This window comes from Dipodomys spectabilis, unplaced genomic scaffold, assembly GCF_019054845.1.
Source record: "Dipodomys spectabilis isolate Male_0828 unplaced genomic scaffold, ASM1905484v1 ptg000424l, whole genome shotgun sequence".
NCBI lineage: Eukaryota > Metazoa > Chordata > Mammalia > Rodentia > Heteromyidae > Dipodomys > Dipodomys spectabilis.
Window position 1 is genome coordinate 635,422 of NW_024871101.1, and position 288,358 is coordinate 923,779.

General features: G+C 38.6%; 4 protein-coding genes and 1 pseudogene across 10 annotated transcripts; 2 read left to right on the top strand and 3 right to left on the bottom strand.

The window, feature by feature from the left end:
• The first annotated feature begins 18,887 nt into the window (after nucleotides 1–18,887).
• LOC122097667 lies at nucleotides 18,888–19,627 on the top strand (annotated as a pseudogene).
• A 17,694-nt stretch (nucleotides 19,628–37,321) lies between these two features.
• LOC122097660 (60S ribosomal protein L39-like) lies at nucleotides 37,322–37,667 on the bottom strand. Its single transcript, XM_042668268.1, has one exon. The coding sequence runs from the start codon at nucleotides 37,611–37,613 to the stop codon at nucleotides 37,458–37,460; it is 156 nt and encodes a 51-aa protein (XP_042524202.1). The 5' UTR covers nucleotides 37,614–37,667; the 3' UTR covers nucleotides 37,322–37,457.
• A 4,733-nt stretch (nucleotides 37,668–42,400) lies between these two features.
• Nucleotides 42,401–74,599, bottom strand: Cysltr1 (cysteinyl leukotriene receptor 1). 2 transcript variants are annotated; one of them, XM_042668252.1, is made up of 3 exons: nucleotides 74,515–74,599; nucleotides 49,473–49,543; nucleotides 42,401–43,571 (listed from the first exon to the last, which is right to left on the bottom strand). In XM_042668252.1, exon 3 carries the CDS (start codon nucleotides 43,542–43,544, stop codon nucleotides 42,522–42,524), a length of 1,023 nt encoding a protein of 340 aa, XP_042524186.1. In that variant the 5' UTR covers nucleotides 43,545–43,571; nucleotides 49,473–49,543; nucleotides 74,515–74,599; the 3' UTR covers nucleotides 42,401–42,521. The 2 variants fall into 2 exon arrangements, with proteins under 2 accessions (XP_042524186.1, XP_042524187.1); XM_042668253.1 differs by lacking the exons at nucleotides 49,473–49,543; nucleotides 74,515–74,599 and adding an exon at nucleotides 44,842–44,857.
• Nucleotides 74,556–165,042, top strand: LOC122097690 (lysophosphatidic acid receptor 6-like). 6 transcript variants are annotated; one of them, XM_042668299.1, is made up of 6 exons: nucleotides 74,556–74,638; nucleotides 95,128–95,164; nucleotides 111,379–111,510; nucleotides 145,276–145,399; nucleotides 153,899–153,992; nucleotides 163,972–165,042. In XM_042668299.1, coding segments are annotated over exons 5-6 (678 nt in total). In that variant the 5' UTR covers nucleotides 74,556–74,638; nucleotides 95,128–95,164; nucleotides 111,379–111,510; nucleotides 145,276–145,399; nucleotides 153,899–153,990; the 3' UTR covers nucleotides 164,648–165,042. The 6 variants fall into 6 exon arrangements, with proteins under 6 accessions (XP_042524233.1, XP_042524232.1, XP_042524235.1 ...); XM_042668298.1 differs by lacking the exon at nucleotides 95,128–95,164 and having other exon boundaries at nucleotides 74,564–74,638; XM_042668301.1 differs by lacking the exons at nucleotides 95,128–95,164; nucleotides 145,276–145,399 and having other exon boundaries at nucleotides 74,564–74,638.
• Nucleotides 165,043–274,682: 109,640 nt separating this feature from the next.
• Rtl3 (retrotransposon Gag like 3) lies at nucleotides 274,683–277,116 on the bottom strand. Its single transcript, XM_042668282.1, has 2 exons — nucleotides 277,070–277,116; nucleotides 274,683–276,436 (listed from the first exon to the last, which is right to left on the bottom strand). The coding sequence occupies exon 2, from the start codon at nucleotides 276,230–276,232 to the stop codon at nucleotides 274,697–274,699; it is 1,536 nt and encodes a 511-aa protein (XP_042524216.1). The 5' UTR covers nucleotides 276,233–276,436; nucleotides 277,070–277,116; the 3' UTR covers nucleotides 274,683–274,696.
• Nucleotides 277,117–288,358: the final 11,242 nt, after the last annotated feature.

The following is a 288,358-nucleotide window of genomic DNA, read 5'->3' on the forward strand; positions in this document are numbered from 1 at the left end:
CCAAAAACTCCTGAGGGGCCTGGGTGCAGCTCCCTTCCTCTTGAGCAAGGTCTGTTAGAGGTTCACATTCCCAATCTAGTTGATTCTGAACCTACTTAGGACTCCACATGCAGTCCTCATTTCTTCCCAGACTTGCCCCGCATAGCTGCCAGCTACTGCAGCCTTGCCCTCTGAAAAGGAGGTAGAACTCATCCAAAGACATCAAAGGGCAGTGTGTGTCCCCCCCTACCCCCCAGGCCGGGAAATGGAGAGCCACTGCTCCAGCCGTCTTTTCTTGGAGGGCCGTTACCTCTTTGTATACTAAGGCTATTCACTTATTTGCGCAATCGTGGGACTGGCCAACCTTTTCTTCCGTTCTCTTGAGATTAACGCTCCCAATTTGCAAACCTATCTCTTTAGCTGTTTCATTGTGTGGATTCTGTTTCGTAAGGGTCTGCAGCAGCTGCGGCCCCCGAGTGAAAGGGTCCAGAAGAGGAAATTGCTGAATCATAGGATTGGACACAAGTGTTCTCTAACAAAAGGATTTGTGAGGGGAAAGGGCAGGAACACTTAAAAAATACTATAACTCACAATGAACGGTATGGTCCAGTTCCCTCTTTTCTGCCAACCCCCATCCCTAACCGGGTCGGCTGTCTCACCAATAAGTGGGTTTGAGAGTCTGGTTGGGGCCAGAATAAACAAACTGTCCTTAAGAATTGTAGAGATGCTAATGTTTGACAGGAGACAAGTGCCAGGAGCTGGAGTTTGGGGAATGTTGATTTCAGAGACTTCAGTCAATTCAACTCAATTCAGCTGCTTTTTTTTTGTTCTTTTTTAAGAACCTCTTGCTGCTGGTATCAGGCAGAAGAGTTGGTTCCTAACTGCGTAAACTAAAGCAACATCTGAGTGATAGGAGTGTAATTGTGGGGGCAGCAAGGTCGGAAGCCATCAGGCGAGGAGGAACAGCTCTGGATAATGGAGTGGGCACTGAATGTCTCCCAAGGACCAAGGTCAGACCTGTGCAAAACAGAGCAGAGACAGCAAAGAACAAAGTGAGCTCGCAGACTGCTTGGCTGGAATTGTGGGAATTAGGAAGGGGGAGCTGGCAAAGAAGCTAGGAGAACCTAGAGATTTAAATTCCTGTAGCAACCAAACTGGATGGTCGAGAGGAAAAACGGAGGAGGATCTGGAAGAGACTGTGTATGACAATAATTCAAAATGAAGATTGACACATGCACTTGTAACGTCTGGAACTGTGTGTAAACCACTGAATTGCCCAAATCTCTCACTAAAGGGGAAACGAAGCCCAGGGAGTTGGGGTAACTTGCTACAGGGCCTACCTATTCCAGCTCTGTGAAAGAGGTTTTGTAGTCTTGCACTTTAAGCAGGTTAAGAGAGGTTCCATAGTTGAACGAAGGTATTTTGAGAAACAAGTACCATGTCTTATAAACATTTCTATCCCTTTCACAATGTTCTGGTCTAAATGACACAAGAAAAATTAAGAGCAAGCAAGAAGTCTAGTTAGGGGCTTCTTGTGTGCTATTTTTTAATCACTGACGGTATATTTATATATGACCTTATAGAAGGTTTGTGGACACATTTAAAAGTGTGTACAGTGAGGGAAGGGGTGCCATTATCCAAAAAGAAATGTACTCTTTACCTGACATGTAATATATTTTTTTAAAAAAAGTGCACACAGAGGCACCAGTGGCTCAGGCCTGTAATTCCAACTACTCAGGAGGCTTAGATCTGAAGACTGCAATTTGAAGCCAGATGGGGCAGGAAAGTCCATGAGACTTATCTCCAATGAACTACTCAGAAAAGCTGGAAATGGTGCTGTGGCTCAAGTTGCAGAGCACTAACTAGCTTTGAGTGCAAAGAGGCTCAGGGGCAGTGCCAAGGCCCTGAGTTCAAGCCCCAGAACTGGCAAATAAATAAACAAAAGTGCACACAGAGGCAGATAATTAATATACCAGGCAAATGGTAACTAATAGGGATTTACCTATAAAGTAATTGACTATAAAGGATTACTTTTATAATTGTATATCTTTGGAAGGAACTATAAAGGATTACCTATGAAGGAATAAAGTTTAGCTCTGGGCAACCATGAAAAAGAAGAGAATTTGGTAACGTTGTATGTGGAGATCATATACTGAAAATACTCTTGGCTAAGCTTAGTGACCAAGGTGAGTACAAGTAACTCAACAGCCAAGAGCTCTTAGAAGCCGGCAGTACTCTAGCCTAGCAAATAGTAACATCCTACAAATAGATATACACACTTCCCTTTAATAGGACTTGGTTTGGGCTCTTCAAAATGTGCGCCTTATTCAAAACAGTTTTATAAACAGTGACATTGGCTGCAGAAATTGTGTGACAAATAAGGGTTTTTTCAATTCTGTAAGAACTCATGGAAAGGACCTATCAAGCTACAAAATAAAGACCAAATTAAAGTAAACCTTGAAAGTAAATATACTTTAAAAGAACAAATAAATATTAAAAAGACATTTCCAACTTATGTGTCCCAAAAATTCTTTTTTGCAGTCATGTAGTTGCTATTAAACTAGCAAGACCAATGATAACATATGTACCAGATGAAATCTAGAGGACAGAGAATTTAACAAATTGAGAATAAAATATTACTCATTAGTAGCTATTAAGTTCAGAAATCTTATTACATTTATTTAATACAAATTGCTTTAAAATATTTCACATTAAATTTATATTCAAAAGATTTACAACCCAATGATTGACATATCTTTTAGTAGTAGTACTTTTTTTTTTTGTCTGTCGTGGGGCTTGAACTCTGGGCTTGGGCACTGCCTTGGGCACTGTCCCTGTGCTCTTCAGCTCAAGGCAAGCGCTCTACCACTTGAGCCACAGCACCACTTCCGATTTTCTAGTGGTTTATTGGAGATAAGAGTCTCATGGACTTTCCTGCCCAGACTGGCTTTGAACCACAATCCTCAGATCTCAGCCTCTTGAGTACCTAGGATCACAGGCGTGAGCCACCTGCGCCTGGCTTGATTGACATATCTTAATTCAAATAACATTGGAACTATTAGTTTGAGAGTATCTGAATTTTTTCCTGTTGGGGTATTTTTGCCAGTTTTATTGAGTTATAAATGACAATAAAATTGTACTTTATCATTACTACAACAGAATACTTGACATGAACAACCTAAAAAGAGGATGGGGTTGGAGGTATGGCTTTGTTGGTAGAGCACTAGCCAATGAGCGAAAGTATCAGGTATCGAGTTTGAGTCCTGGTCTCATACCTAAAAAAAAAAGAAAAGTGCAAAGATTTATTTTAGCATAGTTTCAGTCCATCCTGGTGAGATTGGCATGGTGGAGCTGAGTGGCTCACATAATGATGGCCAGGAAGTAGAGAGAAAAAGAGGGTGCTGACTTTCTCTTTTCTCCTGTTTTTACATTTAGGCCTTCAGCCTGTGAGATGGTGCTGCCGAGGTTCAGGGCAATGCTTCCTATCTGGAAACACCTCTGAAGACACATCCAGAGGTATGTTTTCCTAATTCCCTAGGCACTTCCTAATCTAACCTAATTGACAATTAACATGTTTTGATATTCATATATACTGTGAAAACATCCCTACAATCATGAGAATTAACATGCTCATCACTTCACATAGTTACCATATATATGCCTGTGATTAATTGACTGAAGATCAATTCTCTTAGAAAATTTCAAATAGCTGAGTACCAGTGGCTCACGCCTGTAATCCTAGCTACTCAGGAGGCTGAGATCTGAGGATCACGGTTCAAAGCCAGGCTGGGCAGGAAAGTCCATGAGACTCTTATCTCCAATAAACCAATAGAAAACCAGAAGTGGCACTGTGGCTCAAGCAGTAGAGTGCTTGCCTTGAGTTGAAGAGCTGAGGGATAGCGACCAAGCCCAAAGTTCAAGACCAATGACCGATTTTAAAAAAAGAAAATTTCAAATATATAGTAAATTACTAGGTATAGTCACCAGTCTGTTAGAATCTGCAGAATTTGTTCAGCTTTTAACTCAAAGATTATACCTTTCTCTTCCCTCTTCTTCTTTCTCCCCTCCTCCTCTCCTCCTCTCCTGTCTTCCTCTCTTACCCTCCACCCCACTCCTCCCCTTCTCCTCTCCCTCCCCCTTTTCCTCCCCTCCCTTCTCCTTCCCTCTCCCTCCCCTTCTCCTATTTGCTCCTCTTCCCTTCCTCCTCCCCTTCTCCCTCTCCCCCTTCCCTCCTCCTCCCCTCCTCCCCCCATACTTCTCTTCTCCCTTCCCCTCCTCCTCCCCTCCCCCCTGCCCCATAATTCCCTCCTCCTTCTCCTCCTCCCCTCCTCCCCCTACACTTCCCTTCTCCCTTCCCCTCCCTCTCCCCTTCCACCCTCCCCCTGCCCTTCCCTCCTCTCCGCCCCCTCTCCCTACACTTCCCTCATCCCTTCTCCTCCTCCCCATTACACTTCCCTCCTCCCCTCCCCTCCTCCCCCCTAAACTTCCCTTCTCCCTTCCCCTCCCACCCTCTCCCTGCCCTTCCCTCCTCCCCTCCCCCTACACTTCCCTCCTCCCTTCCCATCCTCTCCACTACACTTCCCTCTTCCCCTCCCCTTCTCCCCCCCACACTTCCCTTCTCCCTTCTCCCTCTCCCCTTCCACCCTCCCCCTGCCCTTTCCTCCTCCCCTCCCCTCCATTACACTTTCCTCCTCCCCTCCCCTACACTTCCCCCCTCCCTTCCTCCCCACTATACTTCCCTCCTCCCCTCCCCTACTCCCCCTACACTTCTCTTCTCCCTTCCCCCCTCTTCCCTTCCACCCTCCCCTGCCCTTCCCTCCTCCCCTCCTCCTCCCCCTATACTTTCCTCCTCCCCACCCTTCCTCCTCCCCTACACTTCCCTCTTCCCCTCCCCTCCTCCCCACTACACTTCCCTCCTCCCCACCCCCTCCCCCTACACTTCCCTCCTCCCCTCCCTTCCTCCTCCCCTCCCCCTACACTTCCCTCCTCCCCTCCCTTCCTCCTCCCCTCCCCCTACACTTCCCTCCTCCCCTCCCTTCCTCCTCCCCTCCCCCTATACTTCCCTCCTCCCCTCTCCCTCCCCCTACACTTCACTCCTCCCCTCCCTTCCTCCTCCCCTCCCCCTATACTTCCCTCCTCCCCTCTCCCTCCCCCTATACTTCACTCCTCCCCTCCCCACCTCTCCACTTCCCTCCTCCCCTCTCCACCTCTTCACTTCTCCTCCTCTCCTCCCCCTACACTTCCCTTCTCCCTTCTTCCTCTCTCCTTCCACCCTCCCCTTCCCTTCCCTCCTCCCCGCCCCCCTACACTTCGCTCCTCCCCTCCCTTCCTTCTCCCCTCCCCCTCCCCTATACTTCCCTCCTCCCCTCCCCTCCTCCCCACTACACTTCCCTCTTCCCCTCCCCTCCTCCCCCCACACTTCCCTCCTCCCCTCTTCCCCCATACTTTCCTTCTCCCTTCTCCTCCCTCTCCTCTCCCTTCCTCCCTCTACACTTCCCTCCTCCCCTCTCCCTCCCCTACACTTGCCTTCTCCCCTCCCCTCCTCCTCCCTTCCCTCCTCCCCTTACATGTCCCTCCTACTCCCCTCCCTCTCCCGTTACATTTCCCTCCTCTCTTCCCTCCCTCTCCCCTCCTTCTCTTTCTCCTCCTCTTCCCCTATCCTTCCCTCCTCCCTTTCCTTCCCTCCTCCTCCCCTCCCCCCTCTTCCTTCCCTCCCCTTCCTCTCCTCTTCCCTTCCCTCTCCCTCCCCTTCTCCTCTCCCCCTCCCTCCTCTACCCATTGCTCCTTCCTTCCCTTCTCTCTTCCTCCTCCTCTCCCCCTCCTCCCTTCCCCCTCCTCCTCTCCTACACTTCCCTCCTCCCTTCCCTCTCCCTCCCCTCCTCCTCTTTCTCCTCCTCCTCTTCCCCTATCCTTCCCTCCTCTCTTCCCTTCTCTCCTCTTCTCCCTCACCCTTCTTCCTTCCCTCCCCTCCCCCTCCCTCTCCTCTCTTCCCCCCTCCCTCTCCCTCCCCTTCTCCCCTCCCCTCCCCTCCCCTCCCCATTGCTCCTTCCTTCCCTTCCCTCTTCCTCCTCCTCTCTCCCTCCTCCCTTCCCCCTACCCACCCCCCCCTTCCTCTCCCTTCTGTACCAGTACTGAAGCTTGAATTCAGGACTTAGACACAGTCCAGTAACTTTTTTGCTCAAGGCTGGCATTTTACAAACTGAGCCATACCTTCTGGCTTTGTGCTGGTTAATTGACTTTCTTGCCTTGACTGGCTTTGAAGTGTGGTCCTCAGAACTCAGCCTCATGGGTAACTAAGATTTACAGGTAGAAAAACACTGACAGCCAAAAATTCCATTCCTCATAATTTCAAAATATTTGTAATGGTGTGAAGGTTTTACATTTTATTCTTCCACATTATCTTTTGTGTCCACTTTTAGGAAAGCGTCTTGATATTCTTTTTCACTCAGTTTTAAGATGTAAGTTTGTCTTTTAATTGGTTGTGAGTTGACTTTTGTGTATAGAGCAAGCCAAAGGTCCAGTTTCCTTTTTTATTGCATGGGGATATTCACTTTTCCAAGTATTATTTCAGAGACTGTTCTTTTCTCATATTTTCATATCCTGATATTGTTGTTGAGATCAGTTGACTGCAAATGCATGGATCAATTTCTGAGCTATTCTGTTCCATTGATCTGTGTTCTTTCCAGTTTCATACTGTTTTGGTTTCCATATGTTTGCACTATAAATAAAATAAATTTCATGTCTTTAGCTTTGTTCTTTCTACACAGATTCCTTTAAGTATATGAAGGTTTTTGTGTGACAACATATAAATTTTATGATTACTACTTTGATGAAAACTGCTATTAGTATTTTGTTTATTTATTTATTTTTGGGTCCGGTCATGGGCCTGAACTCTGGGCCTGGGTGCTGTCCCTCAGCTCTTCAGCTCAAGGCTAGAGCTCTACCACTTGAGCCACAGCATCACTTCCGGCTTTTTTCTTTTTGCTTATGTGGTGTTGAGGAATCGAACCCAGGGCCTCAGGCATGCAAGGCAAGCGCTCTACCACTGAGCCACCTTCCCAGCCCAGCTATTAATATTTTGATAGAGAATGTGTTGAATGTATAAGTGACTTTGGGTATTGTAGACATTTTAATAATATTTATTTTTCTAATCCATGGACATAGGACATCTTATTGCTTAGGTTATCTCCAATTTATTTCAGCCCTTTTTTTTTGTCGGTCGTGGGGCTTGAACTCTGGGCCTGGGTGCTGTCCCTGTGCTCTTCAGCTCAAGGCAAGTGTTCTACCTCTTGAGCCATAGCGCCACTTCCAGTTTTCTAGTGGTTTATTGGAGATCAGAGTCTCATGGACTTCTTTGCTGGGGCTGGCTTTGAACCATGATCCTCAGATATCAGCCTCATGAGTAGCTAGGATTACAGGTGTGAGCCCCCGGTGGCCTAGCTATTTCAGCTCTTCTTTAAAATTTTTTTGGGTGTCGTGGGTTTTGAATTCATACCTCACACTTGTTTGGCAAGTATTTTTGCCACTGAACCACACCTTCTACCCTTAATCTCTTTTTAATAGTTGTCATTTTATAATCTTTTACCTCCCTGGGTAAATTTATTTCTCAATATTTTATTTTATTTTAATAAATCTTTTCTTGATTTCTATTTTGAGTAGTAGTATATAAAAATCTAACTGATTTTTGTATATTGAACCCTATTGAACCTCTTTAATTCTGATAGTTTTTTTTTTTTTTTTTGCCAGTCCTAGGCTTGAACTCAGGGCCTGGGCACTGTCCGTGCGTTTCTTTTGCTCAACTCTAGCACTCTACCATGTGAGCCACAACGCCACTTCCAGTTTTTTCTGTTTATATGGTACTGAGAAATTGAATCCAGGGTTTCATTTCATGCATGCTAGTCAAGCACTCTACCACTAAGCCACATTCCCAGCCCCTAGGTTTTTTTGCTATGCTTGTTTTCATTTGTTTGTGGGGCTTGAATTTAGGGCCTGGGCACTGTCTTGATCTTTTCACTCGTCTAGCATTCTACCACTTTGAGCCACAGTGCCACTTCCAGCTTTCTGGTGGTCAATTGGAGATAAGAGTCTCAGAGTCTTGCCTGCCCAGGCTGGCTTCAAACTGTGATCTTCAGATCTCAGCCTCCTGAGTAGCTAGGATTATAGGCATGAACCACTGGCAGCTGGTGATTCTGATAGATTTTAGTGGTATCTTAGAGAAAAAAATAACAGGTTTTCACTATTGAATCCGAGATTATCTGTGATGAGTTTGTCATATATGGTTTTTATTGTGCTTAGTTGTATTCCTTCTATATCTGTGTTTTCATCACAGAGAAGTGCTGACTTTTTCAAATGCTTTCTTTTAAAATTATCTATTGAAATGATCATACAGTTTATGTCTTTCATTTTCTTTTAAAAAATACTAAGTAGTTGTACAAAAACATTCAATTCCTTAAGTCAGGTTATGAGTATGAGTCTTGATTCAATATCACCTCTTCCATCCTTCTCCCCCCATTTCTCCCCTCCCTTCCCTATCCACAAATTACATAGTTCAATTTTTCCATAATGTTTGTTGAATGTTATGACTCCATGATTTCTGTGCCCTTCCTCTTCCCTCTTCCTCTAAAACATGTTTCCACTTCCTGGTATTCATTTTGTCTTTCATTTTCTTAATTTGATATATACTGTTCATTGATTTATATATGTTGACCTATCCTTACAACCCTAAGATGAATCTCACTTGATCATGTTGACTGATCTTTTAAGTTCAGTGATGTTGAATTCTGTTTGCTAGTATTTTGTTGGGAATTTTTTGTCTTTATATTCATCAGAGATACTGGACTGTGATTTTTCCTTTCTTGTCTAGCTTTGGTATCAGGGCAATTTCGGGCCTCATAAAATGAGTTTGGAAATGTTCCCTGCTCCTCAATTTTTTGGAACAGTTTGAAAAGGAATGATATTAATTCTTTAAAAAATGTTTACAAAATTAACTTAGCTGGTTAAAAGCTTATGAATCTTCTTTATCCTTTTATAGCACTGGCGTTTGAAACTCAGGGTCTTGTGCTTAGGATGTACTTTACCACTTGAGCAATGTTCTCAACCTTTTTATGCTTTTAGTTATATTTCATGTAGGATATATTTGGACTGGTCTGGTCTTGGACTACAGTTCTTCTAACCTCACAGATAACAGACACGTATCAATATGTATGACTCATTGACTGAGATAGGGCTCACTAATTTTATGCTTTAGCTGGTCTCAAACTGTGATCCTCCTTATCTCTGCTTCTCAATTAGCTGGGATTAAAGGCTTAAACCATTACACCAGACTTTCACAGAAATGACTTTTGGTTTTATTTTCTGTTTCTTGGTTTTCAGTTTTACTGATTTCGATTCAAATTTTCGTTATTTCTTTCCTTCTGCTTATTTTGCTTTAATTTTCTCTTCTTTCTTTCCTTCTTTCTTTCCTTCTTCTTCTTTCTTTCTTTCTTTCTTTCTTTCTCTTTCTTTCTTTCTTTCTTTCTTTCTTTTCTTTCTTTCTTTCTTCTTTCTTTCTTTCTTTCTTTCTTTCTTTCTTTCTTTCTTTTTGTCCATCATGGGGGCCTGAAACTCTGGGCCTGGGTGCAATCCCTCAGCTCTTCAGCTCAAGTCTAGCATTCTACCATTTGAGCCACAGCACCACTTCTGGCTTTTTTTGCTTATTCGGTACTGAGGAATGGAACCCAGGGCCTCATGCATGCAAGGCAAGCACCCTACCACTGATCCACCTTCCCAGCCCCTACTCTTCCTATTTTCTAAGGTGAAAGTTTGCGTGATCGAGTTAACACTTTCTTCTTTTTGATATGTACATGTAATCCTATAAATTTCCCTGTAAGCTATACTTTTACTCTGTCACAGAAATTTTTTAAGTTGTGTTTTCCCTTTCATTTAGATTCAAATCTCCTTTTCATAATTATCTTTAAGTAGTTGTACAAAGGGATTTCAATTCACCATGTCAGTTTATGAGTGCAGTGTGTCTTGATCGATGATAAATCGTTAAAAAATTTAAGGTTTCCTTATCACCCTATATGTTATTGAGTAGTGTGTTTTATATCTGTGTATTTTGGGATTTTTTTCAATGTTCTGTTAATGATTTGTGTTTTCATTCTATCATTATCTGACAGCATCAGCCATTGCAGGTTTCTTTTCTTTTTTTAAAAAAATTACTGCATATTTTAAGGTCTATAATGTAGTATATCTTAATAAATGTTCTATGTGACTCAAAAGTGTGTATTCTCTAGTTGTTGGATGAAGTAGTATATGGATGGACATTATATCCCAGTTGAATAATGATGTTGAGTTCAAGAATGTCCTTACTGATTTTCTGCCTGCTCAATATATTTATTCCTAATGGAGGGATGTTGAAGTCCCTAAAAATAATAGTGAATTGTGGTAATAGTTTCCTTTCATGTGCAGGAGTTATTTTTTTATTATGCTATTTTCATAAATATATAAATATACTTTGATCATATTTATCCCTTCTACCCTCTCCTCTTTTACCTTCTCATTGATTCCCTCCACTAAATAGTCACCTTTTTGTAATCATGTCTTATTATACTATTTTAAAAATATCAATTCCAAAAAAATTTCAATTTCACATATGAACAAAAATTTGTACCATTTGTCTTTTTGAGCTTGGAGCATCTTACTCAACATGATGATTTTTAGTTCTATCCATTTTCCTGAAAACAAAATAATTTCACTCTTCTATATAGCTGAATAATACTCCATTGTATATATCTACCATGTTTTCTTTAACCCATTCACTGGCTTTTAGGTCCCACTGCTGATCCCACAACTTGTCTATTTTGAATAGTGTTGCTATAACACATGGGTGTACAGGCATTTCTGTTTTAGACTGGTTTACATTCCTTTAGGTATATGCCCACGAGTAGTATAGCCAGATCATATGGTAGTATTATCCTTAGTTTTTTGAGTTGCCTCCATACTGATTTAGTGATAAGGAGTCTCTATACTGATTATATTTCCATCAAAAATTTATAAGGGATTCTTTTCTCCCTGTGTACTCACCAGCATTGGTTTATTTTCTTGATGATGGCTATACTGATTGAGCTGAGATGGGACTAAGTGTAGTTTTGATTTACATGTTTTCTTTTCTTTTTTTATATTTGCTTTATTTTATCTTTTTATTTATTTTTATTTTTTGTGAACATACTGTACAGAAGGGTTACAATTACATGGGCAAGATAATGAGTACATTTCTTATCAAGCATTGCAGCCTCCTCCTTTGTTTACCCCTTCACGTCCCTTCCCAGCCTCCCTCCCCCCCCAATCCTCCCCCCCCCCCCCCCGCATGTTTTCTTTTGGCTAACCATGCTGAGCATTTCTTCAGGTAGTTACTAGCAATTTCCACTTCTTTTGAGAACTGTATTTTTAAATTCATTTGCCCATGTATTAATGGGCTATTTGGTCTTTTAGTGTTGAATTTATGGAACTCTTTATAATTTGTGCACATCAATCTAATCCTTTGTCCAATGAGTATCCTCCAAAGATTTTCTACCCATTTTGTGGGTTGTCTCTTCATTCTTGTAATTGTTTCTTTGATGTATAAGAAGCCTTTTAATTCAATGAAGTCTCATTTGTCAATTCTTGCTCTTATTTCCAGAACAATTGAAATCCTATTCAGAAATTCATTGCTTATGCCTATATCTTCAAGTATGTTCTCTGTTTTCCTGTAGCAGTTTTGAAGTTTCAGGTCTTAAATTTAGATCTTTGGTTTACTTCAAGTTGACATTTTTTTGTACAGGGTGAGAGAAAATAATGTAGTTTAGTCTTCTAATATGGATATTCAATTGGCTGTAGCCGTGTGGGTTTGTTTCTGGGTCTTATAGTCCATTTATCTTCATGTCTGTTTTTTTATTATAAGCATACGTTAGTTGTACAAGAGGGTTTCATTGTGACATTTCCACACACATATACAATCTCTTCTAATCAACTTTACCCCTTCTATCACTTTCCCCCATCACATACTACCTTCTTAGAACAATTTTAGCAGGTTTAATTGTTCTATTTTCATACATGCCGCCAAACCATTTTAACCATGTTCATCCTCATTCACCTTCTTCCTCAGTCCTCCTGCTGTAATCTTCCTCTAGACTCCTAGCCTATTTTACTTTCTTGTCATTTATGTGCATAAATTGCACCTAGGGGGTTCATTATGGTATTTTAGACATGCATGCATTATGTTTTACTCAAAATAACTCTCGCTATTGCTTTCTCTTTCCCATCCTCTCAATCCTCCATTGATCAGTAGCTTTCTTCATGTCTATTTTTGTGCCAGTACCGAGATGTTTTGTTACTATGGCTCTCTCTCTCTCTCTCTCTCTCTCTCTCTCTCTCTCTGTACTGAGGCTTGAACTTAGGGCCTCAGGGTCTCAGGGCCTGGGCACTGTCTGTCCATTAGCCTTTTCAGCTCAAGGAGCTAGTGCTCTACCAAATGAGGCACAGCTTCACTTCCATCTTTTTGACGATTAACTGGAGATAAAAGAGTGTCACAGACTTTCTTGCCCAGGCTGGCTTTGAACCACCATCTTTAGATCTCAGCTTCCTAAGAACATAGGATTATAAGCATAAGCCACTGGTGCCTGGAGTTATCTGTTCTCTCTGTCTCTCTCTGTCTCTGTCTGTCTCTGTCGCTCTGTCTCTGTCTCTGTCTGTGTGTCTGTCTCTGATTGTCTGTCTGTCTGTCTGTCTGTCTGTCTGTCTGTCTGTCTCTCTCTCTCTGTGTTACTGGTCCTGGGGCTTGAAATCAGGGCAGGGCCTGGGTACAGTCCCTAAACTCAAGGTAACATCCTACCACTTGAGCCACAACTCCATTTCTTTTTTTCCTGGTTAATTAGAGATAAGAGTTTCATGGAGTTTCCTGCTTAAGGTGGCTTGAACCATGATCCTCAGTTCTCAGCCTCTTGAGTTGCTAGCATATAGTTGTGAATTGCCAGCACCCTGATTTTCTGTCTTTTTATAGAGAGTTATTGTTTTATAAAATTGTGTGCATTGACATTCAGTTTGCATTGTTTAAAACTGTCATATACTCTTGATGGATTATTACTTTTATCAATAAGAAATGGCCTTCTTTTCCCTTTTGGAATAATTTTGTTTTGAAATCTGTGTGGTCAGACATGAGTATGGCTATTCCTATTTCCTTTCAGGCTCCACTTGTGTGGGCTATTTTATGCCATCCATTCACATCAAGCCTATGTTTTTATTTGCCAGTAAGGCATCTTTTTTTTTTTATATTTTATTTTATTTTATATGAGAACATACTGTACAGAGGGGTTACAATTACATGGGCAGGATAATGCATACATTTCTTACCAAGCATTGCAGCCTCCTCCTTTGTTTACCCTTCACCTCCCTTCCCAGCCTCCTCCCTCCCCCCCACCCAATCATACCCCCCCTCCCCCCCACACACCGACATTGTAAAGCTGGTTTTGACATGACATTTTGTACTTCTCATTGTTGCAACAGGTCCACCTGAATCAGCCAACATATGGTTCTGTCTTGCTTTTTGATACAAGCTTTTAAGAAGGCCTTTAGTATTTTAGGGTCAAAAAGTTTCCTTGGAATTACAAGGTGGCCTAGATAATTTTACCTTTTCTTGGAAGTTCTTTTTTTTTTTTTTGGGTCCAATCGTGGGGCCTGAACTCTGGGCCTGGGCGCTGTCCCTCAGCTCTTCAGCTCAAGGCTAGTGCTCTACCACTTGAGCCACAGTGCCACTTCTGGCTTTTTTCTTTTTGCTTATGTGGTGCTGAGGAATCGAACCCAGGGCCTCACGCATGCAAGGCAAGTGCTCTACCACTGAGCCACCTTCCCAGCCCCTTTTCTTGGAAGTTCTATGCCTATTGTGGACAGCTTGTATCCTACAGACCTAAAGAATTTGGAATAAATCTTTACAGTTTAAAGTTAAAGACTTTAATTTCATTATTAAGGTGTTTTAGTTGCAATAAGGTTAGGATCTGGAATATTACACTGAGCTGTAGAATACAGTTTCATTTGTGTGTATGTGTGTGTGTGTGCTGGGACTTGAACTCAGGGCTTAGACCACTGTCCCTTATTTTTACCACGTGAGTCACACTTCTATGTCCAGCTTTTTGGTGCCCAGTTTTGGTTTTTGTTCTTGAATTCCATAAAATTTTTGAACTTTTTTTTTTAGTTCTGTGAAGAATCATGTTGATATTTGGATACTTGATATTATTGCATTGAATCTTTAGATTGCTTTGGGTAGACCAGCCATTTTATAGAACTGAATCTCCAATCTGTGAACATGGGATATCTATTTCCCTAAGGGATATCTATTTCCCTAAGGGATATCTATTTCTCTCTCCCTCCCTCCCTCCCCCTCCTCCTCTCCCCTCTCCCTCCCTTCTCCTTTCCTCCCCTCCTCTCTTCCCTCCCCTCTCCTTCCCTCCCCTCCCTTCTCTTCCCCTCTCCTCCCCTCTCCTCTCCCCTCTCCTCCCTTCCCCTCTTTTTTCTTTTATCTTGTGGTGTTGGTCCTGGGGCTTGAACTTAGAGCCTGGGTACAGTCTCTGAGCTTTTCAGGCTCAAGGCAAGTGCTCTACCACTTGAGACACAGCTTTGCTTCTGGCTTTTGAGTGGTTAGAGTCTCATGGACTTTCCTGCCCAGGCTAGTTTTGAACCTCTCTCCTCAGATCTCAGCCTCCTGAGTAGCTAGGATTAAGGTGTGAGCCACCAGTGCCAAGCCTGTTTCCTTTTTGTCCTTTGTGGTTTCTTTTTATCAATGTTTTGTAATTTTTATTGCAGAGATCTTTTACCTTTTCAGTTACATTTATTCCTAGATATTTAAAATGATTGTAACTATTGTGAATGGAATTGCTTTCTTAATTTATACTTAAGAAAATTCACTATTTGCTTATTGCAGTGCTAGTGATTTATGTGCATTTTATTAGCATACATTATTTATACATGGGAGGATTTCATTGTGACATTTCCACACATGTTTACAATGCGTTCCAGTTAATCTCATCTCCTCTATTAATCTCCCTTTGTATCTTGTTCTTTGATCTCTTTGGCTAAACTTCTAGCACTATGTTAAAAGAATTGATGAATTTGGACATCTTTGCCTTGTGACAAATCATACAATAAAAATTTCAGATTTTCTCCATTGAGCATAAAATCAGCTGTTGGTTAATTTTAATTGGCCTTTATTACACTGAGATATATTCTTTCTATGAATTTCTTGTTCAGTATTTTTATCATGGAGTTAGGTGAAGGTTTAGCAAATTCCTTTTTTTTTTTGGTGCCAGTCCTGGGCTTGAACTCAGGGCACGGGTTCTGTCCCTCAGCGTTTGTGCTCAAGGATAGTGCTCTACCACTGAGCCACGGCTCCACTTCTGGCTTTTTGTTCGTTAATTGGAGATGAGTCTCATGGACTTTCCTGCCCACATTGGCTTTGTACCACTATCCTCAGATCTTAGTCTCTTTGAATAGCTAGGATTACAGGCACCCAATTTTGTTCAGTTTTATTTTATTGTTTTGAGTTAACATACATTTAAAATTAAATTGACAGCATTTAATTGTAACAAAATTTATTTGTAATATTTCTGTAAATGTACACAGTATACTTTAAGTAAATTCACCATCTCCACATATTCTCATGCTTTATCTCCCTTCTACACACTTTTTCAAAGTGAGTTTGGTGGGTTTCATTATTCTTTGTACACACACACACACACACACACACACACACACACACACGCCTTTCATCCTCTTTTCTCCTCTGTACCCTTCTTTTGTCCTCCCTTCACACTGATCTTCTTGATAGTCCTCCTTTTATATTCCTGTCCCATTAGCATTACTGTTAATATCATCATCATTTTAGGTTCATACTCCACAAATCATGATAATCTCTACTTCCATTCATTTTTTTCAAATGACATAAGTTAATTTCTCTTTATGACTGAGTAACACTCCATTGTATAACACACACACACACACACACACACACACACACACACAGTGCCAGACTGGGGCTTGAACTCAGGGTCTTATGTTCTCCCTTAGCACATGAGCCATGCCTTTGCTTCTGTTTTTTGCTTGTTAATTAGAGAGAAGTGTCCCTTGAATTTGTCTGCCTGGGCAGACTTTGAGCTAGGATCCTCAGATCTCAGTCTCCTGGGTAGATTACAGGCACGAGTCACCAGTGCCTGCCTATATAATTTCTTCATTCACCCATTGGTTGTTGGGCACCTTGGATGATTCTATAGTTTGGCTATTGTGAGAAAAACTGCAATAAACATGAGTGCACAAGTATTTTTCTTGTATAATTAACTTACTCTCCTTTAGATATATATCCAAGAGTGATATGGCTTGCATTATAGTTGCGTGCCAGTATGTCTGGTATTGTTTTCTTTGTTTTGGGTTTCTGTTCAAGTCAGTGTGTTTTTATCTTAGTGGTTAGCACATTTTCTGAAAAAATTTTCTTACATGTCTAAAGCCAAAGGGGAAAAGTTTGAAGAAGAAATTTAGGAGGATGAGGGAATTGAAGAGGGGACAAGGAAGATAAAGGTAAGTAATTTAGAAATGCAATGCAACTATGTATGAAGATGGTATAGGGAATCTCAATGAAAATGATTGATCAACACAGGATTAGGATGCAGGGAAAGAAAAAGCAATAGAGAAAAATGAAATATATGCACATATAAAATTTCATGGTGATACCCCTTGGTGCAATTAATACACACTAAAAAAATGAATGTCAGGAAAGCAAAACAGGCTGTGTTGGGGAGGGGTTCCAGCCGGAGAGAGTTGGGTTAACAAGGAGGGTAAATGAGGATGGCTGTGGTCAAAGAAGTTTGTTTGCATCTATGAAAACAAAAATAAAACCCGAAATTGTTTTAAGAAGGGAGGGGGTGAGGGAGAGTGTTAGAGGATCATATGTTGTATTTATGTGTGGAAATGTTGCAATGAAATCCTCCTTGTACAATTAATATATGCTAATAAAAATAAAGAAAAAAACAAATGTCTCCCCTGTTTTGGAGACTGGTCCTGTGTAAGGCATTCTTGCAATGCCTGGCTTAGTTCAGCTAGTTTATTGATTTTTTTTTTTTTTGGCCAGTCGTGGGGCCTGAACTCTGGACCTGGGCGCTGACCCTAAGCTCTTCAGCTCAAGGCTCTGCCACTTGAGCCACAGAACCATTTCTGGCTTTTTCTGCTTATGTGGTGCTGAGGAATCAAACCTAGGGCCTCATGCATGCATGGCAAGCACTCTACCACTGAGCCACCTTCCCAGCCCCAGGTTAGCTAGTTTATTACCTTAGGTCATGTGTAGGTGAAAGCTTAAAGTCTTCAGACCTTTTCTATATAGTCATACATTGTTTCTATTTTATTTTACATTTTCGGTCATGAGGCTTGAACTCAGGGCATGGGTGCTGTTCCTCAGCTCTTTTGCTCAAGGCTAGTGCTCTACCATTTTGAACCACAGCACCACTTCCAGTTTTTTGGTGGTTAATTGGACATAAGAATCTCATGGACTTTCTTGCTCTGACTGGCTTTGAACTGTGATCCTCAGATCTCAGTCTCCTGAGTAGCTAGGATTACATGCTTGAGCCATCAGTGCCCAGCTGACCATATATTCTTGACACTCCAGTGCGCACCACAGCTTCAAGGATCCCTCTTTCTTTCATATTGTTCCTTTATAAGCCTCTCCATTTCCAGTCTTTGGTTTCTGTATATGTCTTGTCCTGCCTTTTTCCTGATGAGGAGTCTGCTAAATCCAGTTATTTTGCCTTAAGATGGTTTTGACCAAAGCTTCCAAGAAAACTTCCCTAGTTCTAAGAATGTTCCAAGTTAGTGGAAAAAAAAAGGATATATCATTAATTCGACGTGTGTGTGTGTGTGTGTGTGTGTGTGTGTGTGTGTGTTACTGGTGTTTGAACTTAGGACTTGTTAAGCAGTGTACTTGTGACAAACCTGGGCCTGGGTGCCACCTAGTGATGAAATAAGGGAATTGACTACAGGCTCAGAAAATAAGCGGCCTGTTTAGAATTTCTGGAAAGATAGGCAAAAAGAAAGCCAGATTATGAAGACTGAAATGAGTGCCTAATCCTTTAATGTGCAGATGGTGTTGAATACTAGGGAACCATGACATTAACTAAGAGTTAAAATGAAGTGTCATAAACTGACCAGATTATAACAAGTATGGTCAAACTATTAGATGGAAAAATTTATAACAACTGGTTTAGGGCAAAGCAATGAGCTTAAAAAAATACACAGAAAGTATTTAATGTTCAAAGAGATAAACTTTACTGTGAGATGGAAGCAATTAAAAAAAACAAATCCTTCAGTTGAAAATTCATTAAGTGTAATTAAAAGTATGTAGAAGACAAGAAGAGGAAAATGGACAAAATAGAGGATACAATTAGTGAACTCAAATATAGGATATTAAAAAATACATAAGACAGGCATCAATGGCTCACACCTGTAATCCTAGCTACTCCGGAAGCTGAGATCTGAGGATCGGGGTTCGAAGCCAGCCTGGGCAGAAAAGTCCATGAGACGCTTATCTTCAGTAAACCACTCAGAAAAAGCCAGAAGTGACTCTGTGGCTCAAGTGGTAGAACACTAGCCTTGAGCACAAAGAGGCTCAAGGACAGCACCCATGCCCTGAGTTCAAGCCCCAGAATCTGCAAAACAAACAAAATACCCCACCGTTGGAGGAGAAAACAACAACAACAACAAAAGAACGAAGAGAAATGAAGAATGCTTTTGGTTATGTTGTGACAGCATTAAAAGAGCAATATTTGGGCTGGGGATTTCTCCTGTAGTTGGTGTTGGCTGCACTTCCATCTACGCGGACCCCAGCTGTGCCGCTCACAGGGCTTCTGGAGACTTTCAGGATGTCTGTGATTCCTGCAGAAGAGAGCGACCAGCTGCTTATCCAACCCCTTGGAGCTGGCCAAGAAGTAGGAAGATCATGTATTATTCTGGAGGGATCCACCCTGGCCTAGAAGGAATGGATGCTCTCCCTTATATTGACTTGATTGACCCAGCTGAGCTTGATCTCCTGTTAATTAGTCATTTCCACTTAGATCACTGTGGAGCATTGCCCTGGTTTCTACAGAAGACAAGTTTCAAAGGAAGAACATTTATGACACATGCCATGAAAGCTATTTATAGATGGCTTCTATCAGACTATGTCAAAGTTAGTAACGTATCAGCAGATGACATGCTGTACACTGAGACAGATTTGGAAGAAAGTATGGACAAAATTGCAACCATCAACTTCCACGAAGTTAAGGAAGTTGCAGGAATCCACGAAGTTAAGGAAGTTGCAGGAATCAAGTTTTGGTGTTACCATGCAGGCCACGTCCTGGGAGCTGCCATGTTCATGATCGAGATCACGGGTGTGAAGCTTTTGTACACAGGAGATTTCTTAAGACAAGAAGATAGACACCTAATGGCCGCTGAAATTTCTAATATTAAACCTGATATACTTATCATTGAATCTACGTACGGGACCCATATCCATGAGAAGCGAGAAGAGCGAGAAGCATGGTTCTGCAACACTGTCCACGACATTGTGAATAGAGGTGGCCGAGGCCTCATTCCTGTCTTTGCACTAGGAAGCTGCTCTTGATTCTAGGTATTTGGGAGGCTCCTAAGATCATACATCATTTTACTAAGACATTAACGTGGCCTTGCTGTGTCATTCCACCATTCTTGGCTTCAGTTTCTTCTTTTAAAAATGGGGATTTGGCCAAGTGCCAGTGGCTCATGCTTGTAATTCTAGCTATTTAGGAGGCTGAGATTTAGGATTGAGGTTTGAAGCCAGCCCCTGCAGGACAAGTCCATGAGACTCTTATCTCCAGTTAACCATAAAAGCTAGAAGTGGAGCTATGGCTCAAGTGGTATAGTGTTAGCCTTGAGCGGAAAGAGCTTGGGGACAGCACCCTGAATTCAAGCCCTAGGACTGGCACTAAAAAAAAAATAAAATAAAAGGTTTTGGTTTTGGTTTCTTTGGTGCTAGTAAGAGCCCAGGAGAGCAGCACTTCATACTCTGCTCTGGGACTATCAGCTGGTGAGCCTTTCTGCTTGCTGTCAGCATTCCAAGACTCAAAATGTGGATACTCCTGACCAGCAGTCCCACTTCTGAGGAATTAATGAGGTGTATAGAATGACTTTCCAGTAAGGTTAGTCATCATCTTTTTTTAAAATACTTTTTTAAATTGAGATAGAATGATTACATAAATTTCAATGTATTGTGGGATAGTGATGCTTAAAGTCACAAACACATTTTAATCTTCACAAGGCAAGTTGTCATTATCATAGTCTATAAAGTTCGTGAATTCAATAAACTTTGACAGTATAAAAAAAAAGAGCAATATTTATGTTGTTGGTTTTCAAGATGGACCACATAACGCCAAAGGGGTAGAATGTTTATTTAAAGAGATCATAACAGAAACCGTCCCAAACTTAAAAGAAGGCACAAATAACCAGACATATAAGAGAAGATTTTTAAGTCAGGAAGAGAAAATAAACAAACAATACATGGGGGAGGCCCAATTCAGAAAATTTACAGTCCAGGAAAGAATGGTGTAAAATTTTCACAGCACTAAAGGAGTAAAACAGCCAACTAAGAACATTGTACCTAACAAGCTTTCAGAGTAAAGAAGAAATCAAAACATTCTAGGCAGAAAGCTGAGAGAATATGTATACAAGATATTTCCTAGAATAAATGCTAAAGGTTGCTCTTTGTATTTAAATAAAGAAATTTAGAAAAGTCTAAGCTCAAATTCGACAAAGGGAGAGGTAGATTCTAATACAATAATAGTTAGGCATTCTAACGCATTACATTGCACCCTTGAGCCAATGGGCCTAACAGACATTTACAGAAAATTTCATCTAACAACCAGAGAATATGTATTATTCTTAAAGCATATGAAACATTCTCCAGGATAGGTCATTTTGACAGGCTACAAAACAAATCTCAACAAATTAAAAATTTAAAATGAAAGCAAGTACATTTTCTAACCTCAATAAAATAAGACTAGATATTAATAACAGGAAACTTTTAGAAATGACCCAAATGTACGAAAATAACTTTTATTTATTGCCAGGACAAAGGCTTGGACTTGGGGCCTCAAGCTCTTTGCTGGGCTTTCTTGCTCACTGCTAACATTCTACCTCTTCAGTCATGTCTCTAGCTTAGTTTTTGCTGGTTAATTGGATATAAGAGTCCCATGGACTTTTTCTGGACTTTTCTGCTCAGCTTTGGCCTGGAACCCTGATCTTCCAGATGCCAACCTCCTGAGTTATAGACATTATAGATATGAGCCACTGGCCCCTAAAATAATGCAATATAATCTAAAGAGGCCTAAAAATGACTTAAGAAGTATCTGACTGTTTCTACTCTTTATGCGTTTGCTTTTACTTAGTGTTCAGTTTCCCAGTATGAAGGAGAGTGGCCGTGGACGACTTGTCTGCTTCCTTTAACCACTTCCACCTTGGTACCTCTAACTTCCATTTAGTTTTTCCCATTAGCACACAGTTGTATAAAGGAGACTTTTCTTTTTTTTTTTCTTTTCTTTTCCTTCCTTCCTTCTTTCTTTCTTTCTTTCTTTCTTTCTTTCTTTCTTTCTTTCTTTCTTTCTTTCTTTCTTTCTTTCTTTCTTTCTTTCTTTCTTTCTTTCTTTCTTTCTCCCCTCTCCCTTTCTCTCTCTCCCTGCCTTCCTTGTTCCATCCTTTCCTCCCTCCCTTCCTCCCTCCCTCCCTGTCTTTTTTCTATCTCCCTTCCCTTCCCCTTCCTTCCTTACCTTCCTTCCTTCCTCCGTTTGTTCATTCGTTCATTTCTTCCTCCCCTTCCTTCTTTCCTTCCTTCTCTCTCTTTCTCTCCCTTCCTCCCTTCTTCCCACCCTTCCTCTTGTCCTTCCTTCCTTCCTTCCTTTCTCCTCCTCCTCCCTCCCTCCCTCCCTCCCTCTCTCTCTTTCTTTCTTTCTTTCTCTCCCTTCCTTCCCTTCCTTCTTTCCTTCTTTCTTTCTTCCTCCCTCTTCTTCCTCCCTCCCTCCTTCCTTCCTTCTTTTTTCTTTCTTTCTTTCTTCCCTCCCTTCCTTCTTTCCTTCCTTCCTTTGTTCCTTCTTTCCTTCCTTCTCTCTCTCCCTCCCTTCTTCCCACTCTTCCTCTTGTCCTTCCTTCCTTCCTTCCTTCCTTCCTTCCTTCCTTCCTTCCTTCCTTCCCTCCTTCCTTCTTTCCTTCCTCCCTCCCACTTTTTCTCTTTCTTTCTTTCTTTCTTCCTTTCTTTTTTCTTTCTTTCCTTCTTCCCTTCCTTCCTTCCTTCTCTTTCTCTCCCTCCCTTCTTCCCACCCTTCCTCTTGTCCTTCCTTCCTTCCTTCCTTCCTTCCTTCCTTCCTTCCTTCCTTCCTTCCTCCCTCCCTCCCTCTCTCTCTCTCTTTCTTTTTTTCTTTCTTTCTTCCTTCCTTTCTTCCTTCCCTTTCCTTCCTTCTTTCCTTCCTTCCTTCCCTTCCTTCTTTCCTTCCTTCTCTCTCTTTCTCTCCATCCCTCCCTACTTACCACCCTTCCTTCTTTCCTTCCTTCCTTCTGCCCTCCCTCCCTCCCTCCCTCCCTCTTTCTTTCTTTCTTTCTTTCTTTCTTTCTTTCTTTCTTTCTTTCTTTCTTTCTTTCTTTCTTTCTTTCTTTCTTTCTTCCCTTCCTTCTTCCTTCCTTCCTTCTCTTTCTTTCTCTCCCTCCCTCCCTTCTTCCCACACTTCATCTTGTCCTTCCTTCCTTCCTTCCTTCCTTTTTTCCTTCCTTCCTTCCTTCCTTTCTTCCTTCCTTCCTCCCTTCCTTCCTCCCTCCCTCCCTCCCCCTCCCTCCCTCCCCCTCTCTATCTATCTTTCTTTCTTTTTTCCCTCCCCTCTCCCTTTCTCTCTCTCCCTCCTTTCCTCCCTTCCTTGTTCCATCCTTTCCTCCCTCCCTCTCTCTTTCTTTCTATCTCCCTCCCCTTCCTTCCTTCCTCCCTCTTTCTTTCTTTCTTTCTTTCTCTCTCCCCCTTCCTTCCTTCCTTCCTTCCCTCCCTTCCTTCCCTTCTTTCCTTTCCTTCTTTCCTTCCTTCTCTCTCTTTCTCTCCCTCCCTCTCTTCTTCCCACACTTCCTCTTGTCCTTCCTTCCCTCCTTCCTTCCCTCCCTCTTCCTTCCTTCCTTCCTTTCCTTCCTTCACTTCTTTCCTTTCCTTCTTTCCTTCTTTCTCTCCCTCCCTCCCTTCTACCCACCCTCCCTCTTTCTGTTTCTTTCTTTGTTCCTTCCTTCCTTCCTTCAACTTTTTTGTATATTTCAGGCTTTGTGAAGCCATATGATTTTGAGCACAGCTATGCAAAAACAGCTATAACCAATATGTAAAGCAATGCACTTCACTGTATTCCAATAAAACATTATTTACATAAACAAAATGTCAGCCAATTTGGTCTATGGGTCATACTTCACCAACACTTGATGGATGATGGCACCATGTTAATTTTTTTTGGGTGGTGCTGAGGTGGGACATCAGAAATATGATCTTGTTAGGCAGATGCTCTACCGCTTGAGCCATGCCTACTTCCCTAGTTTTCTTATTTTTAAAATACGGTTTTGTACAGACTGGACTGTGATCCTTCTTTTTATGCTTCCCTCATAGCTTGAATGATAGGAGTGATACCTAGTTTCTTATTGGTTGAGATAAAAGTTTTGATAACTTCATGCTTGGGCTGGCCTCAGACTAGCATTCTACCCCTTTCTGATTCCTGAGTAGCTAGTTTTACACCCAGTGAATAACATCAATTATTATTATTTTTGTCTCAGCAATGTAAAACTTATGTAAAACAATGTAAAACGTACTCAGAAGTACGTGCCATCAGCCAAAAAATCTGGCAAGCAAGCACACAGAACAGGTAGTCTGCTCAGGTATTTATTCCCAATGCAGGAGGCTCTGCCTCTGCTCAGATTGGTTGAGCTCAGGTTCACAATCTGCTTGAGATTGCAACTGTGCCATCTTTTTTTGTAGGTCATGGGGCTTGAACTCAGGGCTTGGGTGCTCTCTCTGATCTCTTTTGCTCAAGGCTCTACTGCTTGAGCCCCAGTGCCACTTCCGGTTTCTGGTGGCTAATTGGAGATAGAGTCTCATGGATTTTTCTACCTGGGCTGGCTTTGACCACGATCCTCAGATCTCAGCCTCCTGAGTAGCTAGGATTACAGGCACAATCCACAGGCTCCCGGCAGCCCTGTCATTTTAAAGAAATTTCTTAAGAATTTCTTTATTCTTATTTGTTTGCCTGTTGTTTCTTTTTTTCTGTGCCAGTACTGTGGCTTGAACTCAGGGTCTGGGCACTGTTTGGTGCCCTGCCACTTTAGCTATAGCTCTGCTTTAAGTTTTTTTGGTGGTATTTTTTCTGGAGAATGGGAGATAGGAGCCTCACAGACTTTCCTGCACAGGCTGCTTTGAAACTACGATCCTCAGATCTCAGCCTCCTGAGTAGCTAGGGTTGCAGTGGTGCCCAGTGAGTACTTGAATTGCGAATGGAGCCACGTGCTACTTAGGAGGCTGAGAGCTGAAGACTGAGGTTTGAAGCTAGCCTGAGCAGAAAAGTCCATGAGACTTTTATCTCCAATCAACTATTAGAAAAAGGTCCGTAGTGGAGCTCTAGCTCAAGTGGTAGAGTGCTAGTCTTGAGAAGAAAAAAGCCCAGGGACAGCATCCAGGCCCTGAGTTAAAGCCCCAGGACTAGCATTAAAAAATAGAGTTTAAGTGCTCAAGAGTGTCTTATTTCACAAAATTTTAAAAATCCCTTTACAAGTTGGGTTTTGGTGGCTCATGCCTGTAAGAGATTGAGAGGATTGTTGCTCAAGATTAGCCCAGACAAAAAGTTAGCAACTATCATCACCATCACTTTCATCATCAAGATCATCATCATCTTCATTTTAGGTCTGTAATCCATTTTAGGTCTATAATCCATGCAGTAGTTGGCTTTTTAAGTTTGCCTTATCTTATTCAACCCGATGATGTCCAGTTCCATCATTTTCCTATATGCAGTGATATTTATAACCATCACTTTCTACTACGGACTTCATAGGCCTTTTGCTCTCCTTTTGCAAAAATCATACATACTGAATTTATATATATACATATACAAATTACTAACCCATTTGATAGGTTTGGGCAATCAGTTTTCTTATTTGAATTGGATTATTATCCTTTTCCACTGACTTTAATCATAGACCACTGTGGTCCTAAAGAGAGGCCCTGAGGGATCTTTTAAATTCTTTTTTTTGCCAGTCTTAGGGCAGGGCCTGGACATTATCCCTGAGCTTCTTTTCTCAAGGCTAGCACCCTACCACTTGAGTCACAGTGCCACTTCTGGCTTTTTGTGTTTATTTGGTACTGTGGAATCAAACCCAGGGCTTCATGCATGTTAGGCAAACATTCTACCACTAAGCCACATTCCCAGCCCAGATCTTCTATATTCTAGACCTATCTTTCCTTACCTCTATTGTGGTGTCATAGCCCCTCAATAATTATGATTAATTTCCCCTCAATAATTATGATTAATTATCCTAATTTATTGATTCAGAGGCATGAGGGTCCCCAAAACAGCCAGGGAGGCAGTCTTAACTTTGAGTTCAATGGAATCATTGTTGTGTCTCCTTGTTGTCAGCTTTCCTTCCTTTGGAGTCTGATCCATCTAGGGCTAGCAGAACACAAGCTTATGAATCTAGGAAGAGGGTAAATATGGGTAATAGTGAGTGGTGTATCCTCATTTCTATTTATTGGTTTCTGGACCCAAGAATCTTGGGAGGAAAAAAGTACATTAATCTATTGTTTGCTGAGTTAGAGCAAATATATCCTCCTGGAAAATCTTTCCCTAGAATTGAAAGGTATTACTAACTAGCCATTACTATAACTGAATTTTTAATTTATGATACTAGAGATTGAATCCAGGGCTTTGTAGTTGCTACACAGGCTCTATACCACATTAGCCATGCTTCTAGTCCTTTATGCTTTATCTATCTATCTATCTATCTATCTGTCTGTCTGTCTGTCTGTCTGTCTGTCTGTCTGTCTGTCTGTCTGTCTGTCTGTCTGTCTATGTATCTACCTACCTACCTACCTACCTACCTATCTACTTACCTATCTTCCTATCTATCCATTTATTTGAGTGGCTTAGACAACACAAGTGTATTTTTCTTACACTTCTGGAGAGTGTGGAAGCCAAGACAATTGGTTGGCAGTTTGTGTTTCTCCAGAGATCACTTCCCTGGATTTGGTGATTGAGACTCTCTTCCTATGTCCTCACATGGCTTTTCCTTCTTGCTAGTGAGTCTCTGGGATCTCTGCCTTCTTCTTCTTCTTCTTTTTTAAATGACATCAGTTACTTTCACAGGTGTGTTTCATTTTCACATGATGTACATAATGCATCTGGATCAGAACCACCCCCTTCATCATTCTCCCTTTTGCCTCCCCAGACCAGTTTCAATAAGCTTCCTTGTTCTGATTTCATATATATACATAAATGATTTTGACCATATTAGCTCTCTTTCCTCTACTCTAGTTATTTTTCAGATAAAGTATTGCTTTCTCACTCAGACTGGCCATGACTACAATCCTTTATTTATGCTTCCAGCATAGCTATGATGACAGGTGTACACCATCATGCCCAGCTTTTTTCTGTTGATATAGTTCTTATGATTTTTTTCTGTTGCCTGGACTGGCTTGGAACATTGTTCCTCCTGATCTCAGCCTCCCACATGCCTAGGATGACAGGCATGAACCCTGGTGCAGAGACCAGTAATCTAGTTTTTAAGTGACCATTTTAAAGCCAGATACAAGAGGATATATATTTTTCAGCCAATGTGAAGTTTTAAGTAGTTAAAACTAATCTGTATGGATAACAAAGTCAGAGAATTTCTTCTCTAGAGGAGAAAAGTACTTCTGATAAAGTAAGTAGTAATACTCTATATATTAATAAGAATGTTCTTTTCTAAAACTTAAAACTGTACATTTATGTATTCTGTTTTAATCTATGCACAACAATAAATTCCAATAATAAAATGGCTATTTTACTGTTTCATCAAGCCAGCTGTTTTAAGATAGTGGGAAGCATGGTGAGAATAGTGAATTCTGTGAGCTCAGTCCCATTGCTGTGCTTCATTGACTGTGAGGTGAGGTCCTTGGTCAAGAGCAATGCTGTATAGAATACAAAAATGATGGTAAAGCTTTGTGTAAATCCATAGATGGTAGTTTTTTTTAGATTTTTAAATTTTTATTGTAAAGATGATGTGCAGTGGGGTTACAGTTATATAAGTCAGGTAATGAGTACATTTCCTTTTGGAACAGTGTCACCTCCTCCCTCATTCTCTCTCAGTTTTTCCCCTCCCAAGTTACCTCCCCATCAAGTTGTATAGTTTATTTCCAACATAGTGTCTAGTGAGTTTTACTGCTGAATTGGTTCACCCTATCTCCTACCGTTTCTGTGCTTCCCCTTTCCCTCCACATATCAGATACATTTATATACAAGACAGAGTACAGAAGTGAATAGCAGAGACAGAAGGGAATAAACCAAAGAAAAAAGGAAAGAAGAAAAGGGAAAAAAAAGAATGGCAAACAGTACAATAAAACGCTTTTTGCTCCCATTTCTTGGAGCTCATTTCGATAAGCATCATTTTATATGATCATATGCATGTAGCTATTGAGTCCTTGTGATCTTCTCCTAAGAATATCCTCATTTGTTTTCACTGTGTGAATATTTAGATTGCTGTTTAATTAATCATGTTAGATGGTAGTGTTTTTTGTTTTTTATTTTTTTTGTTTTTGGTTGGTAGTGGGGCTTGAACGCAGGGCTTAGGTGCTGTTCCTGAGCTCTTTTGTTCAAGGCTAGTGCTCTACCACTTTGAGCCACAGCACCACTGCTGGTTTTCTGGTGGTTAATTGGAGATAAGAGTCTCCTTCACCATTTGAGCCATAACTCCACTTCTGCCTTTTTGGTGGTTAATTGGAGATAAATAAGAGTCTTATGGACTTTCCTGCCCAATCTGGCTTAGAATCATCATCCTCAGACCTCAGCCTCCAGAGTATTTAAGATTACAGGTCTGAGCCACTGGCCCCTAGTTACTGTTCTCATTTTTTTGGGCTCTCTGCCTATGGAATAGTGCTGTCTATATTCAGGGAAGGCCTTTCTTCAATCAATCATCTCTGGTAATGCCCTCAGAGACATATACTCAGAGTTTTGCTTTGGTAATCTCTTAGATGCTTCTCAGTCCAATTTAGTTGACAGGATAAAGAAAATGGAAATGCAGGTTATATAACACATACAAACACACATATGAAGACAGCAAGTATTGGTTTTCTGGTGGTTAATTGGAGATACGAGTCTCCTGAGTAGCTAGGATTACAGGCATGAGCCACCAGCGCCTGGCTTCCTTGTATTTTTGTTCCCTTTCTTGATACTTTTAGCTTTTGTCTCACTTCTTTTTTGATTCCCGGAAATTTTCTTGTATTTTTCTCCTTTTTTAAGATTAGATTAGATTTTATTTTATTATCATTGAGAAGTTGTCCAAAAGTTTTCAAATGTGTCAATTTGTAAGTACAATGCATCTAGATCAGTTTTGCTGCCTGCATAATTCTACCCCATCTTTCCCAACCCCACCCATCCCCTGAATTTTCCTAGATTTATTTTCACATATATACATTGTATATTATGATTGCATTCTCCCACTGTTTCTCCTCATTTGTCTAACCCCTCCTGTTGACCTCAAATTACCTACAATACCTCAAGTTACAGAGCTTCCTAGAATGGAAATATCAAATGAAATCCTTCACTTTGTATTATTATTCTAATAAAATATGGTGTGTGTGTGTGTGTGTGTGTGTGTGTGTGTGTGTGTGTGTGTGTGTGTGTGTGTGTGTTGTGGGGCTTCAACTCAGGGAATGGTCCCTGTTCCTGAGATTTTCTACTCAAGGCTAGCACTCTACCATTTAAGACACAGATCCATTTCTGGTTTTCTGGCGGCTAATTGGAGAAGAGAGTCTCATGAACTTTCCTGCCCAGGCTGGCTTTAAACCACAATCCTCAGAGCTTGGTCTCCTGAGTAGCTAGGATTAAGACATGAACCCTCAGCCTTGGCTAAAACAGTTTTATTATTATTTTCTCCTTTATTGGCCCTACTGTGTATTTTTGAATAGTCTGTTTTTACTTACTATCTCTTCTGTTTGATCTATTCTATGTTTGCCTTCTATGATGGCATAATCAATACACTAATTTCACTTAGCTTTAGGAATTATGTTTGATTTTTTACACACGACTTCTATCTTCATGTTAAATGTTTTTGATAGAGCATTTAGTCTTTTCTCTGTGTTTTTTTAAAATTTTCCTCTGTGTTTTCTTGAAACTCATTGAATTTCATTAAAATGGTTCTTTTAAATTTTCCATGAATTCTTTCATACTGTTACTTAGCTGATCAGTGTTTGCTGCCTTTTTTGGCCATTAGATGAAGTCATAGTTTCCTGAGTTCTCGATACTGGGTGTTGAAGAATCAGGTATTCTTTTAATCTTTGTAATCTTGTGTGTGTGTGTGTGTGTGTGTGTGTGTGTGTGTGTGTGTGTGTGTGTGTGTGTGTGTGTGGTGTGATGTGCCAGTTTTCCAGAAATCTGAAGCAGGTGTGTATTTTCTCTGACCCTATAGTTACTTCCACTATTTCAACACTAGATGGAGACCTAATTTCAGGTTTGCTGTGTTTGGTTTGTTTGGTAATCCTTCTTTTTAGCACTTGAGGGCAGTCTGAGCCCAGATTTGCTTCAGATCTTCAGTTGATGGATTATATAGCATGAACTGGAAGAATTCTTAAAAAGGGTCACACATCCCTGCCAACCTTTCCCTGGGGCTGGTTTAGGCCCAGACACTTCATCTGTTCTATATCTAAACAATATAGGATTACTCTTGACAGAATTACCATAGTGAGATCAAGTTCTTATGCACGCCCATGTCTATCCACATAGTTAAGCTACACTTGCACAGCTCATCCACACCCTCACAGCTTTCAATAAGACCGGCACCAACAATGTTGTCAGCTATCTGATGCTCAGATAGATTTATGGCCTATGACTCCTACAATGAGCCTCAGGTGAGGATGTCAGGAATAAAAGCCTTACAGACTTGGGCCATGTGTCTTCCATTGGTATTATGGCTTTTTTTTTCTTTTGGTAGTGCTGGATCTTGAACTCAGCACTTTGCATTTGCTTGATTTACTTGGCTTGTATTCTACCATGTGAGCCATGCCTCCAGCTGGCTCTTTAAGAAGGTCTATTTTTATATATGCTTGGGGTTGAGGAATAATAGGATTGATCAGTATTAAGTTTCACCATTCCAGTACTAAGCTCTAGGGCAAAGTCTTGAGTTAACTACCCCATTCTACCTCCAGTAAATTGAGTGTTGCTCCATGCCAGTGCTGCCTGTTTGGGGTATGGTAAGTGAAGATAGTCTCATGGTCACTAAGGTAGGTGCTAGCCTGGGTCACACCCAAGTCTCACAGCTACTGGAACTTCTGCAGTCTTGGAGAGGTGTTCCAGGTTTACTTTAAGCATGGCAATGTTACATGCCAAGACTTGATTCTGTCCCACTTGTATGTAATCTCAGATGCCTGGTTAGGTCTGCTATGTATGGCTTTTGTTTTCTGTTTGTTGCTGGACCTTACCATAGTAGGCCTGGGTCTGAGCTCCAAGACAAAGTCTTGTGCTAGTTCTCAAGACTTGGAGCAGTTGTTCCATCTTATTCTACATGCAGAGAGAGGAGGAGTGGAGGAAGCAGCCAGTAGCCTGGTTGGTTAACATAGTTCCTGTAGCTCATTTCATGGTTACTGGTCTAGGGGTGGTCACCATAGCGGACCTGATTTTCAGGGTAAAGTCTAAGACTTGGACTTAACTTCCTCTCCTTTCCTTAAGTGGGAGGTATCTGTCGCTACTTTGTGTTACCTGGAGTTGAGTGAGGGTTACACCAGCAACTCTCTACTTCCTGCCCTTTTCAGTGCATTTTGTTTTTTTACTAAAAGTAAAAAGATGACCTTTCATCTGACTTCCTTATCTCTTGTGAAGGTAAATTCGTGCACAAATAACTGTTCAAACTATTGTTTCTGGGGAAAGGTTTGCTGGAGGATCTCATTTGTCTGCCATCTTGATCTTCCTCCCATTTCTTTTCTTCCTTTTTTTCTGGTTAGTTTAAAAAATTGCTATTAATATAATTTTAGTTGATTTACTTTTTAATGTATTTATAGTATATAACATGATGCTTTGAAATCACAGCTTACCCTTGTTATCTTCATGTGGCTAATAATAATCTTGGGTACTGGTCTAAAATTAGTTGCATTGTTACCCACTCCTTGTTTTTCCCCTACCATACCAACACAAGACTCTCCAGTTAACTACCAAGAAAGCCCAAACACAAATACTTATTATAGCTAAAATGTTTGGAATATGATAGGAATGAAAAAAACAGTTTCTTGGAAAAAATTATATTAAGTGAAGTAAGCCAGGCCCAAAGAAACATAGGTCCCATTGTTTCCCTTATTTGCAATAACTAGTATATATCTGAGACAAGCAGAAAAGGTCAGATAAGATGATGTTAGGTGAAATGAACCCCAAGATAAGGACACAAGTGTTTTTTTTCTTTCTTGCTATTGTTTCTAACATATTTATAAGGTGATTGTTTTGTTGCTTTGTATGTCCCTCCCCCATGGTATAACCCCTGTTTTCACTGTATTCGATGTTGGTATAGTTTGGGGGGGAAAAGGGAAAAAACAAATTGTTTAAATAGGGATACAGGTGGACCCATTGCAACAATGAGATGTACAAGATACTATGTTGAAATACGAACTCTACAACTTTGGGGAGGGGAGTGTAGTCATGGAGGTGGGAGGGCAGGGATGGTAGAGGAAAAACAAAGGAGGAGGCAACAATGCTTGATAAGAAATGTACCTATTACCCTGCTCATGTAATTGTAACCCCTCTGTATGGTATTTTCACAATAAAAAACTTATTAAAAAAAGAAAGAACAGTTTCTAAATGGCCTACATATTAACATAAGAGCAGAATGTTGAGAAGGAGAAAATAGCTCACATTAGGTGAGCCTTCAATGGGTAGGAAAGATGTATCAGGGACAAAGAAGGAAAGCCATATTCCCCCTTTCCTCCCATCAACTACTTGTCAGGTTACTACAGCATTCTAATTTATAACACTACTGCCCTGATGCCAAGGCCTGTTTTCCTACTCTGGGAGCCAAGAGTAATCTAACATCCCAGTAAGTTACCAGTAAAGCTATTTTTGGCCATAGGCAGCTTGGAAGAGAGGTTAGTTAGTGACACTTGGATCTAGCAGAGCTGACATGGTAGATGGCACATATTTTAAGTATGGCTTCTTCAAAGACACAGACATATAATTAGCTTAACTGAGACCTTCACTGAACACAGGGAACCATCAAGAGGGAAAGGTGCAGGGATAGTGCCCAAGCCCAGAGTTCAAGCCCTACGGCTGACAAAAAAATAAAAAAGAAGAAAGATTGGGGGGGGGGGCAGAGATAGAAGGGCAGAGATGGGAAGGGTAAACAAAGGAGGAGGCAACAATGCTTGATAAGAAATGTACTCATTATCTTGCCCATGTAATTGTAACCCCTCTCTACAGTATTTTCACAATAAAAAACAAAAAAAACAAAACAAAAAAAGAGAAAAGATTTGTCAGGTGGGAAGAGTTAAAAAGAATAGAGAAATCACAGACTGGCTCTTAGAATTATGCCACTGTCACCAAATCTATAGGTTAGACCACTTTGCCAAATAGAGATGATGAAAGCTGTCCGGTAAAAATATTGTTTTAATAATACTCATAGCTCACCATACTTTTTCCAAAGACAAAAAGTTACAAGACAGTATAACAAATCCATCAAGAAGATAGAGCATTGTTTCTTCCTCTAGTAGAAATTCTTTTTTTCATATTTCTTATTAACATCACTTAGTTTTGTAAGGGGGTTTCATTTTGATGTGTCAATATATACATACAATATACCTTGATTAGACTCACTCCTTCCAACTCTGTCCCTCACCATCTCTCCTCTGGTCCCAAACAATCATAACAAGATACATTTTTCCATTTTCACACATGCATATGAAATATCCCTCCTTCATCCTTTTAGTTCACCCTCTCCCTTCCCACTAGTACTGCAATTTCAGAAAGGACCTGTTTTACGTTTTTGGCCTTCAGTTTTTTTTTTTTTTTGTTTGTTGTGGGGCTTGAACTCTGAACCTGAGCACTGTCCCTGAGCTCTTCAGCTCAAGGCTAGCACTCTTGAGCCACAGCGCCACTTTTGGTTTCCTGGTGGTTAATTGGAGATAAGAGTCTCACGGACTTTCCTGCTAGGACTGGCTTTGAACCACGACCCTCAGATCTGAGCCTCCTGAGTAGCTAGGATTACAGGTGTGAGCCACTGGTGCCTGGCCTTCAGTTTTTTAGGTGCACCCTAAATGTCCAAAGATGTGTCAACATGGTATTTTACATATTAGTACTTTAATCATGTTGAACCCTCCCTTTACTCTCACTTTCACTATCCCTGAATAGTCAATATATTTCAGGAAGTTTCATTTTGTTACCTTTATTCACAGATGCAATGTACTATAGATGGTTCACCCTCTAATATTCTCTTTTCCTCCTCTAATCTCCTTAAAAATCTCACAATTGAGACCAAAGGAGGATACTCTTAGGAGAGGAACACAAAGGTTCAATGCCTATGTGCATCTGATCATACAAAATAATGGTTATCCAAATGAACTCCAAGAAATGGAAACAAGAGGTTTTTTTCTTTGTTGCTATTTTCATTTTCCCTTCTTTTTGTTGTTTGTTCTTTTATCTGCCTTTGGGAGTGTAAGTGGGAGGGGGAAGGATAGAAATGGAAGGACAAAGAGTGAATACATGCAACAGTGGTACTCACTAGACACTATGTTGAAAATAAACTATACAACTGTGGGTGAGGATGGGAAGGAAAAACTAGAAGAGAGTGAGGGAAGGGGTGACATTGTCTAAAAAGAAATGTACACTTTAACCCAATTTTTGTAGCTTTAAGGATCTGTATATTACCTTTATAGTAACAATAAAACTGAAAGATCTCAGAATTACAAACATGTTTTATACATACATCTGTATCTGTGTGTGCATGCGTATATATCCCTGTGTTTTTATATAAATGCTTACGTTTTAGGTCTAGCATCTATATAAGAGAGAAATATGAAATCTATTTTTCTGAACTTGGCTTACTTCACTTAACACAATGATTTCTAGTTCCATCTATTTCCATGCTAAAATCATCATTTCATTCTTTATGGCAAAATAATAGTCCATTGTGAGTAAAATGATCTTACTCAGAAATTTACTAAGCACTTTCCAAAGGGTAAAAACATTTTGACTCTAAAATTTCAGAATTAAGTCTTGATCTAAGGAAATAATTTCACATGTATAGAGGAATATATACAACTATGTTCATTATAGTATTATTTGATGTAGCACATGATAGGACACTTTCCAAGTACCCAATTACATTAAATCAATTTGATAAATTATGACATATCCATGAGAAGTGATGTTATAGAAGTGTTTGTAAATATGTAGCATGGCATTCAAATGGTTTAATATAAAAATTAGGCTATAATTTCCATGTATAATGTATCTACTTTGAAAAGCCTATATGTACACATACGAGAATAGAAAAGCAGATCATTTATAAAAATGTCAATATAGATAGTGATTATTTGTAGATAATGGGCTTAAGGATACTTTTCATTTTATATTTTCTTAACAATGAAAATATCTTATCAAAAGACTTGTGTGTGTGTACGTACTAGTACTGGAGCTCAGGACTGTCCCTTAGGTTTTTCATTCACAGCTAGTGTTCTACCAATTGAGCCAAAGCTCTTCAGGCTTTAAAAAATGTTTTTATTGTCTTTAAATAGCTGTGCAAAGAAGTTACTCTTCAGCCAGGTGCCGGTGGCTCATTCCTGTATTCCTAGCTACTCAGAGTGTGAGATCTGAGGACTGTGGTTCAAAGCAGCCCTGACAGGAAAGTCTGTGAGACTCTTATCTCTAATTAACCACCAGAAAATCGAAAGTGGTGCTGTGGCTCAAGTGGTAGAGCGCTGGCCTTGAGCTGAAGAGCTGAGGGACAGTGCCCAGGCCCAGAGTTCCACCCCCATGACCAACCAAAAAAAAAAAAAAAGAAAAAAGAAAAAAGAAATTGCCCTTCAACAAATGTTTTTTTTTTCTTCACAGCCTGACTTTCTTCACTTAACATGGTTTTCCCAGGTCCATATTTCTTAGCAAATGATGTAATGTTATTCTTTCTATGAATGAGTAAAATATTATTATATATCACATCTTCTTGATTCCTTCATCCATTAAGGAGCATCTGGACTATTTCCATACCTTACCTATGGTGAATAGTGCAGCAATGAGCATAGTAGTGCAAGTGATTTCACTCTATACTGATTTGTAATCTTTTGTAAATGTATCTTGATTAGGGCTGGGTTGGAGCTGAGGGAGAGGGTATGGAAATGAGGCTTCAGGCTCATGTTGACCAAACTCAGAAGAGAATGAAGCCAGAAAGTTAGTTGAATGATTTATAGTAAAAAATGGAATATCCAGGCAGGTAAATATTCCTACTTGGTTAGCTAGATCTTGCCTTTGTAGCAAGGAAATCAAATAGATATTCTAAGATTGACTGATAAATAGTGGAATTTACCAGATAGAGGATGATACAAACACTAGAATTTCCTATAATCTGTCTGTTCATTTTATTTAGTGTACATGGGTACATAGGCTTCCTGTGTCAATTTGTGCTTCTCCTTTCAAACATTCCAAGGTACTCCATGAGATTTTCTAATGAGGTGAACACACATATAAGAACTTCCAATATGGGCTGGGAAGGTGGCTCAGTGGTAGAGTGCTTGCCTTGCTTGCATGAGGCCCTGGGTTTGATTCCTCAGCACCACATAAGCAGGAAAAAAGCCGGAAATGGCGCTGTGGCTCAAGTGGTAGAGCGCTAGCCTTGAGCTGAAGAGCTGAGGGACAGCGACCAGGGCCAGAGTTCAGGCTCCATAACCGGACCCCCCCCCCCAAAAAAGGACTTGCAATCTTCTTTGAATCTTGAAAAAGGGTCATTTTGTTTCTATTAATACATTAGCTTCTAATTCTCTTGAAGCAAGACATTTTAAGTTTCTCGCAAATTCTGAAAATATTAAAACATGAATTTCCCCTTCTAAAATAGGTTACACATATGCTAAGGAATAACATGATAGACAAAGGTACAGAGTGAGAAATCAAGCCCTACAGGGCTATAGGACTTGCTCTGGAATGCTCTTACAATTAGATTTAAAACATTAGATTTGATAGTTTGATTTAAGTTAAAAAGATATGTATGAAGAGTTGTTTGGCACCATTTTAGCAATGATGAAAGTTCCTTCTGTATGGAATAAAGAGATAAATCTTATGCTAAGCTATTAAAACCTTTTTTTTTTGTCAGTCGTGGGGCTTGAACTCTGGGCCTGGGCGCTGTCCCTCAGCTCTTCAGTTCAAGGTGAGTGCTCTACCACTTGAGACACAATGCCACTTCTTGTTTTCTGGTGGTTTGTAGGAGATAGGAGTCTCATGGACTTTCCTCCCCGGGCTGGCTTTGAACTGGGATCCTAAGATCTCAGCCTTTTGAATAGCTAGGATTACAGGTGTGAGCCACCAACACCCAGCCTATTATAACCTTGTCCAGTAAAAATCCTTTGTGGAATAGACTTTCCTGTTTTTCTTTTTCTTCTTTTCCTTTCTCTTTTTTCTTTTCTTTCCTTCTTTTTTCCCCCTCAAGGCTATCAATCTACCCCTTGTCCACTAGTCTCATGGACTTCTCTGCCTAGGCTGGCTTTGAACTATATACCTCATTTTTCATCTCCATAAGTTGCATGAGTCACTTTCTTCTAGCATCACGTTTTACTTTGTTAGTTGTTTTGTCTTTCTCTCTCTCTTTTCTTCCTCCCTTCCTTCCTTCTTTCCTTCCTTCTTTTCTTCCTTCCTTCCTTCCTTCCTTCCTTCCTTCCTTCCTTCCTTCCTTCCTTCCTTCCTTCCTTCCTTCCTTCTTTCCTTCCTTCTTTCCTTCCTTCCTTCCTCCCTTATTTCTCTCCCTCCCTTCCTTGCTTGCTTCCTTCCTTCCTTCCATTGTAAAAGTGATGTACAGAGGGGTTCCATAAGTCAGGTATTGAGTACATTTCTTTTTTTTAAACGTAATTTTTATTACATGTTTATTACTGTGCCATTATTAAAATAACCAAAGAAAAATCAATTTAAAAATACCCAACTGTCAGTCCAGGCAGTTTTGATGTTTCAGCTTGACTGGTTCATGGTAGAGCATAAATATGTGGGCATCTGAAGCATTCCCTACAGAACCAGCTTGGTTCTCCTCCAGTGTCTTCTCTTGGAGTTGTACCTGATTTTGTTACCAGTTTTCATCCGAATCCACTGGGGAATGGGGCGATTTTGCTTTTGTTTCTTAGCCAGAAACCACTTGATTCTGAAAGTCTTGTGAGAAGACATGATGAGAAGCTCTGGAAGGCACAGTAACCACGATGGTGAACAAAAGCTGAAGAAGAACTACATTTCTTTTTGAACAGTGTTACCCCTTCCTTCATTTTCTCCCTGTTTCTTTCCCTCCTAACTCCCCTCCCTTCAAGTTGATAGTTCATTTCCAACATAGTGTCTAGTGAGTATCACTGCTGAATTAGTTCATCCTTTGTCCCACCATTAAGTTGCTCTTAAAAGGGAGACTAGAATTTGCTATTAATTTGTTTTACTCATTTCCAAAGTTGTAGAAAGAAGGAAACTTTCTCTTTTTAATGATATAAAAGATAGTAGTTTCTAATTTTAATTTAAACATCTGTCCATGTCTTCAAGAAACCATTAATCTTTCCATTTAAGAAGGTAAAAATTAAAAAAACACATTAAACTCAATCAGTCATGGATATCCAGGAAGAAATATAGAAATTTTTGTTTCCCTACAGAGCAGTGAAATGGAGGAACAAACATTTACTTTGTATTTCCCTTTGAATAGCCAATTATATCACTTTCTGTGCCAAACAATAGTTTTCCATTAGGATGATTTAGTTGTGTCAAATTTCTAAGACAGCACTAGTGACATGCAAAACATTTCCTAGATCAAATGACTAGCTTTCAAGAGAAACTTGTTAAGGTCAGATCCATGTAGTCATAAATTTAAATGTCATGAGCAAGTGTCTGACCTAATTTTCTTTGAGAAGATTTATTACAATTTTCTGATTTAGAATAATAACATATTCTTTTGATTTAGTATTATTGTAAAACTGATTTTATGAAGTGATTATATTTGGTGCAGATGAATGAGGACTTAAAATTGTCTTTTATCTAGAGTAACAGCGTTCTGAGATAGAGCAAAGAAAATTGGATCTGTCCTCTCAGAAATGTTTTGCTGTTTTCATATCAGGCCAAACCAATCCAACCCAGAGGGCTTACATGAAGTGGAACAGAATGTAAGTGTGCTTCTTTTCCTACCCTTAGTGCTCTGGAGCTCACTACAAGGGTCTACAAATTTACACTGATCATAGATCTAATCCCACCAGAACTTTCCACAATTGGGGACACTAAAGTATTAGTAAGAGGTAGGTATTGAGGAACATATACAATTACCTTAAAAAGACAAATAAAATTAAAAAGACAAAAATCATGTGCCTGGAGCTAAAAATCCAGATTTTATAATTGAAGTTTACGATCTGAGATACACACACAAAACCATTTATCTTTATTCTGAAAACTAAAATACAGAATTTTCCCTTAAGATCAAATATGATTTTTTTATTGTGAGAATACCATACAGAGGAGTTACAATTACATGGGCAAGATAACGAGTACATTTCTTATCAAGCATTGTTGCCTCCTCGTTGTTTCCCCTTCTCATCCCTTCCCATCAAATATGATTTTTTTAAAAAAATGCAGAAGTAATGTTGGCTAACCCCCCTCCAAAAGTTAAGTATATAATGAAAATAGGTTGGATAACTGATGAGGTTTGAAAGGACTGTCAGTAACCAAAGGAATGTATGAAGACTGTGGTATGTTAGTGCCACCAGAGTATTACATTTCCACTAAGAGTGACAAACATGAAGATCCTTCTAATGCTCATATTCTCACATACATATAATATTCTTAGGATGGCTTTCTGACTAAAATAATAGGCTTTAGGTCATGATTAATGTGTGCAGATAGCTAAAATTTTTAAACATGTAATTTAATTAAAGCTAGTTTTATGATGAATAATCATTAAAATGTTGTTTCCTCTTTCTATCTCTCTCTCTCTAAACATTTAATCTGTTCTCTTAAAAATGCACAATTCAGTACTGTTAACCATAAACATTAATATTGCATAGCATATTTCTAGAACCTATTAATTTTAAATTACATATTGCATCTAATATTGTAAATGATACTTTGCAGCTAATATTGGTGCTGCAGGGGAGCACAATAAATAATGAACATGGTCTATCATGTCAGACTGTCTAGGTTTGAACCTTGGTTCTTATACTTGTGTGATAGCTGTGTGATAATGAGCAAGTTACTAAACTTTTTTGTGCCTCAGAGATTTTTTTTGTCATTTGTGGAGCTCAGGGGCTGGGCATTGTCCCTGAGCTCTTTTGCTCAAGGCTAGCCTTCTACCACATTGAGCCACAGCTCTACTTCTAGTTTTTGGGTGGTTAGTTGGAGATAAGAGTATCAAAGACTTTCCTACCCTGTCTGGCTTTGAACCTTAATCCTCAGATCTCAGCCTCCTGAATAGCTAGATTTACAGGCGTGAGCCACCAATGCCTGCCTGGCTTTGTGCCTGTTTCTAATTCAACAAACTAGGTATATTGATGTTATCTACCATATAGCTTACTTGCAAGCATTAAATATATCAGCACAAATAAAACACTTTAAACAAAGCAAAACACACAAAGTTCATTAAATGTTGTATAATACCATTTAAAGATAATTCTTTACTTCAAATAACTGATAATTCTACTAGGATCACTCCACTTCAGGAAAGAAATTGGGGGAAGTTCTAAACAGTATGGCATAGTTTATAAGTGCATAATTAACAAAAGAAGAAGAAATTTATGGTGGGTTTGCAGGTAAGTGAGGTTTTATAGTATATTTCCATATGGCATGAGTGTGTCTGTGAGTAGAAATGACAAAATTCTGAAAGTAAGAATAAACAAGCAACACAGTTCTTTAATGTGATATAGAATTTAACTAGTCTAGTTAGTCAAACTGTACTCTTTCCAAATTGAGAATTGGTATAGTAAATCTGAATGAGTATATTTAAGTAGCAAAACTATCCCTAAATGCATTAAGTAGTAAAACAATTCCTAAGCACTTTAAAGTTATATCTTGCTATATATTTTAAGATAAAACTTGAACATACCTGTTCTCTTTGAGTTTCATAAATGTTTTGAGTTTCATAAATAAGGAAGGTAATAAATATCATCTTCATTTTACAAATGAAGCTGAGGATCAGAGTTTATGTCACTTGCTTAAAGTTACTCAAGTAGTGAGCAACAGAGACCAGGTTAACACCCATGTCTTTTGGCTTCCAAAGCAGTACTCATCTACCATATGCTGAATAGCATAAAGCTGAGTAAATGAGAAGCAAGGACTGACTTTTATGACAGATACTGTGTTTGATCTTTGTCTCAAGCAAGGGGAAGCAGCAGAGAATAAAAATTCACTGTCAGGTTCTAGGTATATTAGACAAAACTGATAGGTACCAGTTATCATTCTCTTTATGTTTTGTGATTTTTTTCCCCCACTGCTAGAAAGGAGCTGGGAATAATGTACCGATTCAGATAGAACTTCTTTCATAGTTTTTCTTTTTTCTTTACATTAGAATTTTTTTTGGGGGGGTCCGGTCATGGGGCCTGAACTCTGGGCCTGGGTGCTGTCCCTCAGCTCTTCAGCTCAAGGCTAGCGCTCTACCACCGAGCCCTAGAATTTATTTCTTCTGTGATTATGTGCATTTGGAAGCCCAAAGCTAGGAACAGACTGGACCTCAGCAAAACCTTGACATAATATATTTTAGTCATTACCAAGTTTTTTTTTCAGTATTTTAAGAACAAAGTTTTCACCATAATCTAAAATGACTATAAACACATCTTTGCTACTCTTGTCAACAGACTAATAAAAAGTACAAAGAATGAAACAATAATACAGATTATAATAAACTTTCACTCATAAATGCATATCATAGAGCAACAATTTATGGTTGCATGCCTGTATATAAATACATGAGCTTCTTAAACAAATTGTAATATGGATATTCAATAAATTTTTCAGAGATTCTTTGCAGTAAATTTTGATTCTAGTAATAGGAATGTAGAATAGTAGACTCTCTCCAGATAAATTTTTACTTCTTTTCATACATGGGATCCATTGATTTTGGCTTCTTAAGAAGGATTATATGTCAGGTAGGGAGACAATTCCTTATAGGAATTTCAATGAGCAACAAAAACACTATTCTTTTGAGGTCCAGAGGCAGGGAAAATACAATGGAGATACATTGGAGATACAATGGCTTTTGATCAAGTTGACCTTCCACAGTTTTCAGATTGTACATTGCATGGAGATTTTATGGCTATTTGGCTGTACAATCACTTGTACATTCTCTCCTGGAAGAAATGGCCTTGCTTCCCCTTAGCTAGTCAGTACTACAAAGGAAGAGGCTGACAGTACATTTTATGTAGCTCTGGGTCATCTCTGCTTCTCATCTGATGGCATGCATGCAAAGGAATATGCTAAGATGATTGAGAACTACTTGCTAATTTTAATGTTAGATTTAAAGGTCTATTTCTTAGCCTTTGTACAGCGTTTATTAGAGAAGGAAAACCTTGACCTCATATTTGGTTTCACAGAACAAAACCACAAATATTTTCCACCTTCTGGAGAACAAACAACCATTTATAATTTAGCTCATATTTGTGAAATGAACATTTAACTTAAAATATGTTTCATAATGGGATACGAGGTTGCTCATATCTCATAATGGGATTCATAAATGAAATACATTTATAGGTATATGAAGTTATGTATTTACAAATTATTAGAATTTTTTTCTTTTTTAATTGTGAAAATACTGTACAGAGGGGTTACAATTATATGAGCAAGGTAATGAGTACATTTCTTATCAAGCATTGTTGCCTCCTCCTTTGTTTCCCCTTATCATCCCTTCCCATACCCCCCTTCCCTGCCCACCCCATCCCTCCCCTTCCTCCCATCAAAGTTGTAAAGTTTGTTTTTTGACATAAAGTCTTGTACATCTCATTGTTGCAATGGGTCCACCTATATCCTTATTTAAACAGAAAATTTTATTTTTCTTACAGAAGATGTGGGGAAATATTTTTGGGGAAATTCTTTTCATTGGTTTATACTGCAAATGGGTTTAAACTACTCTTTGTATATTTCCTCTCCTTTTTCTGGCAAGGAGGCCTTCTTTTTGGGCATATATGTCATGCTGGACAAAGAGTGCTTTCTAAATGTAGAAAGCCTTCTCCTAAAGTTTCCCCCCGAAAAGAAATACAGGAGAGGGTCAAAGCAACAATTTGATGCAGCTAGAGACAAGGTAATAACCACTGACTTCTGCATTTTAAGGACTGATTCACAGGGTTTGGTTTCATTGTGTAAAAAATGCAGATGAATGGTCCGTTGAATATGATAGGGCATGAAGCTTATTAGAAAGGCAGCTGTCACAACTATAATCATTCCTATTGCCTTTTTACGACTTGGAAGATTTTTCTTCATTGAATTTTTTAGTAAGGTCAAAATAATCATTGTGTAACATACAATTATAATGATAAAAGGGATGATGAAACCAATGAGTAATGACACATAATGTAAGATCAGAACATGTTTTTTAGCTTGATTGTCCTGAGGAGGCTCAAAACATTTGGTATTGTTTTTCTCATCTTTGTAAGTTTTAGACATTAAAAATGGAGAACTAGTTATAATCACAAAAATCCAAATGCCAACACACACAAACTTGGCTTTTTTCTGGGTAACCAAACTAATATTCTGGACAGGGAAAACAATTGCAACACATCGGAAAAAGCTCATGGCTGTCATAAAGAAAATGCTACAGTACAGATTGACATACAAGGCATAAGTGCTGAGACGACACAAAATATCACCGAAGAGCCAAATGCCTTTGTGGACATAATAGACCACACGGAGAGGCAGTGTGCACACACACAGTAGATCTGCTACAGCTAAATTAATCATGTATATTTGGAAGGCTGATTTCTCATGATATGTTTTTATGAGGACATAAAGCACAAAGCTATTGCCGAAGAAACCCACAACAGAGATCATAGAGTATAAGGTGGAGTATACTTGGTTTCGGAATTCATCAATAGTTTCCTGGCATATGTTCTCACTGACAGAAGATCCTGTCAAATTTCCAACTACATTCATGTTTTCCTAGGAAGATCTTTTCAGTGCCTAGAACGCAAAGAAAAAAAAAAAACTCGTCAGATTTTATTAGACCTTAAATTATAAAAGTATTCATATTTCATTCCATATTGTTACTATGTGTACTTTTTCACCACTGCACCTTGCCTCTGGGAGGAACATTCAAATCTTATAGACATTTATTAATATTTCCCCCCTCTTCTCCCCTCACCTCTTGTTTTTGAATCTTTTGAATTAACAAACAATTTTAGTGTGAGGGGGTTCCATCATGATATTGCCATACTTTGAAAAACTTCCCTCCACCATATTCCTAGTCCTTCCCTCCTTTTTACCCTATTTTTTATTGTTTATTTTTGTGCTGTCCTGGGGCTTGAATTCAGGGCCTGGGTGCTGTCCCTGAATGTTTGTGCTTAAGTCTAATACTCTACCATTTGAGCCACAGATCCACTTCTGGCCTTTTGGTGCTTAATTGGAGATAAGAGTCTCATGGTCTTTCCTGTCCTGTCCAGGCTGGCTTTGAACCGTGATCCTCAGATCTCAGTATCCTGAGTGTCTAGAATCCTAGCTATTGGTGACCAGTTTTACCCTATTTTTAAATTACAAAATACTTTAAGATACAAATATCATATATATGAATGTATACATGGTTTCCTCTTTTCAGAACCACAGAACACCATGGCTGAAGTGATCTAGTAATTTTAATGATGAGAAAAATATCCAGAAAGGTAATATATGTTTAAACAGTCTATACCACAATTTAAGGCTCTGAATAAGATGTGGTATCACTGTTGGAATATACTTACTTGTTGCATGAGGGAATTTTTGTAGTTGTTCATCTTTGCTCTCATTCTAGACTTGTTCTCAAGGATTTCATATTTACCCATATACATTTTTTTAATTTAAAAAATATTTTGAGCTGGGCACTGGTGGCTCACACCTGTAATCCTACCTACTCAGGAGGCTGAGATCCTGGTTCGAAGCCAGCCCAAGCAGGAAAAGTTGTGAGAATCTCATTTCCAATTAACTACCACAAAAAAAAAACGAAAAGAAAACCAGAAGTGAAACTGAGACTCAAGTGATACAGTGCTCGCCTTGAGCACAGAAACTCAGGGGCAGCACCCAGGCCCAGACTAATAAAAGAAGTGTCATTATTTTATTTATTTATTTATTTGTCGGTCGTGGGGCTTGAACTCTGGGCTTGGGCGCTGTCTCTGTGCTCTTCAGCTCAAGGCGAGCACTCTTCTTGAGCCACAGCACCACTTCCGGTTTTCTAGCGGTTTATTGGAGATAAGAGTCTCACCAACTTTCCTGCCCGGGCTGGCTTTGAACCACGATCCTCAGATTTCAGCCTCCTGAATAGCTAGGATTACAGGCGTGAGCCACCGGCGCCCGGCTAAGAAGTGTCATTATTTATCATCAAGAACTGTTGGTATAAAATTTAAAAAAGTCAAAGATTGGTTCTGAGGTCATAAAGAAAAATGAGCCCACCATGCCTATTCTCTGCATTATAATACTTGCTTTCTAGTTACCTGCCTCTTTTATCAGTGGTTCTTGGAACTTAGATGCACTTGTGGGAGGAAAGGAAACCACCTCCAATTAATCTAGTCTTTTTCATCAATCCTGTTTGAGGTGTTTCCTCAAACTGGACTGTATTATTTTGTGAGGCACTAGATGGTGCTCTTGAGATTTTTTGGTAGAAGAATTCTTTTAGGTCATTTTGTACTAGCATACATTAGTGATACATTGTGATAGTTTCATATGTACACCCAGTAAATTTTGGACACATCTCTCCCACCATATTCCTAAGGTTTTTGATATAACTTCTCCTCCCTTTGCTTTATTGCGTATAACTGACAAACAAATGTTGCATATATTTGATATATATGTTCAATGTGATAACATGATGATCTGACATAGAATATATAATGAAATTATTACCACAACCATTTCATACACACACACACACACATATATGTTGTGAAATCACCACCATCATCAAATTATTAACATATTCTTGGGGCTGGGAAGGTGGCTCAGTGGTAGAGCGCTTGCCTTGCATGCATGAGGCCCTGGGTTCGATTCCTCAACACCACATAAGCAGAAAAAAAAGTCAGAAGTGGCGCTGTGGCTCAAGTGGTAGAGCGCTAGCCTTGAGCTGAAGAGCTGAGGGACAGCTCCCAGGCCCAGAGTTCAGGCCCAGGACCAGACCAAAAAAAAAAAAATAACATATTCCTTACAAGCCCGTATGATGTTGCACTCTTGTCATTCCAGTACTCTGAAGACTCAGGTAGAAAGATCTTGAATTTGAGGCCAGGATCGGCTATATAGTTAGACCCTATCTAAAATATAGCAAAGCAATGCAAAGCAAAGCCAGAGCAATACAAAGCAATGCAATGCAAAGCAAAGCAAGCAAGTCAGGACAAGATAGGCAAATACCTACATTAATCACCTCCTATTCTTACGTGTGTGTGTGTGTGTGTGTGTGTGTGTGTGTGTGTGTGTGTGTGTGTATGGTGAGATGCTTATGGTCTACTCTCTTAGCCCAGAGTTGGTGGCTCATGCCTGTAATCCTAGCAACTCAGGAGGCTGAGATGGTTTGAAGCCAGCTGAGCAGAAAAGCCTGAGACATTCTTACCTTCAGTTAACCACCAAAAAGTCAGAAGTGAAGGTATGTCTTAAGTGGTAGAGTGCTAGTCTTGAGCAAAAAAGCTAAGGGACAGCATTAAGGTCCTGAATTCAAGACCCAGTAGTACTCTACTAGTAGCTTAAGGGCAAGTGGCAGTTAAAACACATGAATTAAAAGGAAGAAACTGCTGTTAGAATTCAGCCCACTAAAGAGCATCCTGTATCTTTTGATGGAAGTTCCTTCAAATCAGGGGAATTCAAAGTATCTGAAGTTTCTTGACTAGTCTGCAGTGAAGCAGAAGAAAATACTGACAAAGATCCCATCCAAATAGTCAAACTAAAAGAGGATATCATTCCAAATCAGGTAACTACTGGTTAGACTGTGACTAACGGAAGTCATGTATGTTCTTGTAAAGAAATGAAACCTACTGTCAGTATTCAAAAACTTGACATCCATTCAAATGAGTCAGATATGTTGTGAAAGAAATCAGGACAGGAAAGCTAAGGACAGAGGGCAGTACTGATAACTAATGTACTGATAACTAATGTTATTTGTATAGTGTTATTTTCTTTCTTTTTTATTTCTGTTGGTTGTGGGGCTTGAACCTGTCAGGGCCTGATTCAGTTCCTGAGCTCTTTTGCTCAAGTCTAGTGCTCTACCATTTTGAGCCACAGCACCATTTCTGATTTTGAGTGGTTAATTGGAGATAAGACTCTCATGGGGACTTTTCTGCCCAAGCTGGCTTCGAACTGCAATCCTCAGATCTCAGCCTCCTGAGTAGGTAGGATTACAAGCATGAGCTACAGCGTCTGGCTTATTTTATTTATTTTTTTAAGTTAATGTACTTTATTGTTATTCCTCTTTTTTTTTTTGTTGTTGTTGGTAATGGAACTCAGCCCAGGAGCTGTCCCTGAGCTCTTCAGTTCAAGGCTAGCACTCTGCCACTTGAGCCACAACACCACTTCCAGTTTTCTGGTGGTTAATTGGAGATAAGAGTTTCACGGACTTTCCTCCCGGGACTGGCTTTGAATAGCAATCCTCAGATCTCAACCTCTTGAGTAGGTAGGATTGCAGGTGTGAGCCACCAGCGCCCAGCAGTTGTTATTGTAAAGGTGATATACAGAGGGATTACAATCACATGAGTCAGGTAATGAGTATATTTCCTTTCATATAGTTTGTTTTAAACAAGACACCATTAAATGTACTGTAACTGTGAGACATTATTATTATTTAATTAATCATTAATTAACCTGGCCATAAAGAAAAAATAAAATACTCCATGACATTTGTCATGTAGAGCTTTTAAAAAAATCACTATTAAAATCTTGAGAAATAGAATTAATACTTCAGTTAAAGATTTGAGGTAAACTTCAAATTTCTGTCACTCAGTTGAACTAGACAGAATTCTTTGTGTGATCAGTGTGTTTCTTCATACCACTGTGCAGATGTAGTAGTACTTTTCATTTGTAGATAGCTTTTTGTATATATTTATTATTGTAAATCACATTCTGCCACCAGTATAAACTATCAAATAATACAGTTATATTTAGAAGTTTTTAAACAAAATGATCATTTTTAAAACTTCTTTCATTTTTTAAATAAAGAACTTTTTGAACTAAAACTAGAAACTCTGTCATAGTTTATCAGTTTTTTATTAGCACCCATTAGTAGTGTAAGCTGAGTTCATTGTGGTCATTCCACACATGACTGCAGTGTATTTTGAGTTCCACAATTTTAGCATGAAAAGTTTATGCAAAATGATTTTAAGGTTATGTTCTCAAAGTTGACACATTATATCAGTACTTTGCTCTGCTTTGTAAATTTCCCAAATGTGATTTTTTTTGGTTAGTGTATGAAATTAAAGCAGATTCTTTAGTATTTTCCTAAAGCTACAGATTTTTCTTTTTTCCATTGCTTCTGGTTGGATATGGTTATTATGAGTTCATTAAATATAATGGAAATGTAAATAATTTACTATATTAAAATAATATTGAGTGTATAAGTAAATGAATAATAGATAAGTTTATCATTTGAAGTCATTATTTGAAATCACAGAGTTATTTTCTCATTCCAATAGAGTTAAAACTTTTCCAGTATTCACTAGATTCTATTTTGAAAATGAACTATGCAACTTATTGGTGGGGATGGGAGGGAAAAACTGGAGGAGAGTGAGAGAAGGGTTGACATTGTCCAAAAAGAAATGTATTCATAGCCATGCACTGGTGATTCATGCCTGGTAACCCTTGCTATGCAAGAGGCTGAGATCTGAGGATCGTGGTTTGAAGCTAGCCCAGGCAGTAAAGTCTGTGAGACTCATCTTCAATTAACTGCCAGAAAACTGGAAGTGGCACTGTGACTCAAAGTGCTAGAGTGCTAGCCTTGAGTGACAAAGCTCAGGGACAGTGTCTAGGTCTTAAGTTCAATCCTCATAACTGACCGCCCCCCTCCAAAAGAGAAAGAAGTACTCATATGACTTATGTAACTGTAACCCCTCTGTACATCACATTTATAATAACAATAAAAATAAAAAATTAAAAAAATCTTTACAGCATCAGAGCTTAAAATGACTGTGTAAGTTAAGTTGCTTCCTAAAGTATTAAGCAAGGCACTAAACCATAAGGCTAAGGGTTAAAAAATACCCATATTACTGACATATATGTATTGTTTGTTAAAAATAAATATGAAATCATCAGATATTTGAATGAAAGATGCCGAATAAAACTGACAAAAAGAAAAATGAACAGAGAAACAGATGATCTTTAGTAACATTAATAAACTTTGGAGCCCTTGTACAGACCCTGTAAATTTTAGTATTTAGGTTCAATTGTTTATATATAAATCAAATCAATGATTTGTATTAGGCCACAAAAGAAGACTGTAAAAGTTTAAAACAAGCAGTTAACTCTAGAATGGCTGAGATCATTTAGTGCAAGCCAGTCTGATGGCTTTCCAGGGGTGAGCAGCATTTAATTCATTTTTCTACTGATTTATTGTGATCCACCAATCATGTAACTCTCCTTAGATGGGCACAGAGAGTTCCTTTGGAAACCTAAGATTTCTAAGGACCCATTCCTTCTTCCAAACAGCTCATAGGTGTAGAGGAGAGAAGATGATGAGGAGTTCAGAAATGTGGAGAAGTTACAATGCAGTATAGTAAGAGTAGTCTTAGCACAAAATGAGACAATAATTGATTAATGAAAGCAAGCTATAAACATACCTGGAACCAATTTTATTTTAGTACATTTACTTTGTTAAGATAATTACAAGTTCAAAAAGCAAGGTTCATTTTGAAAATGGAGCCATACCTCTTTCTGGCACTGCAGTTCCTTCTTGGAGTAGTTAGTGCTTCTTGTTATAATGTCAGAGGATGCCCAAGCTGAAATCATAAGATTGAAAAGAAAGTTAATGTTCATTTTTAGAAGCAGTCCAAAAGGGTCATGGGAATGTAGCAACCCTAAGTATAGATTCAAAGTGTGTGATGGGACATCAAAGCTTTACTGAAAGATTTAGGGCTTGCCATTGAATTCCATTACTCCTTTTTTTCCTTCCATCCTTTTTTTTACATCCCCAGGGGGAGGACTTGGAACCCAGACCCTGACTAGTCACAGATGTTTGCTGCCATGTGCTTACAACATTTATATCTAGTGATGAACACAGTGTTATATTCCTGTCTATGAAATGATATTTTCTCTTATAAACATTAAGTATAAAGTTCAAGGGGGAAAATAATTTAGAAATTTCTATCAAAAGACATAGTTCTCTAAAAGTAGAATTTAGAATATTAAAGATATCAAGTATATCTTTCTGGGTTTGCTTAGGGACAGTTTAGGGAAGAAAACATAAATTGCTTTCTAGTTTTGGGATTGTTCAAGGGACTTTTTTTCCTTACAAACTTATGGTGGTATTTGGCTTATATACTTTCACAGGTCAACTGTTGTGTAATCTTCATAGGAGTTTTAAGAAGTATATGTCTCTTCTCTTCAATTAAATTGCATCAGATAATCTACCAAAGTACAGTAAATCTCTAAGAAATGAATAGGGAAGGGCCTTCGTCAAAAGTACTACTGGAATCTTTTTCTTCTGAGCTTTTGCTGTCTATGGCAGCTTTCATTCTTGTCAGCAAGGTTCCAAGAGAGACTGGTCACTTTCCTTTATCTGTGGTCCCAGCACCAACAAAATAAACACTTTCCTGCAATTTGTTCATAGTATATAGTAACAGGAGAACTGTAGGAACTCTACTGAGTAACAAGGAAATAAAAAAGAAAAAATAAATGCAAAAATATAAAACAATATAGTTTTAAAAGTAGAAAACTAGGACCACAGCTTTGATATTGCACCTGGAGTCTATCCCATACCCAGACAATCATTTTCAAAGCTTCTCCAACTTCTTTCTCCTTAAGTTGTCCCCATTTTTCCAGGTAAAAAGTGGGTAGTGCGGGATACAGGTAGAGAACAGTCAGAGTTGGTGATTATAATTTAATTAGCTGTTCTCAGATCTCTATACATTACCAAATGTATACTGACTGAAAATGGAATGCATAAAAACACCTTTCTGATCCTAAAATATAATTTCACTCATTCTGTAATCAATGAATTAATGTCACATTTCAGGACCACAGTGTAGTAGGTTTTTAGTCCCCACATGTGAGATCTCAAGACAATTTCAATCTATAGTTGTTTTAGACTTTTCAGCTGTGTACATAGCAGATATTCAATAATTTCATTCATTTTTTGTTTTCCTTTTCAGTTTTCTTGGGGTAATCTTGTCTCTGATAGCAGATTCTGCCAATATTGGATGCTACCATTCATATTTAGATAACTAGGTGGATGAGGTGAAGTGACAAAGTAACAGTATGATCATGTGATTTTTAGTAGTGCACATTAATTATACATTGATTGTATAATTCTATACATGTTATAATGCACTGTGATCAAATTTACACCCTCTATTCTTCTCTTTTTCCTCCCCTTTCTCTCTCTAGTTTTGGGCTTGAACTCAGGACCTGGGTGCTGTCCTTCAAGCCTCAAGCTTAGTGCTTGAGCCACAGCTTCTGGCTGTTTGGTGGTTAATTGGAGATAAGAATCTCATGGCTTTCCTGCTCAGACAGGCTTTGAACTGCAATGCTCAGATCTCAGTCTCCTGAGTAGCTAGGGTTACAAGTGTGAGCCATTGTGCCTGGATCCCTCCTTTCCTTTTTTTTTTTTTTTTCCGGTTGATCGTGGGGCCTGAACTCTGGGCCTTGGCGCTGTCCCTAAGCTCTTCAGCTCAAGGCTAGTGCTCTACCACTTGAACCACAGAGCCACTCTGGCTTTTTCTGTTTATATGGTGCTGAGGAATGGAACCCAGGGCCTTATACATGCAAGGCAAGCACTCTACCACTGAGCCACCTTCCCAGCCCACACTCCTTTGCTTTTATATAGTTGTTAGTAGGTTCTTTAAAATTTTTATTTTATTTTAATTTTTATCTTCAAGTAGTTGCACAAAGTTCCCATTCTACAAAACAGTGTATGAGTACAAAGTGTTTAACAACGTTGTCACCCATCTCTCTGTTAGTAAGTTCTATTTTGCTCTTTTCCTACAACATATAGTTTACTTTGATCATATTCACCCCCTCATCATCCTGTCCTTGCTTGTCTTCCCACCTTCTAATTCCTCATGAGCAGGCTTCTTTTTGTATCCACATCATATTACTATTTTTTAATTTAAAAAACAAGCCTAGATTCTACACCTAAAATATAATCTATTGATTTTTTGGGGGGTCTGGTCGTGGGGCCTGAACTCTGGGTCTGGGCGCTGTCCCTCAGCTCTTCAGCTCAAGGCTAGCGCTCTACCACTTGAGCCACAATGCCACTTCTGGCCTTTTTCTTTTTGCTTATGTGGTGCTGAGGAATCAAACCCAGGGCCTCATGCATGCAAGGCAAGCGCTCTACCACTGAGCCAACTTCCCAGCCCCAATCTATTGATATTTTTATTTTAATGGTGTAATACAGGAGTTACTCAGATTATGTTCAGTTCAACTCAATCCAAGTCAATAAATATTTACAGAACTATTCTTTTTTATTATATATATTTAATTTTATTGTCAAGGTGAAGGGGTTTCAGTTACATACATAAGGTAATAAGTACATTTATTGTCGAACTTGTTACTCCCTCCCTCATTTTTCTCCCACTTTCTTCCCCCCTTTCTCCCTAAGTTGTACAGTTCATTTCCAACATATTGTCTTGTGAGTATTGCTGTTGTATTGGTTCCCCCTTTGTCCTTTGTCTCACCATTTTGTTGTTCCCTTCCCTAATTCAGATAAATGTATATACAATACCCAGGGTATATCAAAATCAAATACAGTTTCAACAGGGGATAATCCATAGGGGGAAAATACAAAAGAAGCAAGAAATCACATAGTGTATTAAAAACAACAACAACAAAGAAAAACCTCTTGTGTCCATGTCTTGGAGTTCATTTCACTTAGCATCATCTTATATGGCTACATAGCTATTGAGCTATTCTGCTCATCTGCTAGGATTATCCCAAACATATACTAATTATTACAAATGAGGGAAACCATGGGACCTATGTTTTTTGGGGTCTGGCTTACTTCATTAATATGATTTTTTCCGTCTTTTCATTTCCTAACAAATGGGTCAGTGCCATTCTTTCTGATGGAAGGGGAGATTTCCACCATATATATCTCACATTCATCTATTGAGGGCAGAGCTACTTTTATAAGGAAGAGGATATTCTCTCTTCATCCCTTTAACCTCTACTGAATCTGTTAAATGATCAAGCTCTAGTGAACAAGGTAGTAATTATAATACAAGTTCCCAATTCATATCCAAACAACTCTATTTAATTTCTGCAATATAATTTTATACAAACAAGAATCAATACCAGGTTGGTTCCATATCTTAGCTATGATAAATAATGCTGCAGTAAACATAGTTGTGCTGGTAGCTTTAGTATACCCTTGTTTATGATTGTTTGGGTAAATGCCCAAAGTGGGATTGCTGGGTCATAGGGCAGCTCTATGTGGAGTCTTTTGAGGAACCTCCACACTGCTTTCTAAAGTGGTTGAACAAGCTTACACTCCCACCAACGATGCAGTAGGGTTCCCTTTTGACCATATCCCCTCCAGCATCTGTTGATTATAGTCATTCTAATTGGGGTGAGGTGGAATCTCAATGATGTCTTGATTTTAATTTCTTTTATGGGTAGTGAACTTAGGAAATGGAAAGACTTGGAAAAAATTATATTAAGTGAAGTAAGCCAGGCCCAAAGAAACATAGGTCCCATGCTTTCACTTATTTACAATAACTAGTATAAATCTAGGACAAGCAGAAAAGGTCAAAAACTATGTACATATGGCCATATAAGATTATGTTAAGAGAAATGAACCCTAAGATAAGGACACAACTGGTTTTTGTTTTCTTGCTATTGTTTTTTAAGATACGTATGGTGTACTATGTGATTTTTTTTGTTTCTTTTGTATGTTCTTCCCCCATGGTATAGCCCCTGTTTTCACTGTATTTGATTCCGGTTTTCACTGTATTTAATTCCAATGTCCTGCATCTTGTAATACATTTTTATAATTTGGGGAGGGGAAGGGAAATAACAAAATGCTGAGATAAGCATACAGGTTGACCCATTGTAACAATGAGATGTGCAAGACACTATGTTGAAAACGAACTTTACAACTTGGCAGGGGAGGGAGGAGTTGGGGAGGTGGGGTAGGAAGGGATGGTAGGGAAAAAACAAAGCAAGCTGTAACAATGCTCTATAGGAAATGTACTCATTACCTTGCTCATGTAACTGTAACCCCTCTGTACAGTATCTTTACAATAAAAAATATAAAAAAGAAAAAAATCAATTCTACACTTTTGTGCAATGTATGGCTCAGATAGAACTAGTGATCCACAAATGTCTCTATGTAGCCTCTATGCTAGTATCTTCTATTAAGTGAAATGGTAGTACCTTTTTTGGTGGCAGTCCTGGGGCTTGAACTCAGGGCCTGAGTTCTTTCCTTTAACTTTTTGGTTCAAGGCTGGCACTTTACCATTTGAATCACAGCTCTAATTCTGGCTTTTTGGTAGTTAATTGGAGGCAAGCGTCTCACATATTTTTCCTGCTTGGGCTAGTTTTGTACTGTGATCATCAGATCTCAGCCTCCCTTTGTAGCTAGGATTACAGGCATAAGCCACTGTCACTTGGCTCTTTGTTTTGTTTTTACTTAAATAAAAAGTCTCTAAGTCATTCTTGAGTCTCTCAGTCTAAACTCATATTTCTCCCATTTGAAGTGCTGCAGCATTTTGTTTTTTAATTCTTTTTTTATTAGTGCTTATTAATTATACCAAGAGATTTCCATACTTGCTATTTCCATACATGCTTATAATGCATTTTGATCAAATTCATTACCTCTATTACTCTTTTGCATCTTCCTCCCTCCATCATTCTATTTTCACACATATGTATGAAGTACTCTGATTATATTTATACCTTCTCATTTCACCTACTCCTAATGCTCTCTCCCTTTTGTTTGTATATTTCTTGCTAGTTTTTATTTTCTATTTGTCATAGTTATTGCTGTGGTTCTTCAGGTTCAGTAAAACAGAAGTACAATGAGAAATTCTTAATATTTTGTATCTGCTCTGTACGTAATACAGTATTGACTGGGAATGATGCCAAGGGGAGAAAGAGGAATGAATGCTGGTGTAGGGGGAGGAGGAGGAGGAGGTAAAATTCAGTCAATTCATTTTATGTACCACAAAATTACTGGTGGCTCATTCCAGTAATCCTAGCTACTTAGGATCTAAGGATTGTGGTTCAAAACCAGCCCAGGCAGGACAGTCCATGAAACGCTTATCTCCAATTAACCACCAGAAAACTGGAAGTGGCACTGTGGCTCAAAGTGGTAAAGTGCTAGCCTTGAGTGAAAGAGCACTGGGACAGTGCTTAGGCCCCGAATTCAAGTCCTATGATAGAAAAAAAAGAAAAGGGAAGGGGTGGGTTGAATGTGGGGGCTGAGACCTTGAAAGGGGTGACACTGATCAAAATGCATTGTATTCATAAACTGCTTTGTTAACTGGCACCTCCTTTGTACAACTTTTTATTTTTTGTTTTTTTAAAAATATTTTTATTGTAAAGATGATGTACAGAGGAGTTATAGTTACATGAGCATGTATAACTTCTTAAAGATAATATTTTTTTTAAAAAAGAACTAAAAGAATATTGGCTGACTTGAGGTAATCCATTTTCTACATTTCATTTCACTAATGTCAAAACAAGAGAGAAACCTTGCATGGAGAAAGACAATGGGCTTAGTGGAAGGTCTGTAGAACTGACGGAAGATGTGGGTCATACCTCAGCTGTGGTAGATGACTGAATGACCTTTGGGGGGAATTACTTCCTCTATAAGATCCCTTCACCTATTTGCAATACACTAAGGTTATAACATATGATCTCAAGAGTCCCTTCTAGTTTACCATTTTGTAAATCTATAAAGGTCAGGGTACTTTCCTTTCTTCTTAAGAACAAGTAATATAAGTGCTCTACAGCTTCAGCAAAGCAATTATAAGATTATTTCTTTGTTGCTTTGTATGTCCCTCCCCCACAGTATAACCCCTGCTTTCACTGTATTTGATGTCGGTATAATTTTTGGAGGGGAAGGGGAAAAACAAGTCGTTTAAATAAGGATACAGGCGGACCCATTGCAACAATGAGAAGTACAAGTTGTCATGTCCAAAACGAACTTTACAACTTTGATGGGGGGTGGGGGGAGGATTGGGTGGGGGGCGGGGGGAGGCTGGGAAGGGATGGGAAGGGTAAACAAAGGAGGAAGCTACAATGCTTGATAAGAAATGTACTCACTATCTTGCCCATGTAATTGTAACCCCTCTGTACAGTATTTTCACAATTAAAAAAAAAAAAAGAACAGACCTAAGTTTCCTGCAACCCTGATTTAAGACTACTGAATGTTCCTCTGGTAAACATCTAAAGGAAAAGCTGGATTCCTTTGTGAATATATAAGTTGTACTCAAGATACGATGTACCACAATAGTTCTAGATTTGATAGTGGTTTTTAAGCCAAGGACTAATCATAATGACTTAAATTTGCTCTAATTGCCAGGACTTAAGTTCTTCTCCCTGGCCCTACCCCTTTTGCAATTATGTCATCTCTGGATTTGACAGTAGCAGCACCATTCTTCAGGTGGTTTTTTTTTTTTGTACATTTTTTATTGTAAAAATGCTGTATAGAGGGGTTACAGTTACATGAGCAAGGTAATGAGTGCATATCCTATTAAGCATTGTTGCCTTCTCCTTTGTTTTCCCCCTACCATCCCTTCCCTCCCACCTCTACAACTACCCCCCTTCAAGTCTTTTAAGAGAGAAATTTCTGAAATTATCTTTGTAGTTCTGTCTCTCTCTGTCTCTGTCTCCCTGTCTCTCTCTGTCTGTCTCTGTCTCTGTCCCTCTGTCTCTGTCTCTCTCTCTCTCATATGCTGAGCCTAAGGCTTGAATTCAGGGCCTGGGAGCTGTCCCTGATGTTTGTTTTTTTTTTTTTTTTCAAGGCTAGCACTCTACCAGGTGAGCCACAGCTCCACTTCTTGCTTTTTGGTATTTAATTGCAGATAAGATTCTCAGAGATTTTCCTGCCTGAGCTGGCTTCAACCACGATCCTCAGATCTCAGCCTCCTGAGTAGCTAGGATTACAGGCATGAGCCACTGGCGCCTGGCCTAGAGGTTTAATTATAAATAGAATAAAATAAGATGAGCCTGCTGAAGCTCATCTAAGTTACTCCCATCCTACTAATTTAATTAATTCAAAAAATCTACTAGGATTCAGCTAAAATGTAAAGGATATGGCTGGAAACTGAGTTTTAAGTTTTAACTATATTTATTTTAGGAATTATATCTTTTGCTATGAAGAAGCTTTTAAGCTTGATGTAATCCCATTTGTTAATTCTCTGTCACGTTTGCTGAGGCCCAGGAATTCTACTGAGGAAGTTCCTGCCTATGCAAATAAGTTCTCATGTTTCTTCTAGTCCTTCCTGTTGAAGTTTCAAGATGTCAGGTCTTACACAGATGTCTTTGACCCACTTTGAGTTGATATTAGTAACAGGTGAGAGATAGGGATCTAGTTTCAGTCTTCAGCATGTGTATGTCCATTTTTCCCCCAACACCAATTGCTGAAGAAGCTGTCTTTTTTCCAACATGTATTGTTGCCTCCTCTGTGAAGAATTAAATGGCTGTAAGTATGTAGTTCATTTCTGTGTATTCTAGTCTATTACATTAGTCTTCAGGTCTACTTTGTGTGAGTACCAAGCTGTTTTTGTTACTATAGCTCTGTAATAAATTTTGAAATCTGGAATTGTGATACTTCCAGCATTGCTTCTTTTGCTCAGAATTGCTTTGGCAATTCAGGGCTTTTTGTGGTTCTTTATGGATTTTTGGTAACTCTATAGCTAGAAAAGGTAGTTACAAATTGCTTTCAAGATCAGTTTATACTATATAATAAGTCTTAAGAAATTAAGTTGATTTGTAAAGAGAAAAGCTCATTAGTTTGGTTAAAAAGTTTAAATTTCATAATGAAATAGTAAAACATGGTATAGTTATATAGCCTACTACTTCATATCAATTATATATAGCCACTTAAAATATTTTCTAAGTGTCTATCATATTTATGTACTTTGCTTATTCATAACTAAGGCTTCTTAGGATAAGGAAAATGTCTCACTCTCTTCATGCTCCCAGTGCTTGGCACAATGTGAAACATCAGTAGGTGTTTCTGACTGGCCTTGAATCATGCTTGAATCCTGCTGGCAAGAATCATGCTTGAGGATACCTGATTCTTGTTGATCTGGGGGTGGTATAGCCATAGGATTTTGGCCTTTACCTACCACTGTGTGATTAATATCCTTGAAAAAAATCATATTAAGTGAAATAAGCCAGACCCAAAGAAATATAGGTCCCATGGTTTCCCTTATTTGCAATAATTAGTATACGCCTAGAATCTTATCAGATGAGCAGAAAAGCTCAAAAGCTATGTACATGTGACCATACAAGATGATGTTAAATGAAATGAACCCCAAGATATGGACAAAAGAGGTTTTTCTTTGTCATTGTTGTTTTAAAATATACTATGTGAATTTTTTTGTTTCTTTTGTATGTTCTTTCTCCTATGGTATATCCTCTTTTCACTGTATTTGATTTTGGTACCCTGGATCTTGTATATACATTTATCTAATTTGGGAAAGGGAAGGGGAATAACAAAATGCTGAAGCAAGGACTCAGGATGACCCCATTGCAACAACGATACAAGACACTACTGTTGGAAACGAACTTTACAACTTGGGGGGGGGAGTGGGGGTGTGGGGGAGGGAAGGGATAGTAGGAGAAAAACAAAGGAGGGGGTAATACTTATTACCTTACTCATGTAACTGTAACTGTAACCCCTCTGTACAGTATCTTTACAATAAAATAATAAAATAAGGTTAAAAAAAGCAAAAAAAGGGAATTATACAGTTGTCACCAACTAGTATGTAGGGGTTAGAACTCTGAATAACTTTGAAATTTTAAATGTGGTGTAGGGTATATAGCTAAGGTGAATACAAAGCAAGTTGATGCAGTTTGTTAGAGCCCAGCCAAGAAATTTGCTGTTTAGTTGCAAGTGAAGCTTAAAAAAATAGAGGTGGATTCAGTGTGAAGAGCAAGCTACAACTTGTTTATGAGTCAGGAATGGGGTTAGTCACAATAAATACCATATTGACCACACCTTCACTCTCCTTAGAAACTCCTGATTGCTATAGAGAAGAATGTAAATCTTGGTCCACTGTACTTTTCTAAATTATTTCCCAATCTCTCTTCTTTCAGTGGGGATCTATTTGTGTTATATCAAATTTCCTTCTTTAAGGTGTAGTTTGGTAGGAAAATTCTACAAGTGCTACCTGGGTGCCATTTAGAATGAAAAATAACAAGACAGAGGAACATACTAGTGTCATGGTGTTATGGCTTTCATGAGGCTCTGAGGCCAAGCACAGTTGCAGAATGAGTCATATAAAATGGGATGAATACTTTATTCCCATAAATTGTAAGATGAACCAAATCACCAAACAAAACAATGAAAAGAAAATGTGTCAGGATATTGAAAAGAATTTTTTAACAGAGCCATTCAATGAAAGGCAGATACTAAAAGTAGCTATAAAAATCTTTATAAAACAGGAGGTGGGAAGGTGGCTCAGTGGTAGAATGCTTGTCCTTGCATGCATGAGGCCCTGGGTTCAATTCCTCAGCACCACATAAGCAGAAAAAGCTGGAAGTGGCACTGTGGCTCAAGTGGTAGAGTGCTAGCCTTGAGCTGGAGAGCTGAGGGACAGTGCCCAGGCCCAGAGTTCAGGCCCACAATGGACAAAACAAAAACAAAAACAAGGGGCTGGGAAGGTGGCTCAGTGGTAGAGCACTTGCCTTGCATGCATGAGGCCCTGGATTCGATTCCTCAGCACTACATAAGCAAAAAAAGAAAAAAGCCGGAAGTGGCGCTGTGGCTCAAGTGGTAGAGTGCTAGCCTTGAGCTGAAGAGCTGAGGGACAGCGCCCAGGCCCAGAGTTCAGGCCCCACTACTGGACCTTCCCCCCCAAAAAACCCCCCCCAAAAACAAAAACAAAATCTTTATAAAACATTAGTGTTGGAAGAAGACTTGAAAAAAATCTAATCTAGTCACACTCCCTTCATTAACCAGAAAGATAAAATGATTGCTTGAAACAACACACTGTATTTGTGACAGAGCCAGGATATTTAACTCAGTCCAGTGATATTTACACTACACCACATGGTTAAGTTTCAGATTTCATATGGTCTTTCTCTAAATACTAACTCATAAGAAAATTTTTGAACATATTGTTGTACAGAAGGCTGTGTAAATGCCAGAAATTAATCCAGTTCTTTTCCTTATTTTCATGGGAATACTGATCACTGAATATTAACTATTAAAGTTTCTTTTGAAGTTTCTTAATTCTCTTCATTTTCAACTATCTTTATTAGTTATGCTGGATTATTCCTCTTAAAGCATAGTTCTTTCCCCAGTGTCTGCAGGGACCTATTAATTAAACTTAAAGAGCTAGTCAATCCCATTCCATCCCAACTTTACAGAGTAACTTCCCCATTGTTTACTGTATGTGTACCAATTACATAACTATAGCCCTTTGACCAGCTCCATCAATCATTTAGTTTCTCTTCTATTGCTCTGGCCATGTTGCCATATATGAAAGGCCCTTTGTTCTCCTTAGTACTGTCAGATGTAATTCAAAGCATATTCAAGACAATCTGTTACACTTTCTTCATAAAAACTGTGCTCTCCTCTGTATTACTGTGATATACTAGTTATACTAAAAGAGGATGTGGGTCAGTAGTAAAGTGCACTTGCCTAGCATGTACAAGGCCCTGGGTTTTATTCTCATGACCATCAAACTTAATAGGTATAAATTAAATTCTGTACTAGATCCTTAGAAAATAGGACATAGGCCTGCTTATGAAAGGTTTCCAGTCTATTAGAAGGAAATACAGATATATTAATTAAGTGAATACCTTGCCCTATTACAGCTGCTGCAATATAAGTATATAAACACACAGAGAAAGCCTAGAAGGTGGTATACATCCATAATACCATCACTCTAGTACCTGAGGCAGGATTGTGAGTTTGAGAACAGCCATACACAGTGAGACCTTGTCACAAAACAACAGCATCAACACCAACAGAAAGATATAAATAATAGAAATACTAAATTGTGTGTATATGCTAGAAAAAAGGCTTTATAAAAGAGAGGAAAAAAAGGTAGCCAGAGAGAAAAGTGAATTCTAGGAGAGAGGAGAAAGTAGGATGAATAGGGCATGGGTGTTAAATGGTCTGCTATGTTTAGGGAACCATCTAATAGTTTTATGTAGCTGAAATATAATATGATGGGTGTATGTGTATGCGGGTATGTGTGTGTGTGTGTGTGTGTGTGTGTGTGTGTGTGTGTGTGTGTGATAGTTGTATGAGGTTTAAAAGTAAGAAAATTAGTTTGGAAAGAAATGTATGAACTAAGTCACAAAAAATCATAAAAGGTCTTACATACCATTCTAGAGAATTTGAGCCTATTCTTTATGGAATGGGGAACTCCTCTAGGTGGTAGGATGAATAAACAAGACTGGCACATAAAAGAAAAAGAAAGTGCCTATGGCAGCTAACTTACGATTTACTGTGGCTTGGTTGAAAGTGAGGCTAATAGGTTTAACTACACTGCAGGTTACTTGAAAGTAGGGATTGCAAGTTTACATCCTCACTTTCAACTGTTTTAGTTCTCCTCCTTCCCCAGAATCCCTTTACAAATTTGAGAGATAATACTTCACATTTACAGTATGAAAAAAATGAATAACTGGTAATATTGTCTATAAAGAAAATTATATTGTTGACCTATGCTAGTAGAATGTGCTTTTTTTTGTTGGCCATGGAGCTTGAACTCAGGGCTTGGGTGCTGTCCCTGAGCCACTTTGAGCCACAGGCACCACTTCTAGTTTTTGAGTGGTTAATTGGAGATAAGAATCTCACTGGGACTTTTCTGCCTGGGCTGGCTTTGAACTGTGATCCTCAGATCTCAGCCTCACGATTATAAGCATGAGCCACCAGCACCTGACTAAAATGCATCCTTTTCTAGTTCAAGAATAGTTGCCAGTTTGAGGCAGAGGGAAGTTTTTTCTTTTTCTGATGCTGGTACTGGGGCTTGGACTCAGGGCCTGGGCATGGTCCCCTAGATTTTTTTGCTCGGTACTGATGCTCTATCACTTGAGCCACACTTTTACTTGCAGTGTTTTGCTCATTAATTGGAGATAAGAGTCTCACAGAATTGTCTGTATGAGCCAGCTTCAAACTGTGATTCTTAGATCTCAGCCTTCTAAGCAGCTAGGTTTTTCAGGAATGAGCTACCAGTGCCCAGCTTCAGAAGGGAATTTGGAAATCCTGATCCAATCAAAATTCATATGAGAAAAAAAGGAAATCAGAGGAGGGTGGCAATGACTTGCTCAAAAACACCATAGTAGTGAGAAACCTGGAACTGGAATGTAATTATTGTGACCTGCTGCTCACAGCTTCACTCCCAATGTTAATCTCCCTTATCAGTGGCATTGTTCAGATAGTTGAGGCATCCATCAACACAGCCAAGAATGTGAAACATCAACCTATGGTCCTTAGCCCTTTGTTTCTCTCTCTCTGTCTCTCTCTTTGCTATAAAGTTAATTTAATTCTGTATTAAGTAATAAAATGATACAACCAGTTAGAAGGAGAATCTAAGAGAAGACATTTAAAATTCAGAGATATTAAAATGAATGTATAAATTTCCATATACAGAACTGGAAGGGATAGGATGGGCAGGGGAAAAAATGTCCCCTTTTTTTTCTTGGTATGCTTGTCAACTTTAATGTGGATGACCCAAACCTCTCTCAGATACACACACACTACTCACCTGAAATTTAGACTCTCATTTTCAGCTGCCACTAGGTTATTACATGCACATCATTTGGCTTTTTAAAAATTTCAACATCTTCTCCTCCCAAATGAACTTACTCAACTGACCTTTCTGGTCTTTTTTTCATTATTAATAATAGTCTTCTAGGTATGGAAGCAGAGAACTTGGTAATCGTACTTGACTGCACTCAACCCTTATCCCTCATCAAGTTCCATTGACTTCTGCTTTGTAATACCTGGCTTTCTTTTTCTTTTCTTTCTTTTTTTTAAGGATCCTTATTTCATCATGCCTTGGCTACTTGAAGATGCTTTAACTCTGAATCTTTTTTTCCCTTACATATTCAAAGACGTGAACCTGGGATCTGAGAATGTTTACTTATACCTCAACATTCAGGTTGAAGTTATTTTCAGAAAATGTTTGTGTGTGTGTGTGTGTGTGTATTTCTATTATCTTATTTATTCCAGTGCTGCAGTTGTTCATTTTTGTAAGTATTCTTGCATGATTATCATTTAGGCAGACAGTGAGCACATTAATGGGAGCGAGTTTGTTCTTTTATATTTTATATGTGATTTTTTTTCTCCTAATTTGAACAACTGAAGAGGAGTAGCTCTGTAGTTCTAAGTGCTCTTGAGTAATAGAGTGCTAACTCCCCAGGGAGAGTGTTCAGGGGGGTAGAGCAAGGAGTATTCTTTTGCCAGGAAACATGGGTATCATTGTGAAGGAATGGAAATAATTATATAGAGGGGAACTGAAATGTAGACACCTCTAGGAAGATACAATCTAATAGAAAGAAAGCCAAAAAATCATAAAGAGGGCAAATGACTGCAACTCTGATTTATAAATCAGTGAGAAGACAGGAAAGGGGACAGGTCAGGCATAATCCACCTGTTGAAGAAGTAAGGGAAGGCAAAGAGCTTAAAACAGGAAAGTTGAAGTGACTTGGTGGGATGGAGGAGCATTCTAAAATGGCTTAGGAGCCAGGCCCTGGTGGCTCGTGCCTGTAATCCTAGCTACTCAGGAGGCTGAGATCTGAGGATCAAGGTTCAAAGCCAGCCCAGGCAGGAAAGTCCGTGAGACTCTCATCTTCAATAAACCACTAGAAAACTGGAAGTGGTGCTGTGGCTCAAGCTGTAGAGCACCTGCCTTGAGCTGAAGAGAACAGGGATAGCACCCAAGCCCAGAGTTCAAGCCCCATGACCAACCAAAAAAAATGGCTTAGGTTAGAAAAAAAAAAAAAAAAAAAAAATATATATATATATATATATATATATAATGGAATTCTATGCCTCCATCAGAAAGAATGACACTGCTCCATTTGTTAGGCAATGGAAAGACTTGGAAAAATTATATTAAGTGAAGTAAGCCAGTCCCAAAGAAACACAGGTTCCATGGTTTCCCTTATCTGCAATAACTAGTATATATCTAGGACAAGCAGAAAAGGTCAAAAGCTATGTACATATGACCATATAAGATGATGTTAGGTGAAATGAACCCCAAGATAGGGGCACAAGAGGTTTTTTTTTTTTAATCTTTGTTGCTGTTGTTTTTAATTTACTTGTAATGTACTATGTGATTTTTTTTGTTTCTTTTGTATGTTCTTCCCCCATAGTATAACCCCTGTTTTCACTGTATTTGATTCTGGTGCCCTGCATCTTATATATACATTTTTATAATTTGGGAAGGGAAAGGGAAATAACAAAAAGCTGAAATAAGGATACAGGTTGACCCATTGTAACAATCAGAAGTACAAGACACTATATTGAAAACAAACTTTACAAGTTGGGGGGAGGGAGGGAGGAGTTAGGGAGGTGGGGAGGGAAGCGATAGTAGGGGAAAAACAAAGAAGGGTGTAACAATGCTTGATAGGAAATGTACTCAGTACCTTACTCATGTAACTGTAACCCCTCTGTACAGTATCTTTACAATAAAAATATATATTATAAAAAAATGAAAAAAATGATTAGGTCAGAGACCGATTGAGAATCCTGACTCAAGAATTTGTTTGACTGAAAAGCCTGTTGGGCTGATAATGGGTGTTTTGAATTGAAAGCAGAAGAGATCAAAAGATTAAATCTGTATCTATTAGGTTGAAAGCTCCCCCAAGACTTCCTTTACCTTTCTAGTAAATGCTTGCATGTACCGGATGGGTTGTGTATTGGAGGATTGCAAACAGAGGTGGGGTAATAAGACAAGGGCCAAAGCAGAAGAGGAAGTGGGGGAGGCTGGGACTCAGGGCTCAGCCTCCTAAGGCACATATATACTTCCTCCACTTCTGCTGAGCAATGACAAGATGTAGGAACCTTAGACTTTTTGACAATGCAGCTCAGTTGAACCCTATTTTATTTGGTAAAGTCCTAAAACCTTCTTTTTTCTCTATGTAGGCTATGATTCGTTATTGGTAGTACAGGGATTGTAGCTTATTTTTAGCAAGTGAAAAAAATTTATTGTGCTAGTCAACATATATGTCTGAGATCAGAGAGGTTAGGAAGTACGTTAAATTAATCTTTTTTTTTTTTTTTTTTTTTTGTCGGTCGTGGGGCTTGAACTCTGGGCCTGGGCGCTGTCCTTCAGCTCTTCAGCTCAAGGCGAGCACTCTACCACTTGAGCTACAGGCCACTTCCGGTTTTCTGGTGGTTTATTGGAGATAGGAGTCTCACAGTCTTTCCTGCCCGGGCTAGCTTTGAACCGTGATCCTCAGATCTCAGCTTCCTGAGTAGCTAGGATTACAGGCGTGAGCCACCAGCGCCCGGCTTAAATTAATCTTTTGATATGGTAGACATTAAGGCTTGTTGGGTAGCTATACAAATGGACAGGATAATCAACAATTGTGATTGCTTTTTAAACTATACAACATAACATAATTTGAAGAATTATTTTCTTTGCAACTCACACTAGGATCAGCTTAAGACCTTAATTATTGGCACTTACTTTGACACCCCATCCCACATTCATCTCTTTATCTTGTATTATGTTTAGAAAATCTGTGTCAGTAAGACAGTATTCTGCTACCTTGTATGTTTTGTTTTTTTTTTTTTTTTGGGTCTGGTTGTGGGGCCTGAACTCTGGGCCCGGGCGCTGTCCCTCAGCTCTTCAGCTCAAGGCTAGCACTTTATCACTTGAGTCACAGAGCCACTTCCAGCTTTTTTCTTTTATGCTTATGTGGTGCTGAGGAATCGAACCCAGAGCCTCATGAATGCAAGGCAAGCACTCTACCACTGATCCACCTTCCCAGCCCCTTGTGTTAATGTTTTTAACATGTAAAAATCTTGTCTTCTCAGGTAGATTGTGAAATCCTAATGGGCAGGAAAAAAATCCAGTCTCATTTTTTAAAGACTCAAGACCTCACAACCTAGCCTATCACAGAGTTTTCCACATAAGAAAATATATGATACATGTTTATCAAATGATATGTATTTGATTGGAGCAAAAGTACCCATCCTTCATGGGTACTTTTTAATTTGTATACAATATACTTATTCTAAGAATCCCACTGGCTTTTCACCAAGGTAATAAAAAGTTCTTGGGGTGGGCACAGATTCTCCTATCATCACTACAGATCTATCAACCCAGCAAGTACTTTTCTTGGTATTTCCAGCGATATGTTAGCAGCTTTCTTACTGGTATTAAAATCTATATGGGTGCTGACACTATATTGTCTTTTTAAAACTTTACTGTTATTGTAGAGTTGATATATAGAGGGGTTACAGTTATATGCATTAGGTAATGAATAATGAGGACAATTCTTTTGAACCATGTCTCCACTCCCATCACTCTCTCGCAGTTTTTCCCTCCCTTCTCCACCCACAAGATATACAGTTCATTTTCCACATAGTATCTAGTGAGTACCACTCTTGTATTTATTCACCCATGTTCCACATTTTCTGTGCCCCCTTATTTACCCTCCCCAATACAAACAAACAAATAAGACAAAAGGAAAAGAAAACAAAAGCAGCAACAATGGCAACTAAAAATGGCTCTTGTTTCCTTTTCTTGGAGTTCATTTCATACAATATTATTTTATATGATCATTTACACATAGCTATGAGCCTTTGTCAACCAGTCCTATGCATGTCCTCCTTTGGCCTCAGTGTTTGAATGTCTAAAGTCCTATATAACTTATCATGTCTCAGTGTGTGCACACACGCATGCACGTGTGTGTGTGTGTGTGTGTGTGTGTGTGTGTGTATTTTTAATCCACCAGCACAACCATATTCATTGCAGCATTGTTTATCATAATCAAGATATGGAATCAGTGGGTGAGTAGAAGAAAATGTGGTATATATACACAATGGAATTCTACTCATCCATCAGAAAGAATGATATTGTACCATTAGTAAGGAAATGGAAAGACTTGGGAAAAAATAATATTAAGCAAAGTAGTCCAGAGCCAAAGAAACATAGGCTGCATGGTTTCTCTCATTTGTGGTAATTAGACTGTGCCTATAAATCTACAAGTAAACACAATGGATGATACTATACTGTTAACAGTTCTCAGATGGCTTGTCTGTAGTAGCTCAGTCTCTTTCTGGTGAGAACATCATACTTATCCCATCAGGCAATTCTGTTGTTTAACAGCTGGAACTTAGACGTGGGGCACTACCAAGATTAAAAATACCTTAGCCTGGCATTCAGAGATAATGACACAGTAAAACTGTGCCTCAAGTAGAGAAATCAGATTAAAGTGAAATATGAGACCAGACCTGAAGGAAATGCAAGTTATAAAAAGGCAATGGAGATCTTGATGAGAACATGAATGTGGGTATGTGGTGGAGAGGGTATTTCCACCCCTGGTTGGGTGAGAGAAATATGTTCTAGAAAACCTATATATTTGTGAACAGTTTGTGAGGATGAACCAGGGGTTACCTGTGGAATGTACTTCATTGCTTGTTACTTGGAATCTTTTGAAACTCTGAGACATTATCTGCAGCTGAATCTGAGGCCTGCCCCTAGTCTTTTCATATTTAGATGCCTCAGTCTTGGAAGCAAGACAATTGTTCTGAAGAAGATAGAATTCAAATTCACATTAAGCATAAAAGTTAACCAACATAAGCCTGGCATGGGTGGTTAATGGCTGTAATCCTAGCTACTCAAGAAGCTGAGATCTGACTTTAGAGATTTGAAGCCAGCTCAAAAGTCCTTGAGAGGGGCTGGGAAGGTAGCTCAGTGGTAGAGCGCTTGCCTTGCATGCCTGAGGCCCTGGGTTCGATTCCTCAGCACCACATAAGCAAAAAGAAAAAAGCCGGAAGTGGCGCTGTGGCTCAAGTGGTAGAGCGCTAGCCTTGAGCTGAAGAGTTGAGGGACAGTGCCCAGGCCCAGAGTTCAGGCCCCAGGACCGGACCAAAAAAAAAAAAAAGAAAAAAAAAAAAGTCCTTGAGATTCTTATCTCCAATTAACTACCAAAAAGCTAGAAATGGAGCTGTGGCTTAAGTAGTAGAGTGATAGCCTTGAGCTAAAAAGCTCAGGGACAGTGCCCAGGCCCAGAATAGGCACACACAAAAAGTTAACCATCTTCAAATGAAAAGAAACTTTCAGTATCTTAGAAGGCCTGGAGACTTCCTATGATCACTTTGGAGTAAAAGTTGTTATGGTTAGTTCAATTCCACTTAGCTGTTGAATGTTGAATTCATGACAGCTCAAAGACAATCCTGTGTAAAAATAAAGGCTATTCAAATCTTGTACTTGAGGCATCTCAAAATGTGATTCCTAACTGGATTATTTTAAGGGGGGGGTGGGGGGGGCAGAAAAAGAGATTGATTAAACACTAAAAAGAAAATCTGAATGTGCCAGGGAGTCTTAGTTTAGATCTCAACTCTTCTCCTTTTCCATGAGTTATATTAAAGTAGGAGTTTAAATATCTGGGATGTATTGATTCCATAGACACTAAATAAGGTAATGATATTTTATTCGCCAAAAAAGAAGCTAATTCAGTGTTTAAGGGCTTATGTTTTGTCCTTGTTTTTCTCTTTTTGATTTTTCTGAGGCCATCTCTACAATTGACATCTTTCAAAATCTTAAAGATTTTTCTTTCTCTTCTCTGTCACATATGTCTATACCCCTTCACAATCCAGAATTCACAATTCAGAAAAAGGATAGGTGGGGCAGAAAAAAGGGAGAAATAGTGTTAAAATAGAGTGATTAAATAAGGTGTAAGAGCTTTATGTGGTACAACTTATATTTAAATATGCCCCTCTTACCTATGAAGAATGCTTTTAAATATTTTTAAAATTTGTACAAGGGGTAGGTTTCATTGTAACATTTCTATGCATGCCTACAATAATACTCCAAACCTACCAATTGCTCTCCCTTACCTCCTTGCTCCTTGTAAGAACAATGTTAATAGGTTTCATTGTTCTAGTCTTATACATGCAAACAAATGACTTTGACCATATTCACCTTCATTTACACACTGTTCACCTGTCCCCCTCCTGCTGATACCTTGTGCTCTACCACGGGAGCCACTGTTCCACTTCCAGCTTTTTGGTGGTTATTCAGAGATAAGAAGCTCACAGACTTTCCTGGCTAGTTCAGCTTGAACTGTGAGCCTCAGATCTCAGCCTCCTGAGTAGCTTGGATTATAGGCATGAGCCACCAGAGCCCAGCCTGTCATTCAATTTTTAATGTGTATTAATTGTATCAAGGAATTTCACCATGGTGTATTAGATGTGAAAATGTTATATTTTGATCAAATGACCTTCTCTATTGTTTTCTCTTTTCCTGCCCCAGTCTTCTTTTTCTTTGAGATGTATTGTGCCATCTTCATACATAATTGCAATGTATTGTGAATTCATAATTAAAGGCAAAACTAGCTGTCAGGTGAGGGTGTTTTAAGCAGTAGGATTGTCACTTAAATTAAGGAACCTGCGACATCTGTATTAAGTTAACAAGACTAAATGTCCTTTGCCTTTTTGTAGAAAGGAGGATACAACCACTACTTGCTATGAATCAGAAAGACTTTGTAGCAGTTGTATTTACTCACTGAAACTAAAATTGGTGTTATGAATCCATCCTTTACATAGGTTGATTAATATGAATCTATCTCTTAAGAGTTTGATTATAATTTGGAAAGCTTTCTCTCACTAGCCTTTAATCAAACCACCTAGATATTTATGTTGTCAGAAACCCAGCTAACACAGGTGAGGGATTAAAAATTGCTTTTCGTCTTGTATTTTAGGGAGAGGTGTATGTTGTGTATACACTTACGCATTATAGAAATGTAGTTGTAATCAAACATAGTTTTATAAGAATAAAACCACAGTCTTTGTGACAGTGTAGTAGAATATTGTATTATAATATTCTGCAATTTTTGTAAAAATTCAGTCTTTAGTTTTTAATCTTAAAAATCAATGGTCTTAATGGAAATAATAGCTACTGGAAACAAAGTGAGTAGTTTGGTCCCAGAAATACTTCTCAAATACTTTAAAATAGTTCATGCCTTTTGAAATTCGCATGGAAGCATACAGAGTGCTATTGGCAACAGGAGAATTGTCTCCTGCTAATAGTCTCTAAGATGAGGATGAGATTGATGAAGATATAGAGTGAATCCTGTGGCCTGAAAGTGGTATAGGGAGCAGGAAGTAGTTGGCTTTGTTCCTTCTACAGTGCAGTCCATTTTATTATGTATTTTATCCTCCTGTTTTAAAGAAAATTGTTTGGATGCTGATTTGAATATTCAGGTGTTTTTCATGTCATATTTGTTGTTTTAATAGATTTTGGACAATACTTCCACTATCATATCATTACATTTGATGTATTAGAAATACTGGGGCTCAGAAACTTGTTATTAAAATACACAGCTGATTAAAGTGTCAAAGTAAGGATGACCTCCTAGTTCTCTGTTGACATCTCTGTTCAAGGTAGTTTAGAGCAGCTACTGTAAGGCTCCAAAGAATTTATGACAGAGTTCAAGGTGGAAAATAGCTTGAAGCAAAACTTCCCAATACTTACTTACGTTGCAATAATTTAACATTTATTTAGTGCCCATAGTGTGTGTGAAGCAACATGCTAACATTTGTAGTGTGTGAGTAGTATTAAAAAAAAAACCTGCCAGGTGCCAATGGGTTATGCCTATAATCTTAGCAGTTTAGGAGGATCTAAGGAACTTGGTTCAAATTTAGCCCAGACAGGAATGTCCATGAGATTCTAATCTCCATTTAACTAGCAAAAAGTAAAGAGTGGATGTATGGTTCAAGTGGTTGAGCATTGGTCTTGAGCAAAAAAGATAAAGGACCACACCCAGGCTCTGAGTTCAAGTTCCAGGACCAGCACGAGCACACATGTGTGCACCCCCCACCCCCCACCCACACAAATAACGTGTTACTATCCCACAAGATTCATGATAGTTTTGGAGGAGAGTAATTATTATATGTTTGTGGGTTTTTTTGTGTCTTATTTTGTCTTGTGCTGGTTTGGCGGCTTGAACTCAAGGCAAAGGGCTGTTCCTGAGCTTTATGGCTTAAGGCTAGTGCTCTACTACTTGAGCCATGGTTGCTGCACTTCAAGTTTTCTGGTGGTTAATTGGAGCTAAGAGTCTCATGGACTTTCCTGCCCCAGCTGACTTCGAACTGCAAGCCTCAGATCTCAGTCTCCTGAGTAGCTAGGATTATAGGTTTGAGCCATCAGCGCCCAGCTGTTTGTGGATCTTATTTCTATAGACTTTCTACTTTCTTTGCCTGACAATGTAGACACTAATTCAGATTTTTACCATCTCTTTGATATGTTTACACTAAACAAATTTTCATTTTTATGGCCCTGCCCAGAACATACTCCAGATTTAACTTTGATCTTCATCTCTTGCCCCACCATTTACTTTCATTGCCATTATTTTCTAATCAAGTGTTAGGCATTTTCTCCTTGAATTCTTGTGGTCACCTCAAACTCAATAAGTGAAAATCACAACTCAAAAGTTCCTACAACCCATTTACATCCCCAAGATACCATTTTTTAAATCAATAGTAATTACACCACTGTCCAAATAGGTTTAAAATTTCGGAGGCATTTCTGAGTTCTTTCTGTTTGGGGATACCTGCATCTAATCACTCAGCAACTTCAATTTATTCTTCCTTTTAAATGTTTCATGAGTTCCTCTGCATTCCATCCTACTGTCACCAACCTAACCTAGAGTCTCATTTCGCCTGCCTCTTAAGATGTCTCTTTAGCATCACTTTTCATCAAATGTAGTGAAGCTGATGAAATTCTATCAGATTCATTTGCTCAAAATGCTTTTCCATTAGGCCTTCACATAGTTAAAATTTGTTGACTTTCCTCTAGAAATTACCTGGAATTCAATGTTTAACAATCTGGGCTTGACAAACGTGTCAATTATTCTCCAGCTTCACTCATTTCCTTCAGGCAGATAAGTCTCCTTGGTATAACAGGCAGGTGTTCAGCACAGTCCTGATACAATTTTTTTACATCATTTCTGTGGCTAGCATTGAACTAGAATAATGGAGTTGGCCATTTACTATGTGCATGACAGTTGGCTCAGTATGATCCTAAGTCCTAAATATTCTTTTAGGCCTGTCTTTCTTCACCAAATTCATTTGCCTTTTACAAAAATGATACTGGTTTACTGTCTCATATCTTTTATAATCTGTAAGTTTCTAGCTCCACTAATACTGTAAGTTACCTAATGGCAGGGACTATGTCTCACTTTATTTTGTGTCACAGGTTGAGCTGAGCATATGTAACACTTGTTCAATTGGATTACAGCAAATCCAAATATTTTAATAGGAACATGAGAAACAACAAAATGGATCAAAGTAGAAGTCCATACAAAGTTATGTAAATTGGGATATTATGATGGTTGCCATTCATACTCTCAAGTTCATAAAGTTGATTGTAATTTAGGAATCAGTGCTTTCCCAGTCGGATCCTTTATTATCAGCCAGTGATACTGCAGATGCAAAATTTATCATTTTCTGTATCATAGAAAAAGCTTGCTTTTATCTCAGATAAATAGTTCATAAATCCATCAACATTTTTATTAAAGTAAGAAGAAAAAGTTAATGGAAAGTGACAATTGCTGATTCTGGAGTTGGAAGATACTGTTCTCTGTTAGATTCATCCTCACCTCAACCTACAAACTTTACTTAATGCACAATTTGGCTCTGGCATACTGGCAGGCTCCTTTATTGTTGGTTGTGGGGCTTGAACCCAGGGCCTGGCAACCGACCCTGAACTTTTTCACCCAAGGCTAATGCACTAACACTTTCAGCCACAGCTCAACTTCCTGTTTTCTGGTGGTTAATTGGAGATAAACATCTCACGGACTTTTTCCTGACAGAGAACCACAATCCTCAGCTCAGCCTCCTGAGTAGCTAGGATTATAGGCGTGAACCATCAGGGCCTAGCCTTTAAGCTGACTTGAGTTATTTGCAGGACCTGATTAGCTGATATAGTCAATATTTAGATAAACTGAGTAGTATAGTTTTGTTAAGGAGACAGATGTAAATATTTACTGTCTAATGTAAGTAGCTTTGAGTTCTAAATGGTCTATTAATAGTAAAATAATAAAAAAAAATTGTGCTGGTACTAGAGTTTGAATTCAGGGCCTGGGCCCTGTCCCTGAGCTTTTTTTGCTCAAGGCTAGTACACTTGGGCCATAGTCCTATTTCCAGCTTTTAGTGGTTCATTGGAGGAGTTTCCTGCCCAAGTTGGCTTCAAACTTTGTCCTTCAGATCTCAGCCTCCTGAATAGCTAGGATTACAGACATGAGCTACTGGCACTTGGCTAATGAAAATGTTTTCAAATTATTGAAACTTGTTGCAATAGATTTGATACATTTCAAGTATATGTAAGCTCTAAAGAATAAAAGCAAAAAAGAAAGGGCATCAATTTCACCAATATAAAATATAATGCAGTTCATTATATTTTATAATTTGTAGAATGATAAATATTCTTATATTTAAAATAATACAAATAAGTCTGTTTTATTTTGACAAATCTGACAAATGTATGGTGTTAGGACCTTTTTTTGAGTTTAGGTTTCAAAACAACTTGAGAATATTGGAAGGCAGGGCCACTGAATTTACAGAGACAGCTTATCAGCCCATTTGTTTACCCTTGAAACAACTTCTTTACCTTACGTTGGAAAAAATGCTCCTGGCCAAAGATACTGATTTAAATGTCTGAATTTTGGGCTCTGTGTTAACCTGTTCTATTTCACATATATATAAACTACAAAATCAGTCATAAAAATTTCTTATTCCTATACTTATATTTTTCTTTATTTCTTATATTCATTTGTAGTCGGGAGGGCTTCCTTTTGATAATCCCAAGGGAGAATTCACTTATTTCTAGCTGTGGCAGCATATTTCAAGAAAATTTCTTAACCTTTGTGAGTCTCTTTCCTCCTGGTCAACCAGAGCCAGTAATACTTACCCTGTCTAAATTGTAGGATATTGAGAGATTCGAGTGGGATAATGAAAGTTCCAAGTCTCTCTTCACTGATTTACCTTCCACAGTCATTGTTCACTTTCTTTCTGTACTGAAGGAATCTGCTACTACATTCAAGAAACTGAATTATGTACTTAAGATAGGATTCTAAAACAAACTGCACACATCTGGCTTCATTGCAAAAATGCCAGAAGTTTGGGGCGTGTCCCCTCCATATTTTGCTACATTGAGCTCCCAAGCAGAAGCAGTGAGTGATACTTGTTGACAGGCTGGTTAGATTAGCAAATCTCTGGGTGAGAAATAAAGCAGAACAGATTCATTTTAACAGCCTAATTGAAAACAGGCACTACAGATTAGTGATCCCTTAAACTCTGGGGGATTGCGTAAAAATCTATTGGTTGAATTTTACCACTATTTTTTTTTTTACCATTATTTGGGGTATTAATATACTCAAATCTCCTTACCTGCTGTCTTCCAGGTTCGCAGTTCAGGTCCTTTTGCATTTGCTCTCTGAAGCAAGCTCCAAGTCTTCAGCAGATACAATTTACCAGTCCCTTGAAGAGCTAACCCACGATAGGGAGCTGCAGAGTAAGTAAATCTGGATACCAGGAAAGGGTCTAAAAAGGCACTCCATTCATAGAGTACCTGCTCTTTAGGCAAGCTATTTTGCCAAGTTGGGTTGCTGCTATTTTCAAGAGGGGAAAGGGCAGGGCAGTGTACATTTGCTAGCCAATATATACTGATTTCTTCTTCCTCTTTCTGATTAGATCTTAAACTGTTTATAAAGCCAGTGTTTGGCTTTGCTATTGTAAAGTGGGGGAGGGGAAGAGAGGGAGGAAGAATAGAAACGGGAGATTTGGCAGTTTGTATGTACAAATGAGCTTTTATCCCTAGCTGCAGCAATAGAATCTTCAGGAAATCATGCAGCTGATGTAAGATGGAAAGTAGGGAGGAGCGTATGCTGTTTGGCTTAGTTCTCTCTGATTTTTATGACTGGAGGGTGGTTAGACTATTTGTAGGCGGGGAAAGATAATCCTTCCAGTATATGCTAATGTAAGTGGCATTATGTTTAACTTGGTCTTCAGCAAGAATTTCATCTCTCTTCCCACTTCCTTCTGCCCTTCTCCTCCACACTCCCTCTCTCTTTCTGTCACTTGTGGCTCTGTTCACATTCAAAAAGCAAACACACCCTTCCTGATGTCTTATGCCCCAAGTAATTAGTGCCACATAGTTTGAGCTATGTTTCTCCAAATCTTCACAATAGTATGTTTCTTTTATTGAATTAAAAGTGTGATTTTGACCCTACTGAGAAGTTCTGGAATGATTAAACTTGCTGTTAGTGGTATACCATGTTAAGGATCTGGGGACCATATAAATGTTCTTGGCCTTTGGTTGCCACAGAGGACTCAGGGCTGTGGGGTGTTCAGCCTACTTTGGAGAATAGGGAAATCTTAATCTGATAGGTGTTTTAGGTCAAACCTTGATGTCACAAACCAAGAGGTTAAGATTATGATGTAGGTTGATTACAGGCATCATCATGAATTGTATTATGAGGACAGGTATACATATTCATTTTAGCACTTTGCCCTCATAGCTAATAACTAATTGATAGACTTGTCAAATGCAAGTCCAGGAATAATTTTCTGGCCTGCAGGAAAACAGTATGAAAAATAGTGGGGAAAAGTCATTTACTCAAGTTTTGCCCTTTTAGGTAGCAAAATTAACAGATGAGGGCCTGAGTTCTAAGTCCCCTGGAATTTTTATCTCCTCCCACAGAATCCTTGGCTGTAGTGGTAGATGGTTTGGGGGAGCAGAATTCCATCCAACCATGTTAAAGTGTAGAGATAACATTTGGATTCAAGACCAGATTTTAATCCTACCCTGAAGAGTGTTACTAACTGAACTGATATTTTAATCATTATTTCAACTGAGTTTGGAACCCTACAGATATACAGGAAAGCTTATAAGTAAGTCAGAGGGCAAACTGTCACTTGCCATCAAGTATAAAATGCTACAACCAGGTCAAGTTGTAGTGAACTAGTAATTCATACTTTGGTACTAAAGCATAAGAAAGGGGCTAAGATCTTTGAGGTTCAAGATAGCACCACTGTAGTTGTGGCAGAGAGGAAGAGCCCTTTGGTGCATCTGTGTGCTCCCATACTTGTTTTCTTCCTTAGTTACTTCTCTGTTACTGGGTAATGGGAATGATAGGGTTTTGCCTTGTATAGCTGCATCGATTTTTGTGGCCAAATTTGCTATAATTGGCAGTATATTTCTTGTATATTATCCTCTTGTCTCTCTATCATTTCTTCCCCTCTCCACCCATTTCATTACATACCTATCCTCAGATTTTCTCAGTTTAGAAAGGAATGAAGTGCCTAAACTGATACTTCTCTGATGCCTCTTTACTCTTACTCTTTCTCATATTCCCAGACTCAGTTCTTACTATCTTCTTGGGGTGGAAAAGACTAGATAAACAAGTGGCAAGGAAAAGGGGAATAACATGTAGTTAAATGGGGAATCTGCCTTAATGAAGTATGTCTTAAGAGGGTTAAGGAATTTACAGTCATGTGTTATGCACACAGTGTCTGTGAGCTGCAGAACCTCCTATGGCATTTACATGGATTCAAAGCTGAAAGGGGACTTGAAAATTATCTTATTTAGAGCTTAGATTAAAGTTGATTCCTGAGGGAATAATATGTCTGATTTATCATTGTACCTCCCAAGTGTTAGTTCATTGCTTTATTCAGTTTGTAATAATTCCAATTCACTTTTCTCATATTATAGATGAGAAAGATAAACAGATCTGAGCGAAAGAGGAATAATACTTTTTTCTTCAGCAATGACATTGTTTCATAAGTCAATACTAATGGTACTTTGAGAAGATGGATATTACTGTAGTCATAGTATAATTTTACACACACACACACACACACACACACACACACACATATGCATGTGTGCATGCACACACACACTCAGACTGGGTGGGAGAGTTAATGGTTCCAGGTTCCAGAAACCTTGAGAGAATGAAAAAAAGGTCACTCTGGCTATAGAAATATGGCCCTCATCAATTTTCCTGTAACTATCCCAGGACTTCCCTTGTGGATATAAAAACAACCTTAGGTTATCATTTCTGGAACTGAATTAGAGTGGGTAAGTTTGAATGAATATTGTAAGATAGAATAGTACAGAGCACCAGAAGAGATGGTACAGAACACCTTAGCCAATACTCCATATGTTTTTGTACTATGGTTATTTACACTTAAATGTAAGTTGATAAACTAAAACATTCTGTCATCTGATCAGTCTAGCTACATTTCAGGTGCCTAGGAACAATAGTTGAGGATGTCACTAGCACAATGTCATATAATGAAATGCCAAAGTTTAAGAAAGAACCACATGTTTTGGATTCCAATAAAAAGCACATAGATTGATTTCCATTCCTTATGGATTTATGTCTATCTCAGTGCAGATTTGTGAGCATAGTTCGCTCTTACAAGCATTTGTAACTTTATATGTGAGTTTTGAATATTTTAGTAGGGGTGAAGACAAGGAAGACTTTTGTTTAGCATGGAATGAGGGAACCTCTTTGCTTGGATTTGTATAGTTCTTACTTTTCTTCCCTGATAGGATTGAAGGAAAAAATAAGCATAAATATAAAAAAAGTTATATGTAATAGTGCATTAATCGTGATAAAGTCAAGCTTTACTTCTTCCTGCTCATTGTTTGCTTTGAGTGCAAGTAGGGAAGTGGGCTGGTTTCGTGGATCATTTGATAGTTGGGGTGAAAGGGAGTCTCTTGGATGTGTGAGTTTGGAAACTTGCTAATACTCTCCAAACTCAGGAACTTGGATTGGTTGGACTTGCTCTCACTTCACCTTTTGCTCCAAGAGGAATTAGGCAAAGACAGACAGTGAGAGGGATTTTTTTAAACTAGAGGGATCGTCCACAAGTATGTCAAGTTCAGATTTTTTTCAAGGAAAACGTGTGAGAAAATGGGTAATCACTGTGCCACAAATTCCTAGTGAAAGTTCTGCTATAACTAAGTGATTAGTCTATTTTTTAAAAAAAATTGTAAAGGTGATATACACAAGGGTTACCATTACATAAGTCTGATGAGTATTGTTTTGAACAGTGACTAGTTTATTACAGAGTTAATTTAAGAGCATCTAAGTCTGCTGCTTCTCAAATTTACTACTCAAAAACTTGCCACCATTAGTTGGGAATGCCTTTCTTTTGGAACACTCTTTGGGTAAATTATATTAAGTGTTCAAGGAAAAAAGGAAAGCTAGTATCTGTTTTAGGACATTAATAGACAGAATGGCACAATGTAGTGGTTTTCTGGAAGCGAGGCAGTCTTGGGAATGAGGACTAGAGAGTTGAGTTTACCAATGAATGTTTGCATCTCTCTGCCATGTTGATGGGCAGCTAGCACAGGCTCAGGGCTGATCTCCACTTGTTGGCTCAGAGACCTAGCCATTCTCTTCGTGATATAATTTGATGCTGTTACTGAAAAGTGCTGACCACTGAGCTCCCAGTGAGCTTTCCAGTGGAGGGCATGCATGCTGGCACCTTAAACATGAACAGGACAAGCACTCAGAGAAAGCTTGGGGGGAATCCTTGGGAAATAAACATGATTTGAATATTCAGGGATTTCAGCAATTGAGCTGCAATTTGGGTCCATCTGTGTGTCATCCTCCCCCTCTTCCTCTTCTCCTTCCATCCTTCTCTTCCTATTCCTCCTTCTTCTTTTTTCTCCTCTTCCTCCTTCCCTTCTCCTCCTCCTTCTTTCCCCTTCCTCCTTCACTTCCTTATTTTTCTCCTTCTCTCCTCCATTCCCTCTTCTTCCTTTTCCTTTTCTCCTTCCCTTCTCTTCTCCTTTTCTCCTGCGTTTCTTCTCTCTTCCTCCTCCTTTTCTTCTTCCGTCCTCTTTCTTCTCCTCTCTTCCTCTCCTTTGTCTCCTTCCCTTCTTTCCTCCTCTTCCTCCCCTCTTTTCCTTTTCTCCTTCCCTCCTCTTCTTCCTTCTCCTCTTCCTCTTCCTTTTCTCTTTTCCTCCTCTTCCTTCTCCTCTCTTCCTCTCCTTTGTCTCCTTCCCTTCTCCTTTCCTCTTCCTCTTTATTTTCCTTTTCTCCTTCCCTCCTCTACTTCCTCTCCTCTTGTTCCTCCTCCTTTTCTCCTTACCTCTTCTTTTTCCTTCTCCTCTCCTTTCTCCTCCTTTTCTCTTTCTTCCTCTTCCTCTTCCTTTTCCTTTTCTCCTTTCCTCCTTTTCTTTTTTTAAATAAATTTTTTATTGTGAAAATACCATACAGAGGGGTTCCAATTACATGAGCAAGGTAATGAGTACATTTCTTATCAAACATTGATGCCTCCTCCTTTGTTTTTCCCCTACCATTCCTGCCCATCACCATGACTACACTCCCGCACTCCCCCCCACCGAAGTTGTAACGTTCGTTTTTTGACATAGCTTCTTGTACATCTCATTGTTGCAATGGGTCCACCTGTATCCCTATTTAAACAATTTGTTTTTTCCCTTCCCCTCCTCAAATTATAACAACATCAAATACAGTGAAAACAGGGGTTATACCGTGGGAGAGAGACATATAAAGCCAAAAATATCACCTTATAAATATGTTAGAAACAATAGCGAGAAAGAAAAAAACACTGTGTCCTTATCTTGGGGTTCATTTCGCCTAACATCTTATCTGACCTTTTCTGCTTGTCTCAGACATACACTGGTTATTGCAAATAAGGGAAACCATGGGACCTATGTTTCTTTGGGCCTGGCTTACTTCACTTCATATAATTTTTTCCAAGTCTTTCCGTTTCCTAACAAATGAGGCAATGTCATTCTTTCTGATGGAGGCATAGAATTCCATTGTGTATATATAGTTGGGAATGCCTTTAAATGTGGTTCTCCGTGAGAGTCCTCCCTTCAAATGTTTTTAAATTCAGATCCACTTAAGAGAAGTGGCCCAAGGACTGTCTTTTATAGGGGATGGCATCCAATATGTGTGGATGTGAAAAGCGTACCCTGATTTATACAATGAGGAGTTTGAGGAAATGATGATGCTAAACTCTTGGCAGGAGGGTTCATGAAGGACACAAACGGGGATGTTGGGATTGCTGATTCCACTTCACACTCCTACTCATCAGGCAGGCTTAGTAGGCATAGAGCCTGGACTCAGTTTCAGCTTTCCTTGCAACTCCAGATGAAGTCTAGAGTCCTAGAATGCTGGAGCTGAAGATTGGCACTGAGAGCATCCACATGCTTCTCTGTAACTCTCAAGAAAATTAGGCTGCAAATGAGCTGTAGTATTACCCAATCCTCTCACGCTACAGATGAGGAAGCAGAGTCCAGAGAGGCCTCTCAAGATGATTTCTTTTGTCTTCCTTAGATAAGTTATTCCATCATTCTAAGATGTAGTGCTCTTAGTAAATAAAAGGATGATAGCAATATCAACTCTGCCTATTTCACAGAATTTAGAAAGCAAACAAAACGAGTCAAGAGAGAACTTTATATAGGGGAGGAACACAAAGGTGCAATGTCTATGTACCTCTGATCATATAAAAGAATATCAAAGTACACTCCAGGAAATGGAAATAGGAGGTTTTTTTCTTTGTTGTTGTTTTTCTTTTCTTTTTGTCTTGTTTGTTCTTTTAATCTATCTTTGGGAGGGTAAGGAGGGCACAGAAATGGAGGGACAAATGGTGGACAAATGCAGCAGTGGTACTCACTAGACACTATGTTGAAAATGAACTATATAACTTGTGGGTGGGGACAGGAGAGAAAAACTCGGACAGCAAGGGAAGGAGTGACATTGTCCAAAAGGAAATGTATGCTTTACCTGACTTATGTAACTAACCCCTCTGTAAATCACCTTAATAATAATAAAAATTAAAAAATAGTTTTATAAATATTTTAAAGATAAAAGTTATTTCATTATCTCGTTTTCCATCCTCCTGCCCAGTGCCCTTCTTTCATCCAAACTATTACATGGCTTGTTTTAAGTGAAAGTAACTTTGACATAATTGGGGATCATGTAGAGTGCTATACTCCCAAGGCAGGGTATTTTGTCATTGAAGAACTAGTTGCAAAGATTTACTTTTAGATCTGCAACTAAGTTGACCACCACAGCAGGATCTGTCAGATGTATTTTTAAAATATTTACTTTGTGATGTGTGTGTATGTATACATGTGTGTGTGTGTGTGTGTGTGTGTGTGTGTGAGTGAGTGTATGTGTAAGAAAGGGGGGATTGGTTAAAAATGAGGCTTAGGGATTACTGAAGTACTATTTGTAAAACTACTTCAGCTTCAGGGTCTCTCTGAAAATGACACAAGCACATTTAATTGGCTCAAAATTGGAGTCTCAAGGGCCAGGTTTATTGTAGCTCAATCACTTTTGGCATGACCCGAGACAGAGAAAGTCACTTATATTTTCCCATTTGCAATGAATAAGACTAAAGGGATAATCATATTCACTATGTCACTTCAATGGGAATGAAAGTAAGCGAATGCATGTGAAAGTGCCTGTGAATTGTAAATAGCTGTATAAAAACAACCATTTCATTATTATTTCCTACTAACAGGGGAAATCCCGCAGGGACTTGTTCAGACGTCATATTTGGCCTATTTATTTCATCAGGGACCAGCAAATTCTCTAGTCAAGAAGGGAAATTAATTTAAATATTTGACTTTGGGGCCCAGTCTTTAACCTAGCTTCACCTCTCTGGCTTTCAAAAAATGCAAACAGATGTAACCTTAGACAAAAATGTTTAAGTAGATCAAGCACATGTTTTCAATAACTCCTCATTGCTTTCCCCTTTTTTAGCACTTGCTACATGGAGGGGTTAGAGAGTAGCGAGAACAAGTACATTCTGAGAGATTGTATGTGTAAGTGGCTAGTTAATAGCTTAAACATTGGAATTAGGTCTGGGCTGAATCTTTGTTTCACCATTTACTAGTTAGCATTTTAGACAACTTATCAAACATCTTAGTTCCTCAGATTTCTGTTTTGTTAAATGTGTTTGGTAATTGCATTGTCTTACATGGCTGTTCTAAGGTTTAAATGTAATAGTTCTTGGCACAAATTATGTTTATAGTAAATGTAATTTCATTTTCATTTGCATTATGGTTCTTGTTCTCTCAGTGTTGTTCATATTTTAAAGTTACAAGCTTGTCCCAAAGAACAATTTTGGGTTTGGAACATTAAGAACTTTTCCACTGGTGCCCCGTAGAAATCCTTTTCTTTAATATTATCTCCTAATAAATACTTAAATTCCTGCTCTGTTCAGAGATCTCTTACCAAAGTTGGGCTGGGGCCTAGATTGTTCGGTTGAGGCTTTCATTTTGACTAAAACAAACTAGCATAATTTTTATCTTGAACTTCAGAGAACACAAAAGATAAGATGCCTTAGCTGTATCCCTAGAAATATAATAAATATGCTTGTGGAACTAAGGGTTCATCTTATTTAGTTTCATCCTTTCTGATTTGGAGCTTACCTCTGTAGAACAATCTCAGATTTACTTTGTTAGTTTACAGATTGACTTGGGTTTTTAAGAAGTTGTCCCTGTTAATTTCCCATCCATGAAAAATGTGGGTGAAATTGTGTGTGTGTGAGTGTGTGTGCAATAATTAGTTATTGGTTATTATTATTATTATTCCTCATGGAAAGCATAGCATCAAGAATAAAGGAAAATATATGATACTTGATAAAATGAAGAGTGAAGGTTTATCTGGAATACTCAAATTGAACTCTTTAGTTACATCTCTTAATATAGACCTTGAATCACTTTTTCCTGTTTTTCACTGTTAACCAAATAACTTCTGTGATAGTACTTTCATAAGAGATACTTAAAAGCTTTATGTGCTAGGCCTATGAGTTAACTGAAAGCAGGACCAGAGCTTGCTATCTTTACCTCTATTTTGTATGTGTCTCTGCTTTAAGCACTTCTCTTTGCAGTCACTTTGAAACCAACTTGGAAGCTGGGAAGGACAGGTTTTTTATCACTGATTGACTATCCCTTTATGGGGATCAAAACTACCAATAAAGAACAATGAAGCTTGCTCAGGACAGGTTACTTACCACACAATAATGACTTTTTTATCCTGACCAGCGGACTACAGAGACAGCTTCTCCATCACCACTTCCAAAATAAGGACTGAAATAATAATGGGCAACCAATAGTTTGACCAAGATTGCTTAATAATTATGCATACCCCTCTCTCTATACCCTGAGTCCTTTGTCTATAAAACTATAAAGCTCATGTTTGTACTCAAAAAGTGGCTGAAGATCTTTCTTACTATAATTACCTGGTTCTCTGTTTAGGGGATTGTTTCTCTGCCAATATTGTGTTCTTGTTGGTTTTCTATGTATAGAATGTCTTTGAGTATTTTCTGTAATTCTAGTTTGGTGGAAATATATTGTTTCAATTTTTCCTTGCTGTAGAAGATTTTATTTGTTCCTTGGCTATAAACAAGTTAGCTGGGTGCCCTATTGTTGATTGATAATTGATTGTTTTTAGTGCATGGCATACTTATTCCAGTCACTTCTTGCTTTCATGGTCTCTGCTGAGAAATCAATAGTTATTCTGATTGGTTTTCCTTTATAGATGATTGATTGCTTCTCCCTACCAGCTAATTATATTAAGCGAAGCAAGCCAAGGCCAAACTAATATAGGTTTCATGGTTTCCCTCATTTGTAATAACTAGAATATGTCTATGATATTCTTAGCAGGGGATTACAATAGCCCAATCACTAAGTGCATAGGACCATATATAATGAAGTGTATCAAAATGAACTCCAAGAATTGGAAGGCAACAAGAGGTTCTTATTATATCCTGTATGCAGTTATTTCTATGGTTTTGTGTTTTAGTTTTCTGTACCTTTTGTCTTGTGTATAAGTTTATCTGATCTGTGGAAGGGAAAGGGAATCACAGAAACAGCAGGACAAAGGATGAACTAATGCAACAATGATATTCATTAGACACTATACATGAATTTTACAACTTGGTGGGGGGAAGGAAGTAGGGAGGTGTAAGTAGGAGAAAATGAGGGAAGGATTAACAGTGTTTAAAAATAAATATACTTATTACCTTACTTATGCAACTGTAACCCGTGTTCATCACCTTAACAATAAAGATATTAAAACGACCCCCCCCCCAAAAAATGGCTGAAGATATACTGAAGTGTCTTCCTCTGCATGTTAAAAAATCTCCTCTGGGGGTGGGGGGAGTGTAGTTGTGGAGGTGGGAGGTAAGGGATGGTAGGGGAAAAACAAAGAAGGAGGTAACAATGCTTGATTGGAAATGTACTCATTACCTTGCTCATGTAACTGTAACCCCTCTGTACAGTATTTTTACAACAAAAAACATCTAAAAATCTCCTCTCTTTCTTTTTTGTCATTTGTTTTTATTGGGAGACTAGACTGAATGTGTGGAACTCTTGGAGTTTTACTTTGAAAATGGGAATATATCATATACTTTGGAGATTATTATTTACTATCAGTTTACTGTTGGTTATGGAATGCTCTCTTCAGGGAAAGTTGAGCTGTATCATTTTTTTTGTCTTTTCTTTTTTGGTGTTGGGGATTGATCCAGGACCTTGCACTTGCTAGGCAAACGCTTTGCCACTGAGCTACATCCCAGCCCATGAGCTGTATCTTTTGCACCAAGATATTATGGGCATTTCCTTCCTCTGAAATGGCTCTAAAGCCCACTTTGATTTCTACATAAAAGGCATTCTTGAATCTGATAACTATTCAATCACTAAGCTGTCTTGAGTCCAATGTAATCTAAACTCACAAATGTACTGTAGTCAACAGTAGTCAAAATGGTAGCTGTTAGAGTATCTTTTTTCCTGAACTGAGAAGACCTCCTCACTGTATTCATTTTGGGTTTATAACTGTCAGTCCTTCTCTTCTGGTTTCAAGCAGGAAGTGCTGAAACATTCTATATAAATAAGCACTTCATATTGCCTAATTGTTACAGAATGCCTCAGATAGGCTTTCTGCACCTTCTCACTTGTGAGAAGAAAAGGGGCTGTATGTATCTTTCACCCATGAATGTGTTACAGGACTAACAGTTTGTCTTCCAAGTGTGTGACATTAACTCATAACTTGTTAGTCTCATACAGCTAGGTCTGAGGAAAGTGAAATGACCTTTTCCTGACCTCTTTTAAGTAGAAATGTTTTCTTCCTTTTACATTTTCTCCTAGTCAGGCAACCAGATCCTCTTTCTGGCTCTCTTTCATCAATAAATACTTATTAGAACATTACTTTCACTATATTCCTAATTTTAAAAAGTGTATACAATGCATGGCTCTTAAAAAAAAAGAACATTACTTTCAATGCTGTCTTTATACATGTGATGATAAAAGTGTCTTCTCAATCACTTTAATTAATTTTTAATTTTGTATTGTTTTTTATAAAGGTGATGTTCAGAGGAGTTACTGTTACATAAGTCAGGTAAAGGGTACATTTCTTTTTGGACGTTACCCACTTCCCTATCTCCCAGTTTCCCCCTCTTAATCAATAATTTTGATTAATTATATGGTTCAAATGTAATTTTCACATTTTTATTGGAAAACACCAACAATAAATGCAGTCATTAACTTCAGTTAGTGCAAGTTATTCTCATTAGAGATTTAATGCTGCATTGTATCTGTGTATAATACTGTTTATCTAAATATTCATTTGCACTTAATACTTCTAAGATGTATATTATTCTCATCCATTTAAAATATAATGTGCATACAACCGACAAGGTACTCATATCTAGCATATACTTAAAACAAAAAATTAAATTCCCCAAAACAAATCCTCAAAGAAGCAACAACCCCATTAATAAGTGGGCTAAAGACTTAGAGAGACTTCTCTGAAGAGGAAATAAGAATGGCCAATAGACACATGAAGAAATGCTCAACTTTTCTGGCCATAAAAGAAATGCAAATCAAAACAACATTGAGATTCCACCTCATCCCAGATAGAATGGCTATAATAAAAAACATATAATAACAACATGCTGGAGGGGATGTGGCCAAAAGGGAATGCTACTCTGCACTGTTGGTGGGACAATAAACTTGTTTAACCGTTCTGGAAAGTAATATGGAAGTTCCTCAAAAGACTACACATACAACTCCCCTATAACTAAGCAATCCTACTTCTGGGTATTTACCCAAATGACCATAAACAAGGCCATACTAAAGCTACTAGCACAACTATGTTTATTGCAGCATTATTTAGCATAGCTAAGATATGGAACCAACCCAGATGCCCAGATGCCCCTCAGTAGATGAATGGATCAAGAAAATGTGATAAACACACACACGCACACACACACACACAATGACACAATGGAATTCTATGCTTCCATCAGAAAGAATGACATCGCCCCATTTGTTAGGGAAAAATCATATTAAGTGAAGTAAGCCACTCTAGAATAATCTTATCAGATGAGCAGTAAAGCTCAAAATCTAAGTACATGTGACCCTATAAGATGATGGTAAGCAAAATGAACCCTAAGACATAGACACAAGAGGTTTTTCTTTGTTGTTGTTGTTTTTAATGTATTATGTGATTTTTTTTGTTTCTTTTGTGTGTTCTTTCTCCTATGGTATATCCCCTGTTGTCACTGTACTTGATTTTGGTACCCTGCATCTTGTATATACATTTATCTAATTTTGGGAGGGAAGGGGAATAACAAAATGCTGAAACAAGGACACAGAATGACCCATTGCAACAATGATATTCATAAGACACTATTTTGGAAATGAACTTTACAACTTGGAAGGGGTGGGGGAGGAAGGGGTAGTAGGAGAAAAACAAAGGAGAGGGTAACAATGTTCAACAAGAAATATACTCATTACCTTACTCATGTATCTGTAACCCCTCGGTACAGCATCTTTACAATAAAATAAAATTAAAAAATAAAATATAATGTGCAAATGCATGTGAAATATTGAAAGATCATCTGTAATTGTTGATTACTTCATGGCTTTAATTCTCCATAAGCACATAAAAGAGAAAAAAGAAATCATGTGAAAATTAATTTATTTAAAAGAAAATTTCTAGTAACACAAACTTAAATGTAAACCTATGTTACTTTCATGTTATATTTATTAGATTATAACTTTAAATATACTCTACATAGATAACAGATATTTTGATTTATTAACTTTAAATGTTGAAATTTTAAATATTTTTGAATAAAATTATAAGATGAATAGAATAATTTTAAAATTCATTTCCTTTTAAAATTGTTCTATTTCTATCTCAAAATGTCAGTAAAATAATAAAAAACTATAATTTTTAAAAAACATAAACCAATGCCAGTGACTCATGCCTGTAATTCTAGCTACTCTGAAGGCTGAGATCTGAGGATCACAGTTCAAAGCCAGCACAGGCAGGAAAGTCTGTGAGACTCTTATCTCCAATTAACTATCAAAAAGCTAGAGTGGAAATGTGGCTCAAGTGGTAGAGTGCTAGCACTAAATGAATGAGTGAATAAAATACTAATAGAGTCAAATGGATCATGAGCAAATTATTATATAATCAGGAGAATTATTACAAAGACTGAAGTAATGTGATTGTAACTGATAAGTGATTAATGGGGAGCAAAGAAAAACAAAGTGTGCCTAATTCACCTGGTTAGATTAATTTTGTAGGCTAATCCCATCGGAAGCTTCCTTTGTTTCTAATATTTTCCATTGTGTTGAACCAACCTAGAGATTGGCTAATAACATGTAGTATTACATTTTCGTGAGTAACCTTTTTGCTATGGGTTCATATTTTTTCAGAAATATTTAGACACTGAATCCATCTTTTTTCAAATTTTATTTTATTGTAAAGATGCTGTATAGAGGGGGTACATTTACACGAGTAAGGTATATTTCTCACTGAACATTGTTACCCACTCCATTGTTGTTCTCCCACTATACCTTCTCTCTCCCATTCCTCCCCCCCCACAAAGTTGTAAAGTTCATTTCCAAGGTAGTGTACTGTATCATTGTTGCAATGAGTCATCTTTTGTACTTCTTTCAGCATTTTGTTATTTCCCTCCCTTCCTTCCCCCAATCAGATAAACACATATACAAGACAGAGGGTACCTGAATCAAAGACAGAGATTGCCAGGGATAAACCAATAGAAAAAGAAGAATGAAATAAAATAAGAAGAAAGAACTAGATACAGTACATTGGCCACATCAAGGTTGACAATTTAAAAAAAAAGACCTGTTGTTTCCATGTCTTGGCATTCATTTCAATTAGCATCATTTTGTATGGTCATATGTTCATAGCTCTTGAGTTATTATGATTCTCTGTCAGGACTTAGACTTATACTCATTATTGCAAATGAGGGAAACCATAGAGCCTATGTTTCTTTGGGCCTGGCTTAGTTTACTTAATATGATTTTTCCAAGTCTTTCCATTTCCTTATTAAAGGGGGGATGTCTGAATCCATCTTTTTACTGAGACACGGTCTCAGTATGTAGCCCAGGTTGGCTTTGAACTGGCTACATCGCCCAAGTTGGGATTGAACCTAAGATCTTCCTTTCCCAGACTCATGAGTGCCAAGATGACCAGCTATTCTCAATTATTTCATCCCTCATTACTCACATCATTGTAATTATCTTTATTGTAGGTATAGGTTGGCAAGCTGAACTTGGTGTAGTCAGTGGGGCCTGGTCTAAAACTAAAACTTTCCTCATTGTCAAGGAAGAGAAATGAACAAGGTGAACCAAGAAGGTTGAATCCACTGCAGAGTAAAAGCAGTAATTCTAGCTTCTGAAAGGGAATATGAAATTAACAGGATGAAAGTGACAGAAAATTGGAATATACAACATAAAAACTTTCTAACAAGAATATCTACAAACATTTGGCAGTTTTAAGGATTACTGAATTGAGCTCCTCCTCCTCCTCCTCCTCCTCCTCCTCCTCCTCCTCCTCCTCCTCCTCCTCCTCCTCCTCCTCCTCTTCCTCCTCCCCCCCTCCTCCCCCCCTCCTCCTCCCCCCTCCTCCTCCTCCTCCCTCCCCCCCCCTTTCCTCCCTTCCCTTCCCTCCCCTCCCATTCTGGAGCTTGAATTCAAGGGTCTGGGCACTGCCCTTGAGCTTTTTTGTTCAAGGCTCATGCTCTACCACTTAAGTCACAGTTGTACCTCCAGCGTTTTGGTGGTTAATTGGAGATAAGAGTCTCATGAATCTTCCTGCCTGGGCTGGCTTTGAACTGCAATCCTCAGATCTCAGTCGCTTGAGAAGATAGGATAACATGTATTAGCCACCAGCATCTGGAAAATTGTGCTTCTTATGGCAGATTTGAAAGCTATATGTGGTAGGTGTGTATAGAAAGAATTATCACATTCATGCTTATGTAAAATTTTTATAATTGGTAGTATTATATAATTCTACACTGAAATATTCTAAATATTGTAAAAATCCTCAGTGTAGCACGTAATAGATATGAAACAAAAAGTTACATGTATAACAAAAGTTAGACATTCAAGAAAACATGTTCCTGATTTTGAAGAGACTGTAGGATCAGGAAAGCAATCTAGTTACCAATATTCTCACAGTATCATTTGTCTACTGAACCAGCTAGTAGTCCCATAAAAGGAATAGGTAATTCTCCTACATTCCTGGAAAAATGAGAAGATAGAAAGTTTAGCACACCATTTATCATCATTGCTGACTACTGAGGTAAGTGCAGAGGAATCTATTTTAGGGAATCTGAAAACAGTTCTGACTTATTTTACAAATGAAGTTCTCTTACATCTCTGTCTACCCTCCTCTCATCTCTCTTGATTCTCCACTAATCTCCTCATTGTTTAATCTCACCCTTTTACTGTTCTGCTGATTAAATCACTGTTTTTCTGGACAGAAACTGATTTTAACCTTGGGTGGTCTGATTCCTAAGGTAATATCTTCTCATTAGGCCCATATTCCTTGCTTCTTTTGGCCTGTGGATTTGTTTTTTGTAGTAGGGGAGGGTTCTGGTTCACATTCAATCATTCAACAGTTTAGTAGCATCTCCTTTCCTCCATCGTAATTCTTCTTCTCCAATTTTGGTTGGGTCTTACTCTGTTCCTACTCACCTTTTTCTCTATTCTTCTAACCAAAAGGTTTGAAAAGGCAGAGAGGGGAATTTTTATGATATGCCATGAAAAGGAAATCTTTGTATTATTCACTGTAGAACGTACTGTTTCAATTCCTAGTATTATTGTCTTTCTTCTCCCTTAGACTCTGAACCTGAGGGTAGGAAATAGGGTTTCACTGCCTCCCACTCTGTTTGGCATGTAATAAGTTCTTAGTGGGTTAACCTTAAATAAACAAAGCTATTAAATGCTCAATACCATGTTAGTGTCTAAAACTCAACAGTATAGTTTTATATTTTACCAAAACCCCACTTGTACATGATATATTGGAACAATAGAATAAAGAAGGATGAAGACTGGCTTAGTTATATTCACAGACTTACTTTGGTGCAGAGGAATTTTGTTTTGGGTTACACAGAGTTGTGCAAAATTTTGATAAGTTATAGTGAATTCTTTCCCTAACAATCACCCACAAGGGTCAAGATTTCTGTAATATTTTATGGTGATAAAACGTGCTTAGGTAAGTGTGATCAAGTTTAAACTTCTAACAATTCTTCAGTTTTGAAAATAACACTCATTGAATGTATTCTGGAAATAAAGTAGGAGTCTATGCAGACTTGAATGAAGGACAAGATCCTCAAGGGGCACCAGAGAATAAAACTTATGAAGTTAATCACAGAAAGTTAGCTTATGTCTTTTGATTTTTATGATTAAAAATCAGTGTTTTATTAGCATGTAGGAAACACACTCCTGCTGGGTACATGGTTCAAGCCTGTAATCATAGGTATATGGGAGGCAAAGATTGGAGGATCATAGTTCAAGGCTAGCCTAAGCATAAATATTCATGAAACTCCATCTCAACCAATGGCTGAGAGAGGCGGTGTCCACCTGTTATTCCAGTTATGGGGGAAGCACTTCTGTGATGTATGACTTTAATTTTCTGGAACCTCCATCTCTCTGTGACTCTTGCTCCCCATTCTCCTTTCCTTAGGTGCTCATCCTCCTCTCTGACCAAATTCACTCTAAAGAAAGTGTCTGAGAGCCGAACTTAGCAAGCAGAATGGAAATCCTTGTGTCCTGAAGTCCTGGCTTTATTTCTTCTCATGTGTAATTTCACACTAAACAAGTTATGACAGATGTTGCCTCTACTACAACATCCCCAAATGCAAAAGTTTCCATTAAAGAAGCAAAGTAAAGTTAATACAGTTACATATACTGAAAATTTGGACATAACATATTATCTGTATTTCTAGTATTAACCTGTGTTTTCTTTTAGGAAATGACAGTAACTACTAGATGGATGGTGCTTTATTTTTTTTATTCTGTCAGTTATAGGGCTTGAACTCAGGATCTGGATGCTGCCCCTGAACTTTTGTGCTCAAGGCCAGTACTCTTCCATTTGAGCCACAGCTCCACTTCTGACTTTTTTGGTGGTTAATTGGAGATAAGCATCTCACAGACTTTCCATCTAGGGCTAGCTTAGAAATGAGGTCCTCAGATTTTATCCTCCTGAGTAGCTAGGATTACAAGAGTGAGCCATTGGCATCTAGCTCAATTATTTCATTGATTAAAAAATCCAGTGGGGGCCGGGTGCCGGTGGCTCACACCTGTAATCCTAGCTGCTTAGGAGGCTGAGATCTGAGGATTGCAGTTCAAAGCCAGCCCGGGCAGGAAAGTCTGTGAGACTCTTATATCCAATAAACCACCAGAAGACCAGAAGTGGTGCTGTGGCTCAAGTGGTAGAGTGCTTGCCTGAGCTGAAGAGCTGAGGGACAGCGCCCAGGCCCAGAGTTCAAGCTCCACATCCGACAAAAAAAATCCAGCGGGGCGCCAGTGGCTCAGGAAACAGATCTGAGGATCTTGGTTCAGACAGGAAAATCAGGGAGACTCTAATAAACTACTCAGAAAACACCGGAAGTGTTGCTATGAATCAAGTGGTAGAGCACTAGTCTAGAGCACAAAGAAGCTCAGGGACATCACCCAGGCCCTGAGTTCAAGCCCTACGATGGGCAAAAAATTCCCAGAAAGAAATAGGATTTTCCCAATGCAAGTCAGGAGTAGGATATGACTATTACTTTACTTCAGACTAGCATTCCTCACACAGCATGTCAACTTTGACAAACTTATTTTGATAAATCCTTCAGTGATGCACTAATTAATCACGCAGTGTGTGTCATTGCCACTTCTTTACAGAAATCTAAACACATGCACACACACACACACATGCGCGCACACACACACACACACACACACACACACACAAAGTTAGGCCACATACTGGTTGCTTCTGGTTGTAATCCTAGCAACTGTGGAGGCTGAGAATACAATGAATGAAGTTTGAAGCCAGCCTGGGATGAAAAGGTCACAAGACCTTTTCTCAACCCATACCTGAGCTCAGTGTCTCATCCTTGTCATCCTAGCTACAACAGAATTGTGATCAATAGGGCCACAATTCCAGGCCAGCCCAGGTAGAAAAGTCTCTGGAGCTCCACTGCAACAGAAGAAGCGGTATGTGCTTATTATCTCAGCTATGATGCGAAGATAAAATAGGCAGATTAAGGTCCAAGTGCGTGTCTGGTCAGGAATTGAGATATATCTAAAAAAAATAACCAGTGCAAAAAAAGAGTTAGAGGAGTGACTTAAGTGGTAGAGTGCTTGCCTAGCAAGTATAAGGTCTGGAGATAACATTCCAGTAGCACCACCGAAAAGAAAAGATAGTGCAGATCAAAATATGACTGATTTCTACTATGCATTAAATTTTTCTCTTAACCTACTGGTATGGGAAGGACTTAGCAAGCCTCGGGAGCTCATCACAGTAACCTTGAGCAGGCAGAGAACTTCATCACTGCAAATCTAGTTGCAATTAGATCACAGGATATAGTATTTTAGATTTTAACATCACTATGTTAGAATGGAAATTAACCTAAGGACTTGACCATCAGAGGACAAGAACCATTATGCTACTAGGAAAATAGAAATGATTACTCTGACTCTATTTTTTAGAATGAAATGAATATAAGATAAAGACTTTGGTTTGCCCGCAAAGAAAGGTATCTCTAAAGACTACTCCTTTTTAGCCAGGCATTGGTGGCTAACACCTGTAATCCTAGCTATTCAGGAGGCTGAGATCTGAGGATTGTGGTTTGAAGCCTGCCTGGGCAGAACAATCCCCATGAGACACTTATTTCCAATTAACCACTAAAAAATCTGGAAGTAGAGCTGTGGCTCAAGTGGTAGAATGCTAGCCTTGAGCACAAATAAGCCCCACAGTTCCCAGGCCCCAAGTTCAAGTCCCATAACTGACAAAAAAGAAAAAAGAAGAGTACTCATTTTCGTTTTCCATTTACACTCAGAACTTGTGACATGATTTAAGAGAACTATATAATTTTGTGATTCTAATATAAAAATAGCATCCTAGTACCAGGGCTTGAACTCATGTCCTTGTTAAACTTTCTTGTTCACAGTGGACACTTTACCACTTGAGCCATGCTTCCTGTCAGTATTTTGTTGATTAATTGGAGATGGAATTTCCCATACTTTTCTGCCCCGACTGGCTTCAAACCTCGATTCTCTGGATCTAAACCTCCTGAGTAGCTAGGATCACAGGCATGAGCCACCAATACCTAGCATAACATTTTGATATTTTCGTATCTATTTGGTACATGATATTCTTTATTATTATATAATGTTGTTCTATATCTATTTGGGATTGCTATCTTTTTAGACCTCTATTTTTCTTCTTTATTTATTATTTATTATTTTTTGTCAGTTGTGGGCCTTGAACTCTGGGCCTGAGTGCTGTCCCTCAGCTCTTCAGCTCAAGGCAAGCGCTCTACCACTTGAGCTACAGCACCACTTCCGGTTTTTCTGGTGGTTTATTGGAGATAGGAGTCTCACGGAGTTTCCTGCCCGGACTGGCTTTGAACCATGATCCTCAGATCTCAGCCTCCTGAGTAGCTAGGATTACAGGCGTGAGCCACCTGTGCCCGGCTTCTTTATGTTTTGTGTGTGTGTGTGTGTGTGTGTGCGCTGATACTGGGGCTTGAACTCTTGGCCTCTTGCTTTCACTTGACTTTTTTAAAAAAATTTTTGTTGGTCATGTGGCTTGAGCTCTGGGTCTGAGCGCTGTCCCTCAGCTCTTCAAGGCTAGCTCTATACCACTTGAGCAATAGTGCCACTTCCAGTTTTCTGGTGGTTTTATTGGAGATAAGAGTTTCATGGCTTTTCCTGCATGGGCTGGCTTTGAACCACAATCCTCAGATCTCAGCCTCCTGGGTAGATAGGATTACAGATGTGAGCCACTGGCACCTGGCTAACTTGGCTTTTTGAGTCATGGATGACCCTCTGTACTTAAGCTGTGCCTCAGTTCTCATGAATTTGTCTTCCTGAGCTGCTGGCTTTGAACCCTGATCGTTGGATTGCAGCCTCCTGAGTAGCTAGGATAATAGGTATGAGCCATTGGTGTTTGGCTTATTTTATTTATGTATTTGTGTTTTATGTATGTATTTATGTGCAGAACAATGGACTGAACTCAGGGCCTTGCAATTGCTAGGCAAGTGCTTTTCCACTGAGCTAAATACACAGCCCCAACTCTTTACATTTTTATATTTTTACTTTTTATTTTTGTTGGTTGTGGGGCTTGAACTCAGGGCCTGGGTGCAGTCCCTGAGCTTTTCTGCTTAAAGCTACACTCTACCACGTTGAGCCACAGAGCCCCTTGCAGTTTCCTGGTGGTTAATTGAAGATAAGAGTCTCACAGACTTTCTGCCCGATTGCCTTTGAACTGTGGATTCTCAGATCTCAGCCTCCTGGATAGCTAGGATTACAAGTGTGAGCCACCAGTGCATGGCCAAGTCTTTACATTTAAGAGCAATTTTAAACTTATAGAAAAATTGAGAGCAAGGTATAGAGTTTTCCCACATGGATATTGAAATTGCTCCCCTTGTCAACACCTTCCTTTTGAGTAACACTTTTTTTTTTTTTTTTTACAGTCGATGAACTGATGCCATCACATCATTATCATCTAAGGTCCATAGTTTTCTTATACTTTGCTCTTGGTGTTGTGTGTTCTATGGGTCAGGAGAGATGCATGAAATACATTCATCTAAGTATCATACAGAGTATTTTCATTGTTCTGAGAGTCACCTGAGTTTCATCTACTCATCCATTCCCCACCACCTCTAGTAACCACTGATCTTTTGCTAGATGTGCAGTGTTGTCTTTCCACAAAGCTCTATAGCTGGAATCATACATATATAGCTTTCCCACCTTGTCTTTTTTCACTTAGCAGTGTGAATTTAAGTTTCTTCTATATCTTTTCATGTCTTCATAGCTTGTTTTTTTTTAGTTTGGAATAACCCCTAGATTCTTCATTTTCTGTGCCAGTACGGGGCTTGAACTCAGGACCTGAATGCTGACCCTGAGCTTTTTTTTCTCAAGGCTGGTGCTCTGCCACTTGAGGCACAGTACCACTTCAAGTTTTCTGGTGGTTACTTGGAGATAAGAGTCTCATAGACTTTTCTGCTGTGGCTGGCTTCAAACTGCAATCTTCAGATCACAGTCTCTTGAGTAGCTAGGATTACAGGTGTGAGCCGCCGTGCCCTGCTAACATTTTCTTTTTAAGTTGGAAAATTAATTACTGCTAAATTCATGAAATCTAACCAATCAGAAAAGCATAAAAACTCTGTGACTTCCATAATCAAATATTACCACTGTTAACATTTGTCTTTCTGAACATAAACACACAGGTAATTGTGGGGTTTTTTTGGAAAATAGCATACTGTACAGTTATTTTCCTAGTTGTTTTTTCACTTACCACATTACTTCACCAGTACATATATTTTTATTATTATCTTTAAGTAATTGTACAAATGAGTTGCCATTTAACAAAGCAATTTATGAATACAATCTTCTTGACTGTATTCTCCCCCTCTTCATTCACCTACTCTTTTCCCTTTGACCCCACCCCACCCTTTTGAGCACCTGCTTCCTGGCATTTTACTTTACTGAACTTTGATTTTGCTGTTCTAAGGAATTACACTATTTGAGTTCTCCCTTGAATCTACCATATTTCAATTAATGCATTTGTATATACTTGCATACCACCCAATGTATTTACTTATATGTTTATAAGCTAATTCTAGCTTTTACATATAAGAGAAAACATGGATCCTTTGTCTCTCTGAGCCTGACTTACTTCATTTAACGTAAATTTTTTCCAGGTCTTTCAATTTCTTTATGAATGGTACAATATCATCCTAATGGATGAATAAAATTCCATTGTGTGTATACCACATTTTCTTGATCCATTTATCCATTAAGGGGCATCTGGGCTGTTTCCATAACTTGGCTATGATGAATAGTTTCACAATGAACATGGTTGTTTACCAGTTCATTAATTTTTTTGTTTTAATTTTATTTATTTTATTTTTTTGTTTATGTGGTACTGAGGAATCAAACCCAGGGCTTCAGGCACCATAGACAAGCATTCTACCACTAAGCCACATTGCTAGCCCCTACCAGTTCATTTTTATATCACATTAGTTTTACTTCATCATTCGAATACAAAATAGAATCACATTATTCAAATTTCAGATGACATACAAAGGTGAATAAGGACATCTTTTGTCCTTGTCTTTGTTTCTGTTCACTCTTTTGCTCTTCCACAAGTGTTTTCTTAAACAAGGTCTTTTTTTTTTGGCTCATCCTGGGGCTTGAACTCAGAGCCTGGGTGCTGTACCTGACCTTTTTTGCTCAAGGCTAGTAATCTACCACTTTGAGCCACAGCACCACTTCGTTTTCTAGTGGTTAATTGGAAACAAGAGTTTCATGGACTGTCTTGCCCAGGCTGGCTTTGAACTGTGATAATCAGATCTCAACCTCCTTAGTAGCTAGGAGTGTAGGTATGAGTCACTGATGCTTGGCTTAAACTAGTCTTTTGTGCACAATCTCATCGCTTTCTTTTAAAACAAGATAAAAAATATTTTATTTTTGTCTCATAGCTTTTTAAAAAGAATATATAAAATTATATTTTGATTTTACACCTCTTCCCATTTTTGAAAGCAAAATATGGCATTCTAAGTGTTCTGTTTTGTTTCTTTTTATTATCTTCATAATGTTTCTTATGAATCTTTCTACAGTGACACCAAGAGAAGTTTCTCATGCAGGAGTGGGAAACATTTCTCCTGCCAAGGGCTCTTTGGAAATTTATAACATCATTCATGGCCATACAGAATTATCAGTACAGGTAGTTTTCCGGCCTTAGGCAGCTGATAAGAAGCACATATGTCTGTACTGTCACATATCAAATGATTTTGTTGACCTTACATGGCTTCCAGGCTTTGTGTATTCTACTTCATGGATGCTTTATAATTTGACTAGTGTTCCAGCTATTCTGGAGGTAGAGATCAAGAAGACTTCACTTCAAGGCTAGTCCAGGCCATAAAGTCAGTGAGGCTGTATGTCAACAAATAAGTTGGGCACAATGGTACATTTCTGTGATTCCTTCAATGTAAGAGGCATAGATAGGGGATTTGTCAGATGCTCTAAAATTTTAATCTCCTGAGTAGCTAGGATTATAAGAATGAGTCAGAGATATCCATCTTGATCAACTCTTAAAAACAAAGTAGTGCCAACAACATGCCAGTTGCTCATACTCATAATCCTATTCAGGAGGCTGAGATCTGAGAATCACAGTTCAAAACCAGCCCAGGCAGGTGAGTTTGTGAGATGCTTATCGCAATTAACTACCAAAAATGCCAGAAGTGGAGCTGTGGCTCAAGTGGTAGAGTACTAGCCTTGAGGAAAAAACCACAGATACAGTGCCCAGGCCTTGAGTTCAAGTCCCAGGACCAGCTAATGCATGCACATGCACACACACACACACACACACACACACACACACACACACACACACACACACACACACACACACACACACCAAAGCAGTGCCAAAGAATATATTCCTTAATATACAAAGATTATATTGTATTTGGAGTTATTTCTTCAGGTACTTATGCAGTAACTTTGGCTACTTTCTTCATTACTTAATAGCAAATAACTTAGATCAGGTCTTTTTTGTGATTTATGACTTCTTGGAAAGTAGTTGACTGGAGTTAAAGTGCTGATGGATGGTGAAGCAACCATCCAGTTGCATTAAATCCTGCTATCTTCAGCTCTACATGGAGACAACTAGAATTACTTAGGTCCAAAGAGAGTAGGAGTATGTCAGTTAACATGTCAGGATATGCTCAGAAGCCAGAGGAAAGAGTGTATATTTGGCCATGTTTTTAGAAAAGTAATAGGCCCAGATGCCTTGAGGGATGTATGATCACATAGATCATATATTCTAGAAAGATCATCAGACCAGATGAACTAGTTTGGAAACATCCTACCTGCTAAAGCTGGTTACTTTTTGTACACTTGTGTAGTAAACACTTAACTTTTACTGGTAATATTTTATACATTCATAATACAGGAATCTCCCTGCAGCTTTGTACAATTTAGGTTGTATTTTGCACTGGAGGCATATGACCAAATTCATTTGGAAAATATTTTGTAACTCCACTGTTTCTGAGGATTGAGAAATGTGCAGACCCAGATAAGGTTACTTAACTGTTTTAATCTCTGTCATGCTTTTAGATCCCATGCCAAATAAATGCATTTTGGGTATACTACAAGGGGATGGGTCAGGGGAGGATGTTGAGAAACTTGAACAGAACATCTCTTTTTATTTGAATATTCCTTCAGTTGTGTGTTTGAATATATTCTAAGATCTCTACCCAGTTTAGAAGTTCTCTTACCTGACAAATGGAATTTCCCTTTTCCCTTACCCCACCCAGTGATCTTGCAGACATCACAAGGATTATAAATGAATCTGTTAAATGCTTGCTATTATTCTTTAACAATTCAAGACAAACAATTGAAGTGTTTCTGGCAAGTAGATTTTTCTTGTAAATGGCATCAAGAGGAAACTGGAATGCTGCCATTGGCCTTTTAACCTTAATTAAGATTATCTAATATGTAAATGCAGGAAGACTTGCAAAACAGCATTACAGCTTTTCTGGCTTTTGGGGCCACATTACTTATCCATTTCTTTTGTTTTTGAATTCTCTTTATTGTCATTGCTGATTAACTGTGAGCATTCTTCTAAAATTCAATATCCTGCTTTCTCTTCCTCCACAAGGACCCATTAGCATTCATTATCTCAGCTGATCCATTATGTGGTTAACTCACTGCTTTCAACCCTCTCCTATTAAATTTCAATTACTGTATGTTCAGACTCTTTATTTGTCCTTGGGGATATAAGTCAAGCTCTTTCCTTAGGTTTGAGTATTCAATTTGACAGTGTTTGACATATATTCCAATTCCCTCAATGCCTTTAATTTAAATTAATTTAACACTATTACCTCTCCAGTAAGCACTTGGAACTTAGGAAAGGAGTCAATATACATGTGCTAAAATGGAATCAGGTAACTTGAGGGGATGGGTGGGGTTGAGAGAGATGGGGGAGAAGAATGGCAGTGGTGACATTGATCAACTTGCATTGTGGAAGTGGAGCTGTGACTCAAGGAGTAGAGCAACAGCCTTAAGTGAAGAAAGCTAAGGGACAGTGTCTCAACCCCAGTATGGACACACAAATAAGGGAGATGCATTGTAATCATAAACTGATAAGTTGAATTGAAACTCATTTGTAAACTACTTAAAGATAATAAAAGATGTGAAGAAAACTTCCAGCAGATAGTATTTTGATAATATGCTGCCCTGCCTCTCTCCCTTCCTGTCACTGTTGTTATTCTATGCTTAGCTTCTGGCTTAATTCTCAGATCCCAATCATCAAAGGATAGAACTTCAGAGAAAAAGTGGACAGACAAATTCAGTGGATTGCACCTCAATTATTAAAAATGTCCTCTAGCTGGGTGCTGGTGTAATCCTAGCTACTGAAGATTGCAGTTCAAAGCCAGCTCTGGCAGGAAAGTCTGTGAGACTCTTATCTCCAATTAACCACTCCAAAAGCCAGAAGTGGAGCTGTGGCCCAAGTAATAGAGTGCTAGCCTTGAGCAAAAAAGCTCAGGAACAATGCCCAGGCTCTGAGTTCAAGCCTCAGGACCAGCACAAAATTAAAAGAAAAAAGCTGCTCTGTTAATGCAGAACATTTCATTAGGTCCCTGCTGTCTAGTGCTCCCAGTTCAGGGTGTGTATGTATGTGTATGGACAGTTATCTGAGTAGAGAATTACAGTAATGTACTAAGTATTACCATATAGTGGCACAGAGATGTCACCTAACCTAGTTCAGAGTGATTAGGGACAATTTCCTGAAGGTGTTGATGGTTGATCACATTCCTCTGTCTCTCTGTCTCTGTCTCTGTCTGTCTGTCTGTCTGTCTGTCTGTCTCTCAGTGCTGGTCCTATGGCTTCAAGTCCTGAGTGTTTTTGCTCAAGGCTAGCATTCTACCACTTGAACCACAACTCCACTTCTAGCATTTTGCCAATTAATTAAAATATGAGTCTTATGGACTTCCTTGCCTAGGCTGTCTTTGAACCACAATCCTCAGATTTCAGCCTTTCTGTTTTTTTTTTTTTGTTATTGGTTTTTTTTTTTAGCTTGCACTTAGGGCCTGGACATTGTCCTTGAGCTTTTCTGCTCAAGGTTATCCCTCTACCAATTGAGCCACATTGCCACTTCTGAAGTTTTCTGTTGGAGCTAAGAGTTTCATGGACTTCCTGCCAGAGGCTAGCTTTGAACCATGGTTCTCAGATCTCAGCCTCCAGAGTCACTAGGTTGATCAGATTCTTGAAGAAAGAAGAATTAGGTAGGCAGAGACTAAGAAGGGTGCACATACCAGTTGCATATACATGGGTCTATGTGGATAATATATACATGTATATAAAGAATATGTGATATTATATATGGGCATTATTACATATTTGTGGCTATATAATATGCACACTCAATTGTTAAACTGGCAAGAGCACAGGAGCCTTGGAAAAGGAGTAGAAATGGAAGAAGTTTGTTGGTGTCTAGTCTTGTCAAATATGGCTGTCTGATTTTCCAGTACTACAGTTACCACTGCTAAATCACAAGTACTGAAAGAGGCTGCTCAAAATAGACAATGAGTGAGCTTTGAAAAGTAAAAAGACAGAAAAGACACAAACACTATATAAATCAAAGCATTTGGGAATATTTAGTATAGGTCCAATCACTCCACACATCTCAGTAGCTCCTGGAGTTATGCTTTGTGAAGGTCCTGTGTCTTTAACTCGGGGCATGGGTTCTGTCCCTGAGCTTTTATTGCTCAAGGTTAGCACTCTACCACTTGAACCACAGATTCATTTCCGGCTTTTTGGTTAATTGGAGACAAGAGTATGCTTTTAATGATTAAAAAAGAGAAAATTATTTACTATGAGAGCATGGAAGACAGAGTTCAGAACGTTTCCAGCCTAAGTGTTCATATTTGTCCTACAGCATATAAACTTGTATTCCACATTTTACATTTGAATTTTGCATGTGCTTTGAATCTTTTCTTCAACACTTACTGGCAAGATTTATTCTAGAGCTGTTGTAAGATGATGGCACCAGATCAGAATCAGTTGTGTGAGCCAGGTGCCATGGTGTGTGTGTGTGTGTGTGTGTGTGTGTGTGTGTGTACTGTGTACTGGGTATTGAACACAGGGCCTCAAGCTCTCAGCTTTTTCACTGAAGGCTAATGTTCTATCACTTGAACCATACTTCTACTTCAGGATTTTTGCTGGTTAATTGTAGATAAAAGTCTCATGGACTTTTCTGTCCTGGCTGCCTTCAAATCTCCATCATCATTCCTTAGCCTCCTGAGTAACTAGGGTTACAAGCTTGAGCCTCAGGCTCCTTGCCTAATTCCCTCTAGACTAGACTTGATAATTTTATACATCTGCTACTTTATATCCTCTAATCTATACATTTACATTTCTTCTCTCTTACAGAAAGAAAAAAATTTAAACAATCTTACATTTATGTTGAATCTAAAAAAAGAGTCTAATGTCTTTTATGATTTTGTTTGTGCTGTTTTTTTTTTTTTTGGTCAGTCTTGGAACTTGAACTCAGCCTGGACGCTGTCCCTCAGCTCTTCAGCTCAAGGCTAGCACTCTGCCAGTTGCTCAAGGCTAGCACTCTGCCACTTGAGCCACAGCACCACTTCTGGTTTTCTGGTAGTTAATTGGAGATAAGAGTCTCACGGACTTTCCTCCCAGGGCTGGCTTTGAATAGCAGTCCTCAGATCTCAGCCTCCTGAGTAGCTAGGATTACAGGTGTGAAAAACCGGTGCCTGGCTTGTGCTCACTTTTAATGTATGTGTTATTTTATAACTTTGCTTGAGTTCTCTCATTTGGGAAAAGATTAGTTAAGAGTTCGACAATTTTATTTCTTTTCAAAAAACTAACTTTTAGATGTGCTGATTTGTTTCATATTTTCTAGTCTCCTAATTTAGGCCCGAGCCACTGCGTCCAGCTAAGCATTTTGTTTAATTATGCCATGTGTCTGCTTTCTTTCCTTACATTCAGATTTAGTATGATTACTAATAAGCATACAGTTTAAGGATAGCCCAGCCACCCCCTCCCTCCCATTGGTGAGAATTTATGTTAAAGAGCAAGCTCCTTCTGATGGTTCATGTCTGTAATCCTAGCTATGTCACAGGCAGAAGTAGGAGGATTAAGATGTGAGAAAAGTATCTTTTCTATAAAAGTAGTTTGATTCCTTTCTGTTAATCTTCAGAGAACTGTTTTCTAAAGGGTTCCAGCTTTGGCTAGGTGGCTTGGCTCTTGTTAATTACATTTTTGCTACATACATGTTGATCCCTTTGGAGATTCTTTTCCAGCTTCTGCATTCCTCTGCTCTTTTTGAGTTGTACATCTGTCCAATGGCCCTTACACCTTGTTTGCACTTTGTTCTTATCACACTACCATCTCCCAAGTGTAGTTTTGCTTTATGCAGAGAGACAAAGACCCTAGTAACAGGAAGGAGAATTCCTATATTTTATGCATTTAGCAGATTTCACTTCCTCCCATTAGGTTTTCTTTTCCCTCCATCCGGGCTTCTAGTGGTACCAGACTTCACATTTCATAGCCTTCAATTAGGTCTTAGGTAAAGTCTTAACCCTTTTGTGTGCCATCTTACCTTTTCTATGAATGGTTGTCAATACCTGCATTCCCTTCTGATGAATGGATGTAAGCAAAAATTCTCCATTCTGAGCTTCTACTACTTTGTAAAACCTTAGTTAGTGAGGAAGAATAAGATAAATTTAACAGGCTGAAGCCCATCATTTCTCAAGCCTGAAATGAAAACAAACTCCTTTTTACTCATTTAAGGTCAACTCTGTTGTAAAGCCTGAAAAAAAGAACAATCTCTTGCACATACCATATCAAAACTTGTCTGCTCAAACAAGAGAAGACTTGTTTGGAGTTTAATAAGTTCAATTGAGTTAATGTCAACTATGGGTCTTGCAGAGTCTTAGATTCTGGAAAGGAAGAGGAAGAACACTGTTGAAAACAACAATCATCATTTAATTACGACAAGGAGTCTCTTCCTCTTTGGCTGAGACTTCAGCTTTGACAATTTAGAAAAAATCATCCAGAACATGTTAAATATATTTTAAAGGAAGCTACAATCAAATACAAGACATGGATTCTTATTTCCTCTTTTTGTGTGTATATGTGGATAAAGACCAGAAAATTATCCTTTTATGTTCACAGACCAGGAAATCTCCCCTCCTGTTACCCTTCCCTTTTCTCTTCTCCCCTTTTCCTTTCTCTCTTCTCTCTCTCTTTACCAATTACCTTGAAAGTAGTCAGAATGACTCTGAGGCTGTTTACAACAGAACATCATGGATTTTAAGAAACCTAATTTCTTTTTTCTTTTTTTTGGGGGAGGAGTCCGGTCGTGGGGCCTGAACTCTGGGCCTGGGTGCTGTCCCTCAGCTCTTCAGCTCAAGGCTAGCACTCTACCACTTGAGCCACAATGCCACTTCTGGCCTTTTTCTTTTTGCTTATGTGGTGCTGAGGAATCAAACCCAGGGCCTCATGCATGCAAGGCAAACCCTTTACCACTGAGCCACCTTCCCAGCCCAAGAAATCTGATTTCTTATCTGGGCACCAGTGGCTCATGCCTATAACCTTAGCTACTCAGAAGGCTAAGATCTGAGGATTGTAGTTCAAAGTCACCCCAGGCAGGAAAGTCTGTAAGACTCTTGTCTCCAATAAACTACTCAGAAAAGGCTCAAAGTGACACTGTAGCTTAAGTGGTAGAGCACTAGTCTTGAGCAAAAGGAGCTCAGGCCCTGAGTTCAAGCCCCAGGACCAGCAAACACACACACACACACACACACACACACACACACACACACACACACACACACACACACACACACACACACACACCCCTACACTTAAGTTCTTCTGTCAGAGTTAAAAAAAAATGCCACTGGGTGCTGGTGAGTCATGCTTGTAATCCTAGCTATTTAGGAGACTGAGATCTGAGGATTGAGGATTAAAGACAGCCTGTCAGAAAAGGCAAGCAAAAATGTGAGGCCCTGAGTCCAAGCCTCAGTATCAAAACACACACACACACACACACACACACACACACACACACACACACACACACACACACTTTCCTCAATCTTCTTCATTTAAATACAAACTACTAGAGTGCTCACAAAATACTTTAGCTATAATTCATCTTTCCTTTAGCTTTTACAAAATATAAAATATGGCAGAAATTAAGTACCACTTGTTGAAAAGTGGCATATTTTTTTCCTGTCAGTCCTGGGGCTTTAACTCAAGGTCTGGGTGCTGTTCCTGAGCCTCTTTGGGCTCCCCTTTGGGTTTTCTGGTGGCTAATTGGAGATAAGAATCTCATGCTCTTTCCTGCCTGGGCCGGCCTTGAACTGTACTCCTCAGATCTCAGCCTCCTGAGTAGCTAGGATTACAGGCATAAGCCACCCGTGCCTGGCAGAAGATGACATTTCTAAAGAATAAAAAGGTAGATGGAGGGAGGCTGGGAAGGGATGGGAAGGGTAAACAAAGGAGGAGGCTGCAATGCTTGATAAGAAATGTACTCATTATCTTGCCTATGTAATTGTAACCCTTCTGTACAGTATGTTCACAAAAAAAAGGTAGATGGAATGCTTATTTCTTCATGGAAAAAACTGTAAAAACTACAAAGGCGTAAATATATATTTAGACTTCTTGACGTTTTCTACTGGAAATAAGCAGGAATCAATACTGTTTCTGTCATCAAATGCAGAACGGACAGCTTAGGAGAAGTGAAAAAGCAGTCATGAGGAATGAGTTGTTCAGATTAGGAAGCAGAAACATCTGCCTCATTTCATTCTTAGGTCTGAAATCACAGATTCTGTAGGCAGTCCTAAAACTATAGTTGGAATTTGAGAACAAATTGCTGAACACAGAAAGATGTATTGGTAACCTTGGGGCAGTTATTGTCATTACAGTAAACACAAAGGCAGGTCCCTGGGTAGAACCATTTATTTGTTCTTAAAATAGTAAATACTTAGGTCCATTATTGATTGATTGATTCATTTACCTATTGTAAGTAAGGAAACAGCCCCCCTTGCTTGCCGTGTGTGTGTGTGTGTGTGTGTGTGTGTGTGTGTGTGTGTGTGTGTGTGTGTGTGTGTGTGTGTGTGTGTAGGTGAGGCACCTCCCACCTCCAGTCTCCCAACTGTATACAGGGTCCTCCAAGGAGCTGGTCAGAGGCATTTTCTCCTCTCCTCGTGAGAACTTGGACTTGTCAGTTCTGCTGACAATAAATCTTTTCTTTCCTATACCTGACATTTGTTTGCGTGGTCTTTTGGACACTTTTCCTTTCACCTATTACTTAGACTAACTCAGATGACAAGGGGAAAAATGTGGCCATGATAGTCATTTACAACCTTGAACTTGTGACCTACTACTTTAAGAAATTCCTAAGACTGACAGCTGCAAGATGGGAGACTAGGAAACTCCAGGTTACAATTCTGCCACAGAAACTAAATTAACAACTAGAAAGTAACCCAAAGAGCTCTTTATGAGCTCTGGAAATCACCCACGGATACATAGCAACCAAGCAAATTCTGATTAAACAGCAAACACAATTGTTCAAAACAATAGGAAATTCTGTGGAATTTTAGCTCACTTTGATCCACTCATGGTCTCTATCCTGGTACAGAAAATTAGCAGCCCAGTCCTTGGCTCTCTTCCACTCATTTGGGAGAGCAGAGTGGATCAAATTTTCAACTTTCTAAACTGCCTGTGTACTGACAAAGAGATGGGTCTTTGTGGAAGTTAACTGAGTAAATAGAAAATATCTTAAGACCAATGAAAATGAAACCACAATTTGCCAAAACTAATGAGAGATGGTGAAAGCAGTGCTAAAAGGGAAATTTATTTGTAAATGTTTACATTGAGAGACAATGACCACACATCAAGAATGCATTTTTATGCCTTATCGAATGAGAATAAGAACAAAGCAAACCCAGAGCTATCTGAAGGAAGGAAATGCTAAAGATAAGAAAGATAAGCAAAATAGAATCAAGAAAAATAATAGAGGAAATACATTAAGACCAACAAAATTAACAGATCTTTAGGTAGACTGATGGAGACACAAGAGAAAACTGAAATAACTGAAAATCACAAAGAAGAGATATTATTGACTCTATAAAAATAAAAAGCATTGTAGATGGGTGCTGATGGCTCATGCTTATAATACTAGCTACTCAGGAGGCTGAGATCTGATGACCTTGGTGTGAAGCCAGCTCCAACAGAAAAGTCCTAGAGACTGGTTTCTCCAATTAACTAGCAAAAGCTGGAATTGGAGCTGTAGCTCAGTTGTTAGAACACCAACCTTTGGGCAAGAGTGCCAAACTTTGTGTTCAAACCCCAGTACTAGTACAAAAATAAACAAAAAGAATTATATGAGAATAATAGGAATAATTGTATGCAATTAAGTTGGATAACCTAGAAGAAATCTTAGGTAAAATTCAAGAAATGCTCAACTTCTCCAAACTGGATCATGAAGAAATGAAAAGATTTATAAATAGAACTGTAGTAGCAAAAAGTTCCCAACAAAGTAAACCATAGAACCACAAGGGTTCATGAGTGAATTTGGTCAAACATTTAAAGAATAATTAATGCCAATTCTCAAGTTCTTCCAAAAAGTAGAAAAGGTCGAAAGACTTCCAAAAACTTGTATTGTGAGGCCAGCATTACCCTGGTATGAACAGGAAACAAGACACTACAAGAAAAGAAAACAAGAGATGTATATTTCTCTCTCTATTGATGCAGAAATCCTCACCAAAATATTACTAAGTAGAATTCAACAGAATACTAAGAGTATTATACTCTATGAACAAGAAAAATTTATTCCTGGGATTTAAGGATAGTTCAACATATGAAAGTCACTAAGTGTGATACATCCTACTAACAAAATGAAGCAAAAATCCACACAGTCATCTCCATAGATGCAGAAAAGTATTTTAAAAAGTATAGTACACTTTTATAAAAATGAAGAATAACATAGGGATAGAAAAATTATTTTGACATAATAAATCCTTCTCACTGTGTAACCCAGGCTGGCCTCAAATGTGTGATCTTCCTGACTCTGTCTCCTGCTTTGCACCAGCACCATATCTAGGTGATTCTAAAGGACACAGGATCATCCACATGGAATTTTTGTTTAAAATGCATAATTTAACTCTACTTATGAGAAAGCAACTAGATGAATATTAAGAAATGTTACACATGGGTCTGGGAATGTGGCTTAGTGGTAGAGTGCTTGCCCCCCATTCATGAAGCCCTGGGTTTGATTCCTTAGTATCACATAAACAGAAAAAGCCAGAAGTGGTGTGCAGTGGCTCAAGTGGTAGAGTGATAGCCTTGAGCAAAAGAAGTTCATGGACAATGCCCAGGTCCTGAGTTCAAGCCCCAGGACTAGCAAAAAAAAAAAAATAATAAAGAAAGAAAGAAAGAAAGGAAGAAAGAAAAGAAATGTTACACAAAAATTAGTATAGAATCTTAAGTGGAAGCCATCCAAAACAAGGCTACAAAAGGATTCAAAACAATTGAGAGTAAAGGGATGTGATAGCTAAATATAATGTAAAATCTTTGCTCCTGAAATTAAAAAAGCAACACCAAATCAAAACAACTAGAAAAGATAATATGCTCAGGTGTTGGTAGCTCACATCTGTAATCTTCTCCATTCAGGTGACTGAAATCTTTCAGTTCAAGGCCAAGCCTGATAGAAAAGTTTTTGAGACTCCATCTTAAAAAAACCATAATACAACAAAAGCTGGACTGGAGGTGTGGTTCAAGTGGTAGAACACCAGCCAAACAAGTAAGAGGACCTGATTTCAAACCACAGGACCACAAAAAAAGTAATAGTGTAGACAATTAATGAAAATTGCTGTGGCATCTCTTATGTTCTCTGAGTAATAATTGTTTTGTTATTATATAGGAAAATTTGGTTGTAAGAAATAGAGGCTAGGAAGTGGCGCTGTAGCTGTAGCTCAAGTGGTAGAGCACTCGCCTTGAGCTGAAGAGCTGAAGAACAGTGCTCAGGCCCAGAGTTCAAGCCCCATGACCAACAAAAAAAAAAAGAAAGAAAAAAGAAAGAAATAGAGGCTAAAGTATTTAGAAGTAAACTGTGATATCCTTAAATATGCTCTCAAATGTTCCAGAAAAAAGCACGTGTATATGTATTAATTATTATTCTCAGGAGTTATATGTGATAGTCTACAAAGTTGTGGTTGAAATTGAACTAGAAAATACTAAGCTTCTGGTTCCTATGTAAAACATGTACACATTTCACATAAACCATAATTGTCAATCCTAGGAACAGCTCATTTGGTAGCTTGTACTTTATTTCAACCACACAGACAATGAAGTCAGAATCTTAAATGATTTGCCATCCTATTAACAGGTACTTGCATCTGCTCTTGATCATTGGCTAGCACTGTATCAAGTGACCCATGCCTCCAACCCTTATTATTTATTATTCACCTGAACAGTAATCCCTTCAAAAGTGAAGTGACTCAGTGCCAGGATTTAAAATTAAGTACATCTCTGAAGTTTAAGGTCCAAAGGAATAATGTAGGGTTCCTTTAAAAATTTGAATTATGATTAAGTAGCCTGGGGTACACAGCTCAAGATTCTTTTTTTCACTTCCTTCTGCCTTTATTCAATCCCATTTACCGGGATTGGGTCATTGTTCTCTTAGGGAATTATCCACAGAGTAATCTGTGGCTCAAGTGAAAGTGCTAGCCTTGAACCAAAAATCTCAGAGACAGTGCCTAGGCCCTGAGTTCAAACCCCAGTTCCCTTCCTATCCCCTACAAATGGTCTATATCAAGATTATTCACTTCAAACAAGTTCTCAAGTTATACTGATGTTACTGGTCCTCAAAGAACAGTTTTGCCTATGAGGGTCTAACATATTCCCATAGAAATGTCCTTATTTTTCTATTACTCTGTATGACTCGTAAGTAAATCACCCTTAGGTAAACCTTCACAGTCTAAATAACATGTTGTAGTATTATTTTAGTGACATGGAGGAGGAAAGGTCATTGCCCAAGCAATTCATGTTTGCAATATAATTCTCATGAATCACCTTACCTTCTCTCAAAGTTACTACCAAGAGAAGAGAAACCTGCACCTTGGTCCGTTTAGTCTCTGCTGGGAATCACTGACCTAAAAATAATCGGAGTAAAAAGTTCAATAATGGGTTTTCTATTACTGCTAATACTACTTTCTTCAACAGAGTGGTTGGAACTGGATGAGGTTCATCTAGACTAATCTTCCTAAAAATACTTCTGCTCATAATATTATGTGATTCAAAATTCTTCCATGCCTTCCAGTTACCTACAGAATAACGTTCTGATTCCTTAGCCTACTCTTGCTTCAGAGCTGCTGTGCTCTAAAAAGTGCCCCTTTCTCTGCGTATTCATCACTTTCATCTCTAGTCCTCCCTTTTATACAAATTGATCCACTTGCTATTTAGTTGATTCTACCTAAGTCTTCCTGATTTTGTGTCTTTATTTACATTTTAAAATTTATTATGTCATTCCTTCCATCTCTACAAAGAGGTCGCCTATCTGTTAAGATTTGTTGTAGAGCTCAACACAGTTGCATATACATGTGATCCCTGATCCTTAGGAGGTTGAGGAGGGGACATGACTTAAACCCAGGAATTTAAGGTTAGCCTTGGTAACATAAGACCCCATGTTAATAAAAAGGCCTTCTCTAATGCTTTTTCTCAGGGTTAATATAGTCACAATACTCAATGTTCAATGGATAGATTGGTGAATGGGGAAATGCATTATACACATTAATGGACACATTAAATTGAACTCCCTTTATACAATTGTTTAAAGAAAATGATGAGAAGGAGGGAGGAAAGAGGGAGAGAGAGACAGAGACAGAAGAATCTTCTATTAAAAATCCCACTTAAGGTAGTATGGTTTCTGACTCCTTAACCAGCCCAAACCATTATGCAATCTCTTTCTCATTGAATTCTCACTCTCATAATTTTGTTTGCATCTATATCCTATGCGCTAAGATTTGAAAACTTCAGAAAAAATGCTACTTTAAGCTTGGATTTGTATAATTAGCTACTGAACCAATAGACTAGACACTATCCTTCCTTGGAATTCTCTTGTGATGTTTAAACACACTTATAAAGGATGTCTTTCAGTCTCTAGCTTGTTTACTATGAAGGCATTTAGGTTTCTTCTTCTTCTTCAGGGAAGAATAGATGGACCATCACAAATAATTTTCTTAATTTAGATTACAACTTAGGCCCTCAAATGGTAGAACAACAAAGGCATTTATTTATGCCATATTTATAGAGCACCTAACTAATTTGTGTCCCTCGCTGATGATACCAGTTGCAATCACAATGGGCAGCTCTCTTTTTTCAAACTAAATGCTAAGATCTTGCCACTAAGCAACTTTTTTACAAGAAGACATTAAACAGTATAAGTTGCATTCAAATAAGATTTAGGGTAGTCATTAATAGACATTTTCTGTTAGATCCACAATTCTGGTAGATGATCTAAATGAAAGTGTATCAAGGGATGAGGTGTAACTCTGTGATAGAGCACTTGTCTAGCACGCACAAAACCCTGGGATCAACCCCCCACACCCAAAGTGTATCAATTGAACAATCAGATGATTTGAAAACAGCTTTTCCTGTTCCTCTTCAACTGATGATATTTATTGTAGGTTTTGTTCACCAAGCCCTTCTTTTGTTTACTGACCTGAGGAACTGAAACATTTTCAATCAGTGATGAAGACTACCCCAAAAGAAAATCTTTCCAGTGGAAGGAAGTTAGAATAAGGAAGAACATCTTAAAGGTATGGAAAGACACATTAACATAGCTGAATTTAAGATTTTGTGACTTGCAAAGAAAACAGACAGATGAAATGGAGCTTATGTCACCCAAACCTACTCTATAGTAAATGGTCTATAAACTCCCTGTGTAAAGCCCTATACAAATGATCATCTAGATACTAATTGATCTCTTCCCAAAACAAAGACTTTAGCATTTTGTATCATTTTTACAGACAGTGCTAATTAGTAGATAGGCATATCTATTGTGTGTGTGTGTGTGTGTGTGTGTGTGTGTGTGTGTGTATGAGAGAAAGCAAGGGCGAGAGAGAGAGAGAGAGAGAGAGAGAGAGAGAGAGAGAGAGATGACTCCAGGGATGTAACTAATGGCTAATGGTTTGGGTATTGTCCTTGAGCTTTTTTTTTTTTTTTTGAGGTCCAGTCATGGGGCCTGAATTCTTTTTATTTATTTATTTATTTATTTATTTATTTTATTTTATTTTATTTGAAAACATACTGTACAGAGGGGTTACAATTACATGGGCAGGAAAATGCATACATTTCTTACCAAGCATTGCAGCCTCCTCCTTTGTTTACCCTTCACCTCCCTTCCCACCCTCCCCCCTCCCCCCCACCCAATCATACCCCCCCTCCCTCCCCCCCACCGACATTGTAAAGCTGGTTTGGACATGACATTTTGTACTTCTCATTGTTGCAACAGGTCCACCTGAATCCTTAAACGACTTGTTTGTCCCCGTCTCCTCCACATGTTATACTGACATCAAATATAGTGAAAGCGGGGGTTACACTGTGGGGGAGGGACATACAAAGCAACAAAGAAATAATATTATAAATGCGTTAGAAACACATGCATGAATGAAACAAAAACATTAAAATACATATTTGAGGGTTCGTTTTCCTAACATCACATTCTCTGACTTTTTCCGCTTGACTCATACCTATACTAGATATTGCAAATAAGGGAAACCATGGGGCCTATGTTTCTTTGGGCCTGGCTTACTTCACTTAATATAATTTTTTCCAAGCCTTTCCATTTCCTAACAAATGGGGCAATGTCATTCTTTCTGATGGAGGCATAGAATTCCATTGTGTATATATACCACATCTTCTTGATCCATTCATCTACTGAGGGGCATCTGGGTTGGTTCCATAGCTTAGCTATGGTAAATAATGCTGCAATAAACATAGTTGTGCTGGTAGCTTTAGTGTGGCCTTGTTTGTGGTCATTTGGGTAAATATGGGGCCTGAATTCTGAGCCTGGGCGCTGTCCCTCAGCTCTTCAGCTCAAGGCTAGCGCTCTACCACTTGAGCCACAGTGCCACTTCCGGCTTTTTTCTTTTTGCTTATGTGGTGCTGAGGAATCGAACCCAGGGCCTCGAGCATGCAAGGCAAGCGCTCTACCACTGAGCCAACTTCCCAGCCCTCCTTGAGCTTTTTAAATTATTTTTTTGTATAAGGCTAGGGCTTTACCATTGAGCCACAGCACCACTTCCAGCTTTTTCTGGATAATTAATTTGAGATAAGAGTCTTAAGGACTTTGCTTCCCAGACTGGCTTCAAACCTTGATCCTTAGATCTCAGCCTCTTGGCTATCTAGCACTATAGGTTTGATCTGCCAGCGCCTGGCTAAAAAGATCTATCTTTTGTGGATTCATAGTCTGTTTCTTTTATAATTCTCACCAAAGGTGTAAGATGACACACAACAAACCTTGCTCCTTTTCCTCAGTGAAAGTTCTTTTTTTTTATTGTGAAAATACCATACAGAGGGGTTACAATTCTATGGGCAAGATAGTGACTATATTTCTTATCAAGTATTGTTGCCTCCTCCCTTGTTTCTCCATACCATCCCTTCCCCTCTCGACCCCCCACACCTCCCTACCACCACCCCCCACTCCCCAACTCCCCACCCCGCCAAAGTTGTAAAGTTTGTTTTTCGACATAATGTCTTGTACATCTAATTGTTATAATGGGTCCACCTGTAACCCTATTTAAACCGTTTGTTTTTTCCCTTCCCCTCCACAAATTATATCAACATCAAATACAGTGAAAGCAGGGCTTATACCCTGGGGGAGGTACATACAAAGCAACAAAGAAATCATCTTATAAATATGTTGGAAACAATCGCAAGAAAGAAAAAAATTTGAATCCTTATCTTGGGGTTCATTTTGCCTAACATCAATTTGTTTGACAGTTTCTGTTTGTCTCAGACATATACTAGTTCTGTTTGTCTCAGACATATACTAGTTGTTGCAAATAAGGGAAACCATGGGGCCTACGTTTCTTTGGGCCTTTTTTCCAAGTCATTCCATTTCCTAACAAATGGGGTAATGTCATTCTTTCTGATGGAGGTATAGAATTCCATTGTGTATATATACCACATGTTCTTGATCCATTCATCTACTGAGGGGCATCTGGGTTGGTTCCATATCTTAGCTATGGTAAACATAGTTGTGCTGGTAGCTTTAGCATGGTCTTGTTTGGGATCATTTGGGTAAATGCCCAAAAGTGGGATTTCTGGGTCATAGGGGAGCTCTATGTGGAGTCTTTTGAGGAACCTGCATACTACTTTCCAAAGTGGTTGAACAAGTTTACACTCCCACCAACAATGCAGTAGGGTTCCCTTCTGTCCATATCCCCTCCAGCATCTGTTGTTATTAGAGTTCTTCATTATAGCTGTTCTAACCATCTTCCCGGAAATCTCCCAGTGAAAGTTCTTTAAGGCATTTAAAAGCATGTTTCATTTTGAAATTCCTCCTCTCTAGACTAAGCATGGCCAGTTTCATCAACTATTCATGTGTATTTTTTTCTGATCCATTCACTGCTTTCTGATTATATGACTGTAACTATATCCTAGTATATCTAAATCCCCACTAGAATGTGGGCACATACTTGAGTGCTATATTCCACATGTCATCTTTTCTTACCAAGTAGAGTGACATCCTCTTTGGTTTGGGCACATCCTTTCATAAATTTATCTTCTCAATCTCTGTTTTATTTTTGCCAGTCATATAACAGCATAAATTTATATTCAATTATAGTGAGCTACATTCCTGAAACATCATTGTTCAAAGTGGTATTTGTGTGTGTATCTCTGTGTGTGTGTGTGTGTGTGTGTGTGTGTGTGTGTGTGTGCGCGTGTGTGCGCCCACACACGTGCTGGTCCTGGGCTTGAATTCAGGGCCTGGGCGTTGTCCCTGAGCTTTTTTGCCCCCTTAAGGCTAGTGCTCTACCACTTGAGCCACAGCTTCACTTCTGGATTTTTTTGGTACATACTTGGATATAAGAGTCTCAAGGACTTATCTGCCCAAGCTGGCTTTGAACTGTGATTCTCAGATCTCACCCTTCTGAGTAGTAGGATTATAAGCATAAGCCATCTCTACCCAGCTTCAAAGTGCAATTAAGACATGTAAAGACATGTTGTTGCCCATATGCTCTTAACAATTTATTTCTTGAGTAAATAGAAATTGAAACCTTCTTATGTTCCAACCACTATGGCAAATTTGGGAGTATATAAGTAAAGCTGGGGCTAACTTTTACAACTCAGGATTCTACTTTTTAATTTTTTTATTTAATCCTATCTCTTTAAATTCTATCTACCTCTTTGGTCTAGTGAAATCTTCTTGAACCCAGATTTTTGTCTTTTCCATTATGTTCAATAACTTTATATTAGCTGCATATCTGAAAAATACCATTTATGTCCTTATTAAAGTCCATGAAAACATTCTTGAATGATTTACAATATAATTCTATAGAAATTGATAAATTTTTATAGTTTGCTTACTTTTACTAAATTAATGGCTCTGATTTTTATAGATATTTTGAAATCACTCTGGCTCCTAAATCTTTCAAAATATCTATACTAAATATTCCTTTTATTTTTCAGTTACATAATACAAACCTAGTTATGAACATGGCTGTGCTGTAGATTTAGTGTGTATTGTTTGTGATCTATTGGATATATGCCCAGGAGTGGAATTGCTAGTTCATAGGGAAGCTCTATGTTTAGTATTTTGAGGGACCTCCATACTGCTTTCCAGAATGGTTGAATACGTTTACATTCCTACCAACAGTGTAATAGTGTTCCCTTTTGACCATATCCCTGTCAGCATCTGTTATTTTTAGTTTTCTTGGTAATGGCCATTCTAGTTGGGGTGAGGTAGAATCTCAGTGTTGTTTTGATTTTCATTTCTTTTATGGTCAGAGATATTGAACATTTCTTCAGTGTCTATTGGCCATTCTTATTTCTTCATCAGAGAAAGGTTTCTTTAAGTCTTAAGCCCACTTGTTAATGGGTTGTTTCTTTGAAGATTTGCTTTTGGGAGGTTTAATTTTTTGAGTTCTAAGTATATTTTTAAATATGAGGCCTTTGACTGTTGTATAGCTAGTAAAGATCTCCCATTCTGATGACTTTCTATTTATCTTGCCAGCTATGTCTTTTGCCATACAGAAGATGTGCAGTTTAATGCACTCCCATTTATCCAGACTTTATTTGATTTGTTGTGTTTCTGGATCTTTATTTAGAAAGTTTTGATCTGTACAAGGAGCCCTAGTGTTTCCCCTATCCCTTCCTGTAATATTTTAAGGGTATCTGATCTTACAGTGAGGTCTTTGATCCATTTGGATTTGATTCTGGTGCAGGGTGATATATAAGGATCTAACATCAATTTTCTACATGTGTATAGCCAATTCTGTCAACACCATGTGTTGAAGAGTCTGTCTTTCTTCCATCCTGTGTTTAGCTCCCTTATCAAAGACTATGTGGCCATAGGTCTGTAGGTTCATTTCTGGGTCTTCAAGTCTATCCCTTCGATCTCTGGGCTTGTTTATGTGCCAGTACCAAGCTGTTTTGATTACTATGAATTTGTAGTAAAGTTTGAAATTTGGTATTGATAGTCCTCCAATAACTGTTGTTCCTGCTAAGGATTGTTTTTGCTATTCGGGGCCTTATTATTCCATATGAATTTTTGGATTGCTTGCTCTAGATCATTGAAGAATGAGGTTGGAATATTGATAGGTATCGCATTGAATTTGTAGATAGCCTTGGGAAGTATTGCCATTTTCACGATGTTGATCCTTCCAATCCAGGAGCATGGGAGGTTTTTTGACTTTCTAAGTTCTGTTTTGATTTCCTCAGAGTCAAAGTAGACACCCCGAAAACATTACAGGAAGGAATTGGAGAAACCCTAGATCTCCTTGGCACAGGCTGAAAATTTCATACTAGAGACCCAGAAACACAACAAATCAAAGAAGGTTGGACAAATAGGATTGCATGAAGTTGCAGAGCTTCTGCATGGCAATGGACATAGCTGGCAAGATCAATAGAAAGCCCACAGATTAGGAAAAGATTTTCACTAGCCATACAACAGATAAGAGCCTCATATCTAAAATATGCTTTGAACTCAAAAGATTAAGTCCCCCCAAAACAAGTCCTCAAAGAAATCACCCTATTAATAAGTGGGCTAAAGACTTAAAGAGAAACTTCTCTGAAGAGGAAATAAGAATGGCCAATAGACACATGAAGAAATACTCAACCTCGCTAGCCACAAAAGAAATGCAAATCAAAACAACATTGAGATACACCTCTCCCCAGTTAGATTGGCTATAATGAAGAACTCTAATAACAACAGATGCTGGAGGGGATATGGACAGAAGGGAACCTTACTGCATTGTTGGTGGGAATGTAAACTTGTTCAACCACTTTGGAAAGTAGTATGCAGGTTCCTCAAAAGACTCCACATAGAGCTCCCCTATGACCCAGAAATCCCACTTTTGGGCATTTACCCAAATGATCCCAAACAAGACCATACTAAAGCTACCAGCACAACTATGTTTATTGCAGCATTATTTACCATAGCTAAGATATGGAACCAACCCAGATGCCCCTCAGTAGATGAATGGATCAAGAACATGTGGTATATATGCACAATGGAATTCTATACCTCCATCAGAAAGAATGACATTGCTCTATTTGTTAGGAAGTGGAAAGACTTGGAAAAAATTATATTAAGTGAAGTAAGCCAGGCCCAAAGAAACATAGGTCCCATGGTTTCCCTTATTTGCAATAACTAGTATATATTTGAGACAAGCAGAAAAAGTCAAATAAGATGATGTTAGGCAAAATGAACCCCAAGATAAGGACAGAAGTGTTTTTTTCTTTCTTGCTATTGTTTCTAACATATTTATAAGGTACCACGTGATTTTCTTTGTTGCTTTGTATGTCCCTCCCCCACGGTATAACCCCTGTTTTCACTGTATTTGATGTTGGTATAATTTGGGGAGCAGAGTGGAGAAAACAAATTGTTTAAGTAGAAATACACGTGGACCCATTGCCTCAATGAGATGTACAAGATGCTGTGTTGAAAAATGAACTTTACAATTTGGGGGGGGAAGGGAGGAATGTAGTTGTAGAGGTGGGAGGGAAGGGATGGTAGGGAAAAAATGAAGGAGGAAGCAACAATGCTTAATAAGAAGTGTACTCATTACCTTATTCATGTGATTGTAACCCCTCTGTACAGTATTTTTCACAATAAAATAGTTATTAATAAAAAAGACACACACACAAAAGAGTCTCATGCCCATTCTACCCTTGCTGTTTTTGAACTGTGATCATCAGATCTCAACCTCCTGAGTAGTTTTGATTACAGAACAAGCTGTTTTTGAGACCCTTAAAGTGTATTTTACTCTCTTCATAGGCTTGTTGGAATGATATCTTTCATGTCTACCATGATTACAATGTTGTTGTTTTTCAAACTTTCTGCAAAGCTGGGAAGAAGGAAGTGTGAACAGAAACTTAAATGCCACAAATCTTGCTGTTTGTACCAAGATTCATGTATTGTTTATTACGTTGCTTTAGTGAATTTCCAGAATTCTAAAAAAGTTAATGTTGAGACTATTACCAGTGTTCTTGGTACTTTTATGGAGGAGAGAATTTTTGTTGGAGCTTATCTCAATATTACAAAATTCAGTTTCCCTTGCAGGACTCACATGTTCCAACATCATCTTCCCAGTTCCACCCCATTGTCAAAAGAAAACTACCACTGGGTGCCAGTGGCTCATATCTATTATCCTAGCTACTTAAGAGGTTGAGATCTGAGAACTCATGTTTTGAAGTCAGCCTAGGCAGAGAAATCCAAGGGACTCTTATGTCCAATTAACAGGCAAAAATCTAGGCTGAAGGCATTGTGCAAGTAGTAGAGCACCAGTCATAAGCAAGAGTGCTGTAAGAGCTCTAGGTCCTCAATTCAAGCCCTATACTTGGTCAAAGACTGAGTTGCTACCACTTATAAATGAATTCATTTGATTTAGTGCATTATATGTTTGGGATTAAATTGATATTCTTTCAACTGGATTGAATAAATAACACCAGTATTAATTATAGTCAGTTTTATTTACAGTAATGGAATTAACCGTAAATATTGTTACTAGAATTAATATATTGAATGGTGCTATGATGTGAAACTCAGCAATATAAATGATAACTATGTTGATGTTTAGGAGAAAAGTGATCAGATTTGTTTGTTTTTATGTCAGTGTCTGTAAAGTTAATGTTTAGATGCTAGGTCTCTCATCTTACAGCTTACTTTTCCCTAGAATCCCTGAATGCTCTTGGCCACAATCTTGTTCAAAAGTCACTTCCCCAAGATCATCTTCAAAATGTTTGTATTGCTAAGCTATATTGTAACTCTAAATCATTCAATAATCTTTCCTTTAATGATATGCATTGGGAAATCAATATAATTAAATGCTTCAATGTTTGGAAATGTACTTTTTCCTGTCTTCCTGTTTAAGCTTGTACTTCTTATTCTCTGATGCACCCTATTGGCTGCAAAGAGCTGCCAGTTCTAAGAGCTCTTCATGCTTACACAACCCCTACCATCATGCCTTTCTGTAAGGTGGGTGCCACTTGTGTTTAGGTTTCTAGAAATGACTTGTTCAGAGCAAATGGCCTATACTTTCCTTTTGTGAAGAAACTTTAGCCAGTAGTTGATGAGAACCTTTGCTTGGCGCAAAGGTTTGCTTCTTCCAATTTGGGAACTGGGCAGTATGAATAAGTGAATATATGACAGAATCCACTCCTAATTTGACAGACAGAGAGCCAGGCAGAAATAGAAAACAGATTCCACAAATGCTTGCTGTGGTAGTGGAATGATGGCCTTATTATTTTCTATAAAGAAATGGTTTTATTCACAAAAAGTGTTTGGCTCTGTACATCTGCTCATGTAATTAAATATGTGACAAAGGTATTTTAACTTTGACACAATATTTCTCTTTAAAATTTTATTGGAACAAATTAATTGTACAAAATGATTTCATTGTGACATTTATAACATGGATCTAATGTACTTTGGTCAGGATCACTTTATCTGTATTGCTCTTTCTTAGTCATGTTTTTTTTTGTGCCAGCCTTGGGGCTTAAACTCAGGGCTTGGGCACTGTTCCTAAGCTTTTTGCTCAAGGCTAGTGTTCTACCATTTGGGCCACATCTCTACTTCCAACTTTTTGATGCTTAATTGGAGATAAGAGTCTTATGGACTTTGCTGCTTTAGTTGGCTTTGAACCGTGAATTTCAGATCTCAGCCTTCTGAGTAGCTAGGATTATAGGTATGAGCCATGGGTGTGCCGATACCTACCTCCTTTTATTTTTATTGTGAAAATACCGTACAGGGGGTTACAATTACATGGGCAAGGTAATGAGTACATTTATTATCAAACATTGTTGCCTTCTCCTTTGTTTCCCCTCCTATCTTTTCCCATCTCCCCCCTCCCACCCTCCCTACCTCCTTTTTTAATATTCTCATTTACAACAATTTTGGTAAGTTTATTGTACTACTTTCATGCATATATAAAATGAGATTTCTGTGTCTGCAATACTCAGTGTTTGTTGCTATTATAAAATTGACTACATTCTATTTTTCTATTTCAAATGAAACAAAATTGAGGTAAAGTTACTGTAAAAATTTCTCAGTTCACATTAGAATTCTTTAACCAATTTCTTCTTCAAGATTCTTTTTTTTTTTTTGTATAATTTTCTTTTTTTTTTTAAATTTAATTTAATTTTATTTGTGAACATACTGTACAGAGGAGTTACAGTTACATGGGCAGGATAATGCGTACATTTCTTACCAAGCATTGCAGCCTCCTCCTTTGTTTACCCTTCACATCCCTTCCCAGCCTCCCCCCTCCCCCCCAATCCCAATCCTTCTCCTTCCCTCCCCCCACCGCCCCCCCCCCCCCGCACCAACGTTGTAAAGCTCGTTTTGGACATGACAAGTTGTACTTCTCATTGTTGCAACAGGTCCACCTGTATCCTTAAACAACAGGTTTTTCCCCATCTCCTCCACAAGTTATACTGACATCAAATATAGTGAAAGCAGAGGTTATACTGTGGGGGAGGGACATACAAAGCAACAAAGAGATAATCTTATAAATGTGTTAGAAACACATGCATGAAAGAAAAAAACATTAAAATACACATCTAAGGGTTCATTTTCCTGACATCACATTATCTGACCTTTTCCGCTTGACTCATACATATACTAGATATTACAAATAAGGGAAACCATGGGACCTACGTTTCTTTGGGCCTGGCTTACTTCACTTCATATAATTTTTTCCAAGTTTTTCCATTTCCTAACAAATGGGGCAATGTCATTCTTTCTGATGGAGGCATAGAATTCCATTGTGTATATATACCACATTTTCTTGATCCATTCATCTACTGAGGGGCATCTGGGTTGGTTCCATATCTTAACTATGGTAAATAATGCTGCAATAAACATAATTGTGCTGGTAGCTTTAGTGTGGTCTTGTTTGTAAACATTAGGGTAAATGCCCAAAAGTGGGATTGCTGGGTCATAGGGGAGCTCTATGTGAAGTCTTTTGAGGAACCTCCATACTGCTTTCCAAAGTGGTTGAACAAGTTTACATTCCCACCAACAATGAAGTAAGGTTCCTTTCTGTCCACATCCCCTCCAGCATCTGTTGTTGTTAGAGTTCTTGATTTTTGCCATTCTAACTGGAGTGAGGTGATATCTCAATGTTGTTTTGATTTGCATTTCTTTTATGGCTAGGGATGTTGAACATTTCTTCATGTGTCTATTGGCCATCCTTCTTTCTTCTTCAGAGAAGTTTCTCTTTAAGTCTTTCGCCCACTTATTTATTGGGCAGTTGTTTCTTTGAGGATTTGTTGTTGGGGGGTTTAATTTTTTGAGTTCCAAGTATATTTTAGATATGAGACCCTTGTCCGTTGTATGGCTAGTAAAGATCTTCTCCCAATCCGTGGGCTTTCTATTGATCATGCTAGCTATGTCATTTGCCCTGCAGAAGCCCTGCAACTTTATGCAATCCCATTTGTCCAACCTTTCTTTGATTTGTTGTGTTTCCGGGTCTCTATTCAGAAAATTTCGGCCTGAGCCAAGAAGACCTAGGTTTTCTCCTATTCCATCCTGTAATGTTTTCAGAGTGTCTGCTTTGACTTCAAGGTCTTTGATCCATTTGGAGTTGATTCTGGTGCAGAATATATAAGGATCTAGCTTAAGTTTTCTACGTGTAGTTAACCAATTTTGCCAGCACCATTTACTGAAGAGGTTGTCTTTCGTCCATTCTATTGTTTTAGCTCCCTTATCGAAGATTAGATGGCTATAGGTCTGTAGGTTCATTTCTGGGTTTTCAATTCTATTCCATTGGTCCTGAGGTCTGTTCTTATGCCAATACCAAGCTGTTTTGATTACTATGGCTTTATAGTAGAGTTTGAAGTTTGGTATTGATATTCCTCCAGCAGTGTTCTTTCCATTCAGGAGCGTTTTTTGCTATTCGGGGTCTTTTATTGTTCCATATGAATTTTTGGATTGCCTCTTCTATTTCTTTGAAGAATGAGGTTGGAATTTGGATAGGTATTGCGTTGAATTTGTAGATAGCCTTGGGAAGTATTGCCATTTTCACGATGTTAATCTTTCCAATCCAGGAGCATGGGAGGTTTTGCCATTTTTTAAGTTCTGTGTTGATTTCCTTTTTCAAGATTTTAAAGTTTTCATCATAGAGGTCCTTCGCTTCTTTAGTTAAGTTAATTCCTAGGTATTTTATTTTTTGTGGGGCTATTACAAATGGAGTTGCTTTCCTAATTTCAGCCACACTTTTCTCATTGTTGGCATACAGAAAAGCCATTGATTTTTGGGGGTTAATTTTATAACCTGCTACTTTGCCAAAGTTTTGAATCAGCTTGAGTAATTTGGGAGTGGAGTCTATGGGATTCTTTAAATACAAGATCATGTCATCTGCAAAGAGGAAGAGTTTTATTTCTTCTTTCCCTATTTGGATCCCCTTTATGTCTGCATCTTGTCTTATTGCTGTAGCTAGGCATTGTAATACTAGATTGAAGAGAAGTGGAGAGAGTGGGCATCCTTGTCTTGTTCCTGAGTTAAGAGGAAATGGCTTTAGTTTTTCACCATTGAGTATAATGCTGGCTGTAGGTTTGTCATATACAGCCTTTATTGTATTGAGGAATGTTCCATGGATTCCTAATTTTTCCAAAACCTTCATCATGAAGGGGTGTTGGATCTTGTCGAATGCTTTTTCTGCATCTATTGAGATAACCATGTGGTTCTTATTCTTGCTCCTGTTGATGTGATGAATAATATTAATTGATTTGCGTATATTGAACCAGCTTTGCATCCCTGAAATGAATCCTGTTTGATTGTGGTGTATGATTTTTTGGATGAATTGTTGAAGTCGATTGGCCAAAATTTTGTTGAGAAGTTTTGCATCAATGTTCATCAAAGAAATGGGTCTATAGTTCTCTTTCTTTGATGAGTCCCTGCCTGGTTTTGGGATGAGGGTTATGATGGCTTCATAGAATGTGTTCGGTAGTGAGCTTTTTCTTTCAATTTCATTGAAGAGTTGGAGGAGTATTGGTGTGAGCTCTGCTTTGAAGGCCTTGTAAAATTCCGCTGTAAAACCATCTGGTCCTGGACTTTTCTTAGCTGGGAGGTCTCTTATTGCTGTTTCTATTTCAATGTTTGATATGGGCCTGTTAAGATGGTTTAACTCATCTTGGTTTAGTTTTGGCATGTCAATATTTGCTAGGAAGAGGTCCATTTCTGTCAAGTTCTCAAACTTATTAGCATAAAGTTTTGAGAAGTATTCCCTTATAATATTCTGAATCTTGGTTGTCTCCGTGGTGATGTTTCCATTCTCATCTCTGTTTATTAATTTGGGTGTGTTCTCTTCTTTTTCTGATAAGATTTGCTAAGGGTCTGTCAATTTTGTTAAGTTTTTCGAAGAACCAACTCTTGGTTTTGTTGATTCTTTCTATAGTTTTTTTGGATTCTAATTCATTTAATTCTGATTTAATTTTGATTATTTCTTTCCATCTACTGGATTGAGGTTTATCTTGCTGCTCTTTTTCAAGGAGGTTTAGATGTGTCATTAAATTGCTAGTTTCAGATCTCTCCAATTTGTTGATGTAGGAGCTCAGAGCTATAAACTTGCCTCTGAGTACTGCCTTTGCTGTGTCCCAGAGGAGCTGGTAATTTGTGTGTTCATTTTTGTTGAATAGCATGAACATTTGAATTTCCTTTCTAATCTCTTCCATGACCCACTCTTGATTCAGCAGTGTGTTGTTCAGCCTCCATGTGATACCGGACTTTCTTTGGTGGCTTTTGGTGTTCTAATTTTATTCCCTTGTGGTCAGAGAGAATGCAAGGTATAACTTCAATGTTTCTGAATTTAGACAAGTTTGCTTTGTGGCCTAAAATGTGGTCTATTTTAGAAAACGTTCCATGTGCTGCTGAGAAAAACGTGTATTCTGATGCTGCTGGGTGAAATGTTCGGTAGATGTCTGTTAAGTCTAGGTGATCTATGCAGCTGTTTAGATCTGCGGTTTCTCTGTTGAGTTTTTGCCGAGTTGATCTATCTAGTGGGGAGAGTGGTGTGTTAAAATCCCCAACAATTAATGTCTTTGCATCTATATGGGATTTGAGGGAAAGTAATGTTTCTTTGATAAATTTGGGTGCTTCATTGTTTGGCGAATAGATATTTAGAATTGTAATATCCTCCTGAAGGAGAGATCCTATAATTAGTATGTAGCGACCTTCTTTATCTCTTCTCACGAATTTTAATTTGAAGTCTATTTTGTCTGATATTAGGATTGCAACTCCCGCCTGTTTATGGGGGCCGTTTGCTTGGTAGATTTTGTTCCAGCCTTTAACATTGAAAATGTGTTTGTTTTTACGGGCAAGATGTGACTCCTGCAGGCAGCAGATAGAAGGGTCTTGTTTTTTAATCCAACTAGACAGTCTGTGTCGCTTAATTGGAGAGTTCAGTCCGTTAACGTTAAGAGATAGGACTGAGAGGTATTTGGGAGTTCCTGCCATGTTATCCACCTTCTTGGGGGCTGCGAAAACTGGGTTCTTCCTATGGTTCTTGGATTCTCAGTTTGGGTGCAGTTTCTTGGCCTTTGTTGCGGTCTTGTTGGTTTTCTATGTGTAGGACATCTTTAAGAATCTTTTGTAGGGCTGGTTTGGTGGAGATGTATTGTTTCAATTTTTCTTTGCTATGGAAGGTTTTTATTTGGCCTTCAGTTATGAAGGAGAGTTTAGCTGGGTACAGTATTCTTGGTTGATAGTTGTTTGTTTTTAGGGCATGGCATACATCATTCCAGGCTCTTCTTGCTTTGATTGTCTCTGCTGAGAAATCTGAGGTGATTCTAATTGGTTTCCCTTTATAGGTGATTACCCTTTTCTCCTTGACAGCTTTAAGGATCTTTTCCTTGGTCTGAGTTGATCCTGTGTGGATGATAATGTGACGGTGGGATGTCCTATTCTGGTCTGGTCTATTTGGGGTTCTAAAAGCTTCTTGTATCTGAATAGGCCTATCTTTTTGTATGTTTGGGAAGTTCTCTGCTAGGATCCTGTTAAACAAATTTCCTAGACCATTAACTTCTGTTTCTAGGTGCTCCTCTACACCCATTATCCTTAGATTAGGCCTTCTGATGGTGTCTTCCAGGTGTTGGATAGATCTATCATACTTCTTGGACTTGTCTTGGATGGTTGTATGTTCTTTCTCTATAATATCTAGGCTGTCTTCAATCCCTGAGATTCGATCTTCTGCATGGTCTAACCTGCTGTCAAGACTCTCTACTTTGTTTTTTATCTCTTTTCCTTCTAATTGGTCAGCTTTGATGGCTTCAAGTTCTTTGTTGAAGCTCTGTTTTAGGTCTTGTATGAATTTCTTTACTTCCTTAATTTGGTGTTCAGTGTTTGTTCTCAAATCACTTAATTGATTGGTTATGGTTTCTTTGGACTCCCATTCCTTCTGTTGGGTTCCATTCAGCATTCCCTTTGTGGTCTCCCTGACTTCCTTCAGCTCTTTGTTAATGGATTCCATGAATGCCTTTAGTGATCTTTGTGTGTTCTCTACCTGGTCTCTCAATTCCTGAATTACTCTTTGATTAGCTTCCTCCCGTTTGTGGGATTCCTGCAGTTCTCTTTCCTCCCGTTCGTGGGATTCCTGCAGTTCTCTTTGAGTGTTCTCAGCCTGCTCACGCCATTCCTCCCTTTCTCTTTGAGTATTCTCAAGTCGTTCACGCAAATCCTGTATCAGTTTTTGAGTAGCTTCCTCACGCTTATGATATTCCTGTATAAACTTTTGGGATGCCTCCTCTCTCTCCCTATCACGCTCATACAGAGTCCTTTGTAAGTTGTCAAACTTCTCATTTATCATGTTTGCCACCAGTGTTTGTAGAGCTATTTGGGAACTCTCCTCTGGATTGTTCATTATCTGATCAGAACCCTGATTATCAAGATTGGGAATTGAGATACCCGGATTTGCCATTTTTCTTGTGTTTTTTCGGCTTATTCTGCCCATTTGAGATGAAAATAGCACCAGTTTTGTGCTAGAACACTATCTTAAGGCAACCATCAACCAACGTTTGCATTTATACAGTCAATAGTCTACAGATGCAATCTAGTTCAACAGATACATCTATTCAACATCAAACAACTATATGTTAATGGGCTTCGAACCGCAGAGAAGAATTTGGAAAACCAGAAATTTTTAGGGTTAGGTAGAGATGTGGGTAAAAATTAGGAATAGATTGGTGTGGGGAGGCACAGGGAGAGTTAACTATGTCCTAATCTCAATGCAGGAAATAGGTTGGGTAGGATGCAAGTAGAGAGGGAGAGAAAAAGAAGAAAGGGAAAGGGAAATGAAAAGAGACCAGAAAAAAAAATTAGAAACGTAAAAATTAATATAGTAATGGAGATTGAAAGACCATCTATTTAGAGAGGAATGTGAATATAATGAGAAAACAGGAGGGAGATAGAGGAGATGTGAAAAACTTAAAAAATGCTTAAAATATTATATAGGTATAAAGAGGTAGTACTGCTAGTAAGGAATTTAAGTCTCAGAGGTTTTGGATTGAGTAATAAATTTGTGGATTAAGTGTGTACACAATGGGGGATAGGGTCTACTAGTTAACTATGGGTTTATCTGAGGATGTGCAGGACAAGAGTTAAGTCACATACAGAAGAACAAAAGAAAGGAAAAGGTGAAAAGGATAAGAAAGGGAGAAAAAAAAAGATCAGAAGTTCAGTAGAGCTAGACAAAGAACAAAAAGATAATTAAGAAAGAAAGAAAAAGAGAGAGAAGACAAGAAAAGAAAGGAAAACGTACATTTACGTATTCCTAAAATAAAAATTATAAGAGGGGAAAAAAAAGTTACTGGAACACAATTATTTTTCAAAAAAGGCAAAAATTAAAGATTAATAAAAGTTTTAGAAAAGGAAAAAAATTTTTTTTTATATATATAAGGTACCAAAAAAAAAAAAAAAGAAAAAAGAAAAGAAGAAAAAAAAGTTCTTTGATTTTTTTTTTTGATTTTTTTGGGAGGGGTGGGAAGAATCCTGTATCTCCCTTTTGTCTGTAACCAGCCTCTTGTTGGAGTCTCTGGTCAGCTTGAGGTCCTGTGGCTTGATTGGTTTCTTAAGTCAGTTTGTTTGAACAGGCAGAAAAATGCTCTGCTTTACCCAAGATTTTGAGATCCCCCTCCCAGGTTAGTTTAATGGGAGGGTGATCTGCTTTAAGAATCACAAAAGAGGGGTGTTGAGGCTAGGTTCTGGTAGAGTTGAGGCCTTTCAACAAACAGTAGCTTTTCCCTGGGGCTATTTTGTGAAAAATTCACAGAGCCCACCCTGGAGCCATTCTCAGGGTTTCTGTTTTTCAATTGATTGTGGAGGCTGCTAGAGGGAGGGGCAGCCTCTGGCTCTGGTTACCCAGTGAGGAAAGCCACTCCAATGGCTGGTGCCTGAGCTGGGTGACTTTTCCCTGGATGGAGCTGAGTCTGGCAGGTCACTTCGCCGTTAAGTTCTTGTGACCTGTTAAATGACTCGTTTTATTCCAAGGCCTGAGTTGGAGCTAGCAGCTCCTCCGAGCTTTGTCGGTATCCAAGATGGAGATCACCGGTGCTGGTTGGGGAGGGGTGGCCTTCCCTCCTCTGCTCCCTGAGAAGGAGTGAGGACGTCGGGCTTCTACTCACGCCGAGCCTTGGATCCTGGGTCGTCTCTGGTCTGCAAACTGCAGGATGAAGATGTCCGCTCCTTGTCAGTTCTTGCTGGTGTTGAGTAGAATCCTCTCGCCCGCTGCGTCTGGCTCCTTCGTCCCAGACTCTCTGTGTGAGCGCTCAGGTATGGCCGCGGCTGCGGTCACCGCTGCGACCCTGCCGCCGTGGCGGCTGCTGGCAGCCGCTCAGATGTGTCTCCTTGTCTTGGCTTCCCCTCTCTTGTCTAACTCTCTGTCTTGTGATAGCTCACTTGGTGTGATTCTCTGGCTTAGGACTGTTCACTGGAACTCTAAAACTGCTTTCTATGCGAGAGCTTGTTCAGATTCCAGCTTCTCCTCCGCCATCTTCCCGGAACTCCCTTCTTCAAGATTCTTGAAAGGATCTTTCTTAAGTCTTTTATTCTGCCCCCACCAACAAATTCCATAGACATTTTGATCTTGCCTCAACCTGCCAATATTGCATCTCCCACTCATATACACTGTAAAAAAAAAAGAATTGTCTTTCTGTACTGTGAAGCAGTAGAGAGTTCTGGATGACAGGGGATAGGGGCAGTTTGGTGGGAGATGTTACCCAACAACTGGGAATTGGTCAGAAAGACATACTTGAAATTTTTTACAGTTTTGGCTCTTCATGAAAGAATGCCAAAGCACAAAGAAGATATATTTTTACTTTATATTAAATACTTTCGTCCATACCAATGAATATCCTTATTTCAGATTATTTTGTTCTGGGGGAAAAAACTAAGAAGGATTGAAAGAACAGTTGGTCATACATGTTTAGTTAAATTACATGGGTGAATTGAATGCTTAAAACATTCAGGTCAAAAGAATGTGTGTCCTAGCAACCAAGTACAACAGTTCGTTGCTAAGCTGAAGGAAACATATCTGTTCTGGCCATTTGTCATCTAATGTCAAATGCTGAATTATTCCTTTGCCTCTTGTTCTTGCTCTTAGCCATATAAACCGTGTTATAATAAACTGCCATGTAGCCGGGGCTGGTGGCTCATGCCTTGAATCTTAGCTACTCAAGAGGCTGAGATATGAGGATCACAGTTCAAAGCCAGCCCGGGCAAGAAAGTCCATGAGAGTCATATCTCCAATAAACCGATAGAAAAATGGAAGTGGCGCTGTGGCTCAAGCGGTAGAGTGCTTGCCTTGAGCTGAAGAGCTGAGGCACATCGCCCAAACCCAGAGTTCAAGCCCCATGACTGACCAAAAAATAAAATAAACTGCCATGTATTTGGTTTGAGATTTCTTTATTTACTCAACAATATCTGACATCCATTACACTAGAGTAGAAATAGAAAAGTCTCATGCTTTGGATTGAATGATGGGGGAAAACAAAGGAGGAGGCAACAATGCTCAATAGGAAATGTACTCATTACCTTGCTCATGTAACTGTAACCCCTCTGTATAGCATTTTTACAATAAAAAATGTACAAAAAATCAAACAAAAACTAAGTGAAGGTGTCCTTCCCCCCCCCCCCCCCCGCCCCAGGGTTTTGCCTGAACTCTGGGCCAGGGCGCTGTCCCCAGTTCTTCAGCTCAAGGCTAGCACTCTACCACTGAGCCACCTTCCCAGCCTCTCAAGTGAAGGGGGGAGGGCTCCAATAACAGATAATTTGAATGATAATGTCTTTTACATGATACTTTTGAAGTTTCCAAAGACAATGAATGAATGTGATCTGACTTGATTCTTCTAATTTCTTGTAACAAGAAAATACCTATTAGCTCCAGTTCACTTATGCGGAAAGAAAGGGTAGGACTGGTTCAAATGCCATACTTTCTGGCTGAGGTATAGTTACAATTTATGCTGTGTCCTAGGGACTCACTCTATTTCTTCATCGCTGTCGTACAAGATGAGCGTTGACAAGATATGCAGTCTCTGTCTTAACATTTTTTGCTCTCCTAGATATTTTCTCTTGCTGTAAGCATTTCATTACCTTCACTTACCCCAGATGAAAACTTGCAAAAATTGCTTCAATGGGGCTGGGGTGTGGCTTAGAGATAAAGTGCTTGCCTAGCATGCATGAAATCGTGGTTTGATTTCTCAGTACAACATAAACAGAAAAAAGCTGGAAGTGGCTCTGTGGCTCAAGTGGTAGCATGCTAGCCTTGAGCAAAAAGTTCAGGGACAGTGCCCAGGCCCTTAGTTCAAGCCCCAGGATCGGCAAAAAAAGTTACCTCAATAGACCTCACTTCTTCATGACTCATTTCCTTCAAAGGATACTTGAATCATTAATCCTTAAAGCCTATTTCCTAGGAATTACTTCTGTTTTTTATTTTAGTTTATATCTAAATATAGTTTGTAATACTTACTGTTAACTAAAAGTACATAATATGATTTGGGTAGATAACTTGGAATAGAATTCTTGAGACGGGATTTTTGTGTTGGCTTTTGTAGGGGCCACCAAACTGTTTCTGATGTTTCAAGGTTATATCCCTACCAAAAATGCAAAAAGGTACCAATTTCTGTGTAGCAGCATCAACATGTATTGTTCTTTTTTTCAATTTTTTTCAAATTTTTTATTGTGATTAAGTGGTTACACAATTTTCCAATTTTCACAGTATTGTGGGATAGTGATGCTTAGTTAAAGTCACAAACACATTCTAACTTTCATGGGGGCAAATTGTCTATCATGGTCTATAACATTTGTGAATTCTATGAGCTTTGCAATACAGTTATTTCTTCCACATAGGGTGATATGTACATTCCTTTTGTTTTGCATAGCATCAGCTGTTCCCTCTTTCCCACTCGTTCACTCCCTCCCATCACTTAGTTCATTTTGATCAATGTCCAGTGCAGCTGATGGGTTCTTCTGTTGTATGTTTTCCCCTGATTCCCTCTAGTTCTGTGTCGTCCTTCTGGTTTCCCTCCGGTGTGCACATATATACCATATATGTGATCAGCAGCATGGGGTTATTTAGTAGGGATTTGACCAAATGAGTGGAAGTCCTTTGTTTCTTAAGTCTTCTTAATTTTGTCATATCACCTAACATTTTGGATTTAACATCCACTTATCAGGGAGACCATGTGCCGTTTGTCTCTTTGCTCTTGGCTCAACATGATTCTTCTAGCTCCATCCATTTCCCTCCAAATGCCATTATTTTGTCCTTTCTAATGGCTGCATAATATTCCATTGTCTATAGATACCACAATTTTTGGATCCATTCATCTGTGGTGGGACATCTGGGTTGTTTCCATACCCTGGCTATTGTGAACAGTGCTGCAATAAACATGGAGGTGCATGTGTCCTTGTATACTGGTTCCTGTTGTTCAGGATAGTTGTCTAGAAGTGGTATGACTGGGTCATAAGGGAGGTCAATATTTAGCTTTCTGAAGACCCTCCAGACTGCTTTCCAAAGTGGTTGTAAAAGTGTACATTTCCACCAGCAGTGTAATAGGGTTCCTCTTTCTCCGCATCCGCTCCAGCATTTGTCATTGGCTGACTTTAGGATGTGGGCCATTCTGACTGGGGTAAGGTGGTATCTTATGGTTGTCTTTATTTGCATTTCCTTCACAACCAGGGATGACAAACATTTCCTCATATGTTTCTTTGCCATTTTTATCTCTTCTGAGAAATCTCTCTTTAGTTCCCTTGCCCATTTAGTAATTGGTATATACTGTATATACTGGATATTAACCCCTTGTCTGATATCTTGCTGGTAAATATTTTTTTCCCAGTTAGTTGGTTGTCTTTCTAGCTTGATTGCTATAACTTCAGCTGTGCAGAAACTTTTTATTTATCCCATTTGTCAAGTCTCTCTCCAATTTGTTGTGACCCTGGAACTCTGCTCATGAAGTTCCTGCCTGTGCCTATAAGTTCAAGTGTCTCTCCTACTCTGTCCTGAAGTAGTTTCAGAGATTCAGGTTTGATGTTAAGGTCTTTATTCCATTTTGAGTTGAGGTTGGTGCATGGTGATAGGCTGGGGTCTACTTTTAGTTTTCTGCATGTGGCCGCCCAGTTTTCCCAGCACCGTTAGTTGAAGAGGCTGTGTTTCTTCCACTGTATGTCTTTGGCTCCTTTGTCAAATATCAACTGACTGTAAGTATGTGGTTTTATTTCTGGATCTTCTATTCTATTCCATTGGTCGTCTAGTCTGTTTTTGTGCCAGTACAATGCTGTCTTTGTTATTATGGCTCTATAGTAGAGTTTGAAGTCCGGCATTGAGATCCCTCCCATGTTGTCTTTTTTGCCTAGAATTGTTTTGGCTATTCTAGGTATTTTGTTGTTCCATATGAATAAGTTTGGACTGTTTTCTGTATTTCAGAAAGTACGTAATTGGGATTTTAATGGGAATTGCATTGAATTTGTATATTAATTTTGGCAGCATTGGCATTTTCACTATATTGTCTGCCTATCCAAAAGCATGGCAGTTCTTTCCATTTCTTAGTGTCTTCTGTAATTTCTTTCTTTAAGTTTTTATAGTTTTCATTAAATAGTTCTTTTACATCTTTGGTTAGGTTAATTCCTAAATATTTTATTTTTGGGGAGAGTTATTGTAAATGGGGTTGCTTCCTTTATTTCCTTCTCTGCTTGTACATTGTCAGTGTACAGGAAGGAAGGTTACTGATTTTTGTGGGTTGATTTTGAATCCTACTACTTTGCCAAAGTGATTATAATTTCTAAGAGTTTGGGGATGGAGCTTTTTGGATCATGAAGGTATAGTATCATGTCATCTGCAAAAAGGGATAGTTTAACTTCTTTCCCTATGCAGATCCCTTTAATGTCTTTTTCTAGCCTTATTGCCCTGGCTAAGGGTTCCAGGACTATATTGAAGAGGAATGGAGACAGTGGACATCTTTGCATTGTTCCTGATTTTAGGAGAATTGGTTGTAGTTTTTCTCCATTAAGTATAATATTGACTATTGGTCTGTCGTATATGGCTTTTATTGTTTTAAGGAATGTTCCTTCTATTCCTATTTTCTCCAGAGCTTTTAACATGAATGAATGTTGTATTTTATCAAAAGCCTTTTCTGCATCTGTGGAAATAATCATGTGATTCTTGACCTTGGCTCTGTTGAAGTGTTGGATTACATTTATTGATTTATGTACGTTAAACCATCTCTGCATCTCTGGGATGAAGCCTACCTGGTCGTAGTGTATGATTTTTTTAAAAATGTATTTCTGCAAGCTGATTCAAAACTTTGGCAAAGTAGCAGGTTATAAAATTAACCCCCCAAAATCAATGGCTTTTCTGTATGCCAACAATGAGAAAAGTGTGGCTGAAATTAGGAAAGCAACTCCATTTGTAATAGCCCCACAAAAAATAAAATACCTAGGAATTAACTTAACTAAAGAAGTGAAGGACCTCTATGATGAAAACTTCAAAATCTTGAAAAAGGAAATCAACACAGAACTAAAAAAATGGCAAAACCTCCCATGCTCCTGGATTGGAAAGATTAACATCGTGAAAATGGCAATACTTCCCAAGGTTATCTACAAATTCAACGCAATACCTATCAAAATTCCAACCTCATTCTTCAAGGAAATAGAAGAGGCAATCCAAAAATTCATATGGAACAATAAAAGACCCCGAATAGCAAAAAACGCTCCTGAATGGAAAGAACACTGCTGGAGGAATATCAATGCCAAATTTCAAACTCTACTATAAAGCCATAGTAATCAAAACAGCTTGGTATTGGCATAAGAACAGACCTCAGGACCAATGGAATAGAATTGAAAACCCAGAAATGAACCTACAGACCTATAGCCATCTAATCTTCAATAAGGGAGCTAAAACAATACAATGGAAGAAAGACAGCCTCTTCAGTAAATGGTGCTGGCAAAATTGGTTAACTACATGTAGAAAACTAAAGCTAGATCCTTATATATCACCCTGCACCAGAATCAACTCCAAATGGATCAAAGACCTTGAAGTCAAAGCAGACACTCTGAAAACATTACAGGATGGAATAGGAGAAACCCTGGGTCTCCTTGGCTCAAGCCGAAATGTTTTGAATAGAGACCTGGAAACACAACAAATCAAAGAAAGTTTGGACAAATGGGATTGCATAAAGTTGCAGAGCTTCTGCAGTGCAAATGACATAGCTAGCAAGATCAATAGAAAGCCCACGGATTGGGAGAAGATCTTTACTAGCCATACAACGGACAAGGGTCTCATACCTAAAATATACTTGGAACTCAAAAAATTAAATCCCCCAACAACAAATCCTCAAAGAAACAACTGCCCAATAAATAAGTGGGCGAAAGACTTAAAGAGAAACTTCTCTGAAGAAGAAAGAAGGATGGCCAATAGACACATGAAGAAATGTTCAACATCCCTAGCCATAAAAGAAATGCAAATCAAAACAACATTGAGATATCACCTCACCCCAGTTAGAACGGCAAAAATCAAGAACTCTAACAACAACAGATGCTGGAGGGGATGTGGACAGAAAGGAACCTTACTTCATTGTTGGTGGGAATGTAAACTTGTTCAACCACTTTGGAAAGCAGTATGGAGGTTCCTCAAAAGACTTCACATAGAACTCCCCTATGACCCAGCAATCCCACTTTTGGGAATTTACCCAAATGTTTATAAACAAGACCACACTAAAGCTACCAGCACAACAATGTTTATTGCAGCATTATTTACCATAGCTAAGATATGGAACCAACCCAGATGCCCCTCAGTAGATGAATGGATCAAGAAAATGTGGTATATATACACCATGGAATTCTATGCCTCCATCAGAAAGAATGACATTGCCCCATTTGTTAGGAAATGGAAAAACTTGGAAAAAATTATATTAAGTGAAGTAAGCCAGGCCCAAAGAAACATAGGTCCCATGGTTTCCCTTATTTGCAATATCTAGTATATGTATGAGTCAAGCGGAAAAGGTCAGATAATGTGATGTCAGGAAAATGAACCCTTAGATATGTATTTTAATGTTTTTTTCTTTCATGCATGTGTTTGTAATGCATTTATTTATAAGATTATCTCTTTGTTGCTTTGTATGTCCCTCCCCCACAGTATAACCCCTGCTTTCACTATATTTGATGTCAGTATAACTTGTGGAGGAGATGGGGAAAAACCAGTTGTTTAAGGATACAGGTGGACCTGTTGCAGCAATGAGAAGTACAAGTTGTCATGTCCAAAACGAGCTTTACAACGTCGGTTCGGGGGGGGGGGAAGGGGGGGAAGGAGAAGGATTGGGATTGGGGGGAGGGGGGAGGCTGGGAAGGGATGTGAAGGGTAAACCAAAGGAGGAGGCTGCAATGCTTGGTAAGAAATGTACGCATTATCCTGCCCATGTAATTGTAACCCCTCTGTACAGTATGTTCACAAATAAAATAAAATAAAATAAAATAAATTTATTTCTGGATTCTGTTCGCTAGAATTTTGTTAAGGATCTTTGCATCTGTGTTCAACAAGGAGATTGGTCTGTAGTTCTCTTTTTTGGTTGGGTCTTTGCCTGGTTTGGGGATGAGTGTGATATTGGCATCGTAGAATGAGTTTGGGATAGCTCTCTCCTTCTCTGCTTCTTTGAAGAGCTTGAGGAGTATGGGTATTAGTTCTTCTTTAAAAGTCTTATAGAATTCCACTGTGAATCCATCTGGTCCTGGATTTTTCTTTGTTGGAAGACTTCTGCTTGCTTCCTGTATCTCATTATAAGATATTGACTTATTTAATTGATTTACTTCTTCTTTGCTCAGTTTGGGCAGCTTGTATTTCTCTAAAAATGCATCAATTTCTGCTAGGTTTTCTTTCTTTAGAGAGTATAACTTTTGAAAATAGTTCTTTATAATTGTTTGGATATCTTGGGTACTTGTGACTTTTCCTGTGGCACCCCTGATCTTGTTATTTTGGGTTTCCTCTCTTCTTAATTAATCTTGCCAAAAGTCTATCAATTTTATTTAGTTTTTCAAAGAACCAGCTTTTTGTTTTATTAATTTTATTTATAACTTTCCTATTCTCTATCTCACTAATTTCTGCTCTTAATTTGATTATCTGGCTCCACCTAGTAACTTTAGGTTCCATTTTTTCATGTTTTTCTAGCTGTTTTAATTGCAACATAAGATTATTTACTTGGTCTATCTCTATTTTCTTGATGTGGGCACTGAGGGTGATAAAGTTGCCCCTCAGGACTGCTTTTGCTGTGTCCCACAAGCTTCTTTGTGATGTGTCTTAATTATCATTGAATTGTAGGAACCTTTTAATTTCTTCTCTAATTTCTTCTGTTACCCAGGTGGTGCTTAGAAGTGTGCTGTTCAATTTCCATGTACTTGAGTAATTTCTGCAATATGCTTTCTTATTGAGAACTAGTTTGATTCCACTGTGGTTGGATAGGATACAGGGGATTATGTCAGTCCCTTTGTATTTGCTTAAGTTCCTTGCATGACCTATGATATGGTTTATTTTGGAGAAAGTTCCATGTGATGCTGAGAAGAACGTGCACTGTGTTGTTTTAGGGTGAAATGCTTGGTAGATGTCAGTTAGTTTTGCTTGAAGTATGGACTCACTTAATTTGGTAGCTTCTTTGCCAATCCTCTGGTTGGAGACCTGTCCTTTGGTGAGAGTGGGGTGTTAAAATCTCTTAGTATTATCATACTAGGATCTATTTTATTCTGTAAGTTTGAGAGTATTTGCTTAACATATTTGGGTGCTCCAGAGTTTGGGGAATATAAGTTGATAATGATAATATCTTCCTCTTGGATTGTTCCCTGTATTAATATGTAGTGTCCTTCCTTGTCTTTTTGTATTGATTTTTAATGAAAAGTTTATTTTGTCAGAAATCAAGATAGCTACTCCTACTTTCTTACTGGGGGCATTTGATTGGTAGATCCTTTCCCAACCCTTCACTCTGAATTTGTTTGTATGTTTGGCTGAGAGGTGGGTCTCCTGAAAGCACCAGATGGATGGGTCTTGTTTTCTGATCCAATCTGCAGTTCTTTTTCTTTTGATTGGTGAATTAAGTCCATTAATATTTAAGGATATTATAGAGAGATGCATTGTGGTCCCTGTCATTCCCTGTTTTCCTAAGTTTTCTTCTTTCCTTTCCTTCTGTACTTGCTCAGTTAGACTTTTATTAATGCCTGTCTGGTGCGGGTCCCCGTTCCTGGTTGCTTTCTTCAGGTTGTGTTCCCCCTCTTAGTATTCTTTGTAATGCTGTCTTATTGTTTATGAATTCATTTAGTTTTTCTTTACTATTAAAAATTTTCAATTCTCCATCTAATGTGAATGCTAGCTTTGCCGGGTATATCAGTCTGGGCTGGCAGTTATTGGTTCTCAGGGCTCAGATGGTACTTTCCCAGGTCTTTCTTGCATTCAGTATCTGTGTGGAGAGATCTGCAATGATTCTAATTTTTCCCATTGTAATATGGCTCCTTCTTCATTTTTGCTGCATGCAAGATTGTTTCCTTATTATTCAGATCTGACATTTTTGCTATAATGTGTCTAGAAGTGTTTCTCCTGGGATCCTGCTTGCTAGGTGTTCTGTTATGTAGATAAGATATTCTTTTTTTAAGATGGGAGAAATTTTCATTGATAATCTTGTTGAATAGGTGTTGCATTCCCTTGCTTTGATATTCCTCACCTTTGGCCACTCCAATTATATGAAGGTTAAATTTCTTGGCACTATGCACTTGCTCTTGGATTTCTCTTTGGCATAATTTAAGTGATTTTCCCATATCTGTGTTTTTTTTTTTGGTCCAATTGGTGTATTCTGTCTTCTGTATCTGACACTCTAAATTCCATTTCCTTCACTCTGTTAATGGCTTCTATTGTGGTCTGCATGGAGGAAATGTACTCATTTATGGATTTGATGTTGGTTCTCAAAGTACTAATCTCACCTTTTAGTGAGATCTCCCGTTTGAGATCCTGCATCTCTTTCGATAGTTTGTCCCTGTGTTCTTTCAATTTCTGGTCTATTTCTCGCTTTAATTCTTGAGTCATTGCCTCCAGCATCTCTTGGATGAAGCTTTTGTCTTCCATTCCTGCTTTGCTTCCACTGGGGCTCTCCCCTGGGTGGTTGCTTGCTTTTGGGGGTAACTTGCTATCCTGGGTGTTGATAAACCTTGTAATTGTTCTCTATGATTTTTGCATGGGGATTCAGGGATTATTGGAGACTAATCAGAAATTTTGTTTTCATCAATAGGTGTCTGTCTTAGCTTGGTTGCTGTTTCTGGGCTGTCGGAGAGAGTCTGTATCTGGTCTCTGTTCTGTTGGGGGCCGACTTCCAGCTGCTGGTCTGACCCACATAAGGCTGTCGGCTCTCTGCTGTAGATCACTGGCAGTTGGTGCCTTTAGAAGGACTGAGTGGCCTAGACTGCTCCTGTTTACTCTTACAGGTGCTCTTGGCAAGATTGAATGTGCTGGATGTGCTCTCCCAGTTGCTGGAGTCTGCTATGGACTCCTGATTTTTTTTTTTTTGCCTGTTTGTGGGCCTGAACTCTGGGCCTGGGTGCTGTCCCTCAGCTCTTCAGCTCCAGGCTGGCACCCTACCATTTGTGCCACAGCGCCACTTCTGACCCTTTCTGCTTGTGTGGTGCTGAGGAATCAGATCCAGGGCCTCATGCACACAAGGCAAGCACTCTACCTCTGAGCCACGTTACCAACCTGAGCTCCTGACTATCAGGTGCTGGCAGCCTGAGTTGTCCAATTCCCAGCCTGAGATATATGGGTCGGGTTCTGGTGGGGTTTGGGCTTCTGGTTCTCTTGCCCTGGACACCCAGGTCTTTTGCTGTAATGGGTGTGATTCCCAGGGGGTGCAGTTCCCTGTTTTCTCCCCTCTGCTGAGGCATATGCTCAGCTTCTGATTTCAATCAGGAGGAGTTGGTTGTGTTACTCAGGCACTGGATCCCCAGGCCTGGTCCTGGCTCCTAGTCCCTGGCCTGGGGCACGTCATTTGGACCTGTGCTGTGAATCCCGCCTGGGCTGCGCAGCCTGGAGTACATAGTTCAATTTTTTTCCACTGTTGGCTGTTGTGACCTAGGAGTACTGTTCCTGGCTTGGGTGTTTAAGCTCCCTTCCAGGGGTGCTCTTGATCTAGCCTGGCCAGCTGGATGTGCTCCACGGGCTGGTGGAGCTCTCGTACAGTTCCCAGTTTTAGTGGGTCTTGTAATCCAGGTGTTGGGGTAGGGGTCTGGGTCAAGGTCTGGGAGTTCCGGCCAGCTCTGGTCTTCCATGAGGGATACACTGTCCCCTGCAGGGTATTCACTCTGGAGCTAGTTGTTGTTTCTGTGTGATGTAGGTTGATGGTTGCTGCTGCAATCAGAGTTCAGTTGAGATGTTTGTGGGCTGGGCCAGGCGGTGGTGGCTCTGCACATGTCTCCTCTGCCTCTGCCTCTGTTGATGCTGTTTGGGTCGATGCTGCAGGATGGACCTCTGGCTGAGGGCGGGGGGAAGGGTCTCCATATAGGTTCTGAGCGCTGGGGTTTGTCTCTGTTTGTGCTCTCCGGATCAGCACCAGTACCTTGCAGGTCTTCTGTTCTGGCGTTCTGTGGGTGACCCATGTAGTTCTGGGGTTTCCGCCGTGGGGCCTAGTCACTTTGGCGGGATGGAGCCCCACTGCTCGGAGAGTGAGGGGTGGGGGTGGGATCTTTGTGCAGGCTCCTGGCTAGGAGGTTTCTCTGTTCTTCGCCATCAGCGGGTCCAACACTGTACCTCAGGTGTCTTCTGCGTAGGTGATCTGCAGGCAGCCCCCTGTGTCTCTGGTGACTACGGCAGCTCCCACCAGGGGGCTGGGCTGGCCACGGCTTGGTGTGTTGTGGCGCCAGTAAGGGGGAGGGGTCTTCGTGCTTCTCTGTTCTGATATTCTTCCTTTTCTTTCTTTTTTTTCAGCTTCCTATTTTTCTCTGGGTGTTTGTCTTGTTGTTGTCAGTCTCTTGGGGAAATTAAGCGTTGGAACTTGAACTCTCTTTTTGGTTGGAGAGAGCTGTGGCATTTCCCTACTGTACCATTGCCATCTTGGTCCCCCTAACATGTATTGTTATTTAAACAATTGTTGTCATCTTAGCCCATTTGGGTTGCTGGGACAAAATTCCTTAGACTGGGTAACTTGTCAAAAATAGAAGTTTATTTATCACAGCTTTGGAGGCTGTAAAGCCTAAGATGTTCGCATCAGCAGCTTTAATGTCAGATGAGGGCCTGTTCCTCCTAGATGATGCATGACATGGCAAAAAGAGCAGCATTCTTTCTCTAACATTGTAAGAAAGGCAACAACCCCATTCACAAGGGCTCTTCCCTCATGATCTAATCATCTCCCAAACTTCACATCTCTTAATGGTATTGCATTAGTGATTAGGATTCATCAGATGAATTTAAGAGGACAAAAGTGCTTAAGTCATGGCAACATCTTAGTGGATGTGGGCTGATATCCTATTGTGTTCTTTTTTTTTTTGGGTCTGGTCATGGGGCCTGAACTCTGGGCCTAGGCACTGTCCCTCAGCTCTTCAGCTCAAGGCTAGCGCTCTACCACTTGAGCCACTGCGCCACTTCTGGCTTTTTTCTTTTTGCTTATGTGGTGCTGAAGAATCGAACCCAGGGCCTCATGCATGCAAGGCAAGCGCTCTACCACTGAGCTACCTTCCTAGACCCCTATTGTGGTTTTGTTTTTCATTTTCCTAATACTAGTGATTATGAGGATCTTTTTGAAAATTATATTTTATCTTTAAGTAGTCGTACAAAGTAGTTTCCATTCAATAGATCAGTTCATAAATACAATGTATCTTTTTTATTGTGAAAATATCTTGATTGATGTCATCCCTTTCATCATTTTTCCCCCATCCCTCCCAACCCAACCTCTCCCCTCAATTTTATAGGATGTGTACTGATTATGGCTATATCCTCCTTTCTTTGATTTTTTTTTTTTTGGTTCCGGTCGTGGGGCCTGAACTCTGGGCCTGGGCGCTGTCCCTCAGCTCTTCAGCTCAAGGCTAGAGCTCTACCACTTGAGCCACAGCACCACTTCCGGCTTTTTTCTTTTTGCTTATGTGGTGCTGAGGAATCGAACCCAGGGCCTCATGCATACAAGGCAAGCACTCTACCACTGAGCCACCTTCCCAGCCCTACATCCTACTTTCTTCATTCTGCTATAAGAATAGTTTTTATGTTCTTATTGGCCAATTGCATAACTTGTTTGGAGAAGTGTCTCTTCTTTGATATCTATTTTGGTAAAATTGTCAGTTAATTGTTCAAGTGAGTTACAGCATTGGAATCCACCCTTGTGTATATCATTCTTTAGTCAGTTTGATTGCTTACACATGCATGTGGCCCAGTGTGTTTCTGAATGTGAAACAAATTTCCTGCCTGGAACTTTTATTTGTCCTTTTACAAATTGTTCCTAGAATGGTACATTATCTTTCCATAAGAGTAATCAAAATTACTGTGAGTAGACCTAAATACTTCTGAGAAAGTTTTGGGAGACAGTCATAGTCTACTAAATATTTGCTTTGCAACTAAAAATTTATTGTGAAAAGGCTTTGGAAACCTCAAACTGGAAAGAAATAGAATATTACTTCATTATTAGTAGTATTGCAGACACTTATTCAGTTAAAAAGATACTAAGAATTCAGCTTATATTTCTTATCTGTGTGAATTCTTACATTAGAAGAGAGGATCTGAGAGTAAAGGGCAGGAAGGATCCCAACCACAATTTACTGGCTCACCAATTCTGAGCATTTATAAGTACCTGTTATACTTCCTGTGAAGATTAACCTTTTATTTCCTTTTCTGGCCTTTGGCCACTCAGAACTCACAGATGCAAATGGCTCAGTGCTGTTTTCTCCCCTACTTCATCAACAGGAAGGCTTGTGACCACACCAGTATCTTCAACTTGTTCTTAATCTGATACTGAGAATGCTGACGAGGGTGTTTATATTTGTAAATGGGTGTTTCTTTGTTACTGTGTTTTTTTCTCTTGTAGCATCTTGCTTTTATCTATCACCAAACTTATTTGATTTTCTGAAAATATCATTGAATTCTGTTTTGTCCCGTGATATTTCTAGGTTTTCTAAGGCCACAGTTTATTGACGCTGTACACAGTAGAGGTTATGAGTTCAAGTATGTCACCCCTAAATACATGTTGAAGTTCTAGCAGTACCTCAGAATGTGACCTTATTTAGGAATGGGTTCATTATGGATGTAATTAGTTAAATTGATTCATTCAAGAGTAGGAAGAGCCCTAAATCCAATATGACTGGCATGCTTATAAAAAGAGGAACATTTGGACAAAGAGGAAGGATGGTTGTGCAAACATGGAGATGGGTTAGAGTAATGCAATTACAAACTCAGGAATACATGCAAGAAGCAATGAAGTATCTTCCCCTAGAGGCCATATAGGGACTTACTGTCATTTCAAATGCTTGATTTTATACATCTACTCTTTACAACTCTGAGGCAATAGATTTCTGTCTTTACACACTGGATTAATATATTTTATTTTTTATTGACCTAGTATTTCTGAATATGAGGTTTTAATACACATATATTATGTAATGTTCAATTTAGAATAATCACTATACTTATCACCTTAAACTGTTATCATTTCTTTTTTCCTTTTTATTGCTGGCCCTGGGGCTTGAACTCAGGGCCTGGGTGCTATCCCTGAGCCTTTTTGTGTTCAAGGCTAGCACTCTACCACTCAAGCCACAGTGTCACTTCCAGATTTTATTTTTTTTGGTTGGTCGTAGAGCCTGAATTCTGGGCCTGGGCACTGTCCCTCAGCTCTTTAGCTCAAGGCTAGCGCTCTACCACTTTACCCACACCACCACTTCTGGCTTTTTCTGCTTATGTGGTACTGAGGAATCGAACCCAAGGCCTCATGCTTGCAAGGCAAGTACTCTACCACTGAGCCACCTTCCCAGCCCCTATTCCAGCTTTTTCTGAGTAGTTTATTGGGCTTTTCTGCCTGGGCTGGCTTTGAACTGTGATGCTCAGATCTCAGCATCCTGAGTTGTTAAGATTACAGGCATGAGCCCCTGGTACCCAGCTTGTTATCATTTCTTTATAGTATGTCCAGAACCTATTCTGTTAAGTATTTTGAGATATACAAGGCACCATTATGACCTAAGATGGGGAGAAGAGCAGAAAGGACATAGAAAGAAGTCAGATGATAGGTATATTTCTGTTGTTTTACTCTAGCTTGTCTTTGTTATGGCAGCATTGGAAGCTAATACAGAAGTAAAGAAAATCTTCTTAAATTATATTACTTCATTTCAATTCTTTTACTTTACATTTTTCACATCTGTTGAAGGCAACTGATTCACTTCAACAAAACATATATAAACTGTCAATGTCCATGGAATGGACATTGGCAGTCCATTCCTTCCATGCTTCTCACTTTTTTCCTGCAAATATCTTATGAGCCAGACATATTTCCAAAGCTTGGAACATTCTTCCTTTGTTTAATCATCCAAACCCTACTCATTCTTGAAGGATTAAAAATGTTACTCCCATTACTTCAGTAAGGCCAGCTTGGATTCCTACCGTTGGAATGACTACTTTTTCTCTCCACAACAGCAATTGACTTGCACCTCTATTATGTCCTTTCTTTCTCTTTCCCTTGTATTATTACTAATAGTTTCTCCCCACTTTGAAAACCTCTCTACTTGATTGGAACCTTTTTAACAGCAGGGAATGTTTCTAATTTTTCTCTTTCCTTATAACATCAAATTGTTTAGGTGGGGTTATTCACCAAAGTGGATATTCCTAAGGTTTTTGTTATCTGCTTCTCTCTCTCTCTCTCTCTCTCTCTCTCTCTCTCTCTCTCTCTCTCTCTCTCTCTCTCATCCTCTCCCTCTCCCTCTCCATTGTTTATGGATCTCAGATTAAGACCTTTTAAAATTTCAAAGAGCTACAGCCAACATCACATTGAATGGGAGAAAGCTGAGATTATTTCCTCTAAGTTTAGGAAGAAGACAATGGTGTACATTGTCATAACTCTCATTCAATGTAGTAATAAAGTTATAGCCAGACAAGACAAAGAAATTAAAGGCATACACATAACAGTGGAGGAAGTCAAATTGTACCTGTTTGTAGATGATATGTCACTATATATTGAAAAAACCCAAAACTTCACTAAAGGACAATTAGAACTAGTAAATGAATTCATTAAGGTCATGGTAAACAAAAAATTAAAATAAAATCAGCAGCATTTTAATATACCAGTAAAATGGCAAGCAATGTGACTCCATAGCTTTTATCCTTTGCTATAACTATAAGTATTTAAAAATAGTTGCACAAAGAGGTTTCAATTCACTATATTGACTTATGTTTATGGTGCATCTTGATCATTCACTCCTATACCTTTCACCTTTAATAAATAAACTGTACATGTCACTGAACAAAGCTATTAAATGAGGACCCTTTGTGGATTTTTTACATATATCTGACATCAAGACATAGGAACCTCAAGTAAAAGTGCTCCGCAATAGTATACTATGGTGTAATAAAAAGGGAATAAACTATTAATACACTCGACAACACAAATGAATCTCAGTTATGCTACATGAAAGAATCCATGCAGAAATGAATACATTCTGGATAATTCCATTTGTCAAAATGTCTTGAAAATAAACTGATCCTGTAGTGACCAAAAGCAGCTCAATTTTTACCTGGAGATTAGGGAGAGCAATGGGAATTTATTATCAATAAACATGAGTGCTAGGTATGGATGATTCACACTTGTAATCCTAGTTACTGGAGAGATCAGGGTCAGGAGGATCACAATTCAAGGCCAGCCCCAGCAAATAGTTCACTAGACCTCAGCCCCAAAATCAAAGCATAAAAGTGACTGGACCTCCATACTCTGGACCACTTACTCAGTACTGTGTCCTCACCACTAGGTAAGAAGTCACAAGGACTCTGTGATGTATTATCTCTACTCTAGAGATAAGGAAACTGTGGTACAAAGAATTTCAATAATTTGCCTAAGGTTCTTCAGTAAGTGGCAATCGGAGTTTCTGGTTTAGGCCTACCTGACTCCACAGCAGAGCTTCTCCCTTCCTCTTCTTGTTATCTGTTTTCCCAGATCACCTGTTTTGCCTCATCCTGCAGGGTTTGGATTCTTTTGGCCAGGGACATCTGTGCATATAACCCTTTCCTCAGTCCAAGAAACAACTCCAGACAGACAGCTTCTACCTCTGTGTGTGCTTCAGTCGAATCCACAACAATCCTGGGGAGCATTGTGCATTCTCAGCCTGCTTCCTGCCTAGCCTTCACTCTATCCTGTGCCTTCATCTCATATTCTTTCATTACATATCTTTCCCCAAGTCTGTGTGTTCCTGAGTGCTTTAGATCACAGCAAACCACAAGACAAAGGAGAAGATGGGACTTGAGAAAGAGGGTGGAGAGAACAACCATCTGTGAAGTGATCCTTCCATGCTGAGTGTTTGAGGTAAGAACTTACCAAAGTGGGATTTTGTTCCCACCCTATAATGCTTGCATGAAGATCTCATTATCATTATTCATACCAAGGGGCCAATTTCTGAGATGTTAAGTAATTTTGGGAATCAACTTGCCCAAAGCCACAAGCAAAGACACTAGAGCCTAGATTCAAACTGCTGTCTTGTTTCAAATCCTGAGTTTTTTTCTTCTGTGGAGTTAATAAATATCTTCTATATGTATACTCAAACTGACTAATTGAGATGCTTTTGTAAGTTTTTGTGAAGAAAGCTTTTATAGAAGAGGTTTGTGTGGCGGGGCGGGGGGCGGGGGGAACCATAAGCTGGAAACATTTAAAACCTTCATTCTTGCCTTAAGACTGGATCGTTCTTGGGAGTTAGGATTTTGAGTGATGGAGTCAGGAGGAGGCAAAATAGGGTCAGCTAGTATTCCTATCATTACAGAGTTAACAATGTACCTATAAAGAATATAATTCATTTTCTTTACTCAATTGATGGTATGAGTTTACTGTACTAACCAAATAATAGCTACCATCCATGGTGCATTTATTACATGCTGGGCACTGTTGTAAACAAAGCACCTAATTTTTTTTAGCATTATTATTATCTCCATTTTTTTATCTAGGAGGAATTTGAAGTTCAGAGAAGTTCAGTAACTTGACTAAAGTTTACACAGTATAGCTTGGACAAAATCTACGATTTCTGATTCTAGAGCTTATGTACTTATATGCATATGTAATATAATGTTTCTTCTATCAAAGAAATGACTTCAATTTGGGACAATGGTTAGTTGGGGTATATTTAGTGAGATAAGACAACCTCAAAAAGTCATCAATGTGTGCTTTCTCTCATATGTGGAATTTAGACTTAAAATGATTAATAATAATGATAAAATGGGACATGAGCTTAAATAAAGGATTGTCTGGCTGTGGGAACCAGCAGGAGGGAGAGCGGGAAAAGAGAGCCTACTGAGGAGTGAACATGATTGAAGTACACTATATATATGAAGACAGCATTAAGAAACTGACTACTGTTTGAAAAAGAGGTTGAGAGTTAAGAGAGCATAATAGAGGAGCACATTTGATAGGGGTAAATTGTATGCATCTATGGAAGAATTATTATTAACCTCCTTGTACAATTAATTTACACTAATAAAAACAGAAGTGATCACTCAATGTTATGTTTACTGATAAGACTACCAAAACAATGTGTAAGTCTTCCCCCCACATACGCCCCTTGCCTCCTGATTTTTTGAAATAGGCTTTTGCTAAACAGCCTAGGCTAGCTTTGATCATCTCACTTTACTTTCTGGAGTTGTAGGATTTTGTATGTGTATGTATGTGCTGGTACTGGGGCTTGAACTTGGGGCCAGGGCTGGGCCCTTAGCATGTTTTGCTCAAGGTTAGCACTCTACCAATTGAGCCACACCTTACTTCCTGCTTTTTTTGCTGGTTAATTGGAGATAAGAGTCTCACAGACTTTCCTACCCAAGCTATCTTGGACTTGTGGTCCTCAGATCTCAGCCTCCTAAGTAGTTAGGTTACAGATGTGCATGTGCCTGGTGGAGTGCTGGGATTAAGGTGTGTGTCACTGTGCTCGGCCATAAGTAAGTCTTGAAGACTGCTAAATTTTGAGATGAACTGGGATATAAGTTGTGTTTGTTTGCTTGGTCTTTGGATTTCAGTGGACGTGAGATAAGCTTCTATAAGCCTACTACACACACAAAACTTTCACTCATTCTTCTAGTTGAGGAAAGATGAAAGCTATAGTCTGATTTAAAGTTTTTTCATATCTCTCAATAAAAATATATAATATGCTTTAAATATTTTGTATACTTGTCTCAAAGAAATTCAAGTTGGTTTTAAACAGAATGATCTTACATGTTCTGAAGAATTTATCAAACTGAAAACAAAAATTTCAGTTATGCATAAAATAAGCCTTTCTAAAAGCTGTCATGAAAATGACAATGTAGATATACAAGTTACTGAAGGCAAAGAGTAAGCAAATGCAAATGCTAGTTAGAGTGTTGATTATGTAATCTTCTTGACTCACTCAGGACACACAGAATGAAATTACCACGAGTAATTCACAGCTAGTTGAACAAGCTTTCTTTGAAAGCAATATTTAAGATTCAGTTTAGGACAATCGAAATCCCATTGTCAGGGCCTTCTGTAATTCCTTCCTTCTCTCCCCTCTCTCCCTCTCTCAATCTCTTTATTTCTCTCTCTCTCTCTCTCTCTCTCTCTCTCTCTCTCTCTCTCTCTCTCTCACACACACACACACACACACACACACACACACAAACACACACACATTCAACTACCATGGAACTAAGTCCCAATAAACTCTTGAGAAGTTGAAAATATCAGTGTGGCTGACTGGGAGATTTTGTTTACTATGCTGACCAGCATTGTAAGTGAATATAAGACCGTATATCACAAATGGAATCATCCAAAATGCATTCAGTATCCTTTGTAGTTCTATATAAATTTTAGGATTGTTTTTACTACTTCTGTGAAGAATGTCATAGGGATTTTTGAAGGGGATACATTAAATCTGTATATTACACTGGACAGTATGGACATTTTAACAATATTTATTCTTCCTATCTTTGAATATGGAATATCTTTTCATTCATTTTTTTCTTCTTTGGTTTTGAATATATTTTCTTTGTGTGTGTGCTGCTATTGGGGTTTGAGCTCAAGGCTTCTTTGCTCTTGCTTGGTGTTTTAATTCAGTTAGCACTCTACAAGTTGAGCCACACCTCCACTTAGCTTTTTTCTAGTTAATTGTCTCTGGAACTTGTCTACTGGGGCTGCCTGCTAACCTCTATCCTCAGTATCCTCCCGAGTAAATAGAATTACAAGGATGAACCAACCACACACAGTTCATACATATTCTTTGGGCTCTGTTTCATTTTCAGTTAAGACATTACCTTGAATATTTTTATGGCTCTGTGGTGTGCTGTTGCTTGAAATAATATTTATCTTAAGGATTTAAAAATTGTTACAAGCCAGAAAGGTAGTACACCCCCTGTAATCACAGCACTTGAGAGTTTGAGACAAGATAATTGTGCGCTTGAGTCCAGCCTGGATTACATAGAAAGACTAATATCCAAATATCCAAAATATCAATTCTGCTCCAAAATTTTGCAAATGTTTTGCTCTGAGGTAAATTATATTCTCACATGCCCATTATATGCTTTATGGGTAGATAATTGTTCCAATAGCTAATCTTTTGTTTACAAGAATATACAAAGTGTGGAATTGTTCCTAACTTAAAATTTTGCAGCATCCTGTTGTCTCTGCTAAGTAGAAATGCTTATTCTTATCTAAGCTTTCACAGTACTGGGATTTGAACTCAGAGCTTGAAGCATGGTAGGCAGACACAGCATGACTGAGACACACTTCCAGCTATTCTTATTCAAATTTAGGATCTGACAGCATGTTTGACAGCAGTTATGTGAAAAATAAACCATTGGGCTTTGTGCTAGGTGAGACAAATGCCAAACAAAGCACATCACTGATCTAAACTATTTGCCCCTCTCTATTTCAGTCTATGGAAAAAAGGGCTAGAGCCCAAGAAAGCACAACAGGACAAATTATAAGATGACTCAGAAAAGATGACACAAAAGCAGCATATTATCTCATTTTTTGTGCAGTCTCTTTAGAGGCTGAGAATCATGGTGGAGAGGACACTGCTAGCCAGCAGTCAGGAAGTGTTTCTAGTTTCAATGTATATTCGAGGTAACATCTACAACAAATGACTTCCTCTTTCTGGAACTCAATATCATCATCTGATAATGTAGGGAGTGGTAGTAATGCATTTCTCATGAGCTTCCTGGTTTTAAAACATTAGAATATCTGAAGGACCCAATATGTGTTTTTCATAAGGAAAAAATTAGGTCCTCTATATGAGCCTATGAAGAGGGTAGGCCTAAGGATCAGGATTTGAGCCAGGTGCTAGTAGCTCATGCATGTAATCCTAGCTACTGAGGACCACAATTTAAAGGCAGCCTAGGCAGAAAAGTCCATGAAACTCTTATTTCCAATTAACCATCCAAAAGCCAGGAAGTGGAGTTGTGGTTTAAGTGGTAGAGTGGCAGCTTTGAGCAAGAAAAGAGAGTTCCAGACCCTGAATTCAATCCCCAGTATCAGCACACATGCACACACACACACACACACACACACACACACACACACAGAGAGAGAGAGAGAGAGAGAGAGAGAGAGAGAGAGAGAGGATTTGATTAAGGCAGGCATATTTTTGTGTTTATGTATTTATTTTGTATACATGATGTATAGCCAATATTTAATAGCTTCTGTTTTTGTCATAACACTTCAGTTCTACTCTCTTCATACATTTCAAGTACAGCATACAATATCATTAACTATGGTTCCCATACTGTATCTCATAATACTTACTAATACTACATAAACTTTGTACCCTTTGACATATCTCTATGTTCCCTCATCTTCTCACCCCTAGTAATCACCATTCTATGCTCTGTGAAGAAAAACTCAATTTTAAAAGTTGCCAAGATTAGGGAGGTGACTCAGTTTTCCCATGAAAAGTGGACACTGGGGAATTTTGGTAGGTTTGTAAGCCCTATCTGTTTCTCTTCTGTTACCCAACTCCACAACCAGTCATTTGCCCTCAGCATTTCTGGTAAATATTTCAGGGAAAGGTTGATTTTGTACCTAAGAGTATAGGTATAGGGCAAACACTACCTAGTTTGTTACATTTGATTGGTGAAATTAAGAGTATAGATGAGAATGAGTTTTATGATTGATTAGAGTTGATTCTAATGGATTTATGTCAATAAACACAGATTTCTAATGTGGAAGGTCAGAGACATCTGTTCTAGGCCTTGTCCTAAGTCAATATTTTCATTGGTGACTTAAATGGAAACAATATTTTGATCAAGCCTACATATGGTATAAAACTGGGAAGGATAGAAAATATGCTTAATATCAGTAAGATTCAAAAGACAATCTTGAGTTTGTTCTAAACTTTTGTTACACTTGTATTACGTCCATTGTAGGAGAAGGAAGTGCCTGAGGGTAGAAGTCAGTGTTCTTTATCCATTATTACTATTATTTATTAGTAGCAAACCTTTAGGATGGCTAAATCAGATAATTTCTTGGTAACAAATCCATCCCATCTCCCCTGAGGAAAATTATCTGATTTAATTATTTGAAGGTATGCTTCTAATAAATAATAGTGATAATGGATAAAGAACTCCCTCTTGGGAGTTGGAGCAAGAGAGATTTGATTTTTCTATCTGGTAGGATTGATCTTCTAAGTTAGAGAATTGCGCAGTTAGAGGTTAACATAAGTCATGGTGTTTCCTTTGGATTTCTGTCAGGGAATTACCTATTGCTTAATGATTTGCAGGAAGTATTGCAGGGCGAGATAATAGCATTGTCTTTTTAACAACAACTGATAATTCTGGCCAACACGTTTGTATTTCATTAATTCACCAAGATGAGAGTTTAGCTGATTTGTCTAAAGTACTAAACCCAGAGCTAGCTACAAAAAAGCAAAGGTTCTTTACTCTAGGACTCTCAAACCTACGTGTGTGTGTGGGAGGGGGGAGAGATGAAACATTTATGCAAATGACTTCTATGCAGCATGTTGATGCCTGGTGAGGGCCAAATGACAATTGGGGGAAGAGGAGGGGAAGAGAGGGGGGGAGGGAGTGAGGAAGAGGGAGAGAGGAAGAAGAGGAGGAAGAGGAGGAGGAGGAGGAGGGAGGGGGAAGGAGGAAAGGAGAGAAAGAGATGCAGACAGAGACAGAGATGTATAATGTATATCTATACATTCTGGGATAGTCTTTGAGAAGGGGGGATTTGGACTTAATTCTAGCCAAACCACTGAGGGCCTCTGCTACACCTTTCCATTTTGGAGGAACTTAAAAAAAAAACCTTGTAATTCTTTTACATTATCTCATGGAAAAATAGAGAACAGAAAAATCACAGCCTAGCTGGGCGCCGGTGGGCCACACCTATAATCCTAGCTACTCAGGAGGCTGAGATCTGAGGATCACGGTTCAAAGCCAGCCTGGGCAGGAAAGTCTGTGAGAGTCTGGTTTGTTTCCAATAAACCACTAGAAAACTGGAAGTGGTGCTGTGGCTCAAGAGGTAGAGCCCTCACCTTGAGCTGAAGAGCTGAGGGACAGCACCCAGGCCCAGAGTTCAAGCCCCATAACTGACCAAAAAACAAAACAAAACAAAACAAAACAAAACAAAACTCACAGCCTAGAGATATTTGTAGGCTTATCAGACCTATCAGGGTTAAGTTTGGAACATTTTCTTTTTTTCTCTCCCAGTTTGTACCCTTTCCATAGAAATGAGAGCCCCCTACTGTTCTCTGCCAGCAGCTAACTCTGTCCTGCTAATCAGGGAGGGAAGTTGAGAATACTTGGCCCTGGCAGATAAAGGAAAGAGCAGAAAAAGAGCAGAAAAGTCAGTACTCAAATATTGACATAGACCAGGAATCTGGTCACCAATCAATCATTCACCCATGGCAGACCTTCAAGGACAAACAAATCAACTGTGAGCCAACAGCTGCCAACAGTCCTTTCCCTGAAGTTTGAGGCTACTCCTAGCTAAGTACAAGCTTGCTGTGTTGCAGGTATTAGATTGTCAGGGCATGTCCCCACTGCCTACCAAACACTAACCTCAGCCAAAAATGAGATTGTCTGAAAAATGTTCATGTTCCATGACATAACTAGTAGTGCTTTTTGGGTGCAGTTTTGGTTTTGGGGCTTGAACTCAGGGTCTGAGACCTGTCCCTAAGTATTCTTTCACTCAAGGCTAGTGCTCTAAAACTGGAGCCACAGCTCCACTTTTGGCTTTTTGAAAGTGAATTGGAAATAAGAGTTGCACAGACGTTTCTGGTTGGCTAGCTTTGAACTGTGATCCTCAGATTTCAGCCTTCTGAGTAGTTAATATTACAGGCATGAGCCACTAGCACTGGCTCCTTCTTTTCAATACCTTGGAGTCTCATACTTAACCCAGTCTCTGCCCTACTGGAGATAATTCATAATCATGAATGACTAGTTCTGCTTTCTCATTGCTCCTTGGTTTTACCATCTGAAAAATGAATATTTAGCTTACTGGGAAGAGTTGTGGTGGTTGTTAAAAAAACTGTATATGAAGATTAGTGGGCTGTACAGAAACCAGGTGATATTACTACTTCAACTCTATTGTGGAGCCTGGGAATATTTGGAAACTGCTTTTACTTCAATTTTCAGTCTGAAAATTTGCCTCCGAAATACAATCCGTGAGTTTTAGGGAAAGACCTGTTCTAGTTAGTGGTCTCTGTTAAAATTTTTTTTTCACTCTTCTGAAGCTTAGGGACAACACCCAAGCCCTAGGACTGGCAAAAAAAGAAAGGGAGAAAGGAAGAAAGGAAGAATAGAAGAACAAAAGAAGGAAGGAAAGAAGGAAGGAAGGAAAGGAAGGAGGAAGGGAGGGAGGGAGGAAGGAAGGAAGGAAGGAAGGAAGGGAAGGAGGGAGGGAGGAGTACCTAATGATAAGAACTAAGAAAATAAACTCTATTCTCATTAAAAATTTTTTTCACTCTTTTTTTAGGCCAGTGAAAGCTTATTCATTTTTATTTATTTATTTTTATTTTTAATTTATATTTTTATAGTCTGTAAGTAGTTGTACAAAGGGGTTTCAGTTCAACATGTCAGTTTGTGAGTACAATACACCTTGATTCAATGTTACCCATTTCATCATTTCCCCCCAACGCTATGCTAGCCCTATCCTCTAGTTATCCTCTCCTTTTTCCTCTTTCACTTCCCCTTTTCCTCCCTTTCTCCTATTCTCCCCCTGCTTCTTCTTTTCTTTCTTCTTTTGCCTCTCTCTCATACACAGTCACAGACACACACACACCTCCACACACTGAACTGAAAGGCAATTTAAAAAGCTGCACCTTTTGGCATGGAGCCTTAAAAACACAGAGAACTTTTGAATTTTATAACTTCTCCAAGACTCTGTTTCTGCCTTGAACTTCAATTTCAGTTTATTATCCGGGGTAGAGAATACTTCTTACTGCCAAGGGCCATTTGAAATCCTTGTTAATTATCAATGCAGCCATGAAAAGCACACACATACATGTCTGTTCCACCAAGTAATTTCAAGGGTCTTATATGATGTTATATTTTCCACCCCTGAATGTATGTTTATTTACTTGTAGCCAGCCTTCTTTCACAAAGGATTTGAGGCAGCCAAGTTCTAACTTGTTCAAAACTTTTAGGTGGTGTTCAAGCCAATGAAGACTGCATTCCTCATCTTCAAAGGGAAAATAAGAAGTTGCTGAGTTATTCAGCAAAAAAAAGAAATATCATCTTTTCCACATTGCATAAAAAGTTAATAGCATTGGTGATTCAGATATTTCTTGTGAAATCTACTTTGAATAAATTTATTATAGACTTGTGTAGACTGCATAGCTTTCCTACGGCTTACAGCAAAATGTTTCAGGGGGAAGAACACATATAAAGAGAAGTGTGCCCTGTTGAGAATCAGCCTCACAGACCACTGAGGGAGTATCTCTAGTTGGAGTCTCCTTTATCATGTAAGTATAACATCTAATTTTGAAAATATCTAACTAGAAGCATTAAGCATGTCTGTAACGAGTCTCTATAGGAATGTGTAAAAGGTTAGTTGGGAAAGAAAAATGTAACTGAATTGTCAACAGATGAGGATAGGATTTTTGCTTTAAATTGTTGCACCCAATATGCTTGTGAAATATCTCTTAATACCTACTATTACTTGTGAGCAGATTTTCATGTGTATATGTACATACATGTGTCTGATTGTGTTCTTATTAACTGGACTCAAAACTAATTGGGAGTAGGATACTGTGTCTTTTTTCTTGTGTTTAATGCCATACTTCTTGTTGATTAGAGGCTGTATTTTCCTACTGGAAAACAAAACTGTAGAGGTAATCCTGCCATCTCTGGTAATACTTTCTAGTTTATTTTGGATAGTCTGACTTCAGGGGAAGCATTAGCTTGTCCTTTCCATAAAAAATAAGTGGATTTTCTTGTGTGTGTTTAATAACATCCACAATTCAACTTGACAACTGTCACTAGTGTAGATGCATCATCATTAGTTCACCTGACTGGATTGCAGGGTACTACTCCTTTTTGTAAAATTTATTTATATCTGTCTTTGTAACTGTTATTAAGGTATAGTTATAAAAATATTCACATACTTAATGCATACAATGTATGTGTTTGAACATAGATACATAAAGCCACAACCAACGTAACAAACCTATTCAGATTTTAATTGAAGTTAAAGGGCATAGTTTTACTTTTGTGTGGTTAAGAGCTGTTGGATTCTACATCCTACTGAGGTGATGCATGATTCAACATTGGCACTGCTTACTCATGCAAGGGACTTTGAAGTGGTATTCCTGGCACAGATAAGAAGACCTGGTTGGCAACAGAATTCTGAACAGCAGCTGTCTTATGTTTCCTGCTCTTACCCAGTTCCCTCTAAAGTATTATTCATGAAGGAATCCCCTTTCTGATACACAAAGGCATAAAATGTCATGACTTGAGCAAGATGATCATATTGACTTTTTGTGCTGGAGAGAAGGTTCTAGTTACACTTTTTTTTTTTCTAGATTGTGAACATACAATCTGGATTTGCCATAAAACTAAGAGGCCAAGTGCCTGTGGATCATGCCTGTAATCCTAGTTACTTAGAAGATGGTGATCTAAGAACTGTGATTTGAAGCCATTCAGAGCAGGGAAGTCTGAGACTCTTATATCTAATTAATGGGGCAAACAACCAGAAGTAAAGCTGTGGCTCAAGTGGTAGAGTGCCAGCCCTGTGCACTTCAAACCCTAGTACTGTGTGAATAATGGGTGTGGAATGGGGAAAAGGGAATGTTGACCCGTTTTATTTATTTATTTTTTAGTCATTAGACAGTAAATCAGATATGATTTGACTAGGACTGGGTGACTCTTTTTTCCTTCCTTCCTTCCTTCCTTTCTTCCTTCTTTCCTTCCTTCCTTCCTTCCTCTCTCTCTCTCTCTTTCTTTCTTTCTCTCTTTCTTTCTTCCTTTCTTTATTTTGCTGGTCTTGGAGCTTGAAATCTGGGCCTGGGCACTGTCCTGAGCTTCTTTTGCTCAAGGATAACACTCTACAACTTGAGCCACAGCCACACTTCCAGCTTTTCAGAGTAGTTTATTGGAGATAAGTGTCTTATGGACTTTCCTGGTTTACCTTCTGTGATCCTTAGCTCTCAGCCTCTTGATAGCTAAGATTACAGGTGTGAGTCACCAGCACCTGGCTGGATCTTTTGACCTTAGTCTTTTTGAACAAAGTGAGAAGTAAAGGATTTTTTTCCCTTGGTCATTTATTTGCCTTTATTTTTATTTATTAGTCTTTCTGCCTTTCACTTCATATTGTACACAGTGTCTTCATATTTTTCTACTTATAAATACCTTGATGTCTTTTCATCTGTCACTGCCTACCACCTAATATACTATCTTTCATAAAATAGGCACTTCATACATGTGTATTGATTTATACACCCTTGTGATTCTTTTTCTTTTCTTCAGGATTCTTGTATGTATCTTGAATTGTTTGTATTCTTTCACAGTGAAAGTCACTGACTGCCCCTAAAGCCTGTGGGGTAACAAAAGAGAGAATTGTGGGGATCTGCAGCGCAGAGGATTCATGGGAGGAGTGCGTCCATATGTGTGTAGTATAATGTGAAAGGTGGTCCCAAAGATGTCTCTGAAAATAGCTTTTCTCAGGATAGCCAGTGTTCCTGATACTCAGCAGAAGCAGTCTTTTTGTACAGAGGGGTTACAGTTACATGAGTAAGGTAATGAGTACATTTCCTATCAAGCATTGTTACCCCCTCTTTTGTTTTTTCCCTACCATCCATTCCCTCCCACCTCCCTAACTTCTCCCTCATCCAAGTTGTAAAGTTCATTTTCGACATAGTGTCTTGTACATCTCATGGTTACAATGGGTCAACCTGAATCCTTATTTCAGCATTTTGTTATTTTCCTTCCTCTCCCCAAATTTGAAAAATGTATATACAAGATGCAGGGCACTGGAATCAAATACAATGACAACAGGGGTTATACCATGGGGGAAGAACATAGAAAACAAAAATCACATAGTATAATATGAATACATTAGAAACAATAGCAAAAAGATAAAACCTCTTGTGTCCCTATCTTGGGGTTCATTTCACTTAGGATCATCTTATATGGTCATATGCACATAGCTTTTGACCTTTTCTATAATTTTTTTGGTCAGTCGTGGGGCTTGAACTCTGGGCCTGAGTGCTGTCCCTGAGATCTTCAGCTCAAGGCGAGCGCTCTACCACTTGAGCCACATAGCCACTTCCCAGCAGCAGTCTTATAGGCAAAATAGTGGGCATTACTTCTTTAGAAGGCTAGGACTAAAATGAATGGTTTACCAAGGAAGAGATCTCAGGAACAAATTATGATAAATTAGGTCATTATATTATCATTATATTATGAATGAAATTTAGTAGACCTAGTTCACTTGAATGAACACTTGAACGAACATAGGGACATTCATTGTTTCCTGGGGGCCAATGAGTTTTAGACTACATTAACTTAACAAAGATAGAAATCAGTCTATTATGTAAAACATACCCAACTATATTATAATTTTGACTTCTCAATTGACTGTTCCTTCATTTGTAAGTTGGGTGAGTACAGGCCCTAAAATCTACAACTTAACGTCACATGTTTACAGCCTCCTAAAACTAATCACCTTGGAGAGTAAGCTGAGTTTTAAAGGATGAGTAGAAGTTACTCAGGTGAAGTTTAGGAAAGAAAAGAATTTCAAGGGGGAAGGGAATGCGTAAAACAGAATTACACAAAAAATGAAGCATGACATGTTGAAAACGAACTTTACAACTTTGGTGGGGGGGGGAGGATTGGGTGGGGGGGTGGGGGGAGGCTGGGAAGGGATGGGAAGGGGAAACAAAGGAGGAGGCTGCAATGCTTGATAAGAAATGTACTCATTATCTTGCCCATCTAATTGTAACCCCTCTGTACAGTATTTTCACAATAAAAAATAAATAAAAATTAAAAAAAAAGAATCCCAGATGAAAGTGAAATGAACCCCAAGATATGGGACACAAGAGGTCATTCTTTGTTGTTGTTGATTTTAATGTAGTATGTGTGATTTTTTTTGTTTTGTTTGTATGTTCTTCCCCCTATGGTATATCCCCTGTTGTCACTGTTCTTGATTTTGGTACTGTGTATCTGGTATATACATTTGTATATACATTTGGGGAAGGGGAAGGGAATAAACAAAACTCTGAAACAAGGACACAGGATGACCCATTGCAACAATGATACCTACAAGACAGTATATTGGAAATGAACCTTACAACTTTGGAGAGTGGAAGAAATGAGGGAGGTAGGGGAGGGAAGGGACAGTGGGAGAACAACAAGGGAGGGGTAACAATGCTCAACAAGAAATGTACTCATTGCCTTACTTGTGTAACTTTAACTCCTCTGTACAGCATCTTTACAATAAAATAAAATTAAAAAACAAAATAATGAAGCATGACAAACTCTATAGAGGTCTATAATTTCTTGTGTATTGGAGTGTAAATTTTGAGGTAGATGGAGTTAAAGAGATGGGTGAATAGAAGTTGGGCACAGGACACATCATAACGCACCACATGTAGGAGTCTAGATTGCATCTTTTAGGTCATGGAAACCAATGAGGAATTTTTAGCAGTCATATTACCTGATCATGTTTTGATGATAAGGACAGCTCACACTGTCTCATGTAGCTCATTTAGATCTTACTATGCCAGCCATAGCCCCAAGGGATTTCTTTGTTTATTAACATAATCCTCACACAACCCTATGGTAAGTTATTCTTATTTCCTCTGCATTTGTGGGGAATCGGAGGCATGGAAAAGTTTAGTAGCTTTTTCAACATATCACAGCTAATGAGTGATAGATTGAGTATTTGAACCAAGACAGTTTGGCTCAATAGTACACTTACTTAACCACTCTAGCAGCATCTTTGGTTTCTCGAAGGCAGATTGAGTTTTCATAATCATCCAGGTGAAAAAAATGATGAGGTTCTACTTTAAGACAGTAGAAGTAAAGATGAGGTTGTAATTTAAGACAGTAGAAGTAAAGAAGAGCTAAGGGGAAGAATTTTAGAAGGGACAAAGTAAAATTGACTATATGAGAAGAAGGTAGAAGTGAATTTCTCATTTATCTAGACTGGACTATCTTTAAACCTTCTAAGTAGAGAACTGTAACAGATGAATCTTCAGTTTTGAAGTTTAAAAAGGGAGATACTGCCTGAAAACAGTTGTGTACAAATGTATATAGGTAGAAAATAGAAGTGGATAAGTGATGGAATGCTAGAGAAGATAACCATTTTTGGGAGCAAATGATAACCAGGAATCAATGAAGGAAGCAGATAATGTGGCACTGTAAGGATATAAAGTATACATATGTATATATATATAGTACATATATTATATATATCCAGGGTATCAAATGCAGCAAAGTCCACTAACAGAAGGGTGGGAAAGATACATTACGTTTACTGGAAGGAGTATTAGAATATTGGGGGAAGAAATGAGACTGCATAGGTTGAGGAGAGCATGGGAGATAAGAAAGTGATGATAGTGAAGTTGAACATGTTCAAGCTTTATGGTTTCAAAGAGGAGAGAAGAAGGGAAGTAGCAGAAAGGGGCACGGGAGACAAAGTTTCTTCTTCCAGTTTATAGGTTGTAAGAGAGTTGGGCATTCTCATTGGTTGGAGGGATGTCTGATAGAATAAGGGCCTAGAGAAGTAGATGGTGCCGAGGTGAATTTCAGAGGATATGAGGGGAAGAGAAACATCATATTTGACACCATGAGGAAAAGAGTAAAGATAAATATAGAATACACTAACTTGATAGGTGGCAGTGAATAGGTAAGAAATTGAAGGAAATAAGAGAGTCAGCTCTTGAGATTAATTTTTTTTACCATTTTCCTTAAATCTTATATTCAATCTCTACCTTTTCATTTTCAGTAAATAATGCTAATATATCTTACACAAGGGAAAATGTCTGGTGTGGGAGATAAGATACAGTTGTAGAAAGCATTATACAAAAAATAAGGAATATATAGTCTTTGCTTTCAAATATCCCAAGCATAATATCAAAACTAGTGAGTGCCAATAAAGGCTCAGGAAAATGAGGGTGGCCGAGAAGGTTTGATTCATTTACATGTAAGTATCATCTGTAATGGACACTGAAAGATGGGATGAGTAGTGTTGCCAGATGTGGAAGAATGGCGTAGGCAGAGAGATTAGTGTGAGTAAAGGTTTGGAGTAAGGAAAACATGATGAAGGATTCCAGGCAAGGTGAAGTTTTAGTTGTAGGGTCTAAGCAAAGAACAGATTGAAAAGACCAGACTGACGACATTGAAGATAGAGAACTTTGTTTCAAAATGACCTTGAGAGCTTCAGTGTGACATTAAGATGACCTGGGAGAGTCTTGAATGCACTACCTCATTTTCTTCTGTAACTTCTCTGTGAAGATTTGTTTTTCAAAACTGTAAGTTTATTTGTGCAATATATGACAGCTAAATAATGACTCACCATCATGATATTCCATCACTAAGGAAAGCTGCTAAGAATGGTCCATGTGTGGAAATAAGTCCTTAGAGGAAAACTGAGCAGACCTTAGAGTTTACTGCATAACATAACAAAAGAATGAAGGCTTGTTCAGAGAACAAACTTGTGTTCTTCTAACTGGAAGTTATCATTTCACCATGACTGACACCACACATTAAGATCAAATTATAACACTAGTGTTTTTTTTTTTTTTTGGTAGGTTGTGGGACCTGAACTCTGGCCTTGGGCTCTGTCCTTCAGCTCAAAGCTAGCGCTCTACCACTTGAGCCATAGTGCCACTTCCAGCTTTTTCTGCTTATGTAGTGCTGAGGAATCAAACTCAGGATCCCATGCATGCAAGGCAAGCACTCTACCACTGAGCCACCTTCCCAGCCCAACACTGGTGTTTTTTATGCCCCTGCATGCCCCCCCCAATAAAGATTTTTTTAAAGCAATATCACAATTGTACTCCTAAGCGAGACTATTTCCTCTTGTTTCTAGCCTTTGGAACCTAAAGAAATTGAGGTTAAAAATAGAATTCAAGTGAGTTTCCATTGTGGCAGGTATTTGAGAAAACTCTTGGCAAGAGAATACATATTAATGATCTTCACACCCCCTGTGGATTTTTCTTTCATGATAGAGACATATTAGTTAGTGATTAATAAATGTTTCCATGAAGGACATGCTAATTTCTAGCAGACTGTCAATTTCTACTGTCTATGAATCTTTTTTTTTTCTTTCCCCTCAACCTAATTAGATATTGCAGATTCTGGCCATATAGGTCCTACTAAATAGCTCCTGTGTCTGTAAAGAAGTTTCTGGTGATAGCCACTATCTTATTCCTTTAGAAAACAGGGCTAGTGTTACCAGTAGGTTCAGTTAAGATTTGACTTACGATACTGCAGAGCTAATGAACTGTGGCTATATCCTTCAGGGCTACCATTGTGTAATATATATATATATATATATATATATATATATGTATAATTTTTATTTATTTTTTTGGTGGTTGTAGGGCTTAAAGTCAGTGCCTGGGTGCTGGCCCTGAGCTTTTTCACTAAAGGCTAGTGCTCTTCAACTTTGGACCACAGTGCCACTTCCGGTTTTCTGGTGGTTAATTGCAGATAAGAGTCTTATGGACTTTCCTGTCTGGGCTGGCTTTGAACTGCAGTCCTCAGAGTAGCAGGATTATAGGTTTGAGCCACTGTTGCATGGCCTAATGAATATTTTATTCAATAGGCTATCTAAAATCATCATCAGTAGAGCAATAAAAACAATCAGCAAGTGTCTTTCCTTATATTCAAGTTTCACTGGTTGAGTTTTATCTTACTTTGATAGTCAATACCATAGTGAATATGCCCATAAAACTTTTCAAGTACCAGTATTTCAGCCTGAGAAAATTTTGACATCATTTTTCCTCGATGAGCAACAGATGTTAATTTCAAACTAATTGTCATCATCATTGATTGACCAGAGGAAAGTAAAGGAAAACTTTTTTCTCTCTCCTATTTGATTTGCACATACTTACATGTATTGGAGTTTTTACTGGCCAGTAATTATTCCATGTATATGAAAAGAGTGGTGTAGGAGGGAGGAAGGCAGATACAGGTAAGTTTTCCTGACAACCCAGCTTCTTAATAGTGCTGCTTAACAACTTAGTTCCGATATAAGCTTGGTTGGCTAATCTGTGTAGAAAGAAAGAATGGAAAATATGGAAGGTTTTTCCATAATAAGAGAAATAAAAACATTTTAGAATTTTGTTTGGCCTTATGGAAAAGTATAGGTATTTCACATAGGATTTGGAAACAGAGTCAATAAAGTCCTATGTGTTATGGGAATCAATAGTTCCTTAGAGATAGTAAAATTACTGGCGTTACCTTAATAATGAGAATGGGTTTTAAAGGCTGTTTGATTTTATTTAACTCCTTGAGCATTGACAATGACTCCAGATGAACAAAAAGAATCAAAAAGTAAGCTCCTCTTGACTCTTGGGAAACTGGACACAAAACAAATATTTCAATGTTAGGTAAATGTGGATTCACTTACCTCACTTCTTAGTTGTGACTTTAGTCAAGTTACTTAATCCATCTAGATTTCAGTTTTGTGATGTCTAAAATGCATAATAATACATATACCACAATGTAAAGGATTAAAATAACCTTAAGTGCCATAAAAACAAAAAAGCCCAAAATTTTGAAATGATTGCCTATGTTAAATATTTGAATAATCTCACCTAAAAGTCTGACTTCTGGCTCTTGGAAAATAAAGGCATGATAATAGCATTTGGTGGCAATGTTTGGCTGGAGCTGATTATTGTTTGTTTCCCTCAGACAGGGACTCACTTAACTTGCTTTTTTGAACCCTGAAGACATTTGAAATTGTGACTCCTGTAAGCATTCCTGTTTAGTCATAATTCTTGTGTAAACAACAATTATTTTAACCAGTTTGTCTATTAGAAACAAACTTCTTACCTGGAATTTTCAGTTACTTATCACAGACATAAGATGTTTATGCAGCTTTCTTTGATGTAGAAATTTCCTCTCAACTTTCTCTAAGTTTTATATCAACTTAACTTTTTATTTGTTCTGTTTAATATATCAAATCACGAAATCAAGCTTAGCATTCATTATTGCCACATCAACATTTCCAATTTGAGGAAAAGGAAGGAGAGAGACAGAGAGAATTTAATTTCTGCTATCAGTGTTTTATACTTGCCTCTTGAGGAGGCCCAGCATGTCAAATTTATCTTAAATACCTACCTCACACAAAGCTGTACCCTATACTTGTGTGCCATGGTGTTAAAGTACAGGAAATAATGGAGGATTCAGATAAAGAGAGAGAATATTCCAGGCATGATACTTTCAAATGTGAAGAATACCAATATGAATTATTTGGGGCTGTAGTAGAACTGGTTATTAGTTTGGACCACTGCTTCTACTTAGAGGAAGAGAGAACAATGACATTTCAGGTTTTATTTCATTCTGTTCATTTCACACAAAGAAACTTAATTGGAAAATTTCCAGCTCATTTAGTAGTGCATTAACCAAGAAGAAACTTTTCAGGTGCTAGTGGCTCACACCTGTAATTCAAGCTACTCAGGAGTCTGAGTTCAAAGCCAGCCCAGGCAGAAAAGTCTATAAGTCATCATCTCTAATTAACCAGCAAAATGCCAGAAGTAGAGGGGTGGCTCAAGTTGTAGAGTGACAGCCTTGAGTGAAAAAGCCAAGCAAAACTGTGAGGTCCTGAGTTCAAATCCCAGTACTAGCAATGTATATATAAATAAATAAATAGGAATCTTACTGTTCCCTTATTAGATATCTGCCTTGAGTTCTTTATTCTGATATTGATACATACATGTATCCAAGTAGGAAAATTTCTTCAAGTTCTTTAATCCAAATAATAAGAGTAGCAAGAACAAATATGAGTAAAAAACATCAATTTATGTGATAAAATATTGAATTTGATGAAATATTTTTTGTTTTTACCATCAATTGTCAACATAAGTAAGATGTAATTTCTTTTTTTGGGGGGGGGGTCTAGTCGTGGGGCCTGAACTCTGGACCTGGGCGCTGTCGCTCAGCTCTTCAGCTCAAGGCTAGTGCTCTACCACTTGAGCCACAGCGCCATTTCCGACTTTTTTTTTTGCTTATGTGGTGCTGAAGAATCGAACCCAGGGCCTCATGCATGCATGGCAAGCGCTCTATCACTGAGTCACCTTCCTATCCCGTAAGATGTAATTTCATATGGCTGTTTGACCTTCCATGAAATCAAGTCTAACCATGGGAAAGATATTAATGGTATTATTTTAGCCTGCTAGAATATTAAATCTAGTGGACCAAACCATAGTGTTAAGTGACTTTAAAGATGCCATTTTGAATATATCCTTACATCACTTTTCTATTTCACTACAGGAATCCTGCTCATCTTAGTATTTTTATGAATCGAGACCACATGAAAGATCTCCGAAGGTACCTGACCTTCAAATACATCCAGTATCTAATCCTACCATCTCCAAATATCATCATCACACTGCTGGGATTGTTTGCCAGTCTGTATGTCATGGTGATTCTGACCTTGCCTTCTGTATCAAGAAAGTCTACTTCAGTGTTTATTAATAACATAGCTCAGGCAGATATCTTAGTTGGCTGCACCATTTTTTCTGCCATGACTCAAGGTATCATAAGTAGTGAAAGATCATCTTTTTTCCAATCAACCTTGAGGGAGAATTTCCTGACTGCAAATTTCCACATCAGTTCTCTTTTACTCAGCTGTGTGAGCCTTGAGGCCTTTCTGATTACTTTTCTTCCAGTAGAGACACGCCACTTTAGAACTGTTAGGTATGCTAGGGTGGCTTCTCAGATCATCTGGATGGCTATAATTATCGAATGTTTCCTTTATCAGCTTGAGTGTTTCAAAGACGTTGGCATTTCTTATCTTGACATTCACAGACAAGTTTTGCTGTTGCTGAATTTTTGTTTTGGAGCCACAAAAGTGCTAAAATCACTTATTTACCCAATTGGGCTACTTTTAAGAATCTTCAATGTTTATCTCTTTTATAAAATTTATTTCCGAGCTGGTAATAGTTAATTGTATATATCAACTTGGGTAGGCTTAGGGCTCAGATTTTGGCAAACCCTAATATAGATGTTCCTCTGAAAACATTTTGTAGTTAGGATTAATGTTTATAATCAGTTGAATTTAAGGAGATTACTTTAAATAGTGCGGACCTCATCCAATCAACAAGTATTAAGGACAAAAATCAAGTTTTCCTACAGGAAGAGATAATTTAGTTTCAAGGCTGTAGCACCAAAATCTTGCTTGATTGTCAAGTTACTAGGCCTGCTCTACAGACTTCAAACACAAGATTACAGCATCACTTTTGCCTGAGATTCCAAACTGATGGCCTGCCCTCCAGGTTTTGGACTTTTCATCCCTGATAATCATGTGAGATAATTAGTTAAAATTAAAATATGAAAAATTCACACTGTATTGCTTGTATTATTTGTGGGGAACTCTGATAATGGTTTTTGGTACAGAGAATCATCTAAGAAGAGAAGAATCATAAGATGAATTTTCTCAATTCATAATGCGTTTTCTGGAAGATAAATCCCTAAGTTGATTCTGTTTAGGACAAATTATACAGGATTCTAGATACAGTGAGACCAATATGGATAGTCTCAGGAGAAAATCAGCAAGTTGCAATACCCAAGTGCCTCTTCATATGCATATAAAATAATGTACCTACTGAAATGAACTCCAAAGATTAGAAAACAAAGGACTTTTTAAAATTTTTCTTTTTGTTTTCTGATGACTCTATATTCTTTACCTCATATATGGTGTATACACATGCACTTCTGAGGGAAGGCACAGAATCAGTGGAAAATGGGGAAAAAAACATGCAGCAGCAGAGCCCACTTGCTGTACTGGATATTGCTGAAAGTGAATCATTGCAACTAATGGGAGGAGATGGGAGGGAGGGAGTGGGAGAGAATGAGGGAACTGATAATACTATGCAAAAGGAAGGAAATGTACTCATTATCTGACATATGAAAAGGTAACCCCACTGTATACCGCCTCTAAAACAATAAAGTAACTTAAAAACTACAAGTACCTTCTATCTCAGTTAGCTTGTAGAGGAGCTGGGCAAAGTGGGTCACTCTATAATGTTAGCTGATAAGGAGGCTGAGATCTAGCAGATTTGGGGTTGAAGCTAGCTAGTCTGCGAGACTCCAAGACAATTAAGAAAAGGCTGGGCTGGAGATGTGGCTCAAGTAGAATACCAGCTAAGCAAGCAAGATGAGCTAGCATGAGGCCCAGAGTTTAAACCCTGGTTCCAGAAAAAAATAAAATAATGAATGAGTGAATAAATACATACATACATACATACATAAATAAAATAGCTGGGTGCTGGTATCTCACACCTGTAATCCTAGCTACCCCTCAGGAGGCTGAGAACTGAGGATCATGGTTCGAAGTAGTCTAGGAAGAAAAGTCTGTCAGACACTTATCTCCAATTAACCATTGATAAAGCTGAAAGTGATCTGTGACTCAAGTGGTAGAGTGCTAGCCTTAAGCAAAAGAAGCTCAGGGACCAAGCCCAGAGTCTGAGTTCAAGCCCCAGGACCAGCACAAAAAATAAATTAAAAATAAGTAAGTAAAATAAATTGTAGAAGGTGAATATCAAGATATCCTATATAACATGAATGATTAGTTTGCTACAATTTGCTCCTGTTACAACAAAAACAGCACAATATCTAGTGAGCTTCATTAGATTTTGGAAACAGCATATTTCTTATTCGAGTATGGTATTAGAAATATTTACTGAGTTAGCTGAAAACTTGGTAGATTGCGTGGAACACAGAGCAAGTAAAGTCTCTGCAACAGGTCCAGCCTACTGTATAAGCTGTGCTGCCACTTGACTCATATGACTGATTAGACATAGTGGCAGTTGGTAGATATTAATGCTTTCTGGAGCCTCTGAGAAGTCATTAAAGATGAATCATAGCATAGACTCAAGATTTTGGAGTGAAGTCTTGCTATTAGCAGTCTATAACTATTTTTTTTGTGTGTGATAATACTCTAGGGCTTTAACTCTGGGCCTTGTATTCTTGCTTGATGTTTCCACTAAAGGATAGCACTCTATGAATTGAACCATGCCTCATCTTCTGGCCTTTTGCTGGTTGATTATAGATAAGAGTGTCTTGAATTTGTCTTCCTAGGCTGGCTTTGAATCTTGGTCCTCAGATCTCAATCTCCTGAGTAACTGGGATTATAGGCATGAACCACTAGTGCCTAGCACTAATTTACTTTGAGAAATAGTGTTTGGTCTACTACTGGACGTTGATAAAAACAGAATGCTTAACTATGGGCATAGTTTATGTGTAACTTCAGCTCAACCTGAACTTGATATCATGAAATACATCAAGCCAGAAAATATGTTTCATAGACACATTCTATCACCAGAAAGATATGGCAAGTCTCATGCTCAACGTCTTCTACATGTGACTGCTTCTTTTCCATTTCTCTGCCATGTTGTAACACAAACAGAAGGCTGAACAGATGCAGCCACTTAATCTTGTTCTTTCAGTCTTCAACACTGCAAGAGACAAATTTACTTTCTTTATAAATTACCAAACCTTAGAAATTATGTCAAAGCATTTTACTTCCAGCCTGCTTCTATGGGCTTATGAAGACTTCCATATGAATATGTAGCTGACAAAAGTGGAGAGGCCTGAGGCTTAATTTATAGATGGTTATACATGAGCTACAGGTACCATCTGAATGTGGACAGAGGTAGCATTGTAGCTCTTTTCTGGGATTTTTCTGAAGAACAGTGATGAAAAATCCTCCCAGATCCCAGAGGACAGAACGTGCAATGTACATGGTTGTTCACTTTATTTAGAAGGAGAAATGAATGGCCAGATGGGTTGTGGCTAATGGCTTGGCTGGATAATGAGGAACTTGGAAAAGACGTGACAGGAAAAGTTGGTAACAAAGACATCTGGAGAACATGGATCTCTTTTCATCGGTGAAAACCATGAGGTCTTTTTTGTTCCCTGAGAATATTTATTTACAAAAGGATGATCTCATCAGAGAAGGATTCTGATAATTTAGGCTAGGATGACTTAATCTATAAATAGCAGTCTCTTTCCATACTCATTTCTGTCATTACCCAATAGGGTTATGGACAAAGTGGCCATGATGGCAGGCATAGAAGTTAATCAAAGACTCAGCAACATAAGCTCCCATTCATCAAGGCTGACCTGGATGTACCCACTATTGAATCCCTAATCTGTCAGCTACAAAGAGGCTAACACAAAATCCCAATATAGTATCATTCTTTGGGTTGATCAGTAAGTTACCTGACAGCAGGCTGATTATATAGCAGGCTAATTTCTATTGTGGAAGAAGAAAGCCTTGTTCTTATTATAATAAACCTTCAGACTGATAATGGCTCTTCTCACTCCTCCCTCCCCCCATAAAAAAACATTGCTTGGAAGCTGGACAAAATAGTGAAAACTCAAAATTTATCATCACGACTGAGGATCAGCATGTGGTGTCGTACAAGTAGTGTAGGGGTGAGGCCCCATATTCACAAACTCATATTCCTTGTACTCCACCCCAGGGAATCAGTTCTGGAGAGTACCCACGGAAATATAGCCCTTGTATCTTTTCTCTGTTCAGTTGGATATACACAGTCAGTTGCGTAACTGGTTGAATAGACCCTGTAACTTTGCATAGCCACACAAGCAGCATTCATGGTCTTAATGAAGTGATCACCAAGTTGCTTAGGTTTTGCTTCCTTGAAGCACACATGTGTATTGCAAGGTCTCAGCTTCTTAAAGAGCACTTCTTTATCTGTGACTTTCAGGGCAGGGTCAGGTCCTCTTTGGCATCTGGTAACTGAAGGAGAAAGTATTGAGGAGACATTTGTATTGGCCAGGAAGCTGGGTATTATACATAGGGCATAGCCAAAGGCAATAACTTGTGACTGACAGGGTTGAATACTGTTTTTTAGGTCTGAGACCAGGACTCAGACTCTATACCTGATGCCTTTGCTCACAGACTAGTGCTCTACCCCAGTTCAATGACTTCACAGGAAATAATAAAAGAGTAAATCTTAATGTGGATTTGTCTTCTCTTTAAGCAATGCTAAAACTGCTATTCATAATTTATTGAATGCCTTATCCATTATGATTTTATCATCCAATACTGGTAATTATCAAGAAAGAAACTACTTGACAATGTATGGTGGCAATGGGCTTATGTTCATGACATTCACTGCTCTTACTCTTCCCTTATGTATCTGGAGCAGATGACATAATGGAGTTGTGGGAAGACCTTCTATTTGTTTTGTACCAAGAACTAAGGCATGAATTCCAGGCCTTGTGTTCTTGCTTAGCTTTTTCTAATGAGGCAATTGAGTCAACAATTAATTGGAGATAAAATTCTCTCAGATTTGTCTGCCTGGGCTGGCTTTGAACCACAATCCTCAGATCTCAGCCTCTTGAGAAGCTAGGAATATAGGCATGAGCTACTGGTACCTGTTATGGTCTTTTGTTTTTCTTTAAAGTATAGACTTTCTTCCTTCCTTCCTTCCTTCCTCCCTCCCTCCCTCCCTCCCTCCCTCCCTCCCTTCCTTCCTTCCTTATCTTAAATACTTGTACAAAGGGGGTTCAATTCAACATGTCAACTTTGGAGCAGTTTATTGTGCCACTTAGGTGGCAATACATTGCATGCCCAGGCAGATTTATCTCTGCCACCTTAAGCTGTTCTGGCCTAGAACTCTTAGTTATAAAGAGGATGAATAAAAAAAAAGGCTGTGGATGTGGCTCAGGGTGTAGAACACCTGCCTAGCAAGTGAAAGGTCCTGAGTTCAAACCCTACACTGTCAAAAAATTTACTCATGAAATAAAGGAATATTGCCACTAGGAACCACAACAATGGTTTCATTAATTTGGAATTTAGGAATACCACCTGGTTCCTTTGAATTTCTTTTGCTTCTAAGGTAGAAGATAAATGATATACATGGTACAGGAAGTATTTTCCTGGCATTAATAGTGCCAGAGATTAAGATGAACTGTGCCCAGGATATATGCTGAATATACATGAGTAGATAAGACATATGAAAAAACAGTGGAGTTTATATGGTAAGTGATGCTTCATCTAGTAAATGCCTATAAAGGGAAAAGGATATTTTGTACTGAGTTTTTTAAGCAAAGATCTGACAAAGTATGTGGGACTTTAATTGTGTAATAGGCATGAAGTTTATGGGTAACTCTGTAGAATGAATTCTAGAATGATCAACTACAATTTGTCCTGAAAAATAGTGCATGGACACTTATTTCTTTTTATATCTATTACATGGTTCAGAGGATTTGGCATCCCCAGTTACCAACTATAGTCTCTTTGGTAATTGAATCTTGAGACAGCTTAAGCAGATATGCTAAGCATGCTTTATTTGCAGGTATTTGTTTTAGTCTGGATGCAACCTTTCACCAACTATCTATACATTATTCAGTGAGTCATAGAAGAATGAATCCATATTGGATCAAAAGACCAGTATTAAAAATTAAAAGACAGAGACCAAGTTATTGGACAGAAATATTTCTGTAATTGCTGTTTTTGGATCACTAGCATTGAAATCAAGTGCATGGACCTTATGGAATTGGAAAGCAGGAAGAAAGATACAAAAAGGTAGAGTGTGTACTATGGTATTTAGCTTTGAGTGATTCTAGGAATAGAAATAAGACTACTTGAGCTGGAGCTAGTGGGAGCATGAATTAGGTATTTTAGAAACTGGCACACTTTCAATAGAGATTCCCTAGTGTTTTTATTTCCTTCTTTGCTTCTTTCACTGACATGGCTCTGAAGATTGCAAAACCTACTCTACTTTGTTCCTCTTTTCATTATTTTCTTGGTCTTATGGGGATAAAGTAAAAGAACCAGTCATAGTCAGCAGACCAAGGCAGTTTCCCTCCTATGATGTTTTCATTCTTTACAGATAAAAAAAAAAAGAAGTAGAAATGTCCTTTTAGCATTCCAAAAGAGCTCTGCCTAAGCCAAGTGAATGCTTTCTTGAAATGGATTAATGGCCACAGCAGTATCTAGTTTAGTTTACTTCATCTCCAGATGGAGAAATCAGTTTAAGAGTCTTAGGGATCAGTGGTGATTCTTCCGGTTATTTTGGGCACCAGAGTAATCTACTTAGCCAGGAATACTGACTGACCTAATGATTGCCAATAACAGATATACTGCCAAGAGGGCGTGAAGACTTTAGACACACAGCTTAACTAAGAACATAAAAAGAATCAGGAAGAAAACTCAGGTGCTTAAAAGGTTCTTCCTTTTCAATGCAAGGGAAGGTCTTCCTTGAAAGGGAACTATTTGTGAGATGGAACTGCAGGGGAACAAATGGATCAGGAAAGGTATGCAATTTTCATATTCTGAGCATTTTGCAAATACTGAGTGTTTTGCTAATCTGGAGGAGATTTAGATTTACAGTGTAACCATTTGGGACAAATTGAAGGCCCACAGTTTTTTCTAGCCCCTCTCTCCCTCCCACCCTCCTTCCCTCTTTCCCTCCCTCCTCACTCTCTCTTTCTCTTTTCTCTCTCTCTCCATATATATCTCAGGATATAGGATCATTGGATATTACTTATGCCTTAGTTTTCACATGAAAAATCTCAGACCCAAAGGACTCACTCAGTCTGGATTACTGATTCTTAATCTTCTGGTTGATGCATTGTTTCCTGTGATAAACTGTGGGGTTGAATGGTAGATTTTTCCTAGTCTGAAGTCACACTGAACAGGAAGCATTACTTCGGAATTTTAGGTCTCTTCTTAGCAATTTAGGTAAATCTGATGACTCCGTAAACACAAAATGAACACCAAGTGGTTAGAGAAGTACTTGGGCCCTCAATTATGGTATACCACAATCTTCTGCAATAAATAAGGCAACAAGCAACAGCAAGAAAAAGCACCATATCTCTGCCTGGAAAGTTCTCTGCAAAAGAGCATCATGTTCTCAGATGGAATTTTTTTTTTGGCCTGTCATGGGGCCTGAACTCTGGGTCTGGGTGCTGTCCCTCAGCTATTCAGCTCAAGACTAGCATTCTACCACTTGAGCCACAGTACCACTTCTGAATTTTTCTGTTCATGTGGTGCTGAGGAATCAAACCCAGGGCCTCATGCATGCAAGGCAAGCTCTCTACCACTGAGCCACCTTCCCAGCCCCAAAATTATTTTTTAAAAAATAACTAAATGCCATTTAATTGCACACTTTTAAAGGTAAACTATATGACAAGAGAATTTTATCTCAGTAAAACTGCTAAACTAAAATATAATGAGCCAAGTTCCAGTGGCTCATGCCTGTAATCCTACTGAGGAGGCTGAAAAGTAGAGGATTGTGGTTTGAAAGCAAACCAGCAGGAAATTCTTTCCTGGGCTAGAGGCATGGCTTAGATACTACAGCACCAGTTGTGAGTGAAAAAGCCAAGCATGAGGTCTTTGAGTTCAAACCCTGGTACCAACAATCAATCAATCAGACTCATATCCTACAACAAAGGATCAGAAGAAGTGCCCTGTGATTCCTACCACAACATTCAATTGTAACTCAGACAAGATTTCAGAAAACACTTTGAGAAGTCTCGTGTGTGCTACTTGAAGGAAGACACATTTCAGAGAGGCGATAGATCTCAACCATCACATCAGTTTGAGGTTTTTAAATCCCTAAGATGGAAATTCTTTTTTTTTTGGGGGGGGGTCCGGTCGTGGGGCCTGAACTCTGGGCTGGACGCTGTCCCTCAGCTCTTCAGCTCAAGGCTAGCACTGTACCACTTGAGCCACAGTGCCACTTCCGGCTTTTTTCTTTTTGCTTATGTGGTGCTGAGGAATCGAACCCAGGGCCTCGAGCATGCAAGGCAAGCGCTCTACCACTGAGCCACCTTCCCAGCCTCCTAAGATGGAAATTCTTATTGAAAAGTTGCCAAAGGTGGATTTTGAAGATTTAAATCTGAGCCCAGAACTCTCTACTTCTTAAACTTTGAAGATATTGTTGAGCTTTTATAAAAAATCTAAGTGAGTTTAGTGTTTCACCACATGCTTGGGATCTTGTAGGCCTAAGGTTGGCTAAAGCACATTGTGAAAACTATACTTCTTCATGATGATCACCTCTAGGAATCTAATTTAGTCTTGGTTTTCCCAGACCCACTAACAGGCCATGAGACCCTAGGGTAAATCCTTCCCTTGTTTGAATCTTGGATTCATCATGCACATACTAATGAAATTTGAATGCATTGTATACAGATGTGAAAATAGCACAATATATCTCATTAAAGAGTGTAACAAAGCTGGGTACTGGTGGCTCAAACCTGTAATCCTAGCTACTCAGGAGGCTGAGATCTGAGGATCACGGTTCCTGGGCAGTCAAGTCCATGAGATTCTTTTTTTTTTTCCTATTTTTTTTATTGTGAAAATACTGTACAGAGGGGTTACAATTAGGTGGGCAAGATAATGAGTACATTTCTTATCAAGCATTGTAGCCTCCTCCTTTGTTTCCCCTTCCCATCCCTTCCCATCCTCCCCCCACCCCCCACCCAATTGTCCCCGTCTCTCCCCCTCTCCCCACCAAAGTTGTAAAGTTCGTTTTCAACATAACGACTTGTACTTCTCATTGTTGCAATGGGTCCACCTGTATCCCTATTTAAACGACTTGTTTTTCCCCTTCCCCTCCACAAATTATTCCGACATCAAATACAGTGAAAGCAGGGGTTATACTGTGGAGGAGGGACATACAAAGCAACAAAGAAATAATCTTATAAATGTGTTAGAAACAATCACATGAAAGAAAAAAAACATTTGAATACATATCTTAGGGTTCATTTCCCTAACATCACCTTATCTGACCTTTTCTGCTTGACTCAGACATATACTAGATATTGCAAATAAGGGAAACCATGGGACCTATGTTTCTTTGGGCCTGGCTAACTTCACTTAATATAATTTTTTCCAAGTCTTTCCATTTCCTAACAAATGGGGCAATGTCATTCTTTCTGATGGAGGCATAGAATTGCATTGTGTATATATACCACATTTTCTTGATCCATTCATCTACTGAGGGGCATCTGGGTTGGTTCCATATCTTAGCTATAGTAAATAGTACTGCAATAAACATAGTCGTGCTGGTAGCTTTAGTGTGGTCTTGTTTGTAAACATTTGGGTAAATGCCCCAAAGTGGGATTGCTGGGTCATAGGGGAGCTCTACTTTCCAAAGTGGTTGAACAAGTTTACATTCCCACCAACAATGCAGTAGGGTTCCCTTCTGTCCACATCCCCTCCAGCATCTGTTGTTATTAGAGATCTTGATTTTAGCCATTCTAACTGGAATGAGGTGGTATCTCAATGTTGTTTTGATTTGCATTTCTTTTATGACTGAGGAGGTTGAGCATTTCTTCATGTGTCTATTGGCAATCCTTCTTTCCTCTTCAGAGAAGTTTCTCTTTAAGTCTTTAGCCCACTTATTTATTGGGCAGTTGTTTCTTTGAGGATTTGTTGTTGGGGGATTTAATTTTTTGAGTTCCAGGTATATTTTAGATATGAGACCCTTGTCCGTTGTATGGCTAGTGAAGATCTTCTCCCAATCCATGGGCTTTCTATTGATCTTGCTAGCTATGTCCTTTGCCATGCAGAAGCTCTGCAACTTCAGGCAATCCCATTTGTCCAGCCTTTCTTTGATTTGTTGTGTTTCCAGGTCTCTATTAAGAAAATTTCGGCCTGTGCCAAGGAGACTTAGGGTGTCTCCTATTCCATCCTTTAATGTTTTCAGAGTGTCTGCTTTGACTCGAGGTCTTTGATCCATTTGGAGTTGATTCTGGTGCAGGGTGATATATAAGGATCTAGCTTTAGTTTTCTGCAAGTAGTTAACCAATTTTGCCAGCACCATTTACTGAAGAGGCTGTCTTTCTTCCATTCTATTTTTTCAGCTCCCTTATCGAAGATTAGGTGGCTATAGGTCTGTAGGTTCATTTCTGGGTTTTCAATTCTATTCCATTGGTCCTGAGGTCTGTTCTTGTGCCAGTACCAAGCTGTTTTGATTACTATGGCTTTATAGTAGAGTTTGAAATTTGGTATTGATATTCCTCCAGCAGTGTTCTTTCTGTTGAGGATCGTTTTTGCTATTCGGGGTCTTTGATTGTTCCATATGAATTTTTGGATTGCCTCTTTTATTTCCTTGAAGAATGAGGTTGGACTTTTGATAGGTATTGCATTGAATTTGTAGATAGCCTTTGGAAGTATTTCCAATCCAGGAGCATGGGAGTTTTTGCCACTTTCTAAGTTCTGTTTTGATTTCTTTTTTCAAGTTTTTAAAGTTTTCATCATAGAGGTCCTTCACTTCTTTGGTTAAGTTAATTCCTAGGTATTTTATTTTTTGTGGGGCTATTACAAATGGAGTTGCTTTCCTAATTTCAGCCACACTTTTCTCATTGTTGGCATACAGAAAAGCCATTGATTTTTGAGGGTTAATTTTGTACCCTGCTACTTTGCCAAAATTTTGGATATTTTTAGCTCTAATGAAACCAGAAAACTGGAAGTGGCGCTGTGGCTCAAAGTGGTAGAGTCCTAGCCAGGAGCAAAAAAAGCTCAAGGGCAGCACCCAGACTCTGAGTTTAAGCCCCAAAACTGACAAAAACAAAAAACTGTAACAAAAAGGATGGATGGGTTGGGAAGAGTGAGGGATTAAGAAAGAGTAAAAAAGAAGTACGTTATATGCATGTATGGAAATACTACAATGAAACTCTTGGTGTAATTTACACTTACTAAAAACCAACTTAGAAGTTACAGTATTCTAGGTTTTATTCAAGTCAGAGAATTGTGTGTGTGTGTGTGTGTGTGTACACACTGCATGCGTACAAGCACTGTGTGAAGGTACTAGGGCTTGAATTCAAGTCCAGGTCCTGTTCCTTAGCTTTTTCTACTCAAGGCTGGCACTCTACCTCTTGCACCACAGCTCTGCTTCTTACTTTTAGTGGTTAATTGTAGGTAAGACTCATGGGTTTTCCTGCCCAGGCTGACTTCAATCTGAGATCCTCAGATTTTAGCTTCCTGAGTAGCTCGGATTACAGGTATGAGTCACTAGTGACTGGCTCAAGTCAGAGAAACATGTAAACGTAAAGGTTATAGTTTATGGTTCCCTCTTCTGTTACTACTATTGTTGATTTAGTTTAGGCCTTTATGTTTTCTTCTCCTGAAGGATATAGTAGTTGCATATCCTAGGTCAATTTTCCTTAAGAAGGCACTATGTTGGAAATGAACTTTACAACTTTGGGGAGGGGGAGGGAGGAGTTGAGGAGGTGAGGAGGGAAGGGATGGTAGGGGAAAAACAAAGGAGGTAACAATGCTCTCCATAGGAAATGTACTCATTACCTTACTCATATAACTGGAATCCTTCTATACAGTATAAAAATATATGCTAAAAACAAAACAAGAAAATCTTTCCCTACATCATTCTCTCATTAAAAAATTTCAATGGCTCATTATTGCCAGCAGGACAAAAATTTAAAATTCATCTTGAGAATCAAAGCATCTTAATTTACTTTTCCTACATAATCTCTCACTCTAGCTACCAAGGATAATTGCCTTTGTTTAAAAAATGTACCACATCTTCTGTCATTTTGTTTTACCTTACACATGCTCAGTTCTTCAGGATATGTTCAAGTCTTGGCTAGTTCAAAAGGCCTTTCCAAATACTTCCTAAGCCAACTGAAGAACTTTCCTCTATTTCCCTCTGATATACACTGACTGTTCACCATGCTTCTTGAACTTGTTACTAGTTTTCATGAGGCCCAAGTCTTCCTTTGCCATCTAGAATATCTACCTCCCCAGCCTTTAACTAAAGTTGTATATACACGAGTTCCTGGATAACACACTTTTGAGTTGAATGAAATTATTCCCTAAATTAGCTTGGCAAATAGAGTACTTATGCTGAATAAGAAAGTTTAATAGCTTCCCCAAGTGTTCTTACGCCTAAAACAGCTGAAGTCTTAAGAGTTGATAAATGTGCAATTAGTGAGCCCCAACTTGTGTGCATAGATTATTCCTAACCCATTGTTTTATATATTCTAAGTCCTAGTCAATTCCCTATTGCTGTCATTTGTCAGGATGCTCCTATTAGATGGATATTTTTGGCCTTATAATTAAAAAAAAAAAAGACAGTTTCATTGAGCTGATAGTGTCAGGGATAATTGTCTTTTCCCCATTAATTACCAAAATACTGGAAACTTTTCACCATTGGAGGTGGAACCATGTCTAGATTTATCACATTTTCTTTGTAGTTTCAATAGATATATGGATTTTTTTGATACTGGAATTTGAATGCAGGGCCTCATATTTGTTAGGCACTCTACCATTTGAGCCAGCCTTCCATAACCATCACTAACCCCAGCTCTTGTGCCAGTACAGGAGCTTGAACACAGGGCCTTACTTAGCTTTTCCACTCACAGTTCATACTTTACTTGATCCATGTCTCTATTTCAGGCTTAATTGGAGATAATCTCTGGGATTATCATTATTATTATTTTTATAATTATATTAATATACATAATAATATGTAATTATTATATTTATTATTATTATTGTCTGTCCAGCCTGGATTTGAACCTTAATCCTTAGCTCTCAGCCTTCTAATCAGCTAGGATTACAGGCATGAATCACTGGCACCTCAGATATACAGATTTTTTTTTTTATTGCCGGCCCTGGGGCTTGGACTCAGGGCCTAGGTACTGTCCCTCAACCTTTTGGTGCTCAAGGCTAGCACTCTATCACTTGAGCTACAATGCTACTCCTGACTCTTTCTGAATAGTTTATTAGAGAGTGTCATGGACTTTCCTGCCTGGGCTCACTTTGAACTGTGATTCTCAGATCTCAGGCTCCTGAGTAGGATTACAGGAGTGTGCCACCAGTGCCCAATTTACACAGATTTTTTTTTTTTTAATTTAATTTAATTTTATCTGTGAACATACTGTACAGATTTTTTTTAACAAAATCAATTTAACCCTTTTATGATTGATATAGGGTCCTTAAAAGCTATATAAGCTGGGCAGTGGTGTTCTGCTATAATTTCTGAGACAGTTTTGTGGTATGACTACCTGTGCCTCTATAATAAATTTCGATTCTCAACTTGGTAACATTTGTGTTGTTTCCCCTACTGTCAGATACTGATTTTCATTGAATTGAACAAATCTATAGGGGCAAGCTGAGAGCTACTAGATAAAACCGGTTAATGAGGTGGTTATATTTTTCATATAATGCTTAGTGAATGGTCTTTGAGAAAAGTTTCTAGACTTGACCAAATCTCTACCTCTGGAGCTTCAGAGATTTTTCCCCCTTAATTCTTGTTCTAAAGTTGCTTTCTAAATGGGTAAGTTTGTTACAAGCCTGACTCCCACTCCCAGATAAGCATCATCCTCTTTAACTGATGTGTAATTCTTCAATCCCCACAGGTTTCCTGCCAATGAAGAGTATAGTAGAGGTCTAACATTTAGTTTTTGTGATTTAACAAATGCAATCTTTGTCATCTACCCTAAGCAAATCTGATAAAATAAAGAAATGATGAGTTTATTACATATTACAAAGTAAGATTGGGATATTTTTCTAAGTTATATATCTTATCTCCTGCTTTGACATTTCTAACCATCTTCCCAGCTGCTATTGACTAGATAATGATCTCTTACTCTAAATCAGAGTACACTAAAAGTCATTATTTTCAATGAAAGCACAAATCATTCTGTACTCTTGTGACCCCATTGCCAATGATACATTAGGACAAGAACATTTGCAATGCCATAAATCGGATCTTCCTCTGACAAATTCAAAACATTGAACATAATTCAGCCATCCTTTTCAAAGGAAACAATGTTGTTTCATGTATATCCTCCTTTGATAAAATTTATTTCTATCTGTATTTTCAAAGTACAGATAGATTTGAAACTTTTTTTTTCCTGTAGGACTTTTAATCATTCAGTGATTTTCTTCAGTCCTGTGTAACCAATTCAGCATTTGATATTCAAAAAGAAGTTTTCTTTCCATAAAGCAAATATTTTAGAATACCCTATACAAACAAGACACAATTTTTTTGGGTCGGTTTCACAGACTTTCCTGCCCGGGCTGGCTTTGAACCGCAATCCTCAGATCTGAGCCTCCTGAGTCGCTAGGATTACAGGCATGAGCTACCGGCACCCGGCTTACGACACAATCTTTAAAAATTTTTTTATTGTAAACATACTGTACAGAGGGGTTACAGCTAAGAGTAAGGTAATGAGTACATTTCCTATGAAGCATTGTTACCCCCTCCTTTGTTTTTCCCCTACCATCACTTCCCTCCCCACCTCTCCAAAGTTGTAAAGTTCATTTTCAACATAGTGACAAGACACAATCTTGAGAGCATCTAGTCTAGCTTCCTAACTTCACAACAGGTAGGTTTTATCTGAATTTTATAAATGGAGGCTAGCAAGGCTCAGGTCACTGGAACCAATTAGGTTTATTTACAAGTCAATGTTTCTCTTCAGTTTTTGTTTCTTTTTAATTGTGATTTTTATTTTGAATTTTGTTTTCTATCAGAACAGACTAACTCTACTCATCATGGAGTTTTAAGACTACTTGCAGATCATCCTTTTTTTGTGGAGAGAGGAACAATACTGGAGTTTGGATTCAGGGTCTCAGGTTTGCTAGGTACTTACTCTTACAGCTGAGCCATGCCTCCAGCTCTGTTTGGGGGGCTAGTTATTTTGTTTGTTTTTTTAAAATTTTATTTTTAATTTTTAATTTTATTTTATTGTAAAGATGCTGTACAGAAGGGCTACAGTAACATGAGTAAGGTAATGAGTACATTTCTTGTTGAACATTGTTACTCACTCTTGTTTTTCTCCCATTATCTCTTCCCTCTCCCAATCTCCACCTTGCCCGAGTTGTAAAGTTCATTTCTGACATAGTGTCTTGTGAATATCATTGTTTCAATTTTTTTTTGAAATAGACCATCCTTTGCCCTTGTTTCAGCATTTTGTTATTCTTCATCCCTTCCCCAAATTAGATAAATGTATATACAAGATGCAGGGTACAAGAATCAAACACAGTGATTTCAAGGGGTAAACCAATGGAAAAAGAAAAATGAAATAAAATGAAAGAACTGATATAGTACATTGATGATAACAAGGTCAACAACCAAAAAAAAAGACCTGTTGTTTCCATGTCTTGGAGTTCATTTCAATTAACATCATTTTGTATGGTTATATGTACACAGCTATTGAGCTATTATGATTCTCTGCCAGGACTATCCTAGACATATACTAATTATTACTAATTATTACAAATGAGGGAAACCATGGAGCCTATGTTTCTTTACTTGATGTGATTTCTTCCAAGTCTTTCCATTGCCTTACAAAGGGGCCATGTCATTCTTTCTGATAGAAGCATAAAATTCCATTATATATATATGTATATATATAAATGTGGTATTATATATACATATATGTATATATAATACCACATTTTCTTGATCCATTCCTCTATTGAGGGGCATCTGGGTTGGTTGCATATCTTAGCTATAGTAAATAATGCTGCAATGAGCATAGTTGTGCTGGTAGCTTTAGTGTGGCCTTGGTTGTGATCATTTGGATAAATGCCCAGAAGTAGGATTGCTGGATCATAGGGGACTCTGTGTAGTCTTTTGAGGAACCTCCACACTGCTTTCCAGAGTGGTTGAACAAGTTTACACTCCCACTAACAGTGCCATAGGATTCTATTTTGGCCACATCCCCTCCAGCATCTGTTGTTATTAGATTTCTTGATTATAGCCATTCTAATTGGGGTGAGGTGGAATCTCAATGTTGTTTTGATTTGCATTTCTTTTATGGCCAGAGAAGTTGAGCATTTCTTCATGTGTCTATTGGTCATTCTTATTTCCTCACCAAAGAAGTCTCTTTTTTAATTCTATAGCCCATTTATTAACGGGGTAGTTGTGGGTTTTTTTGGATTTGTAATTGGAGGGTTTAATTTTTGAGCTCTTTTTTTTGTCTTTTCAATTTTGGTACTGGAGATAGAAACCAGGATGTTGCACTTGTTAGGCGAGCACTTTGCCACTGAGCTACACCCCCGTCCGAGGGCTAGTTATTTTAAGATAGCCTCTTGGTTCTTGTTCAGACACATTTCTGGATATCCATCTGCCTATTCTGGGTTTCTTGTTCTGTCTGGGATGACAGTTGTACTTCCACATTTAGTTTCTTTTGTTGATATTGATGTCTCACAGATTTTTCTGCTCAGGCTAGCCTGGAACTATGGTACTTAAGATTTTAGCTTCTTATGTAGCTAAGATTCCATTGTTCATGCAATCGTGCCCAGCTATTGGCTGAGAAGGGGTCTTGCAAACTTTATTCCCTGAGGTGACCTCCAACCACAATCTTTCTACTCTCAGCTTTCCAAGTAGACTTATTTCTAAGAAATGTCTTTTAGTGTTTGACATTGAGTAAGCCTATGTCCACTGTGCTCTTAATTCATGGCTTCTGTTTTCCCTGAGAAATTCAGTGACTAGAAAAATGATAGTTTTCACAGGCTTTCCAAAGGGCAGTTTATCTTGAGGATGCTATAAATCGCTATGTCAGCTCTTCAGTTCCATGAACTTGTTGCTGATTTTCAGTGTGCTCTGGGATCCACTCTTTGCTTAGGAACAATGAATTCAACAAATTAATTTCAGATTTGCCAAATTTGAAAAACTTGATTAAAAGTTCTAGAAACTTCAAAGCATACAAGTAGCAATATTTATTCTGTGTATGGTAAAAATTAGAATTATACTTTGCATCAAGTTCTCATGTGTTGTTCCTATAATGTGAGCCCCTCTTCTTACCACATGTCTCAAGACCTCTTGTTTTTAGTCTCTCTAGTTTGCCTTTTCCAGAATAAATGGAACAACAATACATGTGGATTTTTTCAGTTTGCTTTCTTTCATTTGTTAAAACATACTTACAATTTATCTATGTTGTTGCTTGAGTGAATTGTTCCTTTAAACTACAGAATAGTATTCCGTTGTACAAATATCCTGCCATTTGCTTATTCATTTGCTATTCTTTCAATCTGGGTTGTTTCAATATTTTGACTATTTTGGTGAAACTGTTATGTATGTATATCTATGTATAAGTCTTTGAATGTATTTTTTGAGTTCTCCTTGCTGTACTTTCTTGATTTCTCATAGTATTATGCTTATCACTGTCTGAGTTGTTTTAAATGTCATCTATTTGGACAGTTGGATATTTGGTCATTATCCAATCAGTTTTTGTTTTCAATTTTTTTCATTTATTGGCATCTCATATTTTCTTGTTATTTATTTTCTACCTGTACCTATCATTAGAATGTAAGCTGGGCAAGAGCAGAGATTTGTGTCTATCCTGGTCAATGTCATATACTTAGTTCATGAATCAATAGTTGACATTCAATAAACATTCAATTCACATTTATTGAAGGGATCTTCTTATGTCTCTCAACACATCTATACCTCATTCTCTGTTTCCATTCTTTCTTCTCCCTCACCTCTTATTTTAGGCAAGCAATACTTTATTCTAGAAATGTATTATACAAAGAAAATAATCAATCCAAATCTCTTTCAATATATAGATATTTTTGTTTCTTATGCCAATGCTTGGTCTTGAACTCAAAGCCTGAGTGCTGTCCCTTAGCTTTTTGCTCAAGACTAGTGCTCTAACACTTGAATTACAGCTCCACCTTGTGTTTTCATTTTTGTTTTTTTTCTTTTTATTTTTTTAATTGAAAATGTGATGAGCTGGGGGGTTACAGTTACATAGGTAAGGCAATAAGTACATTTGTTTTAAACATTGTTCCCCCATCCCTCTTTATCTCCCATTTACCCCTCCTTCTCTCTCCTCAAGTTGTAATGCTCATATCTTACATAGTGTCAAGTGAGTATTAATGTTGCAGTGGTTCATCCGTTGTTCTGCTGTTTCTGTGATTCCCTTCCCCTTTCACATATTGCATTGCCTATTATGCAAAACACAAGGTACAAAAAACTAAGAGAAATGAAGAAAGAAGAAAAACAACAATAGAGAAAAAAGAACAAACTGTATACAAGGTATAATGAGAACTTCTTGTTTCCATAAGTTGTAGTTTATGTTAATATGCTTCATTATATATAGTCCTTTGCACTAAGCACTTGGGTTGTTGAAATCTCCTGTTAAGAAGATCATATTCAAATTCTAGCTCTTACAAATGAGGGAAATCATATGACCTGCTTTGATTTGGGGTCTGGCTTACTTCACTTAATATGATTTTTTCCTTCTCCCTCACCTTTTAATGAGGTTATTCCCCCAAATGTTAGTTCTTTGTTTTCTCTGGGCAAACAGATTCTGGCTTGCACAATTGACTGAATCATGGATGACACATAGATGAACTAAGCACTAGCATTAATTCCAAGTAGAAAGTACCTAGAGTTAGAAGTCAGTCTTTCTTGATGAATGTAGTTTTTAGGGTATATAATCACATTACAAATTAACAAGCAGCAAAGGTAATGTAGTGTGAAAATATGGAAGCAATCAAGAGCAGGACATGTGGTTTCCTCAGGCAATGGAATCAGAGGTAGGAATCATTAAGAGCATTGACAAAAATTCTCAACTCTATGTTTCCCTGAATATTATTTCTTATTATTCATCTTTTTTCCCTACCCTTTCATCTCCCTCCTTCCTCATTCTGCCCTCACTTTATTCTCCTCTATTCATCTTTATTTTCTTTCCTTCCTCTTTTATTTTGTTGACTGTGCATATCCAAATGGAAGCAACTTCATTTCTTCTAAGTTTATATTTCCTCCAGTCAACTCCTTTTGAGATCTGAAACCATTCTAACTTTTCTTGCAATCACATCCAAATTCTAGGTAGCTCAGAGTGGTTAGATGTTTAACCTTGGCCATGCTTCCATGAAAAGATCTATTACTCTGAGTGGGTGGGGGCCAGTTCTGAACAGAGAGCAACTTGGATTAGGAGGTCATTGTAAAATATGTGTGTCACAGCCACACTAATAGACCTTAACAACTCATCACGTCAAGCAAAATAGGCCAAACTGAGAAAAACAGACATTTCATGTTCTCATATGCAGAATCTGCTTTTTAAAAATGAATGTACAAGAATGTAAAACAAGTTGTGTTTGGGAATAGGTACCAGTAGAAGGAAGGAGAATAAAAGAGAAGGGTATAAAGAGTGAAGACTTTCAAAGTATTTTGTATACATGTGTGAAAATTGAACAATGAAACCTGTTGAAATTGTTCCAAGAAGGAGAAGGGAGATTAGGGGGAGTGTTAGAGAGATGAATGTGATCTAGGTACATTGTGTGCATGTATGTGAACATCACAATGCAGCTTTTTTTGTAAACCTGATACATGCTAATAAAAATGGGAAAATAACAAATATCAAAGTAGTTGATAAAAATATTAAACATGGAGTAAATAAGTAGAGGAGTGACAGAGAATGAATTGCCCATAATAGGCTAGTGGTAGTAACAAAAATCCTATAAATCTCATTAACTTAAAACAAAAATAATTTTCTGTCTTACCCTCTATGTGCTCCATAAAGGTCCACAGGGTCTCAGCTAAATGTAATCACTCATGTACCCAAACTAACAGATATCTCTAATATCTCATAACAGATTCTCTAATATTCTCTCTAATATCTCATATACTTCCATGGTAGCTAGAATAGGAAAAGGGAGATCTAGAGAAATAAGCAATGACAATGCTTGGTCTTGCCAGTGACACATACTATGTCTGCTCAGATTTCACTGACCAGAGTTAGTTTCCACAGTGGGAACTGTATTCCTTGATATTCCTAAAAAACAGAGGAAGAACATATATTAGTGAACATTAGTATTTCATTAAAGATTTTTTGTATGTGTTTTCATCACAAATATTGACTTGTTTTCCTTTCTTCTTCTTTTTGTGGCTTTGATATTTGAGTAATGTTCGCTTTGTAAAATGAGTCTAGAAGTGTTCTTTCCTTTTCATTATCTGGAAGAGCTTGGGAAACATTGGCTTTAATTATTTCTTAAACCTTTGATAGAATTCACCAGTGAAGTTATCTGGTCCTGGGCTTTTTGTTTGTTTGTTCGGAGGGTTTTCATTCCTAACATAATTATTTTACTCGTTAAAGGTATTGATGTTTTTCTGTCTTCATGTTTCAGACTATATGGGTTGTGTGTCTAGCAATTCATAATTTCTTTTTTCTTTTTTTGCCAGTTGTGGGAGCTGAACTCTGGGCCTGGGCACTGTCCCTCAGCTCTTCAGCTCAAGGCTAGTGCTCTACAACTTGAGCCACAGTGCCACTTCCTGCTTTTTCTGCTTATGTCTTGCTGAGGGATTGAACCCAGGACCTCATGCATGCAAGGCAAGCACTCTACCACCGAGCCAACTTCCCAGCCCCCAATTCATAATTTCTTTCTAGGTTATCCAATTTGTTGGCATATAATCATTCACATTAGTCTTAATCTTTCTTATTTGGTTAGCCTTAATTGCAATGTCTTTTCATCTAAGAGTTTGTCAGTTTCAACAATGCATCCAAAAAAATCATACACCACAATCAAACAGGATTTATTTCAGGGATGCAAAGCTGATTCAATATATGCAAATCAATTAGTATAATTCATCACATCAACAAGAGCAAGGATAAGAACCACATGGTTATCTCAATAGATGCAGAAAAAGCATTTGACAAGATCCAACACCCCTTTATGATGAAGGTTTTGGAAAAATTAGGAATCCATGGAACATTCCTCAATACAATAAAGGCTGTATATGACAAACCTACAGCCAGAATTATACTTAATGGTGAAAAACTAAAGCTATTTCCTCTTAACTCAGGAACGAGACAAGGATGCCCACTCTCTCACTTCTCTTCAATCTGGTATTAGAACGCCTAGCTACAGCAATAATGCAAGATGCAAACACAAAAAGGATCCAAATAGGGAAAGATGAAGTAAAACTCTCCCTCTTTACAGATGGCATGATGTTGTATTTAAAGAATCCCACGGACTCCACTCCCAAATTACTCAAGCTGATTCAAAACTTCGGCAAAGTAGCAAGGTACAAAATTATCCCTCAAAAATCAATGGCTTTTCTGTATGCCAACAATGAGAAAAGCGTGGCTGAAATTAGGAGAGCAACTCCATTCTTAAGAGCCCCACAAAAATAAAATACCTAGGAATTAACAAAAGAAGTGAAGGATCTTTATGATGAAAACTTTAAAAACCTGAAAAAGGAAATCAAAACAGAATTTAGAAAGTGGCAAAACCTCCCATGCTCCTGGATTGGAAGGATCAACATACGTGAAAATGGCGATACTTCCCAAGGTTATCTACAAATTCAATGTGATACCTATCAATATTTCAACCTCATTCTTCAAGGAAATAGAAGAGGCAATCCAAAAATTCATATGGAACAATCAAAGACCCTGAATAGCAAAAACGATCCTTAACAGAAAGTACGGTGCTGAAGGAATATCAATACAAAATTTCAAACTCTACTCCAAAGCCATAGTAATCAAAACAGCTTGGTACTGGCACAAGAACAGACCTCAGGACCAATGGAACAGAATTGAAACCCAGAAATGAACCTACAGACCTATAGCCATCTAATCTTCAATAAGGGAGCTAAAAAATTGGATTGGAAGAAAGACAGCCTCTTCAGTAAATGGTGCTGGCAAAATTGGTTAACTACTTGAAGAAAACTAAAGCTAGATCCTTATATATCACCCTGCACCAGAATCAACTCCAAATGGATCAAAGATCTCAGAGTCAAAACAGACACTCTGACATAACAGGATGGAATAGGAGAAACCCTAGGTCTCCTTGGCACAGGCCGAAATTTTCTTAATAGAGACCTGGAAACACAACAAATCAAAGAAAGGTTGGACAAATGGGATTGCCTGAAGTTGCAGAGCTTCTGCATGGCAAAGGACATAGCTAGCAAGATCAATAGAAAGCCCACGGATTGGGAGAAGATCTTCACTAGCCATACAATGGACAAGGGCCTCATATCTAAAATATACTTGGAACTCAAAAAATTAAATCCCCCAACAACAAATCCTCAAAGAAACAACTGCCCAATAAATAAGTGGGCTAAAGACTTAAAGAGAATCTTCGCTGAAGAGGAAAGAAGGATGGCCAATAGACACATGAAGAAATGCTCAACCTCCCTAGCCATAAAAGAAATGCAAATCAAAACAACATTGAGATTCCACCTCACTCCAGTTAGAATGGCTATAATCAAGAACTCTAATAACAACAGATGCTGGAGGGAATGTGGACAGAAGGGAACCCTACTGCATTTTGGTGGGAGTGTAAACTTGTTCAACCACTTTGGAAAGTAGTATGCAGGTTCCTCAAAAGACTCCACATAGAGATCCCCTATGACCCAGCAATCCCACTTTTGGGCATTTACCCAAATGATCCCAAACCAGACCATACTAAAGCTACCAACACAACTATGTTTATTGCAGCATTATTTACCATAGCTAAGATATGGAAGCAACCCAGATGCCCCTCAGTAGATGAATGGATCAAGAAAATGTGGTATATATACACAATGGAATTCTATGCCTCCATCAGAAAGAATGACATTGCCCCATTTGTTATATTAAGTGAAGTGAGCCAGGCCCAAAGAAACATAGGTTCCATAGTTTCCCTTATTTGCAATTACTAGTATAGGTCTGAGGCAAGCAGAAAAGCTCAGATAAGTTGATGTTAGGTGAAATGAACCCCAAGATAAGTATTCAAATATTTTTTCTTTCATGAGATTGTTTCTAACATATTTATAAGATGATTTCTTTGTTGCTTTGTATGTCCCTCCCCCACAGTATAACCCCAGCCTTCACTGTATTTGATAATGGTATAATTTGTGGAGAGGAAGGGAAAAAACAAATCGTTTATGTAGGGTTACAGGTGGAACCATTGCAACAAGGAGATGTGCAAGTCGTTATATGGAAAAAGGGGAGGGGAATTGGGGATTGGTGGGCAGGTGAGTGGGTGGAGATGGGAAGGGATAGGAAGGGGAAACAAAGGAGGAGGCAACAATGCTTGATAAGAAATGTACTCATTATCTTGCCCATGTAATTGTAACCTCACTGCACGGTATTTTCACAATAAAAAAAATATAAAAGTTTGTCAGTTTTAGTGATCTGAAAAATACATAACTTTTTTCTGTTACTTTTCTAGTTTCTATTTTGTTTATATTCTTTTTTGATACTTTACATGTGGAACTAGATTGCCTTTAAGATTGTGCTTGGTCTGGTGTTACTGGGGTTTTGAACTCAAGGCCTTATGCATACAAAGCAGGCACTCTTATCAGTTGAGCCACTCTACCAATGCATTTTTAAGTCACTGATTTTCAAGATAAGATCTCTCTTTATGCCACAGCTGTCATGATTTCCTGTTCCTCTCTAACTCCTTTCATTTTAACTTCAAGGACTCTCTAGCAGGTTCCAGTTGTTTATACCTGTAATCTTAGCTTCTTGGCTGGTTGTTGAGAGATTAAGATTAACCAGATTAAGATTAACTAGCCAGAAAAGAACGTGCTGGAGGCTCTTACCTCCAATTAATCTCCAGAAAGCAGAAGTGAAGTTGTGGTTCTTGTAGTACAGTATCAGCTTTGAAAAAAATCTAAGGAACAGCACCTAGGCCCTGAGTTCAAGCCCCAGTCCTAGCAGAGACACACACACACACACACACACACACACACACACACACACACACACACACACACACAGAGGTGGTAAGGGATAGCACATAGGCTTCAAGTTCAATCCCCATTATGGCCAAAAAAAAAAAAAAAGAGAAAACATGCAATATTTGTCTTTTGGGGTCTGGTTTTGTTTGCTAAATATAATGATCTGCAATGGTCTTCCATTTATTTTCTGTAAATGATAATTTTTATTGTTTGTAATGACTGATCAAATTTCAAAGTATAAGTTCTTTATTCTTTTGTTGGTGGGTGTCTAGGCTGATTTTATAACTTGGGTATTGTGAATAGTGCCACATTAAACATGGTATCTGTATTGTAAGTTGACACTGGGTTTTTTCTGGTATTTACCCAGAAGTGGCATAGATGATCATATGGTAGTTCTATTTCTAATCTTTGAGGAAATTCCATACTAAATTTCTATAGTGACTTCAATAATTTATATTCCCAGCAACAATGTGTAGGATTTCATTTTCTCCTTCATCCTCCCAGAATTTACGTTTTTCGTTTGCCCTTCCCTTCCCTTCCCTTCCCTTCCCTTCCCTTCCCTTCCCTTCCCTTCCCTTCCCTTCCCTTCCCTTCCCTTCCCTTCCCCTCCCCCTCCCCTCCCCTCCCCCTCCCCTTCCCCCTTCCCCTTCCCCTTCCCCTTCCCCTTCCCCTTCCCCTTCCCCTTCCCCTTCCCCTCCCCTCCCCTCCCCTCCCCTCCCCCTCCCCTCCCCCTCCCCTCCCCTCCCCTCCCCTCCCCTCCCCTCCCCTCCCCTTCCCTTCCCTTCCCCTTCCCCTTCCCCTTCCCCTTCCCTTCCCTTATCTTTTTGTAAATGTTTCTACCAGGGCTTGTAAACAGGGCTTTGTACTTGCTTTGCCCTCTTTCTCATAGTTGGGACTATACTTCAGCCTTGCTTTTTGCTGGATCATTCTAGATGGAGTTTTGAGAACTTTTCTACCCTGATGGCTGTGAATCTAGATCCTCTGTTCTTATCCTCTTTAGTAATAGGATTATAGGAGTCATCCCTTGGCACCTGGCCAGTTCTCTTGAAGATAGTCATTGTGATTGGCTTGAGATAAAATTTCACTGTAGTTGTGAATTGAATTGCATTAATAGCTAAAGATGTTGAACTATTTTTATGCATTTATTGCCCCTTGTACTTCTTCATTGGAAAAGTGTTTTGCTTAATTCATTTGCCTACTTATTGAATTATTTGCTGCATTGGTGTTAAATTCTGTATATGTATTTATCTCTTCTCAGATAACTAGCTAGAAAATAGTTTCTCTTATTCTGTAGGCTCTCTGTTCATTTTTTTTTTTTTTTTTGGTTGGTTGTGGGGCTTGAACTCTGGGCTTGGGCGCTGTCCCTCCGCTCTTCAGCTCAAGCCAGTGCTCTACCACTTGAATCACAGCACCACTTCCAGCTTTTTCTATTTATGTGGTGCTGAGGAATCGAACCCAGAGCCTCATGCATGCAAGGCAAGTGCTCTACCACTGAGCCACCTTCCCAGCTCCTTCATTTTTTTCTTGCTGTGCAGAAACTTTTTTTTTCTTTTGTCAGTCGTGAGGCTTGAACTCTGGGCCTGGGCCTGAGCACTGTCCCTCAGCTCTTCAGCTCAGGGCTAGTGCTCTACCACTTGAGCCATAGCATCACTTCCAGTTTTCTGAGTGATTTATTGGAGATAAGAGTCTCACCGACTTTCCTGCATGGGCTGACTTTGAACAGTGATCCTCAGATCTCAGCCTCCTGAGTAGCTAGGATTACAGGTGTGCCACAGGCATCCAGTGCAGAAACTTTTTATATTTGACCCAAATCTTATTTAGAATTCTTGCTATTTTTTCCTTGCCTCAGTCTAGATCCTGAGGTGTGACTCATGTTTTCCTCTAGTACATTCAGACTTTTAGGTCTTAAATTAAGTCTTCAGTTCATTTTGAGTTGAGTTTTGTATGAGTGCTTGTGATCTAACTTCAATCTTCTATATACGGACAGCGAGTTTTCCTGTTTTTAAAAGAAGTGATTTTCTTTTATCTAATATATGTTTTGGCAGCTTGGTTTAGAATAAGATGACTGCAGTTTCATTAGAAAGATTTCTTAGTTTATTTTAGGAGCTCCCTCTGGTATCAGTTAACTATACCCTAAGTCCCCTGAAACAGCATCCTGCTGCTTGGGGGTATTTTGCTGTTGTTTTTGCTTTAGCTACCCTAGGCATCTAAAATATGCAATGTTCTATCTATGAGACAGACAGAAAAGTTTTAGGTGTCTTAAAATGGCAGAGTGTTACATGCGTACTCTTCCTCATGTAGGGCAACAGAGGAGCTGTATACATCTCTTTGGTGGTTCTTTCTGAGCAGCAGCAATATATCATTTAGCTCTATTTTTTTCTTGCTCTCATTTTTTTTTTGTTTTCAGAGGCTTCCAAGCTTCTAAAGCATGCCAGGTTCCTTTAGTGCTCAGAGCTACGTGGAGCATAATGCTCTTGGGAAATACCCTGAAAAATTAAAACATGAGACCTGTAATTCCACCTCCTTTTCCCTCCTCCAGAGAAATCAGGAGCTTAGAATTCTCTTCTGAACACTCGATATTTGTGTTAGAGTCTATGATACAACATTGTCACAATGGTATGTGGTTAGCAGATGACACGAATTTTGTACCAACTTCATTGTGGTTGGTTGTTATGCTTGCCTAAGGTATAAGAGCTTCTTAACTGGTTTCTAATTTTCCTACAGTGAATTGGTCCTTGCATTGTTGCACTAATCTCTAAGTGGGAGAAAGGGAGGGTCTGGAGCTTTCTTTTCAAACACATTGTTGATGTCACCTGTCAGGTACATTTTGATGTAGATATACTAGAGCAGTTTAAAATTCTTCAGTTTGTATTTTATTCTTTAGCATACATTAGTTTCCAAGGGAGAATTTCTTTGGGACATTTCCACATCTTTTTTCAATGTATTCCACTCTATCTTCTCCCTTCTATCACTCTTCCTTAATCCCTCCCCCTTCTGGATACAATTTCAATAGGTTTCATTGTTCTATTTTCATGCTTGCTGACAATCTGTTTTTATAATATTGGCCAGAGGAGTTTTAGAGAAATAGGTACATAGCTTTCTTGACTGATTGAATTTCATAATACTCAACAAATTATTTCTCAGGTTGGACATTTATAATTATCTTCCTATTCTGTGTTCATATACTTACTTGTGTCTTACTGTATTCCATTCTTTTTATTATTTTCAAAATCAAAGTGTCATTTTCTCAACTTTGTCCCCTTATATACTCACTACAACTCTGTTATCTAAACATCTTCAAGATGAAGATTCTTAGCTGGGTCCCAGTGGCTCATGCCTATAATCCTGGCTACTCAGGAGGCTGACATTTGAGGATCATGGTTCAAAATCAGCTTAGGCAGGAAAGTCCATGAGACTGTTATCTCCAATTAACTACCAAAAAGCCAGAAGTGGAGCTGTGGCTCAAGTGGTAGAATGCCAACCTTGACAACAAAAGCTCAGAGACAGTGCCCAAGCTCTAGATTCAAATCTCACTAGTGACACACAAACAAAACAAAGCAAAATGAAACAACAACATAAAAACAAACCAAGATCAAGTTCACCGAATTCTCAGCTCCCAAACTGAATAGGTGTTCAGAATATATAGGTTGCTAATAATTCTCACAGCCAGGACACAGAATGCACTTTCAGAAAATCCCACTAAAATGGGGAAACAACACACTGATTCACTTGATTCTAGAAATGCATTGGTAAGGCCCACAAATCAGGCTTATTTTACGTTTGTTGGAGCTATGGAGAAGAATGTGGCATCACTGGGGAGGGAGATAGTTTATGGTGTTAGACACCTGAGATTGGATTGCAAAGATGAGATTCCTGAATTATGTTTCTTTAATCTTGCACCATAATTTCTTGAGTGGTTTACTTCCATGGAATGAAAATAGTAGTTACTTTCCTTTGGGGAGTTATTTTTATTTTTGGAAGTATATGCTGGGAACTGATTTCAGATTTGGGTTTCATTGGAAGTCCATTTATACTTTTTCGTCTCAAGAGAGAGATACAGTTTTTATGTGAATAGTTGAAATAAGGTTATATTCTTCATAGTTGTTTGTAAATGTCCAAGCAAAATCCAGAGGATTCTAAGGTTAACTATGAAGCAAATGTTAACTGGGTCATAGGGTCGTAGGGTTATATGAAGCCCAGTACTTTTAACCATATTCTCAGAGGAGTTTTGACTAGAGTCAGAATTTCCTAATGGTGTTTAGTTATATCCCTGAACACCTGAGAAATACATTAAACATCACAATTCAAACTTATATTTGTGAAAACTCTATATTGGCACCAAGAACATTTGGAATTGATGATATATTACAGTTTGTTATAGTCTGTTATATATTGTTATAGTTATGCTTATAGTCTGATGGCCTTATTGATTAGCTTTCTGTTTAGTCTTCACTCTTTGCAGTACATATGAGGCCACTGTCAGCGTGGACCAAGATATTATTGGAGCACCCTCCTCCTTGGCAGGCAATATCTGGGTGTTTCCATCTGAACATCTGAGTTTCTTAGTGGTGCAATCCTTGACTGCTGTGTATGATTCAGCTTGCCTAAGGGCTGAGTTGTAACTATCTATGCTCATCTGCTATGTAATAATCCCACAGGTTATAACTGCCATTATCACTTGGATTATCACATCAGATTTTCACATTGCTATGGCCTAATCATTGCCTTGCTAGGCAGGCTACCTATGATACTCAATTCCTGTTGAGGCAAGAGAACAGAGCCTGGCATTTTCTTTGTTTTGTTTCCTTTTTTGAATTCCTCACATTTTCAAATGCTTCACTTTCACTCCTGAGGGGGCAAGTTAAGGTTGGATTTGCACCAGAATCTATGTAAATGGAAGCCTTCAGAGATGATCAGAACACAAATGAAATAGCTTTGTTGTGATCTTGGTCCAGAGGGACCTAGACTGGTTCATTTTCTGTTCTCCCCACGTTTGTCTTAAATGTACCATGAACCATGATCTTTCCTTCCTTCCTTCCTTCCTTCCTTCCTTCCTTCCTTCCTTCCTTCCTTCCTTCCTTCCTTCCTTCCTTCCTTCCTTCCTTCCTTCCTTCCTTCCTTCCTTCCTTCCTCCCTCCTTCCCTCCTTCCCTCCCTCCCTTCCTTCCTTTCCCATTTACTTTCTTCCTTTCTACTTTCCTTTACTTTCTTTTCCTTTTGACACTGTCCCTGTGCTTTTTTGCTCAAGGCTCACACTCTACCACTCGAGCCACAGCTTAATTGGAGATAAAGGTCCTCAGATCTCAGTGTCCTGAGTATTTAGGATTATAGGCATGAACCACTGGCACCTGGCATGTACTATTATTATTTCCAAGTCTTTGTTTACCCTGATCCTCAATTGAGAATATGTTCCTCTGACACTGTATTTCCTCTTACTACCTTGTAGTAGTGGATCCACTGCCATTTCCCCCTATATACATAACCTAACAATATGTACATTAACCGCAGGCTTCTTTAATAGTTCTTAATAGCTTCTTTAATGGTTTTGATCCATATCAGTAGCCTGCATTTCTGAATAGCTTTATAGGTGAGGGCTCATCTTCCTAAGTAAAATATAATTTCGTGGAGCTCAAAAATTGGTCTCTTTTTTTTCCTTTTCCTTTTATCTTTGGCTATACTAGATTTTGATCTCAGTATCTCACACTCAGCAGGCTGCTCTATCACTTGGGCCATCTCCTCAGTGCAGATAATTTCCTGTATTTATGTCCAACACAGTATAGCATAGGCATTCTAAATATATTTGTTCAGCTTGTGTGTTTGCGGAACTGAGTATGGTAATGAAAATCTTGCATGCATGCTAGGCACTCGATCTACTACTGAGCCATTTGGTGTATTATTTAGGAACAAAATATTAACCCTGGCCAGGCACTGGTGACTCACACATATAATCCTGTCTATTCAGGAGGCTGAGATTTGAGTATCACTGTTCAAAGCCAGGCTGAGCAGGAAAACCAGGAAAAAAAAAAACAAGAAGTAGATCTGTGGCTCAAGTCGCAGTGCATTAGCCTTGAGTGAAAAAGCTCAAGAACAATGCTCAAGTCCTGAGTTCAAGTCCCAAGAATAGCACAAGTGAAAAAATTAACCCTGAAATCCATTAAATATCATTGGACATATATTTAATATATGAACCTTCAAATATATTTCTATATTTATTAAACATAAATCAATCAAATGGATGGAACTAGAACAAATTATTTTGAGTAAGGTAAGTCAAGAACAGAGACAAATGGCATATGGTCTCGCTGATAGGTGGATGTTAGAGCCAAAATACAAGAAGATATGACAAAGTAAACAGGACTTGAGGAACAAAGGACAGCCACTCACACTTGTCATATCATTACTAAATGACTCCATGTTCTTGACCATATATATGGTAGATATATGCTCACAATGGAGGGAAGCCAGGAGGAGGACACAGAATAAGTGGGAAAGGGAAAAAAAATCGGCCCATCAGCTGCCCTGGACATAGAAGAAAAAAAAAAAACAACTAAGCAACCCAAAGACAGTGATGGGAAGGGAGGAATGAGGAAAGAGGGAACAGCTTACACTAAGCAAAAGGAAAGAAATGTAATCATCACCTGATGTGGAAGAATTAATTTGTATTGTCAACACTCATAGAATTCACAAACTATAGACCATGATAATGACAATTTGCCTTGCATTGTGAGGCTAAAATGTGTTTGTGACTTTACTAAGTATCACTATTCCACAGTTCTGTGAAATATGTGAAATTTATATAATCACCTAATCTCAATTAAAAAAAAAAAAGAAAGAAAAGTGAGAGAAGGGATGGGTTAGGATCGATGGGTAACAATGTTGTCAAACACCTTGTATTCATATACTGTTTTGTAGAATGGGAACCTCTTTGTACAACTACTTAAAGATAATAATGATAATAATAATAATAATAATGCATAAAAAGGGGCTGGGAAGGTGACTCAGTGGTAGAGCGCTTGCCTTGCATTCTCGAGGCCCTGGGTTCGATTCCTCAGCACCATATAAGCAAAAAGAAAAAAGCCTGAAAGTGATTCAAGTGGTAGAGTGCTAGCTTTGAGCTTAAGAGCTGAGGGACAGCGCCCAGGCCCAGAGTTCAGGCCCCACGACCGGACCCCCCCAAAAAATGTATAAAAAAACCACAAAACAATCAGTATGTCCCTAGAATATGACTTCAGTGCAGAAGAGAATTATATGTATATATGTATATATAAATATAAATAAATACATATTTATATGTGAAATTTATATTTAAAATACTGGGGTAAATTTTGATAAAGCCCTTTTCAGAACAAAAATCTATGTTCAAACAAAACTTCTCTTGACATGAGGAAATACATAAATAATTTCTGAAATCTATTTTTTGTAGCATGATCTATTTACATATCACTTATTTGTTTTAAATTCACCATTACAAATATAAGGTTGCAATGAATATGCTTTTATATAGACATTGCCTTGTTTGTCTAATTTGTTTTCTTAGAGGAAATTAGAAGTAATAATGGTGGTTAAGCCTTTTTTTTTGTCAGTCGTAGGGCCTGAACTCTGGGCCTGGGTGCTGTTCCTCAGCTCTTCAGCTCAAGGCTAGCGCTCTATCACTTGAGCCATAGCGCCACTTCTGGCCTTTTCTGCTTATGTGGTGCTGAGGAATCGAACTCAGGGCCTCATGCATGCAAGGCAAGCACTCTACCACTGAGCCACCTTCCCAGACCTGGTTAAGCCTTTTAAGTGTAAATTTTCTAGATGTTTTCTCTTTCCTGTTTAACTTAGAACAAAACACCTTTCCCAATTTGATCATTTGTTCCTTTCTAGTCTTATTTTCTTCATTTACCCTTGACAATTTCTCTGTTGTGTCTTGCTCTTCAGTGTGGGATTTACGATTTACACATTTGCTGCTTGCTCCCTCTGCTGGTAGTGTCCTCATTTCATCTTAGCTTTTTTCCTCATCCTTCAAGGCTCCACGTTACTGTGACCTAAATAATCATTCTCTGTGCTCTCTCCAGTGTTTACCCCTATCATGGCCCTTAATACACTAAGTTTCAGGCTTTTACACCATACCTTGAGATTTTTCAGGAGGACTATTACAGGCTTATAAAAGATTTTACTTTAGCTGGGTATTGGTGGCTCATGCCTGTAATTCTAGCTACTCAGGGGGCTAAGATCTGAGGATCATGGTTCAAAGCCAGCTCAGGCAGGAATGTCTATGAGACTGTTATCTCCAATTAACTGCCCCTTTCCAAAGCTGGAAGTGGAGGCATGGCTTAAGTGGTAGAGCACCAGCTTTGAGTGAAAAAGCAAAGAGACAATACCCAGATTTTAATTTCAAGCCCCAGTACTGGCACAATGACAATAAAAATAAAAAGATTGCATCTCCTCTCATGGCACAGTAAAGTGGCAAACAAATAGTGAATGAATGACTTCTTCAAACTGTCAGTTCTTTACAAATCCCAAAAATGAGTAAAAGAAACAGTGAGTTAAAGGAGGAGGCATCAATGCTCAATAAGATATGTACTCATTACCTTGCTCATGTAACCGTAACCCCTCTGTATAACATTTTTACAATAAAAAAACATACAAAAAAAAGAAACAGTGAATTAATTTTTAAATCACAAAATTCTATTTGAGCTTCGGTTTAACTTTCTGAGACTTGGTTTTTTTGATATTAGATTTATTTTATATTTTAGACATTTATACTGGAAGCAGTATAGTCTATCCATTCATGCAGCAACAGAACTTTTACTTGGGTGTCTGTGTAAAGCTTGGATCAACTTTCAGAAGCACAGATACCAAGAACTTTCAGGTCTTGCCTTCTCCACAGATGGCCTATCCTAGAGTAAATGGCAGAGATAAGAATTATCATAAGGGGGGGGGAGGGGGGTATGATTGGGTGGGGGGGGAGGGGGGAGGCTGGGAAGGGAGGTGAAGGGTAAACAAAGGAGGAGGCTGCAATGCTTGGTAAGAAATGTATGCATTATCCTGACCATGTAATTGTAACCCCTCTGTACAGTATGTTCTCAAATAAAATAAAATAAAATTAAAAAAAAAAAAAGAATTATCATAATACTGGTTGCTGGATTAGAGTGTAAGATGACATTCTATGGATGTTGACAGTCAAATCCTCAACTGTCTTTGTAATATCTTTAGAGAAAATTATTGATAAATATTTATGAAGCAATTTATCTCAGTATTCCATGGTCCTGTTGACTTTCCAACATAAGAATTTATTTTGGGTGTTCTAAAAATCTCTTGATAGTTGCTTAGGGGTATAGAGGTCTTCATACTTTATGATTCACTACTCAAAAGGTTATTCCAATAAGCTTTGCTTTCCAGCAGTTAAGGAATAAGGAATTTTGGTTAATCAGAAATTTTGAGCGTCATGAAGTGTCAATTTATTCATTGTGCTTTTCTATGTTCTTATACGTATAGTATAAAACCTAACAGGACCTATTTTTCAAATGGAGAGTATTATTAATTTCATTTACTCTTGCCCTACAACCTTATTTTTTTTAACATACAAACCATGACTCTGTCTCTCTCTTCTGTATCTCTCTCTCTCTCTCTCACACCAACACACACAGAATTCTTTTCCTCTAGAAGAGAATAGTTCACCTGTAGCATTGAATATCTGCAATGTAAGAATTTCTCAGTAGTGTGTATAAGTACCTAGTTCAGAATTGAAATTGGAAGAATAAATAGTATACATTCTTAGTGAGAATTATTTCATACATTTAAAAATTTATCCCATTCATTAGAAGAAGTGGCCAACTCCAGTTTTAATTCCTGTCTCTTGCAGGTCAATATTTGTGCTCTGAGTACAGCAATCACATGAAAGGGAATGTCCTGGCTGTGTTCCAGCAAAATGCTTGGCACTAAATCCATGCTTTACTTGATAAATAATTGCTCTGTAGAAACTTGTCTGAAGAGGAAAGAAGGATGGCCAATAGACACATGAAGAAATGCTCAACCTCCCTAGCCATAAAAGAAATGCAAATCAAAACAACATTGAGATACCACTTCACCCCAGTTAGAATGGCAAAAATCAAGAACTCTAATAACAACAGATGCTGGAGGGGATGTGGACAGAAGGAAACCTTGCTGCATTGTTGGTGGGAGTGTAAACTTGTTCAACCACTTTGGAAAGTAATATGGAGGTTCCTCAAAAGACTCCACATAGAGCTCCCCTATGACCCAGCAATCCCACTTTGGGGCATTTACCCAAATGTTCACAAACAAAACCACACTAAAGCTACCTGCACGACTATGTTTATTGCAGCATTATTTACCATAGCTAAGATATGGAAGCAACCCAGCTGCCCCTCAGTAGATGAATGGATCAAGAAAATGTGGTGGTGGATTGGAAAGATTAACATCGTGAAAATGGCAATACTTCCCAAGGCTATCTACAAATTCAACGCAATACCTATCAAAATTCCACCCTCATTCTTCAAGGAAATAGAAGAGGCAATCCAAAAATTCATATGGAACAATAAAAGACCCCGAATAGCAAAAACGCTCCTCAACGGAAAGAACACGGCTGGAGGAATACCAATACCAAATTTCAAACTCTACTATAAAGCCATAGTAATCAAAACAGCTTGGTATTGGCATAAGAACAGACCTCAGGACCAATGGAATAGAATTGAAAACCCAGAAATGAACCTACAGACCTATAGCCATCTAATCTTCGATAAGGGAGCTAAAACAATAGAATGGAAGACAGACAGCCTCTTCAGTAAATGGTGCTGGCAAAACTGGTTAACTACATGTAGAAAACTAAAGCTAGATCCTTATATATCACCCTGCACCAGAATCAACTCCAAATGGATCAAAGACCTTGAAGTCAAAGCAGACACTCTGAAAACATTACAGGATGGAATAGGAGAAACCCTGGGTCTCCTTGGCTCAGGCCGAAATTTTCTGAATAGAGACCCGGAAACACAACAAATCAAAGAAAGGTTGGACAAATGGGATTGTATAAGGTTGCAGAGCTTCTGCAGGGCAAATGACATAGCTAGCAAGATCAATAGAAAGCCCACGGACTGGGAGAAGATCTTTACTAGCCATACAACGGACAAGGGTCTCATATCTAAAATATACTTGGAACTCAAAAAATTAAACCACCCAACAACAAATCCTCAAAGAAACAACTGCCCAATAAGTAAGTGGGCGAAAGACTTAAAGAGAAGCTTCTCTGAAGAAGAAAGAAGGATGGCCAATAGACACATGAAGAAATGTTCAACATCCCTAGCCATAAAAGAAATGCAAATCAAAACAACATTGAGATATCACCCTCACTCCAGTTAGAACGGCAAAAATCAAGAACTCTAACAACAACAGATGCTGGAGGGGATGTGGACAGAAAGGAACCTTACTTCATTGTTGGTGGGAATGTAAATTTGTTCAACCACTTTGGAAAGCAGTATGGAGGTTCCTCAAAAGACTCCATATAGAGCTCCCCAATGACCCAGCAATCCCACTTTTGGGCATTTACCCAAATGACCACAAACAAGGCCACACTAAAGCTACCAGCACAACTATGTTTATTGCAGCATTATTTACCATAGCTAAGATATGGAACCAACCCAGATGCCCCTCAGTAGATGAATGGATCAAGAAGATGTGGTATATATACACAATGGAATTCTATGCCTCCATCAGAAAGAATGACATTGCCCCATTTGTTAGGAAATGGAAAGGCTTGGAAAAAATTATATTAAGTGAAGTAAGCCAGGCCCAAAGAAACATAGGTCCCATGGTTTCCCTTATTTGCAATATCTAGTATAGGTATGAGTCAAGCGGAAAAAGTCAGAGAATGTGATGTTAGGAAAACGAACCCTCAAATATGTATTTTAATGTTTTTGTTTCATTCATGCATGTGTTTCTAACGCATTTATAATATTATTTCTTTGTTGCTTTGTATGTCCCTCCCCCACAGTGTAACCCCCGCTTTCACTATATTTGATGTCAGTATAACATGTGGAGGAGACGGGGACAAACAAGTCGTTTAAGGATTCAGGTGGACCTGTTGCAACAATGAGAATTACAAAATGTCAGGTCAAAACCAGCTTTACAATGTCGGTGGGGGGGAGGGAGGGGGGGTATGATTGGGTGGGGGGGAGGGGGGAGGCTGGGAAGGGAGGTGAAGGGTAAACAAAGGAGGAGGCTGCAATGCTTGGTAAGAAATGTATGCATTTTCCTGCCCATGTAATTGTAACCCCTCTGTACAGTATGTTTTCAAATAAAATAAAATAAAATAAAATAAAAAAAAAAAAGAAATTTACTCTAATGTGTATGCCATATACTCTTCTGCTCTCCAAGTACAGAGGATTTAAACTCTCACTTTAAACTAAACATCAATGTCTTCAAAACCATCAAAAAGAAGGGGAGAGGCGGAGCGACATTAATATGAAACAGCACAAAAGCCAGTGAAACTATTCAGTGACAACTTAGGAATGCAATTTCCTTAAACAGTTTGAAAAGTACTTAACAAAGGTTTGTCTTATATATAAGTTATCTAATTTGGGGAGGGGAAGAGGAAGCACAGAAATGGTGGTACAAAGGTTGGACCAATTCAGCAGTGACACCCACTAGACACAATGCTGGAAATGAACCAAACAACTTGGGGGTAGAGGGGAGTCAGGAGGGCAAAAGCTGGGAGAGATTGAGAGAGAGGATGACATTGTTCAAAAGGAAATGTACTCAGGGGCTGGGAATGTGGCTTAGTGGTAGAATGTTTGCCTAGCATGCATGAAGCCCTGGGTTTGTATTCTCAGTACCACATAAACAGAAAAAGCTGGAAGTGGAGCCATGGCTTAAGTGGTAGAGTGCTAGCATTGAGCAAAAGAAGCTCAGGGACAATGCCAAGGCCCTGAGTTCAAGCCCCAGGACTAGCAAAAAAAGGGGAATGTACTCATTACCTGACCTCTATAATTGTAACCCCTCTATATATCACTTTTACAATAAGATTTAAAAAATCTAAATAAAATAAAATAATAAAAAAAGATGGTCCAAGCATTACCTTGCACATATGTTCTTTCTGAAAGTAACTGCTTTCCCTTTCTTCTCCACCATGATTACATAAAGTCCTCAGTAGAAGCTGATCATATGTGGTCACTTCATCTTGATCTTAGAACCATGAGTCAAAAATAAAAATAAACTTCTCTTCTTTCTTTACAAATAAAAAAAAGCACTGTCTTGAGTCTGGAGAGTACAACCCTCTGAGTTTCCCATAGTAATAGTCACTGCTGTTTCATGATTATATCTAGTTAAGTCTCCTTGCTGCCTCCAGGGTCAAAGGTCACGCCTACTGCAGGTTATTGTCTCCAACGGCAGCTCTTCCCCTGAGGCCATCTCTTCTGCTTACAAAAAGTTCAGTTCCCATTGCCTGTAGATGGAGGGTTTTGTTTCCAATGGCTGCTCATTTTGGCCACCATAGCTGTGGCCTGCAATGGTCATGTATTTTTGAGGCTTTTCCTGTCTGTGCCTCTGCTTGTGGTACTTGACATGGTTCTTGTGTGTGAAGGCTTTGAAACACACTGGGCATGCATAATGGCCTGTTGTTACTATGAACTCAGTCATGCTTAAGTCTGAGGCATGAGTAAATGATGTGCCACACTCCTCACACCTGCAGGACTTGGTCCCCATGTGGATTTTCAAGTGCTCTTTCAAGTGGGCCTAGATGGTGAATACTTTTGTACTCTGATCACACGTCATGAGCCTCCCTGTGCTATGGAGGTTTTCATGCATTCTGAATTTGCCTTTGTCAGAAAACACCTTAGCACGGACCTGCCACATGATCTGCTCCTGTTGTCCTCCAGGAAGCAAATAATCATGCTGGAAAAGTCATTGGCACGTGTCATCTGGGCAGGTGTTTTTGCACCTTTCATTGCACTAGTTCCATCACCACATGTTAAGGTTTGAGGGGGTCTAGGACCCCAAATCTTTGGCCTCTGGGATCTTCATAGATTCTGTTTCCTAACTACTCAGTTTTCAAATTGCCTCACTCCCTAGCTCCTTCAAAACTGCCTTGTGAATCCTAGCCATAATCCAGTAACTTGCTGTCATCCTCACTCTCTGGTTTGTGCATGGAGAGTGTGTTTTCTAATATGTCAGCAGAAGGTCTCTCATTCGGAACACATCCTTCATCCTGAACCAATATTTTTTGGCTGTTTTTATTTTTTTTCTATCCGGGCTACCTACGGAGGTAGGCAGCAACATACCTGACAAAGAAGGACACACATCTTAACCACCACATCATCATCCTGAACAGGGACAATTTATTTTTCATTAACATTCTTATTTTAAAATTATGGGCCTTGAACTCGGCCTGGGCACTGTCCCTTGCTGAAGGCTAGCACTCTACCACTAGAGCCACAGAGCCACTTCTGGCTTTTTCTGTGATTAATTGGAGATAAGCCTGAGCTGACTTCAAACCACGATCTCCGTCTCCTGAGTAGCTAGGATTACAGGCATGAGCTACTTTCACTGGTGCTCAGCCTAGATTAATAGGCTTTGACCTTTATCATATTATTTGATGTTTATCATCTGGGCTGTCTAAATAGTGGGGCTATTCCCATTACTTCTGAGAACAGAGTTCATCTTCCTCCTTGACTGGTACATGAAAAGAGAAACCATCTTTATCCCTGAACAATTATCCACTTCAAGATTTATTTATGTGCTAGTACTGGCATGTGAACTCAAAGCCTCCTCATCTTGCATGGTTGATGCTCTAACCGTTGAGCCATAGCTCCACTTGTGATTTCATTTCTGATATCAAGGTTCTTTAAAAGCTCTTCTCTTTTTGGTCGGTCGTGGGTACTGAACTCTGGGCTTGGGTGCTATCCCTCAGCTCTTCAGCTCAAGGCTAACGCTCTACCGCTTGAGCCACAGTGCCACTTCCGGTTTCTAGTGGTTTATTGGAGATAAGAGTCTCATGGATTTCCTGCCTGGGATGGCTTTGAATCCTGATCCTCAGATCTCAGCCTCCTCAGTAGCTAGGATTACAGGCGTGAGCCACCGGAGCCCGGCTTTTAAAAGCTTTTTGAGAGCAGGTGCTGCAGGCTATATTAACAGATCTCCGTGTTCTGAATTTTACATCTTCAACCACTATTGTGGTTGGGACTGGGTGCTGTCCCTGAACTTCTTTTGCTCAAGGATAGTACACTACCATTGGAGCCACAGTTCTACTTACGGCTTTTTGATGGATATTTGGAAGTAAGAGTGTCATGAACTTTCCTGCCAGGGCTGGCTTCGAGCTGTGATCCTCTGATCTCAGCCTCTGGAGTAGCTAGCATGATAGGCATAAGCCACCAGCTCCTAGCTATATCATTTCCTTTATGTATGAAGAGATCTTTTCACAATTCTATTGTTGTTGTTGTTACCATTAGTACTGTCATTTCTTTTTTTTCTTTCCATATATAGTTTTTATTTTAAAGATACTGTACAGAGGGGTTACAGTTACATGAGTAAGGTAATGAGTACATCATCCTATGGAACATTGTTACCTCCTCCTTTGTTTTTCCCCTACCATCCCTTTCTCCCTCCCCCCACCCAGAAGTTGTAAAGTTCATTTTCAACATAGTGTCTTGGACATCTCATTGTTACAATGGGTCAACCTGTATCCTTATTTAAGCATTTTGTTATTTTCCTTCCCCTCCCCAAATTAGAAAAATGTATATACAAGATGCAGGACACTGGAATCAGATACAGTGAAAACAGAGTTTATACCTTGGGGGAAGAACATACAAAAGAAACAAGAGAATCACATAGTGCATTATAAGAGAATCACATAGCTTTTCACAGTTCTTGCAAGGCAGATATATGGGTATTACTATAATGTTTGCCTGATTTTTTTTTTCTTGCACCACTTTCAGTATTTGGTGCCATTCTCTTCTTGATCACATGATTTCTGAAGAGAATCTTAAATGTAATTTTTTTTTATTTTTTATTTTATTATTTTATTTTTTTTAAATTGTGAAAATACCGTATAGAGGGGTTACAATTACATAGGCAAGATAATGAGTACATTTCTTCTTCTTCTTCTTCTTTTTTTTTTTTTTGGTCCGGTCGTGGGGCCTGAACTCTGGGCTTGGGCGCTGTCCCTCAGCTCTTCAGCTCAAGGCTAGCACTCTACCACTTGAGCCACAGCACCACTTCCGGCTTTTTTCTTTTGCTTATGTGGTGCTGAGGAATCGAACCCAGGGCCTCATGCATGCAAGGCAAGCCCTCTACCACTGAGCCACCTTCCCAGCCCCATGAGTACATTTCTTATCAAGCATTGTTGCCTCCTCCTTTGTTTCCCCTTCCCATCCCTTCCCATCACCCCCCCACCTGCACCCCTGCCAAAGTTGTAAAGTTCGTTTTTCAACATAACGATTTGTACATCTCATTGTTGCGATGGGTCCACCTGTATCCCTATTTAAACGATTTGTTTTTTTCCCTTCCCCTCTGCAAATTATACCAACATCAAATACAATGAAAACAGGGGTTATACTTTGGGGGAGGGACATACAAAGCAACAAAAAAATCATCTTATAAATATGTTAGAAACGATTGCATGAAAAGCAAAAACATTTGAATACTTATCTTGGGGTACATTTCACCTAATATCAACTTATCTGTTAAATGTAATTCTTTCTTTTTTTGGGGGGGGGTGTGGGGTCCGGTTGTGGACTCTGAACTCTGGGCCTGGGTGCTGTCCCTCAGCTCTTTAGCTCAAGGCTAGCACTCTTTCACTTGAGCCACAGCGCCACTTCTGGCTTTTTTTTCTGCTTATGTGGAATCGAACCTGCCGAGGAATTGAACCCAAGGCTTCATGCATGCAAGGCAAGCGCTCTACCACTGAGCCACCTTCCCAGAGTAATTCTTTACCCTTCTATAGGTACATATTTTCCCTTCTGTCTCCTTTCAGAGTTTCTTCTCTGTCTTTGACTTCCTGCAGCTTTACTATGACAAATCTGGATGTAGTTTTTATGGAATTTATTTATTTTGTTGTTTTCTGAGATTCATGATTCTGTGACTTGGTTTCTGACAATTTTGTGACATACCTGTTATTACTACTTCAAATATTTCTCTTATTCCTTTTATTTCTTTTTCATCCAGTATCATCTTTGCATGCATTTTACATCTTTTGCATCTGTCCCATGGTTCTTAGTCTTTTTTTCCTTTGTCTTTTCAGTTTTGTAAGTTTCTATTAACTTATCCTCAGACTTACTTTCTTCAATCTAATAAATCCATCAAAGGCATTCTTCATTTCTTTTACAGTGTTTCTGCTTTGGAATATGACTGTCTTCCCAGCTAAGTAGGAAGTATAAATCACAGGATCTAATCTAGGCTGGTCTGGGTATAAATATGATAACCTATTTGAAAAATAATGAAAGAAATAAAATTGACCATGGTGTATGATCACTTTAATGTGCTAATGAATATTGTTTGAAAGTATTTCATTGAGAATTTTTGCATTAATGTTTATAAAGGAAGTTTGGCTATAATTTTCTCTTTTTTAAATCTTTATCTGGTTTTGGTATCATAGTGGTTTCATAGAACTAGTTTGGTAATTTTGCTTCCTTTTCTATTTCATGAATAGTTTGAGTTCATTATTGTTAGTTCTTTTCTTTGTTGGATGATGATTATTATTTGAGTTTTATTATTTATCATAGAACTCATTTTATTTTGCTTTATTTTTTGTCAGATGTGGGGCTTGAACTCAAGTCCTGAGCACAGTCCTTGAGCCTCTTTCTGCTCAAGGCTCTACCACTTGAGGCACAGCACCACTTTCAGTTTTTGAATGGTTAATTGGAGATAAGAGTCTCACGGGGACTTTTCTGTTTGGGTTGGCTTCAAACCATGATCCTCAGATCTCAGCCTTCTGAGTAGCTAGGATTATTGGCATGAGCCACTGGCACCTGGCTTACCATAGAACTCTTTTTTTTTTTTTTTGAATGTATTCCAGTCTTGAACTCAGGGCTTTGGCTCTGTCACTGGGTGTTTTTTTTTTTTTAATTGTGAAAATGCTGTACAGAGAGTTACAGTTACATGGGCAAGATAGTGAGTACATTTCTTATTAAGCATTGTAGCCTCCTCCTTTGTTTACCCTTCCCATCCCTTCAAATCCTCCCTCCTCTCCACCCAATCCTCCCCCCCCCAAGTTGTAAAGTTTGTTTTCGACATGACAACTTGTACTTCTCATTGTTGCAACAGGTCCACCTGTATCCTTATTTAAACGACTTGTTTTTCCCCTTCCCCTCCACAAATTATACCGACATCAAATACAGTGAAAGCAGGGGTTATACTGTGGGGGAGGGACATACAAAGCAACAAAGAAATAATCTTATAATTGTGTTAGAAACAAATGCATGAAAGAAAAACATTTAAAATACACATCTTAGGGTTCATTTTCCTAACATCACCTTATCTGACCTTTTCTGCTTGACTCAGACATATACTAGATATTACAAATAAGGGAAATCATGGGACCTATGTTTCTTTGGGCTTGGCTTACTTCACTTGATATAATTTTTTCCAAGTCTTTCCATTTCCTAACAAATGGGGCAGTCATCCTTTCTGATGGAGGCATAGAATTCCATTGTGTATATATACCACATTTTCTTGATCCATTCATCTACTGAGGGGCATTTGGGTTGGTTCCAGATCTTAGCTATACCATAGAACTCTTTAGGTGATTTTTCTGGCTCAATTTTGGTAGGTTATGTACAACTACGTATTTATCCATTTTTAATAAAGGAACATACAGTTATAATGTTTCCCTCTAAATACTGCATTTCCTGTATCATAAAAGTTCTGCTAAGTTGTGTTTTCATTTTCATTTGATTCTAGGAACTTTTTTTTTTAATTTTCCCTTTATTTCTCTGATGACCCACTCCTCAGATGTGAAGTATTTGTCTCCATATGTTTGAACATATTCTGTAGTTTCTTTTTTTGAGGGTGTGGTCCAGTCGTGGGACCTGAACTCTAGGCCTGGGCGCTGTCCCTCAGCTCTTCAGCTCAAGGCTAGCACTCTACCACTTGAGCCATAGAGCCACTGCCAGCTTTTTTTTTCCTGCATATGTGGTGCTGAGGAATCAAACCCAGGGTTTGCATGCAAGGCAAGCGCTCTACCACTGAGCCCCTTCCCAGCCCCATAGTCTGTAGTTTCTATGATTAATTCTAGTTTTCTGTTTAGGCCTCAGCCCAACAATTTTCATTCTTGTTTGTAGGAAGAAGCAATAGAAGTCATGTGATTTATATAACTTGGGCTCTGGGCCCTTAGGTTGGCTTAGCAGCTGACACTGGGATGCAGTTGCCAGTGGCAAGCTTTAGTGCTTTCAGATCTTGCCCAGCAGTTCATCTCCCTGTGGAATGAAGGAAGCTTAGGAAATCACATGATTGGGCACACCTGGCCTGGGGGCACATAAACCACTTGGCAATGAACTCATTCTGGGACATAGTACCTAGGTGTGGGTATCAATACTTCTAGGCACTGCCCAACAGTTCATATCCTTGTGGGTGTGTGGAGCATGTGAGTACAATGGGGTTTGGAAGAGTCAGTTTCAGGTCACTGACCTAGCTAGCAGCCAATACACACTGCCTTCTCCAGGAGGCCGGTCCTGGAGGCCAAAACCGATGCAAGCTACAGGCTGGGTGCTTCTTTATTTTTTTGTTTCTTATGAGGGAGTGCTTCCAAACCACTATTTGCTGGAGCTTCTCTGTGAAACCTGGTTATGACCCGTCTCATGGCTGTCTCTTACCCAGACAGTGTCCGAAGATGCCTTGACTTGTATTTTTTCAGAATATCTTAGTCTCAAACAAGATGATGTCTTACTCTAGCTCTCTGAGATAAGCGAAGCTACACAATGTGTTTTGTCTTCCACTGAGACTAGCCTTCTACAGCAGAGATGGTGGATTTGGACCTGTGTGAGATTATCCTGCAGATGGAAATGGCATTCTGTAACCAGTGTGGCTTACTTTTGTGATTATTTCTGTAGTATCCTCTTCTCTTCCTTCTGTGCTTGGGATGAGGAATGGAACTCTATGGCTTTTTTCTCCTGCCTCAGTTCTATTCTTTTCTGTTGTCCTGTATTCTCTTTTACAATTTCCAGTGCTCTTCCTCTCTTTTTGTCTTTGGAATATAGTCTCTTCTTAACCAAGTCTTCTCACTCATGGATTCCAAATGGTGGATGTCATCATCTTGTCCCTATTTCCTTGTCAATTGTTTTTGGTTAAGAGATTATTTCCAGTGCTTTGGGTCCATAAAACAAGTATAGAATTTCTATTGTGGGAAATCAAGGGGAGGAGCTGTGTTTTTTTTCTTTTGTGTATGTATGTCAGTATGGGACTTGAACTCAAGGCCTTGCATTCTTGCTAGACCTTCTTGCTCACAGCACATACTTTATCATTTGAGTCACAAATTCAGTCTGACATTTTGCTGGTTAATTGGAGATGGAGTCTCATAGACTTTTCTGTTCAGGTTGGCTTTGAATCATGATCTTCCAGGCCTCAGCTTCCTGGGTAGCTAGGATTACAAGCCACATGCCTGGCTTGTTTCTTTTTTAATTGTTGTAGTATCATCCTTCAGGTGACTGAGAGGCTTTCATATTTGTGTGTGTATGTATGCACGCCTGAGCACAGATTTGCACATATGCAGATTTTAGGGCTTGCATTCTGGGCGTGGGTAATATCTCTGAGCTTTTTTCTCCCATCATGTCCAGCACTCTACCACTTGAGCAACAGATATGCTTCAGGTTTTTTGGTGGTTAATTGGAGATAAGAGTCTCAACTATCCTGACTGGTGTGGCTTGTAACTGTTATCCTCATATATTGGCCTCCTGATAAGGCAGGTTCTACAGTTGTGAGCCACTGGTGCCCAGGGCTTTCATGTTTTCTTTATGTAGCATTAGGCTGTAATATAGGACAAATTTGATTATGTATTAGTTCTGTGATTTTGCTAGTACTCACATGGCTCTCAGATTCATCATCATTAGAATATTAAATCCATTCATATTACTTTTTCTTACAAATCTTACAAAGGTAGGAGATGCTTCTGGATATTGATATTCACATTCTGTTTGAGGTTGTATATCTAGAGGCCTTGGAGGTTCCAATAAGCATCTCTGTCATTCTTGTGTCATATAGTCTTCATTTTCTAGACTCCAGCTAATTATACCACTTGAGATTCCTTTATAGCCTTCCTCAAGTTTTTCTGATAGAAATTGCAAGAGCTATTTGGTCCCTTGGGCTGAAGTTGCCTGGACCCAAGTCTTCCTTCACCACTCACTGTGTGTAAGACATTTGAATCCTATCTTGGCTTCTGTTTTCCCATCTGAAAAGGAGGATGATAATAGCAACTCAATATAGATGCTATAAAAATAAAATGCTTTGATAAACTCTTGAGGAAATGAGTACATTAGAAGACAACACAAGCCATTGTATGGAGCTTTTAGTGAGAACTCAATGAACATCTCCTAGAAGTAACTCTCCCCCTTGTAGAGAAGCCTGGGTCTTCAAGTAATCCGTGAGAGGCTGAAGATCAATGATGCACAAGCCTCTTACTCGTGGCACTCATAAATGTCTAGTTCTAGTAAGTAATTTCTTAATTCCTTTGAAAGTAAAATTGACATTAAAGCCAATTTCTCTTCTGCAACTCCTACATGCCAGTCTCCTAAGTTTTAACTGTCTTGGAACTTTGTAAAGGTTATTCATGCAGGCAACTGGCTTTTTTGTTTTGTTTTATACAATATGAAAACTAATGGTGGAATTTGGAGCTACTGCTGTGATTCATGCTTGCAGTTTTACTCACCATTGCTTTTGCACCATGTATGCATTATAACAGAACAAAAAAGGAAAGCGGCATATTAGTATTATGGTGAAAATAGTTTTGACTCCCTAAAAATTCACAGTGGTTCACTGACAACCGCTGACTGAGCAGCCACCTAAAGCCATGCATTTCTTCTATTTTCCACAAGATGGTGCTATTACAATGTGCATCAGAAATCAAATGGAATTAAAATGGAAAGATTTAAAGTATTTGGTCAATTGCAGAAACCAATGCGATGAAATTGGTCCATTTTTTTCTTCTAAGAAAGAAGGTGAGTTTAAGAATGCCTCCTTAATGAACTGGTGAAACACCAAGTCAATTTTCTTATCTGAGCCCTCATTCTACAGAGAATTTTCCTTCCTAAATATGGCATTACCAATTGTCAGCTTCCTCAGGAATCTTATGTCAATTCAGAAGATGAAAATTTGCAATTGTAGAGGCCAAGAGGCTCTTGAATTTTTTAAGCATTTAGTGCTTTTCTATTTCTGCAGTCCATATACTCTGGAAGTCTAAGCAATTTTCTAGGCTAGAAGATCCTTCAGTTTTCGGATTCTTTACTTTTTTTTCCCTTGGGAGGACAGACAGAAACTTTTTTGTGGATTACATAAACTCTGTGGATCTTATTCCCATATAAAGGTACATACATGTACATACACTTTTGCACATAATTTCATGGAATTCAGATATATTCTGAAGCCCTGAGTTGGATTTAGAACCTTTCCTTTAGTAGGAGAAACTACAGTCATGTACCAGCATAATGATGTTTTTGTTAACACTAGACTACATATAAGTGGTTACCTAAGAAGTTATTGCCTAGTGTGGTCGAAGCTGCCATAGTATGTGTAAGTAACTTCAATGAGGCTTGTGCAATTTGACATTAAGTGACACATGACTGTATTGTCAAGACCCATCCAACCACTTCAGCTTTGGTAATTTATATATAACATTTAAAACAAGATCTGGAGACTTTACATGTTCTCCTTACTGTTGATATTATCATAAACTTTGTGTGTTGTAAAATAATGCTTTCATTCTTCAAAAATCTCCTGCTTCTAGTTGACAGCCATATAAAGTTCATGCCCTCTGCAGAATTTTCATATGGGTCTTGCAGAAGGGGACATTTCTCTCAATTTTAAGAATTATGTCCTTTTTTGTTATTGTTCTGGTATGGAGGCTTGAAATCAGGGTCTGGGCACTGCTCAAAGCTGGTGCTCTACCACTTGAGCACACCTCCACTTCTGATTTTTGTGCTGATTAATTTAAATTAAGAGTTTCATGGACTTACCTGACTGGATTGGCTTTGAAACTGAGATCCTCAGATTGCACTTCCTGAATAGCTAGGATTACAGGAGTGAGCCACCCCTGTCTGGCTTGGCCTATCTTTTTCATACTCCCCCATAGAAGTTCTACTGTTGGAATTTAAACACTAAACTTATATTCATTTAATTATTGAAGTCTTTTCTTTTTTAATTTTTTTATTGTGAAAATACCATACAGAGGAGTTACAATTACATTGGCAAGATAACGAGTTCATTTCTTATCAAACATTGTTACCTCCTCTTTGTTTCCCCTTTCCATCCCTTCCCATACTCCCTCCACTCCTCCTCCATCCCCCCCACAAAAGTTGTAAAGTTCGTTTTTCGACATGACTTGTACATCTCATTGTTGCAATGAGTACAACTGAAGACTTTTCTTTTGGATTTCCCTAGTAAATGGAAAATTATACCAGTTTAAAGGTACATATTTTGCCAGTAGGTTAAAGCTTGCTCTGTGAAAAAATGAGTTTTATAAAAATGATTTTCATAGTCTAAATATTTTATCTCTGGTTTAAAAAATTATGTATTTTGGCTGAAAAACAAAAACCTCAAATATATATATCCTTAAATGTTATGTATCAAATTTAATGCACTGGGCTATAATAGTAACTTAATTTGTAAGCTTTTTAAATTAACCTTGATATACACATTAATTACAAGTTTTAATTTATGCATTAAACATTAATGAGACACCATTGTCTTTTTGTATCCTTAGACGAGGCTTAGCACACAACTGTGTTTAGTAATAGGGTTTTTCTAAGATCATTGCCTTATAGGGTTAGTTATACTACTTCACATTCTTTCTCCACATTCTCACCTCTCCCATATTTCCCCATCCTGTTACATTTCTCTTCAGCTCTGTCTTTTGACCCTTCCCAATTTCTTTCTTTTCTTTTGTTTTCTTTCTTTCTTTCTTTCTTTCTTTCTCTCTTTCTCTCTTTCTCTCTTTCTTTCTCTCTTTCTTTCTTTCTTTCTTTCTCTCTCTCTCTCTCTTTCTCTCTCTCTCTCTCTCTCTCTCTCTCTCTCTCTCTCTCTCTTTCTTTCTTTTCTTTCTTTCTTTTGCTGGTCATGGGGCCTGAACTCTGGGCCTGGGCGCTGTCCCTTAGCTTTTCAGCTCAAGGCTAGCACTCTACCACTTGAGTCACAGCACCACTTCTGGCTTTTGCTGCTTATGTGGTGCTGAGGTATCAAACCCAGGGCCTCATGCATATGAGATAAGCACTCTACCACTGAGCCACCTTGCCAGCTCCCTTCCCAATTTCTTACATAGCAGTTTTACCACTAACCCTCTATCCTCTTATGTCCTATCTCCTAGGGGCTACATGACCCTCTTCTTCTCAAATCAGGCCTCTTAAACTGATTTATCCTAGGCTCCAATAATTTTTGCCCTCTAAGAGAGCAGGCACTGGGCTCTTTGCATGTACCACCTGTTCTGACAGCTGGAGACCATTTAAGTAAGAGTAGTGTGAAGTTACTGGAAGGGGGTGAACACACACAGCTCTCCCCATGTTTCCAGAAAGCAGAGCTGATTCTAAACAGATACCATTAACCCAACACTCAGTTATTCAAGTATTATTCAGAGGTGACTAATAATGTGAGGGTTTGGCAATATAATCCATTGGGCTGACCTTAATTATTTTTTTATTGTGAAAATACCATACACAGGGGTTACAATTACATGGGCAAGATAATGAGTGCATTTCTTATTAAGCATTGCTGCCTCCTCCTTTGTTTCCCCTTCCCATCCCTTCCCATCTCCCCCTACCCCCTTTCCACTCCCCCCCCCACCTTAATTCCTTAAGTCTTTTCTTCCCCTTACTTTAGCCATTGATCCCATTTATGACTTTTCACAATCATTTTCCATTTTCTATCTCTGCTTACTTACCACTTGTATACAGTTTTAAGATGATGTCCATTTGTCTGGCTTCATATTGGATCTTCTATAAGATATGTGATCTTAAGCTTCCACATTCTGTGATTAGATGCTGACAACAAAATGCAAAGGCCTTTGGGTCGGGGAATGAGGAAAGGTCTGAGGTTGAAAGTGGATCAGCTTACCACATATATGTGGGGACATGGCTGGAGATGCGGAATGGTCAGGGAAAACTTGCAGAAAACCTCAAACTTTCTTGCTTTGCACCATTAGTCTGTTCTACACCCCTCCCATTGTCTGCACTTTTGCAGTGACTTCTTACTGTTTCCTACACTTCCACTCACCTCTCAATTTTGTAATTCCTTTCACATATTACCTCAATTTTGAATTAAAGGAGAATCCTCGCCTTTCATTTAAAACGTATGAGCCAGTTTCTACTTGGTAGATTTTCTCTGCTTAGCAATGCTGACCACACTTAAAGCATTAAAAGAACTAGGAAGAGGTTGCCTCTGCTGAGCCCTGAGAATCCCAAAGAAGGACAGAACACTCAAGAGTAGCTGAAAGATGATTCCATTGGTAAAAATTCAACCATTAGCCTCCTATTTCCATAGAATAAAATATAAACTTTTAAGCTTTATATTTGAAGTGGCTCATGTCTATAATCCTAGCTACTCAGGAGGCTGAGATCCAGAGGATCATGGTTTGAAGTCCACTGGAAGAGGAAAGTCCACAAGAATCCACCTCCGAAAGAAGCTAGCAAAAAGCTGAACTTGAAGTGTGGCTGAAGTAAGCATTAACTGTGAATGGGCAAACAGATGATGCCCTGAGCTGAAGTTGTGGTTTTAGCAAGGAAGAAGAAAGGATTTCAAACTTTAAGAGTTTTAGGGAGCTATTATCTGGCAGTGTACTTAGAGGTTCTAGCACTTTTTTCCATTTTTACTCTGATTTTGATTTCAATCCAAACTTGAAAATCCCTTAATCTACTAGGGGAATTTAAGAGAAAGGATGGAAACTAACAGTAACGGACTCATACTGAGTAACAGAAAAGTCTATAGGGGATTGAGGACGATATCCACAACACACATTCAGCTGTTTTATATCTTGCCTCTTCTATTCTTCTTACCTCTGGTTTCTAGGATGACTATAAAGCAAACATACTTATTTCAAGCTGATGTGGTTCCAAGGAACTGGTCCATGCTACATTTCAAGGGAAATGGTAGTACACATTATCTCAAACTTCCATTCCTGAACAGTGTAAACAGGTTTGTTTTGAGGGGAACCACTCATACCATTTTCTAGAACAGGATGAGGTAAAAATTGCATCTGTTACCAACATGGGCACCATTATCTACTTAACATGAATCTGGTTATGTGTCAATAAATATCACATGAAACCCAATAAGAATAGTAAATGCTGTGGAATTATGCCTTTGCCTTTTCACCATGCAATATAGTTGAAAACTAACAGTTCACAATTGTCATGGAAACTAGAAGCCTAGGCATCTGCTAGAGGTGGGCCAATAGGCATGATGTTCCTTCACAGCTTCATTTGCAGAGACTTCTATCGTTTAACCTATCTGAAGTTTTGCAGAAGGCACTACTTTGGAAGGCTGTCTTAATTTGACTTGACACTTTCTGTGAGAAAAGCTCGTTGCCTTAGGGATGTATGTCGAAAGCATTTGGAGGCAATATTTTAACATTTCAGGCACATGAGGAGGTAGTTAACAGATGAAACCACCATCAAATAGCTAACATTTCAAGGAAAATTTGCAGAATGAGATAGTCATAGGAACAATTCTGACATGTTCAGAATCTAGGAGTCCACATGCATGCACTGAGTGTCTATATGATCAGGACATGTTCATTCTCAGAAAAAAATCTGAGAAGACACACACTTCTTAACCCTGATGGCTTACCTTGAGGCTGTGTGGAAGCAGAAAATTAATAATGTGTGTCTCCACAAACATGAGCAGACACACATGCACACACAGCTCCTTGAAAAGATTGGGAAACTTATTCATTCTAGATGTTTAAGTGAATCTCTGTCCAATCATTATCTCATCATTAAGCTAATTGAACAGAGACTTCTGTGACTGTGTAAGACCAAGAATCCAGATTTTATGAATGTAGCTTTAAAAATGTGATAAAAACAGAAACAAAAGAAAGCTCTGTGGTACAGGGAAAACATTACTTTTAGAGCTTACATATTATGTTATTTCAAAAGCTTAAGTATCCCAGATAAAAATAGGAGATATGGAAAAAATGACAGTGTGGGTCATAGACAGAAACAAAAGGTAGAGAAGTCATTTCTGATGAAATCTAGATGCTGGATTTAAAAATGTTTTATTTTATTTTTATTAGCATATATTAATTGTAGACATTAAGGAACTTCAGTGTGATATTTCAACACATGTATATAGCATGCACTGACAAACTCAGAGTAATTACAGTTTCTCTTCAATTTTTCTGTTTGGAGCTTTTGTTTATTTTTTCTCTTTTACTCATAAAATACATAATAGCTTATTTCAACTATAGTTTTCTTCTGTGCTACTGAACACTAGAACATAGTCCTACTTAACTAAATTTTAATAGTTTTTACCTAACATCCCTTTATCCAACTTCGCATCACCTATTACCCATTCCAAACTTCTAGCATCTCTTATTCTACATTTAAGTTGATTGATTTTTTTATTGTGAAAATACTGTACAGAGGGGTTACAATTACATGGGCAAGATAGTGAGTACATTTCTTATCAAGCATTGTAGCCTCCTCCTTTGTTTCCCCTTCCCATCCCTTCCCATCCTCCCCCCTCAATATTTCCCCCCAAGTTGTAAAGTTCGTTTTTGACATGACAACTTGTACTTCTCATTGTTGCAACAGGTCCACCTGTATCCTTATTTAAACGACTTGTTTTTCCCCTTCCCCTCCACAAATTATACCGACATCAAATACAGTGAAAGCAGGGGTTATACTGTGGGGGAGGGACATACAAAGCAACAAAGAAATAATCTTATAAATATGTTAGAAACAAATGCATGAAAGAAAAAAACATTTAAAATACATATCTTAGGGCTCATTTTCCTAACATCATCTTATCTGACCTTTTCTGCTTGACTCATACATATACTAGATATTGCAAATAAGGGAAATCATGGGACCTATGTTTCTTTGGGCTTGGCTTACTTCACTTAATATAATTTTTTCCAAGTCTTGCCATTTCCTAACAAATGGGGCAATGTCATTCTTTCTGATGGAGGCATAGAATTCCATTGTGTATGTATACCACATTTTCTTGATCCATTCATCTACTGAGGGGCATCTGGGTTGGTTCCAGATCTTAGGTATGGTAAATAATGCTGCAATAAACATAGTTGTGCTGGTAGCTTTAGTGTGGTCTTGTTTGTAAACATTTGGGTAAATGCCCAAAAGTGGGACTGCTGGGTCATAGGGGAGTTCTATGTGGAGTCTTTTGAGGAACCTCCATGCTATTTTTTATAGTAAAGATACTGTACAAAGGGGTTATAGTTACATGAGTAAGGTAATAAGTACACTTACTATCCAGCATTGTTACCCATTCCTTTGTTTTTCCCCTACCATCTCTTCCCTCCCCACCTCTCCAACTCCTCCCTCACAGTCAAGCTGTAAAATTTGCTTCAACATAGTGTCTTGTACATCTCATTCTAACAATGGGTCAACCTGTATCCTTATTTCAGCATTTTGTTATTTCCCTTCCAGTCCCAGAATTAGAAAAATGTATATACAAGATGCAGGGCACAGGAATCAGATACAGTGAAAACGGGTTATACCATGGGGGAAGAACATACAAAAGAAACAAAAAAATCACATTGTGCATTATAAGTCCATAAAAAAGAACAGCAACAAAGAGAAAACCTCTTGTGTCCCTATCTTGGGGGTTATTTTCTCTTGTGCCGGTAGCTTTAGTCTGGCCTTGTTTGTGATTCTTTGGGTAAATGCCCAGAAGTGAGATTTCTGGGGAGCTTTATATGTAGTCTTTTGAGGAACCTCCATACTGTTTCCAGAGTGGTTGAACAAGTTTACACTCCCACCCACAATTCAGTAGGGTTCTCTTTGGCCCCATCCCCTCCAGTATCTATTGTTATTAGAGTTCTTCATTATAGCCATTCTAATTGGGGTGAGGTGGAATCTCAGTGTTGTTTTTATTTGCATATATTTTATGGCTAGAGAAGTTGAGCATTTCTTCATGTGTTTATTGGCCATTTTTTATTTCCTCTTCAGAGAGTCTCTAAGTTTTTAGCTTACTTATTACTCGGGTGTTTGTTTCTTTGAGGATTTGTTGTTGGGGGATTTAATTTTTTGAGTTCTAAGTATATTTTAGATAGGAGATCCTTGTCCATTGAATAGCTAGTAAAGATCTTTTCCCAGTCTGTCTGTGGGTGTTCTATTGATTTTGTTTGCTATGTCCTTTGCCAGTCCTCAGGACTGTTCTTGTGCCAGTACCAAGCTGTTTTGGCTACTATGGCTTTGAAGTAGAGTTTGAAATTTGGTATTGATAGTCTTCCAGCACTGTTCTTTCTGCTAAGGATTGTTTTTGCTTTTCAGCGTCTTTTATTGTTCCATATGAATTTTTGGATTGCTTCTATTTCCTTGAAGAATGAGGTTGGAATATTGATAGGTATCACATTGAATTTTAGCTAGCCTTTGGCAGTATTGCCATTTTCAGGATGTTAATTCTCCCAATTCAGGATCATGGGAGGTTTTTCCACTTCCTTAGTTCTGCTTTACTTTCCTTTTTCAGGTTTGTAAAGTTTTCATTATAGAGGTCCTTCACTTCTTAAGTTAACTCCTAGGTATTTTATTTTTTGTGGGGCTATTATAAAATGAATTGCTTTCCTAATTTCAGCCGCACTCTTCTCATTATTGGCATACAGATAAGTCAGTGATTTTTCATATATATTTTTCATATATATTTCATATATATTTCATATATATTTTTTATATATATTTCATATATATTTTTAATTGTAAAAATACTGTACAGAGGGGCTGGGAAAGTGGCTCAGTGGTAGAGTGTTTGCCTTGCATGCATGAGGCCCCGGGTTCGATTTCTCAGTACCACATAAGCAAAAAGAAAAAAAAAGCCGGAAGTGGTGCTGTGGCTCAAGTGGTAGAGCGCTAGCCTTGAGCTGAAGAGCTGAGGGACAGCACCCAAGCCCAGAGTTCAGGCCCCACGACCGGACCCAAAAAAAGAAAAAAGAAAAAAAATATTGTACAGAGGGGTTACAGTTATGTGAGTAGGGTAATGGGCACATTTCCTATCAAGCATTGTTACCTCGTTTGTTTTCCCCTACTATCCCTTCGCTCCTTACCTCCCCAACTCCTCCCTCCCCACCCTGAAATTGTAGAGTTCATTTTCAACATAATGTCTTGTACATCTTATTGTTACAATGGGTTAAACTGTATCCTTATTTAAGCATTTTGTTATATCCTTTCCCCTCCCCAAATTAGAAAAATGTATATACAAAATGCAGGACACTGGAATCAAATACAGTGCAAACAGGCGTTATACCATGGGGGAAGAACATGAAAAACAAACAAAAATCACATAGTGCATTATAAATACATTAAAAACAATAGCAGGAAGGATAAAACCACTCATGTCCCTATCTTGGGGTTCATTTCACTTAACATCATCTGATATAGTCATATGTACATAGCTTTTCCTAGACATGTAATAGTTATTGGAAACAAGGAAAACCATGGGACTTATGTTTTTTTGGGCCTGTATTACTTCACTTAACACAATTTTTTCCAAGTCTTTCCATTTATTTTGTCGATCGTGGGGCTTGGGCGCTGTCCCTCAGATCTTCAGCTCAAGGTGAGTGTTCTACCGCTTGAGCCACAGAGCCACTTCTGGTTTTCTTTTATTTTGGGGGGGGGTGGTCCGGTCGTGGGGCCTGAAATCTGGGCTTGGGTGCTGTCCCTCAGCTCTTCAGCTCAAGGCTAGCGCTCTACCACTTGAGCCACAGCACCACTTCCGGCTTTTTTTTCTGCTTATGTGGTGCTGAGAAATCAAATCCAGGGCCTTAAGCATGCAAGGCAAGCGCTCTACCACTGAGCCACCTTCCCAGCCCCCACTTCTGGTTTTCTATTGGTTTATTGGAGATAAGAGTCTCATGGACTTTCCTGCCTGGGCTGGCTTTGAACTGTGATCCTCAGATCTCAGCCTCCTGAGTAGCTAGGATTACAGGGATGAGCCACCGGCACCCAGCGTCTTTCCATTTTTTAACAAATGTGGCAATGTCATTCATTCTGATGGAGGCATAGAATTCCAGTGTGTGTGTGTGTGTGTGTGTGTGTGTGCGTGTGTGTGTGTGTGTGTGTGTGTGTGTGTGTGTATCACATTTTCTTGATCCACTCATCTACTGAGGGGCATCTGGGCTGGTTCTATATTTTAGCTATGGTGAATAATGCTGCGATAAACATAGTTGTGTTGGTAGCTTTAGTATGGTCTTGTTTGTGGTCATTTGGGTACATGCCCAGGAGTAGGATTGCTGGGTCATAGGGGAGCTCTATGTGGAGTCTTTTGAGGAACCTTCATACTGCTCTCCCAAGTGGTTGAACAAGTTTACACTCCCACCAACAATGCAGTTGGGTTCCCTTTGGCCACATCCCCTCCAGCATCTGTTGTCACTAGATTTCTTGATTACAGCTATTCTAACTGGTGTGAGGTGGAATCGCAATGTTGTTTTGATTTGCATTTGTTTTATGGCTACAGTATTTGAGCATTTCTTCATGTGTCTATTGGCCATCCTTCTTTCCTCTTCAAAGAAGTCTCTTTTTAAGTCTCTAGCCCACTTATTATTTGGGCAGTTGTTTCTTTGAGGATTTGTTGTTGGGGGATTTAATTTTTTGAGTCGGAAGTATATTTTAGATAGGAGATCCTTGTCCGTTGTATGGCTAGTGAAGATCTTCTCCCAGTCTGTGGGCTTTCTATTGATCTTGCTTGCTATGTCCTTTGCCATGGAGAAGCTCTAAAGTTTCATGTGATCCCCTTTGTCCAACCTTACTTTCATTTATTGTTTCTGAGTCTCTATTAAGAAATTTTTGGCCTGTGCTTATGAGTTCTAGAGTTTCTCCTATTCCATCCTGTAATATTTTCATGGTGTCTGCCTTGACTTCAAGGTTTTTGATCCATTTGAAGTTGATTCTGTTACAGGGTGATATATACAGATCTAGCTTTAGTTTTCTTCAAGTGTTTAACCAATTTTGCCAGCACCATTTACTGAAGAGGCTGTCTTTCTTCCATTCTATTTTTCCCACTCCCTTGTCTCCCTTATGAAGGAGAGTTTAGCTGGGTGCAGTATTCTTGGTTGATAATTGTCTTTAGGGTGTGATATACATCATTCCAGTTTCTTCTTGCTTTCATGGTCTCTGCTGAGAAACATGAAGTTATTTTGATTGGTTTTCCCTTATGGGTGATTGATCTTTTCTGCCTCATGGCTTTAAGGATCCTTTCCTTTGTCTCAGTTGATCCTCTGCAGATTACATTGTGTTGGTGGGATGTCCTTGTCTGGTCTGGTCTATTTGGGGTTCTAAAGGGTTCTTGCATCTGAATGGGCCTATCTTTTTGCATGTTTGGGAAATTCTATGCTATGATCCTGTTAAATAAATTTCCCAGATCTTTCTTTCTTTCTTTCTTTTTTTTTTTTGGGTCCGGTTGTGGGGCCTGAACTCTGGGCCTGGGCACTGTCCCTCAGCTCTTCAGCTCAAGGCTAGCGTTCTACCACTTGAGTCACAGCGCCACTTCCGGGTTTTTTCTTTTTGCTTATGTGGTGGTGAGGAATCGAACCCAGGGCCTCAGGCATGCAAGGCATGCCTGAGTGGTAGAGCGCTACCACTGAGCCAACTTCCCAGCCCTCCTAGATCTTTCACTTCTGTCTGTAGGCCCTCCTCTACACATCTTAGCCTTAAGTTAGACCTTCTGATGGTGTCTTATATATGTTGAATAGATCTATCATATTTTTTGGATTTATCTTGAATACTTGTCTGTTCTTATTTTATAATATCTAGGCTTTCAATCCCCAAGATTCGATCTTTCGCATTGTCTAACCTATTGTCAAGACTTTCTACTTTGTTTTTTATTGCCTTTCCTTCCAATTGATCAGATTTGATGGCTTCCAAATTTTGTTAGAGCCTTGTTTTAGGTCTAGTATGGACTTCTTTACCTCTTTAATTTGGTTTTAAGTGTTCATTTTCAAATCCTTTAGTTTATTGCTTATAGTTTCATTGGACTCTCTTTCCTTCTGTTGGGCTTCATTCAGCATTCCCTTTTTGGCCTCCTTGGATTCTTCCAATTTCTGTTTGTACATTCCATGAATGCTTCTATTAATCTTTGTTTATTCTCAATTCTCATCCCACTCATGCAATTCCTCTATTAGTCTTTGATTAGCCTCCTCATGCCCATGAAATTTGTGTATTAATCTTTGGTTAACCTCATCACTCTCATGGATTTTCTATCATGTTCACACAGAGTTCTTTGTAGGCTTTCAATCTTTTCATTCACCATGTTTACCAGTAGTGTTTATAGAGCATTTTGGGAACTCTCCTGTGGATTATTCATTAGCTGCTCTGTTGCCTGATTATCATGAGTGGGAGTTGAGATACCTGGACTTGCCATTTTTCTTGTGTTTCTCCTGATTGTTCTGCCCATTTGAGTATGAAAGCAAAACCAATTATGAGCTAGAACACTATTTTAAGGCAGGCATCAACCAGAGCTCTGTAGTTGTACAAATTCTTTGACACAGTCAAAATGAGTAGAGGTACAATCTAGTTCAACAGATATAATCTAGCTCAACAACAAACAACTAGGGATCAATGGACTAAAAAAATCAAAGAAGGAGTCAGCAGACCAGAAATTAGTAAGTTTAGGGAGAATTTTGAGGAGAAAATAATATTAGAAGGATGTGGGGAGGGAAAAGGAGAGAAGGAATATAACCAAGACCTAAATTCAGAGACAGGAAAAGGACAGAAGGAAAGAAGAGAGATAAAGAAAAAGAAAAAATGAAAAGCAAAAACATTTAAAATGAAATACTTAAAAATTACAGAAGTATAAAGAAATAAAACTATAATTAAAGGAGTTAAGGCTGAGAGTTTGTGAATTAATTGATAACTGAATTAAGTATGCACACTATGAAGGAAGAGGACTAATAAGTGAAGACAGGTATATATCTGGAGATGAACAGAATAGCAATTAAATAAAGCAAAAAACCAAAAAAAGACCAAAAGGGAAGAGTAAAAAGAGAATTTAAAAAAAACCTGAAATAAAAGTGATGAAAAAATATAAAACAATCTTTTTAAAAAATTAAAAAAAATTATGTACAAAAAAGAGTTCTTAGATTTTTTTTGAGGGAGGATCTTGTGTCTCCCCTGTGTCAGTAACCAGTCTGTTGGTCGAGTCTATGGTTTGCTTGTGGTGTTTAGTTTGCCTGTTGCTTGATTGGTTTCTTAAATCAGTTTATTTGAGCAGGCAGAAAGAAACTTTGCCTTACCAGGTACTTTATGATCCTCTTCCCAGGCTATTTCAGTGGGAGGGTGATGTGGATTGAGTATCACAAAAGAGGGAGATGGCTGTTTTCTCTATCTTGGAGCTGCTGTGATGGTACTAGGTTGTGGGTAGGGTTGAGGCCTGCCAGCAATCAGTAGCTTTTCCCTAAGGGGTTAGCTCCTGAGACACTTACACAGCCCAACCCAGAGTCATTCTCAGGATTTATGTTTACTGAGTTTCCAATTGTTTTTCTTTTACCCTCCTGCTGCTGAGTCTGCTGCCTGTGCTACAGTGTGGAGGGGTAGCCTCTGGTTCTGTTTACCCAGTGAAGAAAGGCACTCCTCCATGGGTGAAGATTGCTCTCCCTGGGAAGGACAATTTTCCCCTGGGATGGAGCTGATCCCCATAGGTCAGGTTCCTTTGACCTGTTGAATGGCTTAAGATGTAAATCAGTTTTTAGCTCAAGATATGTTGTTGGTTCATATAATTTGTTGCAATTAGCACACATTTTTAAAATTCACAAACACACCAATAGTACAAAACTAAACAGCATTATAAGTTATTTTCCCCTCAGGAAAATAAAACATACTATGATTGTCAAAGCTAGATGTCAGTTTAAGTTTTAGAACAGAGGAAGAATGTGAACTTAAGTACAGGAAAAAGCAATTGCTCACAATGACCACAAAAGAAAATCCCAAAGAAAGCCCGCTTTCTCACAGACATTGATTGTCTTCTCTAAATTAATAAAAATTATTTTAACATAAAGTGCATTTTAAAAAGTTAATTTTTGAATATTTTCTAATCATTTGTGTCATTATTTAATGAAATTAACATATTAAGGGACATCAAAAGAAAACAAGGGGAGACAAGGGCCTCATATCTAAAATATACTTAGAACTAAAAAAAAATTAAATGCCCTAAAACAAATCCTTAAAGAAACAACTGTCCCATTAATAAATGGGCTAAAGACTTAAAGAGAGACTTCTCTGAAGAGGAAATAAAAATGGCCAATACAGAGTTCCGGGAAGATGGCGGAGGAGAAGCTGGAATCTGAACAAGCTCTTGCATAGAAAGCAGTTTTAGAGTTCCAGTGAACAGTCCTAAGCCAGAGAATCACACCAAGTGTGCCATCACAGGACAGAGAGTTAGTCAAGAGAGGGGAAGCCAAGGAGACACATCTGAGCGCTTGCCAGCAGCTGCTGCTGCTGCGGCAGGGTCGCGGCGGCAACCACCGCCGCGGGGTCATACCTGAGACACAGAGAGTCCGGGATGAAGGAGCCAGACGCAGCGGACGAGCGGATTCTACTCAACACCAGCAAGAACCGACAAGGAGCGGACATCTTCATCCTGCACTTTGCAGACCAGAGACGACCCAGGATCCAAGACTCGGTGTGAGTAGAAGCCCGACGTCCTCACTCCTTCTCAGGGAGCAGAGGAGGGAAGGCCATCCCTACCCCCCCCAGCACCGGTGATCTCCATCTTGGATACCGACAAAGCTCCGAGGAGCGGCTAGCTCCAGCTCAGGCCTTGGAATAAAACGAGTCATTTAGCAGGTCACAAGAACTTAACGGCGAAGTGACCTCACAGACTCAGTTCCATCCAGGGAAAAGTCACCCAGCTCAGGCGCCAGCCATTGGAGTGGCTCTCCTCACTGGGTAACCAGAGCCAGAGGCTGCCCCTCCCTCTAGCAGCCACCACAATCAATTGAAAAACAAAAACCCTGAGAATGGCTCCAGGCTGGGCGCTGTGAGTTTTTTCACAAAATAGCCCCAGGGAAAAGCTACTGTTTGTTGAAAGGCCTCAACTCTACCCAGAACCTAGCCTCATCACTGCATCCCCCTCTTTTGTGATTCTCAAAGCAGATCACCCTCCCAGTAAACTAACCTGGGAGGGGGATCTCAAAATCTTGGGAAAAGCAGAGCATTTTTCTGCCTGTTCCAACAAACTGACTTAAGAAACCAATCAAGGCACAGGACCTCAAGCTGACCAGAGACTCCAGCAAGAGGCTGGTTACAGACAAAAGGGAGATACAGGATTCTTTCCACCCCTCCCCCAAAAAAAAAAAATCAAAGAACTTTTTTTTTCCTTCTTCTTCTTTTCTTTTTTTTTGTTCCCTTATATATATAAAAGTTTTTTCCTTTTCTAAAACTTTTATTAATCTTTAATTTTTGCCTCTTCTGAAAAAATAATTGTTTTCCAGTAACTTTTTTTTTTCTCCTCTTATAATTTTTATTTTAGGAATACGTGAATGTGCATTTTCCTTTCTTTTCTTGTCTTCTTTCTCTTTTTCTTTCTTTCTTAATTATCTTTTTGTTTTTTGTCTAGCTCTACTGAACTTCTGATCTTTTCTTCTCACTTTCCTATCCTTTCCACCTTTTCCTCCCTTTTGTTCTTCTTTATGTGACTTAACTCTTGCCCTGCACATCCTCAGATAAACCCGTAGTTAACTAGTGGACCCTATCCCCCATTGTGTACACGCTTAATCCACAAATTTATTACTCAATTCAAAACCTCTGAGACTTAAATTCATTAATATCAGTACTACCTCTTTATACCTATATAATATTTTAAGCATTTTTTTAAAGTTTTTCACATCTCCTCTATGTCCCTCCCTTTCTCTCAATATATTCACATTCCTCTCTAAATAGATGGTCTTTTAATCTCTATAATAACATTAATTTTTACATTTCTATTTTTTTTCTGGTCTCTTTTCATTCCCCTTTCCCTTTCTTCTTTTTCTCTCTCTCTCTACTTGCATCCTACCCAACCTATTTCCTGCATTGTGATTAGGACATAGTTAACTCTCCCTGTGCCTCCCCACACCAATCTATTCCTATTTTTTACCCACATCTCTCCCTAACCCTAATAATTTCTGGTTTTCCAAATTCTTCTCTGCGGTTCGAAGTCCTTTAACATATAGTTGTTTGATGTCGAATAGATGTATCTGTTGAGCTAGATTGTATCTGTAGACTATTGACTGTACAAATGCAAACTTTGGCTGATGGTTGCCTTAAGATAGTGTTCTAGCACAAAACTGGTGCTATCTTCATCTCAAATGGGCAGAGGAAGCCGGAAAAACACAAGAAAAATGGCAAATTCGGGTATCTCAATTCCCAGTCTTGATAATCAGGGGTTAGAACAGATAATGAATAATCCAGAGGAGAATTCCCAAATAGCTCTACAAACACTGCTGGCAAACATGATAAATGAGAAGTTTGCCAAGGTACAAAGGACTCTGTATGAGCATGACAGGGAGAGAGAGGAGGCATCCCAGAAGTTTATACAGGAATATCATAAGCGGGAGGAAGCTACTCAAAAACTGATACAGGATTTGCATGAACAACTTGAGAATACTAAAAGAGAAAGGGAGGAATGGCGTGAGCAGGCTGAGAACACTCAAAGAGAACTGCAGGAATCCCACGAACGGGAGGAAGCTAATCAAAGAGTAATACAGGAATTGAGAGACCAGGTAGAGAACACACAAAGATCACTAAAGGCATTCATGGAATCCATTAACAAAGAGCTGAAGGAAGTCAGGGAGACCACAAGGGGAATGCTGAAGGGAACCCAACAGAAGGAATGGGAGTCCAAAGAAACCATAACCAATCAACTAAGTGATTTGAGGACAAACACTGAACACCAAATTAAGGAAGTAAAGAAATTCATACAAGACCTAAAACAGAGCTTCAACAAAGAACTTGAAGCCATCAAAGCTGACCAATTAGAAGGAAAAGAGATAAAAAACAAAGTAGAGAGTCTTGACAGCAGGTTAGACCATGCAGAAGATCGAATCTCAGGGATTGAAGACAGCCTAGATATTATAAAGAACATACAACCATCCAAGGTAAGTCCAAGAAATATGATAGATCTATCCAACACCTGGAAGACACCATCAGAAGGCCTAATCTAAGGATAATGGGTGTAGAGGAGCACCTAGAAACAGAAGTTAATGGTCTAGGAAATTTGTTTAACAGGATCCTAGCAGAGAACTTCCCAAACATGCAAAAAGATAGGCCTATTCAGATACAAGAAGCCTTTAGAACCCCAAATAGACCAGACCAGAATAGGACATCCCACCATCACATTATCATCCACACAGGATCAACTCAGACCAAGGAAAAGATCCTTAAAGCTGTCAAGGAGAAAAGGGTAATCACCTATAAAGGGAAACCAATTAGAATCACCTCAGATTTCTCAGCAGAGACAATCAAAGCAAGAAGAGCCTGGAATGATGTATGCCATGCCCTAAAAACAAACAACTATCAACCAAGAATACTGTACCCAGCTAAACTCTCCTTCATAACTGAAGGCCAAATAAAAACCTTCCATAGCAAAGAAAAATTGAAACAATACATCTCCACCAAACCAGCCCTACAAAAGATTCTTAAAGATGTCCTACACATAGAAAACCAACAAGACCGCAACAAAGGCCAAGAAACTGCACCCAAACTGAGAATCCAAGAACCATAGGAAGAACCCAGTTTTCGCAGCCCCCAAGAAGGTGGATAACATGGCAGGAACTCCCAAATACCTCGCAGTCCTATCTCTTAACATTAACGGACTTAACTCTCCAATTAAGCGACATAGACTGTCTAGTTGGATTAAAAAACAAGACCCTTCTATCTGCTGCCTGCAGGAGTCACATCTTGCCCATAAAAACAAACACATTTTCAATGTTAAAGGCTGGAACAAAATCTACCAAGCAAACGGCCCCCATAAACAGGCGGGAGTTGCAATCCTAATATGAGACAAAATAGACTTCAAATTAAAATTCGTGAGAAGAGATAAAGAAGGTCGCTACATACTAATTATAGGATCTCTCCTTCAGGAGGATATTACAATTCTAAATATCTATTCGCCAAACAATGAAGCACCCAAATTTATCAAAGAAACACTACTTTCCCTCAAATCCCATAGAGATGCAAAGACATTAATTGTTGGGGATTTTAACACACCACTCTCCCCACTAGATAGATCAACCTGGCAAAAACTCAACAGAGAAACCGCAGATCTAAACAGCTGCATAGATCAACTAGACTTAACAGACATCTACCGAACATTTCACCCAGCAGCATCAGAATACACGTTTTTCTCAGCAGCACATGGAATGTTTTCTAAAATAGACCACATTTTAGGCCACAAAGCAAACTTGTCTAAATTCAGAAACATTGAAGTTATACCTTGCATTCTCTCTGACCACAAGGGAATAAAATTAGAACTCAACACCAAAAGCCACCAAAGAAAGTCCGGTATCACATGGAGGCTGAACAACACACTGCTGAATCATGAGTGGGTCATGGAAGAGATTAGAAAGGAAATTAAAATGTTCATGCTATTCAACAAAAATGAACACACAAATTACCAGCTCCTCTGGGACACAGCAAAGGCAGTACTCAGAGGCAAGTTTATAGCTCTGAGCTCCTACATCAACAAATTGGAGAGATCTGAAACTAACAATTTAATGACACATCTAAACCTCCTTGAAAAAGAGCAGCAAGATAAACCCCAATCCAGTAGATGGAAAGAAATAATCAAAATTAAATCAGAATTAAATGAATTAGAATCCAAAAAGACTATAGAAAGAATCAACAAAACCAAGAGTTGGTTCTTCGAAAAACTTAACAAAATTGACAGACCCTTAGCAAATCTTATCAGAAAAAGAAGAGAACACACCCAAATTAATAAACTCAGAGATGAGAATGGAAACATCACCACGGAAACAACCAACATTCAGAACATTATAAGGGAATACTTCTCAAAACTTTATGCTAATAAGTTTGAGAACTTGACAGAAATGGACCTCTTCCTAGCAAATATTGACATGCCAAAACTAAACCAAGATGAGTTAAACTATCTTAACAGGCCCATATCAAGCATTGAAATAGAAACAGCAATAAGAGACCTCCCAGCTAAGAAAAGTCCAGGACCAGATGGTTTTACAGCGGAATTTTACAAGGCCTTCAAAGCAGAGCTCACACCAATTCTCCTCCAACTCTTCAATGAAATTGAAGGAGAAAGCTCACTACCGAACACATTCTACTAAGCCATCATAACCCTCATCCCAAAACCAGGCAGGGACTCATCAAAGAAAGAGAACTATAGACCCATTTCTTTGATGAACATTGATGCAAAACTTCTCAACAAAATTTTGGCCAACCGACTTCAACAATTCATCCAAAAAATCATACACCACGATCAAACAGGATTCATTTCAGGGATGCAAAGCTGGTTCAATATACGCAAATCAATTAATATTATTCATCACATCAACAGGAACAAGAATAAGAACCACATGGTTATCTCAATAGATGCAGAAAAAGCATTCGACAAGATCCAACACCCCTTCATGATGAAGGTTTTGGAAAAATTAGGAATCCATGGAACATTCCTCAATACAATAAAGGCTGTATATGACAAACCTACAGCCAGCATTATACTCAATGGTGAAAAACTAAAGCCATTTCCTCTTAACTCAGGAACAAGACAAGGATGCCCACTCTCTCCACTTCTCTTCAATCTAGTATTAGAATGCCTAGCTACAGCAATAAGACAAGATGCAGACATAAAGGGGATCCAAATAGGGAAAGAAGAAATAAAACTCTCCCTCTTTGCAGATGACATGATCTTGTATTTAAAGAATCCCATAGACTCCACTCCCAAATTACTCAAGCTGATTCAAAACTTTGGCAAAGTAGCAGGTTATAAAATTAACCCCCAAAAATCAATGGCTTTTCTGTATGCCAACAATGAGAAAAGTGTGGCTGAAATTAGGAAAGCAACTCCATTTGTAATAGCCCCACAAAAAATAAAATACCTAGGAATTAACTTAACTAAAGAAGTGAAGGACCTCTATGATGAAAACTTTAAAATCTTGAAAAAGGAAATCAACACAGAACTTAAAAAATGGCAAAACCTCCCATGCTCCTGGATTGGAAAGTTAACATCGTGAAAATGGCAATACTTCCCAAGGCTATGTACAAATTCAACGCAATACCTATCAAAATTCCACCCTCATTCTTCAAGGAAATAGAAGAGGCAATCCAAAAATTCATATGGAACAATAAAAGACCCCGAATAGCAAAAACGCTCCTCAACGGAAAGAACACTGCTGGAGGAATATCAATACAAAATTTCAAACTCTACTATAAATCCATAGTAATCAAAACAGCTTGGTACTGGCGTAAGAACAGACCTCAGGACCAATGGAATAGAATTGAAAACCCAGAAATGAACCTACAGACCTATAGCCATCTAATCTTCGATAAGGGAGCTAAAACAATAGAGTGGAAGACAGACAGCCTCTTCAGTAAATGGTGCTGGCAAAACTGGTTAACTACATGTAGAAAACTAAAGCTAGATCCTTATATATCACCCTGCACCAGAATCAACTCCAAATGGATCAAAGACCTTGAAGTCAAAGCAGACACTCTGAAAACATTATAGGATGGAATAGGAGAAACCCTAGGTCTCCTTGGCTCAGGCCGAAATTTTCTGAATAGAGATCCGGAAACACAACAAATCAAAGAAAGGTTGGACAAATGGGATTGCATAAAGTTGCAGAGCTTCTGCAAGGCAAATGACATAGCTAGCAAGATCAATAGAAAGCCCACAGATTGGGAGAAGATCTTTACTAGCCATACAACGGACAAGGGTCTCATATCTAAAATATACTTGGAACTCAAAAAATTAAACCCCCCAACAACAAATCCTCAAAGAAACAACTGCCCAATAAATAAGTGGGCGAAAGACTTAAAGAGAAGCTTCTCTGAAGAAGAAAGAAGGGTGGCCAATAGACACATGAAGAAATGTTCAACATCCCTAGCCATAAAAGAAATGCAAATCAAAACAACATTGAGATACCACCTCACTCCAGTTAGAACAGCAAAAATCAAGATCTCTAACAACAACAGATGCTGGAGGGGTTGTGGACAGAAAGGAACCTTACTTCATTGTTGGTGGGAATGTAAACTTGTTCAACCACTTTGGATAGCAGTATGGAGGTTCCTCAAAAGACTTCACATAGAACTCCCCTATGACCCAGCAATCCCACTTTTGGGCATTTACCCTAATGTTTACAAAAAAGACCACACTAAAGCTACCAGCACAACTATGTTTATTGCAGCATTATTTACCATAGCTAAGATATGGAAGCAACCCAGATGCCCCTCAGTAGATGAATGGATCAAGAAAATGTGGTATATACACACAATGGAATTCTATGCCTCCATCAGAAAGAATGACATTTCCCCATTTGTTAGGAAATGGAAAGGCTTGGAAAAAATTATATTAAGTGAAGTAAGCCAGGCCCAAAGAAACATAGGTCCCATGGTTTCCCTTATTTGCAACATCTAGTATAGGTATGAGTCAAGCAGAAAAGGTCAGATAATGTGATGTTAGGAAAACGAACCCTTAAATATGTATTTTAATGTTTTTTTTCTTTCATGCATGTGTTTCTAACGCATTTATAAGATTATTTCTTTGTTGCTTTGTATGTCCCTCCCCCACAGTGTAACCCCCGCTTTCACTATATTTGATGTCAGTATAACATGTAGAGGAGATGGGGACAAACAAGTCGTTTAAGGATTCAGGTGGACCTGTTGCAACAATGAGAAGTACAAAATGTCATGTCAAAACCAGCTTTACGATGTTGGTGTGGGAGGTGGGAGGGGGGTATGATTGGGTGGGGAGGAGGGGGGAGGCTGGGAAGGGATGTGAAGGGTAAACAAAGGAGGAGGCTGCAATGCTTGATAAGAAATGTACGCATTATCCTGCCCATGTAATTGTAACCCCTCTGTACAGTATGCTCTCAAATAAAATAAAATTAAATTTTAAAAAAATGGCCTATATACACACATGAAGAAATACTCAACTTCTCTGGCAATAAAAGAAATGCAGATCAATAGATCATTGAGATTCCACCTCACCCAGTTAGAATGGCTATAATCAAGAAATCTAATAACAACAGATGCTGGAGAGGATGTGGCCAAAAGGGAACTCTGCTGCATTGTTGGTGGGAGTGTAAACTTGTTCAACCACTTTGGAGAGCATTATGAAGGTTCCTCAAAAGACTCCACATAGAGCTCTACTATGACCTAGCAATCCACTCTTGGGCATTTACCCAAACGATCACAAACAAGGTCATACCAAAGCTACCAGCACAACTATGTTTATTGCAGCATTATTCACCATAGCTAAGATATGGAACCAACACAGATGCCCCTTAGTAGATGAATGGATCAAGAAAATGTGATATATTGGCCAAACAATATTCCATTTTATGCCTGTCCTGGAAAAAAAGAAAATGTGATATGTATATATGTGTATATATGTATATGTATAATGGAATTCTATGCTTCCATTAGAAAGAATGAAACTGCCCCATTCACAAGGAAATGGAAAGACAGAAAAAAATCAATATAAGTGAAGTAAGCCAGACCCAAAGAAACATAAGTTCCATGGTTTCCCTTATTTGCAATGATAAGTATAAGTCTAGGATAATCTTAGCAAATGAGCAGAATAGCTCAATAGCTATGTACATGTGACCATATAAGATGATGCTTAGTGAAATGAATCCAAGACATGGATACAAGAGGCTTTTCTTTGTTGTTGTTGTTTTAATGTACTATGTGATTTTTTTGTTTCTTTTGTATGTTCTTCCTCCTATAGTATATCCTCTGTTGTTTTTATATTTGATTTTGGTACCCAGGTATTTTATGCACATTTATTTGAATTAGAGAAGGGAAAGGGAACAACAGAATGGTGAGACAAAGGACAAGGAGGGAACCAATGGAACAGCAATATACACAAGACAATATGTTGGAAATGATCTATACAACTTGGGGGTGGGGGTTGGGAGGGAGGGAAAGTAGGAGAAAAATGAGGGACATGAAATGTGCTTATCAAGTTTCATGGACTTTCCTGCCTGGGCTGGCTTTGAACCACAATCCTCAGATCTTATCCTCCTGAGTAGCTAGGATTACAGGTGTGAGCCATCAGCGCCTGGCAGTGTCCTGCATCTTGTATATACATTTTTTTTCTAATTTGGGGAGGGGAAGGGAAATAACAAAATGCTGAAATAAGGATACAGGTTGACCCATTGTAACAATGAGATGTACAAGACACTATGTTGAAAACGAACTTTACAACTGGGATGGGAGGAGAGAGAATTTGGGGAGGTGGGGAGAGAAGGAATGGTAGGGGAAAAACAAAGGAGGAGGTAACAATGCTCGATAGGAAATGTACTCATTACCTCATTCATGTAACTGTAACCCTCTGTGCAGTATTTTTACTATATGTGTGTGTGTGTGTGTGTATGTGTGTGTGTGTGTGTGTGTGTGTGTGTGTGTGTGTGTGTGTGTGTGTTTATCAATGGAATTCTATGCCTCCATCAGATAGAATGACATTGCCCCATTTGTTAGGAAATGGAAAGACTTGGAAAAATTATATTAAGTGAAGTAAGCCAGGTGCAAAGAAACATAGGTCCTATGGTTTCCCTTATTTGCAATAACTAGTATATGTCTGAGACAAGCAGAAAAGGTCAGATAAGATGTTAAGTGAAATGAACCCCAAGATAAGGACACAAGTGGTTTTTTCTTTCTTGCTATTGTTCTAAAGTATTTATAAAGTACCACGTGATTTTTTGTTGCTTTGTATGTCCCTCCCCCATGGAATAACTCCTGTTTTCACTGTATTTGATGTTGGTATAATTTGGGGAACAGAAGGGAAAAAATTGTTTAAATAGGGATACAGGTTGACCCATTGCAACAATGAGATGTACAAGACGCTATGTAAAAAATTAGCTTTACAATTTAGGCAGGGGTGGGGGGTTGGGGGGATGTAGAGATGAGAGAGAAAAATAAAGGAGGAGGCAACAATGCTTGATAAGAAATGTACTCATTACCTTGCTCATGCGATTGTAGCCCCCCTGTACAGTATTTTCACAATAAAAAACATTAAAAAAAGAAATGTGCTTATTACTTATGCAACTGTAACCTCTTTGTAAGTCACCTTAAAAATAAGAAAATGGAAAAAAAAAAACAAAATAAAAATAAAACAAGGGACATCAACCAAAAAATGGCATATTGATGTTATCATATGCCCATATTTATTGCAGCCAAGACATGGAATCAACCAAAATGCCATTCCACAGATAAATGGATAAAGGAAACACTATGTATGTATATATATATATATATATATATATAGATAGATAGATAGATAGATAGATAGATAGATAGATAGATATAGATATAGATATAGATAGATAGATAGATAGATAGATAGATAGATACACACACACACAATGGGGTATTATCTCATTATAATGAAGAATGAAATCATGTAATTCATATGAAAATGGGTGGAAATAGAGGTGATCTTATTACAATAAATCAAAGAAAGAAATACTTGCTGGGTTCTAGTGGTGAATGCCTGCAATCCTAGATATTCAAGAGGCTGAAATCTGAGGATCATTGTTCAAAGCCAGCCCTGGCAAGAAAGTTTGTGAGACTCTCACGTCCAATTAGCTACCAAGAAAAGCTGGAAATAGAACTGCTTAGGGACAGCACCCAGGCCCTGAATTCAAGCCCCAGAACCAGGACAAAGAAAGAAATAAGCAAATGAAAAAATGAAAAATGGTGAAATTTAAGTAATTTAAAAATCAGATTAGTATACCAAAGTTGACAATTTTGACAGTTGTGCAGTTATTCAGGATATGACCTTAAGGGAAGATAAGTTCAGGCTATGTGGAGCTTGTTGCTACTATTTTGCAACTTTTGTGTAAATCTAAAAATGTCTCCAAATAAGACAAAGCAAAACTGAATGGCATAATGTACTATAGACTATATATTTGTATTTTCTGAGCTAAGAGTCACTTAACACAAACTTGAACATTTTAAGTATATTTGTAGTGTGCAGGTTAGTGGATTTTAATACATTTACAGGGCTGTATAACCATGACAATGAGTTTTAGAACATTTTATCACCCTAAAAGAAGCCATGTTAACTGTCCCTCTTTGTCTTCTGCTCCCTCTATAGCCATTGGCAACCGATAACTTACTGATAGATTATTTTATTTTATTTTTTGTTTGTCTTGGGGTTTGAACTTAGGGCCTGGGCACTGTCTCTGAGCTTCTTTTGCCCAAGGCTAGCACTCTACTACTTGAGCCATAGTGTCACTTCCAGCTTTTTCAGTTTATATGGTACTGGGGAATCAAACCCAGGGCTTCATGCATGCTAGGCAAGCACTCCACCACTAAGCCACAGTCCTAGCCCCTCTTGATGGATTTACCTATTCTTTTCATTTTATACAAATTGAATCATACAACATATGGATTTCTGTGCTTTATGGCTTTCCTTAATTTAGGTATAGAGCCAAGAAAATTGAAAATAGATGATCAAATAAAAGCTTGCATACTAAGATGCATCATCGATGTTATTAATGACACACTTGAAAAGTGGAAACTACCTAGATGTTAACTAAATAAAGGACATGTCACACTATAGATGAACCTTGGAAATGTGACTATATGATTTGTATTTTTACAGTACTATATACATCAATGCTCCCAAGCTTTGTGCAGTCTGAAATTTAAATGAAATTACTGAAATAGTTGATGTGAATTTGATCCTGCAGTCGGGACAAGTAAAGTATAAACAAAACTATACATAACATCAATAGGGGTAATGTATCTTGAAGGAGTACTGGTCTAACAGTACGAACAGCAGGTATATATTAGTGCAAAATAAATTACTTTTTAGTATGCATAGGAAATACATCTAAAACATAATCTGTAAAAGTTTAAAATAAATGATGTAAAATTTAATTCCAGCACTGGGGATTATGAGAATTAAACTTAAATAGAGAAAGACACAACACTATACACAAATAAGACTGTGGAATTTAAGATGTTTATATATGTATTTATATACTTAATCTTGTAAAATGTAAAAGGTTACATGGATGCTCATATATGGATAGAAAATGTCCAAAAGCGCCCAAAATCTGTAAACACTGATCATCTCTGGAAAGTTGGAAAACAGAAGGAAGGAGGGGATTTTAATTTTATATCCCTTTCTGCTAGTTTTCTTCTTTTTTGTCGTAAGAATTACTTCCTTTTACTTCTCTTCATTTTGGGGGCTATCATTCAATTTATTTTGGTTCACAGGGCAAGGGCAGTTACTCTCAATTTGTATGACCCCCTTCATTTTACAGATTAGGAAATGGGTCAGGCAGTGAAATGGCTCATTCAGACCCAGCCTGCAGCAGAAGCAGTTTGGGGAAGTAAATCCTTTCCACTCATACAGTAATTTTTCCATTCCCCACACCTGTTCAGTTACATTACCCATTCCTATGAAATATAATCATAAAACCATCAGTCATTTCAAATGTTCCAAGGATGTTTCCGGAGTACACGATTCAGAACAGCAATGGAAAGATTCTCACAGTACAATATTTGTCTGTTACCATAATCCTAAAAAAGGCAATCACATTTCCAAGAATGAAAACAGATGCAAATGTATAAGCAGTTGGAACTGAAACATAAGCATGTGTTCAGAGGCCATGAATAGCTTCTTTTTTCCTCCCTAGACATAGTTTAATGATGTGATCTTTTCAGCTTTCAGAAGAGCAACGGCTGAGATTCCAGCTTAATCCTTAGGTAACAACTCCCATTAAGGCCAGTTGGGACTGTGCCTAGTATGTTATGTGGAGAAATTTGTGTTATGGAGGAGTTCTGGGGAGCAGAGGAGCGCAATAATAGCCTCCAGACCTAAGAACTACCTGAACAGGGTAGCTGTTTGGGATTTGTGTTATGCAACAATTCAATCCTTACAGCACTGGAGGTGTTTAGATCTTAACATTTCAGAGCCATAAGGATCATTAGGGATCATCTAATGCAAACACATAATGTCATACAAAAGGAAACTGAGAACCGGAATAGGAAAAATGATCGTTACAGTCAGAGCTTTAGTTGTTTTTCTTGGTTTCACGTTTTAAAAGGTGTATATTGTCTTTTCCAGATTTGGATGAGCAACTAAATGGGAAGTTAACCTAAGTTTTCACTAATTTACTTTCTCAGAGGCTCTTGAGGTTTAGTATTAGCATCATTAGGAACTTAGGAAAAATGCAAATTCAGAACTAAACATCAAAATCAAAATCTTATCTGAATCAGTCAAGTTTGAGAATTTTCATTTCAATTTATAAATTGTCTTTTATTCTATATCTGTTCTGGTCCAAAATCTGTAGTCAGTTCTTTTTTTTTGGGGGGGGGGGAGGTGTTCTCTAGGGTCTCTATTTTCTTTCTTTCCTTTTATTGTAAAGGTGATGTACAGAGGGGTTACAGTTACATAAGTCAGATATTGGTACTTTGTTCTTTTTTAATTTAAATTTTATTGTAAATGTGACGTACAAAGGGGTTACAGTTACATAAGTAAGGTGATGAGTACATTTTCTTGAGACAGAGTAATCCTCTCCCTCATTCTCTCCTACTTCTCTCGTACTCTCCTCCCCCTGAATTGTAAAGTTCATTTGCTACTCAGTTCTTAAATGCATACTGTCTCATTTAATCATCCAAGTAAGGTGTGTTTTTCCTATTATTTACTTAATTTTGGTACTTATTTAAGGCCAAACATGTGTTCTCTATACTATGAAGTGGGTAACTTCAGATGTTTTCTGCTCCCTTCCATCACCTGGTGCACCCATTTTTGTATCATTTCCATGTTTCTAATGTTTTCATGTGACAGAGACCTAAGCACTTTAATTCTAGTCTTACATCTCATCTTGTGACTCTTTTTTGGGCTTTAGTAATTTTTTATGTAAAACTAGAGGACTGTATTTATCTTTGGCATTTCCCTCAGCAGATCACCATATCTACTCATGGAAAAGCTTTGCTATCCTTGAATTGTCTTTAATGTAAGCTGAAATGACTATCATGCCTATGGTATCTGTGTTCTAATATTGATCTTCCATGTTTGATTAAAATATTTTATGGCTGACAAAGTCATAGGAGGCCTTAACCATATTTGAGAAGGTTTTTTTTAATTAAGTAAAATTTTATCGTGGGATCATAATCACACTCCAGACTATTGTAAGAAGTGTGAACATGAAGACACAAAATGATATGGTATTTAAGAAAGTTGACTTCTGTCAAATTCTTGGGAAGAGGGAACAGAATTGGATGATTCGAACATCCTCTTCCTCCTCCTCCTCCTCCTCCTCCTCCTCCTGCTCCTCCTCCTCCTTCTTCTCCTTCTTCTTCTTCTCCTTCTTCTTCTTCTCCTTCTTCTTCTCCTTCTCCTTCTTCTCCTTCTCCTTCTTCTCCTTCTCCTTCTTCTCCTTCTCCTTCTTCTCCTTCTCCTTCTTCTTCTCCTCCTTCTCCTTCTTCTCTTCCTTCTTTTCCTTCTTCTCCTTCTCCTTCTTCTCCTTCTCCTTCTCCTTCTCCTCCTCCTCCTCCTCCTCCTCCTCCTCCTCCTCCTCCTCCTCCTCCTCCTCCTCCTCCTCCTCCTCCTCCTCCTCCTCCTCCTCCTCCTCCTCCTCCTCCTCCTCCTTCTCCTTCTTCTTCTTCTTCTTCTTCTTCTTCTTCTTCTTCTTCTTCTTCTTCTTCTTCTTCTTCTTCTTCTTCTTCTTCTTCTTTCTTTTTCTTCTTTCTTCTTCCTTATTATTATACTAAGCTCGTTTATTATAGCACAGCAAATAAACAAGTTTAACTAAGTTGAGCAGTAGTCCCAATGAAGCTGGAAAATATATGTACAAAGATGATGGATCCCCATTGTAAATTGTAAGAGGATATTTTTCTCATGGCCTTTTTGGAAAGTTACAGAACTTAGTCATTTCCCAAGCAGTTCCCATGCTGTGTTGCTTCAGTAAGATCTGCATGTGTGCACCATCTCAGGTTCATCTTATGCTTGAAGGCATAATTATATATTCCTTCAATTATATATTCCTGCAAACTATAGGCACAACAATACATATAGAGGCTATGTTATTTTCATAAATTTATGAGTCATGAAGGATAAGAGATCATGGTGACAAGGGCCATATGATGTATACAACATTCTTTTTATTCTTTTTCCTTTTTTAAAATAAGTTTTTTATTGTGAAAATACTATACAGAGGGGTTAGAGTTACATGAGCAAGGTAATGAGTACATTTCTTATCAAGCATTGGTGCCTCCTCCTTTGTTTTTCATAACCAATTACCATTATATCAGACACTTCAAGGGAAGTAGTATTTGACTAGTTTTGTCAGGGCCAGTGAATTGACACTTCGGTGTGATTTCTAAGTCACTGTAGTGTCATAGAGGCCATAAACTAATACGAATCAGGTGTAGTAGAAAGAACATTAAACTTGATGTAGGGTAGTTTTGATTTAAGTTTTCAACTTTGTTATTTACTTGCTATGTGCTTCTGAGAATGGAACTTAATCTCTCTGTGCCTCAGTGTCCTCATTTGTAAAACAGTTAACACAGGCCTTGGCTGTTTTCCAGAAAAGGTATGAGGCGATGTTTGTGAAAGTGTTTGGAACATACTAAGGGACTTAATAAGTACTTGTTATTGAAGTTCTATCTGGAACATGGCCAAAAGTTACTCCAGTTAGCTGTCACTGGTTTAAATGTTGAAAGTAACACTTGGAAGAGAGCACAAAGCTTAAGATTCTACTATTATGCTCACTCATTTGGTTCCCCTAAAATTCCCCATCAAGCGGTAGCTAGTTCAGGAAGAGAAAATACTTAGAACTTTGATCAGGCAAGACCTGATAGACATAGTAGGGATACATTAATACAGAGAACACAAGATAATGGGGATGGTACACAAGCAATCTGCATGCTTAAAAAGTATAGCTAGAGGAGGTTAGGGTGGGCTAACAAAGACATTAGTCCTTTGGTAACAGGTCACCACTCTACCTAGGTAAGGTTTCATTCTAGTCCCTACCAGAGAGGAAGGAGGTCATTTAAAGAAAATGTTCTAGAAATCTGGGTTACTTAAAGGCTTCATTCTAGCCTCAGGTGGATCAAGGAACAGTCTGGAACAATAGATCTTTTACCCTTGAGATAATGACTGTGTGCATGGACTGGTTCTGGGGAGTAGGGGCTTAACACTCAAAGCATATCCCTGCCAAAACCTATCCTGAATGTCTATGCTGAAAAATTTAAAATGCTAGTGAAATGAATTCGAACATATAAATTCATGCTATGTAAGTGGATGGGAAGATTCAACACAGGAGACACCTATATACATTTTTAACCCACTCTATACTACCTGCATATGACATTAGAGGGCTTCAGAGATAGTACAATATGCAGAATACTTCCACTTCATAAGTTCCATTCTTCACAGAATTGTCATACATTTGACTTCTACACGTATTGTCAAACCCAATACATTACTATTACTTTGTTTCAAACTGGTCAATAGTTTATAAAGATATTTTACAATTGAGGTGAAATGCTTTTTATATTTACTCATATATTTACCCTTCCCTGGACTGTTTTTCGTGAATAGAAACCCAAATTTCCATTTGTATCCTTTTCCACATAGCAAAGAAACTTCCTTAAACATTTCTTCTAACACAGTTCTAATCTCCCTCCACTTTTATCTGAAAGAAGTCATGAATTTACTTGCACTTAAAAATTATATTTTCATACGAACTTTACAACTTTGGTGCGGGGGGGGGGGGAAGGATTGGGTGGGGGGGTGGGGGGGGAGGCTGGGAAGGGATGTGAAGGGTAAACAAAGGAGGAGGCTGCAATGCTTGATAAGAAATGTACTCATTATCTTGCCCATGTAATTGTAACCCCTCTGTACAGTATGTTCACAAAAAATAAAAATAAAAATTTAAAAAAATTATATTTTCAGATAGCTTCAGTGGGTGAAGAATTTTGTATTAACAATTTTACTCCTCTTTTAGAGGTACTTTCCTGCTCTCTAATATAGTTGACATGAAAAGTTTCTGTCAGGAAATCTGTTGTCATTCTTAGCATCATTCCACCATTAACAATGCACACTTCTCCTCTGGCTGCCTTTAAGGCATGCTCTTTGTTACTGTACTTCAGCAAGTTTATCATTACATGACTTTCTGTGTTTATTCTGCTTGTGCTTTATTAAAGTGTAGATTTGTGAGTTCATAATTTTCATCACATTTGGGAAAATTTCAGTCACTGTTTTTCCCTATAAATCCTTCCTCACTCCCATTTTTTAGGTCCAGTTTGATACTATCTTATAAGGTCACCTCTATTTTTTTTTTTTTTAGACAAAGCCATCAGGAAACTTTTTTTTATAGTGAAAGTGATAGAAATTCATTAGAAGAGGAATACTCACAATAGACTGAGAGATGGTCACCTCTAGAGTGAGAATGACAATGATTTTTTGTCAGTTGAGGAGCTTGAACTCAGAGCGTGGGTGCAGTCCCTGAGCCTGTTTGTACTCAAGACTAGCACTCTACCACTTGAGCCACAGTGCCACTTCCGTATTTTTGAATGGTTAATTGGAGATAAGAGTCTCATGGGGACTTTTCTGCCAGGCCTGGCTTGGAACCATGATCCTCAGATCTTAGCCTCTTGGGTAGCTAGGATTGCAGGCGTGAGCTACCACTGCCTGGCTCGATCTACAATTTTAAGCAGGCAGGTTGCTGGTGTCCCATCCCCAGTGTCTTGTGTTGTCTATAATTTTCCCAGGAACATAATAATAATATTATATAATAATATAATAATATTTTGCTGTTCCTGGGGCTTGAACTCTGGGCATAGGAGCTGTCCCTGAGCTTCTTTGGCTCAAGGCAAGCCCTCTACCACTAGAGCCACAGCTCCACTTTAGCTTATTTGAGTTTATTGGAGATAAGAGTTTCACGGAGTTTCCTGTCCAGCCTGGCTTCAAACCACAATCCTCAGATCTCAGCCTCCTGAGTAGCTAGGATTACAGGTGTGAGCCATTGGCACTGGGCTTATAATGCTATTTTAAAGCTCCAAATATTTTAATATATTTTATCACTTAGGAGGATGCCATGTGATTTTGATACACGTGTATCTTGTATAAAATTATTTTATTTGGGCCAGTACTGGCACTTGAACCCAGGGCCTGGGTGGTTCTTGAGATATTTTTCCTCAAGGCTAGAGCTCTATCACTGAACCACAGCTCTGCTTCAGCTTTTTCATAGTTCATTGGATATAAGAGTCTTACGGACTTTTCTTTCAGAGTTGGCTTCAAACCACTATCATCAGATGTCAACCGAATGAGTATCTAGAATACAGGCCTGAGCCACCAGTGCCCAGTTTGTAAAATGTTTCAATCAGGGAAACAATATCAAAATCTTTTCTTCTGGGGTTTTAAAATATGAAATGTAAACAAAGGAGGAGGCTACAATGCTTGATAAAAAATGTACTCATGTTCTTGCCCATGTAATTGTAACCCCTCTGTACAGTATTTTCACAATTAAAAATAAAATATGAAATGTGTAATTGAAGTACAGTTTGAATCCCTCTTGTTTTGCTCTTTTTGATTAAAGTATTTTTTGTGGCTCTACATAAATTTTAGGATTACTTTTTCTAGTTCTTTCAAGAATGTAGTTAGTAATTTGAGAAGATTTCACAAAGTGTAGATTTATTTAGGTAGTATACATATTTTAACAATATTGATTATTCTAATCTATGGACATGGAATGTCGTCCTGTTTTTTTGGTGTCTTTTTTCCCCCCCATCAATGTCTATCACTTTCAATGTAACGTTTATTAACCTTGGTTATATTTATTCCTAGGGATTTATTTTTGTAGCTGCTACAAATGGAATTGATTTTTAAAATATTTTTTATTATTAGTTTTAAGGAATTATAGATACATTATGATAGTATATACTTGCCTGTAATATATTTTAACTATATTCACACCATCAATCCATCTTGCTGTCCTCCTTCCTGTCATTGCTCCCTTAATCCCAATTGACCTATTCTACCCTCATTGGTAAAAAGAAATCTAGATTCTAAGAAAAAATACATAATATTTGTTTTCTGAGATTCTGGTTTATTTATCTTAGTTACATTTATTTCCCCCCCATGCTTATTTATTTATTTATTATTTTTTGCCAGCCCTGAGGCTTGAACTCTGGGCCTGGGCACTGTCACTGAACTTCTTTTTGATCTACCTCTTAAGCCATGACATCACTTCTGGCTTTTTTGAGTAGTTTATTGGAGATAAGAGTCTCACAGAGTTTCCTGTCCAGCCTGGCTTCCAACTGTGATCCTCAGATGTAAGTCTCCTGAGTAGCTAGGATTACAGGTGTGAGCCACTGGTACCCAGCATCCCATGCTTATTGTTTGTAGTTTGCTTTGTGGATGGGGAATTTTTTCTTCTTCTGACGTTCAAACAGGTTATATCAGAAAGGGCTAACTTGTGGGTGGGGACAGGTGGGAAAAATTGAAAGAGAGAAAGGGGAGGGGTGACATTATCCAAAAAAAAAAATGCACTCTTTACCTGACTTAATGTAACTATAACCTCTTTATAATAGCAATAAAAATTTTTAAAAGAAAGGGCTTAAGGGATTTGAGGGATGGGGAATATAGTTCAGTGACAGAGTATGCACCCAGCATGCACAAGGAAATGGAATAAGGTTTGCACATTGAGCCCTCCTGGCTCCTAGTGGTTGGCGGAGGCTCCTATACTCCTGGCTGGCTTAATGCTTGCCCTTGATTCCTGGAACTCCTAGGTCATTCCCTGAGCCTCATGGCAGCTTTGATATCTCTGGTATGGCAACACTGATTTTCAACTTCTACTATCTAGTCAAGCAGTTCTGTGTGTCAGAATCTGAATCTCAGCCCTAACCAGTTTCCTGAGTTCACACTGTTTTTTGCTCAATCAATACAAAGGAGGAACATTCTCATCTTGAGGTGCATTCTTTTCAAATTAATTTATTCAATGTTGTTTTCATGAAGGATGTTGTATTTTATAAAATTCCTTTTCTGCATCTGTTAAGATAATCATATGGGCTGGGTGCCAGTGGCTCATGCCTGTAAGCCTACCTACTCACGAGCCTGAGATCTGAGGATAAAGGCTCAAAGCCAGCCTGGGTAGAAAAGTCCTTGAAACTCTTTTTTTTAAATATGTTTTTTATTGTAAAAATGCTGTACAAAGTGCTTACAGTTACATGAGCAAGGTAATGATAATGAGTTCATTTCCTATCAAGCATTGTTACCTCCTCTTTTGTTTTTCCCCTATCCTCCCTTCCCTCCCACCTCCACAACTACACTCCCTCCCTCCCTAAATTGTAAAGTTCGTTTTTCAACATAGTGTCTTGTACATCTCATTGTTACAATGGGTCACCACTTTGGAAAGCAGTATAGAGGTTCCTCTAAAGACTCCACATAGAGGTCCCCTATGACCCAGCAATCCCACTTTTGGACATTTACCCAAACGATCACAAACAAGACATACTAAAGCTACCAGCACAACTATGTTTATTGAAGCATTATTTACCATAGCTAAAATATGGAAGCAACCCAGATGCCCCTCAGTAGATGAATCTATCAAGAAAATGTGGTGTATATATATATATATATATATATATATATATATATATATATATATATATATATATATACACACATACACACACACACACACACAATGGAATTCTATGCCTCTATCAGAAAGAATGACATTGTTCCATTTGTTAGTAAGTGGAAAGACTTGGAAAAAATTATATTAAGTGAAGTAAGCCAGGCCCCCAAAACATAGGTCCTATGGTTTCCTTTATTTGCAATAGCTAGTATATGTCTGGGAAAAGCAAAAGTCAAAAGCTATGTACATATGACTAGATGAGATGATGTTAAGCTAAATGAACCCCAATATAGGGACACAAGTGGCTTTTTCTTTCTTGCTATTGTTCCTAACATATTTATAAGGTACCATGTGATTTTTTTTGTTTCTCTGTATGTTCCTCCCTCACAGTATAACCTCTGTTTTCACTGTATTTGATATCGGTGCCCTGCATCTTGTATATACACTTCTCTAGCTTGGGGAGGGGAAGGGAAAAAACAAAATGCTTAAATAAGGATCCGTGAGACTCTTATTTCCAATAAACTACTTATTTAAAGCCAAAAATGGTGGTGTGGCAGAAGCTGTAGAACACTAGCCTTGAGCCAAAGAAGCTCAGGGACAGCGCATAGACCCAGAGTTCCAGCTCTAGGCCTGGCAAAATAAAAAGATAATCATACAGATTTTGTCATTCTGTTCTGGTATATCATGTTTATGGATTTGTATTTGTTTGCCATATTTGCATCTCTGGGATAATCTTACTTGATCATGGGTTAATGTGCATTGGATTCAATTTGCTGGTATTTTGTTGCAATTTTTTTTTGCCCCTATAGGCACCAAGAATATTGGCTTGTAGTTTCCTTTAATTGTTGAGTCATTATTTGGTTTTGGTATGCAGATAATTCTGGCTTCAAATAATGTGATTAAAAGAATTTTTCCTATTCTATTTTTTGGAGTAATTAAAGATAAGTCATTCTTTTTTTTTTAATTTAATTTAATTTTATTTGAGAACATACTGTACAGAGGGGTTACAATTACATGGGTAGGATAATGCATACATTTCTTACCAAGCATTGCAGCCTCCTCTTTTGTTTACCTTCACTTCCCTTCCTAGCCTCCCCCCTCCCCCCACCCAATCCTTCCCCCCCCCCCCACCGACATTGTAGAGCTCGTTTTTGACATGACATTTTGTACTTCTCATTGTTGCAACAGGTTCACCTGAATCCTTAAACGACTTGTTTGTCCCCATCTAGATAAGTCATTCTTTAAATACTTGGAAGAATTCATCAGTGAAGCCTCTGATCCTGAATTTTTCTTTGCTGGAAGATGTTTTACATTTTTTAAATGTTTAAAAATTCATTCTTGTTAGTTGTTATTAATCTATTTGCTTTTATTTTTCTTTTATATGATTTTTATTTTTGTAACAAGGTATATATAACAAGGAATTTGTCTGTTAGTAAATTTGTTGACATATAGTTGCTCATAATTATTTCTAATAGTCTTGTTATTTTATATAAGCTTTCCCTACATTTTTCTAAGTTCACTGTTATTACACAGACATATGATTGATTTTTGGTGTTGATCTTATATCCTATGACTTGTTAAACTCTCAATACTACCAGAAGTTTTAAAATACATTCCTTGGATTATCTGTGCAAAAATTCATGTCAGTAAACAGAGACAGTTTCATTTGTTTCCCTTTCAATTTGTATGTGCTTGCTTTATTTCTTTGAATTATTGCAGTGGCTAAAAGTTCCAATATTATGTTGAATAAGAGCAGAGTGAGTGAATATCCTTGCCAGCTTTTTGATATTAAAGAAAAAACAGATGTTCACCATTAAATATGCTGTTAAACTTTAGTTTTTTGTGGATGTTCTGAATGTAGTTGAGGAAGTTGCCCCCCATATCTGACTTTCTGAGAATTTTTATTCATGAATGGGTGTCATGTTTTCTTTTCTTTCTCTTTTCCTTTCCTCTCTCCCTCCCTTCCTTCTTCTTTCCTTCCCTTCGTGTGTGTGTGTGTGTGTGTGTGTGTGTGTGTGTGTGTGTGTGTGTGTGCCAGTGCCCAGTATTGAGGCTTGCACTCAGGACCTTCTGCTCTTCTTGCTTGACTTGTTTTAACACTCTACCACTTAAGCCACACTTTCAGTTCTAGCTTTTTGTTGATTGATTGGAGGTAAGAGTCTCATGGACTGATCTGCCTAGGTTGACTTTGAACTGTGATTCTCAGATCTCAGCTTCCTAAGTAGCTAGGATTACAGGTATGAGCCACCAGTGCCTGAGTCATATGTGTAATTTCAAGTATTTAAAAAGCATATTAATTTAAATTAATTTTATTTAACCTAATATGTCAAAGTATTATAGTTTTTTATTATGTAATCCACATAGAAATTAATAAGGTGGGATTGCTGGGTCATAGGGGAGCTCTATGTGGAGTCTTTTGAGGAACCTGCATACTACTTTCCGAAGTGGTTGAATAAGTTTACATTCCCACCAACAATGAAGTAGGGTTCCCTTTTGGCCACATCCCCTCTAGCATCTGTTTTTATTACAGTTCTTGATTATAGCCATTCTAACTGGGGTGAGGTGGTATCTCAGTGTTGTTCTGATTTGCATTTCTTTTATGGCTAGAGGGGTTGAGCATTTCTTCATGTGTCTATTGGCCATCCTTCTTTCCTCTTCAGAGAAGTTTCTCTTTAAGTCTTTAGCCCACTTATTTATTGGGCAGTTGTTTCTTTGAGGATTTATTGTTGGGGGATTTAATTTTTTGAGTTCCAGGTATATTTTAGATATGAGATGCTTGTCCACTGTATGGTTAGTGAAGATTGTCTCCCAATCCGTGGGCTTTCTATTGATCTTGCTAGCTATGTCCTTTGCCATGCAGAAGCTCTGCAACTTCATGCAATCCCATTTGTCCAACCTTTCTTTGATTTGTTGTGCTTCTGGGTCTCTATTAAAAAAATTTTGACCTGTGCCAAGGAGACCTAGGGTTTCTCCTATTCCATCCTGTAATGTTTTCAGAGTGTCTGCTTTGACTCGGGTCTTTGATCTGTTTGGAGTTGATTCTGGTGCAGGGTGATGTATAAGGATCTAGCTTTAGTTTTCTACAAGTCATTAACCAATCTTGCCAGCACCATTTACTGAAGAGGTTGTCTTTCTTCCAATCTATTTTTTAGCTCCCTTATCGATGATTAGATGGCTATAGGTCTGTGGGTTCATTTCTGGATTATCTATTCTATTCTATTGGTCCTGAGGTCTGTTCTTGTGCCAGTACCAAGCTGTTTTGATTACTATGGCTTTGTAGTAGAGTTTGAAATTTGGTGTTGATATTTCTCCAGCACTGTTCTTTCTGTTAAGGATCGTTTTTGCTATTTGGTGTCTTATATTGTTCCATATGAAGTTTTAGATTGCCTCTTCTATTTCCTTGAAGAATGAGGCTGGAATATTGATAGGTATGATCACAAACAAGACCATACTGAAGCTACCAGCACAACTATGTTTATTGCAGCATTATTTACCACAGCTAAGATATGGAGGCAACCCAGATGCCCCTCAGTAGATGAATGGATCAAGAAAACGTGGTATATATACACAATGGAATTCTATGCCTCCGTCAGAAAGAATGGCATTGCCCCATTTGTTAGGAAATGGAAAGACTTGGAAAAAATTGTATTAAGTAAAGTAAGCCAGGCCCAAAGAAACATAGGTCCCATGGTTTCCCTTATTTGCAATAACTAGTATATGTCTGAGACAAGCAGAAACGATCAGATAAGATGATGTTAACTGAAATGAACCCCAAGACAAGGACACAAATGGTTTTTCTTTCTTGCTATTGTTTCTAACATATTTATAAGGTGACTGTTTTGTTGCTTTGTATGTCCCTCCCCCCACGGTATAACCCTGTTTTTACTGTACTTGATGTTGGTATAATTTGAGGAGTGAAAGGGAAAAAAAGTTGTTTAAATAGGGATACAGGTGGACTCATTGCAACATTGAGTTGTACAAGTTGCTGTGTCAAAAAAAACAAACTTTAGGGGCTGGGAAGGTGGCTCAGTGGTAGGGTAGAGCGCTTGCCTTGCATGCATGAGGCCCTGAGTTCGATTCCTCAGCACCACAAAACAAAAAGAAAAAAGCCGGAAGTGTTGCTGTGGCTCGAGTGGAAGAGTGCTAGCCTTGAGCTGTAGAGCTGAGGGACAGCACCCAGGTCCAGAGTTCAGGCCCTACGATCGGAACCCCCCCAAGACCCCCCCCCCCCCAAAAGAACCCGAACTTTAGGCTGGGAAGGTGGCTCAGTCGTAGAGTGCTTGCTTTGCATGCATGGGGCTCTGAGTTCAATTCCTCAGCACCACATAAGCAGAAAAAGTCAGAAGTGGCGCTGTAGCTCAAGTGGTAGAGTGCTAGCCTTGAGCTGAAGAGCTAAGGAACAGTGCCCAGGTCCAGAGTTCAAGCCCCACGACCGACCAAAAAAAAAATACAAAAAAAAACCAAAACAAACTTTACAATTTAGGCGAAGGGGCAGGGGCGGAGGAGTGTAGTTGTAGAGGTGGGAGGGAAGGGATGGTAGAGGAAAAACAAAGGAGGAGGCAACAATGCTTAATAAGAAATGTATTCATTACTTTGCTGATGTAATTGTCACCCTTCTGTATGGTATTTTCACAATAAAAATCATATTAAAAAAGAAATTAATACAGTGTTTTGCATCCTTTTTGTGGCAAATTTTAGAAATTTTGTGTCTATTTTACTAGAAGTACATCTCCTTCAGATTAGCCACATGGAACTGGGGACTATTGTGTTAGATAGAGCCTGTTTAAGGTAGGGAAAACTCAAGAGGAAATAGTCAAGCATCTTCTTAACCAAGGATTCTCAGTTGATCTGTTTTATATCTTTAATATTTATTAAGATAGTAGGATGGAAAAAATAGCATAACCTATCTGAAAATTCTGAGTTCTCAATTCAATCCAGTAGTAGAGTTGGTAATTTTGTGGTTTTTAAAAATATAGATTCACATGTAGATTGTTTTAGCTTGATATGCAGAAAATGTATGAATAGAGGAATGCCATATTTATCTATCTATCTATCTATCTATCTATCTATCTATCTATCTATCTATCTATCTATCTATATTTGGTAGTACTAAGGTTTGAACTCAGGGTCTTTTGATTATTAAGGGCTGATGCTATACCACTTGAGCCATACCTCCAGACCTGATTATTGCCAGTAATTTTAGCAATGGGATCTCATGGTTTTTCTGTATGAGATGGCTTCAAACCAATGTCCTCCAGATCTCATTCTTTTGAGTAGCTGAGATTACAGGCATGCACCACTAGCACCTGGCTATCACATTTCTCCAATCTGGCCAGTAGTTTTGCAATAGTATTTAACTACCTATATGATGATGACCTAAAATTATAAACTATCTGTTGAACAGGAGGGGTGTCAAAATCTGAAACAGACATTTCTCATTAAATAGCTGTGTAATCTTGGATAAAGCCCTTGACCATCTTAGCTCTCAATTTACCCATCTCAAATATGAGACTTGTATGTTGCCTTCCAGTATCTTGACTGTAACAAAGTTATATTTGACTCATGTATTTTATCAATAATTACTTTGGTGGTACTGAGGTTTGAACTCAGGATCTCACACTTGCTAAGCAGGCACTTGAGTCACCTCACCACCCCTTTTTGTGTTGGTTATTTTTGAGATAAAGTTCTGCTTTATGGGGCTGGGAAGGTGGCTCAGTGGTAGAGTGCTTGCCTTGCATGCCTGAGGCCCTGGGTTCGATTCCTCAGCACCACATAAGCAAAAAGAAAAAAGCCAGAAGTGGCGCTGTGGCTCAGGTGGTAGAGCGCTAGCCTTGAGCTGAAGAGCTGAGGGACAGCGCCCAGACCCAGAGTTCAGGCCCCAGGACCGGGCCAAAAAGAAAAAAAAAAAGTTCTGCTTTATGCCCAGGCTAGCCTGAACTTAAATCCTCTTATTTGTAGTGCCTTGCATCATTGGGAGGATAGGTGCATAACACCCTGCCCAGGTATTAATTGAGATGAGGTCTTCTCTATTCTCCTGCTCTGCCAGCTGACCTCACACCACAATCTCCTTATCTTTACCTTCCAAATAGGATTAGAGGCTTAGACCACTGCACCCAGCCTGAACTAATATTTGTTGAGGAGGAGGTTCTGTCTAAATGTTAGGTGCTATATTAACACCTGCAGATAGCCAAGCTTATTCTTATTCCTTACTTTTTGCTGTCATAGAGTTTGTAGTCTGTGAACGGATACAGAATGAAACAAAGAATTTCACAAATAAGTTACAGCAATGAAAACTCTAGTGGTAATAAACAATGTTATCTAATTCACTTGGCAGAGAAAGATGATCCAAAAAAGCTTTCACAACTCTGAAACAAACCATGTCAGTCAGTTGCCTTTTCTCCCACTGCTAAACTCATTTATGCTAAAAATAATAACACATCAGAATAAATATAAACATACCAGTACTTATAGTATAAATTTTCATAAGGTAATCATAGTATTCCAACACATAGAACTTTTTTCCTTGTCAACAGCAAGTATTTCATATTAATAATAGTAATAAAGTGATTCTTAGCTATGGTGAATATTGTTCTGATAAACATAGTTGTGTTGGTAGTTTTAGTATGGCCTTGTTTGTGATCATTGGAGTAAATACCCAGAAGTGGGATTGCTGGGTCATAGGGGAGCTCTATGTGGAGTCTTTTCAGGAACCTCCATACTGCTTTCCGGAGTGGTTGAACAAGTTTACACTCCCACCATTTACCTCAGTAGATGAATGGATCAAGAAAATGTGGTATACATACACAATGGAATTCTATGCCTTCCTCAGAAAGAATGACATTGTCCCATTTGTTAGGAAATGGAAAGTCTTGGAAAAAAATTATATTAAGTAAAGTGAGCCAGACCCAAAGAAATATAGGTCCTAAGGTTTCCCTTAATTGAAATAATTAGTATACGTTTAGGATAATCTTGTCAGATGAGCAGAAAAATTCAAAAGCTATGTACATCTGACCATATAAGATGATGCTAAGTGAAATGAAATCCAAGATATGGACACAAGAGGTTTTTCTTTGTTGTTGTTGTTATTCTTAAAGTACTATGCATTCTTTTTGCTTCTTTTGTATGTTCGTCCCCCTATGGTATATCCCCTGTTGTCACTGTATTTGATTTTCATACCCTGCATCTTGTATATGCATTTGTCTAATTTGGGGAGGGGAAGGGGGATAACAAAATGCTGAAACAAGGACACAGGATGACCCATTGCAACAATGATACTCACTATGTTGGGGAAATGAACTTTACAACTTCAGTGGTGGGGGAAAGAGTAGGGGAGGGAAGGGATAGTAGGAAAAAAACAAAGGGAGGGGGTAACAATGCTCAACAAGAAGAAGTATATCATTGCCTTACTCATGTAACTGCAATCCCTCTGTACAGCATATTTACAATAAAATAAAATTTTAAAAAATAAAGTGATTCTGAGTAAAACAACAAGAATGTGTTGTAGGGCTTTGAATATGTAGCATGTAGCTAACTGTAAAAGGGAATGGATTTGTTTAGGATACAAAGGGGGGATAAAGGAGATAAGGGATAAGGCAGCTTATTCTGATAGCTGATGGTTGTCACAGGGCAATGGTCACATTTTTGCTGTGTGGTCCAAAGGAAGAAGCTGCATAAGGAATGATGGCCAAATTTTGGCTGGGGGTAAATCTCAGTGGTAGAGTGATTATTTAGCACCCTGGGTACAATCCAAAAACAAAAACCCAGAGAAACAACCAAAAAACCTAAGGTAGTTAAATCTAAGAAAAGACTTTCTAACAGACAGAATGGTCCCAAACTTGTGGTGAGGGAAATGAAGGGGGGAAATCTGAGGGGGAGATTAAAATTCTTACAAGTAAGCTGGACTTGATGTACTTCATAATTCCTTTGAACTTGGAAATTCTAGAAAATTCAACATCATTTAGGGAGATGAAAAACCAAAGAATCCATTATGTTGTTTTTCTAATTTTGAAAATGGAACATTGACAAAATGCAGACATTGGGTAGGAAAAAAAGCTGGGAGGTAGAATTTAAAAAGTCAATAACTCAAGGAAAGCCTGGAAAGTATCTAAAAACGCAGGATACGTGTGGCTGGAGATCAAAAATACCAAGGACTTGGAAAAAACCAAACAACCACAGCATAACTACCTGGCCAAATCAAAGAGGCTATTGCAGGGAGAGAAGGCATCTTTCAAAGGCTTGAAAGACAGTCCAAATTCAGAGAACAGGGAAGCATACAACTTGTAGAGCCTGAGGGGTAAAAATTTCCAAGAACCCAGTATAGAGGTAACAGTGGGAATAGAGCGATGTGCTGATGAGAGGAGCATTTACTCAGTGAGCATATATTTTAGGGTGGGAAAGAAAGATATTTGTCTCCACCCTTTGCTTTTGTGTAAAAAGATTTTATCTTCAGGGAGGGGGTGGGAGGGAAAAAACTGGGGGAAAATGATGGAGGGGTAACATTGTTCAAAAATGAATTTACTCATTAACTGACTTATGTAACTGTAGCACCTCTGTACATCACATTTGTAATAAAAACTTATAAAAAGTTTTTATCCTTTTACTACCACTGAATTCAAGTGTTGTGCCCTCCAACTATCTCTCTGAGTTAGAGAACATTATTTTTGTTAGCTTTGCTTCATTACCTGAGCTTAAAAAGTAGGGGATTTGAATCTTTGTTTCTTCCTCTTCAAAAAACTTGTATTAGTAAAAAATAATTTTATATATTGATCCTTGAATGCTTTTCCCTCTCATTGAGTCAGTAACATATGATAGAAAAATATTTATTTATATTTTAGTACTTGTCAGGCTGAGAGTACCTTTAGAAGGGGTGGGATTGAGAAGTGTAAGCCATCAGCGTTTTTGGATCTAGTATGTTTGTAGTATGGAGTACAGTTTTTTTGTTTTTTTTTTTTTGCCGGTCATGGGGCCTCTGGGTCTGGGCGCTGTCCCTCAGCTCTTCAGCTCAAGGCTAGCGCTCTACCACTGGAGCCACAGCGCCACTTCTGGCTTTTTCTGTTTATGTGGTGTTGAGGAATCGAACCAAGGGCCTCATGCTTGCAAGGCATGCACTCTACCGCTGAGCTACCTTCCCAGCCCTGGAGTACAGTTTTTAAAATGAGAAGAAATTGCTGGGCATTGGTGGCTCATGCCTGTAGTTGTAGCTACTCAGGAGGCTGAGATCTGAGGATCCTAGGTCAAAGCCAGCCTGGGCAGAAAAGTCCATGAGACTCTTATTCCAATTAACTACCAAAAACCTGGAAGTAGAGCTGTGGTTCAAGTGGCAGAGCAGGTAGCCTTTAGCTCAAAAGCTCAGAGACAGCGCCTGGCCCTAAGTTCAAGTTCAAGCCCCAAGGCTGGCACAAAAAATGAGAAGAAATCCAAAGAAAGTAAAATTACCTACTTTGGCATAAAAGTACTTGGAAAAGGACACAAGAAATATATTGCTTGGTAGGAATGAAAGGCACTGGGAAGTACTTAAGGATCTGCAGTAGTCTTGCTGAACTCCCATTTTAAACCCTTGAAAGCTTCATTCGAACCCCAAGTAAGAGCTATGTTTGAATACTTACCTCTATACACCTCTCTTCTTAATAGAGCCCTGGATCTGAGCTCCTCCCTAATTTAAAACTTCATATGAACCATACACTTTTTTGTGTGTCCATTGAGGGGTTTGAATGCAGGGCCTGGGTGCTGTTCCTGAGCTTTTTCATGCAAGTATAACTTTCTACCTGTTGAGCCACAGACCTCTTCTCTGGCTTTTCTGCTGGTTAATTAAGTCCCATAGACTTTCCTTCCTCGGCTGGCTTCGAACCTCAGTCTTCAGATCTCAGCCTGCTGAATAGCTAGGATTACAGATACTAGTCACTGGCTCCTGAATGAATCATATACTTTTGTAATTAAGAATTGATGAAACCAGCTGGATATTGGAGGCTCACACCTGAGTCCTAGCTACTCAGAAGGCTGAGATGTGAGCATCACAGTTGGAAGACAGCTCAGTTAACAAAGCCTGTGAGACTCTTACCTCCAACTAACCAGCAAAAAGCTAGAAGTGGAAGTGTAGCTGAAGTGGCAGAGCACTAGCACTGAGTAAAAAGCTAAAGGAAAGGGTCCTGCCTTGAGTTCAAGCCTCAGCATACTAGTACACACACACACACACACACACACACACACACACACACACACACACACACACACATGATGAAACCATTTTTAAAGAAAAGTTGAGTTATGATCAACAAGTGTTCTCTATTAGTGGGACATCTTATCATTCTCTTCCCATAAAATGGCAAGATGGTTGATGCTGATAATTAAATTATGATTACACATAGCTATGTGACATTCCCAAGTTCATTTATCAAATCTCTTTCTGGTTTGCCTGCTATTTCACTGATAAATCGCTTACCCAGATGTTGGCAACTTGTAGTAGATTGGAGAAATCTTGTCATTTGATATTTTGAGACTTTTTTGTGTCTATTAGCAATGCATTTTTTAGAGGAAAATAATGACCAACAAATTATTGAGCTTATTACTCCCAGGCGTGGACACTTGTAGGCACTCAAGGTCAAATGAAGGCCATTCTGTACCAGTCAGCTGGTGACAGGAAGGAATGGGAACTATTCTTCCTTCTCCAGCTGTTTCAAGAGGTAGACATTCAGATTTTTTTTTCATATAAAGCATGGTATCACTCTCATGGAGTGTGGGAACACACGTCTCAATAAGTGTGGAATGCCTTAATACAATAGACATGGCACAATCATACTTGAATTAAGACACATTAAAGCAATTTCTCCACTTCCAACTGTCCATTGAGTGATGTCTTTTCCTGCTTGTTTATTATGAAAAAGTTTATGTTTAGGGGGTGCTTTATAGATTCCAAAGGATGTTCACTTTTTTGGGGGGAGGGTTCTCATTTGTTGCCTTAGTGAGGGAGGTGTAACTCCTTTTCTGACACATGAAGAAACAGATTTGTAGAGATTAAGAGACTTGTTTGAGATTTTACAGATGTGGAAAAGCACAGCTGGCTCTCACTGAAGCCCATGTTTACTCGTTTCAAATGTGAAGTGCTTTTACAGGTATTGCATTTTTCTCTTGATCACTGGCAACAAAATTCTGTGGCTAAAAGAGTCAGGTTGGGCAAATAAATAAGTGGAGGAACTCTGCCTCATTTTTCTCCCCTGAATTCCCACACACATGCACACACATTTATTTCTCTACCGGAAACTCTTCAATGTATCCTCGGTTTATTTGAAAATAAAAAATCCCACCTTTTCTCCATAGTTTGGAAATCATTCCCTCACACTGAGATATATGCCATGGCCCCCATCTGGAGGATAATGATTCCCATTTGTTTTTACAGAGCTAGGGAGGCTTTGAATGTTGCTACTTTGTCTGAAAGATAATGCATGAAGCAGAAATAAAGCATGAGACGGATTATAAAGAAATATCAATGGTTGAATCCATTTGTGGAGACAATGGGTGCATGATTCTACCAGAATACAGATACAAAGAAAGCCATTTTCCTATGCTGAACTACTGGAAAGAGGGCAGGCTAGATCACTGATCTACCAGTTCCTCTCCAGAATTGACTATTGCTTCTCAGTGGCATTGATGTTCCTCAACTTCTGGTTTGCCTCAGTGAGCTCTGAGGCTTTAGCACAGGAATTGAAATGGAAAACAAGAGAACACGTTACATGTTTGAGTCAGGACATGACCCACAGGACCTGAGTCTGAGCTCACTCAAAACTGTCCATTGCAGGGAAGGTAATGTTGAGGACCATGGATGCTTCCTTCTCATCCTTGGGTCCCAGTTTATATATCTCCCAGGACCTTGTAATCTGAGTTTGTGTCTACGTACATACTCCATTTACCCTTATTCTTTTTTTTTCTAATTGTCATATATGTCTGGCTACTCTATGCCTACTAGAAAGAAGAGCCTCTAACAGCCTACCACATAGCAGAACTAACCCAAATATCTGTGGATGAATGAACATATTTGAAAGACTTGAAAGTGAACTGTACTGTAGTTTTGTTTCATCAGTCTTCTCTATAAGGTGCCCAGGCTTACCAGAAAAACAGGCAAGAAAATAGTTGACAAACAAGCAAAATTGCTGAAATACCTATTCATCTGCCTATGTAACAACTAACCCTGAGGTTGCATGGGAGTGAAACAAATTGCTTGCTTGAAGTTGCTGTAGAAAAATGGAAGTTGTACTGGAATGCATAAGCACTAGGACCAGTAGTACTGAGTTATTGAAATGTAATTATAATGCCTATGTTTTTGGAGTATTTCTTATGTGCCAGTCATGCTCAGTACATCTCACTGAATTGTCATAACTCAAGGGACTTGTTAATTTCATTTAAAAGACAAAGAAACTAACACTCAGGAAAATCAGCTTAGCTTTCTCAAAACCACCAGCAAATGGTGAACCTGGAATGAATGCTGTCCATACAATACTTACAGGGTGTTTTTCCCCTGGCTATTTCCTTCATCATCATTGAGACATTTTTAGAGACTATAAAATCTACTCATTTAAAATTATGCTTAATGTTTTTAGTATATTCACAGAATTGCATGCAACCACAAACATTGCCTTATTTTATTTTATTTTTTAATTTAAATTTTATTGTAAAGGTGATGTACAGAGGGCCTGCAGTTACATATGTCAGGTAATGAGTACATTTCTTTTTGTTTTTTCTTCTGCCTCCAACTTCTCATACTCATTATCAGTTTTCTTTTTCTTTTCCTCTCCCCCTCTCTCCCTCTCTCTCTCTCCTGCCCCCCCCCCTTTTGCTGGTCATGAGGCTTGACCTGGGTTCCTAGATGCTGTCCCTGAGCTCTTCAGCGGAAGGCTAGCAGTCTACCACTTTGGGCTACAGTGCCACTTCCGGTTTTCTAGTGGGCAATTGGAGATAAGTCTCATGGATTTTCCTGCCCAGGCTGGATTCGAACCACGATCCTAAGATCTCAGCCTCTTGAGTAGCTAGGATTACAGGAATGAGCCACCAGGCCCAGCTTCCTTTCCTTTCCATTTCCTTTCCCTTCTCTTCCCTTCCTTTTCCCTTTTTTTTTTTTTTCAGATGTTCTTTTTTTTTTTTTTTGGTCCGGTCGTGGGGCCTGAACTCTGGGCCTGGGCGCTGTCCCTCAGCTCTTCAGCTCAAGGCTAGCGCTCTACCACTTGAGCCACAGTGCCACTTCCAGATTTTTTCTTTTTGCTTATGTGGTGCTGAGGAATTGAACCCAGGGCCTCAGGCATGCAAGGCAAGCGCTCTACCACTGAGCCACTTTCCCAACCCTAGATGTTCTTTTAATGTGTGTGTGTGTGCTGGTCCTGAAACTTGAATTTGGGGCCTGGGCACTGTCCCTCAGCTTTTTTGCTCAAGGCTAGCACTCTACCACTTGAGCCACAGCTTCACTTCTGGCTAGTTTTAGTACCTAATTGGAAATAATCTCATGGACTTTTCTTCCCAGGCGGGTTTGAACTGCATTCCTTAAATCTCAGCCTCCTGAGTAGCTTAGGGTTACAAGTGTTAGCCACCAGTGCCCAGCTGTTTATTTTTTATTTAACAAACATTTATTGAAACCTTGAAAATATTTTTATTAGTATGTATTAATTATGGTAACAATGAGTTTCATAATAACATTTTCATACATGTACATGACATACTTTGATAGTATTTCTTTCTTTTGTTTATTTATATGTTATATCAAGAAAACCAGAACTATAATCATAAAGATTTAGCTGTATATTTTCCTCTAACAATTTTAAATTTAGGTCATATTTTGATACATCTTGAGTATTGTGTATGATTTCAAGTAAGAGTTCGATATTCATTTTCATGTAGGTGGACAATTGTTCCAAGTATCATTTGTTCAAAATGACTTTTCTCAGCTAGGTGTGGGTGGCTTATGCCTGTAGTATTAACTCTGCTAAGATCTGAGGATCACAATGTGAAGCCAGCCTTTTCAGGAAAGTCTGTGAGACTCTTATCTCCACTTAACTACAAAAAAGCCAGAAGAACATTATTTACCATAGCTAAGATAATGGAACCAACCCAGATACCCCTCAGTGGATGAATGGATCAAGAAAATGTGGTATATATACACAATGGAATTCTATGCCTCCATCAGAAAGAAAGACATTGCCCCATTTGTTAGGAAATGGAAAGACTTGGAAAAAATTATATTAAGTGAAGTAAGCAAGGCCCAAAGAAACATAGGTCCCATGGTTTCCCTTATTTGCAATAACTAGCATATGTCTGGGACAAGCAGAAAAGGTCAAAAGCTATGTACGTATGACCAGATAAGATGATGTTAAGCAAAATGAACCCCAAGATAGGGACACAAATATTTTTTTTCTTTCTTGCTATTGTTTCTAACATCTATAATGTACTATGTGATTTTTTTTTTGTTTCTCTGTATGTTCCTCTCCCCTGGTTTAACTCCTGTTTTCACTGTATTTACTTCCAGTGCCCTGCATATTGTATATACACTTCTGTGGCTTGAGGAGGGAAAGGGAAAAAACAAAATGCTTAAATGGGATCCAGGCTTACCCATTGTAACAATGAGGTGTACAAGACCTAGGCACGGTTGTGTGTGTGTGTGTGTGTGTGTGTGTGTGTGTGTGTGTGTGTGTGTGAAGGGACAGAAGGGGAAAAACAAAGGAGGAGGTAACAAAGCTTGATAAGAAATATACTCATTACCTTGTTCATGTAATTGTAACCCCTCTGTACAGTATTTCACAATAAAAAACATACAAAAAATCAAGAAGTAAGCTGTGGCTCAAGTTGTAGAGAACTAGGCTTGAGTAGAAAATTTCAGAGATAGCACCCGGGCCCTGAATACAAGCCCTAGGACTACCATCACCACCATCACCACCAACAACAAATGACTTTTCTTTTTTCTCTCTCTCTCTTCTTTTTAATTTTATTTTTTATTGTGAAAATACCGTACAGAGGGGTTACAATTACATGGGCAAGATAATGAGTACATTTCTTATCAAGCATTGTTGCCTCCTCCTTTGTTTCCCTTTCCTATCCCTTCCCATTCCCCCCCCACCACATTCCCCCCCCAAAGTTGTGAAGTTCATTTTTTGACATAACATCTTGTACATCTCATTGTTGCAATGGGTCCACCTGTATCCCTATTTAAACTATTTGTTTTTTCCCTTCCCCTCCACAAATTATACCAACATCAAATACCATGAAAGCAGGAGTTATACCGTGGGGGAGGGACATACAAAGCAACAAAGAAATCATCTTATAAATATGTTAGAAACAATAGCAAGAAAGAAAAACCATTTGAGTCCTTATCTTGGGGTTCATTTCGCCTAACATCAACTTATCTGACCATTTCTGCTTGTCCCAGATATATACTAGCTATTGCAAATAAGGGAAACCATGGGACCTATGTTTCTTTGGGCCTGGCTTACTTCACTTAATAAAATTTTTTCAGTCTTTCCATTTCCTAACAAATGGGGCAATGTCATTCTATCTGATGGAAGCATAGAATTCCATTATTTGTCCTAATATCCTTGTTGACAATTAATTGACCATAGATATTAGGATTTATTTTTGCACTATTAATTTACTTGTATTGAACTGATTTTTTTTCGATGGTGGTTCCACACTCTTTTGATTATGATTGCTTTGTCATACATTTTTAAATCAGGAATTGCCAATACTCAAAATTTGTTCTTTTTCAAGATTATTTTTATCTATTCTGAGTTCTTTGAATGTTTATATAAATTTTATAATCAGCTGGTCAATTTCTGTCAAAAAGACTCCTGGAAATTATGAAAATCAGAATTGTGTTGAAGAGTCACATAAATTTGAGGAATATTTCCATCTTAGCATTAAATCTTGTGCTCTTTGAATGTAGGATGCTTTTTCATTTATTGAATTCTTGTAAAATTTCATTTAACAATGTTTTGTACTTTTTGGTGTATAACATTTCTCTTATTAATTTCTATATATTTTAATTTTCCCACTATTACAAACGGGATTGTCTCTAACTTTAGAAAAATTAATGGCTAGTGTATAAAAATTCAGTTGATTATTGTATATTGATATTCTCTAATTCTGTTAAACTCATTTATTGGTTCTAATATTTTTATTGTATTCCGTAAGATTATATATATATATATATATATAATCTTACGGAATACAATAAAAATATTATATATATATACATATATATATATATGATCCTTTTTAAGGAAGTTATTTTTACTTCTTCCTTTCCAGTTTGTTTGTTTGTTTGTTTTTCTTTCTTTCCCCTTCCTTCCTTCCTTCCTTCTTCTTCCTTCCTTCCTTCTTTTCTTCCTTCCTTTTTTTCTTCCTCCTTCCCTCCCTCCTCCATTTTCTCCATCCCTCTTTCCTACTCCATGTCTTTCTCTCACTCTCTTTCTCATTCATTTCACACCAAATTGATCTATCTAAAATGATTCTATGATGTTGATTATAAATGACGAGAAGAGATACATTTTTCTTTTGCTTGGTTTTAGAGGGAAAGTATTTAGTTTTGCACCATTAAGTATAATGTATGCTGTATATATTTTTTCTCAATGCTGTTTATCAAGTTGAAATTCTTTTATATTTTTTAGTTTGTTGAGTGCTTTATCATGAAGCAATGTTGGATGTTATCAAATACTTTTTATCTTTTGACTACATCATCTTCTGATTATGTAGTTTTGTCCTTTATTTTATTAATATGACATTTGGCTTTTCAGATGTTGAAATAAACTTTGAATTCCTAGAATAGATCCCACTTGGTCATGGTGTATAATACTTTTTATGTTCCTGGATTATGTTTGCTAGTATTTTGACGAGAATTTGTGTATCTATGATGATAAAGGATATTGGTGTATATTTTTCTTTTCCTAGTGTCTTTTTGTATGATTTTGATAACCCCTGTTTTCACTGTATTTGATGTTGGTGCCCTGAATCTTGTATACATACTTTTCTAATTTGGGGAGGGGAAGTGAAAAAAACAAAATGCTTAAATAGGGATACAGGTTGACTCATTGTAACAATGAGATGTACAAGACACTATGTTGAAAAACAAACTTTACAATTTGGGGGGGGGTAGTGTGGAGTATAGTTGTGGAGGTGGGAGAGAAAGGATGATAGGGGAAAAACAAAGGAGGAGGTAACAATGTTTGATAGGAAATGTACTCATTACCTTGCTCATGTAACCCCTCTGTACAGTATCTTTACAATAAAAAATGTATTAAACAAACTTGGCCTCAGAAAATGAGTTAGAAAATGTCACTTTATTTATAACTTTTTAAAAACACATTGTGAAGGGTGATTTTAATTTTTTTTCTAAATGCTTGATTTCAACAGTCAAACCATCTGTTACTGGGCTTTATTTTGTGGAAAGGTTTTTATGCCAATAAATCCTCTTTATTATATATTTTTTCTCTTTATAGAGGTTGTTCTAGTAGTTATAGCTCTCTATGAATGTATCTAATTCTTTTATCTAATTTAGAGAATGTTTTCATACTACTTCAGTACAATCCATTAAAATTAATTACATTTTCTATTTTTTTATAGTTTTGCTCAATAATTTCAGCCCTGTTTTCTTCCTTGTTTCTGCATGTTTTGAGTTTAATTTGCATTTGTCTAGTTTCCTAAGTATTAAAATTAAGGTTACTGATTTGAGATTTTTTTCTTTTTTAATATGGTCCTTTATACCCATAATTTCCTTTGTATGGGCCATTTTTTGCTATACCATACAAGATATGTTATGTTATAGCTTTGTTTCATTCATTTCAAGATATTTTGTAACTTCCCTTCTGATATCCCATTGGTACATTGGTTATTTAGAAGTATGTTGTTTAATTTCCACATGCTGTGTATTTACATAATTTCCTATATTATTGACATCTAATTTCATTTTGCAGTGGTTGGGAAAGCATACTTTGCAGGATTTTAATCCTTTTCAGTTTATTAATATTTATTTTGTGGCCCAATGTTTTATCTTGGAAAATGATCAAAGCTGCTTGAAGAATGTACATACTGTTATTGTTGGATATATTTGTCTATCGGTTTCTTTCATATCTAATATTGGTTTGTAGTGTTGTATGGCATAGATTTCAGATCTTTACTTGAAATACTAATCAACAAAAGTCATGTAGAAACGTGAATAATCTATCTGTGTTTGGAGTCAGTTTTGTATTTCTCCAGTTGGACTAAAAATCCTGACACCAGTGATCCTCCTTCCTTAGCTTTTTGAAAAGCTGAGACCACAGATGACCAACTAACACTATTTAATTTCTTATTAAATTTATTTTTCATATTTTATGAATATAGTTAAATTGTTACATCTATATGATAAAATTTTAAGAAGTGAAATAGACTGGAAACAGAGATCATATATTGTAGAATTGGCTTGGCCACTAACTTGCTGTGATTTCTTTGATTTCTCCATGTAGTAGTCTCTGATCTCTCCATGTAGGTAGGTGTGGACCATAAAAGCTTCAGAAGGAAGAGAGAATACACAGGATTTGAGAGAAACAAACTTGAATTCATCTTAGAAATCCAGTTCCTCACAAATGAACTTTGCCTCACTAGAACTCAGCTTCTTGATCTATAAAATGGGAAGAATGACACATTCTCTGCTAAATATTTGTTAGGATTAAATGATATTTCACAGGTAATGTACTTAACATAAAGTGGTGGACAATAAGTGCTCACTGGGGATTAGTTATGTTTTCTTTTACTAATGAACAAACAAAATCACTGAAAAATAATAGTAGCAGTATTAACAGTTATATCTGCAGTTTTTGTGCCAGCTTTGGGACTTGAACTCAGTGTCTGGATTCTGTTGCTGAGCTTTTGTGTTCAAGGTTAGTAGTCGACTGCTTTGAGCCACACTGCTGTTTTTGGCTTTTTGGTAGTTAATTGAAGATAAAAGTCTTGAGGACTTTTCTGCCCAGGCTGGCTTTGAACTGTGATCCTCAGATCTCAGCCTCATAATTACCTAGGAGTACAGATGTGAACCACCAGTATCCGGCTCCTTATATCTGTAGTTTTAAAAACAATAACCAACTGAGAGCTTAGGAATGAAAAACATTACTTTCTTCTGTAATTCTGCTAATGTTTACAGACTACATAGTTAAGTAGTAATGGAAATTTCTATAATATAAAATACATAAGAAAATGTAATATAGTTCTTTTATTAATTGTTTTTGTAAAGGCTATATGACTTTGGAACCTTAGGAAGCATTTAGAACAATGATAGTTCTCTAACATGTCTGGCTTCCTATTTTGTCATTTATTATCTCAAATCAAACTCAGTGTCTGACATATAAAAATTAACAAATATTTATTGAAGAATCAAATTACTCTTTACAATATATTATAAAGATTAGCTGTGTAGAAATTAAGACACAGAAGGGAAGTGAAATAACTTGTCCAAGGTTACCAGCAAGTTAAAAAACAAATCTAACTCATTATAGATATAAATGAACATGTTACATTGAAACCTCTTCATACAACTATTTGAAGATAACAATAAAACATAAAGAAAAGTAAACATATACCTAAAAAAAGAACCCAAGTGTAGGTTTCCCAACTATTCCTCTGCTTTTTACAACTTTACAATGTGCCTTAGTCCTTGCTCTGTGGCTTCATTGTTCAAAAAATTCCTTTAAGAAAAATTTTAGTATAAGGTTTTATGACTTACTGTTCTTTACACTCACAGGAAGGTCACAAAGAAAAGCCTTCTTATTGCAACTTATTGATGGCTAATTGACTCTATGTTTTGTTATTTCATTTTTGACAGATCAAGAGAATAAAAAAGGATGTTGAAAGGAGAAGTACTTAGGAAAAAAGAGCATTAGAAGGCTGCTCAGAATATTAATTTGTGGTATTTTTTATAGCCAGAAATAGTATATTCTGTTTTTTATTTTAGTATAATTATTAAAAAATTTATTAGAAGCCAGGGACTAGTGACTCAGATCTGTTATCTTTGCTTTTCAAGAGTCTTGAGAACTGAGGATCACAGTTTGAAGCCATCTGGGGCAGGAAAGTCCAGGAAAATTGTACCTCCAATTAACCACCAAAAAGCTGAAAGTGGAGCTGTGACTCAAGTGGTCAAGCACTTGTGTGAAAAACCCAATGTACAGTGTCCAGGCCCTGGGATCAAGCCCCAGTACTAACACACACACACACACACACACGCACACACACACACACACACACACACACACAATATTCAGCCGGGCACCAGTGGCTCACACTTGGAGTCCTAGCTACTCAGGAGGCTGAGAGATTTAAGGATCAAAGTTTGAAGCCAACCCAGGCAGGAAAACTCTGTGAGACTCATCTCTAATTAACCACCAGAAAACCAGAAGTGGTGCTGTGGCTTGAAGTGGTAGAGCACTATCCTTCAGCAAAAAATCTCAGAGACAATACCCAGGCCCTGAGTTCAACCCAAAAAAGTATTCATTAAGTCTACATTGAGAAAGGAAAGGAAATATGAGTACGAAATTCATTGGTAAAGTAGACACGTAAATGAAAAATAAAGGATAAATTGAATGAAACAGTAATCTACAAAATTGAACAGCTCTGGAGGAAGAATGGAACAAACGACATTTTATTTTTTTTAATTTTTTTATTTTATTTTTTTTTCAGGGACAACTTCTTTATTTTTTTTTCCATTTTGTTTTTAAATCAGTAAAAGAAACTGGGCCCTAGAAGCTGCAGTGATCTAAGCAGCAGCAGCTTTGTGCATTTGTCCTTTATTTTGTTTTTTTTTGTTGTTGTTGTTTATATATATTATCACACTGCTGGCACACTTTCTTTGCATGAAATTCTGCACCATATATACTAATTGTAGTAAATTTATTTAATCCTAATCTGGGGGTGGGAGGGACCTATTCTGGAAGATAATTTTCACTGAAATCTAATCAAATTGTTAAATGGATTGTGACAAGACATGACATTTTAGAAAGGAGAAAATCGACAGAAACATTACTAATAACTAATAACTTAATACTTAATAACTAATAACTTAATAACTAATACTAAAACTACTAATAACTTCGAATGTAAATGGTCTAATTTCTCAATTAAAAGATAGAAACTGGCTGAATGGATTAAGAAAAGAAGACCTAACATTATGCTGTGTATACGAAACTCATTTCACTTGTAAAGATATAGACAAACTGAAAATAAAAGGATAGTAAAAAAATACTCCATGGAAGTGGAAACTAAAAGTGAACAGGAGTAGTTATTATTCTATCAAATCAGAATTAAAAATAAAACTTGAAAGAAGAAGCAAATATACTGGTCTTAAGATCAGTTCAAAAAGAAGTTACTATGATTGTAAATCTAAGTGCCCCAATTGTTGAGTCATCTAATTTTATAAAACAAACACTGTTGTGAAATAGATTGGAATACATAGCATGCATGTGTGGGAAATGTTACAATGAATTCTTCTCTTGTACAACTAATATATGTTAATTAAAAAAGCAAACACTGTCAAACCTAAAAGGTTTAACTTTATTGTTATACTATAGTATAACAATAATGGGTGGAATCTCAAAACAGTGTCTGCACTCCAATAATATGCAAAATGTTTATGTATTTATCTGTCATATAAAATATATTTTAAAAGAATTAAATTATTGGAGGCATCATAATATTTGATTTAAAGGCATTCAACAAAACTATAGTATTTAGAACGGTATAGCATCTGTATATTAACAGACACATGGAACAGAATACAGAGCTCAGAAGTTGTGCCATACATCTGCAGCCCATTGATTTTTAACAAATGCATTAACAACATCTATTGAATAGAAGAGCTGGTGTTGCAGGAAATTGTGTTGGGAAAATAGGCTATCCACATGTGGAAGAATGAATAACTGAGATAAGTAAAATAAGTGAGACATACAAAGACAGGCACTGGATGTTGCCATTTGCGTGTGGAAACTAAAAAAATGATGTTGTATAACTTGGGAGGGGGATTGAGGAGGAAGGAAAGTGGGAGAAAAATGGAGGGTGTAACAAGTTCAACAACAAATATACCTACTACCTTACATATGTAACTGTAAACCATCTGTACATCACCTTGACAATAAAATTAAATTAAAAAAAGAAGATCATGTCATAGAAGACAAGCTCCGAATGGTGTTTACTAGAGTCTGAGTCTGAGGATAATAGAGCTAGAGAGGGATGGATGAAGGCTGATGTTTGTTAAGTTACATTTTTATAGGTGCAAGAAACTCTCTGGTACTATTGTATTGGACTGTGGTGATTACAGATAATCATAATGCACATAATGTTTCAAAAAGCTGTAATAAATAAATGATCGATGTTTGAAGAAATATACATAGCCTAATTTGAGAAATGCACAATGTACATATGAACATCATGTGCTGAACTTTATATGAATGTGTTCAGCAATACACACATTCATAAAATATTACACACACTAATCTGTATTTTTTTATTTGTCAGTCATGGGGCTTGAACTCTGGGCCTGGGCACTGTTCCTCAGCTCTGCAGGTCAAGGCTAGTGCTCTACCACTTTAGCCACAGCACCACTTCTGGTTTTCTGGTGGTTAATCGGAGATAAGAGTCTCACAGACTTTCCTGCCCAGGCTAGCCTGAACTGCAGTCCTCAGAGCTCAGCCTCGTGAGTAGTTAGGATTACAGGCTTGAGTCACTGGTGCGCGCTGCAAATCTGCATTTTTTGCTTGCTGGTCCTGAGGCTTGAACTCAGGGCCTGGGCACTGTCTTTGAGCATTTTTTGCTCAAGGCTAGTGATCTACCACTTGAGCCACAGCTGCACTTTTGTATTTTTTCTGGATAGTTAATTGGAGATGACATGGACTTTCCTGCTTGGGAAGGCTTTGAACCATGATCCTCAAATCATAACCGCCTGAATAGCTAGGATGGCAAGTGTAAGCAACCAGCACCTGGCTAATCTATATCATTTTTATCTTTTTATATCAGTTTAAATAAAATTAAATTTCAAAATGAACATACATACACATTTTTCCATTAATGTATACTGAACTAAGTATTCTTTGATTTTTGACTTGGCCCTGATTGAGCTCTTCTACATTTCTTCAACACTGTCCAATATTTTAGCAGAAGGTGTGTTAAAACCAGAAGTTGAAATATGGAAATTCCCCTTTGTGTTTACCTTTGTGGGAATGCCTTTAATTTATTGGAGTTTAGTCAGCTTTTTCTTCTAATAATTAACAGAGTTTCACTAGCAATGCAGCTGGTTCACTTGTTGCCTATTATGTGGTATTTGTGGTATAACTGACAGGAAAAAAGCAATGTGAAGTACGAAGAAAAACAGTGAGCTCAGCTATAGCGTTTCAGACATTCTGTTCTGTGTGGTTGTAAAATTTCATGCTTTCTTTTTTTCTCATGCAAAAAATGTAGGTTTCCAGATGTCCTGCGCACACATGACTGTTCTGTGTTTCTGTGCCATATCCCATTTTCATCTGTATCAGAATACTTAATAGTCCCTCCATGGGAGCCAAGTCAGTCACAGTTAGTTGACTACTGTTGGCATTTTTTCCTGTCTCCTGCTTCCCCACCAACCTAGTTGGAATAGATCCCACATTCTCTAAACTAATACCCTTCACCAAATTTTCTCACATATCTGAATCACTGCGAGGCAGAATAATAACGGAGTCAAGGTTCTATGAGTCATGGTAAATGATGATGGCAGTTATTTCCTACAACCATTATGACTTATCAGAGGCCAGAACCATTTGACCTTTTAACTTTCAATTAGTTTTACCTAGAAATCATATAAATTGGAAATGAAAAAGAAAACTTCTTGTGGACTTAAGTTTTTAAATTTAGGTGTTTTTTTTTTTTTGGTGGAGACAAAGACCAGTCTGTTCTGACTTGTTTTCTCTAGGATAAGCTAAATAGATGAAGAAACAAGCTCAAACTAATTATGGTAAGTTATCATCTAGTTGACATGCTGCAGAAGGGGAATTGGTTGGAATATATGATAATGCTTTGATTACCCCAAACTACTTAATACAATAATTACATCACACCTAATTGTATTTTCATTTGACCAGCAATACAGAGTACCTAGCACATAGGAAGTACTTACTAGAGGTAGAAGTATGTTGAATTGAAATGAATCTCAACAGACACTTTGTTATCTTGAAGGTCCTTGGGGATAGTTTTACAAACATAAATTATTACAATGACACCTTTAATTCATAAGCATTTTCAACTTTCATGTTTGTGGGTTTTTTTTTTGTTGTACTGGGTCTTAACTCAGTGTCTCAGACTTACCTCATTGGTGCTTTACCACTGATCCATGCCTCCAACCTTGGTCCTTCAGCTAGTTATTTTTCTTATAGTCTTACTTCCTGAGTGTACCTAGACTGTGATTCAACTTCTGTAGGCATCCCATAGTTTCCGGGATACCATATCCAGGTTCCCTCCCTGGAGATGGATTTTCTTGGACTTTTGGCCCAAGTGGGCCTGGCACCAAAATCCTTCCAATCTTAGCCTCTCGGGTAGCTTGCTATAATAGTCATGTACCGCTGTGCCTAACTATAGGTTAGGGAGGAGTCTTGGGACTTTTTCTGCCCAGGCTGGCTTCAAATCATGATCCTTCCAATTTTAGCCTTTCAAGTAGCTAGGATTACAGGCATAAGCCACTGGTACAAAGATTTGTAATGTTTTTTACTTTTTTAAAAAATGAGTTTGCACCTTTTTTTGTCAGTCATGGGGCTTGAACCCAGGACCTGGGCATTGCCCCTGAGCTGTTTTGCTCAAGGTTAGCACTCTACCACATTGAGCCACAGTTGCACCTTCAGTTTTCAGATGATTAACTGGAGATAAGATTCTCGCAGACTTCCCTGCTGGAGTTGACTTTGAATTACAGTCCTCAGATTGCTAGAATTATAGGCATGAGCCAACTCAGTGTCTGCTGTTTGCTCTTTTGATGCTTTCTATAACTTTCTTGGGTGTATAAAACCAGTATCATTTTCTTCATTCAAGCCACCAGGAACTGGTGGTTCATGCCTGTAACCCTAGAAACTCAAAGGGCTGAAATTCTGAGGATTACAGTTCAAAGCCAGTCTGGCCAGTAATGTCCATGAGACTCTTATCTCCAATTAACCATCAAAAAGCTGAGTGCCTCAAGTGAGAGAGTGACAGCCTTGAGCAAAAAAGCTAAGGGACATGTGGTAGCACAGGTCTGTGATCCCACAAAGGATGGCAAGGCTATTGTGGGGAGATTTGCAACTCAGGCATGAGTTAGGCAAGAAGCAAAACCCTATCCTAAAAGAACAAGTGAAAAATGGGCCTGGAGATGTGCTCTATAATATTTGATATATAGTATATTGGCAGATACTAAAAGCTTTCTACACTAAGAATGTTTAAAATTATATATCCCTATAAAGCTTTTAAAATATACTTTCAGAAATAGCTTAAAACTGGAAGGCAAAGAAATCATTCTGTGGAATGACCATGATTTATTTGAGGAATATTTCCATATCATAAAATATAGAATATTTGTTAAAACCAACCCAGAAAAGCTACAAAAATATAGAGATCATTTCTTTTTAAACTTGAAACTTTGAAAAGTTAGCTAAGAGGGAACTGTTTACTTTTCATCTATGCCAAATATTGCAATATTTTTTTTTAAATCTTACACACTGAGAATTGTTTTACAATCTTTAAAATTTGAAACTGAGAAGCCCAAACGAAAAGGTAGTTTTTATCATTCATGATTTGGAGATTGTAAAATTCTAGCTTGTGAGAATGGGATTAAAAAAAAGAGAGAAGAAAAAAAAAGATACCAGTCCAAACTGCCTACAGGAAAACTGTTGAGCTCAGGATTTATCTGCTCCCTTCTGTCCCAAACACCAGGCCCTCCACACCACGCTTATCCATCCGTTGACAGGGCTCTGTGTTTTCTCAAGACCCCATGATTTTTCTCTCCAGCTTTCTGCTTTGTTTGCATTTTACACAGCCTAGAAAGCTCTGCTCTCCCGTTTGCACCAAAGAAATTCATTTAAGACCCAACTCAAATTGTGCTTCTTTACTCCATAGGAGCAACAGTTCCTGCAATTAAACTGTGCTCAAAGCAAGGACTGTGAGGCAGAGTTTAAATACAATTGTACATCTTTCTCTCCCTTTCCCTCCTTTGCATGCAATGCCTGACCCATAGAAGCCATTCAATTATTTTTAAATCAATAAATTAATAATTTTATAAAATATTATCTTAATGACCATACATTTCTAGAGAAGAGGAACTCATGTTTAGTGACTCCATATAATTAAGCCAGTTAATATAGAACACATGTCATTCATTGTGAGAATCAGTGAGATACATTAGATAGAACCTCAACTGTTTTGTTTTGTTTTTTCTGCTGCTTGCAGTGCTGCAGAGGGAACCCAGGACTTTATGCTTGCTAGGAAAGCAATGTGTCCCTGAAAACAAAATCCCCAGCCTAGAACTCCAGGTTTGGAGGAGGACAGATCACAACTTGATTTTAATATCCACCAATTTCTAGCAGTACGACCCCTGATAAGTGACCTCAAATCAGTGGGCTTCAGGTTTTTGATTTGTATAACAGAACTAAGAATTTTTTTAATTTTTATTTTTATTTTTTGTGAACATACTGTACAGAGGGGTTACAATTACGTTGGCAAGATAATGAGTACATTTCTTATCCAGCATTGCAGCCTCCTCCTTTGTTTACCCTTTTTTTTTTTTTGTCGGTCGTGGGGCTTGAACTCTGGGCCTGCTTTGTTTACCCTTAGAACTAAGAATTTTTATGTTTCAGAATATTGAAAACACCCAAATCATCATGTACAATGTCCGACAAAAATCAAATAGTCATTACATGAAAGTACTAATTAAACTGATGAATGGATATTTTCAGTTTCAGTTTGTCATATTTGTTGTCACCTCAGAACTTGGGATTTGATTACCTATGCTAGCTATTGTTATTTATTTTTCCTCCTTGATCACATTATAATCCTCTCAATTTATAATTTAAACATGGCTCACAGTACCTAGCTAAGTGCTGGCCCGCAGGCTTGAGTTTTAACTAGTGGGTTAGAAACATTGGTTTATGGTGAAAAGAGAGCGCTGGTTTTGGAATTGAAATCAGATGAGGATGTGATGCTGGTTATGGTATCTTTTTCCCTCCTTCCTCTGGGCCTCCTTACCTTCTTCACAGGAACAAATAAGGGGATAGTCTTCTTGACTCTTTTCCAATTTGCAAGGTCTGTGATGATATAATTAGATAATTGCTCCTTTTGTTAATTAAAGAATTACACTCTAGTTAAAGAAGCTCCTCTAGGCAGATAGGGCTATATAACCTAGGCTTCAGGTAAATTGACAACCAAATTTCAGTTTGTGCAAACTGCATTTTACACAGGAAGTCCTGTGTGAACCTGCTCCAACCTGGGGAAATCAAACACAGTTGGTCTCCTGAGCTCTAGGTTTGATTAATAAAAGTCACTCTTTTTCCCTTTTGTGGCTACTTGACATATTTCCTCCCCTGTTGAATTCTACACTGACTAATAATGTTTGTCCTTGAGGGTGAGTAAATCAGTATGAGAACCGCCCCCAGAAGAGCCCATAGTATACAAATCTCTGTGTAATGATATTTAAATATCATTGAATCAGTTGCTATGAAGAAGTTTTTATGTACCAGATGCTATGTTAGGCTATGCCATATAGGTAAACATTATAGATGATTCTGTATACCCAGGCTAAGTGTGTCAGGGAGTAAGTAGTGGAGAAAAATGTAGGATGTATATGTGAGGAAAGGCTCCTTACATACCACATTAAACTGTTTGGGAAAGTAGGAGGAATTGGATTAGTTTTAGAAGTGAGTAGAAAGGAAATTTGGAATGAGGGGTGGGGCATTGCTGCTAAGCACAACACAGATCCTGCAGGTAACAGTTTCTAGACCCTTGACTCTTCTGAAAACCACTGTGGAATCTGAAAGGGGGGCTGTGCCACCACTTACAGAAAATCATTATCCAAGTTGTCCGTGCAATTTTCCTTGAAGCTCTCCCTCATTTTGAAGGTTATCCCACATAGATCTTTGCTGTCACAGTCTTGTTTTGTGCCTGCTGCTGCAACCAAGAGACTGCCCTGCTGTAGGAGAAAGGGCACAGGCCTTACAGGTCACACAGGCCTCCACTATTTACTATCCATATGGGACTTTGGGCAAGTGAAATGTGTGGTCTCTTCCCATTGATAAAATAGAAGCAAACACACATAATTCACCCAATTGTTCTGAGATGCACTGAGCTAATTAACATATGTGAAATGCTTAACCATTGTATCTGGAACTTATTAGGGGCTCAGTGGATAGCAGGTTCTTCCCTTTTGTCCTTCTAGGATTATACTCATTTACTTCATCATTTGTACCTTGGAGAGAGAAGGGGGAAGGAAGGAAGGGAGAGAGGAAGAGAGGGAGAAAGAGAGAGAGAGAGAGAGAGAGGGAGGGAGAGAGAGGGAGGGAGAGAGAGAGAGAGAGAGAGAGAGAGAGAGAGAGAGAGAGAGAGAGAGAGAGAGAGAGAGAGAGAGATAGTGCGTGATTTGAGTCAAGACACTGGTCCCTCTCAGGCCCACAAAAATATCAATTATTTTCTCCAACTTTGCTTTCTGCCTAGATCAGGCAGGCAGCAGGGCTAACAGGGCAGAACAACCTGTGTGTGTACAAGGGGTGGTTTCTAACAATCTGCTTGTATTGAAAGCTGATTACTGCCACACTGCTCCAGTACTCTGAGAAATGTAGTAGGCAGGAGTCCTGGAGCCCATTTTCCCAACTGCAGGGAATAAGACCATGTCTATTTACAGGGAGGTCTGGGTTACCAAGGAGATCACATTACCTGTTTTAGTATTCTTCCTTGGCTAACTGGTGAAGTCGAAGAAGTTTGTCTGCAAAGCTGCTTGCAATCTCAGCCGGTTTCCTTTATTTTGTATAGATTTCTCCTTCCCCATTTCCCTACCCTCAGCATCCACCCACCTCCCCCCTGTACCATCTCCCACTTTCTCCCAAGCTCTCCCAAACCTTCTTCCCAAACTTCCCTCTACCTTCTCCCAAATCCCCCCCCAACCTCACCATATCCTAGCCCCAACCCTTCCATATATCTACACCTCCCACTGTATTGTCACAACACCCTGATCTGGTCACTGCTTCTGAAAGTGTCCAGGATCTCACCCCAAAGTTGAGCTTTTTCTAATTCCTCTTTCCCTCCCACCTTACTAGCCCTTCATCTCCTCCCCCCAACTAAGCTCAGAAATAATTCCAACACAAGTAGAAATGCCAATGTTTATTGATGCTTTAAAAATATCACTTTCAAAATGATATTTATTGAAAAAGTTACAAGTTTTGTGATAAAGGAAGCTTGATTTAAAAAAGAAGAATCAAGTCAGTCTCACAGCTACATGTTTTTCATATTAGTTTCTAAAATCTATTTTCATGCATATTGTTAGTATAAAATGTGATTAAAACAGTCCCATATAATGCAGGGCTCAAAGGGGCAGGCATGCAAGGTGGGGGTAAAAAAACAAAACAGAACAAAAAAAACAGTTCAAATCGTCAGGTTCAAACCATGATCCAAGAGGCAGAATCGTACAGGTAGCCTTAGTCCATAGCCAGAGGTTCAGTGGAAGATTCTGAGAGCTGCAAATGCTGATGGCAGCTGAGGTAACAGGGGACACATTGCCAGAAAGTCACTAAGACCCAGGATCTACCCAGCAATTATTTCATCACGCTGCCTTCTATTCCACCTGTGCCTGAAACAATTGTAGTGACAATAACGTGATGGAAAGGACACTTTGCGGGTACTCCACTCGATGTTTGGGTCATGTGTTTCAAGCCAGTGGATTCCAAGAATCAGAGGGTATCGTGGTGCATGAATGATGTCAAACTGGAGCTCTTCAACGTGATTGCCAATTTTGACTTCAACAGGTGGCGTTTCCTTGGTGATGGGTCCATTGAGCAGTGGACGGCCATCGACGGTTTCCAGCATCAAAGGGAAGATGTTATTGCGGACTGGCAACTTCTCTCGAAGAACCACTGAATTGTCGATGCTGTTTCTGTAAGAGCCGGAATCTACCATTGCTTGCTCAAAGAACTGTCTTCTTCCCAGTCGGATTTCAACAGTTAGCCATAGGGTACGGGACATGGATATTGGAAGAGAGGGGGACGCGTATTTGTAGATTGGCCCGCCCGGGGTCCCCCTTACCGCCGGGCCTCCATGTTTCCCGCCGGCTGGGCACGATGAGGCTTCACAGGACAATCTCTGGCAAAATGACCAGGATGCCCACAGTAGAGACACAAGTGGCCTTCGCGGCGGCGGGCCCTTTCAGCTTCACTGAGATGTGGGCGATTGCTGGCAGCTTGCATTGGTTGGTTTTCAGCAGGTGGATTCTCAGGCCCCTCTCTTTCCTCAGCGGGGCTTGGGCCTGATGAATCAAGGGCAGCTGCACCACTATTCTTCTCTTCTAGGCGGACACAGTGAATGATCAGATCAGATAGTTTGGCAAGCAGGCTTCTGCGAGACAGTTCGTTTCCCATTGAACTGGCCAGGCGTTTTTGAAACTGGATGCAGAGAGTGCCTTCATTCCACTTCAGCTCTTGAGCAAGGAGGTGGAAATGGGTGGCATACTGGTGAACAGGGCCCTCCCCTTGGCACAGTTGACGGATGCGGTGGTTGGCATCTTCCAGGTCTTCTGGGTTGTCAAAAGTATCTTGCAGCACTTGGATGAAACTTTCAAATTGCTCCAGCAGGGGGCTTTGAATATCCAGCAAGGGCTGGAACCACCTTCTTGCCTCACCTGAGAAGCGATTGCCAACGAAGCTCACCAGGGCTGCTTCAGTGGGATACAGGTGCCCTCTGACTCTCATGTAACTACTCAGTTGAATCAGGAACTCGGGAAGCTTTTGGGCATCCCCACTGAAGGCTAAAGGGTATTCTAGAGGGAAAGTTGCAACCTCTAATCCACTGGGGGCTTGGGAGCATTCTGAAAATGCAGATGTCCCCACAACTATTAGTCCCTCCAGGCTCTGAGTGGATAATGGGAGTTCTAGGAACTCCTGAGCATCTGATGAATCCAAGCATTCCTGGGACACCCTAGGCTCCAGGAGCTCCGGGGTAGCTGGAAGCTCAAGAGCCTCCAGGTGTGATGAAGTCTCCTGGTATTCTGGTTCCTTCTGGGGTTCCTCACTATTTGGGGTGCCCTGGGATTCTGAATCCTGGGGCTCCTGGGTCTCTGAGCTATTCTGGCTGTCTGGGGGCTCTGAGTCCCAGGCTGTTGGGAGCTCATGGCTCTTGGGAGGTGCCTGAGGCTCCTGGCTTGCTGGAGGTTTCCAGGCTGTGAGCTCCTGGAGCTCTGGGGGCTCCTGAGCCTCCTCAATCTCGGAGGGCTCCCAAGTTGCTGGAACATCCCTGAGCTCCTTGATCTTTGAGGGCTCCAGGAGCTTGGGAGGCTTCTGGGCCTCCTTGCTCTCTGGGGGCTCCTGGGGTTCCTTGATCTCTCTGGGCTCCTGGAGCCCCGAGGCTGCTGGGGGCTCAGGGGATTCTGAGGACTTCCGGGACTCCTGGGCCTCTGAGGGCTTTTGGAGTGTTTCATCCTCTTTGGCTGCTCGGGATTTCTGGAACTCTGGGATCTGGGCCTGGAGGGCAGCATTTTCTTCCATCAGCCTCTGTACTTGGGCCTGTAGAATTTCATTCTCCAATTTCAGAGCAACATAGGAAGCTGCTAAGTCCTCTACCATCTTTTGAGGAAATGGGCTTGGTTTGGCAATTTGCTACCAAGAGAGATTGGGTGGCCGCTTGTGAGGTCTTTCCTGAAAGCTGCTCACAGTCAGATGTAGCCTTCCCAAGTTTTCCAAGGGGTGGGGATTTGGGCCCCGTCAAAGCTGATTACCAAGAGGTCACTGGGAGCCTCCGGAGCTCAGCAAAGGGAAATGTCAGAAACACTGTGAAGAGAGTGGGAGCTGAGGATCAGAAACTGTGGAAAGCACTCCATTCAACATAAATCAAATCCTAATCTGTCTAACAGTGCTGGCTTACTTTTACCTCAGATTCATACCCATGAACTCAGGCACAAATGCTGCCTCTGGCCCCATGGCATTTCAAGAGTAGTACCTGACCCACACCATGCATGCCATTTTGCATTCTTCTCTGGAAAACAGAACATTATAGCACAAGTCCCTTTCCCCATATTTAGTTTTACACAGTTTTAATTTCAAATGTCTGCCTCACATCCCAATGCAACACTTGGATTTTCACAGCTGCTTTCAGCAACTAAATCAAATGTTTGAGCAATATGGGAATTTTAGGCTCTGTGGTGGACTAACCCAATAGATATTTTTGGGTCAATAGAGTAGGAGGTAGGGGGGGAGCTCTTTTCTGACACCTCAGAAATCACACCACATAAGAAACCGCACATGACCAGTCTCAGGAGAAAACAAGCAAAAGTTGACTAAATATATATATTTACATATATATTTATATATATGCACACACATATGCGCTTAACAGACACATGCATATTATTTCTAAAATGCCTCAAAATAGTTAAGAATATAATATTTATAAATGTACGTTACCATTCAGAGACAGTGCAGGAGCTCGGCTGTCTGCGTACCCATCGCTGAGGAGGGAAGTGTGTGAATGGCTGTGGAGGCTTGCCTTTTCTGCACACCCTGAACTCAAACAAACACACCCACTCCCAGAACACGTTCCAACTCTCCTCTGTAACATAGCTATTTCGAGTGTGGAAGAGTTTTTTTTTTTTTTTCTTGACAGTACCTCACAGTTCACAGCAGCAAGGAGAGTGGGATGCTGCGCTGATATGAAGCACTCTCATGCACTCTGTCCTTGCTTACCTTTAATAAATATTTGGCCAGGAAATTCGGAGTAATACCACTGCTCTTGTGAAAAGTTGCAAACATTTCTGAATGACCACAGTGGTTTGGGACTTGATTTTTTATTTAAACGTCTGTCTCACGTAACCTACCCCTACTCTGTCCACACTGGGCCTTTTGTTTAATTCTCACTTAGAGGACAGCCTGCACACCCTCAGCCCTTTCTTCTTCTCACCTACTCAGTCCTGAGTGTCTCTCCCTGCAATGTTTTTTTTTGAAACTTTACTGTGCACAGATTGAGGCAAGGTAGAGCGGGGTAAAAATGTGAAGAAAGACCACTTTCTCAGTGAGTTCTTGCAGCAGTTCTGAGTTCTGCAGGGGCCCTGGCTCTTGCTGAGTAGTGTGTGTGCGCATGTACATGCATGCTGGTAGTGGGCTTGAACTCGGGGCCAGGACTCTGTCCTTTAGCACTTTTTTTCCCTCAAGCCTTGCACTCTACCACTGAGCCACCCACTCCACTTCTGGCTCTTTGCTAGTTAACTAGAGATAAGGGTCTCATGGATTTTCCTATTTGTGCCGGCTTCAACCATGATCTCAGTCTCTTGAGTAGCTAGGCATGAGCCATCAGAATCCAGCTCTTTCTGAATGTCTTAACCAGTGTTTTCACACTTCCTTGAGTGGCTTGCAAGCTCCAGCTAGCACACAGGTAGCCTACTGGGACTTGCATCTTACAAAGTGATCCTGCTCTGTGTCACTTTTTCTTCCTATGCCACATCACAATTATAACCTGGGCATGGGCCAGATAGCAAGGTTCAGGGACAGTTATTTTCATCTCAGTAAGGGTGGTCACCTCAGACAATGCACCAAGTCAGCCATGGTCTGAAACCTCCTTTAAAAATGGTCAATTCTACATTAGCCAGCCTAATGCAATTGACCCAAATGCCAGCCTGTTTACAGCCTGAGCTACTTGATCTTAAATATAGCAACTTTGAAAAGCACAATGGTTTGCAGATTTAAATTTATTCTATAAGTATATTCTTTAAACTTATTCTCCCAAAGCTTTCTTTTCTTTTCTGTTTTGAAATACTCCACACATAAAAATACCATCACCACCAGGGAACAAATGATGCATTCTGTTTGTGCAAATTTCTCAGAGAACTGAAGTTTTCCTTCCCGTTGAGAAGCCAAAACACAGAGTTGCTGTTTACTTCACCAATATGAAAAATCAGAAAGACATTTATAGCATATGTTACATGTTTTTGTCCATCACTAAATAAATTATTTTGAACATAATCTATTTAATGGTTTGGGGATCCTACTTACACAAATCAGCTGGTTTCACTGTAGAACATTATGCTGCTACTTGAGAGCTACTGATGGATACAAAGTAGCCTGTCTTAAACTGAAAACCTCTAGCTTCATGGAATTTCTTTTTACCATTGTAATTTTCTACTCTTTTGCTATCAAATAGCTTCTATAGCATTACCTCTATATATAAGACATACAATATATGCAAATTAGGTAAGTTTTTTAGTTTTTCTAAAATTCAGTCTAAACCTCAGTTTATGAAACTGTGAAATGGAGCTATTAATAACACTGAAGTTTAGAGGCTGATCACAAAGAATCTGAATTTCTGGGCCTTGGTGGCTCACAACAGTAATCCTAGTTACTCAGGAGGCTGGTATCTGAAGATTTGGATTCAAAGCCAGCCTAGGCAAGCAAGTCTGTGAGACTATCTTCAATTAACAAGCAGAAAGCTGGAAGTGGAGCTGTGGCTTATGTTGTCAAACACTAACTATGAGCTCAGGGACAATGACCAGACCCTGAATTCAAGTCCAGGATCAGCACAAAAAATATTATCTGAGCAATGTGGGTAACAGGCTTAACCCAGCATTTAGCAGCCAGTTACATCCAGTCAAGTTTAATCACAATAAAAACAATAGTAAACTGTTGAAGCAGTAACTTAATTTTAACATATGTGAACTTGGAACTTGGGTAGGTGATCTTTCTAAATTTGTGTAGGCCCTGAGCAAGGGGGTCTCATAAGAAGAAATTCACAGTGTCTGAATTTTACCGAGTTTATTTTTCACTACTCAAGATCTTTTGTCTTTTCTTCTTAGGTGCGTTATGGAATTAAACAATTCGTCAAATAACTCTAAGATCCAGAGCTGAAGGCATCGAAGTAAGAAGATGAGGTGATTAGCAAGGGGGTTTCAGAGAAGCCAAGATAGATGTTTAAGCAGTCCCTGACCAAAAGGCTGAACAGCACATTGCCTGCAGGCATATTTATTCAGTGAGTAAACACAGGGACCTTTCTTCTTTCATTCCCCTCCACTAAAGAGCAAAGACCAAATTCAACATTCTTAAGTACAAGTTCCAAACTGCCTAAACATAGAGAATTATTCTTTTTTTTTTTGAGTGGAAAAAAGAGCTACACTGACTTTTGTCAAAATGCCTAAAGCAGTTTTAATATCCTGAATTAGTCAAGTAAGAATAAGAAAGTTAAGAATAGGAAAGTTATCACATTTAAAATCTCAACATGTTTTCCCTATACTTTAATCCGTCTTCTGACCCTCACAACATGTTGGAATTTATGGAGCCTTTAGGATGGTTATGAAAACATTTTAAATAAATGAAGTTTGGGTTACCAGGCAAATGAATATTTCAGGGAAAATAAAGACAAATAGGTTCATTTAACAAACTGAAAAATCTGTACAATAAGAAGAAATGTTCATGCTTAGTTATGTTAATGAGTTACATATGTTGATTGTTAGCTTAGGAAGAAAGAAGGAAAAGGTTGAATGAGATGAAATTCTTATTTCGTACATTCCATTGCGAAGCATAATTTTATTTTGTTGGTAAGTATACAATCTAAAACATTTTAGGCCTCTGCCAGGGTCTTCATCCTCAAAGCTGCCTGGACTGCATCTTTATGCAAGTAAAGCTTCTACCCTTCCCTCTCTTCACCCTGGAATACAATCAATAGGGCAGGTTACCGCTACAGATCTCTGGCACAAGGCCCAGTTAATCCTTGGGAGCAGTCCCACCCAGGTGTGTGTTTTGTTCGATATATTATTCCTATGGTTGCATTAGAGCTTGTAGCCCTTTTTTTAAAACTCATCAATCTGCTTAGGGCAGATTGAAATTTTTTTCAAGAATATACCATAATGATGGGCACTGGTGGCTCATGCCTGTAATCCAAGTTACTCACAAGGCTGAGATCTGAGGATTGCAGTTTGAAGCTACCCTGGGTAAGAAAGTCTATGAGATGCATCTTTAATTAACCACTCAAAAAGCCAGAAGTGGAGTTATGGATGAAGTGGTAGAGTGCTAGCTTTGAGCAAAAAGCCCAACAACAATACCCAGAACCTGAGTTCCAGCTCAGGACAAAAAGAAAAAAAAAAAAAGAAACAACACACACACACACACACACACACACACACACACACACACACACAAAACAAACAATAAAAAACACACCATAATATCATACTAGAGCAGTAGTGGGAGTTTTCAGTTCCTTTGATAACCAAGCATTCTCTTTACCCTTATGACTGGGATCCAGAGCACCTGGTAATGAAATGGAAATAGGGTCCATCCCAGTACAATTCTGAAGAAGTCTAAATTCATTACCCTTTCCTTTCCCTGTGTGATATTTACCATCTTCTCATTTTAGTTCTGTCCTACTAATGGGGAAGTCTTTCTCTTCTATCAGCTATCGCATTAGGTAAACCAATCTGTACTTTTATATACTACCTCATAAGGCTTTAAAGGGAAATTTCTTGGCAGGTATTTGAATTTTCATAGAGTATTCCAAAATATGTCAATCCTTTCAAGACTCTTCTGTTTGGTGAGATATCCTGAGACAAAGAGAATTTTGGCATTCTTCAGATCACACCATGTCTGTATTTCCCTCTGGTTTCTTTAAAGGCTGATACAGTATGGCATCTAATGTTAGCATATTTGCTTCATGAGTTCAATGCTATGGTTTCCCTGAACCCTGGTGATGTGCTGAGGCACCCATCCCTGCAGCCTAGCATGGGTACAGGAAATCTCATTCTTGGGAGGAGTATTTTTTAAATAAGTTTTTTATTGTCAAAGTACTGTACAGAGGGGTTACAGTTACATGAGCAAGGTAATGAGTACATTTCTTATCAAGCATTGTTGCCTCCATCTTTGTTTTTCCCCTACCATCCTTTCCCTCCTATCTCCACAACTACACCCCCCACCTAAATTGTAAAGTTTGTTTTTCAGCATAGTGTCTTGTGCATCTCATTGTTACAATAGGTCAACTTGTTACAAGGATACAATTTTGTCTGCTTTCTAGTCCTCTTAGTCCCTTGAGTTTGCCAATACTGGTCCACACAGAAAGCAGATTAAATCTGTACTGATGGTATCAGCAATGCGGGATAGAAAAAAAAAAGAGGGGATGAAGAAGGAGAGGAGGAGGAGGAAGGAGAGAGAGAGAGAGAGAGAGAGAGAGAGAGAGAGAGAGAGAGAGAGAGAGAGAACATGAAAACATAGGAAGGAGAACAAGAGATATAGTTGGGAAAGACAGGGATAGGTGAGGAAAGGAGAAAGGAAGATAGCATCAGAAAGTCTAAAAAACACTTTAAAATTCAGCAAATGTATACTTGTCAGATAAATATTTAATTTTATGGTTCAGCAGTTAAAAATTACCTAAAAGATGATGTCTTTTTTTTTTTTTTTGGTTGTGGGGCTTGAACTCTGGGCTTGGGCACTGTCCCTCAGCTCTTCAGCTCAAGGCAAGTACTCTATTGCTTGAGCCACAGAGCCACTTCCTGTTTTCTAGTGGTTTATTGGAAGTATGAGTCTCATGGACTTTCCTGCCCGGGCTGGCTTTAAACCGGAATCCTCAGATCTCAGCCTCGTGAGTAGCTAGAATTACAGTGTGAGCTACTGGCACTGGCTGACGTTTATCTTTTTAATGGTTAGGATTACCTCTAAAAGTTTTAATGAGGTCTTGGGTGTGACACAGACTTTGCTGAAGAAATACTAATAGACCCTTGGTGAGAGGGAGGGGAATGGGGGTGTCAAGGTGGGAAATGCAGAGAAGGAACACACAGCCTTACCAATATTGCTGTTTGGGTATGCTGTCCAAATATGATTGTAGTTGAGAAAGTACTTAAAAAAATGTGCTAATGAGGGGCTGGGAAGGTGGCTCAGTGGTAGAGCGCTTGCCTTGCATACATGAGGCCCTGGGTTCAATTCCTCAGCACCACATAAGCAAAAAGAAAAAAAGCCAGAAGTGGCACTGTGGCTCAAGTGGTAGAGCTCTAGCCTTGAGCTGAAGAGCTCAGGGACAGTGCCCAGGCCCAGAGTTCAGGCCCCACGACCGGACCCCCCCCAAAAAAAATGTGCTAATGAAAGGAACATAGGCTTTGAAGTAAGGCAGGTCTAGGTCCAATTTCCATCTCGGCTTTTGTTCTTACTAGCTGTGTGATCTTGGCCACATTACTTAAATTGTCTGAAACTAATTTTCCTTTTCTCAAAAACACTACAATTACTGAATTTCTGTGAAGATTAGGAAATAAAAGTATCTAAAAATAGACATTTACTGAATTGTAGCAGATGATAAAAATCATATTGATAGTACAAGGATTGTCATTGTTTTTTATGCCAGCTTATCTCATGTATATCTAAACAAAATTCCTCCCAACTTTTTATATACAAACTGAACATGTGATTGTTCCAAGCTTCACTTGCTTTCCATCAAGTAAACCTATATTTATTCCCTTGTCATTCTTTTTCCACAAGTCAGTGAGCATTTATGTGGTTAATGGCACTGTTGTAGTTGTCTGCAGGCATGTGTATGTGTGTATTTGGGTATGTGGTCTAGAGAAGTAACACAAAGATAATTTCACTTGGAGCTCTTTTTCAAAGTATACAGGCCAGAATAACAGGTAAAATACGTGCTGGAACATTAATATATATTAATATATGTATAGCTATCTACTAGTGCTAAATATCAAGTGAGAGGAATGCAGTCCTGAAGGTGGAAAGAACGAGAGTTTATGGATGTGGGGTGGGGGAGTGAGAGGTACCATCTGGGAAAGCTAAGTAAAAGTGGTGGAAAGAAAATGATTGGATCATCCTAGTAGGACAATAATATTAGAGTGGAGGAAGAAAAAGGCATTCTTGGTAGAGGAAACAGTGATAAGAAAAGCAGAGATGGGGAATGGAGAAGCAATAGCTCTGTTTGAGTGAAGACTGGGGTATGTGAGGGAAACACATGACTTTGTAGCCATAGGTGATACACAGAGGCTCAACCAGAAAGTTGAGATTTGGCAGAGGTACAGTAACATACAAATGTTTTAGAGATACTTGGCTAAGAAATATGTGACCTAGGCAATTTCTAACTGCCCCTTCATTTACCGAACTACTGGTACATATTAACATTTATTCATTTGTTGGATTTGTTCTATCAGTTGATCTTCTCTCAATATTTTCAAAAGCTTTATACTGTATGTTTTCTCAGCACTGTAATCCTGCCTCTGATTTTTCCCATGCTAACCATAGCATGGGGCTCTTGCTTTTGTTATTTCATCTTAATCACTTGTTCTGAGAGGAGATTTGCATACCAAATTCTGTTTTCCTGTTTCCTTCCATTCCACTTCTGCCATTATTTTGTTCCTGTCACTAGTCTATTTGATTTTCAAGCACAGCTGGCTTATCTAAAACCGAGTGTCTCTTCTTTGTATGCACCCCTGACAGAAAGATAGGCCCCCCCTCTTATTCTCTGATTATTTCTTGGCTGAAAGAATGAAGCAGAAAATATCATTAGCTAAGAGTCACATCAGATTCCTGGGACATTTGTATTTTCTTCATGCGTGCCAGCAAAGCATGTGCAAACAGGAAAGGTTATGCTGATGAATTATTTGTCAAGGACTGAAGGGGAAGTTTAGTTTTCTTAATTTTTAAAAAGACCTTTGCAATGTCTTTTTTCTGTTACCTTTAAGTAAGCATGCAGTCCTTAAAGGGTGCTTTGTGAGTTCATTGTAGGTGCAACATAGGTATGATGTAACGTAGTCACTGTGTAACACTGAGGTGCTGTAGTAGTCAGCACAGTTTGAAAGAATAGACTTATTTAAAGGAGACTTTATGGGATGTATTTCTGGAAATTGTACACAAAATTGTTTATTATGGCAAGTCTAGGTAGTAGAGATGAATGGGAGTTGGGGTTTTCATTTTGGATTTTTCCATCATATTTGATTTATTTTAAAAATATGAGCAGACATTTAAAAAATGGAAACAAAGGAATCCTATGGCCTCACTGTGTATTGATTTGGCAGAGTCCTGTAGGATGCTGTCCCATCCTTTCTGTCAATGTTTTATTCCCTCCAGGTTTGCCTATGCTCTGCTAGCTTGGTTCTTCTCTACACTGTACCACCCACATAGTACGTTCACCTAGCTATGCCCCTGCCTGGCTTTCCACCTTTTGATATCTGATACTTTTTTCCTGGCCCAGCTCAGAAGCAGCTCTGTTCAAGTAGCCTTACATGATTTCCCTGGTCCACATGTCCCTCTCAGTCTCTTGTGTGCCAATGCTGCAAATGCAGCCACATAGATTGTAGTTTTCACTGACAATCTAATTGTTTCCTGTTGTGGTGTTCTATGACTAGTTAGAGGAATTGTATGATTTGGGGCAAGTAGTAATCTCTTTGGGTACATTTCCTCATTTAGACAAAGGAGACATGTTGAGTGATTGAGTGATTGCCTAAATGCCTCTTTCTTCATTTTTTTTCTGCCAATTCTGGGGTCTGGGTCCTGTTCTGAGCTTTTTGTTTCTCAAGGCTAGTGTTCTACTACCTGAACCATAGCTCCACTTCTGACTTTTTGGTGGTTAATTGAAGACAAGACTCTCATGGACTTTCCTGTCTACACTGGCTTCAAACCGTGATCCTTAGATCTCAACCTTCTGAGTAGCTCGGTTTATAGCTGAGAGCCACTGGTACCACGAAATGCCTTCTATTTCTTATAATTCAAGATTATCATATTCATGAAAAGGTTTTCAAAATTTTGAAGCCCTAGAAACAAATGTTAAGATTACATTGATTTTAGTTCCTAAAGTTCTTATGAACTATGGCTATAAGTCATGTTGCAGTTTAACCAAAACTCTACTTCTTTGATTTAAGTTAAAGCCCACTTTTCCAAGAGAAGGAACCTTATCTTTTTTCCCAAAGATTAGGGACATAAATTTAAATGTTTTCCTCCTAATTAGTTTTCATTTCTGAGCTAATAATTACTTGAAAATATTTTTATTAAATGTGGAGTTGGCACAAAGAGCTCATTTGGACTCTCTATTTCATTAAGCCTGATAATTTAGAAATGTCCTATTACTATATTTCAGTAATTTGTCCTTGGAAAACTAACTTCTCAGAAATAATGAATACCACTCCATATGTTATCATGAGAAAAACAACATCAAAGCTTATGACAAAACTTTTATAGCTTTTCTAAGTACTATACCGAGTACATTTATTAACTCATCAAATGCTTACAACAATCCCATAAAGTAGACATTCTCACCCTTTCCCTCTGCTTCACAGATGAGAAAACTGAGGCCCAGAAAAGGAGTCAGAGCTTGTAAATTGTAGAGATAAGTCTTTATCACAGGGAGTCTCTTTTCATCTTCTGTGCTCTAAACAAATATACTAGGTTTACTACATCTCTGCCCTTAACTTCTTAACTATGGTAAATCCTTTCCTTTCAGGTCCTTATTTCCTTATCTCAAATTAAGAATACTAAACTAGCTGGTTTAAACTAGTTTAGAAGCTCTCTGCCCATGGCCTAGATGTGGTCTGTAGATACATTTTGGTTTGCTCATCCTGTAGTTGCTGTAGAGTTAATTGGAAATATTAAAACAATCTTCCAACAGAACAATCCAGATTTCTAATTTCTCTTGAAAAATTGGGAAATCTGGCTATCAGATTCACATTTCTATATGGTAATAATAAACAGGAGCAACTTCCTTTGGCTGAGGAAGACAGTCTCGTTTCAATTGTTCCACCACCTTTATTTTTTATGCCTATCTAGTCTTCTGTTCTTTTTAGCCTGAATTCTAATCCCCGATATATAGTTTTAAATCTCTTCAAGTCTCAGTATTTAGTGATTCTTTGTGTAGCAATAAGTAATGTAGCTGCTGCTGATATGCACAAGAACAGATGAATCCCAAAGACATTATGTTCAATGAAAGAAGTCAGAACCAACAATAAATGTTACTGTTCATATGGAGTTCAAGAATAAACAAATTTGAACTGGGTGCCAGTGGCTCATGATGGTAATCCTAGATCTTAGGATCACAGTTTGAAGCTAGCATGACCAGGAAAGTCTATGAGACTGCTATCTTCAAGTAATCACCAAAAAGCCTAAAGTGGAGGTGTGGCTCAAGTGGTAGAGAGCCAGCCTTAAGTGAAAAAGCTAAGAACAGTGCCCAGGCCCTGAGTTCAAGCTCCAATAATGGCAGAATAAAAGGAATAGGAACATTCTATGCTGGATACCTGTGGCTCTTACCGGCAATCTTAGTGATCTGGGAGACTGAGAATGGGAGGATCATGATTTGAGGTAAGCCCGGGCAGTAACAATTCTATGAGATTCCTTCTCACAGTGGTACTTATGTGTCATTCTAAGCTACATGTGAGTCTGAGATTGGGAGGATTTCAGTGCCAGGCCAGCCAAAGCAGAAAAGTCAATGAGCTCTGTTTTTAGGGAATGGAAGCTGAATGTGGTAGGACATGCCTGTGATCCCAGAGAGGATGGCAGACCTATAGTACTTCAGCTCAGGCATGTGCTGAAAAAGAAACAGAACTTTATCCTGAATAATAACTGTAAAACAGGCCTGGAGGTGTGCCTCACTGGTACTACACCAGTTTAGTAAGCTCTAGGCTATGAATTCAAATCCCTAGCACTGTCAACAAAAACAGATACAGTCAAACAATAGTGCTATAACTCGCTCAGGGTATGGGTAGACCTTATCACCAATTCTTCAAAACTACAATTTAGCTGAAGGGATAGAGTATTGACTGAGAGGAAGCTCAAGGAACTTTCTGAGTGTGAGTGATAGAAGTATTCTATATGTTGATCTGAGTGATAGTCACAAGTGTGTGTGTGTGTGTGTGTGTGTGTGTGTGTGTGTGTGTAAAAGACCTCTAAAGATTTGTGCTTTGTATTATATGTAAATGGCACATTGTATTTTGACTAAGATACTCATAAAGCAATAGTATTGAATGAATGATTCCCAAATACTAAAACTCAGATCATGGCATTGGAATAATCTGAGATATTTTCTTCAAAAGCAAGTTCCCAAGCTGGGCACTGGTGACTCACACGTATAATCCTAGCTACTCAGGAAGCTGAGATCTGAAGATCATTGTTTGAAACCTGAGTAGACTTCAAAAAGCTGGAAGCAGAACTGTGGCTCAAGTGATAGAGTGCTAGCCTTGAGCAAAAAAGCTCAGGGACAGTGCCCAGGACCTAAGTTCAAGCTCCAGGACTGAATAAAAGGGCAGATTCCCAGAACGCAGAAAGACCTTCAGTTCTAAACCCAGTGGATTTAGTAGGTTCTGAGGACTTTAGGAAGGAGTTCAATTTGAGGCATTTTCCTCCCTTTTTTCTCCTGGCACTTTGAATCCAGTTTCTTAATTAATCTGTTAAGTAAAAGTCAACCAAAGCATTCTGAGCAAAGGTTTGCTTCCTGCTTAGCTTACTGTTGGGGTTTGGGTGGTGAGGAAATGTTGATTGTAAACAAAGGGCGACTCTAATACACAGCCAAAGGTTTTCAAGGTCTGTGCTGTTGTCATGAAGTTAGCTGGAATATTTAACTACCAATAGAATATGAACTGATGGTCAAAATACTTACACCATTTGTAGTTCTGAAAAATTGATGGTAGGGTCTACCTTGAGCACAAGTTGTTTTCTACTCAGTCTGCCTGCTTTCAAATACCGCTTTTCTAGGTGTTATCATCAGTTCGTATTATCCTGCCACATTATAAACCCATCCTCACTGATGTA

Bases quoted from the DNA above. Each gene is read 5' to 3' on its own strand.
- LOC122097660 (XM_042668268.1), bottom strand. From the start codon at position 37,613: ATGTCTTCTCACAAGACTTTCAGAATCAAGTGGTTTCTGGCTAAGAAA.
- Cysltr1 (XM_042668252.1), bottom strand. From the start codon at position 43,544: ATGAATGTAGTTGGAAATTTGACAGGATCTTCTGTCAGTGAGAACATA.
- Rtl3 (XM_042668282.1), bottom strand. From the start codon at position 276,232: ATGGTAGAGGACTTAGCAGCTTCCTATGTTGCTCTGAAATTGGAGAAT.